Source organism: Doryrhamphus excisus, linkage group LG12 (assembly GCF_037039965.1).
Source record: "Doryrhamphus excisus strain RoL-2023G ecotype Guam linkage group LG12, RoL_Dexc_Guam_v1.1, whole genome shotgun sequence".
Taxonomy (NCBI): domain Eukaryota; kingdom Metazoa; phylum Chordata; class Actinopteri; order Syngnathiformes; family Syngnathidae; genus Doryrhamphus; species Doryrhamphus excisus.
The window spans coordinates 21,050,321-21,280,828 of NC_136368.1; the positions used below are offsets into that span (position 1 = coordinate 21,050,321).

The 230,508-nt window shown below is 43.1% G+C and overlaps 17 protein-coding genes and 2 long non-coding RNA genes across 40 annotated transcripts; 11 read left to right on the forward strand and 8 right to left on the reverse strand.

Annotated features, from left to right (window-relative positions):
• The first annotated feature begins 3,579 nt into the window (after positions 1-3,579).
• On the forward strand, positions 3,580-12,329 carry LOC144901567 (uncharacterized). Of its 2 annotated transcripts, XR_013629620.1 has the most exons (4): positions 3,580-3,649; positions 3,790-3,835; positions 5,322-5,412; positions 12,220-12,329. It is a non-coding gene; the product is annotated as an uncharacterized LOC144901567 (long non-coding RNA). The 2 variants fall into 2 exon arrangements; XR_013629619.1 differs by lacking the exon at positions 12,220-12,329 and having other exon boundaries at positions 5,322-5,516.
• An 843-nt stretch (positions 12,330-13,172) lies between these two features.
• bcl9 (BCL9 transcription coactivator) lies at positions 13,173-46,710 on the forward strand. Of its 5 annotated transcripts, none has more exons than XM_058082625.2 (10): positions 13,173-13,743; positions 20,917-21,129; positions 35,333-35,800; positions 38,762-39,075; positions 40,784-40,891; positions 40,986-41,172; positions 41,315-41,411; positions 41,486-43,661; positions 44,030-44,302; positions 44,492-46,710. In XM_058082625.2, the coding sequence occupies exons 3-10, from the start codon at positions 35,520-35,522 to the stop codon at positions 45,529-45,531; spliced, it is 4,476 nt and encodes a 1,491-aa protein (XP_057938608.2). In that variant the 5' UTR covers positions 13,173-13,743; positions 20,917-21,129; positions 35,333-35,519; the 3' UTR covers positions 45,532-46,710. The 5 variants fall into 5 exon arrangements, with proteins under 5 accessions (XP_057938608.2, XP_057938609.2, XP_057938612.2 ...); XM_058082626.2 differs by having other exon boundaries at positions 13,173-13,739; XM_078795105.1 differs by having other exon boundaries at positions 13,188-13,326.
• A 1,088-nt stretch (positions 46,711-47,798) lies between these two features.
• acp6 (acid phosphatase 6, lysophosphatidic) lies at positions 47,799-53,853 on the reverse strand. Its single transcript, XM_078795439.1, has 11 exons — positions 53,664-53,853; positions 51,240-51,420; positions 50,662-50,790; positions 50,329-50,459; positions 50,185-50,264; positions 50,041-50,128; positions 49,833-49,965; positions 48,720-48,820; positions 48,542-48,631; positions 48,189-48,354; positions 47,799-48,117 (listed from the first exon to the last, which is right to left on the reverse strand). Exons 2-11 carry the CDS (start codon positions 51,411-51,413, stop codon positions 48,001-48,003), a joined length of 1,209 nt encoding a protein of 402 aa, XP_078651565.1. The 5' UTR covers positions 51,414-51,420; positions 53,664-53,853; the 3' UTR covers positions 47,799-48,000.
• On the forward strand, positions 50,336-84,009 carry LOC131136108 (C-signal-like). Of its 4 annotated transcripts, none has more exons than XM_078795436.1 (9): positions 50,336-50,480; positions 54,244-54,357; positions 54,488-54,578; positions 72,265-72,342; positions 81,235-81,286; positions 82,365-82,552; positions 82,636-82,806; positions 83,545-83,655; positions 83,771-84,009. In XM_078795436.1, the coding sequence occupies exons 2-9, from the start codon at positions 54,314-54,316 to the stop codon at positions 83,882-83,884; spliced, it is 849 nt and encodes a 282-aa protein (XP_078651562.1). In that variant the 5' UTR covers positions 50,336-50,480; positions 54,244-54,313; the 3' UTR covers positions 83,885-84,009. The 4 variants fall into 4 exon arrangements, with proteins under 4 accessions (XP_078651562.1, XP_078651564.1, XP_078651561.1 ...); XM_078795435.1 differs by lacking the exon at positions 50,336-50,480 and adding an exon at positions 52,753-54,183; XM_078795438.1 differs by lacking the exons at positions 54,244-54,357; positions 54,488-54,578.
• gja5a (gap junction protein, alpha 5a) lies at positions 54,652-59,097 on the reverse strand. Its single transcript, XM_058082634.2, has 2 exons — positions 58,937-59,097; positions 54,652-57,260 (listed from the first exon to the last, which is right to left on the reverse strand). Exon 2 carries the CDS (start codon positions 57,198-57,200, stop codon positions 56,067-56,069), a length of 1,134 nt encoding a protein of 377 aa, XP_057938617.2. The 5' UTR covers positions 57,201-57,260; positions 58,937-59,097; the 3' UTR covers positions 54,652-56,066.
• LOC131136112 (uncharacterized) lies at positions 66,385-85,779 on the reverse strand. 6 transcript variants are annotated; one of them, XR_013629622.1, is made up of 6 exons: positions 85,293-85,779; positions 82,888-83,002; positions 68,740-68,861; positions 68,481-68,541; positions 67,618-67,723; positions 66,385-66,755 (listed from the first exon to the last, which is right to left on the reverse strand). It is a non-coding gene; the product is annotated as an uncharacterized LOC131136112 (long non-coding RNA). The 6 variants fall into 6 exon arrangements; XR_013629624.1 differs by lacking the exon at positions 66,385-66,755 and having other exon boundaries at positions 67,285-67,723; positions 68,740-68,840; XR_009131692.2 differs by lacking the exon at positions 66,385-66,755 and having other exon boundaries at positions 67,285-67,723.
• gja8a (gap junction protein alpha 8 paralog a) lies at positions 74,800-78,392 on the forward strand. Its single transcript, XM_078795117.1, has 2 exons — positions 74,800-74,935; positions 75,471-78,392. Exon 2 carries the CDS (start codon positions 75,486-75,488, stop codon positions 76,716-76,718), a length of 1,233 nt encoding a protein of 410 aa, XP_078651243.1. The 5' UTR covers positions 74,800-74,935; positions 75,471-75,485; the 3' UTR covers positions 76,719-78,392.
• Positions 85,142-105,411, forward strand: fstl1b (follistatin-like 1b). The gene is made up of 11 exons (XM_058082635.2): positions 85,142-85,507; positions 85,636-85,689; positions 100,248-100,349; positions 100,469-100,598; positions 101,291-101,323; positions 101,412-101,542; positions 101,997-102,118; positions 102,361-102,473; positions 103,068-103,178; positions 103,267-103,361; positions 104,306-105,411. Exons 2-11 carry the CDS (start codon positions 85,636-85,638, stop codon positions 104,348-104,350), a joined length of 936 nt encoding a protein of 311 aa, XP_057938618.2. The 5' UTR covers positions 85,142-85,507; the 3' UTR covers positions 104,351-105,411.
• Positions 105,412-106,458: 1,047 nt separating this feature from the next.
• Positions 106,459-113,984, forward strand: lrrc58b (leucine rich repeat containing 58b). Its single transcript, XM_058082760.2, has 4 exons — positions 106,459-107,141; positions 110,374-110,502; positions 110,587-110,864; positions 112,855-113,984. Exons 1-4 carry the CDS (start codon positions 106,702-106,704, stop codon positions 113,049-113,051), a joined length of 1,044 nt encoding a protein of 347 aa, XP_057938743.2. The 5' UTR covers positions 106,459-106,701; the 3' UTR covers positions 113,052-113,984.
• A 5,346-nt stretch (positions 113,985-119,330) lies between these two features.
• gpr156 (G protein-coupled receptor 156) lies at positions 119,331-131,945 on the forward strand. Its single transcript, XM_058082848.2, has 10 exons — positions 119,331-119,965; positions 124,980-125,134; positions 125,211-125,338; positions 125,406-125,541; positions 125,619-125,729; positions 126,578-126,703; positions 126,790-126,885; positions 127,099-127,335; positions 128,398-128,556; positions 129,248-131,945. Exons 2-10 carry the CDS (start codon positions 125,015-125,017, stop codon positions 130,454-130,456), a joined length of 2,322 nt encoding a protein of 773 aa, XP_057938831.2. The 5' UTR covers positions 119,331-119,965; positions 124,980-125,014; the 3' UTR covers positions 130,457-131,945.
• Positions 131,946-132,986: 1,041 nt separating this feature from the next.
• On the forward strand, positions 132,987-154,362 carry gsk3ba (glycogen synthase kinase 3 beta, genome duplicate a). Of its 2 annotated transcripts, none has more exons than XM_058081789.2 (11): positions 132,987-133,750; positions 140,276-140,469; positions 144,344-144,427; positions 148,698-148,808; positions 148,962-149,092; positions 149,195-149,301; positions 149,385-149,482; positions 149,575-149,682; positions 150,831-151,017; positions 151,248-151,346; positions 151,658-154,362. In XM_058081789.2, exons 1-11 carry the CDS (start codon positions 133,663-133,665, stop codon positions 151,726-151,728), a joined length of 1,278 nt encoding a protein of 425 aa, XP_057937772.2. In that variant the 5' UTR covers positions 132,987-133,662; the 3' UTR covers positions 151,729-154,362. The 2 variants fall into 2 exon arrangements, with proteins under 2 accessions (XP_057937772.2, XP_057937773.2); XM_058081790.2 differs by having other exon boundaries at positions 132,988-133,750; positions 149,575-149,670.
• A 476-nt stretch (positions 154,363-154,838) lies between these two features.
• cfap91 (cilia and flagella associated protein 91) lies at positions 154,839-160,636 on the reverse strand. Its single transcript, XM_058081788.2, has 17 exons — positions 160,015-160,636; positions 159,679-159,749; positions 159,361-159,509; positions 159,206-159,286; positions 159,090-159,137; positions 158,829-159,007; positions 158,571-158,748; positions 157,984-158,141; positions 157,078-157,248; positions 156,671-156,801; positions 156,511-156,600; positions 156,374-156,445; positions 156,153-156,299; positions 155,791-156,012; positions 155,578-155,726; positions 155,405-155,496; positions 154,839-155,044 (listed from the first exon to the last, which is right to left on the reverse strand). Exons 1-17 carry the CDS (start codon positions 160,097-160,099, stop codon positions 154,863-154,865), a joined length of 2,205 nt encoding a protein of 734 aa, XP_057937771.2. The 5' UTR covers positions 160,100-160,636; the 3' UTR covers positions 154,839-154,862.
• A 436-nt stretch (positions 160,637-161,072) lies between these two features.
• LOC131136012 (cell surface glycoprotein CD200 receptor 1-A) lies at positions 161,073-166,232 on the forward strand. Of its 3 annotated transcripts, none has more exons than XM_058082468.2 (6): positions 161,073-161,450; positions 163,169-163,471; positions 163,874-164,149; positions 164,336-164,516; positions 165,142-165,181; positions 165,290-166,232. In XM_058082468.2, exons 2-6 carry the CDS (start codon positions 163,339-163,341, stop codon positions 165,374-165,376), a joined length of 717 nt encoding a protein of 238 aa, XP_057938451.2. In that variant the 5' UTR covers positions 161,073-161,450; positions 163,169-163,338; the 3' UTR covers positions 165,377-166,232. The 3 variants fall into 3 exon arrangements, with proteins under 3 accessions (XP_057938451.2, XP_057938448.2, XP_057938450.2); XM_058082465.2 differs by lacking the exon at positions 161,073-161,450 and adding an exon at positions 162,318-162,514; XM_058082467.2 differs by lacking the exon at positions 161,073-161,450 and adding an exon at positions 162,322-162,514 and having other exon boundaries at positions 164,417-164,516.
• A 904-nt stretch (positions 166,233-167,136) lies between these two features.
• On the reverse strand, positions 167,137-176,284 carry LOC131136011 (OX-2 membrane glycoprotein). Of its 2 annotated transcripts, XM_058082461.2 has the most exons (7): positions 176,138-176,284; positions 175,470-175,559; positions 175,066-175,386; positions 171,851-172,183; positions 169,234-169,518; positions 168,959-169,060; positions 167,137-168,305 (listed from the first exon to the last, which is right to left on the reverse strand). In XM_058082461.2, exons 2-7 carry the CDS (start codon positions 175,540-175,542, stop codon positions 168,298-168,300), a joined length of 1,122 nt encoding a protein of 373 aa, XP_057938444.1. In that variant the 5' UTR covers positions 175,543-175,559; positions 176,138-176,284; the 3' UTR covers positions 167,137-168,297. The 2 variants fall into 2 exon arrangements, with proteins under 2 accessions (XP_057938444.1, XP_057938443.2); XM_058082460.2 differs by lacking the exon at positions 167,137-168,305 and having other exon boundaries at positions 168,945-169,060.
• A 933-nt stretch (positions 176,285-177,217) lies between these two features.
• LOC131136010 (dynein regulatory complex subunit 2-like) lies at positions 177,218-178,704 on the reverse strand. Its single transcript, XM_058082459.2, has one exon. It carries the CDS (start codon positions 178,641-178,643, stop codon positions 177,300-177,302), a length of 1,344 nt encoding a protein of 447 aa, XP_057938442.1. The 5' UTR covers positions 178,644-178,704; the 3' UTR covers positions 177,218-177,299.
• Positions 178,705-179,372: 668 nt separating this feature from the next.
• Positions 179,373-184,538, forward strand: LOC131136008 (Golgi pH regulator). Its single transcript, XM_058082458.2, has 14 exons — positions 179,373-179,623; positions 179,790-179,849; positions 179,949-180,052; positions 180,117-180,223; positions 180,291-180,392; positions 180,476-180,596; positions 181,039-181,119; positions 182,645-182,754; positions 182,832-182,920; positions 182,980-183,072; positions 183,136-183,231; positions 183,902-183,991; positions 184,055-184,120; positions 184,199-184,538. Exons 1-14 carry the CDS (start codon positions 179,582-179,584, stop codon positions 184,403-184,405), a joined length of 1,368 nt encoding a protein of 455 aa, XP_057938441.1. The 5' UTR covers positions 179,373-179,581; the 3' UTR covers positions 184,406-184,538.
• Positions 184,539-185,416: 878 nt separating this feature from the next.
• On the reverse strand, positions 185,417-191,148 carry pdzk1 (PDZ domain containing 1). Of its 4 annotated transcripts, XM_078795280.1 has the most exons (9): positions 190,804-191,148; positions 189,788-190,451; positions 189,498-189,707; positions 189,214-189,427; positions 186,920-187,252; positions 186,660-186,856; positions 186,295-186,540; positions 185,729-186,010; positions 185,417-185,562 (listed from the first exon to the last, which is right to left on the reverse strand). In XM_078795280.1, the coding sequence occupies exons 2-9, from the start codon at positions 189,812-189,814 to the stop codon at positions 185,509-185,511; spliced, it is 1,563 nt and encodes a 520-aa protein (XP_078651406.1). In that variant the 5' UTR covers positions 189,815-190,451; positions 190,804-191,148; the 3' UTR covers positions 185,417-185,508. The 4 variants fall into 4 exon arrangements, with proteins under 4 accessions (XP_078651406.1, XP_078651407.1, XP_078651405.1 ...); XM_078795281.1 differs by lacking the exon at positions 185,417-185,562 and having other exon boundaries at positions 185,575-186,010; positions 190,324-190,451; XM_078795279.1 differs by lacking the exon at positions 185,417-185,562 and having other exon boundaries at positions 185,575-186,010.
• A 10-nt stretch (positions 191,149-191,158) lies between these two features.
• Positions 191,159-194,384, reverse strand: rsph1 (radial spoke head component 1). Of its 2 annotated transcripts, none has more exons than XM_078795282.1 (7): positions 194,209-194,384; positions 193,979-194,092; positions 193,801-193,906; positions 193,629-193,719; positions 192,828-192,963; positions 191,961-192,032; positions 191,159-191,433 (listed from the first exon to the last, which is right to left on the reverse strand). In XM_078795282.1, exons 1-7 carry the CDS (start codon positions 194,257-194,259, stop codon positions 191,341-191,343), a joined length of 663 nt encoding a protein of 220 aa, XP_078651408.1. In that variant the 5' UTR covers positions 194,260-194,384; the 3' UTR covers positions 191,159-191,340. The 2 variants fall into 2 exon arrangements, with proteins under 2 accessions (XP_078651408.1, XP_057938453.2); XM_058082470.2 differs by having other exon boundaries at positions 191,159-191,520.
• A 3,416-nt stretch (positions 194,385-197,800) lies between these two features.
• cckbrb (cholecystokinin B receptor b) lies at positions 197,801-216,552 on the forward strand. The gene is made up of 5 exons (XM_058082571.2): positions 197,801-198,154; positions 209,743-209,994; positions 210,381-210,642; positions 212,116-212,243; positions 215,144-216,552. The coding sequence occupies exons 1-5, from the start codon at positions 198,010-198,012 to the stop codon at positions 215,686-215,688; spliced, it is 1,332 nt and encodes a 443-aa protein (XP_057938554.2). The 5' UTR covers positions 197,801-198,009; the 3' UTR covers positions 215,689-216,552.
• The last annotated feature ends 13,956 nt before the right edge of the window (positions 216,553-230,508 follow it).

Consider the following 230,508-nt stretch of genomic DNA (forward strand, 5'->3'; position numbering starts at 1 on the left):
CGTGAAGTGGTCCTGCAGTGTGAATTGTTTGCGTGCATCTGGATTGTGTGTGCGTGTTAGCGTGTGTGTGTGTGTGTGTGTTCCTTTGGCAATATGTGCTGCTTGTGTATCTTTCTCCCCCCTAGCATGGATTGTTATTGTTTTAATAATGTGTGTATTTTTTGGAGGAGGTGAGGTGGGGGTGTAACATCCAGTAGCCTGTTGCTTACGCACACACACACACACACACACACACACTCACACACACGTCGTCAGCATCAGGAGGAATGCAGCTTGACATGGACACACAAGCATAAAATGTCCTATGCTACCTTAGAACTTAAACGCACCACTCTGGTTAGCAGTTTGTTCTGTGGCCCACCTCACAAGGAACAATGGAAAAATAGAATTTGGTCTGTTCCGGTGTCAAACTGTCACCATTATAAGCTTCTGTGTATATTACAAACGGAAAATCATGGCGTATTGCGTTAAGTGTCGTATCAGCAGCCGGGGCCGACACATTTTATGCTTTTACAATTTTGTTGTGGCTTTGTAAAAAGCCAAAGAAAAAGCATTCACTAGCTACGTACTTGTCTCATTACAGCAAAAGCCGGTATTATTTTCCCGAGTACACATAGTACTACTTGTTTTCTTCCGATGTTGTTTATTATGTCATGTGCATAAATCCCGACTTATGGCAGTGGACGGATTCCTGACGTTGGGTTGCATTGCGCTCCTCAGTCTCCACTTTGCTGTAGCAGCCCGTTTTCCCCGCTGCCCTCAAACGTGTACTGCAAATACAGTCGATACACGGGACTCCCTCATTTATTCGCGTTGACGATGGCGCTTGACCTGATGGCGATATTCCGGAACAATATTCCAGAACACTTTGATTTCCAAATGACGTCCAAAAAGCTGAAGGGGACGAGGAGAAACAGAAGCCGTTTGAAACGAATCAGGCCGTGAATAATTCCTTGCATGTCACAATGTATTGGAGTGAGGGCGTTTACGCAAGCGGAGTACTTTAGGAGAGGAAACGCTTTACTATGAGGGGCTGGAATGTGCACGTCACATGACCATCGGACACGCACACACACACACACACACACGCACGCACGGACCCTCTCCGTTTGTGCACCTGAGCGAAGGAGGTGAATGGAGCAAAAACGGATGACGTATAGGACAAGAGAGGAGGTAGAAGATCTGGGCGGGCGTTCGGGGGCGGAGAAGAAGATGGGGTGTAAAAGGCGAGCACCAACGAGAGAGAGGGGAAAGTTAAAGGGGAAGGAGGAGGAGGAGGAGGAGGCGGCGACAGATGAAGGCACCGGCGAGAGGATGGATGGAGGGAGTGAGGCGTGCGGAGGAGGTGGTGGGGGGTTGATCTCTGGGGTTTGAAGCACATTAGTATTCATGGGGAAGAGGAGGCCACAGACAGCAGAAACACGGGGACCAGACAGGGAGCAAAATACCACACACACACACACACACACACACACACACACACACCTTCACCGGGATATTGATGCTACCAACACACACGCAGTCTAAAAGGCTGATAATATGGCCGCCCTTTTTTCCTAAAAAGGTGACCTTAGCTTGTGTGTATACCTGCTCATGTAAGGAGGACCAATGTTTGGAGAGCAGGTGACTCATTTGGCCGTGGGAGAAGAAGGGATGGGCTCCGGGGGAGGAAGAAAGAGGGACAGAAAAGATTCCTGTCGTGTTGGAGGCCACTTGCAAAACAACGCTGACGCTGGCACAGCCCACAGAGGCGAGAAGAGGAGGGGAAAAAATGGCAACACTCTGGCTGTTCTATTCATAGCCATGGCGCTCTTCAGACTTTCTATGTGCATATATATATATATATATATATATATATATATATATGTGTGTGGGTAGGTGAGGGGGCGCATGCGGAGACGGGGGGGGGTTAGGTGGTGTACAGCTGACAGTTGATTTGCTGTGACACCAGACACACTGGCTGCTGCCTGGGACTCCTGAGGCCGAGATCTCCTGGAAGCATGGACTTCGCACACTCGCACGCACTAACACACACATTACCATGGACCCCCTGCAGCTCAGTACAGCGACAAAAGTGGAGGATGTAGCTTAAAAATCCTCTTTCAATTGGACTCGCATCCCTTAAAACGTCACATGGGGTACTCACTCAGACTACGGTCTCTCCATTTATCTAAGTCTGGTTTCGATTGGGGGTGGTTAGCGCGCAGACCTCACAGCTAGGAGACCGGGGCTCAATACCACCCTCGGCCATCTCTGTTTTCTCCGGGTACTCCGGTTTCCTCCCACATTCCAAAAACATGCTAGGTTAATTGGCCACTCCAAATTGTCCATAGGTATGAATGTGAGTGTGAATGGTTGTTTGTCTATATGTGCCCTGGGATTGGCTGGCCACCAGTCTTCTCGCCTGAAGACAGCTGGGATAGGCTCCAGCACCAACCCCCACGACCCTCGTGAGGAAAAAGCAGTAGAAAATGAAGGAATGATTTCGATTGGACTGAGGTGTTCTTATGGAACTCCTGTTTCAGTCGGACAAAGGTAAACATTACTAGAGCCATCTAGACATGAAATAACACCCCTATAGTAACGTTTACATTTGTATTACCCAATATAGTCAGCATAAAAAACTAAAAAAAAAAACCTTCAACTATATTAGGAAAGCAGGAAGTGAACAAATGTAACAGTTACTGATTGTAAAAGTACCAGATGGAGGGGTAGGATTTAATAAGCTTTGCTTCTTCCGACTCATTTTCGACATGTGGAACTGGAAACTGATTATGGGATGCACTCAATTGTAATCTGATGCATGTTCAAATGAAATAAAACCATTACCATAACAGAAACCAATCATAAATAATAATACTCACACTTGTGTATGTTGCTGTAGATATGTTCCAATCAGGGGTTCAAAGTTGAGTTTTAGCTCGCCGTGGGTTCGGGCCACGACAGTAGCCATGAGAGCCGGCTTGTGAGTCTCACTGAGCGTTACGGTAACATTACCGACACCTAGTGACCAGTTTAGAATACTACATACCATCTTTGAATTTCCATGAAGTAGGATTCAAAAAGAACGGAATATTGTCTGATGTCTCCATGCAGTGTGAAAGTTAATTGATTGTTAGTTATTGATGCCTAGCGACCACAATACTACATACTTTTTCAATATTTACGTCTTTCAATATTTTTGTGTTAATAATAGCCCATAGTCAACAATGAAACTGCAAACAATATATTGCAATATTGAAGTGCAATATCTTAAATGTTTTATTTTTAGTCAGTACGTTTACATGCACTAAAACAGCCTGAATCATAAAATAGTTTCTCCCTTTGTTTCATCTGTCAAGTCCCGCGTCTCCAATCTAACGGTGGGACAACTGCAGTGTGCCTCCAATACGCTAGGGGGCGATGTCAGTCATTGCAGCTCATTTGTAGAGGAAGCGAATGCTACGTGCTAAAAACTCTCCATCTGTTTTATCCAACGACAGACATACGATTTTCAGTCTGTCTTAATTCAAATATAAATGCAAAAATAATGTTGTTTACTGTTAAAGTACGGCCGTTTGATAAGTTTCTACCCACCAGGATGTGCTCAGGCTTAATTGTAGGCATTAAAACGGGCTTCTTCTGGAATGTTCTACAACTTTTAAAACAGGTACGTTTTTAATGTATCCATATACTATATAAATATTGACTTATTTCATATTCCGTGTCTTGAATTTGCCTCCTTGTTGGTGCAAACTCTCCTTTTTGATGTTTTCCCTGCCTCTTGGTTCAATGCTGGCGCATGCGCAGAAGCCTCGCTGTCCAGATGTGACGTGGTGAAATATATGATGTACAGGTATGACGGATCTGCTTTCCAATCGCATAATCTATGTATTTTAATCCGATTTTGTTGACATGTGGATTGTTTTCGTGCATGTAAACATAGTAAAAGTCTGTTTTCAAACGGACAAGTGCATTTTAAATGGTTGGTTTTAATCAGACTGAGGGCACCATCGTACCCTGGTTGTCTTTATAAATATCCACTTATTCAATTCCACACCCAAAAATAATATCATTGATAATTGTTTTAAATTCTTATTGTTTTACATGCAGAAGATAATAAGTTATGATATAATAATGATCAGGTAAGCAGGTGTCATCCAGGATCAGTAAACAGCTCTAAACCGCAGATGCCCAAAAAACGTGAGACGGGAGTAACGAAAGAGAGGGAACTGAAAAAAAAGGACAGAAAGTGTGAGGATGAGAGAGAGATGCCATCATGCAGTCTGGAGCGCTGCATAGAGATGCAGGAGGCTGTTGCCATGGCGGCAGAGGCTGCATCCTTTTGTTAAAGATGTCACTCAGGGGGAATCAGGGCTAATGAGGGAGGACTTGGCGCCCGTTTCTGTTGCCGCTGCCTCTTCTGCCGCTGCTCTTCTATTGCAACTTTTTCTAGATATCATGGCGTCTCCTCTGGGAGGCTAAATACAGGAGTGAGTGAGGAGGAAATGAAAAATGGAGGAGATGTGAAGTCAAGCGGAGGTCACACAGGTCCATGTAGGCAGATGTCAATGTCATGGACTGGGAGGCAGTCAACTATGGATGATTGTGAGTCGGCGTGTGTCGCTGTACGCTCCAGTGAGACTTTAACGTGTGTGTGTGTGTGTGTGTGTGTGTGTGCGTTCTTTAGCTGCGTAGGTGGTTCCTTCTCTCTGCTCTTCATCTCCTCGCAAATTAGCCAGGAATCAAAGGAAAGCAGATTTCACTTAATCCGCTCTCTCCCCACAACCACCTTGTCCTCGGCAAGGAGCCTTGACGACTCTCTAACATCTGCCTGTGCTTCCTTACCTGCCTCCTTCTTTCCCAGGATGGGAATCCTGGGAATTCCATCAGCATGGACAGTTAGCGGAAAAAAGGGTCTACATGCCAATTTAGAATAGAATAGAATAGTCATTATTGTCATTGTAACAAGTACGACCAAATTGAAAAAGTGCCCAACAGTCAATGCATCATTCATATGTCAACTACATTAAAAATAAATAAGATTAAAAAATAAAAGAAATAAATTCAATCCAATTTTCTTGACGTAGTATCCTAACCCATTCATTCATTTTCTAATATGAAAAATACATATAGCATATAGCATAACTAAGAAAGACTAATGGAAACTGTTGCGTTGATTTTTTTGTGGAGGCTAAATATGTATTTTTTGAGATGTTACAGCATGATTGCAGAGTGGCATCACGGCCTCGTATGAATACGTTGTCGGGGATTCTAAAAACGTCTTTAGTATTGCAAGAGTTAAGTAAGAAGACGGTGCACGTGTTATCTCTCTGTTGCAGATAAGGCCTACTCGCAGCTCTACTCCTACAACAGAGTGGACAGGTTTCCCATGTCTAACAGGACATCCGCATCATCCAGCCTCTACACACGGTATGCTATACCTCCAAGGTGGAAAACAAACGGCCAGTTCCATTTCGTTCCCCGTGACAGAAAAAAGGCGTCTTTTTAAAACGGTGTAAAAGGTGGCTTGGCGTGTCGCTGTGTGAAAGCGCACAGTTCCGGAGTCCTGTGTGAAAGGTACACATGCCTCCCTGTTTGCGTTCCATCTCTCGGATCCTACATTTCCGGGCCGTTTTGTCGACGACAACGAGGATGAACAGTTGGATCGCGGGCGCGGTTTGACATTCCGCCACTCGGAGGAAAAAGAAGAAGTTAATCTTTTATTATCTGCCGTCTCATTCTTCCTCCGCCGCCTTATCTTCCCTCCCTCGCCCTCTCTTCCCCTGTCAGCAGTCTGTCCTTGCCGTATTCTAATGATTCATATTTCACACGCCTTTTTCATTTAGGCCGCCAAACAGAACAGGACTTGGGGGACAGGCTTTAATCGACCGAGGTGCAAACAAACAAACAAACAGGTAGAGAGCGCGCGCTGATTAAAAACATCAATGCGGCTTTTGTAATGAATCCCCCTCTCAGGTCAAGACAATGACGTGGGAGAGCGGAAGCAGGAATGATGAGGTCTCACTCTCCACTTTTTTTACCCACCCCCCACCCATCCTTCTCTCTCTCTCTCTCTCTCTCTCTCTCCGTGTGTCTGTCTGTCTGTCTGTGCTCGGCTTTGATCTCAGCCTCTGTCCCCTCTGCACGCTGCATATTAAGATGCCCCAACCCTGTTTGGTATGCCGAGGCGGGCACCGGGATGCCAGTCTCCATATCCTCTGAAAGAGAGCGAGGGAAAAAAAAAACTGTCTGTCTCAAGATGCTTATCCCGCTAAATGGGTCTGAAATAGCTGGAGAACAGGAGGACGGAGAGGGCGGTAGAGACGGGGAGGGGGGAGTGTTCCATCCACGCAGCATAGCTAGCGCTGTAATTAAACTCTATTATCACATTGGAGGGATGCTGCAAACAGGAATGAGAGAGTGCAATGTTTGGGATTAGCCTCTTTCTTTCCCTTCCTTTCCTCTATCTTTTCTCCTTATAAGCCCTGGGGAAGGCGCAGCTTTAGTTAAACTGCTCTATTAAACGACGCCTGCTGAGAAAATCAAATTATAACTTGCTTTAATCAGTGTGTATCAGTGGCCCACACAGGAGCAGCCAGCTCTGACAGCATGAGAAAGGGAAAAAAAAAAAAAAAAAAAAGAGAGCGCGTGTGTGACTGGAGACCTGAGGGATATAGACCTGCTCCGTCTGCTTTGGTTCCCATGGCAACAAGAGGAGAATATGGGCTGAGGAATATGTGCATGTATTGTTTCCTGTCTGCTATCGTCCGTACACAAAAACAGCACACGGATGGAAAACATGGAATAACATCGGAATCATTACTCGTTTTTTGGCCTTACGCTAATCTTTCCGTACAAATAAACAAAAGTGTGTGAAAAATAATATGAAATTATGCTTTAGTGCAAAAAAAAAACATTAAATGTGAATCAACTTAGTTGTGTATTGTTGGTTGAACAAACACAATTTGATTAAAAAAAAAAAAAATTACAATTGGAACATTTTTATATTTTGCGCAATTTTGTATGGTTAAAAATTTGGGGCAGCACGGCGGACGAGTGGTTAGCGCACAGACCTCACAGCTAGGAGACCCGATTTCAATCTCCCCGTGCATGCGTGGGTTTTCTCCGGGTACTCCGGTTTCCTCCCAGGACCCGGTTGCCCAGTCTGGCGGTCATGCCTCCGTTGAGCCGGGTGGTGCGATGATCCTCGATGATCTTGAGGGGTTTTGTCGGTAATCCAAAGTGCTTCCGGTGTGGCCCGTGGTCTGTGGTTGCCGCCATGGTTGACTTCTTAAAGGGTTGTCACAAAAGTGCCTTACGGGGTTCACGATGGAGCAAGTGAATGCAGCACGGAAGGTGGGGTCTTTAGGCAGAGCGGGTTCATGCGTGGTTGATACCTGCTGGCCGACTAAGCCTTCACACGCTGGCAGTCGGTCATGCTGGAGCACCGATGGCTGTCGGCGGGAAGAAGAGGAACCATGTGACCAAGCCATCAGCGGTTGCTGAGACACACAGAAGCGGTAAGATTCTTCCTACTCCTTTTCGGAAGTGTAGTATAAACATGCGGCGCTCCTCCACGGAACTTTAAGCACGTCTGAAAGAAACCCATTATCATTAAATCCCTCCTCTCATTAGGCCATCGGTCTTAATTGCCCAAGCCTCACGATTAGTCTCAAACAGTCCAATAGGGAGACACAGGTGGGTGGGCTCACATCCCTCGGGGGGATAATGACCCGTTAAATGTTGTTTTTAGTCCTCAGCCGTGCCTAACAATCAGCAGCATATGTGCCACACTGGCACGCCATCAGCACACACCACAATAAACAACGCAGGAGTGATAAGGCATGCAGAGCCGCACTGGAGGGAATCACACACGGAGGATAATTTGGAGGTTGGGGAAATGGGACAAGGTTACAGTCAACAAAAACTACCTCACTCTTAAGGATTATTCATTACTCAGAATAATACTCGTTCATTCATTTTCTACCGCTTATCCTCACCACGGTCGCTGAGGGTGCTGGAGCCTATCCCAGCCGGTGTCCCGCCAATCCCAGGGCACATATAGACAAACAACCATTCACACTCACATTCATACCTATGGACAATTTGGAGTGGCTAATTAACCTAGCATGTTTTTGGAATGTGGGAGGAAACCGGAGTACCCGGAGAAAACCCACGCATGCAAACTCCACACAGAGATGGCCGAGGGTGGAATTGAACCCTTGTCTCCTAGCTGTGAAGCCTGCGCGCTAACCACTGTACCGCCATGCAGCCCAGAATGATAATGATACTGATATTTTACAGTACTCTGTGCACTGATTTCACTAAAACATACATAAAAAGAAGGTAATATTGCTTCAACCAAGTTTTATTGTATAAATACACAAATTTATAAATGTACTGCAAAAAAGGCCAGTAAGGATAATTCATAATGCCGCCTTCAGAGAACATACTAACTCCTTATTTCTAAAATCACAAATACTTCAACTTGCTGATATATATACTTCAAACAAAGTTGATGTTTGCTAAATACAAGGATGAAGAGTCTTGAACCAGTCATGATGTGCTATATATATCACTATATTGACACGCTCTATGGTACCCATTATGGCATTGGATGCTCATATCACCCAGTACTTTGGTACGGGACAAAAAAATAAAAAATTGTACAAAATTCTAAAATATTTCAAAAAAAATCCCCAAAAAATAAATAAAATAAAACTTTAACTATATTAGGAAAGCAGGAAGTGAACAAATGTAACAGTTACTGGTTGTAAAAGTACCAGATGGAGGGGTAGGATTTATTAAGCATTGTTCATTAATGCATTTATTAATGCATGTTCAAATGAAATGAAACCATTACCATTACTATTACCATTACCAAATAAAATGTGAATGAAGTAAATAGGTTGAATAAACAAACACTGTGAAATCAATGTTGTTAGTTGAACAGTAAAACTAAGTCAGTGGTATATGATCTTCATGAAAGGAATACAACATACAATATCATGCTTTGCCACACAATATATTTTTTGTTAATTACATTTTAAATTTGGGTTCTGCTGCACTTCATTCCACTGTCCTGTAAAGGTGAATTTTATACAATCAAATAGAATAAAAAGCCGGCACGTATTTATTTCAGCTTCTCCCCCCTGCAAGTTCTCCCGGGCAAAAACAGCCTGCATCCTAATGCATAAGGCATCATTAAGAATATGTGCGGCAGTACTTGAGCCTTGTTACTCATGGCAACCGCTGAAGATAATATACGGAATGATGATTGGTCAGGCTGCCACACTGCTAACTGACCTCACTGCTGTATTCAACACGTTTAATAAAGCCCGTAAACACCAAATACTGTCCAAGTCCCGCTTGGCCCATGGTCATCGGGGCCTGTTGAGTTTTGAAACTATTAATACTCCACATTTACCGTCTTGATCGGCGACGCGTGTGCGACGCGTATGCACGTGCCACCAGCAAAAGACTGACTGTTTATGGAAGCGTTAAATAATGCAGATGGTAATATGATAAGCGAGCAGTCGATGTTGGCGTCTTGCTCGAAGACGCGGTGAGGGAGCAGATGGACGAAGTGAAGCCGCGCGCTCGCACACAAATCCATTGCAGTGCAATAAATGTGATTGTGATCATGTGACGCGCTGCAGGATCTGGACTGGAGCTAAGACTGTAAAGTTGCACGCTTGCAAGGCAGCTCCTGCTAGTGTTGCATGTCTAATGCCGCTCGGTCTGGGAAGGGTGCCAGTCTACTGTTACACCAAGAGTGGCCTTCATCATGAATGTCAAGGTGTGTGTGTGTGTGTGTGTGTGTGTGTGTCGCTGATCGTTACTCGCGTGCGCAAACATGTCCAACGTAGCCGTGGCTTGCTTGTCCTCGGTCACAAATATGCAACAAAAGTCCCAAGATGTTTTTTTGTCCTTTGTGTCATCCTAAAATGATGCTGTTTGTTATGACCTGCTACAAAAACACCAGTGAAAGATCATCTACGCGACAAGAGTGCTCTGCTGTTGCTCTTTTTAAGGACCTCCTGCAAAAATGCAGGTTAAGCTTTTTTATATGACAGGATAGCTCTGCTGTTTTTAAGTATATGCCGCAAAAACACTTGTCGTAACTCATCTATATGGCAGATGTGCTCTGCTGTTTTTAAGGATCTACAGCTAAAATGCTACTCAAAGATTGTCAATATGACAAGCATGCTCTGCTGTTTTTAAGACTATGCTGCAAAAATGCTACTCAAAGATCATCTATATGACAAGCACACGCTGCTGTTTTTAAGGATCTACTGCAAAAATGCTACTCAAAGATCATCTGTATGACAAGCATGCGCTGCTGTTTTTATGACTATGCTGCAAAAATGCTACTCAAAGATCATCTATATGACAAGCATGCTCTGCTGTTTTTAAGAATATGCTGCAAAAATGCTACTCAAAGATTATCTATGTAACAAGCACACACTGCTGTTTTTAAGGATCTACTGCAAAAATACTACTCAAAGATCATCTATATAACAAGCATGCGCTGCTGTTTTTATGAATATGCTGCAAAAATGCTACTCAAAGATCATCTATATAACAAGCACGCTCTGCTGTTTTTAAGGATCTACAGCAAAAATGCTACTCAAAGATCATCTATATGACAAGCCTGCTCTGCTGTTTTTAAGAATAAGCTGCTAAAACACAAGTCATAGCTCCTCTGTATGACGGGAGCGCCCTGCTGTTTTTAGGAATTTAACTAGTCAAAGCTCTTCTACTGTGTATGACAGGAACGCTGTGCTGTTTTTAAGAACTGACTGCTAAAATTCTGATAAAAGATCCGTATGACAAATGTTTGTCAAAGATCCCCAATATAACAGCTGTGATCTGCTCCTTTTAAATACATACTACAAAAGCTTTATGTTGCATAAATGTTAGTTGCGCCAAAGCTTGTATTGTTCTCATGTGACTTTGGGATGTTCCAATGTTAAAACGTTGCCTGTGCAGTTCATGAAGGTTTCATTCCGGTGACAGTTGGACCCTGGAACTGACTAATTCTATTTCCATTATTTCCTGTGGAGGAAAAACACGTTTCATTCACAATTTTGCGTCTTAAGAAGCGAAATGGCGTGCTTCAAACAGCCTCTTCAACAAGAATGCGCTGCCGTTTGTGAAAACATCTTCACTTTGAACGTAATACAAGACTTGGGAGTACACACACACTCCCGCGCACACACACACACACACACACACACACACACATATACATACATTCAGGGCAGCTTAATATTGTGTACACTTAAATACCAATTAATTCAATCCCCAGTCGCCCTGATTATACATTTGGGTTACATTTGAAATGTATCTTGATGAATAATTGAGGAGGACCACTCTCACATTGCACGTCTTTAATGTTTCACTCTTCCTCTGAGGCTTGTGAGAGTCGCTTTCTCATACTTTTGTATTTGTGTGTGTGTGTGTTCACGCTGTGCGCCAGAAATGATTTGATTCGTCAAGTGGCTGCCGTCTATTTTTAAATGTCATTAGTTACTTTGCTCATTAAAGTGGATATCAGTAAATGACTCCCAGCTTTTTATCATTAAATGGAATGATGCACAGTGTCAACATGAACTTATTACAAAAATATCAGCTTTTCCCTCCCTCTCATTTTCTAATATTGCCACCGCTGCACCCTATTGATTTTAATTAGATGGACTTATGATGACAACTTCGGAGTATTATTATTATTATTATTATTATTATTATTATTCACTGGTGGCCAGCCAATCCCAGGGCACATATAGACAAACAACCATTCACACTCACATTCATACCTATGGACAATTTGGAGTGGCTAATTAACCTAGCATGTTTTTGGAATGTGGGAGGCAACCGGAGTACCTGGAGAAAACCCACGCATGCACGGGGAGAACATGCAAACTCCACACAGAGATGGCCGAGGGTGGAATTGAACCCTGGTCTCCGAGCTGTGAGGTCTGCGCACTAACCACTTTTCCTGCCATGCAGCCCATTATTATTATTATTATTATTATTATGGAACCAGTCAATAACAATTGCAAATAATAATAATCATCATCATCATGATTATTATTATTATTATTATTATTATTATTATTATTATTATTATTATTATTATTATTATTATTATTATTATTATTATTATTATTATTATTATTATTATTGAACCAGTTGATAACTCACACTCTGTAGATAACATCTGCTGTTTTTCAGGACCTCCTGCTCAAATGCTCTTCAAAGATCTCTTCTAAATGGCCAGGAGCGCTATACAGTTTTTTTAGTACCTCCTGCACACTACTGAGTCAAAGATTCTTTAAATGACAAGAGCGCTCTGCTGTTTTTAGGGACCTGCTGCAGAAACGCTATTCACAGATTCTGGAAATAACAACAATGCTTGGCTGTTTTTAAGGCTGTTTTTTGGGGAAAAAAATCTGGTCAAAGATCCTCTATATAACAAGAACACTGCTGTTTTTAAGCACCCACTGCCAAAAAAATTCTAGTCAAAGATCCTCTAAATGGACAGGAACATTCGATTGTTCATCATGACCACTCTGCTGGTTTTAAAGACCTACGACAAAAGCACCAGTCAGCTCTACTGCACAAATGTAAGTCAAAGTACCTACTGGAAACATTCTAGTCAAAGATCCTTTATGTAACAGGAGCACTCTGCTGCCAAAATGCTGGGCAAAGAGCTTAGATGTGGCAGAAACACCCTGCTGTTTTTGAAGACCTACATTCAAAAACTAGTCAAAGCTCCTCCGTTCGACAGGAGAACTCGTCCGGTTTTAGGACATGGTGCAAAAATAACAGTCAAAGATCCTATAATTAGTCAGGAGTGCTCTGCTGTGTGGTTAGTTTTGAACTGAAGTTGTCAGGTGGGATGCATTGTTTAAAACGTCGGTTCACTTCTTTTTACACTTATATAACAGTTAATGTTAGCATGTTAAAACATTTGAATTGCGATGTTTGTCTCACGTATTCTCCAAAAACGGAGCGAAGAAGACAAAACAAGTACAAGTGTTGTTTTTGTGGAGGTGGACAGCAGCGTGCGTCTTCCGTGGGACAGCAGCCTCACTGGCACACAGACCTGACCTAGAATTGCTACTTAGAATTCGGACTAAACCATTTCAGCTCAACGGAGGGGGGTGCGCCGCCAGACCGACCGACGACAGGAAACGTTTGACTGGGATGCAATGGAGTAGGACGACTGGAAAACTCGGGTGAAAGGGGGGGGAGACCTTTTCTTTTTGGGGGGATTTTTGCAACGGTGCCGTGAAAATGTGATTTCGGCGTGGCGTATATCGGAATTAAAAGTCCCAGGTGAGTCTTTTTTTGGCCTAGACGAATCCACGTCGTAGGGGGTGGAAAGAAAAAGAACCAGCACCACAACCAGCAGCAACACAGCCACATCTCGCCTCCTGGCAACGGGCACACGCGGGGTCCTCCTCCCGGGGACATCACACTCCGGTATCCGTCCCCCCTCCCTCCCCACCCGAAGAAGGCTGGCTGGCCCCGCGCTACGTCCAGCCTGGTGCTCCGTTTCCACGTTAGAAGCCCGGTTTTTCTTCGTCTTCCCCCCCGGCGGCAGAGCGACAAAAGCGGATTATTATTCACGATGGTCTCGGCATGGCGCACGAGCCGCGGAGAATTGCTGTTTTTGTAGCCACCGATACCGGAGGACCGCCCGTGCTTGAAAATGGAGAAACGGGGAGATACAATGGAGCTCCGTGGACGTGGGTATTGTATTATTTTGTCCATTTTCTTCATTTTGTGGTGCTTTCTACACTGCGCGGTGAGATTATAGGCCTTGTGTTGGGCCAAGCGAGCGATTTAATTGTTACATTGTTAACGGAGCTAGCTAACTTGAACAGCCGAACAAGAGGGCCCGGAGTGGGGCTTTTCTCTTTTCAATCCACCGCCGGTGGGCTTGCTTCGTGGTGCGTTTACGGGCCCGAGACGTCGTTGTTCTCCCCTGTCCAGTGCCTCCCTCTTCGGGGAAGACTTTGTTTGCGCTGGCCGAGGCTCCATGAATGCTCAAGTCCTCCCTTCCCCCCCCATCACCACGCACACACACACGTTCGCCACAGCAGCGGCAGCTCTGTGGCGAAACAGGAACAACTTCTTTTAGGGGGGAAAAGGGAGAAAAAAAGTTCCAGGAGTTTTTCAAGCGCCATTGGATTGACTTTTGTGTCCGCCATGAGTTGTGCAAGTGGGGCGCTGAGATTCAATGGAGGGAGGTGGTGGCGGTGGGGGTGGAAGTCTGGATCCGAGCTGATCATGAAGTTTATTTTTAGTTTGAGGGGTTTGTGCGTGTATTTTAGGACGACTTCTTCCTGGAGGAACTTTAAAAACATGCTTCAATGGGAGAATATCCACAGGTAGCAGGCTTTTTAAGGGTGTCTTCCCAACGAAGCATGCCGAGCTGCGGCGGTTAGAAGTTAGAAAGATGATCTTTTAAAGGTTATTTTGTGTTTTGTCACGGTTTTACGTGTCGTGATTCTACAGCAGCAGTGTCAACCACAGCGAAACATGCTAATGCTAACTTTCACTGGGATTCACACATCTTCTGTACTTGTTGGAGAACTTTTTATTTCTGTGACATATTGTTCTCCTTTGTTGCCTTCCAAAGCACACAAATGTGATGGAATTAAAACTATTAAATGATAGTATGAAGTTAAACATGCTAAGGCTAGCTTTCACTTAATAAGAATAATATGCACAGTATCCTGCTAACACACTTTTTTTGGTGAGCTATTGTTCACTAAGTGTCAACCACAGCTAAGTATGCTAAAGCTAACTTTCACTTAAACATAACATACACAACTATTTGACAAGCACTCTCTGCTGTTTTTAAGAATATGCTGCAAAAACGCTACTCAAAGATCATCTATATGACAAGCACACTCCGCTGTTTTTAAGAATATGCTGCAAAAATGCTACTCAAAGATCATCTATATGACAAGCATGCTCCGCTGTTTTTAAGAATATGCTGCAAAAATGCTACTCAAAGATCATCTATATGACAAGCATGCTCTGCTGTTTTTAAGAATAAGCTGCAATAAGTGTCAACCTCAGCAAAACATGCTAATGCTAACTTTCACCAGGATACACACATCCTCTGCACTTGTTGGAAAACTTTTTATTTCTGTAACAAATTGTTCTCCTTTGTTGCCTCCCAAAGCACACAAACGTGATGGAAGTAAAACTATTAAATGATATTTTTTCTTGTTGAAAGCAAGTGTGAAGTCAAACATGCTAAGGCTAGCTTTCACTTAATAAGAATAATATACACAGTATCCTGCTAACACACTTTTAGTTCTATAATAAACTATCCCACCATGTTTTTTTTGGTGAGCTACTGTTCACTAAGAAGTGTCAACCACAGCTAAGTATGCTAAAGCTAACTTTCGCTTAAAAACAACACACAACTTCTCTTCACGCACGCTTATTTTGTAACAAATTGGTAATTTTTTTTGTCCTACAAAGCACACATCTTTTGTTGAAAGCAAGTATGGGGATGTTGCCAGACCCACAGCTAAATACGCTAGTGCTAATTTTCGCATAATTATCCAGTTTTCGATATGAAAGGTTCCCATTGGGCCAGTTGGCGTTCTGTCAAACCTCAGTATTTGCTTTATAATTGACTTTGTATTCAAAGACGATATGTAGTATTCCACACTGGGTGTCAGTAATGTTATTGTAATGTTCGGTCAATCACAAAGGCACCAGACTCGATCCCCGGAACAACAGGGTTTTATTGCAGTTGTTTGAATTGTCTCACAAAAGTCACACTAATCCAGAATAAAAAATCCTGAATAAAAAAAATGGGTTACGGTAATGATGGCAATCCACGGCCGGATGAAACTCAACTCTGTCACTTCCTGTCGGCCTTTCACACAGCTCCCTTAAGGAACACATAACGCACTCAACTACACAAGTTTTATTTACCCGCATCATGTCTACTAAATTGGGTAATGTGAGTGTCGAGGTGACTATAGGGTTGTTGTTTCATGTCAAGAGGGCTCTACTAATGTTAAACTGTACAAAAGCATTGTGTTTCTGGATCCAATTAACCGCTCATAACAAGAAATTACTGTGCTGACTCACCATCGGTGCAAAAATAGCATGATTTGATGTCTGCGGGTGTATTTTTACCGGATCGGACGGGACTGGGTTGCAGCCTGAAGGTTGGGGACCCTAATCTATTGTGTTGGCACACCTTTCAAGGTGTGGATGTGTTTTTTTGATGCTGCTATTTGTTATTCTGAACATCTGTTGTTGTTGAAAGCAAGTATGGAGCCTAGTGACACCCAGAGCTAAGCATGCTAAAGTTAACAGTTTATTTGTATAACAAACAGTTAGCCTCATCATTTGATTACCTTACAAAGTACACAAAAGCAATCCATGGCCTTATGAAATAATGCCGCCCTTTTGCCGATATTTGAGGCTGCCGTTTTGACGTGTAGTTCAGGAGAGACCGGGTTAGTGGTTGTGGTGATATTCCTCCATGATTGAGCGGTCCGCCAGGGAAATACTTCCCCACACGTAGGTTTCTTCTCCTCGCGATGACATAATTTCATTGCCATATGGTGGTTTAACCGCCACCAGAGGTTAAGTCGCCATCAAGCGGTCACCTAAAAATATGGCAGTGCAGAGTACTACATTCCAAAAACATGCTAGGTTAATTGGCCACTCCAAATTGTCCATAGGTATGAATGTGAGTGTGAATGGTTGTTTGTCTATATGTGCCCTGTGATTGGCTGGCCACCAGTCCAGGGTGTACCCCTCCTCTCGCCCCAAGACAGCTGGGATAGGCTCCAGCATCTCCTGCGACCCTCGTGAGGATAAGCGGTAGAAAATGAATGAATGAATGAATGAATGAAAATCTCCACAGTGTTGGAATTCTTTTCAGCTACAGCTAAGCATGCTAATGCTAGCTTTCAGATCATAATATACATGGTTTCCCTTTGCTATTAGCGAGTATAAACAATGGAGTATATGGCAAGCTACAAACGTAGCAAGATGAACATCCATAGCTGCACACCTGCTTAAAGGGTGGGTATGGCACCAAAAACAATAAAGTAATAAATGAAACACTTAAAAGACATCAGAAGATACAAAGCTACCGTAACTAGCTTGCACTCGGGCGGCGCCATCTTGAAACATGTAACCTTGGCATCAAATCCATGTAGATTTGAACGATATGCTTGCTTTGAAATCGTGTCTAAAAGAATATCGATATATTGCCCAGCCCTACTGTTAGCAAACATTTTTTGAGAAATTGTTGCTGTTGTCATTTTGCTGCATTCAAAAGCAGACAAAATGAAAAGTAGTTTATTTCACACATATTTTGTTGTAGAAAGCAAGTATACATTCTGGTATCAACCCACAGTTAACATGCTAATGCTAAAATTAACATATCGTAACATATACAGGTTTTCATCGTGTTAGCACACAATTATTTGTACAAATTATTCCTCTGGTTTCATTGCCTTACAAAGCAAACAAAGGTCAAGGAATTCACATTTTCAAGGTGTGGATGTGACCTTTCCAGTTATTATTATTGTTGTTGTTAAGAACATTTTTTGGTGGTAGAAGGCACATATGGACTCTTGTCAGCCACAGCTAAACATGCAAATGCTAACTTTAACTTCATAATAATAAACACAGTGTCTCATAACATCGGCATGGTTTTTAAGGTGCAGAAGTGACCTTTTGAGCTATTGTTTCTAAGAAGAATATCTTTATTATTTAAGGAAAGCATGCACCCTTCTGTCACCCATCCAGCTGAACATGCTAATGCTAATGGTAATGGTTTAATTTCATTTGAACATGCATCAGATTCCAATTGAGTGCATCCCATAATCAGTTCCCAGTTCCACATGTCCAAAAGGAGTAGGAAGAAGCAAAGCTTATTAAATCCTACCCCTCCATCTGGTACTTTTACAATCATTAACTGTTACATTTGTTCACTTCCTGCTTTCCTAATATAGTTAAAGTTTGTTTTTTGTTTTTTTGATTTTTTTTTTTAATTAATTTGTATATACGTATATATATTTTTGTCATGTACCAAAGTACTGGGTGATATGAGCATCCAATGCCATAATGGGTACCATAGTGCGTGTCAATATAGTGATATATATAGCACATCATGACTGGTTCAAGACTCTTCATCCTTGTATTTAGCAAACATCAACTGCTTGTATTGTTTCTTGAATTGGCTCATCGTTGTGCATTGTTTGATTTCCTTACTCAATCCATTCCATAGTTTGATTCCACATACTGAAATGCTATGGCTAGCATAACGTAGTCCTAGCATAGAAGTGTTTCAAATGTAGTGTTTCGACATGCTAATCATTCATTCATAATTAGAACAACGTACACAGTTTCTTATTTGTGTTACAAACTGTTCTCCTTTTCATTTCGTGGCCTTACAAAGCACACAAAGGTAATGGGATTTCAATTTCCAAGGTGTGGACGTGACCTTTTGATTTATTAAGAAGTATGGACCTTTAAAAAGCAACACTGTAATGCTAACTTTCACATAATGATATACGCCCCCTCGGGAAGTTTAAGCAAAAAAAATCACTTCTAAACCAAAATGCACTTCTAAAGCTAAACCTGCTAATGCTAACTTTTGCTGTTTGTCATAATGTTTCTCGCTTTTATCCCTACAACAAATGCTTTCTCTTGTTATTTTGCTGCCTTATAAAGCACACACATTGCAAAATGCACATTTGCAGGTTGCGGATGTGACCTTTTGAAGCTGTTATTATTGTTGCTAAGAACACTTTTTGTTGTGGAAAACTAGCTCGAGCTAAACATTATTATTATTATTACAACAATAGTGGTAGTAATAATAACAATAATAATGTACAAACGCACAAATGACTCTCTACTGTCATGTTGTTGCTGCTTATAAGGCCTGCTGCGGTAGTGGAATTACATTTAAAAAAAATACAAAACAAAGAAAACAAAAAGCGTCAATCTCATTATCTGAAACTTTGGCATTGGGTGTCATTTCTGACATTGGGATTTCATTATCTGAAATCGTTTACCGTGAGATAACAACATTCTAACAACATTTGTAGGTCAGAAAGTGGTAAAAGCATAATAGGCGTCCTGTAAAACCCTTTTTTTTTTTTTTTTTTTTGGAATACCGAAAAAAAAAGCTTCAAAAAGCCAGAGAGAAAGGAAAACCCGCTCAGATTAAATGCTTTTACACTCTCTGAACTCCATCCCAGCGAGGTCTTGTGTGATATATCTTACATAATAACAGTTTTGACAGTTGTTTGATTTTTAAAGCCAATTTTCCTCCTCAAATTCAGTCAGATATTACGAACTTTGTGGGGTTCAATCATCGATTTACCACAGGATGGACGGTATGCCACCCACAGTTTGGTTTCCCTCAGGTCATTTCCACTCGTTAGCACGTTTTTATTACATTTCAAAGCATGAACATGGAAGTAATTGCAATTAAATGACCTGAAATGCGTCCTAATCAGGCAAACACGGACTCCGCAGTGTGACGTCCAGGATCGGTTTCCAGGCATACTAGGCACAATTTCTTATTTTTAGGACTAAGGGGGGCCCCTCAATTGCTAAGCAACACCGCTGACTGCTTGCATCATTGATGTGATGCACACAGGTTCTGCCGTCTATGCTTCATTATGTCAGAGTATTTTGGTTACATACTGGATACTAGGGGTGTGTATTGGGAAGAATCTGGCGATACGATGCGTATCATGATACTAGGCTCACGATACGATATATCACAATACTGTTAATAAGGCAATATTTTTTTGTTTTTCTTGTAGTTAAAGATTATTTCCTGGAAAAAGTGAATGACAGCAGCAATATGAACTTACTAAACACATTTTTATTCCATTAGAACAGTATGTTATGCTGTATCACTAACTTTCCTCCTTAAAAACTTCAAGTGTAGCATTTGGATAAATAAACATCCAGCTTTAAATTTACAAAAAATACCCATAAAAAAACAAATAAATGAAATGATATCTCAAGATCCTGCTCAAATGTTCCCATTCTATTAGCTGTGAAAAAATGCAGAGTATCCAGTCCCTGACTTATCCACCATCACAAGAGTATTTTTGTGGAACAAAGTAACTAACATCAGTAAAAAGTCCTTTTAGGATGCTTGAAATAAATAAATAAGCATTATTGAACTAAATAGTCATATCAATTAGAAAAAGAAAACAGCTGCAATATCCCAGTAGTACCTTTGTAGTATACAAAAGTACCTTGGCATCGCTTGCTAGCGGCAGGTCCTCATGGTGTCTCGCTAAGTGGACTGGCAGATTTGGGACACATTTTCCAAACGGCATGGCTTTTGTCAATTTGTGCACACCCTACTTTGTGTAGAAATCCAAAATGTGTCCACACTTCAGCCTCGTACGCCGCAGGGGCCGCTGTTACGTGCTGGCATTCCGCCATGTTGAACTGGACCTTTCACTCGTCCATCTCCTTCAACGTCCTTGCCTGATTGACTACGGAAGTGCTGCCACCTAACCATCCCAGGTTTACGTTCAAATCACAAAGCAACCTTTGCCGTGTCTGCACTTCAACAAATACCATATACGGTCTAGGAGAAATGCATCAAAATATCCATATTGATGCAATATCGTGGAAGAAAGTATCGCGAAATATCGCCGAAACGATATTTTCTTACACCCCTACTGGATACATAGTGGATGCAACCCTTATGTGCGCATCCCCGAGAAGATGAGTTGGCCTTCCAAAAGGAGCAGTGACCTCAACTTTGCTCTGCTTGTATGTTGGCTCCGTGTCGCCATGTCAACATGACCGACTGAGTGCTTTTCCTTGCCGTTTTGTGCTTGTTTGCTTGTCACCCCGTGAGCAAAGTTCTCTCTCTCCCTGTGTGTGTTGCAGGTGTGAATGACTTGTGGCTGTAGGGTGTCGTGAGCGGGCCAGCTTCCTGCACACTCACACACACACACACACACACACACGCACGCCCCCCGAGGAGGAGGGGGACAACTGCAAGGGCTCCGGTGGAGAGCACACATCAGTGCCCAGGGGACCCGAGGGAGGCCTGGTCCCTCCATATGAGGCCCTGCTCAAAGGGCAGGGGGGGCTTCTGAGGTAAGGTAGCTTTGTCTTTTTTTTTATTTGCTTTCAGCTGCACCGATTGTCAAAGTTTGAAGAAAATTAGGGCCAGGATATATTTCCTTATATATATATATATATATATATATATATATATATATATATATATATACCACATTGGAAATAGTGGAAATACAAAATAGTCTGTTCCACAGTCAAACTGGAGCCACCATGAGACCATGATGAGAGTCATGTGCTACGTATATATATCACTATATTGACACTTACTATGGTACCCATTATGGCATTGGATGCTCATATCACCGAGTACTTCGCTACGTGACAATAAAAAATACAAATAAAAAAATTCAAAAATATTTCAAACAAATAAAAAAAAAAATCAAAAATAAATATAAAAAAAATATAACTATATTAGGAAAGCAGGAAGTGAACAAATGTAACAGTTACTGATTGTAAAAGTGGGTAGGATTTAATAAGCTTTGCTTCTTCCTACTCCTTTTGGACATGTGGAACTGGGAACTGATTATGGGATGCACTCAATTGGAATCTGATGCATGTTCAAATGAAATTAAACCATTACCATTACCATTTTTAACAAACGCACTGGTTTAAAAGTGCAAAAAAAGTCACCATTAAGGGATACAACTCAATGAAAACCACAGTGTACAGAAATGGGGATTTGGGCTGTGTTAAACCATTATTTCTGTAATCGATTAATCTAGAAAATAGTTTTTCCATGCATCGATTAATCCCTGAAAGTCCCTGCTTAGTCCCTGAAAACATAAACCACAAACACGTGCACAGATGAATAAAAATCTATATTTCTAAATGATATGCCCAAACTAACTATAACTAACTATGCTAACTATGCTAGCGAGCGCCGCTTCCTTACGGCAAATAACCAGATGTTAGCATACGCATCTCCATATCGGGCCAGACACCTCTTTGACATTTATCAGTGAAGACGCTCGCATCCGTAGCTTTGTAGCGATGAGTGGGAGCCCTTCAGTGGCGTCGTGTTTTAATCATTCCTCCAGAGGAAAAGCAGCACTCTGATCCATCTATCTCGTTGTAGGGTCTTTTTCTCAAAGATTTGGGCACACGCGGCGGGACCAAACATCACGCTGCTCGTCCTGAAAACCTTGCAGTTTATTTATCTGCTATCTAATCCCATGCTAACTGAAAACCGCAGGGAGGTGAAGGACCAAAAAAAAAGGATATTGAGGCAAGGCAGCGAGAGGATTTATTTTCTCCTGCGTGTATTTGGTCCTCTCATGTTTCCTTTGCATTTGTTTGTGTGTGTTTGTGGGTTTTCTAATTAAAATGCCACAAAGATTTGTGTTGCGTGAGAGAGAGGCGATGTGCACACTTCCCAGTGGAGTGCGTTGCAGGGTGGGCTCCCATCTCATTCACACCCGTAAGTGTACAAGGGTCCGTTTGGCCATGCTGTTCAGTTCTGCTCGCAGGACTGTAATCTATGTGTGGTGGCGGGTTGCAGGGAATGGGGGTGGGCGTGCTAGATCGCATTATTATTATCATTAATAACTGGCAGGAGCTTGAGCAAGTGCACCCTGGGCTTTGACTATGTGGAGCGCTTCCACGGTATTTCCATTATGCAACGTGAGCAACTGATAACTGGCAGGAGGAAGTTATTAATGCCCATGCTTGAGCTAGCGTACTTTGTGCTTTGACTTAATCTAAGCGTTTTCCACCGCGAAAAATGAAATGTTTCAAGTAGGGATCGATCGATATGTTTTTTTTTTCTGGCCGATGCCGATTTTTTTCCATCACCCTTAGCTGATGGCCGATTTTACTTGGGCCGATATTTGTGGCCGATACTGCTTTTCCTCCCTCAATTCATATGAAAAAATGACAATGATAACAAATATTATAGTCTCAAGTTTAAAGAAATATTTATTGAAATGTAAACATTGAACACAGGAGGATTCAGCTTTCTTAAACACATTTTTATTTTTATTTTATTTGGTCAAATATATGAAACATTACTGTGCATTTCTTACATCAATCAAAATATAACTTTCCATTATTTACATTTATATTCAACTATCTGATCACAAGCCCAAAAGATTTTGCAAGATATAATCATGTTCATGCCACAGTCTTGTTTTCCCCTCTTATTATTATCATTGTAATATTATTATTGTTATTATCTTTATCATTATTACCATTATTATTGTTATAATTATTACCATTATTAAAATCATCATTAATATAACCATATTTCAGGGAAAAAAAAGCATCTGATCCCGGTTATCCAGTGGCCTTTCTGACAAACTGAAGCTAAAATGTGCAGCGATTGGATGTGCACTGAAAACCCGACAGGACATTTCTTTTTAATGTTTTAGTCGGTGGTATTTTTAGCATGCGAGCCTACACACACACACAAAAATGGCCACCTATTCTGTCACATTAAGACATGTTTGGCAACCACGTGCTTGTGCCTATATTGTTGGCCCTTGTGGGCGCCTTGCTTGCTGTGTGAAAGGCACCTATCCGAGACCAGCCATTCATAAAGAACTGCAATTGATCGACTTTGTTGCTGACCATGACGGAAATATCTCCAGTTTACAGGAAACGCAGCATATAATTATCATATTCGGAGAAAGTAGCCAAAAGAGGCTTTGGGGATGTCACTCCAAGCAACTTTTAGGTTCTCCATGGACCCCTGTTGACTTTTTTAGAGCCCAGCGTGCTATTATATATCCCATGAGTAGTACAGTTTTTCACTTTTATGTGCCAGGTTTTCTTGGCGTTTCCGTTGTCATCTACTAGGAGTTGGGTTTTGTAAAATACTCCAAATGCTCCAATTCTACTCAGGGCAGTTTTTTACCTAAACTGCAACCAATTGGAAATTGGAAAATTAATTGGGAAAACAGGCGTCAGGAGAAAGGGAGAGGCTGTCGTTTTCAAAGGCCATTGTATTGTATTGAATACTTAAATAATGATTTGGAGTGCATGAGAAAGTTGAAAGGCAAAGGTCATTTATCAGCAAGCAACGCCGTCAGGAGCACCGATGAGTTCAACAGTACACCAAAGTGCACGTAGAGGTAGATAAAGCTGCTGGATGCCGACCAGCCGTGATACTTGACACGCAGGTCCTGCCATCTTGTGGAGTTAATAAAACTAAAACAGGCAGCCGCCTACAGCCACAGCTCTTAACGCCAACGTGGCGCTAATTATAGACGCCGGCCGACACTAGCTTTTGTAGTTTTGTAGACCGTGAACCCGGCGACTACAGGAGAATTGGTAGTTAATTGAATAGCGGTGTTAATTGTAGTATTTATTGTAAACAAATATCATCTTAAGCGGCAGTGAACTGTACTGCTAGGTGGAAAGAAGTATTCCCATGAGTGTGTGTGTGTGGGTTGGCGGGAGGGAGGTCTCGGGATCCGTGTCTGGACCAGATGGAACACACACCCAACAATCTGTATTGATGTTTCTACACTGTGATTGACAGCTATGCGACAGGCGGACTTGTCCACATTCCCAGGCGGTGGGGGGAGGGGGGGGGTCTTCTCAAGCTAAGCTGATGTCACACGGAAGGCTTCAATGGCTCCTGTGATCTTTGAGCATTTGGAGTTTATTTGGGTTTCTGTTGTTCAGTTCACCCGGTAGCGCTAACCCTGATTCCCCGCCCCCTTCTGCCGCTCAAAATGTACATAACGACGTGATGTGGACTGGGAGCTATGACAGGATTGACCATCAATACAGGCACAACCTTGTGCAGACGGACCCTGGTTTTTCATATTATTTCTGGTTTTTGATACTCGTCACTGCAGAGTTCATCAGACGACCTTCTGACATAATCATATTGATCCCTAAGTGGCGCTGTGACGTGGAATGGGATTTCTTGGCTACTGCATCTGTTTTTAAAGCGACATATTTCATTGCAATGCATTCTGGGTTCCTCCTGATACGGCACATGTAGAACTGAAAGAGAGGGCCGGGACCGGGAAGTTCGAACCAAGAAGTGGCAACGGTAAATGTAGAATATAATGGTGACAAATTACGTACTTTAACATCACTTTTACCTTAATTAAGACTTTGAATTATACTGGAGCCTATCCCAGCTGACTTCAGGCAAGAATTAAATGAACCGGTGTTCAGTCAATATATTTTCAGACATGCGTGCCATCTCTTAACTTGATTTAAATTTTCAGTTAATTTATCACTGTTAATACATAAAAATATACACAATCCTGCCCTATTATTGATCTTTTTTCCCAATGAAAATAGTTAAAAATGGGCATATTTCACTTTCATGGTGATTCATCATGATTAATTCATTTGAAAGTTGTGATTATATCTGATTAAAATTAGTAATCATTTGGCAGCCCTAGTTGGTATTTACTGAATTCTATTCATCAGAGCGTTGGCACTGGCAACTTCCTGCCGCGCCGTTGTGGGTTATTCTGCAATCGTGATCAATAAGAAACGCAGGTGACAGACGGCCATTGGAGCCGGGTGACAATGACTTTGGGTTTCGGTTTCCATGCTAATGGCAAGCTGCTTGCAGGGAAGTTTTGTGCAAAAAAAAAATACACAATACACTACCAACGTATAATGCAGAATATGAAGCAACAGCTATATAAGCTATAACAAACTGTTTTTTTTTTTTTAAACAAAAACTGTACAGCAAAGCACTCTGGGAATCAGGAAGTCCTCCTGGCGATGCTACATTATAAAGATCGTCTCTGCTAAAAAAAAGGCTTCAATAATAGGCTGTGCAGCACATTCACACTAGAACTGTGGCATTGGACTTACAAACTATTGCCACTGCCTTCATTCATATTCGTGTCTGCCTGCTCACCGCGAGCACTCGTGTAGCCCTGCTAACGGGCACAAAGAGGCTTAATAGCCGAGAAGACGCTCCATCTGTTCCGTGTTCATTTCATATAGAGCCAATGCGCACAGAGTGAACCCTCTTGTCATCCAGCCCTTGATATACGTATCCGTTATCGCGACGGGCCGAGCTTCAAATGTTGTTTCATTCTGTTGCTTCTAAACTACGACGACCAAAAAGGCAGCGCACCTTGAAGTCTAAAACTAGCATGTTTGATTTTTTATTCACGGTGTTAATTGGTCCGTAGAGTTCTGTGATTCATTGTTTTTGGCTGTATTGTGCACAAAAGTACACATTTAAAATAAGTAAAGCTAACTTTACTGCAAGCCACTGCAAGTAACACAATAAAGTAGTTTTATCTTTTTAATCATCACCTGGTATGATTGCACAAACACTTATTTTTTATAGGGAGAAGTTAAGTGTAGTTAATGGTACATGTCCAACCTGTCTAATTGACATTTTTATGTTGATTGGCAGATGCCGTGTCGGCAGCCTTTGTCTGCCTGTCTGCATTTGAAGCCATCCAAACATGTCTACTCTCTGCTCTAACAGTGCGCTACTTTGTGTCCTACCACATTTAACATGTGGCTAATGGCAGAGCAGAGATGCCGTGAAGTAGAGAGAGGTCCCACTCGGGAGGGAAAAGAGCACAAGTCCACAAACTTCTGTTGCGACTGTAAAGCAGCGGAGCAGTTTTCAGTGCCGCTCAGGCGTTATTGGGACAAATAAGTACTGACTCGCGGGTACTGTGGTATGGGCAGTTGTGTGTGTGTGTGTGTGTGTGCGTGCACGCATATATTCATCCGTGCTTGTATATTTGATTGGGCAGGTCTTAGGCAGTGTGTTTAAAATTCCTCGGGAATGACACACTCGTGCAAACTGGGGTAATTCCGGGACACAGTCTGGCTCAGATTCCCTCAAGAGTGTTGCATTTGGGGTTTTTTTATGGGAGAGGGGGTTGCACATGTGCTGCATTACGGAGTTGGGTTCGCGATTCTTGTGGCAGTTGCTTGGCAAACACCCCGCAACAGAGGACACATTGTGGGTGACGGGCAGGAAGCCTTCTTGTGCCGCTTACATGTTGGACAGCATCAGACTGTTAAATATGCCCTATTCTGCAAAAATGTCTTTTGAAATGTTATAACAGTAATACACGTGTGAGGAAAAATCTATAATCAAACACTCACTTGTTTGCTCCACTTTTGAGAGAAGACATGTTGCTGGCTTTATGACGTCATAAACAAAAACCTTTTTTATGGAAATGAATACCACATCCGACCCACTCCGAGCTAGGTGAGCCAGATGAGTCGGACAGCTTTGTTTTAAAAAAGAAAAAAAAAATCAGGTTTCGCTACAAATCTTAAAAAAATGTGCGTGATAAGTGTGTTTTGAACTTTAACCGAAAATATACATACTCCATACATAGCATGTTAGCACATGCTGTTATTGTGATGAATGGAATGGCCTTTATTGTCATTATATAAGATGTACAATGAGATTGGAGAGCTTCTCCTTGTAGTGCAATAGTCAAGTTAAAAAAGTATACAAAAGTAGAGTAAAAAAAGACAGTTTAACAAGATATATAATAATAATACATTTTATTTTCAAAATACTCAGACACTTTACAGAAGAATGGAGTTGAATAAAAGCAAGTAAACGGAGTAGAAGACACCAAAATACAACATTGATTCATTAATACACAGTTAAAATATGATAAAAAGCGGGGCGGGGCACAGCAGTCAGATATAAAAAGTTAGACATTAAAAACAGATACAAGATATATACAAGATATGCATATGCATAGAACTTGAAGGCCCAATTTTCCGTTAACTTCCACAAAGCATCGTCTCCGCATCGATGTCTTCCACGACTTTGTCCAGAAGATGCTGCATTGCGCCGCGGAGAGAACAGTTGGCAAGTCAACTGTTTGCATTGCATTTTAATGTACATAAATAAGCAACGATACAAGGGACCGCCGCCTCAAACGCTAATATTTGAGGTCTCATTGTGGTTTGATACATGGCGCAGAGTCAAAACGTTAGGGTCTCGTTTCATGAATTCGCGGTGGCAAGAGGGTAGAACGTTGCTGCACCGCTCAAGAGGTCCGCAGGGGGCTGGCTGTTGGGATTTCCCACAATGCTTAGCCACCGGGAGACACCCTTCCAGCATGAGTGAGGGAGGAATGTGGCCGGAGTGTGGGAGCAACTGTGGAGGGTGGGAGTAAGGGGGGGGGGGGCCTTCTCCTTACAAAATGGAGTAAGCGCTTGCCTTTTGATGAAGCGATGGTGCACACTCACGTGAACAGAGATAGCTATAAAATAACAAAGTGCTGAAAGGGGATGCGGCTTTGAACGGTACCTCAATCTGTGCGTTTGTTTATTAACGGCTACCTCCATCACGCCGTGTGGAAGGAGTGGAATTAGCTTCACTTGCTTCCACTCGGATTGGAGAGAAGTTTTGCTAGTATCAAATAGGTTTCTGTGGTTGTTCCAAGTGTGGAAGTGCTTCTTTGTCGGGTGTGAAGTAGTGGAATTACATCCAAGGAGAAGCCAGCCAGGGATGCGGAGACGGGAGTGCGCTGGGGCAGATGGGCTTAGATGCGCAGGGTGAAACGTGCGCGAGATGCATATCAGAGGCAACCAGAGCGCCCGATGCCGGCGTGGCCGCTGGAACGCTCCGACTGCTGTACTTGGGCTTTCGCCAGCAGATGCGTCGCTCGTGAGTCAGCTGTGCTTGTATCACTCACGTCTCAGACACAGACGCCCACCTGGGCACCGAGCGAAGAGAGCAATTGAGTAATAAACCCTCTGTGCTCCTACGGGGACGTCTGTGTCACACCCCCCGCTTGCCGGCCCCTCGTTTTTTTTATCACCACTTCCATTGTGGTGATGGACGCAGAGCAGCTTCTGTCACCATGATATGACAAAATGTGACATTACACACATGTCACCTCCGCAGGGATGGAGTGGCTTTGAGAGCCGACTTGTTAGGCATGACCATAGGGTGGAGTGGTGGGGGGGCAACATTTGAGAAGAAATGGTAGTGGTAATGATTTTTTTCTTTTTTTACTGTCTCACATGCAGCAAAACGACAAATGGTCACATTGACCAAAAAAAACGTAATAAAAAGACATCATTTGCATGCAAGACCAGCAGTTACCGATCTGAAGGAACTGGTCCAAACTATCTTTTTAATTCCTCGATTGGCATTAGAGACGTCCAGATTCCGATCTTGAAGATCTGCTTCGGATATCGGCTTCAAGACGATCCGATTCACGTTGGTAACAAAGGGCCACACACCAACGTGCTACGTGCGGAAATGCGCCTCAAAGCCGAGTTGCCACTATTGCCATTATATATATATATATATATATATATATATATATATATATATGAATTCATTCGCCAATTAACAGATGGTTAATTTTCCCCGTCTTTGATTCGAGGAAATCTAATAGGAAATCTAATCAAAGCCCCATCAAATAAAAGGAAATGAAAGATCCTACACAAACTCAGAAAATGACAGCCTTATCTCATATGATTTGACTGAGATATGTTAAATATGATTTATTTTTTTCAATGGTATATTTATATTATTTGACATCCACAGATCTTGGACGGGATCTTGTTGATGTGACATTACGGCATCTAACCTTGCATATGTCGGATAAGATTTGAAATCATATGAAAAATGTTATGGTAAAGTTCTTGGAAGAACACCAAGCTAAAGAAATTGAATATGTCAAACACTGAAGCACTGCAATGTTTTCATCCTGCATCCTCAAACGTAGCTTTGAGTTTTAGACCATGCACACAAAGTTTCTTTTGTGCATTTTCACGGAAGCGAGCACTTCCTCCTACTCCTGTCAGCATGTGTGATCTCCCGTAGATGTATGTCAAATGTTACGCCGCCGCCATCCCGGCTCTATCTTTAGCAACGCGGCATTCCTGACATTCTGCGTGTGCCACGTTTGAGTCATGATGGCCTTGTGCAGGGTGTGGCGTGCTGGGATGATGATGATGATGATGATGATGATGACGACGACGCTCTTCACCCAGTCACCTCAACGGATGAGCTCATAGATGCTGGGATGTTTTTGTTTCCTCAATCACAGATGAAAAAGGAGCGGTTCGATTGTTTGCCACAGAGCTAGTGTGGAAATTTCAAGAGGTTCAATTCCAAGTGCATTCTAAAGGATTGGAAATATGATCTATTTCTTTGAAGATTTATTGGTATTTATTCTATTGTAACGCTGATTTATCTTGCGTGAAGTCAACTAGTTTGGTCTTGCATTTTCCGATAGAAAATATGTTCTATTTTATGACACAGGCGAATGAAAAAGTCCTCTTCAAAGCTGTGCAGCGTGACCACCTCGACCACGCTTGCAGAGGGAAAATTTAGCTTGACTGCATTAGCTTGAGAACATACTAACCATTTGAGCGGCGTCAACAGCAGAGAGGAAGAAGTCGCAGGAATTTGATGATTTTCAAAATAAAACACAACGTGGCGGCACTGTAACCATGGTCCTTAGGGGACCTGAGTGGTGGGCAGACAGGAAATGCGTTCAGTTGAGTTGAGTTTTAGCTTGTTATGGATCAGTTCTGAACAGTATGAACAGAAACCCCTATTATTATTGTTATGACGGATCATTTAAACCTGCAATAAATACCTGTTCTGACGATCATGTCGAGTGGCTCAGTGAACGATTACTGACCCCTAGTGGCCGATGTCAAAATACTACATTCACAATTACAATGCTTCCTCTGCCTTGTATTTGATTTGTATTTTCGTTAATTAGTTAGTGAATTGAGACATTTTTATGCTTGAAAATGCTTAATTTAGGCCAATAATAAGTACAATTTGCTTAAATATGCTAAATTCAAGCACAAAATAATCATTTATTAATTTTTGAAAAACCACGATAAAGTGAAGGCACGATGTTTGAACCGCGAGGGACGATTGTACATACATTTTGGCAAATATTTTTCCAATAAAAATGCGATCTGTTTTGCAAATGAGAGTTTGTCTTATATTCAGGGTTGTCTTATATTGGCATCAATAAGGTAATTAATGCTGCTGTTATCCAGAAGTGCGTACTTGATGATCCCTTTTCATTTCCATATATTCCTGCAGAGGAGAATGTGTATGATACCGCCCTAAACAAATAAAGCTTGAAGGGGAAATCTTGAGACGGAGGCAGAACAGACGGAGAATAGGGGGCAGGGGCGGGTGGGTGGGTGGGTGCTAGAGAGCGTGGAAGGGAGCAATACTTCTTTGTGACTGAATTGCAAAGCCGGATTTGCATAAATAAGGCTGAAACCATCGACAGGCCGAGCCGGCGGCACGGCTGGAAATGAGGCGAGCCAGTTTGTTTTTGGATATTCGCTCCCACTTTTCTTGCCTCTCCTTTAAGACGTGTCAGAAAAATTCCAGCCAGCGTGATGAATTAAAAGCCAGTGGACCCGCTTTAATGCAAGGCCGAGGCCCCTCTTGATCCCACACCATTAACCCAAACCTCAGGTATAAATTGTATCATCTCCTCCTCCAAAGGGAGTTTGGTGACGTAGCAAAAGACGGGCGGATGCCTGCTTCCTGAGATTGCCGTGACATAAGCGTGTAATGAAATGTTCCCGTTTAGTCCCACTTGTATTGGAAAACCCTCGTTGATTGGAGGGCAGAAGCAGAAAAATCAACCTTCTGTTTCCCCATTAAAGGTCATGCATGAATCCTCAGGTGATCATTTTCAGTTTTTTTTAATACGGCGTGTCTGATCACCTCGATGCTGCTTCTGTACATGCTTGCTAGATCTAGATCTTTTTTATTGCAATCTACCAGTTGGTAGTTCACATGATGGTCTTTAAGTTTGGGTCTTATATATAATTTTGAATAAATAATAATAAGAATTTAGAGGCAGCACGGCGGTCGAGTCCACCAGTCCAGGGTGTACCCCGCCTCTCGCCCCAAGACAGTTGGGATAGGCTCCAGCCCCCCCCACCCGGGACCCTCGTGAGGAAAAGCGGTAGAAAATGAGTTTTTAGACATTGTTCCAACCATAACAACACTAACAATGCTATTTTGCTATTATTGCTATCTTAACCTTACATTTTGGGCCGCACGGCGGACTGAGTGGTTAGCGCACATGCCTCACAGCTAGGAGACCAGGGTTCGATTCCACCCTCGGCCATCTCTGTGTGGAGTTTGCATGTTCTCCCCGTGCATGCGTGGCTTTTCTCCGGGTACTCCGGTTTCCTCCCACATTCCAAAAACATGCTAGGTTAATTAGCCACTCCAAATTGTCCATAGGTATGAATGTGAGTGTGCATGGTTGTTTGTCTATATGTGGGATTGGCTGGCCACCAGCTCCGGGTGCAATATGGCGCCCTAAGACAGCTGGGATAGGCTCCAGCACCCCTGACCCTTGTGAGGATAAGCGGTAGAAAATGAATGAATAATGTCGAGTTTTGCTTGTGGGCAGGTAGAGGGGCTTATTTGGCATTGAGCAGTCTGATGGCCAGGGGGAAGTCGCTGTCCCTAAACCTGGTTGTTCTACAGCAGATGCTGCAGAGCCTTCTCCCCGACGCCAGGCGAGAGTCCATGCTGGGGGGTGTGGGGTCAGAGTAGATCCGATGTGCTCTTGATACTAGGTACTAGTTTGCTGTAGGATTCCTAATGCAATGTAAACGGTTAGAGGAAGCAACATTTTTGCTGTAAATGGAGAAAAAAAAGTTTGTTGTAAAATTTGTCAATGGAGTGATGCTCCCGGGCTGCCAAAGTTAGAGCATCAACGTGTCTTCATCCTCTCCACTGTACTGTCAGTAGTGACGTTTTCCTTCATTGGACTTGTCACTCGGTTGCTTTCACATGTCGACATGCACGTATTTCCTAACAAGAATCAGTAGACTTGAGTTACCGTTTGATTCTGTTAGAGTTGGCTTAGTGTATTAGAATGTTTGGCTCAGAGCCTCACAGTTGTCTTTCTGCTCCACTTTTTTCATTCTTAAGCGTTCAAATAATTATTGAAATGGAATTGTTAGTGTTTTACATCATGTAAAGTTAGCATTAAAAACAATCTGCAGCCAGTGTTCACAAAATGTTATTTTGTAATGTTGATATCTGACATCTGTAATGGCGACATGTTTCTCCAAACAAGGTCACTGATGTTAGAACCAGTCGTGAGAGTATGGATCCATCACAAGTGACTGTTTCTCATTCAGTTATTTGTCAGAGGAATCCAATCTGCTTCATTACCCCTTCCTCCGTTTAAATATTTTAATTACTAGACACCATAGAGGGTGAAATATTGAAATTGCATTCAGTTTTTCTTTGAAGAAAAAGATGAACCGCTCTGCTATTTAATTACTGCCTCATTAAAAGCCCCTAAATTGCATCTTCCCACATTCTGTTCTGGACCGGAATCAATGCACATTGATAATGGAACGGGGTTGAGGAAGTTAAAGTCATTTTTTTTTTACACATGGCATCAAAACTACTAAATTACACCAAAAACTAAATGAGTCCAAACCACTAAATCTATAGAGCAAAAAAAGATTAGTACATACGAATGTAGGCTACACCAGTCTATTAGCGATGTGTGTTCACATAACATGAGTTATTTAGCAAACAGAAACATGTTTTTTGGAGTGGCCAATTAACCGAGGTTGTAGTAAAATAAATTAAATCGCACGGCAGTTGAGTGGTTAGCACGCAGACCTCACAGCTAGGAGACCAGGGTTCAATTCCACCAATTGCATGTTCTCCCCGTGCATGCGTGGCTTTTCTCCGGGTACTCCGGTTTCCTCCCACATTCCAAAAACATGCTAGGTTAATTGGCCACTCCAAATTGTCCATAGGTATGAACGTGAGTGTGAATGGTTGTTTGTCTATATGTGCCCTGGGATTGGCTGGCCACCAGTCCACGGTGTACCCCACCTCTCGGCCCAAGACAGCTGGGATAGGCTCCAGCACCCCGTGACCTCTCGTGAGGATAAGCGGTAGAGTGTCAGAATTAAACCTCATAATTTCTTCGTCACACACTTTGTCAGCCTCTCTCTTTGGCCGTCACTTTCTTCTCAAGGCTCCTTAGCTTGAGCTGTGGTCTTCATCATGCAGTAGTCGTAGACTTTGGAAACCAGGTTTGAGATAGTAGATGGTAGTTACGTATTTCACTCGGAAGGCAAGGCGTTCCCAAACGATGATTGGCTTTCGAGGCCTAGCTTCTCCTTGCTGCCGTTGCGAGCCAAAGGCTGGGCTGCGCTCCATTCATTTACGGCGTAGACGCTATCGCCGGGCCCTTGGACTTGTCCTTGGCTTAACACGTACGGCGTGGGAAAGCCCACGTACTGTTCCACCCCTCGTTGTACCACACTGTGCAATGTGTATTGAGCACAAAGAGGAACGTTTAGTCACTCCAGCAGTCCCCTCCCTTCCTTATTGCAAGGTTTGTCCAAACTGTGTAAATGAGACACATAAGGCTCCTCTGTTCTTGCACTCAAGAAGCCTCCTTATGCTCACGTGCCTTTGCGATATGTTCAGCATAAAGTAAATCACTTTTCCTTTAGACTGTTGAGAGATTAGTGTTGCCCCCCCCCCCCATCCCTCATTCCCGGTGACAACCCTCATACTACCCACCCCCCTAGCCAAAACTCTCCCGAACACTCTCCAACACAGTCCACCTCCTTCCTCCCCAGGAGGACTTTGGAGCCAGTTCCAAAGTTACAATGTGGCGTGTTTGGAAGAGCTCCTAAATATTTTTGGGATGACAAAGCAATTTCACCGACTGGGTCGCTTTCTCATGCAATCCTCCCGCTCACTCACCAGCACAAAATGGTCTGCTCGTGCACCTCACGGTCTCGGCTCAAAGGCACTAAAGCACCCGTCCACACGGGAACGCTGTTGCTGAGTGGACGGGAGGCTGAAACCATAAAATACTTTTGTCATACTGAGTCATGTTACAGTTGAAAGGTCAAATGGATTTGAGGGGTGATGCGTTGTCTATTAGGGCGTCCTCACACCCAAAAAAAATACAAAAAAACTTAAACTATATTAGGAAAGCAGGAAGTGAACAAATGTAACCGTTAGTGATTGTAAAAGTACCAGATGGAGGGGTAGGATTTAATAAGCTTTGCTTCTTCCTACTCCTTTTGGACATGTGGAACTGGGAACTGATTATGGGATGCACTCAATTGGAATCTGATGCATGTTCAAATGAAATAAAACCATTACCATAATGTTGGTGGAATTCTGAATTGTGCAACTTTAGGGGTCTTCAGATGCTTCCTGTATATGTTTAGTTTTGCTGTAGACTGCCTTTCCATTTTTGTTAATGGTCTCCTTTTCTCTCTCTCTCTCTCACAGTGTGCCCAAGGGCCATTGAAAGCCCCCTTGAGGAGTTTCATAAATACACAGTGAACGAGAAAAGACTCCTGGACTATTGTTATTGTTTTTACACATTTTCTCCCACACACATATACACACACACACACACAAACACACACACAGGGGCGCGCAGACACACTCCACACAGACAAGGACTTAAGAGAGAATGTTGGAGGTCCAAGAGGAGAGGCCAGCGGCGGCAGGTACAGCAGCGACACATTTCAGCAAGAAGGAGCGCGGCAAGAAAGAGCGAGAGGACGCCAAGGACGGACGGGGAAACCTCACTAACCTCGGGAATCCCGGCTCCAGGAACGTGCGTGCCAAGGCGCCGCTGACACACGCAGGCAGTCCTCATCAGCTCATCACTTCGCCTTGTTCTGTCGTACTGGTAACCCCATCAATGCACTCCAATAGGCTAAAGAACTCCCCATCCACCAACACACAAAGGTGAGTGCAGCATGGCGGCCGTTCCAAAATCACGTCTAGCAGAGCGTGTATTTAACCGTTAAGCAAAGCCAGCACGGCAAAGTCGTACTCTTGTCATGGATGGGGTACATACGTATGTTTTTCCATTTTGCATTGCTTGTCATGCCGCATTAGAAAAGGGCCTTCCCCGCACTGTTGCCCAAAAATTGTCCACGTCATGGCGGGTTGCCTCATGAACAAAGTACAGTTCAAGGCCACATTCTACAACATTCATTCAATTATATTTTTTGCTGATAACCATGTAACTGATGAGGGGGGCGTGTCTCCATGCGGCTCTGAGCGGGACACAGTAGCATGGTCGGAGATTAGGCATGTTGACCAAGATGAGAAGAATCCAGTTACTATGTACTCAACTTGATATTTATGGTATACAATATTTTTTTAAAAGAAACCACTCGACTGCTCGTTTTTAGGATTTTTGGCTTTTGATGTCGTAGTTTCATTTTGTCTGCGTATGATATGACATAATCTTGCATTGACGATTTTTCTACGCAAAATTAGCGTGCGGTCCCGGCTTGCTTTTTCACACTTGATTCCAGACTTGACCGTAATAAATAAATATGTTTTTTAACATTTATTAGAGCCCTCTGGACATGAAATGACACCCCTATGAGTCACCTTTATATTTGTATTAGTCAATATAGTAGATATAATCAGAGAAAATAGTAATGGTAATGGTTTAATTTCATTTGAACATGCATCAGATTCCAATTGAATGCATCCCATAATCAGTTCCCAGTTCCACATGTCCAAAAGGAGTAGGAAGAAGCAAAGCTTATTAAATCCTACCCCTCCATCTTGTACTTTTACAACCACTAACTGTTACATTTGTTCACTTCCTGCTTTCCTAATATAGTTTTTTTCTTTTTTTTTATGTTTTTGATTTTTTTTAATTTGTGTTTTTTTTTTGTCACGTACCAAAGTACTCGGTGATATGAGCATCCAATGCCATAATGGGTACCATAGTAAGTGTCAATATAGTGATATATGTAGCACATCATGACTGGTTCAAGGTCCTTACTCAATCCATTCCATAGTTTGATTCCACATACTGGAATCCAGTATGATTCCAGACTGCATACCGTAATAAATAAACATGGTTTTTAACATTTATTAGAGCCCTCTGGACATGAAATAACATCCCTATAGTCACCTTTACATTTGTATTAGCCAATATAGTAGATACAATCAGAGAAAATAAGACACGTTAGCTATCAGGCAACCTAAAAAAAAAAAGCATGTTTTGAGGTCAGTTGTGAGATGTACGTTTGTCACCGAGACTTCAGGTGGCCGTGATATTTTCCTCAGCATATGGGTGTACCTGAGACTGTGTGAAAATGGTAATGGAATGGAGTTCCTGTCCGTGCAGCCTCAACCAAAGGGCCTCCTTGTGTGATCCGGAGATGTCCTGAGTTCAGAGAGTGCATTGTCTTTGGAGCGTTTCCCTGCTAACTCATGCTTCAGTCACTGGAAACAGCTGGATGGACTGCCAGAAAACTCTCCCTGGCCTTCCCTTCCCTGCCTTTCCCTTCCCTCCTTCTTCTACTAGCAAGCCCAATGTGTTTGTACGTATCGTGAGCTGGGCTGCGGTTGTGCTTTTTGGACTTGTTGGCATTCGCTCCACGCTGCTTGTACAAGTGTGTACGAGGGCGAGTGGGAGGGAGGGATTAGGGTGTGGAAAGAAAGTTCCCTGAAAGTTGGATTCATCTGCTCAACGAGACTGAGCTGCTTTCATAGCACTCTAGTAAACGGCAGCAGTCATGTCTATATACTGTAAGTCATGTTTGGAATATTTGGAAGTTGAAACGTGTGTGTATTATTCACGCTGTAAATGATGCTGTCTTGTTGACTCGCATCCGTTCATCCTTTAACCTTGTGTTGGCTTCCACGGATAAGGTAGAACATTAGGCTTTCTTGTGGGTGGTAGGGTTCAGTTCCAGTGTCAAACTACCTCCTCAAACATCTTGCTATTTAACAAAGCTGACCTCTGTTCATAGTAAAAAAACAAAACTGTGTTGGTTGAATTTTGAATTGTATGCCTGGGTTCCCAAAGTTGGCTACACATGGGGGGGTACGCAAATTATGCAGTGCGCTTGAACGTGTCATATGACGGCGCCTGCACAACGCAGTGCAGAAGAAGATGGAGGATGAAGTTGTTCATTGTTCTGTGTGTAATTAAACTTATTAAAGACTTTATTAAACCACAAGGGAAATTGCTTGGTTACAGTAGCTCAATTGCAGAAGAAATAAATAAATTAAGTCATTAATTAACCCTTAGATGCACGAGTGACCGGACCCTACACTCTTCCATAAGTGGGTCAAAAAATGACCCATACTAGAATCAATGCCTTTTTATGCCAATTTTGGCATTTTGGTTAGGAATAATCACTTGTATGATATTTAGTATTATATTTAGGTTCATTTATTCCTGACAGCCAAAGGTGATAAGAATCAAAGGTTCCTGTTGGATTCCATACAAAATGCATGCGGGTCATTTTTGACCCACTTATGGAAGGTTGGGGTAGTAACACAAAAACAAAAATTTCTTAAAATGTATAAAAGGTACATTAAAAATGTGAATGGCATGATACCCAAAACATTTTTTTGAGGAATACCTGGAATATGAAATGCTAAAAAAATTTCATTACAAAGATATTTCAAGAAAACAACCTGACCGGGTCATTTTGTGACCGTGTTGGTGTCAATTTCGCCATCAAACATGGCGCGTTCCATCTCAACGTTGTCGGAGTATGTCGTTGTTAGGTAGTCGGTTGTTTGCTGTAATTACTGGGTCTGGATCCAATTAACCATGATTATTGTACATATAAAATAAGAATGATAGTGTGGGTTGAATTCTCACTACGTATAACTTCAAGTATAAAAAAATGCTAACTGTCCTTCCCCTCCCTTTTGTTTTTTCAGCCCTAAACCTAAGACGGAGGTCATGGTACGCTCACCTCCTGTCATGTCCCCCTCCACCGCCTCCCAGATGGACTCTAAAATGCCCAATCAGGGCAAGCCGGGGAGCGCCGGCAGCCAATCGCAGCCCTCGCCATGCGATGCCAAGACCCTGGGTGCCAAAGGAGCACAGAGCGTGTCAGGGGGCATCGGGCTGAAGAACGGCCAGAGCATGACCTCCGGCCCCAGCTCCAAAGTCAAAGTGAAAAGGGAAAGAAGCACATCCGTGGAGTCGTTCGAGCAGGCCGAGAGCGGGACGCCCACCAGCGAGGAAAAAGGTAGAGTACGATTCAGCGGCGTGATTCATGTGCAGCAGGTTTCAGGGGCCGGTGCTACTCCAAGACCTTGTAAAGATTTGCTGTCACAAGCTATGATTTTATAGGTAAATGACGCCGTTTGTCTTTGTAATGAAGGCTTTAACTGCTCCCTGCTGAAGGAACTGAACAAAATGCTTGGATGCTATTTTGCCTGCGGTTTATGTTAGTCTTCAGTTCCTATAGATGCTCTTTCTTTTTCAGGATGGGAGAATAATTACATTTTGTCAACCGTTGGGATTGATTGTTAAACAATCTTGATGCAACTGAGGCGACATGTTGATGTCGTCGCAACTAGTTTGTTGTCTAAAGAAGTAGAACATGAGGTCAGGTGTGGTTGTGGGCAGGTCGGGTTTTTGTGTGTCCATAGAACATGGATCTCAAGCCACGTATACATGGACCCAAATATTCCGATTCCATTCAGGTTATTTGCTCAAACGGAAACAATGGAACCTTTGTATACACCTCATTCCCAAAGAAAAGTGCCAATCCCAATGAACATATAATGGGATTCCCAGGGGTGGAATATTCCTTTCCCCAATCCGATTGAGGTATCTTGTACCCGCTCAAACGGAAAGTTGTCAGACTGCGTTCTTCTTCTTCTTCTGTTGTTTATTGGCGGTTGGCAAGCAGCTTTGGTGTGCATTAGCGCCATCTGTGGAACAGAATCTAAACCCTTCTATACGCCATTCACAAGTCCACTTTTATTCCAAAAGAAAATACATATCTATATAAAACATGTGCCCAGCTTCATTATCAAATATTAGCAAGATTGAACTTTATCTTTTCCTGTTCCCGGGTGCGTTCTTTCAGCCAATGCTGAGATATGACGTAACACGCAGCTCCAGACGTTCTTCACTTTTAAAAATGGAGGCCAGCAATCGGCACTGGACTGCTAAGCAAACTTTGTTTTGGATCCAAACTAATTCCAAGACTGGACGAAGGAAAAACCGGCAAAATGGAGTTATTCCAACAAGTGGAAGAAAAACTCCAGGAAGTCGGTATCACGTGATGTGGGTGTTTACGCTTTACTGGGCATGCCCCATTGACTATTCTGGTTGATTATAGCGATTGGAATATTCCTTTCCAAGGATACCATTGCTTTTGGAAAGGAAACAGAAAAAATCCTCATGTAAACGTGGCTACAGTTTCATATTTTTCACAACAAAAATTTGGCCATATATGTTCCATTGTAAGATAAATATAAAAATAATAAATAATAATAAATAAATAATACTAAATAAAAATATTTAAAAAAATTAAATTAATAATAATAATACATTTTATTTGAATAGCGCTTTTCAAAGCAAAATATAAAAATATAAAAAATAATAAAAAGTAAAATATACGTTAAAGTACAAAAATTCATTGGTTAATACACAGTTAAAACATGAGTAAAAGCAGGGCGGGGCACAGCAGTCAGGTATATAAAGTTAGACATTAAAAACAGATTTAAACAGGTGGCTTTTTAGTTGTTTTTTGAAACTGGGAAGGTCAAATTTAAAAAAAATATAATAATAATCACAAAAATAAATGTCATTTTGTTTTGTGTTACCAATTCTAAAATGTCGTGGATGACACACAATTAAACATGTCATTCATAAGTGTCTGCTTCACAGTCATGTCCGTGTCTTTGCCCAGTGTAAGACCACTATTGGTTTTGTTGACGCAGACAGCAGCAGGGTCAAGAGGATGTGCGTGGCGGAGAGGAGGCAGCCTTACAGCGGAGCAGACTGGTGCTCCGGGGGAGAAAGTGACGAAGACGACAAAGGATTCTTCAGTAAGAGTCTTTTTTTTTTTTTTAAATACACGCTAATGACACGCCACCCAAACTCCACGTCCTAAATCCCACACGCCCGTCCTCTTCCCCGCAGACTGCAACTCCAGTGACGTGAAGCCCCCGGACTCTGTCAGCCATTCTACCTCCAACGCCGGGCTCAGCCGCTCCTCCACGCCCTCCCACAATTTACTGGGAGGCCAGGGCTCCGCGGCAGAACCTGCTAGCGGGCAGAAACCTGGCTCAAAAGTCGTCTACGTCTTCACCACGGAAATGGCTAACAAGTAAGGACGCACATCAAGGATGTACATCTGCTCTTAGCGTTGGCAGCTAAGAACGTACCGATGACTGAAAACAAGGAAGTGATAAACGTACGCGTGTCAAGTTTGCTGATTTCTGCTCGTCTTCCTGTCTTCCTGTCTTCAGGGCAGCCGATGCCGTTCTCACAGGCCATACGGAAAACATCATTGCCTTCCACATGAAAAACATCTCCAACAGCAAAGATAAAGCTCACCTCCTTTTGGTAAGAAACTCATCCGTGTTTCAAACCTTGGTCTTTCTTGTTTTGTTCTAACCGTGTTTGTGTTTGATTTCAAGAACAACGCAGCAAACGCCCTTCGAAATGACTCAAAGTCTTCCCAGCAACAGCCGTCCCACGGCCAAGATCCGAGCCACCAGCCCGGATCCAAGCCGTCCTTAGCGGGCATGGCGGACCCGGCCCCACCCCAGTCTGCCAACCAGGGAAGCCAACCTGGTGTTCTGTCCCAGGATGGGTCGTCCGCTGCGGGCATTGAATCCAAAAATCTTCCCGGGAGTAGCCCCAGCAGCAACACGGCCCCGATGGACCAGACGCCCATCAACCAAGCCGAGGCAGGCCTCAACGCTCCCACTTCGGGGGAAGGAGTGCAGGGCGGGGGCCCTCCTGGGCCCGGTCTAACGCCGCAGCAGCAGCAGCAACAGTTGGCCCAGGAACTCTTGAACATGGAGGCCAACACAGAAGGTCTTTCCCAGGAACAGTTGGAGCACCGCCAGCGCTCGCTACAGACGTTACGGGATATCCAGCGCATGCTTTTCCCAGATGACCGCGACGCCCCGCCCCCTGGGCCTGCACAGCCCCATGGGGGGCCCCACGATGGAGGCCCTGATGGTGCACCCCGGAGATCCGAGCCAGGCCCTTTACAGGCCATGATGGCGCAGTCTCAAAGCCTTGGACCACCAGGGGGGCCGGGGGGACCTCGCCCACAAGGTCCACCCTTTGGTCCACCGCATGGACCCAGAGACATGCCCCCGTTTCCACAAGATGAAATGGGCCCCCATATGGGGGGCCCGGGAGGCTGTGGAGATGGCGATCAAATGACCCCGGAACAGGTGGCCTGGTTGAAGCTCCAGCAGGAGTTTTATGAGGAGAAAAGGAAGAAACAGGAAATGCAGCACCGGCCACTTCCTCCAGACATGATGATGCACCCCCACGGCCCACGCGGCATGATGAGAGGGCCCCCGCCGCCCTATCAGATGGGCCCAGGAGAAATGTGGGGCGGACCAAGCGGGCCGCAAGATCCTTACCCGGAACGCATGGGCATGGGTCCCGGCCCCGGCCCGAGAGGCATGCCCCCACACATGCAGAGGATGCCTGGTTTCTCGGGTATGATTAATCCCGAGATGGAGGGACCTCCACGGCCTGGGATGGGATGGCCTGACGACATGCCGCCTCGCATGGGAGATGCACGAGGATTTCCCGGAGGTCCCGGGGCCATGTTTTCTGGTCCAGGCGGTCGAGGCGAGCGCTTCCCAAATCCTCAGTCGGTCCAAGAAGCAATGTTCCACCAAGGCATGGGAGGGGACAAGGGGCTGCCCCCCGGCATGATGATGGACATGCAAAGAATGATGAGCCACCAAAGAGGTGGCATGGAACCCGGCAATGGCATGGGAATGTTTCCCAGAATGCCCGGCGACGGTCCCATGAGCCCGTCGTCAAGGCTCCAGGGAATGGGGGCTCGAGAAATGGGTCCCGAGTTTGGCATGGGACCGGGTCCCGGGCCGGGCCCTCACATGCATCCTTCCAAACTACGAGAGCCGCCGATGAACATGAGTCCAGACGAGATGATGAGGATGAGAGGAGGACCCCCGATGGAAAACATGGCTGCACAAGGAAGGTCGATGCAAGGCCCACCCTTCCCCGAGCAGCCGCAGCCTGGAGACTTTCCTCTTGGACCTGGCCGGCCTTTCCCAGGGGGTCCTGGAGGAATGAGGGGCCCACATGGAGAACCACCATTTGGCCCAGAACACAGATCCACGCCAACGGGAGGCAATGGTCGTATGAACCACCTGCCCCCTAATGCCGGGCCTCCGCAGGGCCAAAGAGGGCGGAAGCCAGCTGATCTGAATGTCCAGGCGGGAGGGGGAAACTCCCCCAGCGTCAACCCACTCAAGTCCCCCCCGCTGAGGCAGGTGCAGTCCCCCATGATGGGCTCGCCGTCCGGAAACCTCAAATCACCTCAAACGCCGTCCCAGCTGGCCGGAATGCTCACGGGCCCCACGGGCCCCGCCGCTCCTCCGGCGCCTCCGTCGTCGGCACCGATGAAGTCGCCGCACTCCATGATGGGATCGGCCGGCGCCTCTCCTGTTCACATGAGGTCTCCTTCTCTTCCCAACCCCTCACCGGGGTGGGCGTCCTCCCCCAAGCCGCCCATGCAGAGTCCAGGCGTGCCGCCGCAAGGCGGCAAACCACCGCTCAGTATCACCTCGCCGAACATGATGGGGAACATGGAGCAAGGTACAGCACACGCCGTTTGGTCGATAATTCCTGGTTGTATTCCGCTGTGGGGAATCTGCTTTGATTCAAGACAGCTGGGATAGGCTCCAGCACCCCCCACGACCCTCGTGAGGATAAGCGGTAGAAAATGAATGAATGAATGCATGAACACGGTATGCATAGATAGTATGCAAGATGATCTATTTCCATGTATATTTAAGACACCATGGCCTGTAGTCCGTTGTCTCCACCTTGTGGTCATACAGAGTACTCCACCTCACATTGACATCATTGGCAGCATCATAGCAGTGCTCTTGCCAATTGTTAAAACCATAAAGTATTGGGACGTGTAAACATTGAAGTCATTGTACATTACTTCCTTCCTCCAGGTGGTAATGGCCCCGCCTCAGCCCCCCCTTCCTCGGGCGCCGCCTCGGGCTCCATGTCCCTGCCGGGCAACGTGCCATCGGGCAGCCCTTACACCATCCCCCCTGAGCCGACGCTGTCCCAGAACCCGCTGTCCATCATGATGTCTCGCATGTCCAAGTTCGCCATGCCCAGCTCCACGCCGCTTTACCACGACGCCATCAAGACCGTCGCCAGCTCCGACGACGATTCGCCCCCGGCTCGCTCCCCGAATCTGCCGTCGGTCAACAACAACGGTAACGTTGTTTGTCTTTGGAAGACATGCTAGCATACGTGTGCTACAGATATTCTCGATGCGCTCGTCCGTAGCGTAAAGGCGTGTACCAAATCTAGGGTTGCAGTGGGTGTACAGCAGCTAGCCATGAAGAGTTAGCAAAGCTAACGCTACAAATTTGCACAGCTAATTGTTTTCTTTTGTCCACAAGGTATGCCAATGAACCACCAAGGAAACCCACGCATGATGGGACCCGGCAACGCTGGACCCATGCCGGCCCTCAGCCCTCTTGGTATGAACCCGATGGGGTCCCAGCCTCTATCGCACGGCATGCCCCCACAAATGCCTTCCCCTAACGCACCCAACATGGGCCCCGGTATGATGCCGCACGGCATGATGATCCCGCCAAACCCGCAAGACCCCGGCATGGCAAACCCTCAAATGATGCCACAGGGACGTCTCGGGTATCCCCACCGGAACCAAGGCTACCCGCTCACCCAGTCCCCGTCCCAGCAGGGCCCCTTCTCTCCGCACAACGGCCCCGGTCCGCAAGGTTTTCCTGGCCACCCCATGGGTTTCCAGGGAGAAGGAGGCCCCATGGGAGGGAGGATGGGCGCTATGCCCCACGGAGGAGGGGCGGACGGGGGCATGTGTAAGCCGAACACCCCCGGAGGACCAGAGTTCAACAACATGCAAGGTGGATTCAGCGAGGCGGATCTTCACGAGGTGATGCGGCCAGGAGCGTCCGGCATTCCCGAGTTCGACCTGTCCAGGATTATCCCGTCAGAAAAACCCAGCCAGACTCTGTCCTACTTCCCTCGCGGCGGCGGAGACAATCCCGCAGGCAAAGCGCCGCACCCGTCTGGCTTCCCCATGCAGGCCATGATGGGCGACGGTCCGCCGAGAATGGGAATGCCCATGCAGGGCATGGGGGGAATGCCCGGGGGACCCGGTGGGGGAATGGGGCCCCAAGACATGCCGATTGGCAACCCCGGCCACAACTCCATGCGCCCGCCCGGATTCATGGGCCAAGGCATGATGGGCCACCAACCCCGAATGATGTCCCCCGGGGGCCCGGGTGGGATGATGCAGGGGAGACAAATGGCCCACCCTGGACCCGGGGGCTCCCCTAACATGATGATGTCACTGCAGGGCATGGGCGGCCCCCCGCAGCAGACAATGATGATGGGGGGTCAGATGAGGCCACGTGACATGGACATGGGCTTCAGTCCGGGTCCTGGAATGTTCTAACGCGGGGAACGTTGTACGGTGAATGTTCTCCGGCCGTGCGTCCGTGGACCCAAAGGAAGGAAGTATTATCCACAAAAATGGACAGAGTGGACATTTTTTGCCACATTTGGACTCCTGAACTTCAGAATGTATGGAATTGTCGTGCAAAAAAAAAACTGTTCTCGTGGGCTTTTTTCTTGTTGTTTTGGACTCTAAAGAGGACAACCAAGAGTGGAGCTCAGCGTGGAGTACTACAGTATACTTTTCCCAAAATACCATCACGGTATGGAACAGGATGGAGACCAACGATGGCTTTGCGACACAACTCCATCCATTGTTTTTTTTGACTGTTTCTGTACAGTATATACGTGTGTGTGTGTGTGTGTGTGTGTGTGTGAGAGAGAGAGAGAGTGTGTGTGCGTTTCTGTATGTATAGGCATTCTATCAGTGACCTCTCGACCTCCTCCTTACCCGACTTTATTTGGGGCGGGGGGAGGAAGCGCCCCCCCTTAAAAAAAAATACTGTACTGTTTTCCATTGGTGGGCTATTGGAATATTAGTCTATTTTAATTTCCTTTGTAACTCCAGTGTATAACAAACCAAACTATGACCTCATTAAGATAATAGTATTATTAAAGAAAGGAAAAAAAAAAGCACAAACACGGACTGTCTGCTGAAAGCGTCTTCTTTCTCTATTTTTCCCACATGAAGTGTGTGTGACGGGAGGGGGGATTCTGAGGGCCTTTGCAGCGTAGTACTCCAAAACCATCCAGGACTTCTTTAGCCAGCGTGAATACTATTGCTAATACCCAGATGTGCTATATGTGTCTTCTTGTATCTGTTTTTTTTTTTTCTCTTGTTGACTCTGGGTGAATCATTCCCACAGCAATAACCCCCCCTCTCCAAAAAAGGTCATCAGAATGGAGCGGCTTAACGCCGCAGCAAGTATGCCATAGAACTAGTGAGCTATATAGTTAAACTAGTTAGCTATATAGTTAAACTAGTTAGCTATATAGTTAAAGGTGGCCAGAGTGAGACACCAATGTAAACACGCACTGCTTTTACCATCCAGTTGACTTCCTCTTCTCTTTTTCTCTGTTGTATAAGCTTGTCATTGTGTTTCTCCGTTGGCTTTGGTGCAAATAGTCTACCAGGGCTGTGGTGATGGACTACAAATAAAAGATATTGTTTTGGTATATACATGTCGTCCGTGCTGTGTGTTCATGTACAGTATGTGTGACTGTATGTGTACGTGTTGTCATTTTTCGCAGTTTTCAAAAATCAACCACAAATTAAGGATTTCCATACGCCGAAATAGCTAACAATGGCTAATCACCTAGCCGATCACTCGCCACTAGCAAGTATTGCTGCGGCAGAGTAGTGTCTTGACCTATTTAACATCTTTGGCAGCGTCCGTCATAAACAATCATGGCCGCCACGTGGAAGCTAACCGCTAACACATGCCACGAAAAATACCTGGCGTGGGTAGCGCATTCAAAGCATTTGAAGAACATTAGTGTGGTGTGGGTTTTAGTGGCTAACGGCAGCGAACACGGCTATGTGGCTAACACCCCCTTCTTATGTGTGTGACAGTCAAACGGCTAAGCTAATAACCCGAAAATAATGGAGTAGTAGTAGTAGACACCAGCTTCTCCAAACTCTCCTTCAAGAAGGATCTCATCCCTTTCAGAGTGATATGTGCTGTCTTCATAAAAGGTACAGTAAGTCAAATGTTTTTAAAAAATACAATTATTTTGTTCGTTTAATTTAAAACTTGTTTAAATTAATGGAGTAATTAATAATGGAGTAGCTGAAACACAAAGATAACAGGTCTGCTCTCATGGATGACTAAGGAAATATAAATATATACATTTGAGAGGCTGAGATCAGGATATTTTCAATTTTAATCAAGTCAGAAAATGACTACCAAAATATTTGCAGATTAATTGGATAATCGATTAACCACCAATCAGTCATTGTTGCAGAGCTATACCTAAGGGTAATTTAGAGTCTCCATTGACCTAACACATTACCAAAATAGTTGTCGATTAATTGGATACTCGATTAACCATCAATTAATCGAGTCATTGTTGCAGTTCTATATCTATGGGTAATTTTGAGTCTCCATTAACCTAACATTCATTCATTCATTTTCTACCGCTTTTCCTCACAAGGGTCCCGGGGGTGCTGGAGCCTATCCCAGCTGTCTGATTACCAAAATAGTTGATCAATTGGGAGTGATGAAATACTACAAGTACTAGTCAAACAAAAAGCAGTAGTTGACTTGGTGTTTTATGAAAATGAACTTTATTTTGCACGTCCTTGCTGGGCGTATAAAATATGAATATGAAACGTTGCCCTGAAGAGCAAGGTGTCATTTTAGTTTGGCCAAGAGAAGCAAATGAATAATAAATAGTGTTGATGTGATGTTCAACCACTAAAGATGTACATCATCTTCACAAAAGAACCATAAGACACGATGAAGCCCACTTAAGTGTTGTTGCAAAGCGACTGGTAGAGTTCGGAGTTGAGCGAATGTGCCGCCAGCACCTGTTTGAATTCCTGCAGGGGGCAGTAGAGTCCACTGCATCCTGGTACCAGTTGATCCTGCACAAAGACCACAAGTGGAAAAGGTTTTGTTTGGTCTCGTACTTGGTCACATCTCAGGCCGGTCCTACCTGGCCTTTGTAGGACACTTTGACAAACGCCTCCTTGGTGTGTTGATGCTGATGAAGCTCCAGCGTGAGGTCGGCGGCGTACGGCGGCCATTGCATGTCGAAAATGCCCAGAGCCATCAGGCACGGGATCAGAGTGGTGTCGTGGGCGGAGTACAAGAACAACTTCCTGGTTGACACATTTGGGGAAAATTTTACATAGTAATAGTGCAATGATTAATTATGATTAATACAGCTAAATCAAATTAAAGATGATTTAGTCAATACGTGCTTTTCAGTGGACGGTGATGTTAAATTCCCATTTAATGTGGACACTTATTGACAGTAATCCTGTTTGAAGTCCCGGTCTAACGAACCTATTCTCCGACGATGCACCTTGTAGCTTCTCTTCCATGTTGACCAAAAAGGTGTGCAACAGCGGTCCCACACACAGCTGCAAGTTCTCCCTGACAAAGAAATGCTGTTTGTCCTCCATTTTCAATCTATGCTGACGCTGATAAGAGGTGGCCATTGTTGAAAAGGTGTGCTGCTGACCTCTTGCTGGGTTCGTAGACGTGACACATCATGTCTACGGCTCTCTGCTCCACTGTGCTTCTCCACGAGGTCAACGCGGGGGGGCAGGGAAGACCGTGTGCCTAACAATGTGAACATAGGGACTGTTAGGGACTTTCACCAGAAAGGACAACATTTTGCAAAATAGCCTCTCAGTGGATGGAAGGTAACATGGCGCAACTTTTTCTTTTCTACCTATTCAAACCCACACAGCGGTATTTGGGTCGCCATGGAAACACATCAACATGTTTTCCAACTTCATTTATCCCCTTTTCTTCATATGACTTAACTTTTATTAAAGGGGCAAAGGCAAATTCCAGACTCTAAAGCTATGTTTACACACTTTATATTTCATTCATTCATTTCCTACTGCTTTTTCCTCACGAGGGTCGCGGGGGTGCTGGAGCCTATCCCAGCTGTCTTGGGGTGAGTGCCCCTGTGCCCTGTGATTGGCTGGCCACCGGTCCGGGGTGTACCCCGCCTCTTACTGGGATAGGCTCCAGCATAACCATGACCATGATGAAAGCGGTATAGAACGGATGGATTTTTGGAGACCATGTTTTCATTATTGTCATGAGAAGTGTAATTCACATTAGAACCACTAGATCAGGGGTCAGCAACCCACGGCTCCAGAGCCGCATGTGGCTCTTTAACCTCTTTGTTGTGGCTCCCTTCACAATGCTGAAGTATTTTTTTTAACACCCAAATGGGGAAAATACGCATCTTTGAAAAAAATCTGACCAAAATTCCCTCCAAATCTGGCAGTTAATTTAAATTTTGGGAGACTCGCAATTTGCTCTGAATGTGAGCACGTCACTGCTTTTTTTAAATTATGTTTTGTGGCTCCAGTCTATTTTTCTTTAGTGAGCCAGGGGATAAAATGGCTCTTTTGATAGTAAAGGTTGCCGACCCCTGCACTAGATGGTACTCAAGTCTAATGTACCTTGCGAGCCACATTAGCTTGACACAGAAGTTGCCATACGAGTCTAGTCATACGAGTGGTTGCATTTCTTTTACAATGGGAAACACTGATGTAAATCAAAACGGTCCCATTAATGAAGAAGCATAACATGAATGCTAATAATTAGCCGTCACCTCTCTGGCGACCATGTCGTCCCTGAGGAGGATGAAGTCCACATCAGTGTGGGCGTCGATGCCCAGCTCGCTCTGGATGCTCTTGAGATCTGCTGCGATGTCTGGAAGGTTGGACGACTCTGCCCATCGGCGGCTGCCACGCAAATAAAAGAGGATCGTTAAAAGTGGTGGGGGGAGGTGGTGGGTTCCTAAGGTTGGTTGTACAAACCTGCCAATCATCCTGAGCAGCTTGCAGGAGTGGTAGTTGGGGTAGAGGATTTCCGATTCAGCCGGCGTTGTCAATATGGGAACTACGCCTTCACAGGAGACAACGTGTGGGATCTCCGACAGAACGAGCGGAATCAAACCCTACCTTTTTGCTTTTGCTGGAAGAGGCCTGCCACCAGGCACTTGGCAGATTCAATAGTCCTGATAATGTTGGTGGAACGCACGCTGAAAAGAGCAAATAGTTGCTTAAAATCCTTTTTTTTTCTTTCTTCTTTCATCATCCACTTACTAGACCTCAGTTGGGGTGAAGGCGGTGCTGAGGAAGGGACTCTCCTCCATGTATCTCCTCCTCAGCCTCTTGCCCAGCTCGTACAGCTGCTGCATACCCAAAGTGGTCAGCTGGCCCGGGAACACACCGCCCTAATGTGGATGACAGGCAAGGTGAGTGACTTTATTCCTGTAATAATTTGACTTTATTGTCATATCACAAGTTTTACCCCAACCTAATTGTCCCAAAATTGCAACCTCATCTTAGTTTTGTTCCTAATATTGCGATAATTAATGTCCAAAACCGCTGCAGGATGGCAGTGCCAACTAGGAAAAACACCTCAAACCGACTCACGCTCAGCGTCTTTTTCCTGTAGCTGTCCTCCAACATTGCCGGGGGTCTGGGCCCCCCGTGAAGATCCGTCACCACGTAGTCGATGTGTGTGTAGGCGGGAGGCTCCAACAAAGCGGGCATCCATTGCGCCTTTGGGAAATAAAACATATGTTCTATCATAAAAGGTGTAAAGGAGACTATAGGGGTGTTATATCATGTCTAGAGGGTTTCTATGTCACCACAAAAACATTTCCATTCACAAAGAAGGAATCCTACTAATTCATGTACCACTGTCGGGTTTGGAACCACTTAAATGCCATAAATGAGGGATTATTGGACAATTACTTTTTTCTTTTGAGGTACCACTGCATGGCAAAAACCGCAATGCTGACGAAAATGTGCCGAGTCTTCAAGAGATACAAGAAGCCGAAAAGACATAGCAAAAAAATTAATTGTCATATATTTCCCAAAACAGAGCTTGAAAAAAAGCATGGTGGTCTTGTATTCAGTGTCGTCTTATACCATATTTGGAGTTATTAATCGAGCCATTCTATTGACACCCAACAAAAACCCTTGGATCATCTCTACACCTAAAATACCTCCATCACATCCGGTATGGATTTAAGCGGTGTTCGGGCGCCGTGACGAAACAGGACTTGAACCAGCTTCAGCTCGTACGCAGACGTTTGGCTCTTCTGCTTCAGCCACACCAGGGAACCGAAGACGATGGACACGGAGCCAACTATCCCCACTCTGGTCCAAAATTTCCTCATGGCTGCACTGGGAAGAGAACAAAATAAATGAAGTACTTAATAGTTGTATTAAGTAGTAATAACAGTAGTATTCAAGGGCTGTACGGTGGCCTCGGGATAACATGTTCTTCCCATGCGTGGCTTCATGTTACATTCACGTTAGGTAGAAGATTCAAATTCATCCATTGGTCATCCAAGTCAACTGGGATCGGCTCCATCTCACCCGTGGCCATAATGAGGATAAGCAGAGTAGAAAATAGATAACACTGTTCTAATTAGTACTCAATTTACTCAACAACACAGTGGAGGAAAGAAATGCAATGTAAATGGACTTTATGTAGGCAGTAAAAACCATTATAGTTTATTGATTCATTCATTATTCATTATTAGTTTGTAAAGAACCTGGCTCAACTTAACATCCGGGTAATCCTCCACGGGGAAGGCAAAGAATGACACAGTGTGGGTCGGTGCAGAAACTAGATGATCAGCACAAAATACTGAAAGAATGGAGAGCTTGTGCTAAGTGCCTGTCTAAAAAAAGAAGGGTGATATCCAGGACTGTACCAACTCCAGGGAATACAGCCGATGTCCCATACCCTGGGAAGAGCTGGGAAGGCAGAATGGATGGAAAGAATTGAAGAAAAAGAATAGATAGGAACTACAGACAACAGATGCAGTGGCAGCCCTCAGAACAGGGGTGTCCAAAGTGCGGCACAAGGGGCCAGTTGTGGCCAGTGAGTGTTTTTTAATTTGTTTTTTTTTGTAGTTGGCTAGCAGCACATTCTGAAAATTGAAAATATTAACAAGAAAATTGCCCCAAAAAATCCACAATAATTTTAAAAGACTAAAGTCAAAATAATCTTACAAGAAAAAAAATCAGAATTTTAAGAGAATAAATTTTGGAGCACAAAGTTGAAATACTAAAGATGTTTTGTCAGAATACAAAACAGTGAATGAAGTTATAATTTTGGGAAATTTTGGTTGCGGAAAAAGTCATGTTACGAGAATAAAGTCAAAATATTATGTGAATAAAGTCATATTTATGAGAACAAAATTTAAAGGGAAAAAGTAGAAATTATTGGGAACAACCCCAACAGAAATGGGGAAAAGAAGAGCTGTAATTTTACAAACATAAAGCGAAAATATTAACAGAAAAAATTGTATTTAACAAGACAAAAAGTCAAAATTTTTCCAAGAACGAATAATATGAGGAAAAACATGTTAATTGTCCAAATTTGTAATATTACGAGAAAAACTAAACTAAAACAACACGCTGGAAAACCGGTGTGATATTATGCATATTATTTGTAGACCTAGAGGAGGCGTATGATGGCGTGCCACGTCAAGAGGTCTGGAGACGTACGCTAGAGAAGGGATCAAGGACACAGATCAGACGTAGTATGGAGTTAACTGGATGGATACCAGTTGGGAGTTGGCTTACATCAGGGATCTCCCTTAAGCCCATAACGTTTTGATCTGATTGATGATGAATGTGATGGCGTATGCGGCCTGCTGATGACCTCGTGCAGCAGAGCGGTTGAGGAGGTTTACGATCAGCAGAAAGAAGACGGAATACCCGAGGTTCAACAAAGATCAAGACTGAGATTAGTCTGCAAGGGACACAGTTGCACAGACTGGATAAGTTGAAATACCTGGGATCGACGGGGCTTGAGGATGGGGAATTTGGAATGCGGAGATTGCAAGTAGAGTGCAGTCAGGATGGAATAACTGGAGGAAGATGTGTGGGGTTCTATGTGAAGACTATATAGTAAGTAGTAGGAAGAGCAGCAGTGAGAAGCTGCGTGTGACAGAGAGGAGAATACTTAGATGGATGTTGGACTAACCAAAATGGCTAAGATCAGAAATGATGGAGTGAGAGGAACAGATAAAATGAAGGGGAATGCAGTGATGACAAGAGGAGGATGGATTTGGAAGCTACATGGAAGAATGGACTACGTTAGGTGGCATTTGAGCGCAAAACAGCCGGTCGATGTGTCGCAAGGACGACTGTCAGAACATCGACCCCACACAGGAAGTTAGCTTATCTGCTATAGCAGCTCTTATGACACGATTCGGTTGAACAACATTTGATACACTTGAAAACAGAAGGCTTAGATTATTACCCAAACGGCGCCTTGCTAGCTTGAAGTTCGCCGATAATTACACACAAACGACGCTACTAGCTTAAACTCGCCAACGACAGCATGGCGTCTAAAAGTCAAACTAGCAAAGAAGCAGAATACTTTTAAGACGTTTTAAACCGCTACTTACCTCAGAACTAATGACGACTTTCACGGGTGGTGTCTGTCTTGTAACAGCATTCACTTTGCCAATACGTCACCTGGCCAACAACTTCAGATAAAAACCTCTCACCAGTGGACATGCTGGGAAATGTAGGGCACAGAGTGCCAGTCTGAGGTGCTGGACTGGCAATTATGGGTATAAAACTACATTTCCCAGCATTCGTTTGCTGTTTCCGGTTTTGTGTGTGTCAAGCGCGTGTGTTGCACCGCCTAAAATACAGCGTACTCGACATTTGAAGTAATAATAATACATTTTATTTGTGTAGCGCTTTTCGGAGTACTCAAAGACGCTTTACGGTAGAGAAAAGGAAATAAAAATAGTAAAAGATGCATTAAAATACAATATCCCAACATTAATTCAGAGCTAAAACGAGGCTAAAAGCGGGGCGAGGCGTACGTGTTTTACCGGAAGCATAATCATATGGACATAATGGCTTCGAGGCACGAACTTCGTTTTTTTCTGTGACAGGGCGTCAACTCATTGCCTGGTAAGTTGTATAATATTCACACAATTTATTAAAAAATAACTCAAAACTGCAATCCACCAGAAAATACAGTCCTACATTCAAAATAAAATGGACTTGAAAGCGCCGGCCTTCCTTCTTCTTTGCTGAAATAATGGCCGGCAGGGGATACTTTCTAGCGTTTGCTGTCCTCTACCGGTAAGTGAAGATATTTAACTAGTTATTTGACTCTACTCACTTGTACTTAAAAAACACCCAACCTCTGTCTTTAAAAACACAAATGGATAAATGTGATGACTCTTACTCTTACGCTTGTGGTCTGTGGCAGCCATTTTGGGGACGTAGACCTTCTAATTTCATGGACAAAGCCCAGCAGACGACATTTCCCTGAAATACCCAAGATGTCCTCCACAGCACAGGTATTTATTCCCGTAGAGTGTTTTACATTTGAAATAAGACCATTGTCCCTGGAATACATAACTGGATCTCAGGAGAATATGAACATGGGAACAAGTTTAAAACATTCAATTTGCACAAAACATACAAAACTTATAGAGAATGTAGAATCAACCGTTTATTGTCTTGCGGTGGATTAGAAAGGACAACTGCTGTGTTGAAATGTGAAACCGAAAGTGTGTTAAACTAAATATAGACGGTATAAACTGAATGGATTGATTTCTATGGCACACTGTTTCCTGCAACAACAACAACAAAAAACTATGGCTAAATAACCAGTCCAAGCATATTGCATATCTAGTATGAAGACAGCACATGAAGTAAAATACATTTTTGAAATCAAAACAATCGTTTTTTACTCTCAAGACAAAAGTATCGCTGGAAAAACTTTAACAATAAGTGCAATGTCGCCACCTGGTGGCCAAATACCCTTACATCAAGCATTCTTTGAATCTACACCATAGTCTCAAACTGTGGTCGGAGTGCCCCTGTTGGTAGTTGTCAGGTACAAAATAAATGTACGTTAGATACATTTGCATGATTGGACAAATAGAAATGGATGAACCAAATATTTGCAGAAGTATTATCATATTTAACTCTGCTCATATGCCACAAGCCACTGGTGCTACTTTGAGATCCATTGCCTTCCAGCTGGGATGTCCAAACTTTCTCCACTGAGGACCAATGCATATTTAGTAAAAAAAAAAAAAAAACAACACATCGATATGCTATATCATCTTTGTGATATGGGTGAAAAAGCCAATTATTTGTATGAACTTTGGTCTTGGCTCCTTTTCCCCCCATTTTAGCTCTTCTTCCGAATATTTCAACTTTCAATGTTCTTTTTGTAATATGATTACTTTATTCCCACAATATTTTTTTACTTTAATTCTGTAATATTATATCCCATAACATTACGACTTTTAAACACTACAACATTTTTATTTAATATTTGGACTCCATGCAACACATTTCTTTTTCAATTTTCTTGTAAAATGATATTTCTAGAAGGTGTAGCAAACAGGCCACAGTTTGGACACACCTGACCTACAGCAACTTGGTCCCGCCCACAATGAGTTTGAAAAACAAAAGCCTTCTTTGTAAAGTCCTCATAAAGGCTGGTGATGCATTTACACATTTACGTAAATCGAATGGCTTTTTTGTAAGAGGCATTTAATCATATGACTCTCATTAAGGCACTAAAGATCCACAGTGATCCACAGTGATCCACTTCACAGCACAGAAATACATAATGGAAGTCCAATCATGTCCACATTTTTAGGAAATTCTCACCGTGTCACACTTTTTATTTGGCATTTCATGTTTGAAAATGTGCAATAGTTACCCTGTTGTGTCTAGTTTGTCACGTCCGGGGGCAGACTGGCCCCCAAAGCCCCCCAAAGAGTTCACATCCCAGGGATGGTCCATCTCTTCCGTCCGCCGCTGTCATTTTAAACGGCGAGGTCGTCTTGCCGAGCTCGACTGCTGCTTCCGCTTGTCTTGCTCAGGCGTCGTTTGTCCCTGGTGTACCCCGAATGCATCACTTGCAACGGGTGGCAGCTGTTGTTGGGCGCCTCCTTGGGGGCCCGCTGGTACCTGACCAAGAAGTCCCGCTCCTCCTCCAGGTTGTCTCGGCTGTGGTGGCGCTCGGTGGCCAGGTTGGCCGAGTTCTGCTGCAGCGCCATCCTGTCGCTGAAGGGGTGCGAGGCCATGGAGGTCATGGACGGCATGGGCGTCATGGAGGAGGTGATGGCGCACCGAATAAAGTCAGGGGGCGGAGGGGTGGAGGAGGCCGAGGGCGGAGGCGGGCTGTTTGGCTCCAAGGTGACGTTGCGTTGCGACGCCTTCCTGCGGATGCACGCCCTGGCGCTCTTCCAGCCCAGGTAGTAGAGCTCCAGAACGGACAGCACCAAGGACACGGCGGCGACCACCAGCATGAAGACGATGAAGATGTTCTTCTCCGTGGGGCGGGACATGTAGCAGTTGACCGGGTTGGGGCACGGCCACGACGTGCACAGGTAGAGCGCCTTGAGGAAGACGCCGTAAATCAAGTACTGCACCACGATGAAGATGACCTCCATGGCGGTGCGGATCAGGATGCTGAGGACGTACGTCTGCAGCAGAGGTCCTTTAAGGCGGACGCGGCTCCGCCCCTCCGACTTCACCTCCTCGCCGCTTTCCTTCTGCTGCAGGTACTCCTTCTCCCCCTCCAGGTCTGGCCCGCCGCCCTCCACGCGGGCCTCCCTCTCCTCCTGCTCCCTCCGCCGCCGCTTCTCCTCGCTGCGCACCGTGTGCATGGCGTGGCCCATGTAGATAAGCGACGGCGTGGACACGAAAACGATCTGCAGCACCCAGTAGCGGATGTGGGCGATGGGGAAGGCGCTGTCGTAGCACACGTTGGTGCAGCCGGGCTGCTGCGTGTCGCAAAGGAAGTCGCTCTGCTCATCCCCCCACGACGACTCCGCCGCCGTGCCCAGCACCAGGATGCGAAAGATGAAGAGCACGGTGAGCCACACCTTCCCCACGGAGGTGGAATGCTCCTGGACCTCCTCCAGGACGTTCCCCAAGAGACTCCAGTCGCCCATTACGGCTTACGGAGGGGGGGGCCAACACGCCTGAGAAACGGCTGCGGCGAGGGAAGGCCGCTGAGACAAGACAAGGAGGAAGTGGGGGAAGACCAAAGTACAGAGAGGTTACTTTGGTGGCTTTTCAAAATGGCTGCCTCATTAAGAGGCAGTCAACCTGCCAGTTGTCTTGGACAGGAATTCAAACGAATTAAAATGAAAAAACAAAATATATATTTTTTTTAAAGCACTAAAAATAACAATGTAAAAAAACTAAATAAAATAAAAATAATACAGAAAACAATTAAATCCAATCAAATGTAAAACTACAAATGCAAAAAAAATGCCTTCACTCTTCCATTTTTCTAGTAATTTATCTCTTTAAAAAAATTTAAAGAAAATTGAAATTGGAATGAAAAAATATATACTCATTTGAAACATAATGAGAAATAAAATACATGAAAATACATTATATAGAAATATAAGAATAAAGTAGTCCGGTAATGTCGTGATCTGATACATGTGTGTGTGTTCATCTACATAAAAATAGCCAAAGAAAAAATATTGCAATATTACATGAGAAAAGTGACTTATGAGGAAAATGTATACATTTTTTCATAAATTCAGAATATTGTAATATAAAGAGTGATACTACGAGGATAAAGTTTAAATATTTAAAAAAGTAATAACAAATAATTACAAAATAATTGTGATAAATAAATAATATTGCAAGGATATATTTCTATTTATGAATAATAATAATTTTCAGAGAATAAATTGGTAATATGAGATAGAAAGCAATGATATTGGAAGGGAAAGTTGTAATATTGATCAATGACAAAATAAAAGTTTGAATTTTACGAGAAAAATATATAATTGTGCAAGAATGTTGCACAGAATTGTTGCAAAAAGTAATTAGTAATTCATAATACATTAATAATTGAATATTACAAGGAATTTCAGAGAATAATGCTGCAATACTACGAGACAAACATTTACTACATTTTCTGAGGGGAAAAAAATAGAAAAAGCAGCTGTCATTTTATGAGATTTTATGAGAATAAGTCATAATACTACAACAATAAACCTTTATATAGAAATATAAGGGTAAAGTAGTCCGGTAATGTCGTGATCTGATACATGTGTGTGTTCATCTACATAAAAATAGCATGACTTGAAGACAAAACGAAAACCAAAGCATGTTCCCAGTGAGAGAGGAAGTTGTCGAATGCAACATGCTTGTTTTACGACATTACGATGTGTTTAATGTCCGCTATGTTTACATTAGCGCTCCATCTAATTCCAGCACACGCATGACTGACAGACACGAGCGGGTGAAAGGCCGCCAGCGGCCAAGTCAGATCTAGGAGAGAGCGTCCTTCCTGTGTGACAAGTTGGTGTGCACGTAGCCTGCAGCGCACCTCCCTCACATCCGCACAGAAACTCCTCGTCCTCCTCCATCCTAAAACCTCCTCGGAGCCCCCTCCAAGTGTTCTTTCCATCCTCTGAGCATTAGTGAATTTGGCCCAGACCCAAACAAGCAGGCGATGACCCTATAAGGCGGCTTCGTGAATGAGGACATCGCGAAGAAGTGAGCGGAGCCTGTCGAGGATTGACCTCTGACCTTTACTTCCAGAGACATTGGAGAGCGTTGGACAAATGAACCTCACTGCCTTACTTGGCCAAGTCCCACAAACGATCGATTGGATTACAAGTGAAACATTGAATGAATGGAAGGCGGCTGGAAGGCGGCTTACCATTCCTCCTCTTTTTCATCCACGAGCGACTCTTCCCGTGTCCGCCACTCCTCTGTACGTTCCACCCGGGAAGACTTTGATTTAGCCAGTGGACGCTGACACTGCTTATATTGGATGTGAGAGAGAGAAGGTCTAAATGACCATGACCAAGTGTACGCCACTCATTCCCAACCCTCACTCCCTCACTCCCTTTGTCTCTCCGTCATCAGGTTTATATATGGGAATAACTTGGGAGGACACGCACAATAGTCCGCTATTGGGGCCACAGTTGGAGCGTAGTATGGGAAAAAAGCAGTCATATTATGGGAATAATTCAATCGTGTTAGCAGAAAAAAGTTGAGCGAGAAAGAGCCGTAATGTCAAAAGAAAGAAGTCGTATTACGACAAAAAGGTCACACTATTAGTGATGATATGAAAATATCACTGCTTGGTGGGGGAATAAAAATATTAAGAGAAAAACATCTTAAATGTAAGTAAAAAAAATAGTAAATAAAATAATACTAGTATTTCTTAATAAAAGAAATACGAGTATGTTAATATTAGCATGTAAGAATGTTAGCAATTTGAACATGTGAATCATAAAAAAATATTAGAAACTAAAGTAACATTTTTATGAGGAAAAACCAAGTTACAAGTTAAAAGACAAAAATTGTAAAAAAGATTTTATGAGAGTAAAGTAATTTGTGAGAATAAAAATCACACATGAGAGTATATTATGTTATGAGAAAAAATAATTTATGAGAAATGAAAGTAATCCCGTGACATAAAATAAATCACACACGAGAATAAAGTTGTAATATTATGAGAAAAAAGTCATACAGTAGGTTATTCATGTTATGAGAAAATGTATATTGTTATGAGAAAAAAAAGTAATATTACGATAAAATTGATGAAAAAGTCATAGTTTAAGGAAATTATCATTATGATAAAAAATAAAATATAAAAAATCGGGGAAATATATGAGTAAAAAATGTCTAATGATGAGAACAAAGTTTGAATGTGATGAGAAAGTCCCAATGTTCCAAGACTAAAGAATGCTAAAAAGTCCCCATGCCATGAGAAAATAAATTCAAAAAATAAAACAAAATAATAATAAAATCAATCATGTTACAAGGGAAAAAAAGTGCAATAAAAATGTCAAAATGTCATAGTTGCTAAAAAGTGAGAATAAATGAGTAACATTGTGAGACCAAAGTCATCAGTTGAGGAAATAATTACCCAAACATTAGTACTAATTAATATTGACTATTAATGTCATGACAAAATCCAAACGTTCCCCCCTAAATAATGCTAAAAAAAACGGAAGCGGTACTGGAAGTGAATCACAAAGAGGTCGGCCGTCAGAGGAAGGGAGTGAGAGTCCAGTGGGGACAATAGCAGGAGGTGGCACCATGAGGAAAGCGCCATGTTCTTATCGACCGACGCTTTTTCTACCTGCATGCGCGCAACGCTAACACTTTGTACCTGGGTGCTATGGCAACGCTCCCATGCAGTATTCCGTGTCTGACGTCACGTTGTTCTTCTCTCAGATGGCAAACGGGGTGACCCTGAACTAAGAGCGCCTCTGCTGGTTACGTGTCAGGGACTATCAACACTGTGGTGGCGTGCCTGGGCAATGTCTGTTTATCATGTGCGATGGCGGGCTAATGGAGGGCTAATGGACGAGCGACTGCGACTCTTAAACTTCACGTTGAAGTCGGACGCACCTGCACTGACGACTCGCTTTGCAGGAAGCTCTCCAAAGACTATATTTCCACTTTGCCGTCACTCCACCGTCACCCTCTTCGCTGCCTTACAGGGAAGTGACCCAGTTGGCCGCCATGTTGGCACCACAGGCGAACACCGCAAATATTATACGGCGCTGTCAAAACATGTTTTGATCGCTTACACAATAAATGCGCCTTTAGATGGGAGACAATGGAAATGTTAATGTTATTAACTCTAAACCAAACCTTTTTTCCAAAGCCAACCCTCTCGGCACTGACTCACTTTAGACCAATTTAAATGGCGTTCCATCTTCTATGGATATATAAACACGCAAAGTTTGTTTCTACCTTTTTCCGTTCCGTAGTAATCAGTAGAACATAGTCGGTTTCAGAGAAGAAAAGCTAAGTGAAAACATAAAACATTTCAGGCATAACTTTAATAATAATAATTATACCACAACATAAACAATACAAAAAAACATGTTATTTACAAATATAAACTATTTATAATTTTCACACGTGGAACTAACCAGTGTGCATGTGTTAAAATCTCACTCAGAAGATGCATTCAAAGACGTGATGGTCACTAGGCGCCAGTAATGGTGATCACCAGAACAACAGGCTTTTATTGCAGGTTTGAATTGTTCATTCTTTCATTCATTCATTCATTCGCGGGGTGTGCTGGAGCCTATCCCAGCTGTCTTTGGGGCGAGAGGCGGGGTACACCCTGGACTGGTGGCCAGCCAATCACAGGACACATATAGACAAACAACCATTCACACTCACATTCATACCTATGGACAATTTGGAGTGGCTAATTAACCTAGCATGTTTTTTGGAAGGTTTGAATTGTCTCACAACAAAATAAAAATAACTATCCCTAATAAAAAAAAAACACCTGCGACTGTTGCGGCTTTAACTCTCACCGAGCTGCAACTCGACTCTAAATCCCTGATGTCACTTCCTGTCCGTCCCTCACTCACTTTTACAGCAACAGACACAAGCATACAAGCATTATTTATGTATTAAATTACTTTACTCTTCATTTACTCTTCTATAGGAGTGTAACGGTGACAATAGGGGTGTTAGTTCATGTCTAGAGGTGCTCTAAGAAGATGCTCTATGAAAATGTAATGTCCGGCTTCATGAAAAGCTCACGGCAGGCCGCACGTGGTCCACGAGTCGCAGGTTGCCCACCTCTGATTTAAGCAAAACGTACTCTAGTCAAAGTCCAGCGACATAAACAGCAAGAGTGATGACGCAACCTTCCTCTACGACATGTTTAAAGTAACATTAGTGAAGCGTGTTATGACTTGACGTGCGGGGCAGAGATAGCATCTAGAAGCATATTACAACACGCGCCGCCATGACAAAACACTCATTCATTTTCAGCATTATTTGACATTGTGTAGTGGGCACGGTACGAGTGGGAGACGGCCGTACAAAGTCACCACCTTAGATGGAAAAGTCGCATATATACACACCGTATTTTATTTTCATCTAAATTGTCAGGGCCAGCTCAGCACCACAGTCATACTTTAAAACGGCTACAAGTCATCTTTAAAGGTCGTTACCGTGTGGTGCAACCGTTTAGCTCCACTTAGCGCTTTAAGACAGCAGACGTCACACTACAACCACAACGGAAGGGAGTGTGGACAAATATAACAACCGTATTATCATTCATTCCTAAACACTTTTGGCTCGGCTCCCTCATAAGAGCAGACTCGCATTTTGTATTTTAAATAATATCAAATGTCACATGGCTTTATGAATATGCTCAACGTGCAACAAATTGTGAGAGAAAATTGTGGGTTATGCTGGAGCCTACTCCAGCTGACTGATTTTCATTGAATAAAGATGTAAATATTCCGAGAGAAAATGCTAATATTGTTGTTTTCAAGAATAAGGTCATTATTTTGAATGAAGAATGAAGTGGTAATATCACAAAGAAAAAAGTTTAGAAATAAAAAAATAATAGTACTAATATAAGAACATAACTATAACAATATTCATGATTGCAATATTACACGACAAAGTGACTTATGAGGAAAATGTAAATTTTTTAATAAATTCTGAATATTACATATTAATAAAAAGTGATACTACGAGGAATTATTAAAAAAATAATTAAAAATAATTGTAATAAAGTCATTATATTGCAAGCATATATTTCTATTTATGAATAATAAATAATAATTTTCAGAGAATAAAGTGGTAATATGATAGAAAGCAATGATATTGGAAGGGACAGTTGTAATATTAACAAAATTACATTTTGAATTTTACCAGAAAAATATATAATTGTGCAAGAATGTTGCACAGAATTGTTGCAAAAAGTAATTAGTAATTCATAATACATTAATAATTTTACAGTGCAAGGAATTTCAGAGAATAATGCTGCAATAGTACGAGACAAACATTTACTACATTTTCTGAGGGGAAACATTTGTTTTTTTTTGAGATTTTACGAGAATAAGTCATAATACTACAACAATAAAGTTGCGATTTTGTAATTCATTTTCCAATTAAAAAAATGTTGTGAAGTTAGAATAACAGTAAGACACGAGCATGAACCCGAATATATCCCGTCATTGGCCAACACTTTGTTGCTAGGTAGAATAAATGGAACTCCATCATAAATGTCCCGTAGGCCAATGAAAAGCTTGGCATATGACAGTCCCGTCCAATCGGGTGTTGGAATGACATTGAGCTCCTACTCTGTATTATATACAATGTGGCATGCCTCCGCTGAGAGGGAATCTGGCCAGCAGCGCGGCCGCAGGGGTGGCGTGCGTATTTCAGCGCTCCAGTGCCAGGATGACGATCCAGGATGAGTGTGTTTAACTTTAGATGCTCGGTGGCGGCGTCACTTAGTCGTGGTGTGAGCTCCGCAGGGTGGGTCGGGGACAAGGGGGAGACCAACATTCCCCCCTGCAGTCAATCACCTGTTGGCATCCCGCGCAGGCCGCGTCCATATATCAGTCATACTAGCGGGGGCCCGCTTCCTTACATGGCCGTCTGGCTCCTCTGTACTTTACATCAACAGCCCCCTGATGAGCTATTGTTTTTTTTATTTTTAGCTATTGTTTATCATAATTTACAAGTAAATGAAAAGGACTCCACAAGGCTCACAAGGCAATCGGTGAAGAAAAAGAATTGCAATAATGGATGCATTATAATAATTATTATTGCTTATTATTATTATTATTATTATTATTATCGCGGTTCATTGGTTCCAAAGTGAATTTCCACAAGTAGAATCCCGTCATTTATCAATATTTTACATGATATATATTTTTATATTATATTACATTTTATTTTATTGTATATTTTATATTGTAGTATTTATTAATATTACTGTCAATATTGGAATATTGTTAAATAGCACATACAACTTTCTAAAAACAGGTTTTAACATCACTAGAGCTCCTTGACATGAAGTAACACCCCTATAGTCAACTTTACGCTCGTATTACCTCATAATAGACATCAAAGACAGAAAATAACAACCAACAAGATATAATATATACTCTATGAATATATAAGCTATCATTGGGAGTGACATCATCGCCTCGGTCTCATCGATGTAGCGTGATATGAAGGCAGGGACACGTTTTGATTGGTTAGTGCATTTGAACGCTACTCTGGGACAAATTGGCCGTTGTTTTGGCTCAAATGTACTGGGAAGTTGTAGTGGGAATCTGTTGACTCGGTGTCATGGTAACATCTGGACGTATGGAATATTATTTCCAGTAGTTAGTCTACATGGGCAGTACCAGTTTGGATACACTTTGTCATTGACCAGTATAAGAAAGTGTGTCCAAATCCTGGAGTGCGAGCACACAAGGAAGCGTCTATGAGACATTAGACATGACAATGAATCACGTTCCTTCGGTTGGATCCTTCAACTTGTTCTGTCTTACCTTCTCTTCCTGTGGAATCTTGGTCTCCTTAAGTCCACTAGAAGTTGACCACGGTGTTTGCACCTTCCCTCTTCTTCCTCTTCAGCTTTTGTGTCGTCTCAGTACCAAATGCTTCCTCAGTGTGGGGGGGGCATGAGAAGAAAAGCTGGGGGGCATCATGAGTGACGCCACCCACTAACAAGGCCGGCCCTCTCTCCTCCTCTTCCTTGAACCTGCCCCCCCCACCCCCTCGTCCACCTTGACACCCTTTCTTCTTCTGTCCCTGGTGCTTTATTTTCTGCTGGGAATATGACAGGAAGTGGAATTGTTTTCTAGGATGGATGGCAATTCCGGCAGGAGTAAACCCCCCACATTGTGTTTTGAGACGTTTACGCAACAATCTGCTTTAGTTTTTTTTCTATACATGTACATAGTGTATGTTAGCGCAGTAGAAATGGAGTAAATGTACACATATGTACACTACCTTTTCATGTCAGTAATAAGACTCCTGGGAAGATTCCTGGGAATCATCTCCCATGTTGGTCGGGTGTGGCCGCGTCTGACAGTAGCCTGTTTTGTTTCCGTTCTTACAATCTACCAAGTTGACGCTGCAATCCCGTCTTTGTGACAGCTGCCACGGTCATGTTGTTCTCCGGCGAGTCTCTCGTTTACGACCCAAATGAAGTTTGTATTTAATACACGGGAGCGTGTACATACGTACGTACGTCACCACGAAATCGAGGACCACCTGTACCCACCTGTGTTGTTGGTCTCCTGCCCTTGGAGGCATGCCTTACTTATGATCGTCCCTACGATGGCGGTGGCAGCAATGGGATCATTTCCAAGTGAAAGTCTTGTATTGTATGACAGTTTATTTCCTGTGTAACCAACATGGGACAAAGATCATATGACAACCTCTGGTCAGGAGCTGTGACACTGCAGTACTATTTGATTTTTGTCTGCTTGAAAAGGTCTTTCTTGGCCTCAATTGGTATTATTCCTCTTATGAAAGGTCTTTTTGAGACAGTGCGGTATTGGTAAATGTCCCAAGATGATAGAAAATGTGCTATTTCTGTACTATTACACACTGTAGCTTTCATAAAGGCCGCTCAGCATGAAGTCATTTGGAATAAGCAAGCGATGTTCTCCAACTTCTGTCAAGTTTTTCTTCACAGCCGCTTCAATGTGTTTGATGGAAAAAGCCTCCGCTGCCAGGATGCATTAGTGTAACCCTCTTCACTCGCCCACCAGCCTGACCCTGGCTTGGTGTTCCGCTGACCCGCATCCGGGGACACGTGTTCTTTAACATGCAGCCCAACACGGACCCTAAAAAAAGTTTGCAAATCCAAGGTTGTTTCTTTGCTGGAGAGACTCAAACGTCCGACTATACGCCACTGACCTCGCATGTAAAACACTTGGCATAGCAGATGAGCTGTCAGTTTAAAATGCTAAAATGAGTTGAGTTAATCATTGTTAATCTCTGTTGCCTTGATAGGAAATCTGTATTCACGTGTCGGACTTGTTGGTCAGTCACACCCTGAAGTGGGCATTGATTAGCTGTCATTGTGTTTGGGCTCCCATTGTCGTCGGGAGGGCAAAGGTGAGGATCACAGGGGGTTATGCTGGAGCCTACCCCAGCTGACTGATTTTCATTGAATAAAGATGTAAATATTCTGAGAGAAAACGCTAATGTTGTAGTTTTCAAGAATAAGGTCATTATTTTGAATGAAGAATGAAGTGGTAATATCACAAAGAAAAAAGTTTAGAAATTAAAAAATATTATTATTAATACAACGACATAACAATAACAATATTCATTATTGCAATATTACATGGTGGTGGATGAATCCATGTGTGCTAAGCAGCATTGTTCCCATAGACGTGTTCCTCACCAACAGCTGAGTTCTTATTACGTGTTTGCTGACAGGCGGAGGAATGGAGGAATGGAGGAATGGAGGAATGGAGGTGGTCACTGTAACAGTAAATGACCAGTGGAGCTCTTTGCTGGTTATAGAATCCCGCAGCTTTATGGGAACAGGTGAAGGATTGTCCGAGGATGGTATTGTGGTCGGTGGATGGATGTGTATTTTGGACTCCTGACGCTCGGGAATCCATCTGTTGTTTTAAACACTCTTTGTGGATGGATGCTATTCTTACCGGCTGACCTTTGACCCCACGGGCTGAGTGACATGGTTGGCCCAGGCGGGAGAACTGGAAAGGGGGTGGAGATGCATGAATGGTGCATAAGTCAGCACACGCTATCTTCTCAAGGGACAATACTATATTATACTAATACTATACTAATACTATAGAAACTCGGATATTCGGCATTGGGGGTTGCAGAAAGTGTGTCTTAAGATTACTGAACATTAGTGCTGGGCTCATGTGACCAAATTGGTATTGAGATGCGGACTCCTGTAGAGCAGCTGCACGCAATAAGCCGCACAGAAAGCTCTTATAGATCTTCCAGAATCTACACCTTTTCCACTTGTAGTTCCAAAACGGTTTGTTTTAATTTATTCCACCCGAGTCCCACCTCTGGGTACACCCACTGCGCTGTGATTGGTCCACTCATGCCCACATAAGGAAGTCGTTTCAGGGCTCACTTCCAAATGTGCAAAGCTCATTATGTGGAACTTTGGCTTGGTTTAACAGGAGACTAGAGCATTCTCGCTACATTTGGAGGTCAGAAAAGTGGAAAAAGCATAGTAGGTCCCCTGCTGGCTCTGACCGTGTTGGCTTTAAAGACAATGTTATCAGTGGCTAGAGTGATCACTTCATACTTGGAGCAAAGGTGTTAGATTAATGAGCATCGTGAACAATGGCCCTGGACAACCAGGAAGTCATAAAACACTCCAAAATCGAGATTAATGGTTTTTTTTCTGTGGCGGCATTAGAAATGTCGACTTGTCATATGTTGCCCGCTAGCTGCCATTTGAGTCAGGAACAATGTCCACCTTTCATTCCTTGTTTGTTTCTAGCCACGTATGACCAGCACATGAAAACACGTCCTCTTACACACACACACACACACACACACACACAACACGTACACAAGAATGAAAGAACACACCAAATCCCCATCTTTCTTCATGTAGCTTCTGGTAGATATCCTTCTTCCTGCATTTGTTCAGTCGTTCTTTCTCCATGGCTGCTCACAAGGATGCTGGACGTCCATACTGGTGACATGACAAGGGGGGGGGGGATTAGTGGAAGTGGCATTAAGAGAGCATACTTCCTCCCCCACATCTTGATAAGCTCGTTCCTTGTAATGGTGGAAGAGGACAATTGGCCGACTTTTGTTTGCTTTCATTTTGTTAAGCTGTTAAAAGCAAAAGCGAGCACATTTTTGGAATGAAAACAGCGGCAAAAGATTTCAATTAAAAGCATTGCTGATGCTGGAGATTTGGGGAGCCATTTTTTCTCAACGCCGTCCAGACTGTTAGCGTTTGACCGTAGAAGGAGAAACAAGTTGGGGCGGCCGCGCAATCAGCAGGGAAGGCTGGAATGACGGCTTGATGAAAGTGTCGACTTACGGATAAGCGTTGACCTTTAGGAGCAAAATTTGCGTAACACAATGAAATTTCCCGTGTCGGATCACAGAACCAGTTCTATGGATCTCCGCAGGGCGGGAACGCACGCAGCAATTGTGGTCAAGCCAACTACTAGAATATATTTCTTGTTTTTTCCTCATTCCTAGCCATTTTGAAACGTCACAATGCTTCATTTTGGCATATTTGACCAATAATAGACCGTATCCAACCACAAAACGGCACGACTTAGTCATTAATATATGTCCATAAAACTGTAAGAGCGAAGCCACGATGTGGCGAGGAACGATACGCATGTGTCGTATAACGTGACATAATGAATGTGATTCCTCCACAAACTGGTTATTATGACATAAATGTGTTATGATGAGCCGTGTGACGGCACCTTCAGTGCAGCGTCCATCCCGCCATGGGCTTCCAGGGACACTGCTGCTATCTGGTGGTGCCTGGAAAGAAGTCCCGATTCAAGGCTTAGTTTGAACAGCAACTGTGATAGAAAAGCAGGTAACTCCATCAACAGCCAATGTGAACTCCACAACCCCCCGAAACACCCGGGTGACTTCAATCCAATCATCCGCCTCTGGTTGACCTCCACCCAGCCCCTCCACACCATTGTGCCTCTCTCCAACGTCCCATTGACTCACTCAGAGAGGAAGTTGTCCTTCCACTTCCTTCGTCTTTGGGGAGAACAATTCAAGCTTCGTCTCTCAAGCTCTTTCTCCTCCGGCCTCGTTATGCTGCTTTCCTGGGAAAGGGGTGGAAAATTCTGATCCTTGAAATGATGGGTGACCAGACATAAAATTCTGCTAGTACTAAAATTTCCGATGTATAAGCTGCACAGTTTCAGCGGATGAACTGGATTTGTACGTATATACTGCAGCGGCGTGTAAGCTGCCAATCATGAGCTATGGAAAAAACTCCAGACGAGCTTGGAAATTAGAAGACGTCATTAGAGTCAGACAACATTAAACTACATAAACATAACAACATTAAACTCATCACACAGTGACTTCACACACACTGTTTTCAGAAATATACAAACACGTACCAATATGAGTTTAAAAAAAATGCATTTTGTTTAAACAAACCATTTCATTGGAGGGCAAGCGACATAGAAAATCATGTATGCTGTTGCAATTCCGCCTCTGTCTACCAGAGGGAGCCAGATGATCCAGTGCAATTAGCCTCAAATTTTCCGCTCCGCTGTGTACTTTGCAGGGGTCAAAGTTTAAGACAAGAGTAGCCTCTTATACACAATTTACAGAAATACAAATCAGCGTTAGACCAAATGTGACAATTTAGTAATGCCTCATGGGGTATCATTTAATTGGGGAATTCACGATGTCTGGCGTTTGCGCGTCTTCATTCATGGTTGAGTTGCTCTCTTAGCAACAGTTAGTGATGGACAGCAACATCAGGTTGAGGGACAGCGTCTTCATATTGGCTTCATGAACTGTGTGTCTGTCCAACACTGTGGACTTCTTTAGCAACTATATGAAACAGCAGATTCTTCAAATGGCTTTTACTGCCATATTCTCAAATGTATCAAAAATAGAATCCTTCTGCTTTCTACTATTTAACAATGAAACCAAAAACTCCAGCAGGAGACAATGGTGTAAGAACCAAGCGCCCCTCTGGTGCAGTAACAGGACATGGAAGGGGAAACTTTAGGAAGAAATGCAGGTAATGGTTCCAAACAGTCCAAATCTTCTCAGCATTTAAACACACTGCAGACTTTGGTAATCTTAACCAACAATCCATCTTTATTTACACCTCCCAGCACAATCGCCGGCGACAAATGTTTACTTTGTACCCGTTCCTGTCATGAAATGTGTTGAACTGGCTTGGATGGTTCCATTGTAAAGGTAGTCAATACTTAAAGCAACGTTATGTAAGAATTGAAGTCAAATTAATAATTTCAAAATCATGTTCATGGCACGCTGACTTGTAATAAACAGATCAGGACTGCTTTTGTTGCCATAAATAATACACTTTAAGTAGTCTATAATATTGGTGGACCAGCCAGGACACCCCTTCTGTTGTATTAGGCTACAGATTTTTAGCACGCAGGCCTGAGTTCAATTCCACCCTCGAGCATCTCTGTGTGGAGTTTGCGTGTTCTCCCCGTGCATGCGTGGGTTTTCTCCGGGTACTCCGGTTTCCTCCCACATTCCAAAAACATGCTAGGTTAATTAGCCACTCCAAATTGTCCGTAGGTATGAATGTGAGTGTGAATGGTTGTTTGTCTATATGTGCCCTGGGATTGGCTGGCCACCAGTCATCTCGCCCGAAGACAGCTGGGATAGGCTCCAGCACCCCTGCGACCCTCATGACAACAATTTATCTTAATTAAGGTACTAAATCTGAGCCCTACTTTTTTTATTTCACTTGTGTCAAGTCTTTTGGCAAGTCAAGTTAATTACACATCACAACTGTAGCGGGAAGCAGAGTTGCCCTTAGTCCTCCATCCATCCATCCATCCATCCATCCATCCATCCATTTTCCATAGTGCTCATGCTTTGCAGGACTGCCGAGAAATAATGACCAAATCATGTTAGCGTTGAGGGTTCCACGCTATGACAGGAAAGAACAGGCTTACGCTGACAAAGGAACCAACAGGTCAGCACAGAGGAATGTTCTGCCTGCAAAAGGCAGGTGAGAACTTTTCTGCTATGGTGATCCCATGCCTCTATCTTGACATCTCCCCCAAAACAACAAAACAAGTGCTTCCAAACTCATGAGTTGTGCAAAAAAACAAACAAAAAGAAAGAAAGAGGACGGCGTACAAAGAGATAGACGGCTTTGTCTGAAAGACCACAATGATGAACGGGACTTATGTTTTCATGCTAAGCAAACAAGCGTATTTTTTGTCTTAGCATTGAGGTCTTAGTGTTGCGTCTGTGTCACAGGGCTCAGCGCTGCCCCCCAGGGTCACGCTTGATAGCATCTCCTAAATCTCACAGTGAATACCTCCTTTCTGTGCTGCGTGCCACGCGGACACTGGATGTCACGTCCTCGTCGAGGTGAAATGCACAAAAGGATGATCTTTGTACTCTTAATTCACCGCGCTAGCTAGCGCTGGCCAAAGGGCTGCATGGGCGTTGCGCTGTCGTGGTATAAAATCGTGGTATAAAATACGGAAACGGGAAAAGAAGCAATTTTAGGGAGCTCTTTTAAGGCTCTTATTGTATTGAATTATTAGTCTCGTGTCTTATTTGAACTTGTTTATTTACATGAATCATGAATGTTATATCGAATAAAATGATGTCTTCTATATAGTAGCAGCATGAAAAATGCATGTTCATTTTAATATACGAGGATAGGGATGTCCACTGTCCAAAAATCTATAACCAGATATTGTCCAACTCCCAATTTCCCACACTGATATCAGCCAGTATCATCCCTAGATATGATATTGTAATGATATTGTAGTATAATTACTGCTATAATGGCTGAAAAATGTGATTACAATAATTACAATATCAGGCATAAGATAAATTTTATTTTGTATTTATTATTATTATTTCATTTATTTATTTTTTTTTTTTTTATTTATCTTAATATTACACAAATATTAAGATAAATAAATATTAGGTGTATTCATGTATTCAAAACATATTTATTTTATATTTTTTATTTTTATGTAATACAGAGCAATTTCATTTTTTCCATGTATAGCAATAACTTTGTGCTTTGGATTTCACAGCTCAATGACTGTTTTTCAAATAAATCCTTATTATTCATGGTTGAATAAGGCCTGTTTTGTTATGCCTAGTTAAGCATATTCATGCATAAAAGTACAAACGGAATATGCGTTTAGGATGATATGTAGTATTCCACATTGGTCACTAGGTGTCAGTAATGTCACGTGAATGAGACAATAGCCACTGCAGGAAGTATGCTGTCCAGGAAAGGAAGCTAAGCAAGAAGGTTATTGTGTTGAATATGTCGGATGATATGCGTGTAAAGCTAACTATGCGGCGTGTGTAAAATGGATTTATGTATTTCTTTATTTATAAAATGTATTTAGAAGGTCATAAACACGTCCTCTTTGCTCTAAATACGGAAATATTTTGTTTGTAAATAAGGAATCCTCAGGTCTGGAAGTAGTTAACCGCAATAAACAAGGCTTAGGGTTACTAAATCCATCCATCTTTCTCTTATCCCAGGTCAGCTTGCAGGTCCAACATGTCCCGAATTCCCCTGAATCCTCCTACCGGTCGGACGTACCCCGAACACCTCCCCAGGTAGGCGCCCGGGAAGCATCCTGACCAGATGCTCGAGCTTCTCAATGCGGAGGAGCGGCGCCTCCACACCAATTTCTCACCCCGTACAGTATTAGTGTAGTAGCCTCCTGTAATCTATCAAAACCACGTGACGTCTTATGACCTCAATAAATCCGTCCCACAAGTAAGATCCCAGTCACTTCCTGTCTTACAAAGGCTACTGCCAGCAGGAAGCTCGCGGCCACTGCGGATCCGCAGGCAGATTGCCCTACGATATGTTTGTTAGCGTGTTAGCATTCTGGTCAGCGGCCAGTAAGTGCCCTGCCTCTGAGGTCTAATCTGGCCTCGCGCCTCACTGCACGCGCTCAATAGGGTCCGCGCCCTGCATCATGACATCATGTCTTTGTGTAAAATCCTAGTTCCATTCACGCGCCGCACTGTAGGGCTTAGCATCCAAACGTCCTCTATACCAACACGCAGCTCTTTAAAGGGAGTCCCGGTGGGTACAAGCCGAGGTCCAAACATGGCCGCTGCGCTTGCACACAACAACGCATGGGCTCGCCCGTGCTCTAGAAGACAGGGAGGGATTTGGGCTCTTTTTTTTAACTGTTATCACGGCTTTATGAAGACATGCTAACATGTGCTTTGGCTGGAGTCTGTCATGTGATCCGCATGTTGGCTGGCTACTTCCTGGTAATCACAAACTCCTTTGTGATTCTGGGAATATACTCACATACTCGTAACTTTTTTATGTCAAATGTTTGTGATTATTTACATTAAAATGAAATGTCTGTTTGAATGTATTTAGGAATATGCAGCAATGGGATCATACTTGGGTCAGGCACACCAATGATGTCACACTGAGATGTCAATTCTATTGGTGGAGAGTCAATATGGGCGGGGCTTAAGATGGGCAGAGTGCTGAAACCGTGAGGAGGATTCATCAACAGCCGATAGAATAATACATGAATCAATTAAGGACGGTTAAGTTTCATTGATTGATTGCTTTGCAATATACTCAATATATAATTGACAGTGAAAGGTGAAAACGTTAGGGTGCATCAAAAAACACAATTATTGAATTTTGATATGGCTGGGTACTAAAAGTGTTCCAATATATGTAGAAACAACACATACAAAATATTTTTCCGATACACGATTATTTAGGGCTGTTTTAGTGGAATAAAGTGGTGAACAGTTGAATGGTCGCCATGAATTGTTATTTAAATGTGTTACTATTGCCCCTTGTGTTTACAATCAAATACAAATAAAATTAAAAAAAACAAAGTTGTACTCAACATTTCCAGGTCAACTTTTTGGCAATTAGACTAGAAATTTTACAAACGTTTATGTGTGAGGTGGCACCCCTAAATCTCAACGGATTTCCTCAAAACTTTGCAGAAGACATTTTTATGTTCATTAGACAAAAATGAAATGCCAGCCAAATTTATATTATGAAATTAAAATTTCCCATTCAGATTTGATGCACCCTAGTGAACGGGTACATGGCGAATGCATTCGGCCATCATTTTTTTCCATCCATCACATTTCCTCCCGGTGAGATCCAAATATCTGACCAAGCGGCGAAGCAGGAGCGCTAGCAACGATGAACATTCCTCATATTCCAGCTAATATGATGGCGCACACGCAGATTCCACGGTGTGAAAAGTCACGCAGGTGATCAATACTGTTTAGAAAACATTATTCTATTCTTCGGTCAGGCTTTGCTGTTTAGTTTCCTTTCTCGGTTGACACTCGCGTCTCCTGTCGTGTTGTGCTGAAGGCCATTTTCCGCCTTTATAGGTTGTAACAGAGGCGGGACACTTCCTGCGTGCAAGGGTGTCCTGCAAAGCTGACAATGAAGTACGCAAGAATACAGTAGTTACTGAGGAACTCATGAGTAGTGGTTAGGGTTAGATTCCTCATCAACTACTGCCATTTTGTGTACCTTATTGTAAAGTGTTACCGCCACACATGCGGGCATTATCTCGCTTCACTGGGTTCTGTATAACAGGCACCATAGAAAAAAATGGAGGGAGCTTCCTTATTACAATAAATTCATGATTGCCATGTATTCCAATACTTGTATTCAAATGAATACAGGTGTATAATATCAGGTGACACGATTCATATCTATTTGCCCCTGGCTAGCAGCTCGTCTGTGAGGAACATCAACTCTCTTCTAACATTTGGCACGGCGGCACAGCCGGAGGCTCGGCAGCTCCGTCCAGCATGTTCCAACCGACACGTTAGACGTGAGAGGAAGTCGGTCGGGACCGCGGTGGACCCGGTGGCCCGGCGTTCCTGCGTCCATGCTGCTATGGGAGCCTGAGGCCTGCTCCCCATACGTCCCCGCTCGGGCTCTGTTGTTGATCCTATTGTCTTCTCTGCGTCACCACACGTCGCCCCGGCAAATAAAGGCCGTCTGGCTCCAAGCTTAAACATTGCAGCAAACTCAAAACCAACCATCAGAGCCGATTCATTCACATCTGCTCAGTGGGGCGACAAGGACAGGGCTTTAGGTGGGAAAGAGGGCAGGAAAATAGTTCACTTTTCCCCCGCCGGGTGCCAAGAGAACGGGACAGGACTCAACTTCGAGGGAGCCGCAGCTGTGGCAAGTTGCCCATTTTGTTACATTTAAGTTAGCATATGGAAGATGGGGCTGCTTTTTGGTTTGAGCTCCTGTTGTTGTTGTCGTTTGTTTTTCTTCACGGCCGAGCCCGTAGATGGAACAGTTTGCTGGTCTTGTTTTGTGCCGTTAACGCTGTTTCACGAGAACGCTGCGATTGATACGCGCTAATTTCTACCGTACATTTTGTAAAGAACTCGATTAGAACCTTGAAAGCTAAGCTCGGTATCGTCTAGTATAGTACTATAGTAGTATAGTCGTTGGGTAGATTCCCAAAAGAACAGCGTGTGATGGATTTGTAGGAAATCAGCAGCGCTATCATCGGATGCTACATTTTTTTTTCAATTTCAAGTTTTCTCTTGTCCATTTTTCCACGTTTTCTTACATTTAACACTCCATGTGTCGCCCCCCTACCCCCCACCCCCCACCCCTCTCCTCCCCTCGGCCGGCCGGCCCACCCCACCCTCCCTGGCCTTCTGCACCCTCCGCATCACTCCCTACCCCACCCTTCATTCTGCAGCGCTACGGACCGATCATGGGTGACTGGAGCTTTCTGGGAAACATTTTAGAGGAAGTCAACGAGCACTCCACGGTGATCGGCAGGGTGTGGCTCACGGTGCTTTTCATCTTCCGCATCCTCATCCTGGGCACGGCGGCGGAGTTTGTGTGGGGCGACGAGCAATCCGACTATGTGTGCAACACCCAGCAGCCCGGCTGCGAGAACGTGTGCTACGACGAGGCCTTCCCCATTTCCCACATCCGGCTGTGGGTGCTGCAGATCATCTTCGTGTCCACGCCGTCTCTGGTGTACGTGGGCCACGCCGTGCACCACGTGCACATGGAGGAGAAGCGGAAGGAGCGCGAGGAGGCCGAACTTAGCCGGCAGCAGGAGCTGAGCGAGGAGAGGCTGCCGCTGGCCCCCGATCAGGGAAGTGTCCGCACCACCAAGGAGACCAGCACCAAAGGAAGCAAGAAGTTCCGACTGGAGGGCACCTTGCTGAGGACCTACATCTGTCATATCATTTTCAAGACGCTCTTTGAGGTGGGCTTCGTGGTGGGCCAGTACTTCCTGTACGGCTTCCGCATCCTGCCGCTGTACAAATGCAGCCGCTGGCCCTGCCCTAACACGGTGGACTGCTTTGTGTCTCGTCCTACAGAGAAAACTGTCTTCATCATCTTCATGTTGGCCGTCGCTTGCGTCTCGCTCTTCCTCAACTTTGTGGAGATCAGCCACCTGGGCCTCAAGAAGATACGCTTTGTTTTCCGCAAGCCGGCCCCCGCCCCGGCGCAGGGTGAGGGCTCTGCCCCCCTGCCCCCGGGGAAGAGCCTCCCCCCCTTGGCCGTGTCGTCTCTGCAGCGGGCCAAAGGTTACAGGCGATTGGACGAGGAGAAGGTTCCTCCCATAACGCACCTCTACCGGCTGGCCGAGGTGGGCATGGAGGCCGGAAGGGGGGCGCCGCCCTTCCACGGGCTGGAGGAGAAGGCGGGGGAGGAGCTGCCCATGGGGGAGATCCCCAAAGCCTACGACGAGAGCCTGCCCTCTTACGCCCAGACCACCGAGGCCGCGGGGGTGACATTACAGCGGGCGGACGGGGCGGGGGAGGGTGGCGAGTGGCAGGGTGCCGACGCGGAGGTCGAGGGGGCGGTCACCGCCGAGGGGGAGAGCGCGGCCCCGGCGGGCAGGAAGGCGTCAATAGAGGACAGCAGACCTCTGAGCCGGCTGAGCCAAGCCAGCAGTAAGGCCAGGTCGGACGACCTCACCGTATGAACCTGTGAGGGCGACCCCACGCATGTGCCGCCGCACCACGCCAACGCGCCGACGGAGAGCACGTACGCCTACGCACGCTCCAGAAAACCTATAGCACGCAGACCCCCCCCCCCCCCCCCACGCCGAGGCCTTACATTGGACTTAAATGTAGTTTACTCTCACCTCAATTGAGGAAAAATGCCTAATATGGGCAACGGAATACGTAACACATTAGAACGCTCAGACTTCCTCCTTGGCGCATGCCCCATCCTTTAGGTCGTCTTTGCTTCATTTTGTAAAAAATCTATACAATAATAATGAACCAAATAATCATAGGAAATATTACTAATTCAATAAACAAATCTTCTTGGTGGGGGTGGAAAAAAAAACACCAATTATAATGAAATAGTCTATCGAATATGTAAAAAAAAAAAGTGTGTTCTTGGTATTCAAATGCAGGGTGGACATGTTTTTACTTGATATAAAAAAAAACAAACCTATGTTCCATTTTTAAGTAACATCTTTTTTATCGAAAGGTTTTAATCACATTTGATGGAGGGTTAGACATTTTTACACCGAGACCTCTAGTCTAGTATACTTGTGTGTCTTGGCTGTACTTCATTTCCATTTCATTCAAACAGAGCCTCTGTTCACGCCGCGCAAACAAACCAGTGCCTACTCTATCCATTTTTATACGCAGCTCAAAAAAAGGTCACATTTTCGGGGATTTTTTTGTTGCAAGTGTGCACTGTAACACGGCTTTTTACACCTCAACTGTGCATCTATCAAGTGACGTGCAACCATCTCATGTTTATATATATGAAGTCACGAGGAAAACACCGCACGTCTGAATGTCCTTTTCAATGTCTCTGTGTGTCATGTAGACCGCCGTGCCATTTGGAAGCGTTTTGCCCTATTAGAGAATGAACTATAGAGCCACCTCAGGCCAAATCCGCTCTCTTTTTGCGCTGTACAAACAGGCGTCCGGGTGATAAAGATCTTGCCCCGTCAGCACAAAGTATTGTTGGGAGGCGGGACAATAAAAGAAAACGGTGGCCATGACTGAAAACAAGCATCCTTAACCTGGCTTGTGGGGAGAAGAGAAATACTTGATTTAGTTGAAGAGGCAAATACTAAACCACAGTCTGAGCAAGTGTACATAGCACCGATGTCATTGTGTCATAATGTACATAATGTGTTGTTTTAGGTACTTGGCTGATATATTTCATGTCACCATGTCAGAAACGGTGCCACATTATTCACCGGCAAGTGTTACAATTCATTGAAAGCATATTGTTGTGCCTTTTATGGAAATCTCTAGCTTGAAATATATGTAGATATATATTTAAACATATACATGATTGACCTCTGTGAATCTTGGAATTCAAACAAGCAGGATCAAACACACGTACTATGCACATGCAGGGCAGCTTTGACCCTTTTCTGACCCTTAATCCTACTTTAACATCCTATAAAAATGCAAAGAGCAAAACCATACTTGTTTACACATATTAAAGTGACATATGACTGGTAAGGTATATGATGACTGTTGCATTGCTTGTTATGTTTGTAAGAAGGAATGATTAATCTTTGGAGGAGAAAGACAAATATCATTTTTACTAACTTGTAGTCTTCTGATGATAATTGTGTAGTGGCAGTATCTTCTTTTTAAATGCAGTCAAAAAAAATAATAAAACAATCACACGTGGTCGTTTTGTGTTGCCTTTCTCCGCATACACAAACACTACACGCCGCACCTCCAATAGTCGTAGTACTTGAATGTGTATTTCTCATACTGACATAGACACAACGCGGGTTCATCTCTATTTTCTATGCCGGTTGTCCTTAGGAGGCAGGGTGCACCCTGGACTGCTCGTTAATAATCCCTGCTGAGAAAATGGAATATTTGATGTGAAATGTGAGGCACGCGCCAGCAGAGGCCGCTGTGATGCAATTCCCTTTTCTACTTTCCAGCAAGCCAACTTTTCCAGAGGTCCATCGAGTCCATGGAGAACATGTGGATCCTCTTTTTGCTCTTTGTCGTTGATGACATTTTGTTCGGATTTGATCTGCCATCCATCCCTCTATTCTATTTTTCCATCTTAACCCAACCGTTGAGACAGATGACCGCCCCAGTACCCGGAGAAAACCCACGCATGCAAACTCCACACAGAGATGGCCGAGGGTGGAATTGAACCCTGGTCTTCTAGCTGTGAGGTCTGCGCACTAACCACTCGACCACTGTGCCGCCCTGATTATGATTCATGGTTAACTTTTTTTCTGATGACAGATGAGGCTCTAATCTTTCTTTTTGCAAATGCCATGTGCATGTAGCCCAAAAACACATAATGATCTGTGTGCCTTGAAAAATCTGTCAAAATCATCAAAAATGTAGGATAGGATGACTAATAATAATGAACTGGTTGCTCTTGGCACGTAGTTGGGTGCCTCGAGCTGGGTGAGGGTGCTTGGATGCGGGGTTTTTATTCTGTGTAGACAAGGAATAATATATGTTTTGTTGGGATGAGGTTGGAATCTGGGCGGTTAGGGGGGCGGGACTAGATAAGTCTTGACTTCTTCCCACTCCCTTTCGAACATGTGTATGTTTATATATACATAGGTATTTTTATTTGTATTTTTATTTGTGTTGGTTTTGGTTGGTTTGTTGTGCTTTGGATGTTTTTCATGTTTGAAAATGGCCGATACTGAGAAAAATGTCTGGGCTTGAATGAGTTAAGGAAGTCAAGAGATAAAATATGCGGCCGACGAAAAGTGAAATTTGTTGTGACGTAGGCTACTTTGACCCTTTCAATGGTTTTGTGAATATCCCAGAAACCTCTAACAAAGGGAAATAAAGGCGGGAAAGGCCCTGAAGGCAAAGCGATGGCGCAGATAAGAGCTTGTGTTGGCTCTTCTCGTTGCCGCGTGAATCCCTCGCACATAAAAGCACAAAAGCACAGGCGTGAATATAAATCAGTGGCGGCACAACACACGCCTCCGAGCACGACACCGATTGCCTGGAGGAGAGACACATTGTTTGTTGAACATGGCAGCACAGAGAGAACTAATTATCAAACTGTCGGATTTGGTACTCATCTTCTACCCGGCAGCTTGCATCAACAGTAAAGCCCTTACAGGTGACAAAAACACTTCATGGTTCAAGTTCATGGCTTATCACAGCTAGAAATGATCAATAATGATATCATCAAAAAATCGGATTACATTGAACTCATGTAAAATCTATCTGACACGATGTGGCACTCCGATACAAGCAATCATTTCCTTCCAGACTCGGTCATCTGGATAGAACATGATCGTAACATGTGCTAACGTGTTATATATAACATGGGGTAGGAGTGATGTCAGCCGTTGTTCTCCGAAACAGATGTTACAGCTGAGGGCAAAACTTGTTATGCACAAGTTTCCCGTGGTGGCACAGAACCGGGGAAGTTTAATACGACAAAACTAGTCATGCTTTTTCACAGCTTTTACACAGGAATCTCACACTTGACGGACAAAAAATAATCCGCTGTAATTAGGAAAGATGACCAGCCCCTATTTGTTGGGTTTAAACGCTTAATTCAAAACTGCAAACCTGGCGATAGTATGTATGCCTAGCCTGTACCACGCTTCAATGTTACGTTGTTTTATCCGTCTATTATGTCGGACAAATGCAAAGTTACAGTGTACAGTCCCTCGTTTGTTCGGATCCTAGACTAGAAACGAGTCACATTCTACTATTTGAGTTTACTATTTTCAGTTTAAGTGCTCTCACAACTTCACCGTTAAATTACCATGTTCTTGGTTCTTGTTCTGCTGGTTGTTAAAATTAAAATAATGATCCGCTCTTCCGTGCCCCGGGGTTGGGGCTGTGGCCACTCACGTTGCGGTATAAAAAGGATGGATTAAAATGCGTAAGAGACGTGTATATTTGGAATGTCGTCATTTCTGTAACGTTATGCTTTAAAATGTCAGCAGATTTGTTTTATCGTGTTAAGAAATGTGTGAGATGCAGATGCGGCCATCAGTCCCATGTGGCTCCCACGCCATAGGTTCCCTACTCTTGAATAGCCACAACTGCTACACACGTGCTCGGAGGGCTCGACAGCTATGCAAATAGGCGACTTGTGGGCGGATCCGGCATGGATCTTGAGGGCGCATGTGGAGCAACAGGACAAGATTGACACAACCTGACATGATGAGTGCGCAAGCAAGTTTCCAAAAGTGTGGCTCGGTGCTGGTGACGGGAGCTAACCGTGGTCTGGGACTGCAGTTGGTCAAAAGTCTGGCCGCCGGAGGATTTTCACCCGGGAAGATCATAGCCACGACCAGAGACCCCTCCAGCGCGCTGGTAGCTCTTAAAATATCACTTCCAGTGTGGTGACTCGTTTACCTGTGGAAAGCAAATGTCGTATCCGATAGCTGCGCTGTCACGTTCAAAGCTTACGATGTTACGATGTTACCAGCCATCCGATTACGTACTTCTACGTTCTGAGTGTAAAATGCGATAAATTGTATTGTTTGTTTTTTGTGATAGAAACTTAAGGAACTGGCAGAAAAGCATTCAAACATTTACATCGTCGTCCTGGGTAAGTTAAGATCTGTTTTGTGGGTTTTTGTGTATGTTTGATTGTATTTTAAAGTAGAGGCCTATATATTTTACTTTAGTTTGATTCATTCCTTCATTCATTTTCTACCGCTTGGAGCCTATCCCAGCTGTCTTGGGGCGAGAGGCGGGGTCAACCCTGGACTGGTGGCCAGCCAATCCCAGGGCACATATAGACAAACAACCATTCACACTCACATTCATACCTATGGACAATTTGGAGTGGATAATTAACCTAGCATGTTTTTGGAATGTGGGAGGAAACCGGAGTACCAAGCAAGGTACTGGCTGAGGGTGGAATTGAACTCAGGTCTCCTGGCTATGAGGTCTGCGCGCTAACCACTCGACCGCCGTGCAGCCCCCTTATCAGATTTTGTTTGTATTTGCATTAGTTTTCGCATATTTGTTTATGTTCTTTGCCTGAAGAGCTGCACACAAAAGGGTGAGAACTTGTCAACACTTCACGCCTGGTGGTGCCTGTGCTACTATTTTTCTGACACAGCTCAACGTACTGTACACAACACTTTTTGTCACTTTACGGTGTTTAGCCAAATTATTGATCCACACATTTAGGGCGCTGACAAGCACACGTGTGTAAGATTTGACAAGGACTGGTTGAAAAACATGGCCTCCATCCAACAAAACCAGCAGGACTTGGCAACTGCTGACCATAAGTCATTGCCGCTTTGTGTAGCGATTATTAATCTTTGATGCCACAAATTGTCATTAACACAAACACAAGCTTCTGCATCTGGATTTCTTCCACATCGTTCCCATCTGGGAGGCGGCACAGATGTATCAGGGCACGGACAAACAGACTAAAAAACTGTTTCTTTCCTCGAGCCATCATCTCCCCCAACAAGACCATGTAACCAAGGCAACCAATCGTCCTCTACAATGTAGACCCTTCGTTATTTATGATTATTTATTCTTCTAATTTCTATATTTTGTACTGTCATACTGTCTTGCACTGAAAATGGAGCTGCTGCAATTTCATTCTACTATATGTAAAATGACAATAAAGGCCATTCTGATCTGATTCTGATGTGCTCCTCTACCAGACGTAGTGAATCAGGAGAGCATCCAGAAGTGTGTGGAGGAGGTCCATGAGCTGGTGCAAGAGGAAGGCCTAAACTGCCTCATAAACAATGCAGCAATCAACCTGGTGGCCGACTTCCACACTGTAACTGCTGAGAAGATGATTGAGAACTTCCGCACCAATGCTGTGGCGCCTCTGATGATCACTAAGGTAATGATTATCTGCCTGTAGTGGAGTCGGGGTCTGGTAGATGTTTCCTAGAGACAAGACACTCATCTCTATGCTCATGGCAGGCCTTCCTTCCTCTGCTGAAGCAAGCTGCATCCAGAGGAGCGTGTGGTGCGGAGAGCATGGGCATCCAAAGAGCAGCTGTCATTAACATGTCTTCTCTGGTGGGCTCTGTGCAGCTCACATGGGGGGAGAGAGCCCACTACTTTAAATGGTACCCCCACAGAGCGTCTAAGGTTTGTTGGCATGGCTGTAAATGACATTTGTGGTGCCCCCTATAGGTTGTGTTGAAAATGCTTTGAAAGACGTGAGCGTACCTGGAATACAGTCATTCATTTTGTACCGCTTATCCTCACGAGGGTCGAGGGAGGGTGCTGGAGCTTATCCCTGCTGTCTTCGTGCGAGAGGCGGGGTACACCCTGGACTGGTCACCTGTAATACAAATATCCTCAAATGTTTTATAAGCATTAGACAAACGGTCATTGACTTACGGACAATTAGATGCTAAGTCTTGCTAATGCCCCATGCTAAAAAGTTCTGCTTAATGGCGGCTATGTTTTTCCACCAAATTAGCTTTGTAGTGTGTATTAAGCTGTGTGAGACATTTCAAGCCATTCCGACTTATATGAGCTTAAAACAGCACCACGATGTAGTGTATTTGTCAGAAAAATAGTAGCACCGGTAACGTAGTAGGAGTGCATATTGTGACATATCGTTGCCATTTTGTGTGCGGCAGCTTAGTAGTAGAAAAACGTTTTTTGCAGGGTGGGCAGAGGCGGGACTTGGCAGCTAGTCTAATGATAAGAAAACCCTGAGGATATCAGCATGTCATATGTGCTAACATTCAAATGTAAGTTACATGAATTATGTATTGTGACATGATCAAAGAACCATCAGCTGTTTTTCTTACAAATAAATAATCGAAACAAAATTGTGATATTCAACACCGACCAATGGTTTCTTCCACATTCAAGAGTGCCCTAAACATGGTGAGCCGCTGCATGGCAGTAGATCTGGAGTCTGACGGCATTCTGTGTATGGCTATACACCCAGGCTGGGTCCGCACCGACATGGGAGGTCCTCAGGTACAGACCAGATGAGGAACTCAAACCCCTGAGCAGCTGGTGGCAATAGACAGCCTCAATAATTATCTATGAAGTCAATGTGAGCTAAACACTAATCCGTTGTTTTGTTTTCCAGGCTCCACTGAGTCCTGAGGAGAGTATTTCTTCTCTCTTGTCTGTTATTGGTGGACTGAGCGAGAAGGATCATGGGTCCTTTCAGAACTACAAAGGAGAAACATTGCCTTGGTGATCCTGGCTATCTGATTCCAGATCTGTATCACTATATACTTTGTTAATCTCATCTCTATTGAGTCATTCTTAGTGCATAGTAAATAAAAGCTGGACACTGACTACTCTATCCAAGTTTAGGATCTTTAGAATGTACAGTCCACTGTAATAAAAATTCCTGCTAACGTGAGGAGTGTACTTATTTTGTGCGATAGTCTACTGTAAACAAAGATGTCATGTTTGTGTATAATGTACAGCTGCACTGCTTTACAAATGTGTGGTAGGACAACTGTGTTCTCAATGTATTTACATCAAAAAACGTCCTAGTTAGCATTCTTAGCTAGCTAACAAAATGGCACCGGCACCCATTCATAATGTATTAAATAAAAAAACGTCCTAGTTAGCATTCTTAGCTAGCTAACAAAATGGCACCGGCACCCATTCATAATGTATTAAATAAAAAAACGTCCTAGTTAGCATTCTTAGCTAGCTAACGAAATGGCACCGGCACCCATTCATAATGTATCAAATAAAAAAACATCCTAGTTAGCATTCTTAGCTAGCTAACAAAATGGCACCCGCACCCATTCATAATGTATTAAATAAAAAAACGTCCTAGTTAGCATTCTTAGCTAGCTAACAAAATGGCACCGGCACCCATTCATAATGTATCAAATAAAAAAACGTCCTAGTTAGCATTCTTAGCTAGCTAACAAAATGGCACCCGCACCCATTCATAATGTATCAAATAAAAAAACGTCCTAGTTAGCATTCTTAGCTAGCTAACAAAATGGCACCGGCACCCATTCATAATGTATTACATAAAAAAACGTCCTAGTTAGCATTCTTAGCTAGCTAACAAAATGGCACCCGCACCCATTCATAATGTATTAAATAAAAAAACGTCCTAGATAGCATTCTTAGCTAACAAAATGGTACCGGCACCCATTCATAACGTATATTTATTTAAATAAAAAAAAACGTCCTTGTTAGCATCATTAGCTAGCTAACAAAATGGCACCCGGAAACAAACGTCATGTATATCGTATGTCTATGTTGTCATTAGCGGCGGGCTGTCAAAAATCTTAACCCAAAACACATTTTTATAGTTTTACAATTCTTTTGTTTAGTTGTTTCATGGTACGTACCAGTTTCTGTGTGTCAGCATGTCGCTAAATATATAGTTTTGCAGAAACATTTAACCGTAACCGTCACGGGTATGTTATATTTCGTGCTCACCACTAGGGGAGCTCCAGAGTTGTACTGAACATTTTGTTTCACTTTTAAACATGTAACGTCATGCGAACATAGTGTGGCATAACAAATGTCGTGTCATGGTGATGTTTATATGTAAATATTTGTATGAATGTTAAAATACATCATTTACTGTACGCCCATTTAATTGTCATGTAGTGTATATGCGCGCTTACATCCACACATCCCTTCTCTGCTTGCTTCTCTGTGAGTGTCCCCAGAAGGGGAAAAGAGACATTTCCATTGGTCCTTTCAGGGGGAGAGGAGGAGAAAACGCCGAAGACCAACTCGAATTCCTCAAACCTCCTCAAATTTCCTCCAAGCCGTCGTCGAAACCTCCTCTCTGGTCCACTTCTCTTCCTCACCCATCCGAGCCGCTCTCGACTTAACGGTAAAGTAACAGCGACGACGACTCAACTCGTCTGATTTTTACACCACTTTTAAGCGATTTTGAATACGTAAAAACGCTTAAATGTTATTTCTTGCTGCTTAAATCTGCCCCCCCCCTCCGACCACCAGATGTTGCGGGGTGTCGCCGTGCTCCTGCTAGCCCTGGCTCTCTCTCACGCAGAGGTAAGTTTAAACTTCGATTTAAAAATGTGATCGCATGTCATAAAAACACACGCCGAATGATTTATAACAACACAAAAACATAGAACTAGTAGGTCGTGTTATCAGAGTAGTGCATTCATGCAGGTTTGCTGTAAATGTCACTAAATGCGTATGGAATGTGGCATTAATCACTGTTGCTAGTTACTAGTAATTGGTTCACTACCACCAGTCCTCATAGTTTACAAACCAAAACACATTCCGAATGATTAAGACAAAGGAAAAACATGCAACTGGTAGTTAAACATCATGTTAGTGTCTGGTTTTCCATTGTTATCTGCAGGTTTGCTGTAAATGTCACTAAATGCGTATGGAATGTGGCATTAATCACTGTGGCTTGTTACTAGTAATTTGTTCATTATTATCAGTCCCCATAGTTTAAAAACCAAAACATATTCCGAATGATTAAGACAAAGGAAAAACATGCAACTGGTAGTTAAACATCATGTTATTGTCTGTTTTTCCATTGTTATCCGCAGGTTTGCTGTAAATGTCACTAAATGTTTAAGGAGTGTGGCAGCAATCACTGTAATCCATGCACTACTATTCAGTCCTTTTACAAAATAGAAACACATTCCGAGGTTAACACCGTGTTATAAGGCATTTAGCCCTTTTTCCCCTCCAGGGTCACCCAAAATGTCACTAAATGTTACAGAGTGTGGCACCAATCACCACTGTTAGTTGCAGTATGCATTATTATGCCGAACAAGGGAAGTTTGTAGGTAAAATGGCCGTGCTGTGTATAAAACAGTGACACATGAATAGCGGGCAGCTGTGAAAAGAAAAGAAGGAAGGGCTGAGCTTGTGTACATTTCATCAGCGCTGCTCCACCTCCACTTTACGCTTACTGTTTGGGGATGCTTGGGTGCTGCTCTAATGGTGTCCAAACAGAGCGTTTGGGTGGTCAGTCACCCAGCGTGTGTGTGTGTGTGTGTGTTCCAATAATGCTCACCTTATGTGTGTCAGACTGTGGAGAGAAGTAGTCAATTACAATAGACTGTGGTGTTTTGTTTTGTTTTGTTTTGATCGCTGGAAAATGGTGAGCTACGAGGTGTTTTCCGATTAGTTTGTCGACATTGGGAATAGGAGAGCATGCACACACAAGTGTTTGATGACCTCACAGCTGTTGAACACCTGGCTTTTTGTTGTTTGCTCCCCTGTTGACCTTGAGTCACAGTCAGAGGAAGTAAACCACATTTCTTTTGCCTTCATACTGACTGTCTGTCGTCTAATTACAGAGGAGATATAAAACATTGGCATTGTGCTATATTGAGCATAATAATGTAAGCTAGTGATACTATCTGGAGAAAACATATTCATTAAAAAAGGGGTTGATAAAAACAAAACATATACCTTGCTAGGTTGCACTGTTCCACTCTAGTCCTGTAGGTGGCATGTTACACACTAGCCACGTTTACATGAGGAGTTTTTCTCTTTCCGAATGGAATCTTTCCGAATGACCTTTCTGAAAGCAATGGTATCCATGGAAAGGAATATTCCAATCGCGTGTCTCCATGCGCCGCTATAATCAACCAGAATAGTCAATGGGGCATGCCCAGTAAAACGTAAACACCAACATCACGTGATACCGACTTCCTGGAGTTTTTCTTCCACTTGTTGGAATAACTCCGTATTGCCAGTTTTTCCTTCGTCCAGTCTTGGAATTTAGTTTGAATCAAAAACAAACTTTCCTTAGCAGTCCAGTGCCGATTGCCGGCCTCCATTTTTAAAAGTGAAGAACGTCTGGAGCTGCGTGTTACGTCATATCTCAGCATTGGCTGAAAGAACGCACCCGGGAACAGGAAAAGATAAAGTTCAATCTTGCTAATATTTGATCATGAAGCTGGGCACATGTTTTATATAGATATGTATTTTCTTTTGGAATAAAAGTGGACTTGTGAATGGCGTATAGAAGGGTTTAGATTCTGTTCCACAGATGGCGCTAATGCACACCAAAGCTGCTTGCCAACCGCCAATAAACAACAGAAGAAGAAGAAGAACGCAGTCTGACAACTTTCCGTTTGAGCGGGTACAAGATACCTCAATCGGATTGGGGAAAGGAATATTCCACCCCTGGGAATCCCATTATATGTTCATTGGGATTGGCACTTTTCTTTGGGAATGAGGTGTATACAAAGGTTACATTCTATTCATTTGAGCAAATAACCTGAATGGAATATGAATATTTAGGTCCATGTATACGTGGCTATTGTTTCCTAGCTTCCCAGGGAACTAAGGAGAAGACATCTAATCAAACATGAATGGGAAATAGTGGAAAAAACACATTAAACCCATGTACATACTGTTGCACCCCAGTCATACATATACTAGGTACCACATTAGGTAAGAAATGATGGAGCAGGTGTTTCCACCATGATAATCAAGACCCCTGGAAAGGCTATCAAACAATACCACATAGTCAAATAGAGCCACATCCTCCCAGGTGAACTGGACAATAGCGAAGGTTCTAGCTGTTTGCACATTAATTACAGACGCTAACCCGTTTCCAATGTCATGTGCAGCTGTTGCTAAGGGATGTTGAATACGTTAGCCGCAACATAACGTGATGCCAGGAGAGCTGCTCTATTTGTCCAACAGATATAACGCCGTCTTCTTCCTGAGCTTAGCAAGGCGTAGCAGCAAGCGCTTATGTAGCATGCGCTATCATGAATAACGAATCTTAATTACAGTGACATCAAAGTACGGCTATCCATATGCTCGGCATAGGAAGACTTCTATTTATGTCATCCACGCCTTCCATCGTCTGATCACGTGGCAAGCCGATGTTTGGTACAAAAGTGGTACTGATGTTTTGACTCAAGCTAGGCTCAAGAACAACAAATATGAGTAATTGTTATATGATTAATACAGTTTCACGAACTGCACTTAAAGGAAGTAGACATGTTTTGGGTCAAATTTCCACTCCAAACCAAAGTTTAATGGCTCCCGTAATGGCTCCCATAATGGCTCCCATGCCCCATCACGTTCCAATGTACTTTTGGCATAATCCTGCTAACACACAAGCAAACAAACAAAGACAGTAAAAACATTGCCTCCTTGGCGGAGGTAATAAAGCAAAGACAAACACATAGTGCAGCTCTTGGATGGCAGCCACGAATGACTCAACTTCACCCCCCCCCCCTCTCTCGCTCTCTCTGACCCTCCATTGCGTCCTCCCACCTTTGACTGTCTGCCTGCCCTCCGCGGAGAATGCACCATTGTATGCAAGCCCGATTCCTTATTCCTGCTCCTGATTTGCCAGGAATGGCTGGCTTCTGCCGGGGTTTGTCCACTGAAAAGCCACAATGTTAATGAGGCAGCATCTGTTCTCCCCAGCTAATTACCCTGATAATATATGGCCTGTTGTCTGGCCGTGGGAAGGGCCTGAACTGGCATACCAGTGAGCTGTCTTAAGGAGGTTAACAAGTCGCGGCAGAAGCCTCGCTAATGTGTGCTGGAGCTGGTGAATGTTGGTTGTCATTGGAGATATTTGGGCTGTGTAGATGATAAGCAAAATGGAGGATTTTTTTCCGAGATAATTCATTTTCAGTGCGTGCTGTAAAAAAAAAAAAAAAGTCCACAAATGATGAGAAAGTTGTACCTTTTGTTTTTTTGGTCCTTAGTTCGTGATGGGTTCACTCCATTGTGGTTTTTCAAACATATTCACCAATAAATCATGCTGTTTCGTGGTTGAATATGGCCTATTATTACTCCAAAAATATGCTTATGTAAGCAAATTGTACTTTTGTATGCCTAAATTAAGCATTTTCAAGCATACAATCATACCAGTGTTACCCGTCAGATTGTGAATGTAGTATCATAATGAGCGCTCTAAATGTGGGCGGGGCCCCCAGCAGAAGTTGCTGCTGGTTCGTTATTTAGAGCGTAATGTAGTGCTAAAACTATTTATGGTGGCCCGCTGCAAATAAACGAACGTATAGGAAACACTGATGTTTTAGACTTGGGGTGTACTAACACTAGGCCCATTGTAACATGCCGGGGCCCACCTAGCACCGAAAGCACAGTACCTTTGGCTCGTATGAGGGTATTCAGTTGCGGCAAGGTGCCGTGTGATTGCCCTGTTGTGGAAGAAGTGGTCACGATTCCATGCACAGGTATTGGAGTCATAACAACGACATACGTGTACGTAATAAAGACGTGTCATTTAATAGAGAAATTGCAGTAAAACATAGAGTAGAAGTAAGTGGGCCATGGCACAAACGCACAGTGTGAGCACAGGCCACCGGGGACGGTAGAGGAAGGCGGAACCGGCAAGACCGGCGCCGTATGAATGGCTCCCTTGGCCTAAACAGAGGATGGAGGACCGAGGAGATTCCAATTAAGGAAACCGATTGGACTTAGATTTCCGCAGAAGTCTGCAGTTGTCGTTTTGGTTATCATACCCACTACACTAAACAAAAGTGCACGCAAACATTTTGTGTTGTCAAGCTTGAAAACACTGAAACACACGACCTAAACATGGGGTCGCCAACCTTTAGCATCAAAAGCGCCATTTTGCCTCCTCTTCCAGCGAAGACAAATGGTCTGGAGCTGCTCCTGTATTTGTGTAAAGTTAATTAATTATTCATTATTCATGGTGATGGATGGCTTACTGCGGGGGGATGATGTCATTTTCGTGTCTCACTGAACAGATTGGCTCCTGCAATCAAAGTCAGAACGCGGTGTAGATGCATTCACGGACTTGCGACATGTATCGACATGGATATTTTAAACTCTTTCTGAAAATGCACATATTTTCCACTTTGGTGCGAAAAGAAAATCACAGCTCGGCGTGGGAGCCGCACCAAGGAGGCCTAAGAGCCCCACGTGGCTCCAGAGCCGCCGGTTGCCAACCCCTGGCCTAGACACTATTTATTTCCAATTCCAATGGAAAATGGCGTCGTGTGCACGGCTCGCATGAAGTGTGTCTGTGTGCCGCTCAAGATGAAAAGCAGCATCACCTTTGACAAGAGGCTTAGATAAAACCGGAGTGTGTGCCGTGTGAAATGACAACCAGCATGCCGGCGTGGTAAAGGTCCGCGCACCTACACATTCCCATCTGTTATCCCGCATCATTTGCAGTGACAAGAGTGGAGTGGTTAATTTACCTAGAAATACCAGCAATGGATCATGGGAATTGCAGTTGTCAAAGTCAAAGCGCACACGGCCGAGCGTTCCTCTTAAGGAGCTTCAGCAGGCGGGAGAACAAAGAGGACACTGCTGAAGTAGACGTTAATTCCAAAGGCTGTTCTCTCATCCAAGGTGGGCTAAAAATATCTGCCCAGGTGGAGGAAACATGGGGGGACGATGTGTCCTCTGTCTTTATCAACTCACTCTAATTACCGCAGCTCCGCATGCAGTCATGGAGCTCGGGCAGAGAGGAGGATGAGACAGATAGAGTGATGTTAAGCAGAACGTAGCCCTGCTCATGCAATTACAGCAGGGGAAGATGGGGGTGAGGTAAGACTTGGCTCGGCGTGGAGGGAGGTTTAGGTTTTCACATTCCCGTGGCATGCTCTCTTCACTCTTGGATTTGCTTAAAAGCAGTCTCCATTTAGCGAAGGATCCGGACAGGTTGGCAGGACTCTTATCATGTGCTGGAAGGCACAAACATTCACACAAAAAAAGAACGGCACTAAAGTCGAACCGCATCGGTGGTGATTCGATGTAAAATTTAAGGACTGTAAGCATGCTGGGAAGATTTTTTTTTCTTCTTGATTTCAAATATCATCCAAAGTACAACAAACCAAACATAAATCAACACAATAAAAATACCTACGTATGCACATATAAACATACACATGTTCGAAACGGAATGGGAAGAAGTCTTATCTAGTCCCACCCCCCCAAACCACCCAGATTCCAACCTCATGCCAACAAAACATTTATTATTTCTTGTCTACCAGAATGAAAAAGCGTTCTGTAATCCATGTTAAGTTGAAAACCAATCATCATCTCTATTCTTGGAGCATGAGATCGATCACTGGTCTGGACTGTTCCGTCCTCTTGTCTTCTAAGACAACCTTTTGGGATCGATGAAATGCCCAGAGAATACAATGACCTTGGTGAATAAGAATGTTCTTTTATTGTTGCGTGTACAGTATCTGTACTGTAATTCCTCGTTTATTTTGCTAATAATTGGTTCCAAACGCCTTCTGAAACCCAGCGTTTTTAGCCACCCCAAACTTCTTTCAGGGCTCACTTCCAAATGTGCAAACCTCATTATCTGAAACTTTGGCATGGTTTAAATCGACAACACAGCATTTATTTAACGACATCTATAGGTTTGTAGATTTGTGCTGCCTGGGCATTCAAGATGTAAAATTCCATTCTGTAGTTGACTTGTGAAGACATTTTAAAAACATCGTTCCCCCTTCAACCACAGCACTGAAGCAACCTTGTGAAGCTTCTCGTTTGAATCATCAAGTTAAAGAAGTCATTAACTTGTGTAATTAACCTTGCCAGGCAGCTGGATTCAATCTGCCACGTTTACTTCAAAAGATGCCTGCGTCAGATTTGAGGGATTTTGTTGAAAGTACGTTCTGATTCATGTGAAAGGAGCACTCTCCTCCCTCTCGTCTGGACAACAATGAAATGTTTTCAATTGTTCCAGGCATTTAGTGTGCTGTGATAATAGAAAACACGTGAAGAGCAACATCCCGCCCGCGTGAGTCAGTCCTCCGCATCCCAGATTCCACACAGACCACAGACGGCACTGGCGATGTGACGGAATGATCAACTGTGACATTGAACGTTCCCGGTTAGGACGTGTCCCCTTCAAGCTTGGACCACAAAGGCATACGGTCGTGTGAGCGTTGACTGTTTGAAAGTATGTGGATTAAGTGGATCGCTAGGTCGTTCCAACCCCAGTCGTGGCCTCATTATGGAGTGCAGTCATCGCTCTGGGTTCAGCCGAAGCGCCGACCCTCCCTCCTTCCCTGATGGCGGAAGATTGCAGGAACAAAAGAAGAGGGTGCTGGCGTGACTAAGGAGAGGAACAGTTTGGTAATGGAGGCCGATGGACCTGAGGACCAGGGTACACCCTTGTCCCCGCGGTTTTGATGACAAGGAAAACAAGTGGGCGGGGGGAGGTGGGGGGGGCAGTTATTGCAGTTTTGTTCCCCTTGGTGTCGACGTAACTGCTAACAGATGTGGTCCAGCCCAGTCTGTGACGTCCTCCAAGCTTTTTCTTTAGCCCGTTCCACTTTCTTCCCCTTCTTCGCCTTTACCTGACATGGGATGGAGGTCTTGGCCGAGGAGGTCTGGTCTGGTGGGTGGAGACCAAGAGGCTGCAGACGAGAGTGACATCATCCTATTTGTGGATGCATTCCTTTCACGCTGCATAATAAGAAGCAGGGTGAAGACGAAACAGGCAGATGGGTACTAACTGCTCGTTACCCCAGATGCCATTTGTTTCAGCGGGGTTAATCTGGGCCCCTGCCCACCCCCCAGCAAATGTGCAAGACCACCCGTAGAGCTCCCTCGTCTTTGCCTAAAGCCCCCATTTTGCAGAATGTACTTTTTGATGATGCTGTAACAGTATTATGTGTCCCCAGGACCCGTTTATAAGGACCAAGTACTTTAGAAGTGTCTCTGCAATGCTGTACAGTGGATGAGTGGTTAGCATGTAAGCCCCACAGTCAAGAGATTGGGAAGACCTGGGTTTGAATTGCCGTTTGGGCACCTTTGTGTGTGTGTGTGTGTGTGTGTGTGTCCCATTCCAAAAACATGCTAGGTTAATTAGCCACTCCAAATTGTCCATAGGTATGAATGTGAGTGTGAATGGTTGTTTGTCTATATGTGCTCTGGGATTGGCTGGCCACCAGTCCAGGGTGGACTCCGCCTCTCGCCCCAAGACAGCTGGGATAGGCTCCAGGATTCCTGCGATCCCAGTGAGCATAAGCGGCATAGAAAATGGATGAAGTGTGCAGTTTTTTTTTTACATGAAATAAAACTAATTAATTAATTAAATACAAACTCTGTATAATTATTTCTTATTATTCAACACCATGTCAGCCTCTGCACACACAAACTCCTCAACAAACTGTACCGCCCCTGCTTGTGGTTAAGGGAGACGTTGTCACCAGGGCAATTCCCATTGCATTATTAATGTGAGATACTTTTTATGACCCCCTTGTTGTTTACACAATTAGACATAATGTCTGTTTACGGTTCAAACAAGCCTGAAGCAAGAAGAAACGTGCTTCTCGTTCTTAATTGCATGACGTCTTTAATTGCACCATATCAGAGGGCCTCGTAAAACGCTCCCTTGCATTAACAAGCGGTAAAACACAACGCAGTGTAAACACAGCCCGAGTCGTGCACACCTATAATCCCCTTTACTTTGGTTTCACCCAATATTGTAGACGTAATAACAGAAAATAAGACATATTAGGCATAGTAAACGTGTTTATAATCTTATAAATACAGTTTTTAACATTATTAGAGCCCTCCAGACATAAAATAACAGCCCTATAATCCCCTTTACTTTGGTTTTACCCAATATTGTAGCTGTAATAACCGAAAATAAGACATATTAGGGATAGTAAACCTGTTTATAATCTTCTAAATACAGTTTTTAACATCATTAGAGCCCTCCAGACATGAAATAACAGCCCTATAGTCCCCTTTACTTTGGTTTCACCCAATATTGTAGATGTAATGACAGAAAATAAGAGAAATTAGGCAATGTAAACCTGTTTGTAATCTTCTAAATACAGTTTTTAATACTATGAGAGCCCTCTAGACATGAAATAACAGTGCTACATAGGCGCACTAGCATGCTTTGCTAAACCAAGCTAACCCCGCTAGCTTCCATTCACGCTCCATAAGAGAGGAATTTTCACTGTGTTCCAGTTCACAATTTTGACACATTATTCCAGGAGGCGTTGGGCTAGTGTTTCGGATGAGATTCCGCCACGATTGAGCCCATACAAACGTTCCTTCCCCTCACGACAAAGATTCTGTTTTATTGGCCGATTCCGCGATTCCGCGATTATCACAGAAATCATGGGGCCCTAGGTTGACTAAAAACGCTTTCAAACTGTCTAAATTCCAGCATCAAAGCAACACACACTTCCAAAAGGCTATTGCGACATCTCATAGACGTACCATACCATAATAAGGATGCTTTTGGTGTCATTATGTCCCGGACATACCCCACCAATTCCGGTCTTGGTCTTAGCAACAGCCTCATCCTCTGCTCACCTACACGAGAAATGAGCTGGGATTTGAGATGTACTGTATGGAAATGTAAAGTTAATTAGACGGAGAAGGGAGCCAACATCTAGTGGGGCTTTAATTATTGAGGGCAAATCCTACAGCTTTAACGATGCTGTGTGTAACAGATGAAAAGTCGCGTGCTTGTGATGCATTGGGATTTAGGCACAAGCTCGCATATATTTTACAGCGGGGAACTGCTTCATTTTTCTTGGGGGCTCTTGACTAAAGCCTTTCTTACTGATCCAAGTAAAGTGGCGAGGCAACGGGAAAAGGGAAAGGCAGGAATTGCCGGAGAGTGGGATACGAGCACTCTGACCTACATACTGAAGAGATTTTGGCTCAAGACGAACCCGGTCAGACCCCTACTGAGACAACAGGCCAGGAATGTAGTCCCCTTCCCTTCCAATCAACTCTTCTCTTTCTTTATTGCTGATCTTATTTTGTCCTACTGTGTCCTCTTAAAGCATTGGACACATTTTGACGTTGTTGTTGTGCATCTGTCAGTCTGAGGTGTTTCCTTTTTGGCTACTGGAGCAGCACCAGTCCATTTTTTAGCTTTTGACCCGGTTTTGAAGTTTGGAAATCAGACAGAGCTGAGTCATCGGTGATGTTGGTATTATGAGACTTTTGTGTACTGCACAACAAAACTCCTGTGCCGGTCAGCTTCTGATTTTGGAACCATTTTCCTTCTAGGAAATCGTTTTGTCACTGTACAAAAAATTGTTTAAGTAGCTTTGTAACATTCTTGGCTTTCATAGAACTATGAAGTAAGTAGCACCGTTAATATTAGTGATGGGAATTTTGGCTTTAAAGGAGCCAGTTCTTTTGACTCGACTTTGTTGACCAACAACTAGCACCAGTTAAAGAAGACCTATGTATTATGCTCATTTTTGGCCCTTTGTATTGAGTTGTGGACTCCTACAGAGCAGCTACACACAATAACCCACACAGAAAGCTTTCGACATCTTCCAGAATCTGCACCTATTCCAGCTGTATCTCCTTAGGATATCTGTTTTAATTTATTCCACCCATGGCCTGCCTTCGGGCACCCTCATTCCGCTGTGAGCTCTGCAGTCTCTATTTCCTGATCGGATTCGGAACTCAGCACATATGGCTGGATGTTAAAAGCAGCCATTTTTAAATGCTGTTTATTATCAACTATACCCTTCGCAGCTAGTTGCACAAACCGGACGTCCTGGAGGCGGGAATACATTAAAACAGACCGTACTCACGGAAACCTCAAAATCCAAAGAAATACAGCTGAATAGGTGCAGATTCTGGAAGAACTAGAAAGCTTCATGTGCCGGTTATTGTGTGAAGCTGCTCTATGGGAGTCCACAACTCAATACAAAGGGGGGGGGGGGGGGTGAGCATCATAGGTAATAATACGTGTGCTCAAATCTGAGATATGATTTCCAACAAGAAAATGTGACTTTCCAAACTGCTTGCATAGCGCAAATAGCATTTGGCAACTGAAACTGTTTTGTTTTGTTTTCACTTTAAAACATAACTGAAACATAACATTTAATAAAAAACGTACTGTTTTCAATGTGACTCCACAGTTTTGTGCACCTCTGTCCTTCTTCCATTGGATAGTTTGAGTGCACAGCTGCATTTGTACGTCATCAGTCAAAGCAGCACAATGATGGAGCTTCTGTACAAAAGGCAAAAAAGCCCCCCCCCTTTCTTTTTTTTTTTCTTCTTCATCCAATCCCATTCAGTTGCATTCAGTTGACACTCGCACCTCCAAGCTGAGCTCAGTGGTGAATCACAAGCTCTTGAGCAGAAAAATGGACGGCCTCGGGTAACGGATTGCAGACTGAAACCATGAAAGCGATTCTTTTATTGGGGGCTTCCGTTTGGCATTGGCCTGCCATCCATATATAGATCTATTTCCTCCATGCTAATGAGGCACAGGATGCTCACAGGAATTGATCCCAGTGGGCTGTGGAGTGACATCCAGGGTAAAGAGTCATTGATTGACCTTCTAACTCACCGGGGCATCACCGGGATAAACACACCTATGCACATACACATACACTATGCACAACACATCACCTCCATCTTGTCCTTAGTTAGTGCTTCTACGCTCATGATTGCCTCCTTATCATCTTAGAGGAGATTCCATGTCAATCTCAGCCGACGAACATGCGGCAGAATGACAATTCTATCAGCTTCATCTCTCCCATCTCATCTCTTCTCTTCCTCCGTTCCATCCTGTTTTATTTTGCTTTCATTAAAGCTGGTCTCGCCACGGTGCCTCTCACGGCCCTAAAAGGACAAGACGCTCGCAATAAAAAGGAAGGAAGGCAGGAAGACATATCCGACCTGAAGTACACCACGTTTGAGTGCAGACGGCAGAGACGGAGCACTGAGGCTTTTTAGAAAAATCATTCCAATCGACCAATCGTCTCAGAAGCGTTTTTATTGCCTTAGACTTCTGGCACAGGACGCAAAGGGAGAAATTGAATATCTGTATACATTAGTAATGTGCAGGGTGGGCCGTAGTGGGCCGGGGTGGGCGTGGATTCATCTTTTCGGATTTAGTGTGATTTGTTTTTAATTGGAGAGAAAAGGAATCAGCTTAACATGCAATGATCGGCGACAACTCGGCAGGGAAGGGTGGCTTGATTTTTATTTGGGAACATTCTGAAAGCGTATGCACACACTATCACTAACAACATGCTGAAGTCTACTGCTTTTGGGGCTTTTTTAGGAGTCTGTTTTCCACCATAAAAATTCACTCTTGAGCTGAAACGCCATTATGTGTTGTCATTTGGAACAAAATGTGGAAAACATTATCACTGAAAATGTATTTATTTTGTATTTTTATTTTATTTATGTACCTTTTTGGTGCGTTAGTCTTGGTCCCGTGTAGATTTTGCCCACGGCAGCAGGTAGACAAAACACGGGGAGCACAGGGCGAACACGCTAACTCCATACAGAGATGCCCCAAGTGGAGAATCGAACCTAGGTCTGCATATGTGAAAATTGTAAATAGTTCATGTTTCAGGGTGTTATATTTGTAAATACTTTTTTTATTATGTAAAACAAGCATCTTTTTGTGTTGTTTATTTTGGGGCATTTCTTAACGCGCCGTTCTTTGCAAATGACGGACGTTTTGTCGAGCTTTCCGCTGTTCTTTGAGAATCCGTAGTGTTTCCAAACATACCATTTAAACGTTAAATACAGAAACCTCCTCGCTGCTGCTGGCGTGCGAACGTCCATGTTGTTTTACTAGTAGTTGTATGTGCCTCACTGGTTCCGTCCGTATTCAATACAAAACGCCAAATAACGATGGTGCATTCATGGCGCCTGGGGAACAGCATATGGGGTGAAGTTGAACATAAATAAAACGACCCACAAACACATCGCGATGAATCTCAATTTCACCCTCAATCTCAATTTCATGCGCATCGATGTATCGATTAATATCGATTAATTTGCACAACCTCAGTTCCTACTGCTGAGTACTAAAGAACAGAAAAAGGTAGAAAGATGCCCAAAGATGAGAATCTAATCTTTCTTTTGGTAGACACTATGTCTATATAGTCCAAGAGCCCAATATTCTTTATGCCTTGAAAATCACTCAAAATCATCCAAAATGGCCGCCACCGAGAGGAACGGCTTTTGAAAAATGTTTGGGATTGAATGAGTTAATCAAGATCAACCAATGATTGTCTTAATATAGCTTTTGGTATATATGTTAGCCAGCTGTTGGTGTTTTTTTTTACTGTAACATGAAGCAAGCACATAAACGACTGAGCATTATACTGCATAATGAGCGGCAGTATGGCTGACATCAGCATCAGGGTCAATGATAATATCAGAACAAACACGGCGCTCTGCTCTCATCTCATTATGAGACTGGGCCCGGTACTCCTCGTCAATTGCCACTCGTGATCGTGCTTGTACTCGCCCTCACCATGGCAACAACCCATTGGAATTGAGCGTTCATGATGTAAATGTCAGCTTGTCTGCCGGTTGACATGGTGAGACACGGACGAACAAAAACGCCGGTGCCGTCGTCCGTGGAGCTCATGCAGAATTCATGTTGCTCTTTGGAGGATTCTCCGGTGCTTCTAAGTGTGGTGCCACAGGGGTCGCTTTGAAGATTTCGCCTAACCCAACTTTGGATTCCGGTCCGCACGACTTTTAATCAGGCGTAGGATTGAACCGCTCGCCACCACATTCTCCCAGAAGCTCCGCTTTGAGGTCACGTTTGTGTCACCATGTGACTCTCATCACTTTTATCCACCTTGTTACGTCCGGTTGTTTGTGAGCGTACCAAAGTCTCCCAAGAACCCAGACCACATACCAGACCCTGGATGTGGACCCAGCTCTCGTGCGCTCACGCACAGGACTGGCTAACTTTTTCTGCTCTCATTACATTACAGGAAACGGCGACTTTAGAGAGGGGGGGTTGGGTGGCGGAGCAAAGATTTTGCTTAGCATGGGAACAGACCCAAAGAAAAACACAAAAGCCAGATGTGGAAACACCCGTTACACTCAAATATACGCTGCGGTACACTGACGCATAAACATGGAGATAGAAGGTAATGAGGGTCATAAAGCAGGTCTGTGGATGTTTGCTGGGCTTTTGGCTGCCGGGAACAAAAGGCTGGGAGAAAGAACAAGCTCACGGTCTCTTGAACTGACAAGACTGAATCAAAATAGGATTTGGTTTGCTCATTCTGTCACGTTTACACCTCAATGTGCAGATATAATCCTGGTTCTGGCCCATCTGAGTCTACGCTTGAGCGTCTGATTCCATGTCATGTCATGTATTGCCACCTAGAGGAGGAAGGTCCAAATAACTGCATGGCTGCAACAGTATTTTTGTTTACTGCACAGATACACGACAGGTGATTTTCTTTCAGACGGCGAGTCAAGTGACATTTAAGGACATTTAAGAATCATCGGTTTTCTGTCAAATTGCAATAGTAAGGCTCTAAATGCAATATATTAAGTTCTATGTGAAGTATTTCTATAATGCCTCATATGAACTCACTAGCAAGATCTCAGTGTGCAGACCGGTCATATATCTCATCTCATATTATCTGCATACTGTATTTGTATATAAAACTGTTGATTTTGTTAATATTGTTTATATTGTTTATTTTTCTATATTGGGACAAATAAAGGCATATCTTATCTTATCTTATCTTGGTGTGATTAGAGCTGCAACAATGAATCAATGACTCAATGATGAATAAACATGTCCAAAGTGTCTGGCCAATTAGCAATGATGGGATGGATGGCTCCATCGCTGGTGAAAATACAACCTCGTTGTCTTTCAGGAGCTGCAGAGCAAGAGCAAAGTGTGCGCCAACGTTTTCTGCGGCGCCGGCCGAGAGTGCGCCGTCACCGAGAAGGGGGAGCCCAGCTGTCTGTGCATAGAGGTGAGTGAGTGAGTGAGCGAGCGAGCGGGTGAGGGACGGGCGAGCGGTCCCGCCAGCTCCAACACCAGGAAGTCATGGTTTCCACTCCCACCCACCCGCTTCCTGTGTCCCCGACATAGAGCTGTAAGCCCCACAAGAGGTCGGTGTGTGGCAGCAACGGCAAGACCTACAGGAACCACTGCGAGCTGCACCGAGACGCCTGTCTGAGCGGACTGAAGATCCAAGTGGCCCATGATGGACACTGCCAGGGTATGCATGGCTTCAAGCATCTTCTGTATTACTGTATAGTTATCATCATGTTTATATCAGAATGTTTTTCTATCTTTATGTAAACAGTAACAGTACAGTATTTTTACACAGTTGTGTTAAAGCGTGGCTTAAGTTAAGCCCGGTGGTTAGCGAGCAGACCCGGGTTCAATTCCACCCTTGGCCATCTCTCCCCCTCATTCCAAAAACATGCTAGGTTAATTAGCGACTCCAAATTGTCCATAGGTATGAATGTGAGTGTGAATGGTTGTTTGTCTATATGTGCCCTGGGATTGGCTGGCCACCCCGCCTCTCGCCCCAACACAGCTGGGATAGGCTCCAGCACCCCTGCGACCCTCGTGAGGATAAGCGGTAGAAAATGAATGAATGTTTATAGTAAGAATGTAACAAATAATTCAAGAACTTAAACGTGCCAGCAGAGGGCGCTGGTCATTGCGGTACCTTCCCATTTATTAACAGACTTTGATATTAGCATCCTATCTCACTCTTTCTAATGTCAGCGTAATGTCAGTCCTGTTGGCTTGAACGTTGATCTGGACGGGTCATGGATGCCAGTTATGTCACGCCGCCCTCTCTGCAGACCTTTAGCACATATCAGTACATCAATGCAACGCAATCAATGATCGGCATTTTTAATCTGTTAACATAAGCTTTGACTCTCTTTTCACCGGCAGAGAAGAAGAACGAGCAGGCGGCTGCCAGCCCAGGTGAGATTTGTTTTTACAACAATACAGACGGTATGAACTCCTTCAATTATTCATGTCGACCTATGGAACATCTTTTCCTCTGCCGCAGTGGTGTGCTACGCTGCAGACCGCAACGAGCTCAGGGGCCGTGTCATCCAGTGGCTGCAGACGGAGGTCATCCCGGACGGCTGGTTCACCAAGGGCTCCAACTTCTCCGACATCCTGCTCAAGTACTTTAAGGTAGGGCACCTCACACCCGGGGTGGCCTTGGGCATTGTTAGCATTTTAGCAGCCCTTCTTCTACTAAGAACAGGGCACATATAGACAAACAACCATTCACACTCACATTCATACCTATGGACAATTTGGAGTGGCTAATTAACCTAGCATGTTTTTGGCATGTGGGAGGAAACCGGAGTACCCGGAGAAAACCCACGCATGCACGGGGAGAACATGCAAACTCCACACAGAGATGGCCGAGGGTGGAATCGAACTCGGGTCTCCTAGCTGTGTGGCCTGTGTGCCTTCTTGTTAAATGATATATAATAATGATATAGAATGTGCCACAGACTAATACAACAACACTTTGGACGCCCCTGCTTCTCTCTACTCCAATATGTCTTTACAATATCCAACTTTATCAAGTGTACATATTCATCCTTAATATACCACTTTTGTGTCTTTTTTTCATCAGTCCTACGACAACGGCGATTCCACGCTGGACTCCTCTGAGCTGCTCAAGTTCATCCAACACAACGAGTCGGTGGCGACTGAGATGCAGTCCTACGCCGACCAAGAGAGCAATAAGTTGCTCAGGTTAGCGTGTTAGCGTGTTAGCGTGTTAGCGTGTGCACTCTTAGCAATTTCTTCTGTGGCAATGCTTGTGTTTACTTGTGCTCTGGTGCTATTTTAAGGAGGGTCGGTGAACCTGAGTTGCACAAGTGTAAACTATACTGGGGGGGGGGGCAGGGTCTTCCAATAGTTCCAGTTCCAGTTGTCATTGTTATGCAACGTTGTGCTGCGATTGACTGGAGTGTGTTTGCGTGTGCGCCATCCAGGAGCCTGTGTGTCGACGCCCTCATCGAGCTGTCTGACGAGAACGCAGACTGGAAGCTGAGCTTCAATGAATTCCTCAACTGCCTGAAGCCGGGATTCAACCCGCCGGAGAAGAGTGAGCCCTTAAGAAACACTTGAAGTAGTAATAAATTGTATTTCCTCAAGTACAGTTGTCCCTCGCTACATAGGGGTCATATGCTCAGAGCCAAAATATGTAGGCTAAAGGTGAACAGTCAGAATGGAGCAATGGACCGTGGGACTTCACCCCACTCAGTAAACAGCGAACACATAACCGTGTTTGTTTAGGAAACAACCAGACGCCAACAGGAAGACAGTTTGTTGCTGAAACAGTTCCTTTTCAATTCAAAAAAATTACAAATAAATAAAAAAAAAAATGACAAAATAAAAAAAACCAAACCTATATTAGGAAAGCAGGAAGTGAACAAATGTAACAGTTAGTGATTGTAAAAGTACCAGATGGAGGAGTAGGATTTAATAAGCTTTGCTTCTTCCTACTCCTTTTGGACATGTGGAACTGGGAACTGATTATGGGATGCACTCAATTGGAATCTGATGCATGTTCAAATGAAATAAAACCATTACCATTACCATTAGCATTAGCATTACCATTACCATTACCATTAGCATTGTTTGGGTAAGGCACTAGGAACTAATGTTTATCATCCACCTGTGTTTTTGTTTCATCCAGAGTGTGCCTTGGAGGATGAGACCTATGAGGACGGAGCAGAGACCCAGGTGGAGTGCAACCGCTGTGTTTGTGCATGCGGCAACTGGGTGTGCACTGCTATGACTTGCACAGGTCAGCCCCATGATAGTCTTTTTGGTATTCCCTATATACGTACGTGTGTGTGTACGTGTGTGTACGTTTCCAATGATTGTGTGTGCAGACAAGACAGCTGCTGTGGATGAGTCAACCGACGGCGGTGCGGAGATGACCGAGGAGGAGTGGAACGTCCGTGTGGCCGAGCTGAACAAACACCAGGTCAGCTTTAATCTTAAACCAACAAAGCACCCTATCCCACTTGAGGGTTCCTCACGGGAGGAACTAGAATGCCAAGGAATGTGTTTTTTCTTGTGCTCGGTCAGCAAAATGACATCTTGTGTTCGGATTTGATGGCATCAGCTTTCATGGGACACAAACATCAGTGAAATGTGATGTCAGCATATTTTGAACAGGAAAATGGTGGCGAAACACTGCATGCGTCGTCGTTATGAATCACTGTTAACTCATTCAATCCCAGACATTTCTGATGGTTTGGACCCATTTCCCAAGGCACATAAAATATTGTGTTTTTGAGCTGTGTAGACATGGTAAGATAAGATAAGATATGATATGCCTTTATTCATCCCTCAGCGGGGAAATTTGCATTACACAGTAGCAAGAGAACACACTCAGTTAAGCAGTGCAAAATACACAATATAAAACTAAACAATATAAACAACCCAAGTATTACCAAAATCAACAGTTTTACCCAGAGTTCTATACAAATACAGTATGCAGATAATATGAAATAAGATGAAATATATGACCAGTCTATACACTATGAGATCTTGCTAGTGAGTTAATATGAGGCATTATAGAAATACTTCACATAGAACTTGCACCATATACCAAAAGAATCATAAGACTCTCATCTTTCATCAGAAAAAAAGGTTTGTTTCTGCAGGAGAACATAGGTCATTTTAAGCAAAATATCAAGTCCTCAACAAAAAAAAGGCATTTTTGTGAAAAGATGATAATATATAATAAAATTCCTAATTTATTCCTAGAATATTGCAACATCATTTTGTGGAACATTCATTCATTTTCTACCGCTTATCCTCACCAGGGTCGCGGGAGGTGCTTTTTATTTGCTTTCATACAACTCCACTATTTATTTGTCTCATTTGCGCATGTGTGTGTCTTTTGTGTGCGGTCCCACACAGGAAACGGTGGAGAAAATGAAGTCCAGCAGCGCAAAGGAGGCTTAAACGACGATGCAATCACAAAGCCAGGATGCACACGACGGCCACCCTTTTCCTCCATACTTGACGTACCTTTGCAGCCTGCGTGTTGTCAATGTCGGTATCTCCAAACTGACTTTTACATCTTTCACAACTATTTCAATTATTCTTATGACACATTTTGTTGCAGTCTTAAAGTGTTTTTATGTTTGTTAGTTTCGAGGGGGCTATTACCGCAGAACCCCCTCCTCTCAGTACTGTCATATTTGATTGTATTAACTACTCCTGTACACGTCTTTACTACTTATTGTTTGCAGTTGTTTTGGCGACGGAGGCAAGGTGGACCAGCGATTCATTTTGTTGGCGCGTATGTAGGCTCATACTTGACCAATGCACTTGTTTTGTTTTTTTTGTTTTTGTTTTTGTTGTTGTTGTTCTCCCTCGTAGTCCACCCCAAAGCAACCAACGTGAGGTAACTTACTAGACATTGAGCAGCAAAAACATGTGGTCGTATGTGCACTTTGTTTTTGCCATTTTTCCTCCTTAGGGGGCTCAGATTTACCACATGGGCAAAAGTATCGCTACACCTGTCTTAATACCTTTGTCCGTACGTCTCTTCGGGGGCCGTGTCTTACTTATGTAAGACTGTGTACCCTGGAGACATCTGAACACAGAGTGGGGGAATCTAAAACCAAAGATCTCATGAAAATGTTTGACTCTTGTACGCAAATCTCCAGGTAAGGCAGTATTATTACTCTGGACCCAGCAACAACACAATACCTTAACTCTTTACAAAAAAGATGCGTTCAATGTTTATGTTTGTGTGACAGAGTGATGGTGTGTGTTTGTTTTTTTTTTTCATAGTTCAGTGTTCATTGACAATAAAAAAAAAGCAGTGCCTTAGACTTGCAAAATTCCCTGCACATTTTACCACATGACTTAGCGGGGGGAAATGAGTGTTTTGCTGACGTTAGCTAGTTGCTAAGTGGTTCATGACTCTTCCTGATAAATATGCCTTGTGGACTTCTTTACGGGCCACTACATAAAGTAAGGAATCTGTATGTAAGCCAATAAATCTTTGTACACCATCAACTGTCAATTTCAATGTGTTAGGTACCATTGTTTGCTTTAAAATGGCATTTCTGTGTAGTCAATCTGAAATGTAATACAAACATTTGAAAAAGTGGGATCCAGTTTGTGCGGTATTCCTCATGCAATGCATGGGAAGCCTTGCATACAGTCATGTAACCAAAGAGAACTGTTGCATAATGTCACCGGCACTGGGAACCTTTGGCAGGCACCTTGTGGTAATGTCTCCCAAAAATCAGGATCAGACTCAAATTTTGAATGTATTATCAGAGCCGGCTGTGTTTTTCTGTACAAGCTTGGTACAAATTGGGCACATTTCAATTACACTCAACAAGGATATAAATATGACAAAATAACACGGCCTAAGACTAGTCAAAAATATTCAAATGCTATCTTTTTTATGACGCATTTTCAGCATAAAATGGCTAAATGAATTAAAATGTTGTATTCTACACTGGCCACTAGGTGTCAGTAATGTTACTGTAATGTTCAGTGAGGTACTCGGGGTCTGGACTTGACCCCCGGAACAACAGGCTTTTGAATGATCTCACAACAGGCACAATAACCCCTCTTAAAACACGGGCTACTGTTGTACCCAGTTGACGCCACTTCCTGTCGGTCCCTCACTCGGGTCGCCGAGGGGAACAAAATTGGGTAATAGGAGTGTAAAGGTGATTATAGGGGTGTTATTTCATGCCGAGAGGACTCTAATAATGCAAATATATATATTTAGAAGTTTTCTATGATCTAACTATGAAAATATTGAATTTTAATATGGAATCACGTGTCATACCACACACATGTTTGTACATGTTTTGTACATCATGAATTCATTCTACACATAATTTTACAATTCCTTAATACAATTCAAGTAACCAAAAAAATCGGGGAGCCGAAAGAGCTCTTTTTGAGTGATCCGAGAGTCATAAAACGGCTCTCCGAAAGAGCCGGAAATCCCATCACTATTCTAAACGATCGACTGTCACTTGACAGACGGAGAAACCAATAGCGAGCGAGTAGGGCGGGTCTAGTGTAAATAATAATCCAATCACGGATTGCTCGCGCTGCATTGAAGGAGCTGTATAAAATGGGGTACGTCGCACGCGTGAAGCCTTGTAGCTGACGTATTATGGCATAAAATGGGTGGATTTTAAGAGCGGAATGCGGTTAAATGTCGTCAGAAGGAGCGAGGAGTCGTGTGTAGCGTGAAAGCCTAACGGGCGAGTCCTGAAGCGAGGTTGACTTTGTCGAAAACTTCCACGCGGACTTGACTCAGTCACTCCCCCAAAATGGAGATAGCCAGCGACTGTGTGCTCGACTACTCCCGCTTGAGCCTGAGCACTTTCACCGTGGACGGCGTCAGCGACGAGAAGAGGAGGAACACCACGCAGCTTTATCTCAACAACAACCGGCTGTGCTCGCTCCCCTCCTCGGTTACCTTTTTCTACAACCTCGAGTTGCTGGACATCAGCAACAATGGACTGTCGACACTGAGCCAGGATATCACACGCCTGGCCAAGCTGAGGACCCTCATAGCCAAGAACAACTACCTGGACGAGGTCTCTCTCCCCAAAGGCTTCGGCTCCATGCAGCTGGAGGTGGTGAATTTCAGCGGGAATCGCTTCGAAGAGATCCCGCTGCAGTGCACTAAACTACGGCGGCTGCAGTCGCTGTCACTCGGTGGGAACAGACTGAAAAGTATCCCCGCTGAGATCGAAAATCTTGTCAGGTGGGTCCCTAAACCTTATGTAACATTATATAGCTTGTGGAGCATTACATAACGTCATTATTTCCACTAATTTTATCGATATTGACTCAATGTAAACGCTTTGGTTGAGGCCTGGGCGAGAAATGTTGCGTTTATGGGTCAGCGAGGTGACTTCAATTACAGCTCGGGATTTTTCAATGTCAATGTTCACTTCTCCCGACCAACAAAAGCGGGACACATCACCATGGCAACGCGGGTCGTCGAGTTTACCCGAGAAGAGGGTCATACTTGTTAAAAGCCAATTTGTCCACGAACACTCATGGAATGATCAGCTACGTATTGGCCTGCAATAAACGAGTGATGTGTTCAGGTGCTTGGTCGTCATAAAATATTTATTAACTGTACCGCTGCTGTTTTAGGTTACATTAAAACATTCTTAACTGCCATACAGGGGTATAAAGTAAGATAACTATGAAATGCATCCCTGATCAAAATTGTATGACCAGTTGGAAAATGGCACCTTTGGATCTTAAGGTGTTTCTCAGTAGAGCTTAAAAATACAAAAAGAAGACATGAGTGAAAAACTGTAGAAGAAGCGATTTATTGTAAACAAGCATTCAGGTGGAATGGGCCCTTCATCACATGATCAAACTTTTAAAACCATAACTCAAAAAAACACAGATCCCCTAAAATAAAATAAAACGTTCAAAGGAATGAGTAGCTGCGCCATTTTTGTTAATCACCTCAAAATTTGGGTGTTTCCAGGATGCTAATGGGAATGTTGCTCCAGGTGGTGCAGATGGCTTCATAGAGGGCATCCACCGTCTGGAACCCATGTCCACTTTTGTAACCTTGTTCCAATGTTCTCACTTGGATTTAGATGAGGGGAACACGCAGGGTGGTCCAAAAGAGTGACGTTCTTCCTCTGGAAGAAGTCCTTTGTCAGGCGGGCATTGTTAACTGCAGCGTTGTACTGTTGAAAAAGCCAGTCATTACCACACAGGTGAGGGCCTTCGGTTCCCCCTGTAACATTGCCACATAGCCGGCTGCCGTTTGACACCCCTGCACATCCGGAATCTCCATCGTTGCATTGAAGGACAAAGCACCTCAGATCATGATGGATGTTGGAAGGTCCTTTTTTTTCCTCATCAAAGAACAGAACTTTCTTCCACCATTCACTGTCCCATGTTTGGTGCTCTTATGCAAATGTAAGTGATATTACTATAACAATATCAATATCAATTGTCCGGGTACTCCGGTTTCCTCCCACATTCCAAAAACATGCTAGGTTAATTGGCCACTCCAAATTGTCCATAGGTATGAGTGTGAATGGTTGTTTGTCTATATGTGCCCTGTGATTGGCTGGCCACCAGTCCAGGGTGGACCCCGCCTCTCGCCCCAAGACAGCTGGGATAGGCTCCAGCACCCCATGTGACCCTCGTGAGGACAAGCGATAGAAAATGAATGAATATTGTATTGAGATAGCCCTGGTAATTTGAACAGAAATGTAAAGACACACATGACTGCATTGTTGATGCGTGATATAGAATAGACCAACAGCAGTGTCTTAACATCACATGTCAATATTTAGCCCAAAACAGAAGTGAGCTTGTGTGTATTTTGGAGGATCACGTCTGGAAAGCAGCAGCGGTTAACAATTATTTTTTGTGGAAAGTTCAGACTGAAAAAGAAACACATAAATAGTCATGAGAGGAAGCAGACAATAACAGGATAGAAGACTGACCTGATTATGACATGTAATAAACATAATCAGATCAACCATCTTGACCTGAATATAAAACCTATTTTCCAGTTCAAGCATGCGTCGAAAGTATTACCATAAATCCTGTCGTTAACGTTGATGAAATAAAATTTCTGTTGTGGCCGCCGGAAGCATTCTGTAAGATTGAAATTCATATTATTCAAATTAATACAAAGATTATATTCCAACGCTGCATAAACAATGTCCTATCTAGTTTAACAGTAGCATGTGTCAGTGACCCAGTGTAGGGTGAATGCTCAAACCTCCACGTCTTATCAAGTTTTACTGGCGACTGCAGGAGTAAAAAGGGGGCGTCAACCAGGCCGCTCCACTTGGAATCAAGCCACTGTTGCATCAGGTCAACTCAACTTGACACAATAAAAAAAAAATATGTGAAAATGGTACGTTAGCATCCACGGCCACAGTTGCCATCCTGTAGTTTAGGACAGCATGACATTTTGTGTCAAAGTTGCCTCGTCATCAATTCCTGCAGGCGGAGAGCCTGACTGCTGACTTTCACTGACTACCTGCCCGCTGAGCCATCTCCATCTGCTGAGTGTGCAACCTTGTTATCTTGTTATCTTACACATGCAGAGATGAAGCTGTCTGTTCATTTGCCTTGAAGACTCTAGAAATACCCGCCATCGAACAGTTGGCCCTTTGACTCAAGTGTACACCCTAACGTTCTTACTATTTGGGGTTAACATGCTGGGTCAGGCAGTGGACTTCTGCTTTGATTTATCAGTGATTGTAAACAAATGTAATATCATTATAGAAATTCCACACAAGCTAGTTGCAATGCCATTGTGACGTCACACTGCCATCTAGTGGGGAAACTATTGCAGTGCATACACCCAGGCAATATGCTTAATTAATATGCTATATGTTGGATGCAAAGGAAAAATAAAACCACCCTGAAGCTAAAGTAAAAAAAAAAACTTAAAACTTAAATAACAAACAAACACATAAAAATCAAAAAAATAAATACACATATTGGGCTAATTTGTATTGTTTTTCCAGAAAAAAACAACATTTATTCATTCATTTTCTACCGCTTATCCTCACAAGGGAGTGCTGGAGCCTATCCCAGCTGTCTTGGGGCGAGAGGCGGGGTACACCCTGGACTGGTGGCCAGCCAATCACAGGGCACATATAGACAAACAACCATTCACACTCACATTCATACCTATGGACAATTTGGAGTGGCTAATTAACCTAGCATGTTTTTGGAATGTGGGAGGAAACCGGAGTACCCGGAGAAACAATGATGCCCGGAGGTGGAATCGAACTCGGGTCTCCTAGCTGTGTGGCCTGCGCGCTAACCACTCGTGCATCCCAAAAGTCATATTTTTCAAGTTAAATTATTGATAATGTGGTGGTTGAATTTTGTTCGAGAGACGCTTTAAAATGTTAATATTGAATAATTTTTTTCAAGAATATATACATATTTATGGTCAAATGATTCAGAAAGGATTCTCCTGCCTCTTCCAGCCTGGAGCTTCTGTATCTGGGTGGAAACTTCATCACGGCCATTCCTCCAGAAGTTGCCAACCTGCCTTACCTGAGCTACTTGGTGTTGTGTGACAACCGCATCCAAAGCGTACCACCACAGCTCACCAGGTAGTAAGGAATCTAACCCCCCATCAGCCAGCCAAGTCGCTGTCATCTTACACGGACTCCGTTTTTTGCCTTTGTCTTCCTCAGGCTCCACTCGCTGCGCTCCCTCAGCCTCCACAACAACCTGCTGACCTACCTGCCCAGGGAGATCCTCAGCCTGGTGCACCTGCAAGAGCTCAGCCTCCGCGGCAACCCGCTGGTGGTGCGGTTTGTCAAAGAGATGACCTACGACCCCCCCTCGCTGCTGGAGCTGGCGGGGCGCACCATTAAAAGCAGGAACATGTCCTACTCGCCACGTGACCTGCCCTCCAACCTGCTCAACTACTTGGAACTGGCCAGCAAGTGTCCCAACCCCAAATGTGCTGGTAACCACACAATCCGTTTCCTCTTCGTAGAGCCATTATTCGTCCGTTACAGCATCAAAACCTGACAAACGTACAGGCAATGTGATAAGTAACGTTTTAGCACTGTTCATTGTCATCCAAGTGTGGGAAGAATATATATTTATATTTAGATATTTATATTTAGATAATATATTTATTAGTCAAACCGCTTTAGTTGGTTTTACTGCAACACACTCCTCACATATTTTCTATATGACAAGAGTGAGCTGCAGTCTTTAAGTAATACTGCAAAGATCCTCTATGGGACAGGAGCGCATACTGCAAAAACAAACAAACAACTATCAAAGATCCTCTATGGGACAGGAGCGCATACTGCAAAAACAAACAAACAAACAACTATCAAAGATCCTCTATGGGACAGGAGCGCATACTGCAAAAACAAACAAACAACTATCAAAGATCCTCTATGGGACAGGAGCGCATACTGCAAAAACAAACAAACAACTATCAAAGATCCTCTATGAGACAGGAGCGCATACTGCAAAAACAAACAAACAACTATCAAAGATCCTCTATGGGACAGGAGCGCATACTGCAAAAACAAACAAACAACTATCAAAGATCCTCTATGGGACAGGAGCGCATACTGCAAAAACAAACAACTATCAAAGATCCTCTATGAGACAGGAGCGCATACTGCAAAAACAAACAAACAACTATCAAAGATCCTCTATGGGACAGGAGCGCATACTGCAAAAACAAACAAACAAACAACTATCAAAGATCCTCTATGGGACAGGAGCGCATACTGCAAAAACAAACAAACAACAATCAAAGATCCTCTATGGGAGGAGCGCTCAGCTGTTATGAAGCATCTGCTGCAAAAGACAACAAAAACACTAGTAAAAGATTGTCTATATGACAGGAGTGCTTTGCTGTTGTAATGCGCCGCCTGCCAAAATGCAAGTCAAAGATCTTCTATATGACAAGTGCTCTGCTGTTTGTAGGAATCCAAAATGAAAAAAAATGTTAGTCGCTTGCAAATGTTGAAGTGAACATGCCAGCGGTTGAATTAGGCCAAAGTAGAGGCTTATTTTAATAACAACGAAACAGGAAGTGGATCTTACGGCCATGTAGGAAAGTGGAACCCGCGTGAGTACTGAGCCATCGGTACCTTTATCGGCAACCATCGAGAACAATAAAAAGAGAAACCTCACGTACTGCTGATTTTAGTCGTCATGGAAACGCCACTCGCCTCCCAAGTCCTTGCTGTCTTTGTCAAAGCATTTATGACTTGACATTGAAAGGTAAGTTTTAACTTCTTTTTACACTTGTATGACATGTAGTAATGTTAAAAAGTACTTAAAACATTGCTTGCACAGTTAAGTGTTGGATACATTTATGAGAAAAAGTTGTACATTTATGAGAAAAAAGTCATATATTTACGAGAACAAATTCATAAATTTACGAGAAAACAATTTGACACATTTTTTTCTTGTAAATTTACAAGAAAAAAGTCATAAATATATGGAGAAAAGTACAAGAAAAAAGTTTACAACAAGAAAAAAGTCATAAATTTATAAGAAAGAAGTCATAAAATTATGAGAAACAAGTCATAAATTTAGGAGGAAAAAAGTAATAAATGTACACCTTTTTTCTTAGGGACCAAAGTATAAGAAAAAATTCAAATTTACAAGAAAGAAGTTGTAAAATTCTGAGAAAAAAATCATAAATTTAGGAGGGAAAAAAGTCGTAAATGTACAACTTTTTTTTTTCTTGTAAATGTACAAGAAAAAAAATAAAAAATGCAGGGAGGAAAAGTACAAGAAAAAAAGTCCTAAATGTACAAGAAAAAAGTCATACATTTAGGAGGAAAAAAGTCATTAATGTACACCTTTTTTCTTGTAAATTTAGAAAAAAAGTCATAAATGTAGGGAGGGAAAAGTAGAATAAAAAAGTTGACAACCTTCACAACAAGAAAAAATATTTGTGATCTGATGTTTCCCCGCAGGCGTGTACTTCGACTCGTGCGTACGCCAGATAAAATTTGTGGACTTCTGCGGCAAGTACCGGCTGCCCCTCATGCACTACCTTTGCTCCCCGGAGTGCACGACGTCGCCGTGCAGCTCCAACCCTCAAAGCGACGCCGAGTCGGAGGACGAGAACAGCGTGCCCGCCGACCGCCTGCAGAGGGTGCTGCTTGGCTAGAAGCGCCTGAACTCTTTAGTAATCGTGCATCTACACACACACACGCAGTATACACAGTATACACAGTATATACAGTATACAGGGAAATACTCTTTATTAGTGGCCTTCAATACTGGATGCAACCTGCAGGAAGTGGAAAGTGTTTCTCTTCAGGGATACGCTGTATGGTGCTTACACACTCGTGCAATGCGAGTACTTTACAAATCACAATGTGCAGCGGTATGAAAGCGTTTGGGCACCCCTGATCATTTTCAACATTTTCCTTTTCTAAATCCCTACTTGTTGGGATCGGCCATTTTACTTTAATATATCATTTAGCAGACCGATACAGCCATCGATGTCGACTTTGATAGGATTTACGGAAAGTGCAAAAAAGGTGCCTAAATTTGGGCACCCCAACAAAAAATGGGTGTGTTTGTCTGCTATATGACATATTTAACTGCAATTGCTGATCCAAACAAGCAGCCATTTATAATATAAAATATATTTATAAGGAGCATCTTGAGAACGACCAGGGGTGCCCAAACCTTTTCCTACCACTGCATCCTTTTAGGGATGAGTCCTGACTTAGACGTGTTAGACGTGTTAGATGTGTTAGACGTGAGAATGTTAAATGTTACAGTGGCACCCGAAGGCTGGAATAGGTTCTTACTAATGTCTTTCAAAGCACCCTAAAATGTGACAAAGATTACCAGGATTTTTTCATCATATGTGATTAAGTGCTTTTCTTTATTTTTTTTAAATCATACAAAAAGTATATCATGTTTATGTCAACTTTTTAGTAAGTGCTTTGATACAAATGATTAAAAGTGACTACATATTTAAGTAGCTTGCACTTAATACGGAAAATGTATGACTTTAATTTGTATATGATCACGATAATAATTAAAAGACTGATCTATGTAGAATCATTTGTCAATTGTTGATTCATATTCTATACAGTGAAGAAAATAAGTATTTGAACACCCTGCTATTTTGCTATTTCTCCCACTTAGAAATCATGGAGGGGTCTGAAATTTTCATCGTAGGTGCATGTCCACTGTGAGAGAGATAAACTAAAAAGAAAAATCCAGAAATCACAATGCATGATTTTTTAACAATTTATTTGTGTGATACAGCTGCAAATAAGTATTTGAACACCTGTGTATCATCTAGAATTCTGACCCTGAAAGACCTGTTAGTCTGCCCATTAGAAGTCCACCTGCACTCCATGTATCATCCTGAATCAGATGCACCTGTTTGAGGTCGTTAGCTGCATAAAGACACCTGTCCACCCCATACAATCAGTAAGACTTTAACTTGTAACATGGCGAAGACCAAAGAGCTGTCCAAAGACACCAGAGACAAAATTGTACACCTCCACAAGGCTGGAAAGGGCTACGGAGCAATTACCAAGCAGCTTGGTGAAAAAAGGTCCACTGTTGGAGCTATCATTAGAAAATGGAAGAAGCTAAACATGACGGTCAATCTCAATCGGAGTGGAGCCCCATGCAAGATATCACCTCGTGGGGTCTCAATGATTCTAAGAAAGGTGAGGAATCAGCCCAGAACTACACGACAGGACTTGGTCAATGACCTGAAAAGAGCTGGGACCACCGTTTCCAAGGTTACTGTAGGTAATACACTAAGACGTCATGATGTGAAATCATGCATGGCACGAAAGGTTCCCCTGCTTAAACCAGCACATGTCAAGGCCCGTCTTAAGTTTGCATATGACCATTTGGATGATACAGAGGAGTCATGGGAGAAAGTTTTATGGTCAGATGAGACCAAAATAGAACTTTTTGGTCATAATTCCAATAAGCGTGTTTGGAGGAAGAAGAATGAAGAGTACAATCCGAAGAACACCATCCCTACTGTGAAGCATGGGGGTGGTAGCATCATGCTTTGGGGGTGTTTTTCTGCACATGGGACAGGACGAGTGCACTGCATTAAAGAGAGGATGACTGGGGCCGTGTATTGTGAGATTTTGGGGAACAACCTCCTTCCCTCTGTCAGAGCATTGAAGATGGGTCGTGGCTGGGTCTTCCAACACGACAACGACCCGAAGCACACAGCCAGGAAAACCAAGGAGTGGCTCCGTAAGAAGCATATCAAGGTTCTAGCATGGCCCAGCCAGTCTCCAGACCTGAACCCAATCGAAAATCTTTGGAGGGAGCTCAAACTCCGTGTTTCTCAGCGACAGCCCAGAAACCTGACTGATCTAGAGAAGATCTGTGTGGAGGAGTGGGCCAAGATCCCTCCTGCAGTGTGTGCAAACCTGGTGAAAAACTACAGGAAACGTTTGACCTCTGTAATAGCAAACAAAGGCTACTGTACCAAATATTAACATTCATTTTCTCAGGTGTTCAAATACTTATTTGCAGCTGTATCACACAAATAAATTGTTAAAAAATCATGCATTGTGATTTCTGGATTTTTCTTTTTAGTTTATCTCTCTCACAGTGGACATGCACCTACGATGAAAATTTCAGACCCCTCCATGATTTCTAAGTGGGAGAAATAGCAAAATAGCAGGGTGTTCAAATACTTATTTTCTTCACTGTATATGCCTCTGGGATTGGTTGGTGGTCACAGTTTTGGAACATTTTGTGTGTAGTTCTGTGTGTGTGTTTGAGATCAAAACCAGGCCAAATCTCTTCTAATTGAAATCAAAAGGTTCATTTGAGTTGACCTTACTGTAAATTCTTTTGTTGAACCACTTTTATGCTACATACCCTAAATCGTCCAATCAACAAATCCGATTAAGTGGCTGGCAAGTGACCGCTCACAAAGACAGCCGGTCCTTGTTAAATGTTTCAAATCATAAAATGACATTTTAATTTTCATTAAAATTAATTATAAAAAAATAATTCAATAAAAATAATTTTAATTTATTATCAATGACAACACAACTGAACAAATAATTCAGTTTATAAATGAATCATTTTTACATTATTAAACAAACCTACATGGCCTTGGGACTCCAGCAAACCACAATGAGAGCCATTATCCACAAATGCCGAAAACATGGAACAGTGGTGAACCTTCCCAACCAAAATGACCGCCAAGAGCGTAGCGAGAACTCATTCTAGAGGTCACAAAAGGCCCCGCAACAACATCCAAACAACTGCAGGCCTGACTTGCCAAAGTTAAGGTCTTGAGGTCCAAGACCAAAACCAAACAAAAAGAACATTCTCGCTTTTGCCAGAAAATATCTTGATGATACCCAAGATCTTTGGGGAAATACTCTGTGGTCTGAAAAGAGTTGAACTAAAATATGGTGGTGGTAGTGTGACGGACTGTGGCTGTTTTGCTGCTTCTGGACCTGGAAGACTTCACAAAGGGCCGTGTCGGTTTTGGTTGATTGATTTTGTGTTCAGTTATGTTGTCCTTGGCTAATATTTAAATGTGTTTGATGATCTGAAACGTTTACGTGTGACAGACATGCCAAAATAATCATTAATAAATCAACTTATTCAATCCAATGAGTGTAAAAAAGGCCTGCAGGCATTCACGTTATGCGGTATCATCACCAGTTGGAGGCTAGCCAGCAGGATACGTGTACTGTATAACCCCGCAATGCCATGCATTTTAAATGGATTGTTTTTGTGTGTTGAACCAACGCAACCTTTTGTTGAAGGAGTAAATTTGCATATGAAGTATGCTCACTCGCCAAAACACTTTCCCCGCTCCGAGGAGTCTTGGTCTCTTTTCACTGTTGTACACTTTCCTGAGTCTTTGCTGGAGGTTGTTTCTTTTTGTCCCTGTATAGTTGACCCGCCATCGAACCCGCACACCAGCAAACCTACATGTACCGAGTATTTCAACATGAAACAACGTTTGCAAAAGTGTTTTTGCTACATCGTTTCCCTGTTTCTTGCCAATGCGCTTTTTTTCTACCGTATTCCAAAAGTATTATGGAATTGAGCCTCTTGCGGTCAGGCTTCAGAGTACATGAATGAGCATCCATGCAAAAGCCTCCCACGTGACACCAGTGAATTTACACTACACGCTCGGCTGAGCCTTTACACATGACAGCCAGCACGGCCCAGACAATGAACACTTTGGAGGCTGCAGAGTTACTGTGCTAATCCTCCAAATCTGGGCAGCAGGAGGGAACAACGCACTCCAGTGAATACCATGATTCAATTTATTGGGGAATACAGTAACGGTAATACTGCAGACTTTACCAAAATAAACTCATATTGAAGGATTGAAGATTGTTTTTTTATGGACAAAAAGTCAATCCAAAAAATTCCAACTCTTATTGGAAAAAAAATGTTCCATTACAAAGTCATACTTTTCAGACATTTTATTAAAAAATAAAATGACAATATTGCAAAGAAAAAGTGTCTTTGGCAGTCAGAATATATTTTTTTAAATAAGAAAAACATCACAAACATTCAAGAAAACTGTGGTAAATTTAGGAGAAAAAATGTTACAACTTTTTTTCTTATAAGTTTACAAGAAAAAAAGTCATAAATGTACAAGAAAGAAGTCGTAAATTATGAGAAAAAAGGACGAAAAAAGTTGTAAATTTACAAGAAAAAAATTTCCAACTTTTTTGTCCCGTAAATTTCTGAGAAAAAACTAAGATATTTACGAGGACAAAGTCGGAAATTTACAAGAAAAAAAATTACTTTTTAAACTTTTTTTTCTTGTAACTTTACAGGAAAAAAGTCATAAATGGAGGGAGGAAGAGTACAAGAAAAGAGTTTATAACAAGAAAAAAGTTGTAAAATTATGAGAAAAAAGTCATAAATTTCCTAGAAAGAAGTTTTTAGTTATTTTTTTTCTCCGAAATTTACAACTTTTTCTTGTAAAAAAAAAAAACAATATATTTACGAGAACAAACAAAAAAATTACAACTTTTTTTTCTTGTAAATTTACAAGAAAAAAAGTCATAAATGTAGGGAGGAAAATTACAAGAAAAAAATCATAAATTTACAAGAAAGAAATCGTAAAATTATGTGAAAAAAGTCATAAATTTAAGAGGAAAAAATTCAAGAATTTACAACTTTATAATTACAACTTTTTTTCTTGTAAATTTACAAGAAAAAAAAGTTTACATTGTTTTGTCGTAAATTCATGAGAAAAAAGTTGCTAATTTACAAGCAAACCTTTTGTATTATTAATGTTTATATATGAATTATTAATATTACCTTTGCCCAAGGCCAGAGGACACATAGGCCCCCCCTTTTCATAGCTGTCTCAGGCAATGCCGGTTGTGACTGTGCCTGTTTGTTATCGTAAATTCACGGCTTCATTCTTTCTTTTTCTAATACGTGAACCCCGCCCCATCCAATCCAAAAGCATTTAGTTTTAAAGTAAGGTGACAGAGGGACTTGAACCCTTTCCCTGATCCCAGCGTGTGCTTCATGCTGCTAATCCAAGTCCATAGCAACCTGACAGGCGCGCCCAAACTAGGATTTGCCACATGGAAGTATGTTGGAAAGAAAGCCTTTTGGGGCTGAATTGAAGTCAATCGTGTGCCCACATGTTGACGCACGGCTGGCAGGCTGGCAGGAAGCAGCGGAGGTGCCGCCTGCCAGGAATAATACAGCTGTCCGTTTTATTGTCAAGGTTTTTACCTGGTTAGAAAGCTACAGCATCGGAACATGTCCTCCTCTTTGAATCAAATATTCAAACCCTTGGTAACGTGAGCGTGGTAATTGGACGAGCGGCGACAGCAGGGCCCCTGCCGGGGCTTCTTGAACCTGATCCTGAAGGCAACGTGATAGCTGCTGCCACACGCGCTCAGTGGAACGTTACAAGACGCTCCTTTTGTTCCTCCGTGGGGCACCAACGTCCTGTCATCAGATCCCATGGAGCTCCTCAAACCTTGGTCTCCTCTTGTAGTTTTGGTAATGGTAATGCTAATGCTAATGGTAATGGTTTAATTTCATTTGAACATGCATCAGATTCCAATTGAGTGCATCCCATAATCAGTTCCCAGTTCCACATGTCCAAAAGGAGTAGGAAGAAGCAAAGCTTATTAAATCCTACCCCTCCATCTGGTACTTTTACAATCACTAACTGTTACATTTGTTCACTTCCTGCTTTCATAATATAGTTTAAGGTTGTTTTTTTTTTTTAATTTTGAATCAGAAAGGGGGCAAACCTTTTTTCACCCCCCCCCCCCCCCCCCCGTACAGCTACAGTATATGATCAAACCTACATATATGACATAATAGTAAAAATGACAATAAAAATACTACAAATCACACAAGAATAACATGAGAATTTTTCCATAAAATGTTGGGAGTGTGTGTAGTAGTAGTAGTAGTAGTAGTAGTATTCTTTTCAGCTCCAAAATGGAGTAAGAATTGAAAAGTGTATTCCAAGTGTAGTGTATGTTTTCCGGCCAGGAGACACGGTGGGTGTCGCACCCTCATCAGGAATGATGTGTGTGTGTGTGTGTGTGTGTGTGTGTGCGTGCACGTCGGCTTGTATTGTAAATCTCAGTGGCATCTTAATAACACCTTGATACCTCTCAAACAAGTTTTCAAATATGTCTGTGTGTGTGTGTGTGTGTGTGTGTGTGTGTGTGTGTGTGTACCTTTCCATTGAAACAACTTTATTTATTTTCACTGTCCACTTCCAAATGTGGCACCCCGTCCCTTGAGGACCCTGTCACCACTCTCATGTAGCATATGGGACATCACTCTCTCCACCCTGTTGGCTGGGAATGTGTGTGTGTGTGTGTGTGTGTGTGTGAGCGTCACACACCCTTCCTGTGACACACACACACACACACACACACACCTCCCTGCTCACTAATGAAAAGTGTTTCTGTGGTGAGCTTCTCCTGATAGGAGCCGGCGTGTGGTTCTTCTTATGGAAAAGTGTGAGGAGCCGACGTTGGAGCTGACGTTCCAGATGACAAGTCCTCATCTGCTCAAGATGGAAGCAGACGTGGGGATCATCCTGAGGTATTTATTCCTATACTCCCACTTCCTGGTTGTAGTCGCTCTTCACCCGCTCTTGGATGGCTCGATAGAAGAAGACGCTAACCAAACTACACCAGAATAGGACAGCCAAGGTCCTTTAGATGTCTTCTCCATGAAATGTAGGAATTCATTCCTTCCACGGTCGTCGTCAGGACTTTATTATTAACCATAGAGCCCATATTTCACATTTTAATCATCCAAATTGTGTGGACGCAAACGCAAACTTTCATATAAAGCAACTCGTAGATATGCTAGGAAGTTAGTATATATTTACGTATAAGTAAGTACGTATATTTCCAGGATTTTAGGTGTGAACTTTGTTCTTGTTTACTGTTTTTTGTTAGGATTTGAAAAATTTGTTTTTTTTAATATTTCAACTTTCTTCTTAAATAATAATAATAATATAATAAAGCAACACGTAGATATGCTAAGAAGTTATACATATATATATATATTTCCAGGATTTTAGGTATGAACTTCCGTCTTTGTTCTTGTTTATTGTTTTTTGCTAGAATTTGAATTTTTTTTCTTTTTAATATTTCAACTTTCTTCTTAAATAATAATAATAAAATAAAGCAACACATAGATATGCTAGGAAGTTATAGTTATAGTTTTAGGTATGAACTTCCATCTTTGTTCTTGTTTACTGTTTTTTGCTAGGATTTGATTTTTTTTATATATTTCAACTTTCTTCTTAAATAATAATATAATAAATAATAATAATAAAAATTATAATTTTCTTCTCAGGCCTTATTCCCATAATAATAATAAATAAATATCATTTTATGCACGTTTTGACGAATAAATAAATAACCCCAAAATCATGAACACATTTAAAAAAAAACGCTGAAAGAAACGACTACTGCTACGTTGGAAGCTGAGGCGTAGCAAAGCGCAAGTTAGCATGTGTGATGATATTGTATTTGTGACGTTTATCCAAAAGGAGACTGAGGGCAGTGATAGAAAAGTCAAGTGGAGACTGATTAACGCTAATGTTAGCGTGTGTTCAATAATAATAATAATAATACATTTTATTTGTATATTTCCGAGTACTCAAAGACGTTTTACAGTAGAGAAAAAGAAATAAAAACAGAGTAAAAGATGCATTCAAGTACAACATCCATACATTCATTCAGAGCTAAAACAATGCTAAAAGTGGGGAGGGGCGGGGCGCGGCAGTCAGGTATAAAAAGTTAAACATTAAAAAGGGATTATTGTTGTCACTTTTCCGAAATGGTCCCCCGGCTATCCCCAACGGAGACGAGTCAAAAGCAGGAAAAAAGAGGCGCATGTGGCGGCTAACGTGCTACACTGCAGCGCCTTCATCACATTAAAGTGCCCCCCCCCCCCCCCCCAATTCAGGCTACTGCTGCAAAATGCCCCATGCGCCTTGAGATTACGGCCAGTAATTGCATTCTAACTCGGCTTAAAGTATAAACTCATAGCGGGGCCGCCGGCCGACGAGGAATGCGTCATTTATTGGCCTCTGAAACCGGATTTACACCAGGCCGGGAGCCACGGTTAATCTTCATCCCAAAAGTGGGACAATTCCAATACGGGAGTATTCTTGGGATGGAAAAGTTATTGAGTTCTTTATTCCCAGCTAAGAGTCCTAACATGCCCGTAAACCCCAACATTGTTCTCGCCCACCTTCCCTGACCTCTACGGGGGGGGGGGGTGAGTCTTTTTTGTTGTTCTTTTTACTCCGCAGCCAGAAGACTTTTTTTTAAAACGAGAGGAAATGCCTCCTTCTAGCGGGGTTTCCTGCAGGAAGCTTGCAGAAGTCCCATCTACACTGGGAAAAGTGACGAAAAGGACATGAACAGGAACCCCAGACGTTTCCATGATGGCTTCATTGTTCTTTCCACACCGTAAATATTTTAGAAGTAGGTCACGCTTGCCTTCATTTTGTAACGGAGATGCAAAACAATCAATATTTCTCATATAAATAAGAGTCCTCCCATCCACCTTAACACTAATACATTCATTCATTCATTCATTCATTCATTCATTCATTTTCTACCGCTTATCCTCACCAGGGTCGCGGGGGTGCTGGAGCCTATCCCAGCTGTCTTGGGGCGAGAGGCGGGGTCCACCCTGGACTCTGATACTCATACCCTATTTTTGTAGTTACAACCTAAATTAAGTTGTTTTACCTTTATTAGAGCTCTCTAGATAAGAAATAACACCCCTATATTCAACTTTACACTTGTGTCATCCAATATAGTAGATGAACGGAGAATAAAGAAGTCATTTAAGACATTCATTCATTCATTCATTCATTCATTCATTTTCTATCAGTCTGGAAAAGCTTTGGGACTCTAGCAAACCACAGTGGGAGTCATAATCCAAAATGATAAAAACATGGAACAGTCCCAGGAGTGGCCGGCCAACCAAAAGGACCCCAAAAGGTCACAAAAGACCCCACAACAACATCCAATAGCCTCAGTTAAGGTCAGGGTTCAGGGTTCAAAAACGGCCTGCATGGCAGAGTTCCAAGACCAAAACCACTACCGCACAAAAAGAACATTAAGGCCCGTCTTCTATGGAACGCTACTTTGTGGGTAATACGAGTGTAAAGGTGACTGTAGGGGTGTTATGTCAAGTCTACGGGGCTCTAATAATGCTAAACAACGTATTTAGCAGGTTGTAAAGAGTTCTTTTTTATACAAATATTCAATTTATAAGTGAGGAATGCTACTTTGTGGGTAATACGAGTGTAAAGGTGACTGTAGGGGTGTTATGTCAAGTCTACGGGGCTCTAATAATGCTAAACAACGTATTTAGCAGGTTGTAAAGAGTTATTTTTTATACAAATATTCAATTTATAAGTGAGGAATGCTACTTTGTGGGTAATACGAGTGTAAAGGTGACTGTAGGGGTGTTATGTCAAGTCTACGGGGCTCTAATAATGCTAAACAACGTATTTAGCAGGTTGTAAAGAGTTATTTTTTATACAAATATTCAATTTATAAGTGAGGAATGCTACTTTGTGGGTAATACGAGTGTAAAGGTGACTGTAGGGGTGTTATGTCAAGTCTACGGGGCTCTAATAATGCTAAACAACGTATTTAGCAGGTTGTAAAGAGTTATTTTTTATACAAATATTCAATTTATAAGTGAGGAATGCTACTTTGTGGGTAATACGAGTGTAAAGGTGACTGTAGGGGTGTTATGTCAAGTCTACGGGGCTCTAATAATGCTAAACAACGTATTTAGCAGGTTGTAAAGAGTTATTTTTTATACAAATATTCAATTTATAAGTGAGGAATGCTACTTTGTGGGTAATACGAGTGTAAAGGTGACTGTAGGGGTGTTATGTCAAGTCTACGGGGCTCTAATAATGCTAAACAACGTATTTAGCAGGTTGTAAAGAGTTTTTTAAATGCAAATATTCAATTTATTTAAGCAGCCATTACGAGGTTGGCTGCAAAAAAGCGCTGCAAAAAGATGAAATGCAATAAGAAGCATAGATGGAATAAACGGCGTTCCCTCGTCATTTCCACAGCGTCCAGACATCGGATGCCTCACATGGCGTTGCTCATGCCGAAGTTGGATTCAACCTGATGTAGCTGAGTCATTGTCTGCATTGTAGCAGTCACAGCTCATCTTCCTTCCAAGCACATGAACGCATCATGGACATGTCGCTGCAGAGTCGGGCAAGACTCCTGCAAACGCCTGCGGCCACAGGTGCCACCCGGCGTAGCTTTCCCTCGTTTGCGGCCTTCGTTTCAATATTATTACTGCTTGGAGTTGCGGTTGATACACCAGGGGTGCACAAAGCTTTTCCAGCCTGGGGCTACGTTAAAAAAAAGGACTTTTATATTTTTCATTCATTTCATTTAGTTTCTTTTTGCTTTGGTTTAAATATTACTCGTAAACTTTCAATAATTATTATTTATTCTAAATGATTTGGCCAAATTACTGTTTACACTGTACATTCTATCTATCTATCTATCTATCTATCTATCTATCTATCTATCTATCTATCTATCTATCTATCTATCTATCTATCTATCTATCTATCTATCTATCTATCTATCTATCTATCTATCTATCTATCTATCTATCTATCTATCTATCTATCTATCTATCTATCTGTAAGGCTAAAAATAAGCAATTAGCTAAAAATGTTTATTAAACATTATTTAAAAAAAACAAAATAAACCTTAAACTATATTATGAAAGCAGGAAGTGAACAAATGTAACAGTTAGTGATTGTAAAAGTACCAGATGGAGGGGTAGGATTTAATAAGCTTTGCTTCTTCCTACTCCTTTTGGACATGTGGAACTGGGAACTGATTTGTGTTCTTCTATTTCTACATGATGCCGCGGGCCAATAATAAACGCCAAATGTCTCTTAGGCCGCATGTTGAACACCCCTTTATGTGAGTGACCCTGCTCTGGATAATCCATTTTATCGGCCAATATCGATACCGTACTTTTTCACTGATATTTATAGGTTATCACATGGTTTGTCTGGTATCAGACCTTCGGTCTCGGGCTGATACTGGCACGCGGGGTCACGATACCGGGCCTGATACCAGACAAACCATGTGATGATATTATTATCACATACTATTTATCAACAGTCTTATCTTATCAATATGTCTTACAGTTAAAGTTCTATTAATCACGTTTTGTTGTGGGCTGCACGGTGGTCGAGTGGTTAGCGCGACAAATATCAGGCATTCAGAATATACACTTAAAGACGTTACAATGAGATGTATACACTGGCCACTAGATGCCAGTAATGCTACTGTATTGTCCGCTGGGATACACAAGCACCAGACTTGATCTTCAGTTGTAGCCCAAGCCAAGCTAAAACTCAACTCTGAAGCCCTTACATCACTTCCTGTCCATATAGGGGTTGACTATAGGGGTGTTATTCCATGCTTATAGGGCTCTAATCATGAAAAAACGTATTTAAAAGGTCATAAATGTTTTTTTAATATTCCGCTCTGCTTTCCATCCCGATCCCGTCCATCTGAACTAGGGTGTGTGCCTGAAAGTGGACTGACCAGGCCAACCATGATGGAGCCTGAGTGGAACTGCAGCTTCCACTGTGAGTCGGCGCACTGCCTCATCCACTCGGGCCTCAGCAGGCAGGAGAGCGTGGACGTGATGGACAGACTGTGCGTTCTCAGTCAGGTAATCCCGCCCACTTACGTACTCACGATGCGGCACTTGGACGTGTTTGCCATATTTGCGTCACCCATCTTCTCAGATGACCGTGGATCCGCCGAGGCGATCCCTCTCGCCCGTGCTGAGCGCCGTGGTGTGGACGCTGCTCTCCTGCGGCATCCTGCTGGCGTTCTGCTTCCTGCTCTTCACCCTGCGCTTCAAGAACAACAGGTATCTTGCACAGGGCGGCTCCGTGGGTAGCAACATGCGGCACATGTGCTGATTTGTCCGCCTTTAGGATCGTGAAGATGTCCAGCCCCAACCTCAACGTCCTGAGTCTGTTCGGAAGCGTCCTGACCTACAGCAGCGGTTTCCTGTTCGCCGTGGACGGGCGACCTCACCCGCAGATGGAAGCGTCAACAGCGGTCCTACACGTACCATCTGCCTGCGTCTGCATTTTATGGGTGGATTTACCGTTGTTTGATTGGCATGTGACTTTCTATTCCCGCAGGCTCGGGTTTGGACCCTGTGTCTCGGCAGCACCATGGTCTTTGGGCCTATTTTGGGGAAGACCTGGAGGCTCTACAGGGTGTTCACCCAGAGGGTTCCTGACAAGAGAGTGGTAGGCACAATTGGACTTTTATTTGGATCACATGCACCTAAATTGATATTTCTTTTTTTTTTTAAATGTCCATGAAGTTATGACTTTTTTGGTTTGAAACAGAAAAAGTTTTGTTGAGCAACCTTTATTGGGCGTATACATTCTTCATCCACGTCATTTTAAGCCACTTGTTGCTAGGCAGACTTTATAGTGTCTCCATTGTAACGTGGTACAAGGACAGGGAGATCTGTCATGTTTTCTAAAAACTATTTCATTTGAACATGCATCAGATTCCAATTGAGTGCATCCCATAATCAGTTCCCAGTTCCACATGTCCAAAAGGAGTAGGAAGAAGCAAAGCTTATTAAATCCTACCCCTCCATCTGGTACTTTTACAATCACTAACTCTTACATTTGTTCACTTCCTGCTTTCCTAATATAGTTATACATTTTTTTATTTTAATTTTTTTTATAATTTTTTAAAATATTTTTAAATTTTGTTTTATTTTTTGAAATATTTTGTAATTTTTTTGGAATATTTTTTATTTGTATTTTTTATTATTTTTTGTCACGTACTGAAGTACAAGGTTCCAGAGCATGAAGGCAGCGATGGAGGTCTCATCCAGGTTTTGATGTCAGTTAAGCAGTTGGTGAGGGCGGAGTAGATGTTGGAGTTGATGGAGGTGGTGGAGATGTAAAGCTGAACATCATCGGCGTAGCTGTGGAAATTGAGGCCATGAGGACGGATGATATTCCCAAGTGGGAGGATGTCGAGGATGTTAAATGTGTTAAATGGACAAAAACACCCAGGAATATTTCTTCTCCTGTAACCGGTGCCGTATTTTCCCCTGATGGTCTTCCTGTGGTAGATCATCCGTGACATTCAGCTGATGGCCATGGTTGCCCTTCTGATCCTGGTGGACCTGCTGGTTCTTACTGCCTGGAACCTCACTGATCCCATCCTCTGCTCTCGATCACTGGGCGCCGTGGTTAAGGTACGTCTAAGAACAGCAAAAGTTCCACTTCCTGATTTTATTCATAGGATTAGGAGTGGAATACCTGGTTGTTTTTCCTGTTGTAGATGGTGGAGAAAGACATCTTCTACTCTTTGTCTCAGCTTGAGTCCTGTTCGTCTGCGTACTCGCATCTGTGGGTTACCATCATAGCTGTTAAAAAGGTACGTCGTCTCCTCGAGTGACACCAGCTATTGCGACACAAGATCGACCGTGACCTTGTGACCTTCTGATGTACTCAAAAGAGTATAGAATATAAATCTACAAGAGTACAAGTACAAAGCAGCGTTTGAAGACACGGCAAAGCCCCAAAACCAAAATGTCACATGACCAACCACATGCTCCATCACCTCCTCTTGGCCCCCCTATCTCCTCAGGGTTGTCTCCTTCTCTACGGGACATATCTAGCCGGCCTGACCAGCAACGTCAGCCACCCGCCAGTCAACCAGTCTCCCACCATCCTGACGGCCGTGACTTTGGTGACGCTATGTTCCACCGTGGTGGTCCCCGTGTCCATCTTCATGCAGGCTTGGCCCAACTTGGTCTACAGCACCGTGGCTGGAGCCATCTTCATCTGCACGCTGGCGACTAACTGCATGCTGTTTGTACCTCAGGTAGGAAAAGTACTTTATTAGGCAGCCATTGAAGTACCATGCATGAAAGTATTCATTCAAAAAGGAAAATGTGAAATATTACTGATTACTTCTTGTTTGAAGCCTACCTAGTACTGGTACTGTAGCCTACTACTGAAGGGGAGGTGCAATACCGACACCTACTGGTCTGGAGTGGAACATCATTCACCACAACTTCATTCATTCATTCATTTTCTACCGCTTATCCTCACGAAGGGTCACAGGGGGTGCTGGAGCCTATCCCAGCTGTCTCTGGGGCGAGAGGCGGGGTACACCCTGGACTGGTGGCCAGCCAATCACAGGGCACATATAGACAAACAACCATTCACACTCACATTCATACCTATGAATACCTATGAATGGTAATGGTAATGGTAATTTTTTTTATTTTAATATTTTATTTTATTTTTCATTTTTTATTTTTTATTTTTTATTTTTTATTTTTTATTTTTTGCATTGTACAATATTTAGAATAAATGTTTAGAATAAATGAATAAAATAAATGTATGTAGCTGCAACGATATGAGGAAAGAATCTCCAAAGTATCTCTGAAGGCTTTCTTAGTCAGTAAACATACGGTTGGGTGGAATTTCCTGCTGGGCATTTCTGGCCGTCACCCCTCCTCCGGGACCCACGGGTCAACTGCAGGGTGATCAGCCAGGAACCAACATTCCTCAACTTAGTCCTGGAACGTCTCCTGGTGGCCATCTTGATCTTAGAGCAGTCTTCCTCCATCCTCGCCACCTCCAGCACAGGTTAGGAGACGCTGGCACATGCAGACATGTCAGTTGGTCACATGACTTCCACCTGACATGGCGTGGAGGCTGACTCACGCTGCAAAGGTTTATGAGTCAAAAGTATGCGGGTTCTTGCTAACAGGTTTACAAGCCACTTAGTGTCTCCTGGTGGGTTTATGCTAGGATGAAGGAATGCAATACTTCCTTCATGAGATGATCCACTCGGAACACGCCTGGTCACACAGATCCCACACGAGTAAACATGTTGTATTCCTACGTGTACTACATGTTTCATTTGTACTCGCAGCTGACCGAGTGGCGAAACTTTGAAGAGGACCACAGCAACCCGGGTCAGATGGCCAAGTACTTCAGCAGTCCCAGTAAGAGCCAGGCGTCGGTCTACAGCCAGGACCACATCTACTTCCTGTTGGGGGAGAACAACTCCATGAAAAAACTGCTCAACGAGGTACCCTAATAACCACATGAGTTGTGTTCCATGTCGGCCCAATAAGGGCGGCTTCCTTTTCTCCGGGTACTCCGCTTTCCTCCCCCATTCCAAAAACATGCTAGGTTAATTAGCCACTCCAAATTGTCCATAGGTATGAATGTGAGTGTGAATGGTTGTTTGTCTATATGTGCCCTGGGATTGGCTGGCCACCAGTCCAGGGTGGGCCCCGCCTCTCGCCCCAAGACAGCTGGGATAGGCTCCAGCACCCCCGCGACCCTCGTGAGGAAAAGCGGTAGAAAACGAATGAATGAATGAATGAATGAAAACGATTTCAGGTTAGAATGATCTCACAAACGGGCGCAATGACCCCGAATAAAAACACGGGCTACTGTTGCGGCCGTAACCCAGGTCAAGCTGAAACTCAACTCTGAACCTCCGACATCACTCCCTGTCCCTCCTTCACTCACTATATTGGGTGATAGGAGTGTAAAGGTGACTATAGGGGTGTTATTTTATGTTAAGAGGGCTCTAATAATGATTGTCCATAGGTATGAATGTGAGTGTGAATGGTTGTTTGTCTATATGTGCCCTGGGATCGGCTCTCGCCTTTCGCCCCAAGACAGCTGGGATAGGCTCCAGCACCCTGGTGACCCTGGTGAGGGTAAGCGGTAGAAAATGAATGAATGAAATTTGTGTTTCCATTTTGCAGAAGAATGCAGTGATTGACAGCTTGCAGGAGCAGGTAACCAACGCCAAAGATAAGCTTCTACATCTGGTGTCAGCCAGCCAGCTGTCGGAGAAGCAGGAGGACGTGGACTCCGCCAACCTCCACTCCTCCTCCACTCAGACTACGGAACCTCAGTCCCGTAACTTTGCGACTTCTCTACCTCCGAGAGATCTCAATTCCAGACTCTCGCCGCCGCCGCCGCCGCCGCCGCCGCCGCCGCCGCCGCCTGTTTTACCTCGTTTCATGGCTGCTGATGGTCCAGGCTCTTCTGAGATTGCACCTTCACCAGACTCCATGACTCCCAGTGCCGCCGTCTCAACTCCCCCAGATGCGTCGGATCCAGATCCATGTAAGACCGCTGCAGAAGATGCAGTTCTCCGGTCGCCAGGCTTACTCAGGACAGCAGAGGAGACGGCTCACTTTGTCACTTCTGTTCAATCCCGTGGACTGTTGAACCCTTCTGAGTTTGAAACCTTCAGCAACTGTCCAAGCTCCCCCTCGGGACCAAACGCCAGACCTAATGGTTTTGTTAGTAGCGAGAAGTTGCAAGAGATCCTCCAAGAACTGAGTGTGGACACGGTCTTGGCCAGGAGGCCTTCTCATGTTAAATTCACAGAGGACTCCTCGCTCTCCCCCATCTCCCTACGGACACCCCGCTCCCCGAACCCTCCTTTGGTCTTCCGCTACCCCAGCATCTCCCCCTACGCCATGAGGAAACGCAGACCACCCTTCCATTCTCACAGACCAGGTGTGGCTCCACCTTGTTTCTACAGCGACGCTGCCGACTGCAGGCGGGTGAAGGACAGCTGCGGGGTCCGGAAGCAGACCAAGCGCCCTGAAGGGGTCCCGCTAAATGGGGGCGTCACAACGGACGGTACGCTCCTCCAGGTTCCCCCCCAGATGCAGGAGCAGGGTGAAGAAGGCGTGGCTTCAGAACATGCCTGTGGTGTGGACGTGGGCGGCGACGGACACGAGGCGGACCCTTGCCGGTACTGGGAGTCGGACTCCAGCAGCTCGACGGACTACGGTTTCTACCATCGACCCTACTGCGACTCCTGCTTGCAGCGGGGCTCGCTCCTGACCTCGGACTCGTCCTCGGACTCTTCGGACAGCGAGTATGAAGGCTACGGACTTTATCGTTCGCCACATCCTGTCGTGTTCAAGGAAGACCTCAAACCAACGCTTGTCTAAATACAAACTAAAAAACTGAAAATACAAACTATTGCGAGATAGCGTACATACACGTATATATGGAAATCTGTGTTTATTTTACACATTAAACTTAACCGCTGCGGACCTCCACGTCATGAGACACTTTATTAGGTACACTTGTGTCATCGAGTGATGAGCTGTAGCCATAAACAGAGATAATAATGCATTATTATTACCATACAGCTCTTATGTCGTACTTTATATTCATGATATGGCAGGTGGGTGTATTTTGCACATTTACATCATGGTTTTTTTTTATTGACCGATTTTATTGACCAGTTACACCATATACACCAGTTAGCGTGGACGACCGAGCATCCAGCATCGTCTGACTGGATGATGAAAACTTTGATATTTATTATGTTATTTATTTGGCCGTGTTTTACTTTTTACATGTTGCTGTGCTTCAGTGAAAATGTTGTTTTAATAACGAGAGTGTTTCTATGTGTCAGTGCTTCAAGCCCATAATGTCAAATTGTTTTGTCCTTCCTGCATGTTGGCCCCCGCTGGCCCTCAAACCCTCGTCTCTTCTTACGTAACGTTGATTTTTTTTTCTAACTGATTGCATGAAGAAGTAAACACAAAGTACAGACGCTTAATTCACGCCACTGACTGACTGGAGGGCAGAAACCAGACAGAATTTTGATGAATTTTAATTTCTTTTTGATTAGAACTTAATCAGACACTAATTGCTCTGACAGTGAGGGCTCTTAAGAAATACAATACGGAACACAGACATCATTTCCACACTAATTTCCCTTTTCAACACAGCACTTTCAGCTTATTTTGTTATCTTTTCCTTGTATTATTTTTGCTCTGCTGCCTTATTTCTGGGACACTCTTCATTCAGCATATTGAAGCACTGAAGGGCAGACTGGGAGGAGGAATTCTCTTTGTAGAGTACAACACAAGGCCATACAAACCACACAAAGACTCTGCCAGCTTTAGTGTGTTTGTGTGTGTGTGTGTGTGTGTGTGTGGGAGGGAACGTCTTCCCGACGAACTAAGATTAGGCTGTTACACTCCGATATGACCGACACCGGGGCGCTTATTGAGAAAGAATCACCAAATAGAAACACATTTGCAGCTCTTATTAACACACCCCAGTCACAAATGACCTTTTAAAAACTTTTTTTTTACATTAATAGAGCCCTCTAGACATGGAATAACATCCCTATAATCAATTTCACTCATATAACCCAAAATAGTAGACATCATAGGATTAAATAAGCCATTGAAGACATAAATAAGACTCATGCAGACTCGGTGTGTGTTGCTGTAAATGTGTTCCCCGGGGAAGTAGCGTGAGTGGACAGGAAGTGACATTGAGTGTTCAGAGTTGAGTTTCAGGGTTATATTTCATCTTGCTGTGGATTGCTGCTGCAACAGCAACTCACATTTATTTTTTTAGGGATTATTGTGACTGTTGTGAGGTCATTCAAACCTGCAATAAAAGCCTGTTGTTTCTGCGGTCAAATGTCTGATGCCTGCACGCCTGACCCAACATTACAGTATTGATATTTCAAGAAAAATAGATGCATATCAGCTCTATAGTGTAGTTTAGAAACTGATGAAATCATCACATTTATTCACATAATATTCTGACTATATTCTCATAATATTATAACTTTTTTCCCTTATCTAATTTTCCAAAAATTGCAACTTTATTGTTTTTGTTTACATTTTTTTTCTTTCCTAGTTCAATTTTTTGCTACTAAAATTATTTGACCTTGTTACAAACAAATGACATTCTCGTACAATTCAAATTCTCATAAAATTGCGCCTTTTTCCTTCTTTCTCTTAATATTTTGACTTCTGACTTTCTGCTGTTTCTTATTTGAATTTTTCAACAGTTTCAATTTTTCAAAGTTTCTTCTTGTGATCATGACTTTATTCATATATTTTTTTTACTTTAATCTTGCCAGAAACTTTTTCCACAACAAATGGCCCCCCTGCCACATTTTGGACACCCCTGAATTAAATACACATACATGTGCTATATGCCATTGTAATGCAGACGTACCAATTCCTCATCGACCAAGTTTTAAATACATTTATATTTTAATATTTCAATAGAGACACAGACAACAGCTTGCACTTACAGACAAAATATTGCAAACGAGTCAAAAAGCTCTAACCATGCATACACACGTGGAACACTTTTGAAAATAAGAATTATGACACAAAAAAAACATATTTCCAATGGTAATATATATTTTGAACTTACACCGCGACAGCTGGTGACTATTGGAAATGACAGTCAAACCTCGGAACGCCATTGGCCGATTACGCCATCTATCCTGCCAGCGACCCGCCCTTTTATTCCCGTCGAAAATCCTTTGAAGTCATGTTGGGTTGTGCCAAGAATGCCATGTGGTGTTCCGGAGCGACGCTCTGATTGGGCTAAAGGACGCACAGTTAACGCCCACTCCGGGAGCCGTCGCCGTCTCCGATTGGTCAAATCGGGCCGCCCCAGATTCGTCATTGCTAGTTCACGGCCTTCCCGTATTCTCCATTCGGGGTTAAGTTGTTGGCGTGGAAGTCTCACTGCTTTGGACGCATGTACGCAAACGGCGTAGTGACAAAGACGGCAAGACCTATGGGGAAGGAATAAAAAAAGAAATCCAGTATCGCCTCTCTCCATAGTATAACGCTGTTTCACTTGGACGTTGTAGTTGGAATCTAACGCCGGCTTGGGCGAGGATTCGGTCCGAGACGGTGGATCGTCTGAGCGCAGAAGACAACCTCGGAAAGTGGACGTTTTTTTTCTGCTCCGCTACGGCGAGGGAGCCGCCATGGCAGTCGGATCATTGAGGCTCCACATCGGGATATGAAGAGCGACTGGATGGGCCACAAAACGCCGCATTTAGCCTACATGCTAACGTTAGCATCTTTGTGACGGCGTTCCGAGTCAAATTCTGTTTTTAAAACGTCCACACACAAGAAGGAGGCCCGATTCATGACTATTTTAATAGGTGTCTTAAAGGACCCCTTGAGAGAGGATTACACAAGGGGGGAGAATGCAGTGATTTGGACATCGGAAAGGGTCGTTGATTAGGCGTCAAGAGGAACAGTGGGATCTCCCTGTGCAACACATTTGCTGTCACCCTCCTATTTTTGAATGAAAACCTTCAGAGAATCGACCAGCGTGTAACAAGACTCGAGAACCAGAAGCGCTTTGGATCATGTCGGGTCGGCCCAGGACCACATCCTTCGCGGAGAGCTGCAAGCCGGTGCCGCAGCCGTCAGCGTTCGGCAGCATGAAAGTCAGCAGTAAGTAGCAGTTGTAGTCCGCACACTTCCTTGCCACACACTGCAATCCGGTAGGTGGGGTGGGGGGGGGGGGGGGGGTAGCTAGCTAGCTGGGTGGGTGCCGTCCAACCGACACCCCGACCAATCGGGACTGTTAGCCAGCCGCCGATTAGCTTAGCACGGCGCGCGGAGGGCGCTCACTCGTGGCCCGGCCCGGGCAGGGTTAGCAAGAGACCAGGTCCGGGGGTAGCGGAGAGGGACAGGCCGGAGTCCTAGATGGAAGTCCGGTTCCGGTAGTTCTTATTGAGCGTTTACAAGATGAGTCATGGCGGTGTTGCTACATTGCTATGCGCATGTTAACGCGGCAGGGCCAGGCAGGCTATTACGCAACTGTCAAAACGGAAGGTGCGCCCGTTCCTGACCGGAGAGGCTGATGTGGTCCCACAAAGGGCAGGATTTCTGATCTATATGTATTTTTTTAGTTGACAAATATAGTGTCATGCAGTCACTGTGGCGTCCACGCTAGTTATGGACCCACCAGGCCTCGACTTCCATTCTCATTTTCTAGCACAACCTCGCAAATAATACATTTATTACATTTTAATAAAGAACATGCACTCACACTCCCGATGCTTATCGATATTTATGTCGCATGTGTGTTTTTAAACATGAATTACAATGTGATGATGCAGTATACGGTGTGTACTGTACATACAGTATTTGTATAAACATATGATATAGGTGAATTATGGATTTTGCAGAGTTGCACGTGCAGAGATGTTTTCCAAAAGGCTGTTGAAGAATGTTGATTGAGCTTCAGGGCCTACTGGGATGATGATTGTGGGGCGAGGCCAGGGGCTGGGTCTCCATACACGTTCACAAGCACACAGCACATCCACATCCACATCCACATCCACATCCACATCCACGCTGCAAGATGCCCTGGCGTTTTCAACTAGCAGTGTGGGCTTTGTACAGTACACATCTGGTGCTGTCAACAGGGGGACTCCATATTCGGAAAGTACTGCACACTGTCTTCTGTTTTAAAGCAGATGCATTAAGAAAAATAGCCTTTATTAAACCATAAATCAAACACAGGGTGATTGTGACACTGAACAAAATAAGTGATACCGATGAATGGGCGGATGGTATTGCTACTGAATATGTTATAGAGCAATACTTCTAAATACATCAATGCCAATAATTGATAATTATCCAAAAGCATACACCAGTCAATAGCCACGTTTACATGAGGACTTTTTCTCTTTCCGAATGACCTTTCCAAAAGCAATGGTATCCATGGAAAGGAATATTCCAATCTCTTGTCTCCATGCGCCGCTATAATCAACCAGAATAGTCAATGGGGCATGCCCAGTAAAACGTAAACACCAACATCACGTGATACCGACTTCCTGGAGTTTTTCTTCCACTTGTTGGAATAACTCCGTATTGCCAGTTTTTCCTTCGTCCAGTCTTGGAATTTAGTTTGGATCAAAAACCAACTTTCCTTAGCAGTCCAGTGCCGATTGCTGGCCTCCATTTTTAAAAGTGAAGAACGTCTGGAGCTGCGTGTTACGTCATATCTCAGCATTGGCTGAAAGAACGCACCCGGGAACAGGAAAAGATAAAGTTCAATCTTGCTAATATTTGATCATGAAGCTGGGCACATGTTTTATATAGATATGTATTTTCTTTTGGAATAAAAGTGGACTTGTGAATGGCGTATAGAAGGGTTTAGATTCTGTGCCACAGATGGCGCTAATGCACACCAAAGCTGCTTGCCAAGCGCCAATAAACAACAGAAGAAATATGTGTTCATGTTTCACATCAGGATTGTGAATGAAAATAAGTGCAGTTCCCCTTTAAGTGCTACTAGTGGTCTTACCTTTAATGATGAACAAAGGAAGTTTTAATAAAATTCTGAGATGCTCCTCATGCATCAAATTTGGTATCATGTTATCCATATATGACATTATTTTAGTAATTGAGTGTTCTACTGAAAACTTCAATTAATCAGACATAAGATATTTTTGCTTGTTTTAAAGAGCAGTTATAAATTCACAAGAGAAAATAAGGCGTTTCAGTTTTTTCGATAAGTTTGATTTCTTCAATTCACACGTTGACATAAGAACAAACTGCTCTAATCCGACATGCTCATGCTATCATGTTTACAATGGCGTTTGTTAGCTCAGCTGCTCGCTTGGGGCTACATAGTATGGGTGCTTTGTAGATAATACATGTATCCATCCCACACTGTAATCATTTACTAGAAAAGGAGAGAAATAGAAATGACTTTAGTTAATTTGACATTACTAAGACTAAATTACATATGATATTATGTTGATGGCTGTACATTTATACCCTAAACTTAAGACCCGCTGACTAGAAATAAGACAGAGTTTGAGTTTTTGCAGTGTTCAAACTAAAATGACGACACATTGGGATATTTTATACATCAACCAAGAGAGTGACACACTCACTTCCTTATTCCACGACGCAATATTGTCTGCTAGAAATGACCATCCACTAATTAGCCAGCTAAAAGCTTTTTGTTATTTCCCATCTTCTTAACTTGGCTGCACGGTGAACAAGTGGTTAGCATGTGTCAACACAAATCATCCCATCAATTTTCTATGCCGCTTATCATCACTAAGATTACGGGGGTATGCTGGAGCCTATCCCACCATGTTTTTGGAGATTCGGAGATTTGAGATGCAATGGTGTGTAGAAGCCAATATTGTTTTTTTAGTGATATCCTATCAATATTAATATTGGAGTGAGGCATATTTTGAATTGATAATAGTGTAATGTTAGAACTTTGTACTACCAGATAACTTTACTAATAGCTGTCCAGATAGATGCCTGATGACAAGTGGCGTCACGAGACAATACGCGTTTATGAGGCGAGATTAGATTTCAACTTTACTTTTAAGAACAGTACAATGAAAAAAAATCTGACACTTTATTGCAATCTACTTATATCATTTCTACTTTGGTACACTCTTCTGCACTCTGTGTGTATGCTGACGGCCCCGCCTCTCCCCACCGAGACAAAGAGGCTCACTCTTTGTTCTATGAATCAAACCAAGGTGCTAAAAGCAATGCAGATAGTGAAGTCGCTTCCTGCCTGAAAGCAGACGTTGTGCATACTGTGTGCTGTACATGGCACTGTATTCAAGCTGGCAAAATGATTCTTCATTTTCATTTATTTTATGATTTTTATGAATGAATTTATTATCATCCCAGCCCCAGTGTTGTCTGATTAGTATTGCTAAAGCTACACGAAATGTACACATGATTTTTGTTTTTCATCCCTGATTGTAAATAAAGGAAATCGAAGTGATCATTTCCAGATTCAAACAGTTTCTTAACATTTTAGCACAGTTCTATAGATCTACAAGATTCAATCATTTAAATTGATTAGAAAAAGCTTTGATTTCTATTTTGATTGGTTTTATGGGTGCAACTAAGAATGCGCGGAACTTGAAATCCACGGAAATTGTTTCCATACATGTGCTGCAGCAGCGCGCACGTGACCGTGGTGGAGTGGTGCTGTGGTTTGCGTGGCGAGGGAACGGCGGAGAGAGAGAGATGGCTCAAAGGATATCACTGACAGAAGCTGCCAAAAGTTTGGGATCATCTCAAACTCAAAAAGAGCGACAATGTGGTGCAAAGTCTGCTTGTCAAGCCGAGCTGGCATTCCACAACGGTACTTCATGGACGGTGCAGCACATTTCCAGAAAGCACCCCCCCCCCCCCCATATTTACAAAGCAAATAACGCCAAACAAGGTAAAAGTCTATTTATTTGCTTGACTGGCGTAACCAAAGAGCTATTTAAACTCCAGGGGCCATTTGACAACATTTAGGTGTACAAATGGTTGCAACTAAGGATTATTTTCTTAGTCGATGAATTTCACGCTTGTTGTTTCGATTAATTGGTCAGGCCCAAATTAGACGGACGAAATTGATATGAGCTAAAAATAGATGGCATGTCAGAAAATTGGTACTAAAATAATGGCTAGGCCAGTGATTCCCAAAGTGTGGGTCGTGGCCCCCTGGTGGGCCGTGGTGGTACTACAGGTGGGCCAAGAGAGGTCATTAAAAATATGATTCATTCATTCATTTTCTACCGCATAACCTCACTGCTGGAGCCTATCCCAGCTGTCTTTGGGCGAGAGGCGAGGTACACCCTGGACTGGTGGCCAGCCAATCCCAATTTCAACTCACAAGTCATACCTGAATATTCGTCACATAAGTGTATAAAGAAGTGAACCACTATGAAATGTGTTGTCTTGTGCTATAGTTGTATCAGCACGTCACCTCCCAAGCGCTTGTTTCCCCTTCCTCTGTGCCTCCTGCCGTTTATCCCTCATCACCCTTTTCCTGGTACACATGCTAGCAAAAACTGGGCTGAAGATCCCTGACAGCTGTCCCCCCCCCCCCCAGCTAAACGTGCACACACGCAGAATACGTCGACACACCCACATGAGGCGTTCTTAAGGGGTTTTTTTTTGGGGGGGGGGTACTGAGGCAGCTGGCCAAGGACAATGGCCGGCTTGTGTAGCATCTCAAAGCTACAGCGTTAGCGATAACAACGCCCCCCCCCAAACTCTCACCTGGTTAGCTAGTGATGGGAACAAAACAAGCCACTTATCCTCTTTGATTCATAACCAAACAGAAGAGATCCCACACAAGACGGCAACGCTTTACAGAACTTTGCATGGCAGCCAAGAATAAGGCAACCATCACAGTCTTTCCAAGGATGGTGGAGTAGAATAGTCCTTTTTTTTGGTCTGTTCTGCTGCCTTGATGTTTCAGCCAAGAGGAGAGAATGGATGTGGAATTCTGGTTTATTGGATTTCCGGGAGCCTTCACTGAGATATGTTTCTCAAAATCACTCCAACTTTTCACGTGTTTTTGTTTTCTTTTGTTTCTGTTGTGTATAAATGCACAAGGCTGACACATTTGACCATCTTCAGAGGTAGTTTCAGAGCCAAAAACAGAGGAGGGACAATAGCCACGTTTACATGAGAAGTTTTTCTCCATAAACACAAGAATTAGTGTGTGTGCCCGAAGCCCGTGGCAGAAGAATACAGTGTACAGTACCTGTATAATACAGGTACTGTACACTGTATAATACAGTACCTGCGCAGCTACACTGAGTATGAATAATATCGGTTACTAGTTAACTTTTTGCACTGAAGTGGCAGTGCGCCAAAGAAAAGGAAAGCTATCACTGTGGAAATGAAATTGAACATAATTTAAAAAAAAATGTATATAGAGGAGAAATCTGATTCCCAACCCAAAAGAAATGCCTTGCTTTTTTGATGACTTGACTGTTATTGGTTGGTGAGAATTCCCAGTGTGCATGCCAACAGACTTTTCTCACGGGTTGAGGAAGTGCAGAGGCGTCTGGAAAGGCCCCGCTGAGTTATGTTGGCTGAGTTGTAGTGATCTCCCGGGTCACTGCTACTACAAAGACCAGTTTAGATATAGCTCTGTGCTGAGAGATCCCAAACCTGCTCCCCGTCTTCCTCAATCATCATCATTTGGGTCATGTAGCTTGGCGGTCAGCGTGAACAGCGGCTTTCTAGTAGGCAGAATCCAGCTCAGCTTTTATGCATTCACTGATTTTTTTGGGGGGGGCATTAAGAGGTTTTCTATGGTAATGGTTTTATTTCATTTGTACATGCATCAGATTCCAATTGAGTGCATCCCATAATCAGTTCCCAGTTCCACATGTCCAAAAGGAGTAGGAAGAAGCACAGCTTATTAAATCCTACCCCTCCATCTGGTACTTTTACAATCACTAACTGTTGCATTTGTTCACTTCCTGCTTTCCGCATATAGTTTAAGTTTTTATTTTTTATTTTTAAAATTTGTAAAAAAAAAATCTTTTTTAATTTTTATTTTTTTTTTTTTTTGTCCCGTACAGAAGTAGGAGGTGATATGAGTATCCAATGCCATAATGGGGACCATAGTGCGTGTCAATATAGTGATATATATAGCACATCATGACTGGTTCAAGACTCTTCATCCTTGTATTCTATAGAATCATATAGAATCAATTCTTTGGCATATACATTGTAATAGACCTAGTAAACAAATGATACAACACTGTGTGGATGTTGTAGAAAAATGATTAGTTGCACAGATTTCAGAGAAAAAGCATCTTTAAAAATAACAAGTATTTGCTAAATACAGTAACCCATCGTTTATTGCAGTTTCAGACCTTTTGTAAGTTGCTCTAATATGTACCGGTACTGGGGGAGCTGAGTGGGTGGGCGAGCAGGAAGTGGCGTCGTGTTGCCATTTTTATGCTTGAAGAAGCTTGATTTAGGTGTAAAATATGTATATAACACTGCAGTACTCCTATTCAAAGCACAAGGGAGGGATTACTGAATTAGGCATGGCTACTTATAAATACAGACCAATCCTCAATGCACAAAAGGGCCTGCAACATTTGGTACTGTACACACGCTTGACTTACGAAGGTGTTACTCGAGTGCTTTGTTGTGACTCTGTGGCTTCTCATTCTCTCACAGGGGACAAAGATGGCAGCAAGGTAACGACAGTCGTGGCCACACCAGGCCAGGGCCCGGACCGGCCACAGGAGGTGAGCTACACGGACACAAAAGTCATCGGCAACGGCTCGTTTGGCGTCGTCTACCAAGCCAAGCTGTGTGACTCCGGGGAGCTGGTGGCCATCAAGAAGGTGTTGCAGGACAAGAGGTTTAAGGTATGCTTTAAGGTTGCTCAGTTTGCAGAAATTCAGTGAGTCAGTGAGTCCCTCGGTGGCGTGGCGGTCAAAAAAAAAAGTCATTTGCTGCCGTGATTATGAAAGTTCTTTCACAAAAACAGTACGACAGAAGTTCATTCATTCATTCATTTTCTTACCCTCACGAGGGTCGCGGGGGGTGCTGGAGCCTATCCCAGCTGTCTTGGGGCGAGAGGCGGGGTACACCCTGGACTGGTGGCCAGCCAATCCCAGGGCACATATAGACAAACAACCATTCACACTCACATTCATACCTATGGACAATTTGGAGTGGCTAATTAACCTAGCATGTTTTTGGAATGTGGGAGGAAACCACATACGCAGAGAAAACATGCAAACTCCACATAGAGATTGCCGAGGGTGGAATTGAACCCTGGTCTCCTTGGTGTGAGGCCTGTGCGATAACCACTCGCCCACCGTGCAGCCCCACTTTTTGTTATGGCCACCTATAGTGCGTACCTGCTTTAGCGTGCAAAGTGTGTGTCTTCCAACCTGAAAACACGAGAAGCGCGTGGTCTGTCACGTTTAATTTTGGTGCCCCCCCCCCCCCCCCCAACAAAGCTGTGCACGCATCCTCTTTACCTGACTTTGACTCCATTTGACGGATTGGGTTGTTTTCCCTCCGTGAGAGCCATACAGTGTTTCTTCAAAGACTACGTTGTCGACTGTGAAGTGGGTTTCAGTTTTAAATTTCTATCACCAATCCACTGCAGTCCTGTTATGTTTACAATAGGGATATTGGTTTTTTGTGGTCTATCGTGGTGACAAAGCTGCGGCCCGAGTTGCTGTTTTTTATATCAGGAATTCTACCTTATCATTGTCATTGTGTACTTTCCCATTGAGGTGGTTTAAGAAGCGTCCACGTCCCAGTGCCCTTACAGCGGCCTACATCTCAAGTCAGAAAAAGCAGTCCGTGCCAGACTCAGCCCACATGATCACAACAATGGCGTGTTCTTAAATGTTCAAGTAGGAAGGAGTGGGTGTGATGTCAGTGGTGCGGCATGATTTAGCATTAAAAGGACGACAAAGACGTTGCAGCGGAGTGCAAATTTTCCGTGGAAGTTCAACACAACCCACCTCATCACACATTTGAAGCGGCGTCACATGGGGTAAACTCCCGCGAGATGGCAAAAAGTTATTAGCTGGAATAGAAACGAGCCAGCGCCTGTCGGTGGTGAGTAATGTCTGGTCGAAACACTTATCAGAGCACCTCAAACCTCGCTATACGTCTAGCTGCCAGTACATTGTGGCTAAAACTATACCCCACATCCATAAAGAGGAGAAATGGATCAGTTTTTCCTCAGATCTACTATTGCTGCCTGTTGTGCTCTGTTGGAGTCATATCACACTTGACCAAGTAACAGTTACAGTTGAAGTTACAGTGGGCCCAAAACATGACTTTAAAGACATTAAAGCTACGGCATCACTGCAGGAACAGAAGACACTTCCACCGCTTTGAGCGTAGCATGGTACCGAGCTAACTATTTGGCCTCCAATTAATTTAGTCTAAACTTAGAAGGGTTTCAAATGGAGTGGGGAAAAATACCACTTCCACACATGCAGTGAGAAGGTAACAATAAGGCAATGTAACATTACTGACACATAGTGATAAGAATTCTACATTTTTTAACAATAGGCTCTAGTCACCTAGGAAACGGCGATCATTCATTCATTCATTGCTTATCCTCACGAGGGTCGCGGGGATGCTGGAGCCTATCCTTTGAATTACAAAGGAGAGGGATGACTGTATTTTAGCGATCTGCTGTATTTTGAAGAACAGATCGGCTTCCATCGCCGTATCTTCTGAGCAGGAAGAAGAAAACGCAACACCACACTGCACACATGTTTGCGGCGTACCGTGGTGAAGTTAGTTTCACTTTTGACGCTAGATATTCGGCTCCATGGCTGCCCTGTTATGGAGCGTTAATGGCAAGCGACTCAGGCTAGATCGTCTGGGGATGGGGTCCCACGCCACTATTTGACAAGCACTATTTGATACAGATAAGTCAATAAATACTACAGATTCTCAACAGTACTTCAGGTCAGGAGGAGAGTGTCCTACCGGGATGACATGACCGAAAACAATTCAGAACCATTATCATAGCTGCACAAAATAAACGCCCAGTGCATAAACTAGCTTTCGTGCAGACATACTACTGCTACTACAACTTGACTGTAAGCCCTAATTAGTATGTACTGCATGCATCCGGTTATCTACTGCAACATACTTCTCTTTATGGATTCTCTTTGGCCAGAAATATTCTTTTGCATCCACTTTCTCTTGTTTGTTTTAACTTTTCTTTAAGCCCAAAGCCTGTTATTTAAGTTAAAGCTTTTTTTTTCTTTTTCTGTCGTACAAACCGGTCCAACTAAATACTTGAGCAGCTCGTTGGTTTAAACTTTCCGACACAACAGGTGCCAGTCGCTCCTGCTCAATAAATATGATGTCACTTTATGGCGTGGCATGTTTTTGTTTTTTTGTGTGGTATTTTTAGCCCCCCCCGCATTGCATCGTCATGAATTGCAAAATGTTTGTGTGCTGCCCTGCTCGTGATGCTGTCATGCGGCGAGCTTGTGGTTTGTTTGACGCGCTAGTTGGTTGCAACTTTACCCAGTGGTTAGCAAGCACATTCTTTTTTGGTGTCCCTTTTATGTTTTAGGCCTCGCTGGCTTATCGCTTCCTCGTACAAATGAGACGAATGAGCCTAAGTCTCCTCACATGATGCCCTGCAAGCAAAGCGCTGTTGACTGTTTTTCCCACCTGCACAAAAACCCTCCTATATTATATATTCTATTCTTCCTGCTTCCCGGGTATGATGGACACTTATTTTGTTCTTTGAATCAGCGCTTGATACGCAACATCCAGAATCATGTGAGCTGATTCTGTAGAAGACGGTAAAGTGCAAGACGGGCTTGACGGGCTTTTAGGCTGCTACTGATGCATTATGGGAAATACCCTCCTCCACACCCATATGAGGGATCACATATCAAGCTACTGGAAAATGGATGCCTGCACTGGAACCAACGCTCACTCTGCAGCACACATTGCAAACGGCAGGTTTCTAGTATCACAGATCCATACGCATGGCCGGTCCACAAACTGCAGCTCTAATCCAAAAGCCTGCTTAGCTTATTCCAATTGCATCAAAGACGTCCATTGTTCTTTTATTGAGGCTGCTAATTTACATTTGAAAAGCCGGGCTCTTTTATTTTTGCCTTTTGTAAAGATGAAATAGTGACTATGTACCTGAATATAAGCCACACCCACCAAATCTAAAGAGAAAAAAAATGTGTACATGATATGACATATGTCTTTAAGCCGCAGGTGCTCATGTTCTAACGTGATAATTACACAGAAAAACACATAAACCTTGCAATCCTACCTACAATCTGTGGAGATGCGTTTTTTCCATCCGAGTTAAACAACTTTATTAATTCTACACTTGATCAAATGTACTTAAGATTTGTCTGAAAGCTTGGTTTATGCTTGACACGTTTGCACGGCTCCGTGTGGCCAACCTGTCATGTTGGCAACCGCGCCCCCTGCGTGCGAACTTTTAGAGGGCAAACCAGTTGAAATGGAAGCCAAGTAGCACACTCTCACACTTTGCTTCAGTTCCTTCACTGCATGATTAATCGACAGTCAATTCCACACCGCTATTAGCGGATTATGCTGATGTTTTATACCGGTGTAATATTCAGGAATATCAGCCTTGACAGTGACTATCTGTCTTTCGGACGTTCTGCTAGAAGCAAACGTTGTGACCGTATTGCCGAGTGTTCTCCTTGTCTTTGAAACTAACTGTGTTTTTATTTTCCTGCATATTTTTCCCAGAACCGTGAGCTGCAGATCATGAGGAAGTTGGACCACTGCAACATAGTCCGCCTCCGCTACTTCTTCTATTCCAGTGGAGACAAGGTGAGTTGATGTGCCCTTTATATGTTTTAGGAACAACTGTATCTGTCTTTTATACAATAGCTACATCAGAAATGTCTTTGTACACATACTCGCACTACGTTTGGATATCAGAGTGTATACATATACAGTCAGGCCTGTCACCGTAAAAACTATTTTGATATATTGACTATATTATGGTAATGGTAATAGGGTTGGACCCACTATCATTTCAACACGTATGCAATGTAAGGCACTAGGCGTTGATTCTATATTCTGTCTGCTGACGTCCCAGCAGGGGTTTGAACCCAGCTGTTACCCCTGTGTAGCCTTACACCCTTGGCACTTGGCGGACAGGGAAGTCCCTGTCTGTTTCCCGACTTGTCGAGCGTCGGTGGTCCCCTGGAGACGGCGAGGCGGGCCGGCGTCACTGGGCGAGCTGGCAAACAGTCGCCGAGTCAAATATAGACACGCGCACGCACATGCATGGAAGTTTAACCATGACGCTGCACTTTGGAATGCTTCCCCGCTGCACACCTACCCGAGCCAGAAGATGGCTGCTGGGGATTTCAATAAGGTGCGTTGGGGACCTCTATTAATTATAGACCCCCCCCCCAATGCTCTAAGCTCCACTCCTCTCCTAACCCCACACATAGATTGACCTCTTGGAATTACAGTTAACTTTTGTATCGTGGTACAAAGATTTTTAGCCGCCAATTTCCGACGGCGGCCAGTTTAATCAGTCATAAGCCAATTGGGGTGTAAGTCCATGTGACGCTTAGACCTGCTAGCCACCGTCTCTTGGCGGCTTAGAGGCGCTTGGATAACCCAGGCCTTCGTCCTCCCTCCTTCATGGAGCTTGATTGGTCTTAAAACCCACCACCTTTGTCACCTTTTTGCCAGACTCGGCGTACGGCAAACCAGAGCCACAGTGATGGAAAACGACTACTTTGGAAGACATGCTAGCATAGCCCCATCAGACGTTGGGCACGTTTTTCAACAGGTCTTGCTCAAATTTGGCAGACATGTCCTTGTCGGTCACCTCGTATTGTGTGCCAAATTGAACGTTGTACCGGGTGCCTCTTGTACCGCGCAGGGAGCAAATGTGAAAAATGTGAAGTCAATCCGAAGTATTTTTTCCTACAGTGTGCCACGGGGCCAGTTACTTAATGGGTCGCGTTTCGCAAATGGCCCCCAGGTCTACTTTCATGGATGAATTAGAAAAATAAAAAATCTTCACATTTGAGCGGCTGAAATCAGAAGCTATTTAAACCAAAGTAGTTGTAAATGATCGTTCTAGTTACTAGTTACTAGTTACTAGTTAACACTACTAGTAGTTGTCACTGCAGGGTATAGAAAAAGATGAGTTTTTCTATTCGTCAACATACTGTATTGTAAGCTTTGTAAAATACAGTAGAGGCCTGAACAGACGGGGGATAGGCAATCATGCGGAAGACGTCGTTAAGTCAGTGTTATGTTGCACGGGTGGTAAATTGATGATTGCCTGGTCTAATTATGGAGACGGGTGCCGCACTGCTAATATGAGGCTTCGTGCTTGATACTTTTGAAGGCGGTCTGAACACAATGGGTGACGGACCAGGGACAGATGTACCCACGAGAAGCTGAGAGGTGGAGGGAGCGCGTTGAGATAAGATAGGTCAGGTCGGGTTTGGATAAGAGTTGACGCCGGGTGCAGCCGTGTGGCTACTATCACTAGCACTTAAACGCGGGTGCTTGAAATTCTACCCCTTTGTTTTTCTCGCAACCTATCTCGGTGAGCAGTTTTTACCGAGACACCAATTGGGTATCTGATTCCTAATAACTGCCCCGTCTATTTTCCTGGAAAGTGTGTATAAACCCTGTCTGCACGTGTTTAGGTGGTCTTATGTAACCCACGCCACGCGACCTGCTTGACCCATGCCACTTGGACCCCCTCGCCATTTGTGTAATAGTGTTCAAACACAAGGCGACACAAGGTCGAAAGCAGCTGAGACTGAGGCTCTGACTGCTTTAAAGAGCGACGCATGGAAGGTAAAACTGAATGGATAGGTCAGCATGGATGCTGTTTTGGAAATTCATACAAACAATATTGTTTTGGCGTCTGTAACGTAAACACAGGACATGTTTTTGACACTTTTATTGGTAAAAACATCTGTTCCAATGGAGGCTATGCTCCTTAATGGTTCCTTACCACACCACGTTACTAACAGTACGTCTGCTATCAAAGGATAATCAAAAGATGGTTTCCGATAAGACGTCAGATGACATCATTTACTGACCTGGCATGCATGTTTCATAGTTTTCATTTCTGCAGCCTGTTTGTCAAGTAAAATGTTGCAGTGTAATCGGATGTAATACGCTGACAAAAAACTGCTTAAACCACGGTGTCCAAAGTGCGGCCCGGGGGCCTTTTCTATTTTAGCCTGCAGCTGTTTATTTATTGATCCGCAGCACATTTTAAAAATAGAACAAAAAAAATCATCTGTAATTTTACCAGAATAAAGTCCAAATATTAGCTGGACTAGCCGACAAACTTGACAATGCTAAAGCTACTTAACACTGGGAGTCGTCTTGAAGTAACCACTTTTCTTGAGAAACTTGGGACCGTCCAGTCTGTACTTCCTGTCTGGTTTTCGGGATCCAACCCATACGGTTGTATGTTAAAAGCAGACATTTTAAAAAGGTAAATCGACGCTTCTCAAGTTCAATATTGTCCTTCTACGCACTCGGGAGTGTGACCAACCACAGCGGTGTGGGCGTGCCAGGAGGCGGGCCGTGGGTGGAATACATTAAAACTGACCGTTTTTACGGGAAGTAGCACGAAATCCAAAGAGATAGAGCTGAATAGGTGCAGATTGTGGAAGAACTAGAAAGCTTGCTGTGCTGGTTATTGTGTGCAGCTGCTCTACAGGAGTCCACAAAAGGGACACAAAATGAGCATAGTAGGTCCCCTTTACCAGAAAAACGTCATCTAATGATGGAGTCAGAATTTTATGAGAATATCATTTTAGCAGCCTGCATATTACATTGTGTGTGTCATTTCTTATGAATGGTGGCATTAAAATGAGAGATGAGCAAAGCCGTGTTTGGGATTCTGGCTTCATGCACATTTCAGTCACCATCACATGGCGCCTCTTGGCGATCCACAGCTGAGGCCATTGTTCAGGTGGGAGCGTTTTTGTTTTTTTTTAAACCAGCAAATTAATTGTTGAATTATTTAGTCGAGGAGAGCCAATCAGATGGCTGCCTGGCTAACCTATTGGGAAGGAGCCAAGGAAGTGACTTTGTAGCCAGGCAGGAAGTGAGTCATCACTGTTACTAGGCTAAATATAGCTTGTGTGTTACTAGCAGGAGGCAGCTCTCTAGTAGTTACAAATGTTATCAATGGGTGTCTACAACACACACACACACCCACAATGCAATGGGGTGACTCCGGTGGAAGAAAAGTGTTCCGCTGAAGCCACTGGAGGCAAAAAGCTGTTTGGGAAATGGTGCTCATCATGACTGTCATCATCATCATCATCATCATTTGTGCCCTGTTGGAGAATCCCAGCCTTGCGTGTTGCAAGTTAGCATCTTCCTGCTAAAAAGGACGCATGTTTTCCAGCTGAGCATTTGCAGTCTTGGCTCACGGAATCAAACCTGCCTCGATGCAGGCCAAACTCCGTTCAGGACCAAAGGGAAAAGGAAGTCTCAGAATAACACAGCAGCGCCAGCGTCCCTTCAGGGTCGGCATGCTCAGGAATAGAACACGCACAACCCCGCCCTCCGTCACTGGCCTCCTCCTCCTCCTCCTCCTCCTCCTCCTCCTCCAACCTCGGAAGGAGGAAATGATATCATTGTCTGCAGCCTTTTGTTGTAGTCCAGGACGTTATGACGCATGCATGTGCGTTTCCTGCCTTCGAGGGAGGTGAAGACTACACAATGGACCCCCAGTTGGATTTTGGGGCGGAAAAATGTATTTTACATCAGCGCCGAAGCTGTGTCATTCATCGGGACACGACCGCTTGGGTTCCAGAGAGGGGAAGGAAACGGGGGAACATTGAATAGCATGTTGCTCGTCACCGAGATGACGCAAATAGGCTTCATTCTTACGTGTGATTTTATTTGTGTGCATGTAAAAGTACAATTTATGTGCATCGTGTGTCAGGGGGGGGGTGCGGCCTGCATCATTTTTTTTTTTTTTTGGATTGCCCAAAAAATATAATTTAATTTAAACTATAAAAAAAATCAACAGTAAATTTCCAAGAATAAAAGTTGACAAGCTGACACCCCCCCCCCTCTGTCTTCACAGAAAGATGAAGTGTACCTGAATCTGGTTCTGGACTACGTCCCTGAGACGGTCTACAGAGTGGCCAGACACTACAGCCGAGCCAAGCAGACCCTGCCTATGGTTTATGTCAAGGTACTTGGTCTGTGCTAGGAATAAGAGGATCTGTCCAGTGCTCCCATTACCATAGTCGTGGTTTAACTGAATAACGTGTGTGTGTGTGTGTGTGTGTGTGTGTGTGTGTGTGTGTGTGTGTGTGTGTGTGTGTGTGTGTGTGTGTGTGTGTAGTTGTACATGTACCAGCTCTTCAGAAGTCTGGCCTACATTCATTCGTTTGGGATCTGCCATCGGGACATCAAGCCTCAGAATTTGCTGCTGGACCCGGAAACGGCTGTTCTCAAATTATGCGACTTTGGCAGGTGGGAGTGGCTCCCTCGTACACAGGACACCGATGGTCCTGATTCGGACCCCCACACTGGCCGGAACAACATTGACACTTTTTATTTGTATTTTTTGTGCAGTGCTAAGCAGCTCGTCCGCGGAGAGCCAAACGTGTCCTACATCTGCTCTCGCTACTATCGGGCCCCTGAGCTCATCTTTGGGGCCACTGACTACACCTCCAGCATAGGTGAGCACCTATAACCCCCCCCCCCCCATTAAAGATGAGCATTATTGTACCCAACTCAAACCTGTGACCTACCTTCCCCGCAGATGTGTGGTCAGCCGGCTGCGTGCTAGCAGAGCTGTTGCTAGGACAACCAATCTTCCCCGGCGACAGTGGAGTGGATCAGTTGGTGGAAATTATCAAGGTAATCAACTCCTGGCGTATTTCACAGAGGAAGCCACCGGGATTTGCTTTGTTCCTCCCCGCTCACATTAGTGCTTCACCCCTGCTTTCCAGGTTCTGGGCACCCCGACCCGGGAGCAGATTCGTGAGATGAACCCCAACTACACCGAGTTCAAGTTCCCCCAGATTAAGGCGCACCCATGGACTAAGGTGAGTCAACAGGTACAGGAGCCCTTTTACTTCTCTTACGTGTCACGTCATGCATGTGTTTATGTGTCATTATGCTTCCATGATGCGTTTCCTTTGTATTTCCATAGCCCGCACCTTTAAAAAAAAATGGATTTTCCTAAAAAATAAGTAGTAATAAGTAGTTTATTGCGTACAAACCAATAGACTGCTGCCACACCATTCTAAATCGGTACTTGGTATTCTTTTAGCTAGGGAGGTTCCCATCAGGGTTTCATGCTGCGATACCGATCCGATATCCCGTTAGTGAAATCGGCCGATACCCATACCAATACCGAGTACTAAATACAGAAGTGTTCATGTTTAAATGTACTACTGGCGATATTGGAGTACATTACAAGGTTTTTTCTTTTACTAAATGAAGATGGCTACTCTTGTAAAATGTCTTCTCTCAATTATGACTTAAGTAAAATTATATATTTCCAGTTTCCCCTTTTTTATATTTCACCTTTTCTTCTATAAAATTAATAAAGATATTCTCATACTTTTTGACTTTATTCCCATAATATTTTCAATTCTATCTTCATAAAACTTAAAAAATATTTAAACTTTTGATTTGCAAGCAAGTCACATGATTCGACAAATGTTTGGGTACATTTTTACTTTTGTTTTTTTATTTTTATTCAGACAACCTTCTTTAAAGGCACCTTCTATGCTCATTTTCGCTCGTTTGTATTGAGGTGTGGACTCCTATAGAGCAGCCGCACACAATAACCCGCACACATACACAGAAAGCTTTCTAGATCTTCCAGAATCTGCACCTATTCCTGCATTATTTCCTTGGATTTCCAAAACGGTCTGCAATTGGCCACCTTAAATGATTGGCTTGACTCGTGTATGCAGGTCAAGGGTCAATGAGCTTACCAAACATATTTTGTGTTCCAATAATTAGCGTTAAAGGTATTCAAATCAATAAAACAACAAGGGTGCCCAAATGTCTGCTGCTTGCGACTGTTGTTGAAATAGTTATTATAAAGGAATTATTATAAATGAAGCACCGAATATGCTGTCAGATGTGGTCCCGCCTCCTTGTGCTGTCACGCCACGCAGCGTTTGTCTCCACAAGGCCGTCTTGCCGCTGTGTGATCAGTGCATAGACGTCTGTGTGTCCGGTGGGTGTGCAGGTGTTCCGGCCGCGAACGCCCCCCGAGGCCATCGCCCTGTGCTCTCGCCTGCTGGAGTACACGCCCACCGCGCGCCTCACACCCCTCGAAGCCTGTGCGCACTCCTTCTTTGACGAGCTGCGTGACCCCAACGTCAAATTACCCAACGGGCGGGAGAAGCCTTCCCTTTTCAATTTCACCACCCAAGGTAGGAACGCCGCCTTTCTTCTGCCGTTCAACAGTATTACAGTATTTAACTAGTATTACATCATCTATGTGCATATTTAAAATAAGTTCATGGACATTTGGTGGCAACTTCCAGTGTTGGACTTCACCACATTGAGTGACTGTAGGATGTTCTACGTGATTCACACATCAGCCGTGATTAGGGCTGGAAGAAAATGTCGTGTAAAGCAGCAACTATGCATGTCCCCTCAGAGCTGTCCAGTAATCCGTCTTTGGCCTCCATACTCATCCCCGCCCACGCCCGCAGTCAGGCCGCCGCCTCCACCCCCACCAACGCCTCTGCCACCACAGGTATGAGCCCGAGGACCCCTTTTCTATTCTCACGTACTTACTTACTAACTTGGGAATTATTAACGTCTTGGACCCAAACACATGACCAACTTCACACTTACTTACTTACTAACTTGGGAATTATTAACGTCTTGGACCAAAACACATGACCAACTTCACACTGTTAAGAGGTCAGTCGTTGGGGATAGAAAAAGTAATGCTTGGGCTTATGGTATGGGCAGTTATGTATCTTCTAGAGCAGTACATTATATTGATTATGGCCATAGTGTCATTTAGTGCTACCCCCCCCCCCCCCCCTCTTCTGTCCACAGACGGTAGCAGCACAGAGCGAGTCCCCAGCACCACCACAGCCTCGGCTTCTGCCTCCAACTCCACTTCCTGAGCGCCACAGACCGCCGCCGACCCCCCTCTCCCGCCCCACACAGCCCATGCCCCCCCACCCCCACCCCATTGTTGTCCCAGCCAGTGTGGGGTAAGGTGAGGTGAGGCGAGCTCAGACCTGACCCGATCCTCCTCCCTGGCAGAAGGCCACAAAGCCCCAAACCACCACCACCACACCCCCTCCAACCAGCGCGTCATCCAGCTGTCTTGAGTCGTCTCTCCGGGCGGGGGCCGTTTCAAAGTGCGGGGGCGGGGGCGGGGCGCAGGGGAACCGGAGGTGCGTGAAAATCCAAACACACTGCAGGCACAACGCCGGTCTGCTAACGTTGTCAAGGTTGACTTTATTAAACACACAAAAAAAGTCCAACCCGAGCCCACCCCTCTTGGGCGCCCGAGCCCACCCCTCTTGGGCACCCGACCCCGCCCACCTCTCATTTTTACAGCATCCTAACCACCCTAATTATTATTATTATTAGTTTCCTCCTATATAGTGCATGACCTGAGAATGGTTAGAATCCACGAGAGTGGGGGGCGTGGAAGTGGGGGGGCCGCTCTCTCACCTTTGACCTCAAGGCATGAGGATCGTGTACACACACACACACACACACACACACACACACACTGATGCATGATGTATGTGCAAAAGAAGCCAGATGGGTTTATTTGAGTTGTTTTTAAAACGCATCGCAAGCCATTTTACTCGACTTTTTTTTGTTGTGTTTTTTTAAAACTTGTGCTCCCCCCCGGGCATTTTTTTTGTTGTTTATCTGTGTGCTTGTATAATATATACATACCGCATTACACCCACAGTTTATATATGACTTTTCCTTCTGTATAAAAGGTATATATAGATATATGTATATTAACTACCACCGTTCACAAGTCATTTATCGGTGCGTTCATATCCGTCAAGCGCCGCAGCAATATTTGCTGCTGCCTTTTAAAAGACAATAGAATTAGATAACGTGTCTTTTTTTTTTTTTTTTAGCTGGAATGTGCCGAGATTCCAGCGCTCCTTTGTCGTCTTTATCGTGTTGGATGGGGGCGCTCTCTCCATCGAGTTCTTCTTAACACTTTTAACCACTAAGTTGTTACCCTGGTGACCTTCCGCACACACGTTTGGTACAGTCCGTCAAAAGCGTCTTATCAACAGATGGCGCTCACCACCACAACAAGTAAAAAAAAACAAAAAAAAGAGGAAAAAAGAAGCTGAATTTGTATATACAGTATAAATGCTCCTCACCAAAATGAGTTTGTTTTTTATGTTGTGTTGAATATGATGTACATATGCAGACCCATGTACTGTTTATGAGCAAAAGTGGAAAGAAGAAGAAGAAAAAAAAAGAAAGCGAATCAGGTGGTTGATGGATATTGTAGATGCCGAGGAGCTTTATCCAGCCATATGTTCAATCTTACCTGTACAGTACAGTAGTGGACAGCTGTATTATTATTGTAAGCAGAACTAGTCATGTATAGTGTAACTATAGTTTGGAGTGCCTTTGCTTTCATACACCTTCGCCTTGTTTCCACATCACCCGCCCCCTCTTCAAAGCCTGAGTTGCCCTTTTGGTGCTGTTGAATGCCCCCCCCTCCCCCCACCCCCACGTCATTGCACAATTAATTGTAATATACATAACATAGTTCACTGACTGTTAATTGCAAGGTTTATTTTAGCAGATCGTCTGTGATCTAATTAGGACTGGTGCTGCAGTCCTCGCCTGGACCTCAAGGGGGGGCAAAGTGTACATGATATGAAATGCAGTATGCGGTATTACCAAGGAGTGTCACGGTCAATAATATTGCGAGAATTTGGGGGGGTGGGGGTTACATTATGAAGAAATGGGGCGACAACCGATATTGGGTTTTTATGCTGATATCAGGATGATAATTATTGGTACCGATAACAATCGGACATCCCTAATCATAACATAATTCTTCAACATTTATTCTATGATTTTTGCTCTATTTGGCTTCCAAATTGGATAATTTATTCTCATTAGATTACATTATAATTGTTTTTTTCCCTGGTAATGCTATATAGTGTCCCTAATACTCCTTGGTAGAGTAAGTGTTGGTTCTTTAAGGTAATGATGTATTCTGCCATCTGTGGATACACTATGTTTTACTTGATACGGGAGTGGGGTGGAGTGGGGTGGGGTGGGGTGGGGGTGTTTTTGTTAAGGATTCAGTAGCACCTAAAGGGGTACAGTCATGTCACCTCTCTCCTGCTTGCTGTAATTTTGCATCCATGAACATGTTGCAACCCACCTTATCTTATTACCTTACCTTATTACCTTACCTACCACCCCCACTTCAATAAAAACACCAAAAAGGTTGCCAAAAAAAGAAAAAAAAAGACAAGCAAGTGGAGATGCTAGTGTTTTATGTTAGCATAGCACAATGTGCTAACCGGGGTTAAAGAAAAATCTTTGGAAAAAAACAAACATCCCGTATAACAGTACTACTACTTGAATGACTCTGTTTGTGACTGAAATTTTTATTTTGTTTTTTTCTTTTGTTCTGTGAAGGTATGCTAAATGTGCGCCTCTGTAAATATTCCCTCTGCGTGCTCTGAGGAATAGTTCCCTGGTACTGTAATTTGCATTAAATAAAGAGTAGGATAGCCTGGAAATGATCACCTTTGTTGCTTCTGTCTTTTTTTTTATAACAAATGAGTATTCCTTAAATATCTGAATATGAAATTAATTCATTTAATTAGCTGGTATTTGTTGAAATTTTGTAAAAAAAAAAAAATAGTTTAATCCGATTTTCCGAAAGAAACATAAAAAACCGATTGATTAAATCAATAGTGAAAATATTGTATGCTGTTATACGTAACCCCTGACACCCCTGACTTCCTGCGACTTTCAGAAGTGGGCGGAATTTGTGGAAAAAGTGACGTATCTCCGGAAGCGGAAGTCAAAGTCAACGACTTGAAGGCTTCCTTCCTTCCTTCCTTCCTTCCTTCCTTCAACAATGGCGCTGCCAAATGAACATTCTTGTCATTTCACAACTGGTCTTAAAATGGAGATCAGGACTGCGTATCAGTCCAATCTCAGCGAGGGACGACCAACAGCCCCCCCGCCATAGAGAGGGATTCGGGGGGGGGGGGGGGGGGGGGGGGGGGGTGGTACGCTATTTGGCCGCATCCTCGCTGTCATCCGGGTTGAGAATCTGGTCCAGGGCTTTCAGGGCTGCCACATCAGAGGGGCGGGTCACCTGCGGTGTGCCCATAGTGCTCGACTGGATCTGCGGCTCCGGCACCCCCTCCACGATGCTGCGGACCGCCAGCAGGTGTCGCCGCTGCCTCTCGTGCACTGGGAACGGGAATGACAAGGTTGGGTGTGTGTGTGTGTGTGTGTGTGTGTGTGTATGTACACATACATAGTTGCGGTTGGTGATTAATTAGTTCAAGATCAACTTTAGTTACATCTGTCTGTCTACTTTGAAATCTAGTCTCCACTTGTTTGACTGACTGTATGCAAAAAAATATATATATGCAAAAAATATATATATAAATATGTATTTTTTTTCCATACAGTCAGTCAAACAAGTGGAAACTAGATTTCGAAACTAGATTAATGAACCATGATTAATCACCAAGCGCAACTATGTCTGCAATATTTTGTGTATTTAATGAATAGAAATATAAATATGGGAATAAGCAACTTGCTAACCTCTCTGCCTGACATTGATCTTCTCCACCTCAGGGATCAGGAAGTTGTACACCAATTCCGACACGATCTCCTCCGACTGAAGGTTGTTGCGGCTGCTTGCACAAATGGAAAGAAAAAGGATGAGCATGGTGTCCTCAGACGTCCTGAAAAGATCCATAGGCGGGATTCCTAACCTCTCCTCGATGGCGTAGGCGATATCGTTGACCTCCTTGGCCACCCTGCGGATCTCCTCCCTCGCCTGATCGTCTGCTGTTATCTCCATGGTTTCCAAGATGATGTCCTCAAAGTACAAGTCCACCGTCTCCTGGTGGACTTTCACCACCTGACACGGACACAAGGCTCGCTTTTGATAAGCCGACCTTCCGCAGACCACTTCCACCAAGTACCTGCTTGAAGATCTCATCGTCCTCCCTGCGTTGGCGCTCCTCCACCTGCCTCTTCCCGCTCTCCTCCGCCTCCCTGCGCAGACGCTCCCTCTCGGCCAGCAGGGTGAAGGCGTGGATGCGGCGCTCCTCCTGGAGACGGATCAGCTCCTTGGACAAGGTGTCGAAGACGTACTCCAGCTCGGCGCCCACGGCCGCCGCGTGAATGGCTTCCTCACGCGACCTCTGCCGGGAACGGGAGTTTATTATTAGAGTACTCTCGACATGGAATAACACCCCTATACCTTTACACTGGTATGACCCAAAATGGCGGTAGTAAATAAATAAGCCAGCTATCTCGCCCACACATGGAAATGTCCTTTCACCTCCAGCTGCAGTGTGTCCCTCTCCGATTTGATGGCCATGACGTGTTCCTTGTCGGCCTTCTGCAGCGCCTGCTCCTTTGCCCTCAGGGCGTGGGCGGTCCGCAGCTCCTTGATGAGATCCAGTTGGTTCTCTTTGCTGTTAAATATCTGCACACGCACGCACCCGTTAAAAAACCAACGCCACATTCATACGTACGGAACTCTACGAGAGACGTTCAGACCTCCATTTGGATGCTTCTTCCTCTCAGTAGTTTCTGCAGATGGATGACCGCCAGCTCCTTCTCCTCCTCGCCCTGCGGGGAGCAACACGGCAATGAACGATGGATGTCGGCGAGGTGTGTCGTATCGGTTAACCGACCTCTGGGGGCTCCTCCACAGTGGGAGTGACGGGACGAGGGGCGGGTTTCTCCTTCTTGACCAGGAATTTCGCCAGCTCATCCTTCAGGTCCTACAGAACCACAAACGGTCTTCTGTGAGCAGACGGAGGTTTTCACCCGACTGGTGCGTCTCGCTGATACCTTGTACTTATGCAACAGGGCGCTTCTTCTGCTCTCGGGAGGCTTGATTATAACCTTGGCTTTGGTTTTAGCGTCGGGTTTTTGCTGCTTGATGGGCAGGTTACGAGGTCTGTGGACTTGATTTAACAGACCTGAAAAAACAAAAACAGTTGGATCATAACAAAGCTTAGACCCAACGTTCCGCCCTTGCCTTTGGTCATGGGGTAATGCTAGTTACCAATGCTAGTTACCAATGCTAGTTACCAATGCTAGTTACCAATGCCAGTTACCAATGCTAGTTACCAATGCTAGTTACCAATGCTAGTTACCAATGCTAGTTACCAATGCTAGTTACCAATGCTAGTTACCAATGCTAGTTACCAATGCTAGATACCAATGCTAGATGCTAGCTAACGAAGCGGTCTCACCATCGTAAGTCTCCAGCGGCGTGAAGTCATAATTGAGGCTTTTCTTGACGCTGTCCCCGCAGGCTCGCGATGCGCTGGTCAAGGAGGTGTAGACGTTGTAGTCTTTACAAGAGCCAAGCTCCTTGATGACCTCCTCCGTGTTCCTCCTCTTGGCCTCCAGCTTCCGCATCGCTGCCCACATGACAGTAGGAGTCGCTTTTAGCGGGAATTAACTGTGCCAAGCGGAGCCGCATCTTCACTCATTCATTCATTGCTGGAGGGGTGCTGGAGCCTATCCCAGCTGTCTTGGGGCGAGAGGCGGGGTCCACCCTGGACTGGTGGCCAGCCAATCACAGGGCACATATAGACAAACAACCATTCACACTCACATTCATACCTATGGACAGTTTGGAGTCGCTAATTAAGCTAGCATGTTTTTGGAATGTGGGAGGAACCGAACATAAACATTCCAAAAATGTAAATATTATTTATGTCTTAATTGTTTATGCCTTATATGTATTATTTTCTGTTATGTTTACTATAAATGTGTGTAAAAGTGACTATAGGGGTGTTATTTCATGTGGAAAGGTCTCTAATAATGTTCATTCAATCATTTTCTACCTCTTCTCCTCACAAGGAGGGTTGTGGAGGTGCTGGAGCCTATCCCAGTCTTGGGGCGAGAGGCGGGGTACACCCTGGACTGGTGGCCAGCCAATCACAGGGCACATATAGACAAACAACCATTCACACTCACATTCATACCTATGGACAATTTGGAGTGGCCAATTAACTCCAATTAAACTCCACACAGAGGTGCCCGAGAGTGGAATTGAACCCGGGTCTCCGAGCTGTGAGGTCTGCGCGCCAACCACACCACCGCCGTGCAGCCCGGAGCGGCATCTTGTAAAAGTAAACGTCTAGTCTTACATCTCATGTGGGCCTTGTCCACCTTGTCAAGCTTGGTCTCCTTCTCTCTCAGGAGTTTAGAGTAGATGTTGTTGAGTCTCTCCGTGCTGAAGGTCACCTGGGCGTCGTCCCTCTGCTGCAAAATCTCCCCCAGGACAACCAGACGAGCGTCCTGCAGCCTGGAGACAAAAAGGCCATTTTTTTTATATACAAGTGCAATCTGGGCTGCATGGTAGTCGAGTGGTTAGCAAGCAGGCCTCACAGCTAGGAGACCTGAGTTCGAATCCACCCTCGGCCATCTCTGTGTGGAGTTTGCATGCGTGGGTTTTCTCCGGGTACTCCGGTTTCCTCCCACATTCCAAAAACATGCTAGGTTAATTAGCCACTCCAAATTGTCCATAGGTATGAATGTGAGTGTGAATGGTTGTTTGTCTATATGTGCCCTGTGATTGGCTGGCCACCAGTCCAGGGTGTACCCCGCCTCTCACCCCAAGACAGCTGGGATAGGCTCCAGCCCCCCCCCCTTTGCGACCCTCGTGAGAATAAGCAGTAGCAAATGAATGAATAAGTCCAATCCATAAACAGATAAAGGTAAATAAATAATTTACTTCTGTATTTTTCCTTCTCTAAAAGCCCATTCTCTGGCCTCCATTTCCTCCATCATACGCCTCCTTTTGTGCAGCTGATTGAAGTCGTTAAGCGCAGGAAAAGTCGCCTCATAGACCCGCCTGGCACGGGCTCGCTCGATCATTTCCACTTCTTCTATACTCGCCGGCAGACCCCGCTCTGATGGAAAACAGGAAGTGACTACTGCACGACAGAACGCGGTCGGACATGTGATGGTGCGGCGCCGCACCCCGACATACCCCAGGTGAAGGACGCCAACGTCAGCAGCTCTGAAGGGGTGGTGCCGGACCGTATCACATAATCGGGGGTGTAGGGGTCCGTCTGGGCTTCGTTCTCCCGGTAGTCTGTCTGGACGGCCACCGTGAAGTGGGTGGGGAGGTCCTCGGAGTTGAATCTACCTCGAGCGTCAAACTCTTCTCTGAGGGCGTGAACACAAAAACAGGGTGACGCCTGGGAGGAAAGAGGGATGCTAAAAAGCAGCACAGGCCAGTTGGACTCACTGATCACGATTCATATGCAAGGGAATCTGTTGTACATACGGAAGAGGCCTAAAGGAAGCACAGATATGAATTATTATGCATATGTTGGATGCCCTAATGATATGGGTGAGGCAAACCTTTTGAAATATTTCCAGCGATCAGCTCCAGTCAACTGGCACCCATCCTTTTGCATTAGGGGCCGAACGCTTGGGACCACCCTGTCGTAGAAGATAATCATGACAAGCAACACCGTTTAACAGCAACCAGCGTACGAGGGGAGCGTGTTCGATACCCCGCCAGTTGCTGGAGGGCCTGCTGCCGCTGTTCTGTGTGGCCCCGCCAGCGACGGTCGACGGTTGGCGGTACCGGGTCACCGGTCGGTTCCAGCCGGAAAGTGACCGTGTCGTTGCTGAACATGGTCTCAAACTCTGGTAATTTTCTCTGGAGATATCATGTGATTATTTTGTTTAATAGTGTAGTTTGCATATTAGGGTGTAATATTTAACCTGTGTCATAGCAGTATGCTTTTCCACCACTGCACTCTATAATAAACCACCACAACAATACACAATACTGAAGGGGGTACCTAATGATGTGAAAAAATACTTACAACTTGTTGCTTAAAACTCTTAAAACTGGATCTGGCATGGTCGACCTCTGATGACACAATGTAAACTGGTTCTGTGCGGCACAACAGTGACATTAATCAACAAACTTTGCTTCAATATGTTAGCTAGGCACAACAGTGACATTAATCAACAAACTTTGCTTCAATATGTTAGCGAGGCACAACAGTGACATTCATCAACAAACTTTGCTTCAATATGTTAGCTAGGCACAACAGTGACATTCATCAACAAGTTTGTTTCAATATGTTAGCTAGGCACAACAGTGACATTAATCAAAAAGTTTGCTTCAATATGTTAGCTAGGCAAACATGGCTTACCATACAAGTAGTCATAGTCTCGCTCCCGTTTGATGAGTTTAGTCTGCTTCTCCTTAGGGATGGTGCGAGTGACGGAAGTTGTCATTTTAAGGCCATCAAATCAGGCACAAAAAAAGAAGAAGTCTTGCTCCCAAACCGTGATGGCAGTAACTCATGTGCTAGTTACACTTGATATCTGGGCTAACTCTATGACGTCACCAGGTCGTCACACGGCCCGGCGAAATGTCGTCTATTTGGCCGACTTTCTTTCATATAATTCAAGAAATACATTCTCGGTATGTGCTACAATGTTAATATTTTGATAGACGCTACTTTATTACATCAACAGTAATCTGTCGCGATGTCAAATTGAACCTATGAGATGACGCAATGCATTCTGGGATACCTAGCAACAGAAAACGTATCCTAGACAGTACAGCTTAACAGTGTGTAACCATGGAGACCGTAAACAAAAGACATTGATGGGATTAACCTTACATTTTTCCTCCAGTCAGCTGCAGTTTGAGCATTTTACTCTTAAAGTGGCGTGAAACGTATATAATAGCAGTTGTAAATGCGCGTTGTAAAAGTCCCTTTCATTGTGGGGAACGTCAAAACTGAACGTCAACTACAACTCCCAAAGTACCTTTCGGTAAAAGTCAACCAATCACGCTGAAGCCGGAAATTTCTTGCATATGATTCAAGAAATACATTCTCGGTATGTGCTACAATGTTAATATTTGGATAGACGCTACTTTATTACATCGACAGTAATTTGTGGCGATGTCAACTTGAACCCATGAGATGACACAATGCATTCTGGGATAGCTAGCAACAGAAAAGGCATCCTAGACAAGCACAGCTTAACAGTGTGTAACCATGGAGACCGTAAACAAAAGATATTGATGGGATTAATTTAAAATTTTTCCTCCAGTCAACTGCAATTTCAGCATTTTACCCTTAAAGTGGCGTGAAACGTATATAATCGCAGTTGCAAATGCGCGTTGTAAAGTCACTTTCATTGTGGGGAAACGTAAAAACTGAATGTCAACTACAACTCCCAAAGTACCTTTCGGTAAAAGTCAACCAATCACGCTGAAGCCGAAAATTTGGCGCTTCAGACAAGTGAGTTAATGTGGTAAAAAAAATGTGTTTCTTGTTTCTTTGGTCAGCTTCTTGTTGATTTTGACACCAATGTCTGAAGTGTTAGGGATGGCGTATAACCACGGTGACCAGCAAAGGTTGAAGACACCTGTACTGTAATCCTAAAGTTTTGTAAAAGTAGCTTTTAGAAGAAAAAGGTTTGGTAACACGACGCTGTAAACAAAAAGCACACGGCGTACATTCGGCTGTTATCATTATAGAAACGTCCAAGATGGCGGTCAACTACAAGTCCCAGGCTGTCTTTCGGTAAACACCAACTAATCACACCGAAGCAGGTACCAGGGGTCTGCAAAGTAAGTCAATAGGTTTTGTTTCTTGCTAAATAGTTTAACTTTTGTCCCTCTGGTGATTTAATTCTTAACCTTGTTTCACGTTGACTTTCGTTGTTATTTTCGTAATAATTTCCATAGTTAAGATGAAATACAAACACAAGAGCCCATCCAGCAGCATGATTGGAAAATAAATAACATAAGAAATAACAAAAGAATACAGAAGTGTAATCGTTAGAGTGTTATCTCGCAAAACATACTGCTGTTACCCTGTTGACGTTGACATCAAGCGGATGTCAGTGTTATCCAATTGCAACACAAGTGCACACTTCATTCATAAAAGGTCATTGTTGGATGGTGATTATGCACCCCCCCCCTTCATCTGAAGTCTAAACTTAACCACCCTATTTGGACAGGAGGAACTAAGCTGACCTAAGCGACATTTGTTGACCAAAAAGCTGCGAGGTTTTGCAACAGGGGTTTGCTGGCTCATAGTCAGCTGAAGCTCTGCTGCCTTTATGGACTAATATTAGACCTCATGACAACATACTCAGACAAATACTGTACATTCATTTGGTTGACAGCAACATTCCTTTGCGCTGCTTCTTTCTGTCATTGTGTGGCCTACTAGCGCCTACACGTGTCTAACACATGTCTGATTTTTCCCCCGTGGCGGTGATGACTAAGTGTGTAACTAGCACAACCAACTGGTGTTGGTGTTGGTGTATCTAAATGCATATTTCTCTTTCATATAGCAAGATGGCTTCAATTCTTGCATTTATGACACATTCTACTTTCCGGGTGATGATATGCCACTTCCTATGGTTGTCACATGTCTTCATGTTTACATGCTTTGTGGAGGAAGGGGAAGGTGGCAGAAGGGAGGGATTAGTTGGCCGCAGCCTGCTTCAGCACTTAAATGTGCTCATTTTTGAAGAGTGGCGGACCGCTCCTATAACAGGAGCCTGGTAAATATACCGAAAACTAGCATGGTTAGAAGTGGCGTGGATAACTGAAGATGAAGGAGCCGCTTTGGGTTTTTGCTGTGATTTTCTTCTTGGTGTGCCAAACGTGGACGTGGAGCGCAGGTTTGAATCATTATGTTTTCCCTTGTGGAGAATAATGGACTTTTTTAGGGACGTTTTAAGATTATAATATACACCCCGTGGCAACTTAATTAAGTACTAAGGCTATCCAATCCGGGAAGAACATTTTGGTTGTACTGTAGTTCCTTAAATTGTGCCGGTATATGTAATCAGGTGGTCTATGTGTGTAAGAATGCTTAGATACAAAACATCCGCAAACGTAAGGCCAACAAAGCTCGGGTACACATCGAAGGCGTTTAGTTTTCTTTACTGAATTTAATTAACTTCTATAATATCGCTGTATATCTGAAAGTAGTCGGTAAATAACTAAATTAAAGTAGCAAAGGTCACATAGTATAGTTATAAGGACCAGACCATCATACTACCACCACCATATTTTACTGTTGGTATGATGTTCTGTGGTGGTGATGTTCTGTGGGCTGCACGGCGGTCGAGTGGTTAGCACACAGGTATGCTTGGATTTTTTTTTCTCCCTTAAAAACTTTCATTTTAAAAACTGCATTCGGTTGTGTTGCCAGTGATGACTATTCATATTTGGTTGATCATTTGAAACATTTAAGTGTACACTCAAGCATTAGGATTATTACGATATAAGCAGTAGTACTTATTCCAATCATTTTCTTGTATTTTTTATAGTCAACTACACATCTTTCAATGTGGGGAGTGACGTCAAGCTGAACTGCAGTAACAAGTCATGGCAGGAGCTGATCTACGTCATCTGGACCGTGGACCTGATACACAAACAGTGCCGGATCGCCAACAGCATCGATGGGGGACCCGAAAACAACTGCAGCGATGGCAAGACCATGCGGAACACATCCATGTTCCAGTCGTACCTGCACATCCCAGACTTCTCCAGTCGTGACGTGGGATTGTATAAGTGTGAGCTGGTTTATAGAGGAGGGTCCGCAATCTGTAGCATCAGCTTGTCAATCACAGGTGGGATGTTTTTACTTTGTCCATGTATTCTACTATGCTAATGTGAATTTTTTTTTAATTCATTCGCTTTTGTCAACCAACATTCCAACTTTATTCTTCGAGCATTCACCATTTTTTATATGACTTTATTTTTGCGAAAATTCTCATTTTTTTCAATTTTATTCTCCTGACAACTTTTTATTTTCACTGAAACTCCAACCTTTTTAAAAAAAAAATAATATGGTCACATTTATTTGTAACATGAGTTTTTTTCTAGTACCATTACAGGTTTTGGATTAGCAATATTCTAACTCACTTTGCTCATATCATTGAAAATGTTATTTTTTTCTGGTATATTCTGATTCTGCTTTCCTGAACTCTTCCATATGTGTCATTTCTTCTGTTGCGTGTTCACTGCCGTAGTTCCTCCCAGAATCTCCTCATGGCTGGAGTGGAGGGACGACAACAGCATGGTGGCCGTGTGCAAAGCCGAGGAAGGAAAGCCGGCTGCCACCATCACATGGAGCCACATGGGGAACTTCTCATCGGTGGAGAAGCAGCAGAGCTCCAATGGCTTCTTCTCAGTGGAAAGTCGCCTGGGGCTCCCCGAGGGCACCGGGAACGTGGAGAATGTAACCTGCATCATCAGGCACCTGTACTGGCAATCTGAGAAAACGTTGCGACCAAAGCGCCTAAAAGGTGAGCATGATGGACAACTTCCTTACACTTTCCTCCAAGCACATTTTCCTCAAATTGCATTTCATTTACGGCAATGTTAATGGTATAATATACTATATTTGTCAAAATCTAAGCAAAAATAATTCCTCCTCTGTACATCTTGTTAAATTATACATGCCTTCTTTCTCTTTCGGCCTTTCCCTTCAGGGGTCGCCACAGCAAATCAATGGCTTCCATCCAACCCTGTCTTCTGCATCTGTTATATGATCCATTTCAATATTCCTCCAGGTCTTCCTTATAATGTGATGTGCGTCCTTGTTGTCGTGGCCATCTTAATGGTTCTGGCCGGATTCTTAGTCTTTGCACACAAGAAAAAAATCATGCCGAGGTGAGAGTTTGTCTCTCTTTCTCTCTCTCTCTCTCTCTCTCTCTCTCTCTCTCGCTCTCTCTCTTCATTACTTTTTTATTTTATTTTAAAAAGTATTTTTTTAAATAAATACTGTAAATTGTTTTTTTAATGTTTTGAAATTTGCTGTTCCTTATTAATTTATTAAATTATTTTTTATTTTTCCTTTGATTTCTTTAGTGTATATTATTGTTTATGTACATTAATTTAATTACATTTTACATTAATAGTTGGTGAGAACTATGTAGGTGAGAATTTTTCTCTATCCATATATATTTTTATTGTTTTTTTGTAATTATTAGATTTTACTTCATGTTTTTATTGGGCTTTGTGTTATTTTATATTATTTGATGAGTTAAACATGATTTTATTTAATTACTTTTTTATTTTATTTAAAAAAGTATTTTTTTTATAAATACTGTAAGTTGTATTTTTTTCATTCACTTCACTTCATTCAATTTTTTTGTTCTATGATTTTATCTAAATTGCGTACATTGACTTTCTGTATTGAATTTCATTTCATTCCTTTATTTCACAGAACTTTATCTTACGTTTATTTGAGTTGATGCCATTTTTCCTGAAACTGATTGTTTTCTTTTCCGAGAAGGTGTCTGTCTGGCGGCCGCTCGACTCTTAAACCTCAGCCGGTATGTGGTTTGTTCTTGTTTTCCTATCTTTGAGGTGATCAGAAGTTTCTTTTCCTTTTTCAATGCTCACTCTTCGGTTTTCTTCATGACACCTCTTTTTTTTTTCAGATGGAGGACATAGAGGAAGTCGAACCTTATGCCAGCTATGTTCAACGTGTCAACTCAATCTATAACTCAAACCCTTGCGTCCCTTGATGGCCTGTTATACTACGTGAACTACTACGTATACATGCAATGTACTGCACAAAGGAAGATGTACCGTGTCTGTACTAGGTAGGTCATATCAGGTAGGTTGAGAACACTAAAACATGGAAAGTTTTAAGATACACGATACTACTTGGAAATGACAGCAACTTTCCACAGTAGAAATGTGCTTGTCACCACTGTGCCTTCCTAACAAATTCACTTAGCTGATTTAATAAGTACAAATGTGATGATGAAGTGTCACCATCATTCAGGTCATGCTCTAATACCACATGTACTTCCTGTTTTGGAAGTGTCAAGTGTCTTTGCATAGAAATATTGTCAGTTTCCACTGACTCAACAATTGGTTTTGTTTTTTAACACCAAAAAACATGATACACATTTGATTTCTGAGTAGTGTAAGGAGACAAGTTTTTTTATTTGTGTGAAATTATTTTTTTGATCAAATTAGATGCATGCTGAGGAGTCATTGGAATACATACAGCTGTTCATTCATTTATTTTATAAGTGCAAAATAAGCAATTAAAATAAAGGACTGTCTGTGAGCTTTTGCATGATGATTTAGCTCATTGGCCATCGACCTTTTTGAGCCCAAGATCTCTGGTCCTGGTCTACCCCCCCCACTGCGCTATTGTTGTTATGTGGTGTGAAAAAGTGCTTGGTCCCTTCCTGATTTATTTTTTTGTCACACAAAAATGTGTTGTGTTGTTAAAAAATGTTTAACAAACGTAAATAAAGTGCATCTTACAGTGCGGAAAATACATACATACGTACATTTATTGTATAGTTTTGGGACTCCAGCTAACCACAGTGAGAGCCATTATCCACAAATGGCGTAAACTGTTTGAAGATGAACTATATCAGCAAGTTGAAGTATTTGTGATTTTAGAAATAAGGAGTTAGTATGTTCTCTGTAGGCGGCATTATGAATTATCCTTAACACCCTTTTTGCAGTACTTTTTTTGCAGTAGTATTTAGCGAGTGAAGATTGCTTTTATAGTTATTAGCCCATATTTCCACACAATAAGTAAGATATGGTAGAACCAGAGAGAAATAAAGAGTGTGGAGTGATTTCTGATTGAGAACAAATTTTGCTTTGTTCAATATTGAAATATTTCTGGCCACCTTATGTTGTATATTTGTAATATCAAATCATATGATCATCACAATAGATGAAAATATCAGCTGGAAGCCTCATATTTTCATCTATTGTGATGAAATTGTGATGAAATCTATCTTATCTTGTGACGTATCTATCTTATACCATAAAGTAACACCAGAAGGCGCTATTGTTAAAAAATGTGTTTGTGGACAGAAAAAAAGAAATATGCAACATGAACCAATTATCAGTTGTTTCTATCTTTTTTTTCTGCAGAACAAAAGATTAGATTAGATTAGATCAAGACAAAGCAAACAAATGGACACATCAGGATCACATTGACATCACAAAGGCGTACATAATGCGTTCCATCCGTGCCCTCAGTGTCCCAGCGAATGGACCGGGCCAGCAACTGCATAGAGAAGTGTTGGATGAATACTGAATATGTCAGATCTCATGTACGAGGTGTTAAATATGTTGTTGCTATTTATGTGTGGAAGGGCAGGAAATGGTCTCACCGAGGGAGGAGTCATCATACCTGACAACGGACAGCTAAAGCTAGCCTGAAGCCTAACCCCAACTTTCATTTTAACCACTCTGACCCTAATGTTCTCAACACCACTGACAAGTCATACGGTTTATTAGAAAGTACTTTTTATTTGTAATATAAATCACCGTAACTTCACCGTCTGACAAAAAAGCAGAATAAATATTAGCTTGTCACAGCATTGAATACGGAAAAAGGTGGGAAAAATGTAAAATATGTGAGGAAAAAAAATTAGCGTACAGCATCAGTCATCATGCTGGCTCAGGATGAAAGAATGCAACCATCTGGCTACAGCTATTTGCTTTTTATAATTCAATACAACTCACTTTACTTGGCACAAACAACACTGGACATTTATAAAATATGTATTTGTTTTGAAAAATACTTCATTATTCTAGTTATTGCGTTTCTTACAACTGCAGTCACAATGTACTTTGTCATATATTTCTCCTTGTTTGGATGGGTTACCTAAAATGTGGCTCTGTCCAACTTTAATAGTGACTATGAGGCAGCGCATACTATTAATATCACTATACATTTTTGTTTATCTTCTTTAAAAACAGCCGAGTGCTCCTGTCATACAGAGGATCTTTGACTAGCGTGTTTGCAGTAGTTTAGGTGACTGATCTGTGCTATGTGATCGGGCCTCTCGTGTATAGTAAATAGAAATCGCACACAAGGTAGTTGTGGACTTCTTTTAGAGCAGCTACACACAATAACATGCACAGAAAGCTTTCTAGATCTTCCAGAATCTGCACCTATTCCAGCTGTATTTCCTTGGATTTTTAAAACGGTCTGTTTTGGAAATCTCCAGTCACACCCACGCCGTTGTGATTGGTCATACTGCTAACAGCTTGTACCCGAGCACGCCCATATAAGGAAGAGCTGGTGTTAACTTCATTGCATTTTGTTAAAAGGACTTAATACCTTTCAAAATCAAATAAGAAAAAGATTAGTAATAAGCTTCCGGAAAAGCTGTCTGCATTCTGTAAATACACAGAAGATAATATAGGATAGTAAAACCAGAACATTTATTTTGTCTTTCACTTTCACTTTGAGTGGTTAAACATGAGTCGGACACACACGCCAAGATGAATGTCACAAAGTTGTTGATCTTATTCAGGATCGTGATTGACATCCACTGGAGGCGTTTTCCCTCAATGCTGCGGTGTTGTTGATCTTATTTAGCATCGTGATTGACATCCACTGGAGGCGTTTTCCCTCAATGCTGCGGTGATGGAGATGCTTTGGTCCAAAGCGGAATGATCAGTCAGCTGCAGCAACACAAGCAAGCGAGAGAATCAAACCATCTTGATTAAAATGAACTTGTAATTCGTTCCAATAGATTATCACATCATTCGCCACACGACAGACCCTGATGAGGACGCTAAAGATTATTACTGCTACTGGAGATGTAAAGCATGAAGAACCTCAAGTTAATTGCAGCAAAATATTCATTCAGAAGATGCATTCAAAGACATTGTGAGGCTATGTAATAATCATTTGGAAGGTCGTAAACCGGTTTTCTATGCTCTAAGAAAATATTCCATAAATAAGGAGAAATCCTACTTCACTGGAATCCACTTATGTCGGGTCTGTAACCAATTAACCGTGATAGACGAGGGATCACATTATTATTATAAGGAAAACATCCCTAGCAAGGTTGAGATTCACCGGGTGAGAGACCAAAGGGGCCTCTAATTTGTGCCAGGTTCCAATATATACATAATTAATAGCCGTGGCTGTAGGCAACATCTTGATGTAGTTTTTATTCACACACAAGGTAGCAGGAGCTGCATTTGATGTATGGTGAGTGGTCAGCATCCGGCAGCTTTCCCTACCTATGCATGGGTGAGTCTGCATCACAGCCTTGACGGTAAGTACACGTAGTACACTAAATATCTTTAGAACATTTACACACGCTCACCGTCTTTACGCAGGAAACACTTCCAGAGGCAGAAGCAGAGGGCCAGGACCAACAGGGCTGCTACTGTGGTGACTGAGATGAGGATGGCCAGGGCCGTACCAACTACGACGGAGACAACATGGACGTTAGCCGTAAACCACAAAATAACCAAGTGTGAAAATGCTGAACATTTGCTGTTCGACTCCATCCTGGCAACATATGTTGTTGGGTGAGAGATAGCTACTAATAGCATGTACAACCACAGCCAGAATCCCGTCTCAAGTGCTCCGACTGACTTTTGGTGTTCATGGAGACAGCGATGGGGGCCTCCAGGCCTCGGTGGTGCACCAGACATTTGACAGACACGTCCTTCAGCAGGCCCGACTGCAGGCTGAGCGTGCTGACCACCAGCGTGGTGCCGTCGTCCTGAGGGAGCAGCGTGGTGACGGGCGGGCCCATGGTGCGGTTGTCTTGCTCCACATTCCACACGATCTCCACGGGGGGGCGCGACACGGCGCTGCAGTTGGCCTCGATGAGCCCCGAGGACGTGCTCTTGTAGATCACCTGAGGTTTGGGCAGCGCTGGAAGGAGGAATATTATTGGAGGTATGTTATCATACAAAGCCCTTTAGAAAATGGTGTGTTTGTGTAAACCAGGGGTGTCCAAAGTGCAGCCTGGGGTGCATTTTTGACCTTTTTGCTCCTTTATTATTGGCCCTCTGCAAGTTCTGCAAATACTATTATATAAAGTATATATTAGGTATAGTATAGGTATAGTTTGATTCCACATACTGAAATGCTATGGCTTTTTAACATAGTGCTAGCATAGAAGTGTTTCAAATGTACTTCCTCCCTGAGATCATATCATATGAGAAGTGAAATTAAGTTTTTAGGATTTACAGAACGTGTGCAATAATTGTTTAAACGAAAGGTGCCTCAATTTGGGTACCCCAACAGAAAAATGACATCAATATTTAGTAGGTCATCCTTTTGTAGAAATAAATGATTCCAATGAGGGTCTGGATTCTGGTTGAAGGTCTTATTGACCATTCCTCTTTCCAAAACATCTCCAGTTGAGTCAGGTTTGATGGTTTCCAAGCATGGACAGGCCGCTTTAAATCACACCACAGATTTTCACACTTTGGACACCCCTGCTCTAAGATTAACCTGCTTTAAAAAAACAAACCTCCAAAGCCTGAGCCCACTTTTAGGTATGTGAATTCCAGAAGATCCATAAGACAACCTCGGTCTGTTTTCAATTTTCTGTTCCCGCAGTCCAACAAGAAGGGATGGTTTTTGTTGGCTGCAGCGCCTCTGTTTTTTTGGCTATTGTACTTTCAGACCTGGAGTACTTCACCCCAGCCTTTATTTGATTTGAGGACAGGAGAACGCTCGTCACAAACCCAAGCTTAAAGCTGCCTTGAGGTTGGAAGGAATTCTACATTCTAATTGGCTAACGTTGTGTTGACAGCAGCAATAGCCTGATTTATGTATAATATATATGTACTACACTTAGTATCACCTTTACTTACAATACCATTAAGTCAATAACGTTATGCTTTTATTCTGCTTTTGCCTTAAGTGAATACCCCGCCTCTTGCCCAAAGTCAGCTGGGATAGGCTCCAACATACCCCCGCGACCCTAGTGAGGATGGCAAGATGAATTGGTCTCTATATTATAAGACCTATAAATTATTTAGCACAGTTGCATACTAATTGCAGTGTAAAACCTAATCGAGTGAAATTCATTCATTTTCTACTGCTTATCCTCACGAGGGTTGCAGGGGGTGCTGGAGCCTATCCCATCTGTCTTGGGGCGAGAGGCGGGGTCCACCCTGGACTGGTGGCCAGCCAATCACAGGGCACATATAGACAAACAACCATTCACACTCACATTCATACCTATGGACAATTTGGAGTGGCTAATTAACCTAGCATGTTTTTGGAATGTGGGAGGAAACCGGAGTACCCGGAGAAAAGCCACGCATGCACGGGGAGAACATGCAAACTCCACACAGAGATGGTCGAGGGTGGAATTGAACTCTGGTCTCCTAACCGTGTAGCCCAATAAAGTTTTAGTTTCATTAGTTGTTTTATTGTGTGCTAGGTGGCGTTGTGTCGTGTACGAGGCGTGACATCCGCTATATCAGCACTTGAGCGTATGATAGAATAGGCGGCCGTAGAAGACTACAGTCCAAATGCTAATGGTGCTGCGCCAATAGAAGCACCTACTGTACTGTGCGCTTTCAAACAAAAGCACAAGTGTTTATTGAACTGATGCGAGGAGGAGTGAGAAGCAAACGCGTAGACAAAGCACACAGGCAGCCACTGTGTGCCGCAAACACTGACCACAGTCATGCACCAGGACCTCATCGCAGGCCTTTTCCTCGGGAACACTTTACGTGGACGCCGGGACAGCAACACGAGTTGCTGGACTTGGGAATAGTAACATCTTAAGTCGCACATATTCCGGGCTTCCCTACAAAAACCCAGTGGAGTCGGTAGAAAGGGGATTAACACACGCACAAAGACAGCTGGGATAGGCTCCAGCATACCCGTGATCCCAGTGAGGACAAGCGGTATAGACGATGGATGGATAATTAATTAACTCTTTAGACATCTCATAATGATTTATGTCTAAATATTAACATTGGTTATCACTTGAATGACAATATCTACAAGCCTTAAAAAAAAGCCCATTATGGGTTTTTTTGTGTTATTTACATTTCTATGACATTATGATGGTGTTTTTGTGATTAACTTTCACGCTCGTATGGTTCATAGTGGTTAACTTCTTTTTACACTTGGCTGACAATATCTATATGAAGTATTGTGGGGTCTATGAGTTTGAATGTATTGCTTTTGACAGCAGTCACTGTCTTTTTACACACGCGTGTGTCAAAACGATGCTTACCGAATGTGGAGAGGCACACGGTGGAGCTTTTTGGCCCGTCGTCATACGTGCCGTACAGGCAAGTGTAGCAGCCCTCGTCCTGGATGGCCACGGGCTGGATGGTGAGCGTGCTGTCCGACAGCGAGGCACTGAGCCACGCCCTCCCCTGGTAAGGAGGCTCTATCATGGGGTCGCTCCTCTTGGCGAAGGAGGCCACGTCTGAGGAGCGGCCTCCTTGCGCCGAGTTGTACCTCCAGGTAACCTGCTGCACCTTCTCGGGCAAACCGTAGGAGCACGAGAGGGACACCTTCTTGCCGCTGATGGCCGTCTTGTTGCCGTGTACGGTCACTGATGCTAGAAGAGGGACAAATGACCTGTTTTTGTTATTTGGTAATGGTAATGGTAATGGTAATGGTAATGGTAATGGTTTAATTTCATTTGAACATGCATCAGATTCCAATTGAGTGCATCCCATTATCAGCTCCCAGTTCCACATGTCCAAAAGGAGTAGGAAGAAGCAAAGCTTATTAAATCCTACCCCTCCATCTGGTACTTTTACAATCACTAACTGGTTCACTTCCTGCTTGCCTAATTTTGTTGTTGTCCCGTAGCGAAGTACTGGGTGATATGAGCATCCAATGCCATAATGGGTACCATAGTGCGTGTCAATATAGTGATATATATAGCACATCATGACTGGTTCAAGACTCTTCATCCTTGGATTTAGCAAACATCAACTGCTTGTATTGTTTCTTGAATTGGCTCATCGTTGTGCATTGTTTGATTTCCTTACTCAATCCATTCCATAGTTTGATTCCACATACTGAAATGCTATGGCTAGCATAACGTAGTCCTAGCATAGAAGTGTTTCAAATGTACTTCTTCCCTGAGATCATATTTCTCCTCTCTTGTAGAGAAGTATTGGATGACATTTTTAGCTCATTGCTTATTTTTAGCCTTATGCATTATTTTAGCTATTTGAAGATGAACTATATCAGCAAGTTGAAGTATTTGTGATTTTCTCCCTTTCACCTGAATGTGTATTTTTCCTCCCTCCTTTAATTATTGTGATGCTTCAAACACGAGGGGCCCGTTTTTGGGAGTCAAATATTTCACAATAGGACTGCCAGAACAGAAAGCGGTTGCAAATCTGTACCAGCTGTTCCTGCTTAGTGGAAAGAGTCCTGTTCTTCCCGTCTGTGTGGGTAAGAAAACGTTGTATTAACAAGCCGGCCTGAGCCTCGACCTCCTTGTCAGGTGGACCAGGTTAAGGACAGGTTTGACATGCATGTGGCATGATGCTGTGTCTTCACTGTTGGTGTGTTCAAAGGCAACTAAAGCAGAAAAAAATCTCAACTCCATTTAATCATGAAAAGTCAACACTGGTCATGTTTGGCCTTTTGTGGCCTGTTTGCCACCAATTGGACAAAGAGGAGCAGTACACACAGGAAGTCAAATGATGCTCTTGTTACGTTGTTATATCATGCCTTGAAAACATTGTTTAACTTCAACACTGAAATGTTTGAGACACACCTGCAAAGCCACTCCCACTTGCTGTTTTATTGTATCCGTGGTTTACTTTTCTCTACCACTTGTCCTTACCAGGGCCGCTGGAGAGCTGGAGCCTATCCCAGCTGTCTTTGGAGGAGAGGCGGCGTACACCTTGGACTGAATTGCCCAATAAATAGTGGTAAATATGCTTTTTTTGTACAAGCACTGCATACAACTTATACCGGTATTGCTAGCATTGATAACATGAGGCGGGTGTCCTGGCTGGTCAGCCGCTAAAGTAGGCAGTGGTGGTCAGGAGGGCAATCGCAGGGATGCTATTCTTTTCTAAAAGCTAAAGCTGTTGTTTCAAGGTCAGATTTCTCCCGTATTGTTGCTTTAAATCCACTAGCCACAAAGTCAAGTGCCGTAGCGGTATTTTCCCAGGCCATGCTAAGCTAAAAAGAATGTGCAATCACTTCCCAGGAGGCCTGGCTGAGGATATTCTATGAGAGGCATGGAGCGGGACCACTTTGAGGATATGAACTCGTTCTTCCTGTCAGTAGAGTTATAAATCATGCAGATCTCAAAGGGAGCCTTCCTCCATGTGTTCATGGCTTACATTAGATTCCTGGACTTCATCAGCGCTCATTGATTGTCTTCGGTCATATTTTGCTTTAAACATGTAAAACATGTTTAAAAAAAAGACTGAAATGGACTTTTATTTGGCTTTAATTAGCCATAAGATACGCATATGGTGCTATAAACGTTTGCAGACACGGGTCCTGATTGGTGAAATGCATACCGTGGAAACTCAATTATGCAGCAAAGAACTACAGAGCCAACATGATAGACTGGCGATGAAGCTGACTTCCGCTTCCTGCTTCCACGTATTAGCAAGCAAATGGGGTGCTAAACACGCCGTTTAGTGATAAAAATACATAAAGAACACTTGTATGTATACATGTATTGTATAAAGAGGACCAATTATGCTCGTTTTCTGCCCTTAGCATTGAGTTGTGAACTCCTATAGAGCAGCTACACACAATAACCCGCACAGAGAGCTTTCCAGATCTTCCAGAATCTGTCATCTATAGCCCAATAGTTAATACCCATTTGTAAACTTTGCATAACGCGTATTACAATTTTAATTTTTACAAGAATAAAATCAAAAAATGGGCAAAACTGGGATTAGCTTTCCCCTTTGACCACACACTTGACATCAGGTAAATTCATAATATGAATATTCTAATGATTTGGGACATGAATTGTGGTGAAATGATGCATAAATCCTTAAAATGTATTCCATTGCAACTTCTGTACAAGTAAATCTTCAACATAGTGACACAAAACTGAAACAGAACCACAGCATTTAGTCCCTAGAACAGGTTTTGATGCAGTAAATAGTCCTAAAATCCTGTTTTCTGCCCTTTGTATTGAGTTGTGGACTCCTATAGAGCAGCTACACACACTAACGTGCACAGAGAGCTTTCTAGATCTTCCAGAATCTGCACCAATTTATGCAGACCCGTAGGGTCTGTTTAATTTAGTCCACAGTCACACTCATAAATGCTCCAGATACGGAGGTCCACGTTTACGTGAAGGAAGTCCAGAGTGCATTGATGTCAGGAGTCAAACGTCATTATCTGACGCTTTGGCATCGTTTAACATGAGAATACAACAAGAATGTTACTTGCAAACATTCATTTGTTATGTTTTTGTGAACAACGATGCGATGGAGGTCTTACCGGTGACAATCAGGCAGGTGCGTCCTTGCTTCGGACCCGAATGGACCATGTCAAAGATGCAAGTGTAGCAACCTTCGTCCCTGAAGCCCACCCTCTGGATGGTGACGGCCGAGGTGTCCTTGGAAGACGGGGTGAGCTCCACGTGCTGCTGGCCGCTCACACTGTCCCTGTTGCCCGGCTGGTAGCTCAGCAGCGTCTGGTTCTGGACATCCAGCCAGCGCACTTGTCTCACAGATTCGCCTCTGTCCCTCGAAAGGGCGCAGGTTAACGTGAACGGCTTCCCCACGGTGGCTTGGGTACGCTCCGGTGCCGATACCTTACCTTGGGCGCAAGCACACTAAGAATCACTAATTGTATTCACCAGGGGCACATGCATGGTCCTCAGTGGAATAGCAAGGATTTACCCTGGAGCTTCCCCACCATCAGCAGGAGGAAACACACATGCAGACCAGTTCTACAGGAGACCCGCGTCATCATCACCTCGGTCCTTGCTCCTGGAACGAAAGCAGGATGTGGTGAGTAGAAACACGGCATCAACTTTCTTTAGAATTATCGCTTTCACCCCAATAGAAGGTGGTATTAGTCGTAGCTTTTCTTCCTGTCACTCACACCACTCACACCAGTGACCAGCTGAAAAAGTCATTGGGAAAAAAATGCACTTTAAAAAAATTGTGCCTAAAAATTAATTTTTCACAGTCTAAGTGTCGTCTTATATTCGGGTCAATAACAATATCACAACTATACCTAAAGATCCCAATAGAGGGTGGTATTAGTCGTATTAGCCCCCATAAGTCCCCCATAAGTCCCAAACTTGACATCAGGTAAATTCACAATATGAATATTCTAATGATTTGGGACATGAATTGTGGTAAAAGGTGCAATGATTCCGGTCACATGATGCAGAAGTCCTTAAAATGTATTCCATTGCAACTTCTGTACAAGTAAATCTTCAACATAGTGACACAAAACTGAAACAGAACCACAGCATTTAGTCCCTGGAACAGGTTTTGATGCAGTAAATAGTCCTAAAATCCTGTTTTCTAGTCCTAAAATCCTCCAAACATGCACTTACCTCTTGTTGGTCCTAATGTTGTACCTCAGCACCATGTACACACGAAACTGTCATTTCCTAACATCCTTTTTAAAGCACACAAAGGCTTTCCCCTTCCTCCTGACTGTTTCCAATTGTGTGCACAAATGTGCACCAGCAGGGTGAAGCTCCAGATTGCAATGATGAAGCCCACAGACAAGAAGGGAGATACGGGAGAGGAGAGGGGACGACTGGAAAGCATCGTGTTGGTCTCACGGCGCCCTCTCCTGTGCAGCTTTTCACAGTAGCAGAGAAGGAAAATCAAGCCGTTTAAAATGGTTTTCTACAGTGCACAGGAAAGGGAAGTACAGTTATTTCCTTCATTACGGTTATTCAATTCCAATATTTTTGTGGTTAGGGCATAGAAAACCTATTTAAGATTTTCTAAATTTAAAGCGCTATATAAGACATAACACCCCTATAGTCACCCTTACACCCCTATTAACCAATATGGTTGCCATAATGACAGAAAGGAAGACGTATTAGAAATAAGTAAGGCTGTAAGGGTGCCACACAGCAGAGGTGACATCGCCTCGACTCCATTTTAAAGGGAACCTGCAGGATAGCGTTCATCGCGTGTCACCGTCCAGCCAAGCCACACGCAAACTTTGTGCGCGTGAAGGTTTGCGCATCCACACACGCATCCCACAAAGCTGAAAAATTATCACATTTTAATCATTGCCGCCCAGACGAGGACCAATCAGCAGGAGTTTTATTGATCGGCCAATGAGTGGACAGGATGCTAATCAGTACGTTATACTTGCCGTGTTATATTTCCTGGAGCTATATGGCATTGTAAAAAAAATATTAATCATTAATAATTAAAATAATAATTATTGGTAATAATTATTAATAATATATTCAATAATTAAGCAGCGGCTTGGGAACTCGTTGCCGCCAGACTGCTGTATCGATGAATCCAGCAGAGGGCGCTGTCTCGCAACTTCACAGATTTTAAGATGTGTTTAGTAACTATGGTGCTTTTTCACCATTGGATACCATTGAATGTACTGTTATATATAATGAGTTTCGGAAACAACAGCCTTACTTCAAACAAGTCAATAAGTCGCAAAGCCGAGATGTACTTTAAATCAAATATTTTCAGCATATCATGTTAAATATGAAAGCGGTCCTTGTATGTTCTTCATTCTTTCCCAGAGAGCGTCCTGACGACATCTACCCCCTCAACAACACACTGCCTGGTCTTACTGTCACCGTTCTTCATAACGGGGGCCACTTTCATCAGCAGGGGGTTGTAAGGTCCGTTGTGGGTGTCGGGGTTTATGGTCTTAGCGTCCGTGCGTTGGAATTTGAGGAGCTGCAGCTGCTGGTTCTCCAGCCTGAGCTTCCTGTTGCGCTCGGTCAAAGCCTCGTGCTCGAGTTGTGCGGTGTTGAAGCGCTTCTTCAGCTCGGGGAACTCCAGCACGTGCGATGGCTCCACCGTCTGTGTCCTGGACTCTTGGGCTAGTTCTTTAGAAGCCACCAGGTCCTTTTGCTGGCTCTCCAGATGGCGACACATCTCGGCCAACTTCAGGACCCTGGTGCCCTTGGTGATGATGGTCCTCAGGCTCTTGGCGACATTGTTGCTGCGAAGGCTGATCTCGTTGATCATCATCTGGACCGGCACTCGATCCTGAGCCATCTGGCTCAGGAGCATGTGGATCTTGGCTTTGGCGTTGTTCCTGGCGGCCGTCAGCTTAGCCGTCATGGCCGAGTTGTTCTTCTCGGTGGTTTCTAGCCGGGACTGCGTCTCGATGATGGTGTTGTACAGCGCCACGCCCTTCTTGGACGTGGTGACCGAGATTTGTTTTTTCATCTCCATGAGCTCCACGTTCTCCTTCTCGATGACGTAGCGCTTCTCCGCCTTTTGGTTCTTCAGGACCTTCACATTCTGATCCAAGAAAGACTCCTCCACCTCGAAGGCCTTATTCTTCTCATACGCCGAGTGGGCCTCCATGGTCTCGCTGTACAGCCTGTGGATGGTCGCCAAGTCCCGCTGATGGTGTCGCTCCAGGTGGATCAATGTATCCTCAAAACCCACTCGAGACTGCAGGAAGTAGGCGGCCATAGTTTTGCTGAGGAACTCCAGCTTCCGGCCTATGACCTCTTGGCCAATGTCCCACTGTTCCTGCAGGAACTTGACCCTCTTCTCCTGCAAGGTGCACAGACGCTCCACATTCTCCTGGTGGACGCGCCACACCTGGGTGGAGAGACGCTCGGACTCCTGCACACCGCATGCAAACCTGTCCACGGCACGGTTCAGGTCCTGATCTCGCCGCTCGAACGTCCGGCGAAGAGCCGCTATGTCCTCCTTGAGCTGGACGCATCTGTCGCTGCGGAGACCGAGGCGATAGGTGTCCTTCAGCTTCACCGCGTTCGCTGCCGTGTAGGCTTTCTCCTTCTTCAGCTTGTCCCGCAGGATCTGGGGGCGGAGACTGGGGTCGTCTCCTGTACCTTTGCCCTTCTTTCCTTTTCCTTTTCTCGGCATCTTGGCTTGGTGAGCTTGCGCGGGATAATTTCAAAATTGCAGGACAAATGTGCTGGTACAAATATTTTGTTTCCACTGGGAGTAGGACAAAGATGACATCACTGACTGTCACTTAGTGTGATGCATTAGAGAGAATGATGCAACACTGTCATGATGACATTATGTATATTTCCCCTTTGTCGACGTGACTAAGGCATATTTCTTATGACATTTTATGTACAGTAGTACATTTGTGTGTCATCAAAGTGAAATTCAATATGAAAGAACATTTGATGGATTTTTTTATTTGTTCAATTTCTTTAAATCACTCCATAACTACACATTTGGATCAAGTGTTTTTCTTGTGTGATCACATATAATTGTCTATGCCAACTGACAATTTCATTACTAAACCTTGAGATCATTGACTTTAAAACACTTAATTTATAACCGGGGAAAAGCACCATATTTCGCTAGATTGCATATACCGAACCGTTGTCTCATTATGTGACTTCAACAAAGCGCATTACCGCTCCAATATGGCTGCCACGCACACGCATCGAAAGCTAATGCCAGTGCATAAGGCTGCTAGGTAATATTTAAATTTTTTTAATGATTGAACAATTGTACTTAAGCAATGTATGTGTTATATACACACACATACACATAATCATTGACATGGCAATCAATATAGTACAAATTAATAAAAACATTACCCATAGAAGGTGGGTTCACTAAAATGTTACGTCATCAATTTGCGACGGAAGTCCAACGAAGTTCTTGCAATGACGTATATTTTAGCCGACCATTGCAACTTGACACATGAATTACAATCAAAGCAAACATTGCGTTTATAATTACTATTGTAATGACTAAAATACGATTTTGTGCCAGTATGCTCTAAAATCCTCCATTACCGTACATTGGTTATTTGGTGGCTGTTGAATAGACACAGCGTCATGTCGTTTCTGGTGGATTCTGTCATCATGTTCACCTCTCAGGTAGCGTAAATAGCTAAATAGTATTTTTTTTACCTCTGAATTTAAATCTTTATTAGGTGTGCTTCAGTTCAACCTTGTTCGTAACAAGTTACAATTAAAAGTAAAAGAACAAGCTGAATATAAATATATCTGTGTAAGCGTTAATTGTATTTTTGTCCATTTGCAGGTGCTATTCTTTGGTTTTGGATGGTTGTTCTTTATGCGTCAGCTTTTCAAAGACTATGAGGTACATATTATTTCTGACTAGTCTTTTCTTATCGTTATTAAAGTGTCGGCCTGCGTGTTTGCATATGTTTGTATATGATATGTTTGTATATGTTCCCAGGTGCGTCAGTACGTGGTACAGGTGGTATTCTCCATCACCTTTGCCTTTTCGTGTACCATGTTTGAGCTCATCATCTTTGAGATATTGGGCGCCTTGAGTAGCAGGTAAGGAAGGACATGACGGGGACCTCTTGTTATGCGATGCATTCAAATTCATGTCTGCTTCAAGTTCCAGGTATTTTCACTGGAAGCTGAACCTCTATGTGATTCTACTGGTTCTCATCTTTGTGGTGCCCTTTTACATCGGGTATTTTGTGGTTAGCAACATACGCCTGTGTAAGTAACGACATGTATCTACGTATATATCTCACCTATCTAACAAAGGCCTGTTTGCTTTGTGTAGTGCACAGACAGAGGCTGCTTTTTGCATGCATGGTGTGGTTTACCTTCATGTATTTCTTCTGGAAATTGGGCGATCCATTCCCCATACTGAGTCCAAAACATGGTGAGTCGGCGTCCTCGCTCCTTCCTGCTTGTAAACAGTATAAGCACAGTACATGCTTACATTGGTTACAATATTTCCTTCAGGCATTCTGTCCATCGAGCAGCTGATCAGTCGTGTGGGTGTGATTGGCGTCACGCTGATGGCTCTCTTGTCGGGCTTTGGTGCCGTCAACTGTCCCTACACGTACATGTCATACTTCCTCAGGTAGGCTCAGCTTTCAGTTTAGGCTACGTTCCTCGGGATATCATAAGTCTCAATAGGTCGTCATAACAACAACAACTGAAGGGATGGTCATTATTTGCTTTTACTGTTTTAGTCCTGGGCAAAGTGGATTGATCCGCTAGTGGAATTTCTTGGTTGCAGTCGGTTATTTCAGGGCTGTATGTGTTTGTTTACATGTCAATCATGAATTAATGCATGTTTACATTTTTATTATTACAGTTACTAGTTCCAAAACCTGCATGTTAGGTTAACTATATGTGCTATATGTATTAGATTTGTCTATATGTGCCCTGTGATTGGCTGACCACCAGCCTCTCGCCCCAAGTCAGCTGGGATAGGCTCCAGCAGCCCCGCGACCCTCGTGAGGATAAGCGGTAGAAAATGAATGAATGTATTATTTAGCAATTTTTTTTACTTTTGACAGGAACGTAACAGACAGCGACATCCTGGCTTTGGAGAGGCGGTTGCTCCAAACAATGGACATGATTGTTAGCAAGAAAAAACGGTAGGTTAAAAATACATGCATACTGTAAGTACAGTAGAGTGCAAAACTATTTTCCTCCTTCCCTTTTTTTGTATGTTTACATGTTTCAGGTGATCAAACAGTTAAAATATTAGTCAATGACAACAAAAACATAACTTTAACTTTAACATCAATTGAGCTCTACCAGTCTGGAAAAGGTTATGAAGCCATTTTCTAAGCTTTGGGACTCCAGCAAACCACAGTGAGAGCCATTATCCACAAATGGCGAAAACATGGAAGAGTGGTGAAACTCCCCAGGAGTGGCCGGCCAACCAAAAAGACCCCAAGAGCACAGCGACGACTCATCCAAGGGGTCACAAAAGACCCCACAACAACATCCAAAGAACTGCAGGGCTCAGTTAAGGTCAGTCGGTGTTCATGACTCCACCGTAAGAAAGACACTGGGCAGAAATGGAAGCCATGGCGGAGTTCCAAGACCCAAACCGCTGCTGAACAAACAATTTTGCCAGAAAAACATCTTGATGATCCTTCAGACTTTTGGGGAAATACTCTGTGGTCTGACGAGACAAGTTGTGTGTCCTAGTACATCTGGCGTAAAAGTTTCAGAAGGAGTACATCATGCCAACAGTAAAATATGGTGGTGGTAGTGTGATGGTTTTGCTGCTTCAGGACCTGGAAGACTTCCTGTGATAAATGGAATCATGAATACTGCTTTGGGGCTGCATGGCGGTCAAGTGGTTAGCGCGCAGACCTCACAGCTCGTAGACTCGAATCCCACCCTCGGCCATCTCTGTGTGGAGTTAGCATGTTCTCCCGCATGCTAGGTTAATTGGCCACTCCAAATTGTCCATAGGTATGAATGTGAGTGTGAATGGTTGTTTGTCTATATGTGCCCTGTGATTGGCTGGCCACCAGTGCAGGGTGGACCCCGCCTCTCGCCCCAAGACAGCTGGGATAGGCTCCAGCATGTCCGCGACCCTCGTGAGCGGTAGAAAATGAATGAATGAATGTGTACTATATTGTGTAATATGAGCGTAAATGTAACTATAGGGGTGTTATTTCATGCCCAGAGGGCTCTAATAGTGTTTATAAAACGCATTTGGAAGGTCGTGAACAGGTTTTCTATGCTCTAAGAAAATATTCCATTAATAAGGAGAAATCCTACTTCACCGGAATAAGCGTTAGAAAATGAATGAATGAATTCTGCTGTTAACCAAAAAAAAAAAAGAACCGTGAAGCTGAAACCAACTTGGTTCTGCAAGCAGGACAATGAACCAAAACAAACCAGCAAGTCCACCTCTGATTGGCTGAAGAAGTCCTGAGTCCTGACCTCAAGTTAAAAAGACACTTCAGTGTGGCTGAATGACAATCGGCCACAATCCCTCGGCGGCGCTGAAAGAGACTCATTGCAAGTTATCCCAAACTCTTGATTGCAGTTGTTGCTGCTCGGGGCGGCGTTGTCATCGACTAATATTTAATCGGTTTGCTGATCTGAAACATGAAAGTTTGCCAAACTGTTTAGTGAAAGACGTTTGTCCTGGTGCAGCATCGCCATGACGCGGAGGCAGATGTACCAACGTGGCGAGGACCACAACAAACAGACGGGACTGTGGGGCATGATCAAGAGTGTCACGTCGCCGCCGACGGGAAGCGAAAGTATCCTTCCTTTTAACACCCACCTGATTAAAATGGCCTCTTCCCTTCCTGACCGCCGTTTGTCTGCTTCCATGCAGACCTGTCACTCATCCAGCAGGAGGTGAACGCCCTGGAGGAGCTCAGCAGACAGCTCTTTCTGGAGACCGTAGACCTGCAAGCCACCAAGGTAAGGTCATCGTTAACAAGTAGAAATGTTGTGGTGATACTGACTCCATTTGTCTTTAGGAGCGCATCGAGTACTCCAAGACGTTCCAGGGAAAGTACTTCAACTTCCTCGGCTACTTCTTCTCCATCTACTGCGTGTGGAAGATTTTTATGGTGAGGCCACAAACGCAGACCCGCTGAATTATTCTCAATAATATTTCTACCTGTCCGTCACAGGCCACCATAAACATCGTGTTCGATCGCGTGGGGAAGACGGATCCTGTGACCAGAGGCATTGAAATAACGGTCAACTACTTGGGCATCCAGTTTGATGTAAGACCTCGTTCAGTGCACCCGAATACACACCCAGAATGGGGAAGACAACGTATGGACAAATGTATAAGCTAGGGGTGTCCAAAGTGTGGTCTAGGGGCCGCTACTCATGAGTTCCTCCCTGGAAGAGACACCTCAGCCACCTTTCCATTGTGACTACAGACGTAGTTTACCACCACCAAAATGTAATCCCGTGTTATTCTCTTTCTTCATAATATCTCCAAGAAAAAATTGTGACTTTCCTTTTAAAATATATAATTTTGCCTAAATATTTTGACTTTATTACCAAAAAATTATAGCTGTTTTTCAAATTTCTGCATTTTTTAATTTTCCAAATATTTCTTTTTATGGATGTAAAATTATGACATTATTCTTGTAACTCATAATATTATTTATATTCCATATATATTTAGATTATACATATTTATATTATATATTTCTAATATATTATTATTTCATATTATTGTTTTATCATTTAATATTGTCATCTTATTCTTCTCAGTTTTGCTTATTTATTATTTTTTTCATAATGTGGCACAGGTCACAAAAAAACTGCAAATGCTGCACTTTGGACACCCCCCACTTAGGGTGAATAAGATTTACCTTAAAAACGGTAACATTTTATTTGACTTTTCTTGTATTTATTTATTTTTTTATTGTCTTTTTTCAGGTGAAGTTTTGGTCTCAGCACATCTCCTTCATCCTGGTGGGCATCATCATCGTGACATCCATACGAGGCCTACTCATCACCCTGACGAAGGTACAAAGATGACGCCATGGCGACGCCTCTGCGTCAGTCTGAATGAGTCTTCTCCCTTTGTAGTTCTTCTACGCCATATCCAGCAGCAAGTCCTCCAACGTCATCGTGCTGGTACTGGCTCAGATCATGGTGAGAACCCTCGCTCTTCATCTCACCTCATCATCGTTAAGCCAGCGCCGTTACATTTGCGTCTTGTGACGTCATCAGGGCATGTACTTTGTGTCGTCGGTGCTGCTGATGCGCATGAGCATGCCGCTGGAGTACCGCTCCATCGTCACGGAGGTGCTGGGGGAGCTGCAGTTCAACTTCTACCACCGCTGGTTTGACGTCATCTTCCTCGTCAGCGCCCTGTCCAGCATCCTCTTCCTCTACCTGGCCCACAAGCAGGCACCAGAGAAACACATGGCGCTCTGACAACGCCGTGTACTACGTCAATCTTTTTTTTTTTTTTTTTAACTTTAATGGTAGTGGAATTGATCCTGTGCAGTGTTCCTGAATCAGGAGCGAATGCTATGGGAAACATTAGGAATAAAAGTTGGGATTTGTACTTTAGATTTTTCATTTCGGCTGAACAGACTTGAGCAAAGCCATTATTATTTCATTTCGTATCGCTTGACTAAACCATTCATTTTCCATTGAGGGCAAAATAATCCTTCTGGCTCACTTTCTGGATTGATTCTTTTAAAATATGTCCTTTTTTTAATGAAGGGAATGAATCATCATAAGTCTTTTTAAGCACTAAAAAGAATATACCATTTGGTCAAAAATTCAGACGAGCTTTTCACACTACCACCACCACATTTTACAGCTGATATGATCTGATATGATCTTTTTCTGGAACGTAGCATTAGTTTTACACCAGATGTAATAAGACACACGTCTTCCAAAAAGTTCCAACATTTGTCTCCTTCGAGTATTTTGCCAGTGTTTTCCAACAAAATTCAGACGAGCTTTGATGTTCTGGTGGCTTTCATCTTGGAACTCTGACACCCGTGCAGCCCCAGCCCACGACGCTACCACCATCATTCTTGACTTTAGCAAAGACAAAATGATCTTAGAGCCCCCAAGGGGACATGGAAATAAAAATGGATGGTCAAAGTCAACCACATTTACAAGTTACCACACAAAACTATGTGAGGTAGCAGCAGGACACGCTTCCCAGGACACGCTTCCCAGGACACGCTTCCCAGGACACGCTTCCAGTCATAGCTTGTTTCTGCATAGTTTAAAAATGGGGTGCAGATGCATCATTTCATTTCCATCTTCCATCTAAAGTGAAAGTAAAGGAAGAAGAACGGCTATAAAGACGAATGGGCTGCTCTTTATTTGGAGTTTCAAAGCAAACATCCACCCTGAACACGGAAGAGCTCACAAACGGGTTTTTTCTCCATTATTTCTTATTATTGTTATATATATATATATATATATATATATATACATATATATATTAAAAATAGCGGGTGAGATAGAGAAAGTTATGTTGCTAGCAAGGAGGCTAACTGGTGTGTCGTCCCCTCTTAAAGTCTGTCATCCAGACTTTCACAAGAAGAAGAAGAAGACACGGATGGCGTCTGCAAAGAGACAAACACGTCATTGAGTTGGAGACGGAATTGAAAAGAAACTTTAAAAAGTGACCTTTTTCATCGGAATGATTGATTTTATGGTGATCGTTTATAGATGTGGTTGCCGTGGATACAAGAGTGTACATTCCTTCATAGAATACGTAAAGCTGCTCACTCTCTCTCTAGCCGGAGTTTGCCGTTCCTCCTCTCCGTTGTGGACTTGGTTCTCGGCTCGTGGCGTCCACTGCAGCAGCTCCCGTGTGATGGCCACGCCTTTGGCCTTCAGCTGCTCGTAGACGCTCTTGGTGGCCACCAGCAGCTCCAGAGAACTTCCGCTGCCGTGGATCAGGTCCACCACCTCGTTGTGGGTGCTCATCTCCACGTTCTTCCCGTTGACCTCCACCACCAAGTCGTCGTCCTCCAGACCGGCCCGGTCGGCGACTCCGCCCTTCACCACCTGAGATGAACGTTGCCCTCCCACGTCACACGGCTTTTCATCTTGCGTGCGTCAGCGTGAACGCATCACTCCCATTCTCAAAACGCTCCACTGGATTCCCATCCTTTCCCGGACCGGGTACAAGATTTCCCTTTGACCCATCAGTGTATCCATGGCAACGCGCCCCGCTACCTCAAGGAACTAGTTTCCCTTCAACTGTTATTTTTTTTATTTATTATTTTTATTTATTTATTATTATTCTTTATTTATGATCATTTTTTATTTATTGAGACATGGCTGCTTACCTCTTTAATGTACTGGCCACACACCCCCGAGATGCCGTTTAAGTGGAAGCCAAATCCAGCCGCTCCCTTCTCCATCTTACACAGTTTAGGCTTGAGTTCCTCCTCCTCCTCCTCCTCCTCCTCCTTCTCCTCCTCCACAACAGGTGTGGATGGCGTCCCCATGGGGAAGGTGGTGGCCTCGGAGTAACTGGGTGGGGAAAGAGAGTCCTTCTTCTCCTCCCAGAAGAGCATGGGTGACACCTGAGCCTGCGTGGGCCCCAACATGTCGGACACTTTGTTCATTCATATTCCACATCACGTTTCAAATATGAATTTATGTATTCAAATACGATATTTTGAACGACCTTGTGACCTGGCGGTCTTACCTGAGCGTACATGAGGTCGGCGTCCTTGTCCACCACTAGGAGGCAGCACTTGGCGCCACTCCGCCTGATGGCGTCCACCACCTGCTCATGAGTCCGGCCGTTTACCTCCAGGCCGTCCACAGCCACCAGCCTGTCCGAGTCCCTGAGACCCCCCGTCTCTGCCGGACTCCCCCTGTCTATGTCCCTGATCACGTGCCCTGTAGGAATGGACGCTGTGAGCGCGCTCATCTCCATGGTTACAATAGTTGCCAAAGACCTGCCTCCGGTGCCGGGCTCCTCCTTGAGCAGGAAGCCGTACCCGCCGGGCCCTTTGGTCAAGTGGACGATGCGTGGCCGGTGAGGGAGGCACTTGGTCGTGGCGAAGCGTGTGGTGATCTTGAGGGACAGGCTTTGGTAGTGGCGGTCCACCTCGTCGTCCACCAGGAGGAACACCAGGCTGCTGCCCGCCATCTTGATCTTGTCCACCACTTGTTCGTACACGCAGCTCTCGATGTTCTCCCCGTTGACTTCCAGAAGACGGTCGTTCAGTTGGACCCCGGCCTGGTCTGCAGCACCGCCCGGAACCACCTCCGTTATGAAGACGCCCTGCTCACCTGGGGAAGGATTTACACCAAATGGCTTTTTATGGCTTTTCTCAATGAATACGGCTCACATTTGCCAGAGGATAGTCAATAAAAACATTCACAATCGTCATGTCTGGTTCTTTAATGAGCCTAAATTGACAAAGCTACACAAAAGGTGATGCATTTCACCAAATGACCCTTTGAAATCCACCGGAAAGGACATTTTTATCCTCCTACTGTATATGCCTTTTGTTCACGTTCAACTACTGGCCTACTGGCTTGCAGTTTAGCATTTGGCCACCAGGTGGTGCTGCTTTCCCCACCATTTCAAGCATGCAGAAACACTCACATTGGAAATAAATCCACAATAAAGTTCTGCTAAATTTAGACATATTGAGAGCAGAGACTTAAAACTTTATTCTTAAATAAATTCATAACTTTATTCGTAAATGTTAAACTTTTCCTCTCGTAAATTCACTACTTACAAATTTCCCCACTGAGGGACGAATAAAGGCATATCTTATTCTCATCAATGGACAACTTTATTCTTGTAATATTATGACTTCTTTCTCGGAAATTTACAGGCTTTTTCTCATAAATGCACAACTTTATTCTGGTAATAATATGACTGCTTTTCTCATAAATGTACAACTTTTTTCACGTAATCATGAAACTTTTTTCTTGAAAATGTATTTCTTTTAATACATGTACATTTTTCCATAAATGTACATTTCTTTCATAAATTCACAACTTTATTCTCTTAAATTTGTGACTTCATTCTTGTAATTGTATGCCTTTTTATTGTAAATTAATAAATGGACAACTTTTTTTCTTGTAAATTTACAACTTTATTCTTGTAATAGTATGACTTTTTTTCTCGTAAATTCACAACTTTATTCTTGTAATATTACTACTGTTTTTCTCATAAATGTACAACTTTTTGGGGTAATAATCAAACTTTTTCTTGTAAATGTCTGATGTTAGTAGTAGTAGTAGTAGTAGTAGTAGTAGTAGTAAAGCCCTTTATTCTTGTCACTTATACAGGAGTACAAGCGAAACTGTGCAATCATCGGTCCATACATATACAACATACTATGCAGTGAGACAAGGGGTGACAGGACGGAATGATTAGTACATTTATGACTTTATTTTTGTAATATGATGGTTTTTTTCCCGTAAATTTATTGGTTTTAATACATTTACATTTTGTAATATTTTGTAATAATTGTGAGTTGTAATTAACATTTTTTGTTATAACTTTACAACTTTATTCTTGTAAATGTCTGACTTTATTCTAGTACATTTATGACTTCATTCTTGTAATATTATGATTTTATTCTAATAAATTTATTTTTAAAATGTCCTAAATTAACTTTTTTTCATAAAATTACATCTTTTTTACTTTTATTTTACTTTATTCTTGTAACATGACGTCTTTTTTCTCATAAATTCACAACTTTATTCTCATAAATGGACAACATTATTGTCATAATATTATGACTATATGACAATATTATATATTATATTAATATTATATATTAATATTATGATAATATAGTCATATTATGACTTTATTTAATTAATTTATTTAATACATTTACATTTTTCATAAATTTACATTTTTTTCAACTTTTTACAACTTTATTCTCCTAATGTTATGAATGTTTTTCTCCTCAACTGACAACTTATTTGATTAATTTATGATGTTTTCCTCATTAATTTCCAACTTCATTCTTGTAATATTATGACTTTTGTCTTGTGAGTTTACAACTTTTTCTTGTAAATCTATGACTTTATTCTTGTAATATTACAACTTTTTTTCTTGTACATTTACTGCCTTATTTCTTGTAATAACAGACCTTTTTCTCATAAATGTCATACCCATTGACGGTATAAAACTATAGAAATTAAACTTGAGTAGCCAGTGAAATGTATTTTCTAGAAATTCTTCCTTTTGGGTGTTTTATGATGCCGTCACTAAAAAGTCTCACCTTTAACCGAGCGAAGAGAGAAGCCATATCCAGAGCCGGACTTGACCAGGTAGCAGAGTCGAGCTTTTAGGTCCCGCCGGTCCCCGCCGTTGACCGCTGGTGTATGTTGAGTCTCACCCGGGTTGGCTCCTTGGGTCTTGGCCTGCTTGTAGGAAGCTTCATCAAGAATGTGGAAGGTGACCGTGGCCCCGCTGCTTCTCACCAGCTCCACCACCTAAAAGGCCAAGACTCAAAGTAGTACAGGACTGCGTAGCACAGTACAGGTCCAGCCACCACATACACACCTCAGAATGGGAAAGCCCATCCACAAATTTTCCATTGACTCGAAGGATGCGGTCTCCATCTTTCATGCCGGATAGTTCAGCAGGACTTCCCGTATCCAAGCAGCGGATCAGGTGGCCTTCCTCGCCCTGCTCCGCCCTCAAGTAGAAGCCCAAAGTCTGACCCGGCAGCTTGGTTAGAGAAATCACCTTTGGCTTGTAGGCGGCCATGTTCTACCAGAGACAATCAGGACTTATTGTGATGTAATGGCATCCCTTCCTATTCAAATGATGATAAAATGAGGATAAAATGCCTTTGAAATGTCCCCCGATGACATCATCTTGCATGCACGTGTCACACGTAGTTAATGGTTAATCACTCAAGTTGGTGATGACTCCGACTGCAAAGACCAGCTGAACTTTGAACCCACATTATTACCCTTGTTATCCAATGTTATTATTGTTAAATGATAGTGACCAGCACAGGCACGTGCAAATCAACATCATTTTTAACAACGCTAAATTGTCCATAAAAAAATAACAAATTCTTTTAAATTTCAAATGTATTGTCTTATAATTCCAAAACATGTTATAATTTTGTTTAGATTTTAAAAAATCTAATAAAAGAAAATATATACTTGTATGTATGACAATGACAGCAGAATATAACGGAGTACTATTTGAATAAGTATAATAATGTTTAATTTTTTGAAATAGCAGGAATAATCTGAAGTTTGTCTAAACGTAGACATCAGCATGAGCAAATCAACGTGTATTGCTCGTCTGTTTAAGCTCAGCCCAGTGACGCCAATGTCATCAATCACAAGCGGTCAAGTGCGGGGTCGCTCACCGTCAGCTCCAGTCTTGACTCGGTCGCCGTCCCAAAGCCAGAGAGCGTACCTGTGGCTGCTCCAGGTGCGTCCGGAGTCTTCTAATGCCCACGTCCTCAGAGAGGACTTTGATGGGCCAAAGGTGAGCCTAAAGGTTGAGTTATTTAACAGGAGTTAAATCTCCAAGGAGTGCCTCCCAAGGCTGGGAAGCGTTATGTCATCGCTTCTTGGAAAGATGTTGGGGAGGCGCCTTATTACGACTTTATTCTCGTGATATTACCACTTTCTTTCTCAAATGTACTACTTTACTCATAATATTATGACTTTTCTTGTCAATGTACAACTTTGTTCACAAAAATCTCAGTTTGAATGCGGCCCTGATACTTTGTCATACAAAGTGCTCCTGTTTATGAATGAAAGTGACATCAAGATATGATCAACATATGAGTGGTTGAGTGTGCTTTCCCAGGTGGGAGGGTGCTTAAGCTATAAAAACTTACAGTATGATTCCTCAGCTGTTTGGGATGGGACAAAGGTGAGACCCTCTCAACTCAGTCCTGAAAACAAATGCACTGAAATTACTAACAAATAATGCATTCATGTGTTTATTCACAGTCATTTTGATATTCTTTAGATGGCAACATCCAACATTAAAACATTATAATGTAACATTATAATGTAACATTATAGGTACAAGTTATCCAAAACTATAAGGGGCCTGTTTCTTCTCTTGACCTTGTGGTGTTTCAATGTTTGGTCATGAGCGTTTGTCCATCCATCCATCCATCCATCCATCCATTTTCTATGTTGCCTATCCTTACGAGGGGTGCGGGAATGGTGGAGCCTATTCATACAACCATTCCCACTCACATTCATACCTATGGACAATTTGGAGTGGCCAATTAATCTTAAGAATTCCCAACATCAAAGATATGGTAAGGTTGTTCTGAGGCTGGCAGCTAAGCCTAAGGTGGAGCCTAAGGTGGAGACACGGGTGGAGCCACGGGTGGAGCCTAAGGTGGAGCCTAAGGTGGAGCCTAAGGTGGAGCCACGGGGGGAGCCTCAGGTGGAGCCTCGGGTGGAGCCTCAGGTGGCGCCTCGGACTGATCCTCAGGTGAAGCCTCCGTCTCCTGTGGAGTAAGGCCTGTGATACATTTAGGGAACCATTTGAGAACAGTAGTGGTGCCTTGCTCATTCCAGTCGCCTTCAGCCCTGTCCTGCAATCATGTGGAATACAAGAAGAATACATGATAAAACATTTACAATTTGTACTGCTAGTAAGACAGCGGCAACAGCGGCACGCAGGAGAGAATGTTCAGTCAGACGGTATTGTTTTCATGCCATTGGTTAGGTTCTTATTTTTAGAATATAATTTCATCTACATTGTTTAGCTGCCATAATGATTTGCAGCAAGACACCCCGAGTTATCTAATCATAGTTCAACAGTTACAGGCAGTGTGGTGCAGCTTTCTGGTTTGAACATGTACTAAGAATCAGCAGATGCTCATGAAAAAGAACAACATAAAGGAAGAGGCTTTTTTTTAGGCGTCTGCGTTGTTAGTTGAAAGAGAATTTACATCAGCCGGGATGTAGTTTTATGACTGCCTTTCAGCCAAGGCTGCAGCAGTAATGAGTAGATGTGCTGTTTGCTGATTACCTGTTCTATCTGGTGATATTCACCGTGTTGCTCACAGCCGATGTCGAACACGTACTTCCCTGGGCCAAACGGCTGCCAAATAAACAACAAGACCTTGATTATTATCGACAATGAGAATTATTAATAATATATGAGCACTAATCAAACCCGAACATGTCAGCCTAATTAATGATTCATTCTTTTTATTTGCGAGCGAGTGTGTGGTCAAGCTAGTTGCTAGCGGGCTAGTAGCTAGCAGGAGTGGTGGGGTGTCACTACGCCTATAACATAGTTCTTTGGCGTAACAATGTTAATGACAATAAAAACAACAATGTCCCCGTAGCTTTGTTAATTAATCTACAGGTCATATTATGAAAATGGAGCGTTGTTGTTGTGGTTTTTTTTCAAGACGGCTTCACAGGCAGAATAGTTGCATCCCTTTATGTGAATTCTTTGCTGCCTGTTTTTATACCTTTACAAGGCATAGAGAAGAAGAAGATGTGTGTTCCTTCATGTCTCGCATAAGGATTGTGGAGGATGTGCAACATTTTTTAAAAAGTGCAGTTTAAGCTCGTGTGTATTGAATAAATGTGTTACAAACTTTGGATTTTAATTTTCAACAGTAGCTTGTGTGATTATTTTTATAATTACTATTATGATGTTATTATTGTGCTTGTTGTGAGATAATTCAAGTGTGCGATACAAACCTGTTCCCACCATCAAACCTGGCACAATAACATTACTAGTGACACCTAGTTCATCAATGCATCTTTTGAATGCTTTATATTTTTGTTTAAGTTAATTTAGCCATTGTTATGCTTTAAAATTCATGGAAAAAATACATAAAATTTAAATATGATTTCTCCCTAAATACAAAAAACAACTTACAATATTGTCGACAAAGTTGCTTTTGTATCTGTGGTTGGCATGGATGAACTCTCCAAGGGACTGAATCTTCCCATTCTCCCATTTTCCAGTGTACACGGAGCCAGTGTCATGGTAATGGTAAGTGCCCTGACCGTGCCTATCAAAAAAAAAAAAAAAAACAACAGAAAAAAAACAAGCAAAGCCATCAGTTTTTTCTTGTAACAGAAAATGTCACTAAATAAGAACTCTGATAATTCTTAAATGTCATTTACTAAATACTATCCTCACTGAAAACAAACACAAATATAATTGACAGGCCTGAAAGCAAAGGAAAATATGACTCATCAGACACACAGGATTAACTGAATTAACTCTTCTACATTAGCAAGCAAGCAAAAGATTTAACAATCTTTTGCTTGAGGTTGTTGATGTCCCATATTTTTGTTCAATACATGCAATCTTTAATAGAATCCCATGTAAATGTATTTTTGGTGCTTAGTGGACATCTTGTATACATGATGACAAAACTAGAAAAGGAAATTATTGAGGTATCGTGGTACAGAAATAGGGAAAGTAGTGTGCATGTCTCTGTCCCGGCTACTCAGTGCAAGAGTATTGTGCTATTGTTGCTATCGCTATTGTACTATTAGGGTTAGCTTCTTTTAACACTTGTAAGATGTGACAGTATTCTTAAAACACCACCTGCATGATAAATAAAGGTTTTCTGATGGGGACAGTTGACTTTGGAAGAAATTAAAGTTTAGAAATATTACCAAAATGCAGTTAGAAGTGATATGTGATATGATGAAAGTGCAGAAATACCTCATGTGGTTCAGCCACTGTCCCTCATACGTGTCCCCGTTGGAATAACTGTAAACACCATGGCCCTTTCTCAGGTCTTCGGACCAAGAACCTGGGAGACAAGCCCAATTTGTCTTCAATTCCAAACCTCCAACCACTCGTCATAACATGAGAGACGACTATTGGCACACACCTTCATATTTGGATCCATCTGGGTAGTAGAAGATACCCTGCCCATGTTTCATGTTTTGATGATAGTCTCCTACATATCTCGCCCCATTGACAAAGCGATATGTTCCCTATTGACAGGACGCATGCGCCGCATGTATTTATCATTGACAACAGTAACGCTCAGTAACAATCAATCATACCTTGCCGTGTCGTTTGCCATGTTCATATCGTCCTTGATAAACGTCTCCTTTTGGCAGGATAGCCTTTCCAGTTCCATGTCTTTCTCCTGCTTCGTTTCGGTCGCCTTCATATTCCTGCACCGATGAAAAAAACAACAAATAAAAGGCAAAAAAGAGCTCGTTAGCATGATAACCGACAATTAAGCTAGCGTTACCATACAATAGCAAGGTAAAATATGTTTTAAACTCACCCCGAGTTTATTGCGCTCCTCGTCAAACTCGTCAGAATCTAAATCAGACATTATAAATTTGTTGAAAAGTGGTAGTAATTGTCAAAGTTTTGTTAGAGAAGAAGTTGTGACAAGTTGGGATCTGGAGGCGTTGAAACGCCACCAAGCTTAAAAACCGGAAGTCTACATCAGCTCGTGTCCTGGCAACAAATAAGTATTCAAACATATACAGTCATCCCCCCACCCACATATACCCCATACTCGTCAACATCCAAACATTGCATGACGTGAAGAATACATTTTTAAACGCTTTGATATTGTATGGAAGATGTTTGGCCACCCATTCATCCATTTGTTTTCTATATAGTTTATGCTCACGAGGTTCGCGGGGCTGGACGGTTTGGGCATATTCAATTTATTTCTCTCGGTTGTACTTTCGTTTCGATTATAAAACAACGCAATCGTTTAAAAATAGCTATATTGTTAAGCATTCCAGTCAGTGAACAATCTTTTCCCTCAAATCACTGTAAAATAGTTGTAGTAAAACCTGCTCGCTTGTTTGCAGTTGCTATGACAACGACAGTTCACGTGACAAACGCAGCCATTCCTTTTCATGTCCAAATGTCAATAATTTATGCAATTTATCTACACGTTTATATTATTTAATAGTTAAACGTTTATTGTGAATCTGTATCTTTAAATAAAAGATCTAGAATACGTTTATTTTTAAATGTATAGTATTTTAAACCGATAAGCGAAATCTACAGTTAAAACTGGAATTCCTTTTACATATAAAACGGTGGATCACAGCACCCTCTAGTGTCACTTAGGAGACCTGCATGTGCCACAAACTATAAGTAAGAACAAAGTAAAAAATAAAAAAATATACAGTATATACAGAATATTGCATTATAGTGTTGAAAAAAGCAGAAATTTCTGAATAAATGCCAGGTACAAATATTTTTTTAATTGACAGATTTAAAATAAAGAAAATAAAATAAAGCCAACCTATACCATACAGTCAATTCAAATAACAATAGCATTAAAATGTGAAATTATATAAAATATATTGGAAATATAGACAATGTGTAAAATAACTAAATCCAAAACTAAAACCTATTACCTTTACCAATAATTTATATATGTTTTGCACTGACCTTTTCGACTGCCTTTTAGTTCCAGGCCACATCAGCAAAAGATGGAAAGATCAACACATTAGCCTCCTTGCCGCTGCTGAGTCTATCACGGCATGTTCACGCTCTTCTAGTACATTATACTGGATGGATAATATCGACAACACTTAAGTCTCCACCGCTCTGAGAGTAAATTGACTAAAATCTATTAGTCCCCACCTCACACTGCACTGTTAATAAGCAGGCTCAAACAAGCGCATAAAAGACCTCCAGGAGCCAAAGCTGATTAGTGATGTAAAAGTGGAAGGAGACTAAAAAAATACCCTTGAGCTCTGCCTAGCACCGATGTGTGCGTCTTACATGAGCCTTCATCTTGTCTTGGTGTTTATCAACTAGGAGATGGATGTATTTCCATGACGTTGCAGGTCTCCAAACACAAATAGGTGACGAGACCAGCAGCAGACGATGCAAACATGCAGCTGCAATACGCCACATCACAAGTGCTGTCTTCATCAGCGGGTAATCAACGTGTCTGGTGATTACCAAGCCCTCCACACGGCACCATGGTCTAGCTCCTCAGTCCTCATCCAGATTGGCATCCTCCATGTTTATCTGGGCTAAGTGGCTCGGCACATGACCCGACCTTTGTGTTGTGAAGCCATGCAGATGGCTCTTCCTGACAGATAACAGCAGAACATATTGACCTTTTGACCTCTTAGGTGGAAGTACACCACAAAGGAGACAGTTTACTTTAAAGAAATACATAACCCACCAACTACTTTGTGAGCTAAAAGTATTGAGGTACACCTTCTGAGTATGGAAGCTACCAAAACTGGTAGTAACCAGATCAGTAACAATATTGTTTTTTGTTCCAAAACCAGTGAACTCACCAGTTCCAAAGTCATAGAGCAACCATAGCATCCCTTTGAAATCATTTACAATTCCATACATGCTATGGTCTCTCCTAACTTTGGACTGTAGTATGCTAGCCAGCAGTGCTCTGACTATATTTTTGTAAACATTTTGAGCCCGTTGCAAAAAGTCCCTTTAAAAATCACACATTATACTCGTGCTCAGTGAAAAAGACTGCATGCATGTTTCCACAAAGCAGGAAGCCCGGTGACGTTAATGCTGTTATATCATAACGAACAGCACAGTACCTCAGCGGGGTCAGGGCCAGAATGTGCATTTGTTCATATCCCGAGGATGGAACAGGCCAGAGTGAAGCACGGTAAGTGGACAAGTAATTACCGACCCCAAATGACATGTGTGCTTGTTATATAAACTGAGAATGACAAACGTCTTTATCTCGTGTTTCTTCTTGGACCTTCGGGGAGGTCATACGATCCGCATAAAGGTAACTAGGTCAGTCAAAAATGTGTGTGTGTGAGACACTAGCACAGCTACACAGTTCCCGACTTGGCGACTCCAGAATCAGAATCACCTTTATTGTCTTTGTATTGCATACAGCGGAATTTGAGTGCAACTCCATGGTGCATTTTGTAGAAAGTAAAAATAAGAATAAGGAAAAAGATACAAATAAAACAAGGAATAACAATATAAATATGAAACATAATATATAATCAATTATATATGTAATATATAATGATAATATATTTATATATTATATTTATATAATTATAATATATAATATATATATAATAATTTATATCTATAAAAGTTGCAGGTGCTGTTCAAAATAAGTGTAAATATATGTACATCAAAAACAATAACCTATGCAGTAACAAAATGTAGAATTGCAGTCAAAACCCCACTTGCTGACATATTTTCTCAAAAGCGACTTTTCTGCCGTCGTTGGGGAATTTTCTGGTATCTGGAGACTCAAAAAAAAAAATCAATAAAAAATATCAAATTATTTAGGGGGCTTAAGAACATTTTAGAAAAAATAAAATAGGCCTATTAATATTACTATCAACATTATTCTTCTTCTGATTATTACTACTACGAATAGGATAGTATTAGTCTGCTTTTGCCCTATTATGTGAAATTTGTCAGAGATTTTTTTTGTAAAAAAAAAATAAAAAATATCAAATTATTTAGGGGGCTTAAGAACATTTCATAAAAAATAAAATAGGCCTAATGATGCCACTGACTGTCTATTTGATTGAATGTTGAATTACGTGTAGCAAACGAAGTGGCACCTCCACGTGGCAAAAGAAGACGCAGTTACGGACCGCGGCCACACGGGGGTGCTCAAGTGCACGTCATACTGACACAATGGTGCTTCTGACCAAGGTTGGACTTTATCGTAAAAAAAACACACATCTGGAGCGTGTTAACGTCAGCTATAGTGGAAATACCATTGTGTTTTTTTTCAAGTGCCACTGGAGCTTGGGAAAATATATAGATCTCATGCCATAAGGTCACAGTGGAATTGAAGTGAAGGGAATGACGCTCTCCTGCTCTCTCTCCTCCCCTCGTCTGCGGCTATAAGTATCCTACCGCTGCGAGATTCGCTTAGTAAAAACGCAGCAGCTTTTGCGGCTTTCGGCTCTTGCTCTCATTTTAACGCACAAAAGAAGTCGTCTCGTTGAAGAAGTTGGGCTGATTGAAGCCCATGGACGCCAACGTGCATACGGCCACGCTGGAGGCTGCGAGGATGTTTCATGAATAAGACGCCAGCTTAACTTTCAGCAAGACCGGGGCCAAGTTCGGGGGGGGAGCAGTTATGGATTTGATCGGGGCAAACGAGACGTCCTCCGAGTGTGCAGGAGCGCGCATGTTCGCCGCACAGGACGGCAGCTTGGAGACCTCCAACCTGAGCTGCAGCGACACCTCCACGCCGTTCACACCCCGCAGTGTGCGGCCAGGGGGTAAGACCTCATCCACGGTTAAGTTGAATTGGAAACTAAGTACTTTGGCCTTTTTTGGGCTTGCTTTTTACTGATGACTTGCTGCTGACTCTACTAAGAAATACCAGTACATACAAATCATGTATTCACTTTGACGTATTTAACAATATTTTGGTGTTCATATGTTAGATAATCACATATATATTATATATTGTACAATTGTTAAATTTGTCATAATATTCTGATTTATTTTTTATTTATTTTTGGTATGAAAATCATGTATAACATAATATATAATTTTATTATCTTATTATTATTATATAATATTTATGCATAAATGTAATAATATAATAATTTTTCCATTAATTTATATATGTAATTTTACAATTTCACATGATTTATTTTTCATTGCTAATTATTTTTAGCATTAGCATACTGGATAACCATAAGTATACATTATTATAAAAACTATTGTATATATATATTTATAATATAATTATATAATATATTATAATATATATACATATATATTTGTATTATTAAATGTTAAAAACATTTAATTAGTAATTATTCATTTATAAAACCTGTTTAAAAACAGTATGATTATTATCTATTTTGTATTATTTTTGGTATTGATGAAATCGATATCTACAGAATTATTTATATAATCAGTATTTTAAATTTGTATATTTTTAAGTATTTCTATTAATGTATGTATATAATTTTAAAAATATTTTTTGCCTCATTTTGAGGGCTTTTATTATGCCGTTTTCACTCAAAATTTGAGCTCCAAATTTAGCTAAGAAAATGAAGTGGACAGCACACACAGTGGTGTGTTTTCCATGAGCCAAATACTTTAATGGAATGTAATTAAAATGGATCCAATATTGCAGCCTGTATTGGGTTTGAAATAACCCTGAACAGAAGTGGTGAAAATGAATGAATGGATGAATGGATGAATGTGACATGCCTTGTGTGCAAATGAGAACCGTGCAGGCTGCAGGAGGGATTTACATCACATCTGGACCGTGACGTGGTCATGCTGATGCTTTATATCCATAACCCATCCATAACCATCCATAACCATCCATAACCATCCATAACCATCCATAACCATCCATAACCATCCATAACCATCCATAACCATCCATATCCAACCATTGTGCAAGATAAACAAAGTGGAGCATCTTCATCAGTCAAAGCCTTTTAGCCACTTGTCTTCCAACCAGTCCTCCTTAATTATTTCTTGATGAAGTGTGTGTGTGTGTGTGTGTGATTGTGTGAGCGAGTGTACTGCATTGCCCTGCAGACGGCAAGTACCGTCATCAGGAGTGTCGACAAAAACTGTACATTCTCAGCAGCTTATGCATTGTCAGTTTGAGACGCCATTACCAAACCTGTTGCACTTGTTCTTTCCATCCTCCTCGACGCCTCAGGATGTCTCAGCCCGCTGGGTTTGACGGTGGACGAACGGCGGGCCGCCTGTCAATCTCCGCACTCCAACCATTTCCGCCTACGAGCAATGTCGGTTTGCCCGCTGTTGCCATACAAAGCACCTTGAATGCATGCGTCATGTGAGGAAAAATGGATGGAACCGTGGGGTAACACCCCCCAATGCTAAAACATGCGCCAAATGCAAACCGGTTGTTTATAATATTCAACTTTTTCAAGTTTTTCCAATGTTATGGGCTACTGAGTTTGGTGTTTTGCTTCATCTTCAAACCAGGACACTCCCAATGTGATACTCAAGTGATACTGGTTTACTCCACGATGCCTTTCAGTCCATTTAAAGGATAATCCCGCAAAAAAAAAAGATTCCAAAAACAGAACAACGTGAGAAAATTTTTCGGGAATTTGAACCGCCGTTTCGGCATGCACCTCCCTTTTTTTTTGTCTCTTTGGCGAGGTTATGTCACATAGCCCAATGGAACGAAATTCATTCATTCATTCATTTTCTACCGCTTATCCTCACGAGGGTCGCGGGGGTGCTGGAGCCTATCCCAGCTGTCTTGGGCCGAGAGGCGGGGTCCACCCTGGACTGGTGGCCAGCCAATCCCAGGGCACATATAGACAAACAACCATTCACACTCACATTCATACCTATGGACAGTTTGGAGTGGCTAATTAACCTAGCATGTTTTTGGAACTTATATGCTAGGACTACGTTAAAATTATGTCATATGACAATAATAAAACATTTTTTTATTATATTAGGAAAGCAGGAAGTGAACAAATGTAACAGTTACTGGTTGTAAAAGTACCAATCAAAATTAAAATTAAAAAATTAAAAATAATACAAAAATATAATAAAAATATAAGAATTTAATAAAAATATAATAAAAAAAATCAAAAAAATATTAGAAAGGAAGGAAGTGAACAAATGTAACAGTTAGTGATTGTAAAAGTACCAGATGGAGGGGTAGGATTTAATAAGCTTTGCTTCTTCCTACTCCTTTTGGACATGTGGAACTGGGAACTGATTATGGGATGCACTCAATTGGAATCTGATGCATGTTCAAATGAAATTAAACCATTACCATTACCATTACCATTACCATTACCATTACCATTACCATTACCATTACAATTACCATTACCATTACCATTACATTACCATTACCATTACCATTACCATTACCAAACAGCTCTCTCTAATAAGGAGGCCTTGATGAATTGTTAAACTTTTACCTCTAAAAATAATAGAGAACTTCTACGTGTAGCCAAGGTTTTGGCTGCTGGATGTCTCATACGACTGAAATATTGCTGGTGGAGATGACACAATTTTTCCAATTGTGGTCTTCAAAGTCAGCAGCGTAGAAAGTGCCCCCCCCCTTTTGTTTCCTCCCTTCTTATCAGCCAAAGTAATGCCCTCCTGTTGATGCACGGTGAATTGTAATCAAGCGTGCATCGCCAGGGTAGCTCATCAACATTTTCATTGACTGGATAAAGACCTTCTCACTCATCCGCACTCAACAAGACAGGGATCCAGCCGAGCCACTTGAACGACGCAGCAGCCGGGGTGTGAAATGGTGTTCATTGCAGCAGTTGACTGCGTGGCTTCCAACACCTGCGCTGACGCTTTTGTTTGAAAGCAATCCTGGAATAGTTGGTCATGTGACGTCACACTCCAGCCTCCTGAGAGGTGTTTGGAATATTTAGTCCGTGTAGCTTAGAAACAACTCTTCGTGGAGTTGGACACCACCGCAAACCACGATAATAAACCCGCATGAAACCCAGCAAAGGCAGATCTCATTAGATTTGAGTATCAGCAGCCTGCATGTGTTTTTGCACATCAGAACAGCAGCCATTATTCACCGATAAGAAACACAAGACATATATTTAATAAGCTCAGTGGCAAACTGTGGAAGATGGGCCTGGAGATAAATGTACAGTATATACGTCACAATGGTAATCATGACAGAAAGACACCATCATAAACACGCACCATGTGTGTGTAATGGACCGTGCGAGATAGTGTGGTGGTAATGAGGGCGTCGTTTCATGGTTGGGTGCAGTTATGCAGACAGCAGCGATGTATGGCCGCGTATGATATCCTCTTTACTTCTGGGGCGCCGACCCAGTATGGTGCAAGGGAGATAATTGGGACTTTATTTGTTGTTTTACACTGGAGACGTTCCAGCAGCAACACCACAACTAGCAATAGGGATGAAATGAAATGAAATGAAATACCTGTGTAGGCCTGGGTACAGTCTATTTCCTGGTTTGCATGCTATGCATTTCCCAGTTCACGGTCATTTATTGAAATCAGGCTGATGATGTGTTGACAGTGTTATATTTTGTCTGGTTTTCTACTTTTGCGCCATTTTCCAACTGATCAAAGTTCGTTCACTCGTTCATTTTCTACCGCTTATCCTCACGAGGGTCGAGGGGGGTTGTTAGAGCGTAGAAAACTTGTTTATGACCTTCTAAAATGGTTTTAAACATTATTAGAGCCCTCTAGACATTAAATAACATCCCTATAATCACCGTTACATATAAGACAAAAAAGTAATAATGATTTAACAGTGATCACTTTGGTTCAATACTTTTAACAGAGAAACATTTGACTCAACACACTTAATGATTTTTTATTTTGAAGTCATCAGACTTAACAGGGGATTACTTTATCACAGTTAATTGCTTCCAGACTTGAGCGTGAATTTCCTCAAAGTAGGATTCCTTATTTAGAAATGGAATATTACAGAAATAAAAAAAGAAAAAAAAATCCAAAAAGTCCCAAGAAAGGAAGTAATGCAACGTATGTTATGTAATGAAGTGATGACATGACTGCAGCCCGGTCCACCTCGTTGCTAAACAATTAGACAGACTGAATACAAAGGCCTGAGCTCTCCGTCTACAACTGCCATCGATACAATGAAAACAAATCTTTTGGTCTCCGAGACGGCTCAGTGGACACGGAGTCCCTTCTTTGACTTCCGTCACGCCTCCTTCCTCGCCAACAGAACTTGGCTGCTAAAAGTCAACAAAACTCATCCTCTATGAAAACCAACGTGGGAGCGTCCCACATATTAACAAGCATGTTCATTTAGTAAGTGAGCATAGTTTATTTTGATAAAACTGTACCAAATACCAGTTTTTGTATTAGAAACACTGCAAGGAGGGGCTTTGTTTAAAGGGGACCTGTTGTGTTTTTTCCACTTTTCTGCCCTAAACTTCATTAGAATGTAGTATTCCCGTGTTAAATGATGCCAAAGTTTCAGATCATGAGGTTTGTGTATTTAGAAGTGAGCCCTGAAAGAAATTTTCGATGACTCAAAATGCTCGGTTTCAAAAGGCGTGGTAAAACTGCCCCTTTGTGATGTCACAGAGTCCTTATACGAAGTAACCTTCCGACTGTCCAGTCTCTACTTCTGGATCGGATTCTGGATGCAACACATATGGTTGTATGTTAAAAGCCAACATTTCTAAAAGATAAATCGCCGTTTACTATCAATTCCTATACTGTTTATAAAGTTAGCGGCACAAACAGGAAGTGTTTTTATACACGCCAGAGTGTGAGCAACCATAGCGGAGGGTCTTTTTCACGGGATTCAAACAATCCAAAGAAATAAAGCTGAATACGTAGGTGCAGATTCTGGAAGAACTGTAAAGCTTTGTTTGCTGGTCATTGCGTGTAGCTGCTCTACAGGAGTCCACAACCGAATACAAAGGGCGGAAAAATGAGTTTAATAGGTCCCCTTTAAGAGCGTGTCCCCTGGAAGAGATTTCTAGCACCCTCTATGAACTATTGTGGGGTGCAGTTGCGCTCATGGCTGAGATGACATTTATCATGGCGGATGGATAAGACAGCCGTGCTGACATTTACAAATACGTCGACTTACGGGAGCCGAGGTGGATATTTTTTATATATATAGCTGTGTGGCGGTATAGCGGTATAGTGTGGTGCTGCATACAGATCACACAGGCGAGGAAGAGAATAATTCATAGTCCATAAAATGTCAGATTTGTTGAATGAGAAAAGCTGATTAAATGTTAAATATTCATGACTGGACTATGAACCCTATTGTTATTAACTCAGCCGCCAGTTAACTGCATGTCTAATAAAAGCCTGTGCCTCCATGACTTCATATTGGCCTGGATAATACATCAAATTGGGATGGAGGAAGAAGTAATGGACACATTTAAGGTCCCATAAAAAATATATATGTATCAACAATTTTAATTAGTCTCAGGGGGCAGGGTTGCCGCTAGAAATTTTTCAGGAAAGCTACTTTGATGCTATTTGGCTACAACCTGAATTTAGTTTAGTTTAGTTTCAGTGCAGCCGTCCCTCGTTTATTGTGGTTCATTTCTGCCAAGTCGTTTTTAATGTTAATAAATGGAATATTTTAGTACTTATAGAATAGAAAACCTGTTTATGACCTTCTAAATACTGTATTTTCCGGACTATAAGTCGTACTTTTTTTCATAGGTTGGCTGGTCCTGCCACTTATACTCCAGAGCAACTTGCCTTCCAAGAGGACCTAATGTCTCTTTTGGTCATAAAATAAATTACATTTTTGGCCTTGTGTGACTTATACTCCGGAGCGACTTATAGTCCAGAAAATACGGTAATTGGGCAAAATATGTATGTATAATATGTATAATGTATAACATGTATGTTATATATATATATATATATATGTGTGCGTGTATATATATATATTAGATATAGTACATGACACTGATGCAGGCGGATCACAAGCACGATGCCTGGATTAACCTGCTGCTGTGTTTAATGAAACAGATATGTGTCCCATGAGGTGGCGTATGTATGCGTGGCCAACATGCTAGCCACTCGACCGCCGTGCGGCATCTCGTAGACCCAATCTAGTGTATCATGTCGTCTTATCTCATCACCACCTCATCTGGTGAAGCGAGTGTCATGTGACTCTGCTCAATACCTTTAGCGTTGGGATGACGGACAAGGTGCCTAGCGGGTCAGATATTATACCCAAATCCGTGGGAGTCACCCACACTGTACACTGATCACCAGAGAAAAAGCTACGGAAAACGGTTGTTGTCCCGTTATCCCTGTGGCTTATTAGCAGGAAGACGTAAACGAGGGAGGAGAACAAATAAAAGTATCGATCTAGCAGCCCAAAGCGCTTGCAGCCTTTCCATCGCAATAACAAGACGACCGTGTTGCATCGTTTCATTGGAGCCGATCCTTTAACATGCTAAAGGATCCCGTCTTTAGCCGTAACCATGGCGACAGGCCAACAACCAATACTACGGAGGTTTTCTCCTCTCTTGGGAGCTTTTTATCATTTTCTTTAAATGATTTTTTTTTTCAATTTCCATTCAACTTAACTTTCCTTGGAGCAATTCAACCAGAAGAGCCTGTCTCACGCTTGGGAGACATAACGAAGTCCAAAAAGAAGAATAATTGATGGAGCTGCAGATGAGCCCACAAGACAAGGCCTACACTACCTTCTGCTTCTCCAGCAAGTCCAGCGTTTACCGGTCAAAATGACCTTTTTTAATTTTTTAATAAAACAACATAATACAGAACAACGCCACCCGAGGACCACCTGTCAAATAGGAGTTCAGAACATTCAGAGAGAAAGATTCTCCCATTCCCTAATAGTAATCACTTGCTGTCTCAAGAAGAACATGTCAACACAAAAACAATTCTCACGAGGGTCACGGGGGTGCTGGAGCCTATCCCAGCTTTTGGGGTACACCCTGGACTGGTGGCCAGCCAATCCCAGGGCACATATAGACAAACAACCATTCACACTCACATTCATATTGGATTCAATTCAGAGTTTTTGGAATGTGGGAGGAAACCGGAGTACCCGGAGAAAAGCCACGCATGCACGGGGAGAACATGCAAACTCCACACAGAGATTCCGAGGGTGGAATTGAACTCGGGTCTCCCAGCTGTGAGGCCTGCGTGCTAACCACTCGGCCGCCAACATTTGTGGAAAGCCGCACAATGGCTTCTACTACTTCCTGCGATCTAAAACTGGTTGGGGGAAAAACTAAAACTGAGTAATTTTCCCCATTGTCAAAAAAGTCATGTGGTCTTGGATTGGACCAAAATCTAGACGAAGAAAACTTGACAGGGCTGCCGTCACGGATGAAGCCCAGAGGATTAACTCCAAACCGCTGATGACAAAGAGGAGAAAGTCTGACGATGACCATGGGACCCAAACTGTTGTTAGCTGATGTTACCGATGTTGGCAAGGTCGTTTGGGAAGGATAGCGACACATGCTAATATCTCAAAGACCAGATTTCAGGATGGTGACAGTTTTACCTTGAAACGGATTATTTGTATCATTATTTCCTGCAGGGACGACTCCTTTGGCAAGCAAACAACTTGGAGGTTGTTGAGTCTCAGCGGTACCAACTATAACGTTAATGAGTTATGAATTATGAATTATCATCGTTATGACGGCAGCTCCTGTTTGGGATCTGAGTGGATTGTGCCTGGAATATTTTGGGTTCCGGTGTGCTGAAAGAACATGAGGATTCTGTTGTGTTATGAAAACTGAAACATTCAGATGTTGTTATTTTTTCCCCCCACCGGCATGAGCAGTATGAAAATATGCAGGCAGGTGATTGGATAGCGGAGATGTTCCTTCATTAGGCGCCGGCGCTCTCCGTCATGCTGAACAGAATACGCTGCCCGGGCCTCGGCCTAATCGAAGCCAATTAGCTCCTCCGTGGGCCGCCTGGCTGTGAGGGAAACACCCATAACTCTCTCAGCACATTTACATTAAGATTGGCTCGGGAAAAAATATTTCAATGCTCTGCTCCTTTTCATACTGTATATGTTTGTAACAATGATACAATCATTACGTTGCTTTTCATCAGTGCACACGCTGCGTTTACTGGCACACGTGCTGTTTTTATTCTTGATATTAGACATAACTGATGACCCCAAAGACTGCGTGTTGCTGGCGTGTGGCCCGGGTAGATTTGCCAAATGAACAAACTGTTAGCTCCAAATATAATACGCAAGTATTTATTTTCACTTATTTTGGGACACCTGCATGATCACATAAGAAGAAATTAGCATTTATAAAGATAATAATGCCATTCCGTTACATTTTCTTGCACTTATCCGGGTTCTCAGTAGCGAAGACCAGACTTTTTAGGGACCGGGACCGGGACCCTGAGGCATTCCCAGGCCAGCTGGCTCCACCCTGAGCCCCTCCCGGATGAGCGAATTCATCACGCTATCTCTTAGGGTGAATCCAGCTACGCTATGGAGGAAGCTCTTTTAAGACGCTTGTGTCCGCAATATCGGTCTTTTGGTCACGGCCCAAAGCTCGTGACCGTAGGTGAGGGTGGGAACGTAGATCGACCTTCCGGCTCAGCTCCCTTTTCACCAGAGCGGTCCGGTACAGCGACCGCATTACTCGACGTAGCAGGGGTGTTATTTCATGTCTACAGTGCTAACGGTATTTAAAAAAAGTATTTTCTGGACTATAAGTCGCTCCGGAGACCGGGACCAGTGTACCCCGCCTCTCGGCCGCAGACAGCTGGGATAGGCTCCAGCACCCCCGTGACCCTCGTGAGGATAAGCGGTAGAAAATCAATGAATGAAAAGTCGCTCTGGAGTATAAGTCACAAAAGGCCAAAAATGCATCATTAGGTAGAAAAAAAACATACATAAGTCACACTGGAGTAAAGTGGCATTTTTTGCGGTCTTTTAACTTCTTGACCAAATTGATAATTAGGTAGAAAAAAACATACATAAGTCGCTCCAGAGTATAAGTCGCACAAGGCCAAAAATGCATAATTAGGAAGAAAAAAACATACATAAGTTGTACTGGAGTATAAGTCAAAGGCCAAAAATGCATAATTAGGTAGAAGAAAACATCCATAAGTCGCACTGGAGTATAAGTGGCATTTTTTTCGGGTAATTTATTTTATGACCCAAACAGACATTACTCCATCTTGGAAGGCAAGTTGTAAGAATAAAAGAAGATAATAAGATATGCTAACAATGCTTATTCAGATACACTAAAAATAAACATGAACACAAAAGGTGTCCAGTGTTTATGGAACATAAACTATTTTTTCATGTATAAGTCGCTCTGGAGTATAAGTGGCAGGAACAGCCAACCTATGAAAAAAAGTGCCACTTATAGTCCGGAAAACAAACAATCCGTTTGAATTTTTAATGCTGAATTTATGAATTTTAATCGTTCCACTTGTGTATCTATCTTGTGTATCTGGGATGGAAAAAGAGGAGATTCCGGACGCCGCAGTGGAAGGCGGCGTCGGAGAGACCGATGGACTCAATCCATCACTAAGCCTGCAAGTGATATAACAACATTTCATGGCGGTTGTAGGCCAGCGGATTAAAGTCTGCGTGGTGACGCATCATCATTCAAGTTGTATTTCCAAAGCAGATACAGTCGGCGCTCCTGTGAATTCCGTCATCCTGGAGCAGGAGTACGTGTTCTTCCAGCTTGACCTCCACCTGGATGCTTTTTGATAAGCAAGCCGTACAGCTCAGATTATGAGCCGCGGCCATCTGTGCCTTTCACATATTTACATCCCACGTGGCCAAGGGAAGAAATGGGCTTCCTGTCGAGTGCTTGTGTGGTTCTTACGCCCTTAAGGAAGAATTTGGGGAGGGCAAATCATCTTCGGAGCAGCAATCAATCAATGAAGCGTAATTACCTTTCAGTCTTAACAAATATGACATTCTTGTAGAATGGATAGAACTTTGTGCAAAGTTCTTTGACTTTCTTTTAATGAATGGCGGACAAGAGAGGCGAGGAATCGACCGAGAAATAAAGCCTCGAGTACAAATCCATAAAAGTCTCCAGAGACGAAGGGGCGGGAAAAAAAAGAGTGGTAAACTTGAAAGCGGGAAAAGAATCAAATGATTTTTTTGTGTATTCAGGCTTGAGTAGGTTCGGTTGCACACACCGCTTTGAATTTTGGGCTGATGTCCGCCCCGTCCTCCTTAGAGCGGGCGGGTGCACATGGGTGCTTTTAATCCCCACAATGCAGCAGCGCTTGGAAACCTGCTGGAAAAACAAGTCTTGTATGCAAGCAGGGGCTGAAGTGAAGATAACGCTGGGGCAGATAGCGTGGACTTTCCTGGCTATGATCCAGTGAAGCTTCTGAAAACCTACTTTACCTCCACAAAGTCCATTTCAATTGCCCCTGACTGTAAATGATACAGTATAAATATCCTAATTAATTAGGATCATTTCCAGGCTACAGTCACTACAGTACGGTGTCTTAGTGGGAAGCAGGTAAAAAAACACAAAATGAGATGATTGGCGACTGCAGCGTATGAGAAAGTGGAAAGGAAATTGTATCTATCTGTGACCGCGTGGTCAATTATTATTCATTTATTAACGAGCAGCAACTAAACGAATCTTATTATAGCGGTGAGGAGAAAAATGCTCATTTGCACTTTCATATTAACATCTCAGTAGCACAGTTTAGGCTGCACGGTGGTTGAGTGGTTAGCCACCCGAGTTCGATTCCACCATGCTAGGTTAATTGGCCACTCCAAATTGTCCATAGGTATGAATGTGAGTGTGAATGGTTGTTTGTCTATATGTGCCCTGGGATTGGCTGGCCACCAGTCCAGGGTGGCCTTTTGCCCAAAGAAGACAGCTGGGATAGGCTCCAGCACCCCCGCGACCCTCGTGAGGATAAGCAGTAGAAAATGAACGAATGAATGAAAAATTAGAATGAATACTAACATATCTCTAAAAAATGTTAATTATTTTTTACAAAATACTTTAGCAATTTTTTTAGTACTTTTTTTTGCTTAATATTAAGACTTTATTGTTGTAAAAAAAAAAAAGTTTCTCACATTACTTTTTCTCCGGGTACTCCGGTTTACTCCATAGGTATGAATGTGAGTGTGAATGGTTGTTTGTCTATATGTGCCCTGTGATTGGCTGGCCACCAGTCCAGGGTGGACCCCGCCTCTTGCCCCAAGACAGCTGGGATAGGCTCCAGCATGCCCTTGCGATTGAACCCTCGTGCTAACCACTTCACCGCCGTGCAGCCCTCTATAAAGAGTTGATACGACAAATATTAATATTCAGTGCGTTGTTATTGTTTTATTGTGTTATTGTTTTAACAACATCATACCTCGTGCGTTTTGTCTCCCGACCAGACGATGACCACACGCTGAGGATCCTTCTGTACGCGCTCATCTTCGTCCTGAGCGTGTTCGGGAACCTGCTGATCATCCTGGTGCTGACGGCCAACAAGCGCATGCGGACCGTCACCAACACCTTCCTGCTGTCGCTGGCCGTCAGCGACCTGATGATGGCCGTCTTCTGCATGCCCTTCACTCTCATCCCCAGCATCCTCAAGGATTTCATCTTCGGTGCCATCATGTGCAAGACGGTGTCCTACCTGATGGGTGAGACAAAGAACATGGTTGTAATTGAACCGTGTACTCACGGCACAAAAAGTTCCTCCTTGGCCATTACCTGAGGAAATACGGGGTCGAACATCCCACTTCACCTCACACACCCCAACACACAATCCCAGTTTGCATTTGGCCGTTGGTGTGTAAGAGAGGTGAAGAGTAATTTCCCGCCTGGCCTTGTCAGGAGGGAAATGGCAGATGGGATCAGCGGTGCAGGCCGAGATGATTTCCTCTCCCATAGATAAATATTCCCACGCCTCCATCTTGCATATGTTCTTTCCAAACACACCACAGCTTTTGTTCTTGTCGGGCTTGCAGATATGAGCCCAAAGTCCCAAGTGATAAGGGACCCGTTGGTGTTCTTCACGTTGCCACAGGTATATCGGTCAGCATCTCCACATTCAGCCTGGTCGCCATAGCGATTGAGCGCTACAGCGCCATCTGTAACCCGCTCAAGTCCAGGGTGTGGCAGACGCGCTCCCATGCTTACCGGGTGATCGCGGCAACATGGCTGCTGGCCCTGATCATCATGATTCCGTATCCGGTGGTCAGTCACCTGGACTCCTTTCAGCGCCCCGACAACACCACCGCCCACCAGTGCCGCCGCAAGTGGCCCGTCGCCATGGCCGAGCAGACCTGGTGAGTGGAAGGCGCTTTTCATTCTTCTTATTTCTTGGACGGGCAAACGTCCCGTAGCAAGCGTGGAAAATGGACTTGAGAATGGAAGCACAATCAGAAGTGATCAATAAATATGCCAGAGTTTTCCAATAAGAAATCATGGAAATCTCCAAAGCTCCCAAAAAATTAGCTTTTTCCTATTTCCTGACTTCTTCCTAGAATTCCCTAGTTTTTCTATCCTCAAATCTCTGCTTTTCTTTTTGATCATGACTACAAAATAACCCAAAACGGAGCCAAAGAAAGTTGCAGGCGCAAACACGTGACGCATCAAAGGAGAAATAACTCAGCTAAGTTGGTGTCTGTGTTGATCTTACTGCCCCATCGTGTCTTTGGCAACAGTCACGTCTTCAAGGAAGGTACGGTTTGCATTTAGAATCGTTTTTTGACATGTAAAACTGTAATTAAAACTACAAAAATGTGGTTTTGTGTTAACATTTTTTAGACTGGTGGGGTTCCTATTTCGACGTAATAGCAAGCTAATGCTATTAGTTGCTAACAAGGACGTTTTATGCTAAAAATGCATGAAGAACACATTCATCGCATGCAAGGGATGACGGCACATTCTATTTGATTGTATTTCTACTGTTAACCCAAATACCCTATTTTCTGGACTATAAATCGCTCCGGAGTATAAGTCGCACAAAGCCAAAAATGCATCATTAGGTAGAAAAAAACATACATAAGTCGCACTGGAGTATAAGTCAAAGGCCAAAAATGCATCATTAGGTAGAAAAAAACCATCCATAAGTCACACTGGAGTATAAGTGGCATTTTTTGCAGGTAATTTATTTTATGACCCAAACAGACATTACGCCATCTTGGAAGGCAAGTTGTAAGAATAAAAGAATAGAGAACAGGCTGAATAGGTGGAAGATATGCTAACACAATGCTTATTCAGATACACTAAAAATAAACATGAACACAAAAGGTGTCCGTAGTTAGTTCTTAGCAAGCCGGTTGGTATCATGTTTAATCTGAAGGGCCAAGCAGGAGAAACGGAAATATTTGCTTTAATATTGCAAAGGTGATAAGAGAAAAATAAGCCAGCCAGGCACACAAATGCAATATTGTCATTTATGCTGTTGACTTACTTTCATTTTTCCATCTTTGTTTGGATTTGAAATGAATTTTTATCACTTTGGGGACGTGGGTATATATTGTTTTTTTCATTTTGAAGCAGATAAGAATTTTTTGTATTGGGTTTTGAGGAGTCATCGGGGGTGTTTTCACAACACACGGAAACATTCCACGTGCACGGATCAGTCAACTTCCGCCTCCAGTCCAATCGGCGCCTTGATTACTTGAGCGCCACGACTTAGCTCCACTAAGGCTCTGGAGGGAACCTGCGTGTAAAGGCGTCATCCTCCTGGCGCGGCTGTGAGCTCTCTGGTGTACGTGTGAAAATTGCATGGATCCCCTTGTTGTGTCTTGAAGGTACGTTCTGCTGCTGCTTGTGCTGTTTGCCATTCCGGGGGTGGTGATGAGTGTGGCCTACGGACTCATCTCCAGGGAACTTTACCGAGGTATCCAGTTTGAGATGGGACACAAGAAAGACTCCACAGGTGAGGGCTTGTGCGTCACATGTGGAATATTGAGGCAAAAAAAAAAAGGACATCCCTGGTATATGCAATAAAAAAAAATAATTAAAATTAAAATTAAAATTAAAATTAAAATTAAAATTAAAATTAAAATTAAAATTAAAATTAAAATTAAAATTAAAATTAAAATTAAAATTAAAATTAAAATTAAAATTAAAATTAAAATTAAAATTAAAATTAAAATTAAAATTAAAATTGTGCATCGCCACACATGATTCTGGATGAATGGTCTCATTAGCAAAACGCCACTTGTTATGCGTTTCAGATGATGACATTCTATATGCAACTGTCAGTGTTCTTACGAGGGGGTGGGGGGGTTCTGGGATGAGAGTAGACTGGAGGAGGATGGAATTGGCTGGCAGCTGCAGGCATGGGCGCCGCCATCTGCTTGGCCTCGCATGGAAAGAGGTTGTCTGAAGCAGACAAAAAGCATCGGCTAAAAAGTCCAACAGGAAATCCCATAAAAGGGATAAAAGTCATCCAGGGAGATTTCAAAGTATGTTCATGGAAAATGAGGCAAATTTAATAACCCATTACTAGATTCCGTGTACTTTTGGTGAAGTAGGAGATTCAAGTGGATGAAAAATTTGGAATTTCTCTGATGACTCTTCCGTGGAGTCATTCCCATTCCCATTAAAGGCACACAGCTGATTTTATATCTTAAAAAAAACATTCATTCATTTTCGCTTATCCTCACGTGGTGCTGGAGCCTATCCCAGCTGTCTTGGGGCGAGAGGCGGGGTCCACCCTGGACTGGTGGCCAGCAAATCCCAGGGCACATTTAGACAAACAACCATTCACACTCACATTCATACCTATGGACAATTTGGAGTCACCAATTAACCTAGCATGTTTTTGGAATGTGGGAGGAAACCGGAGTACCCGGAGAAAAGCCACGCATGCACGGGGAGAACATGCAAACTCCACACAGAGATGCCTGAGGGTGGAATTGAACTAGGGTCTCCTAGCTGTGAGGCCTGCGTCACAATAGATTCCACTTATTTGATGCAGTTAAAAGTATTTTGGTTTCCCATTCATCCATTTCTTTGCTGCTTATCCTCATTTAGGTTGCGGGGGTATGCTGGAGCCTATCCCAGCTGACTGTTGGCCGACTTTTTTTGTCTCAGCTCGAGACGTGATGTGACTCGAGGGAGAACATGCAAACTCCACACATGATGAGATGGCTGAGGGTGGAATTGAACTCGGGTGTCCTAGCTGTGAGGCCTGTGCGCTAACCACTCATCCACTGTGCAAAAATATGACATAGTGGTATAAGATAAAAATATTGGCCATGCCGCCGGGCTGGCCCCAGTTCAGTCCAGTTGTCTACGTCACTGGCGAATTGATTGAACTACATCAACGCCTTCCCTGTGTGGAGCCTGGTGGTAACCACGGCAACTGCAGGCAGGCAGAGGTTTTATCATGAAAGAAGCAGAAACTTTAAAAATATTGACATGAAATAACTGTCGGCTTCACGTGAGCACGGACTGGATATGGATGGCGTAGCGTAAGGAAATATGACACTTCCTCATTAGTGGAGCCATTGTTTCCCAATACTTTCATTATTTTCACTTTTGGTTATGAATTATATTTCCCTTGTTTGTCTCCATCACCGGACTTTCATCTGATTATTGGTTCTGCCTGCGTCTCGTCAGCCTTGCCCTCTTAGCGCTGCTGCCTTCCATCTAATCCTTAGTCCAGAACGCATGTTTGATTGCCTAAACTAATTCTTCTCCGCCTGAACGCTGACACACAAAATTGGAGCAAACATTCCCCCCTACAGTGTTGCCTTTGGGGGCATTTTTATGACTAAATCACCACATGGTGGCGCTCTTACTAAACCTCAAAGTTGGATGCGCTCCACTAAAGAGTGGAAACACTAACTTTAGGTTGTTGAGTCAGATGGCCATCAAATTTGGGACGGACCTTTAGAAAGCTGTAAAAAAACATGTATGTAAAATATGAACAAGATTGGTTGGAAAATACATGGACAGTATTTATCCCATTTATCTTTCTTCACTTTCACAGTTGATGTTTGCTAAATACAAGGATGAAGAGTCTTGAACCAGTCATGAATTAATGAAATTAATATTAGAAAGGCAGGAAGTGAACAAATGTAACAGTTACTATTGTACCCATTATGTCATTATATGGTCATATCACCTCGTACTTTGGTATGTGACTAAAAATAAAAATAAAAATAAAAATAAAAATAAAAATAAAAATAAAAATAAAAATAAAAATAAAAATAAAAATAAAAATAAAAATAAAAATAAAAATAAAAATAAAAATAAAAATAAAAATAAAAATAAAAATAAAAATAAAAATAAACTATATTAGGAAAGCAGGAAGTGAACAAATGTAACAGTTAGTGATTGTAAAAGTACCAGATGGAGGGGTAGGATTTAATAAGCTTTGCTTCTTCCTACTCCTTTTGGACATGTGGAACTGGGAACTGATTATGGGATGCACTCAATTGGAATCTGATGCATGTTCAAATGAAATTAAACCATTACCATTACCATTACCATTACCATTACCATTACCATCACCATCACCATCACCATCACCATCACCATCACCATCACCATCACCATCACCATCACCATCACCATCACCATCACCATCACCATCACCATCACCATCACCATCACCATCACCATCACCATCACCATTACCATTACCATTACCATTACCATTACCATTACCATCACCATCACCATTACCATTACCATTACCATTACCATTACCATCACCATCACCATTACCATTACCATTACCATTACCATTACCATCACCATCACCATTACCATTACCATTACCATCACCATCACCATTACCATTACCGTCACTTTCCCGTACAGACGTGAAGAACGGCCTGACTTCAGCGGCGTCCAATGGCAGCGACGATGGTGATGGCTGCTATGTCAACGTCCAGCGTCCCTACGCGTTGGAAATGTCGGCCATGTCTACCTCCGTCAAGACTCCCAAGGCGGATCGACCACGCAGGAACACGTCGGAGGCAAAGCTGGAGGCCAAAAAGCGAGTGATCCGCATGCTGGTGGTCATCGTGGTCCTGTTCTTCCTGTGCTGGATGCCGCTGTACTGTGCCAACACGTGGCGGGCTTTCGATGACAGATCGGCCAAAAAAGCCCTCTCAGGAACGCCCATTGCTTTCATCCACTTGCTGAGCTACACCTCCGCCTGCGTCAACCCCATCATCTACTGTTTCATGAACACACGATTCCGCAAGGCCCTGTTGGCCACCTTTTCCTGCTGCTTCGCTCCTTGCCGTCGCCACCGCCGCCGCCGCCGAGGGATGCGGGACAACGAGGATGATGTCATGGCCATGGGACCGTCCATGTCCAAGTTCAGCTACACCACAGTCAGCACCATGGGAACCTGCTGAGGAGGTCCCACGTTTGGCAAGCACAGAACACGGGATGAAATTGTAGCACAGCATCGGAGCTTAACTAAACACGCCATCGTGACCAAACATTGCTGGTCTTATGACGTAATTACCTCCATTGCCATACCAAAACACGGCGTAGGTATGAAGATGATCCGCTCTTGCCAACCTGGTAGTCATTCAATGAAGTCTTATTGGCTTTTGGGTTATTTGATTTGTTTCACTCGCTTCTTTCTGGATACGATTGTCACTGATGTTCTTTCAGCTGCCTTCTGTGTTCCGTATAAGTGCCTGCTTCTCGTGTCACGTTCATGTTCACATTCTTACCTATGGACAATCTGGAGTGGCCAATTAACCAATTAACCTAGCAGGAAACCGGAGTACCCGGACAAAACCCACGCATCCACACAGAGACGGCCTAGGGTGGGATTGAACTCTGTTCTCCTAGCTGTGAGCTGAGCTGAGGTCTGTGCGCTAACCACTCGTCCACCGTGCAGCCGTATAATTTGTTATGAGTTATACATATATTATTTATATATATATATTTATATATTATATCATATACATTTCAGCTCCTTTAAGTGACATTTTTTTTTACTCGATTTGCTCGATGTTTCCCATTTTTGCTGGGTTTCGTTTTTTTCGACAAATTTGTCACAGGTCAATAAAAAACAATCTGTGGGCCACAAACGGCCCCCGGGCCACACTTTGGACACCCCTGCTCTAGAATCAACAGTATCACTCCTGGTTGCAACTAGTCGACTCCATTTTGCCGTGATCAGCGATCAATTGATCAATAGTCAATCAGTCCCACTTGTACGTAACGGAGATATGATGATGATGATGATGATGATGATGATGTTCATATCGGATTAGGAATGTAGCCTTCGGAACGGCACATCAGGAACATCTAATGAGTTTCTCTTCTTTTTTTGGAAGAGCCAGTCGGCAGCAGCCTCCAATATTTACCAGCGGTAACGAGGGGATCGTGTAATTAGTTGCAAATAAGTTGGGGGCGTTTTTAGACACTTGGTGTCCCTGCAGACCTAACATGCAAGCTTCGTCATTACAGCCGAGCTGCTGGCTCGTAGGGTCTACGAGTACTATGTCTAATTAGCAAAGCTGCTCGATGCTACTTGCTGTCAGCATCTAAATCCATTCTTTCACACGGGACACCACGAGTCACGCTTTATTAAGGTCAGGCTGATCCTACGTCGTGTTGCATGTACGCATGGGATGAATATGGCAGCATGCAAATGCAGTATTGATTGGTTTATGAGCAACACGGTTTTTTTTCTCCCACAGAGCGTTTGGGAGAATAATTTCCCTGCGGTGTCACAAAAGGTTGTGTGGCGCCAACACCCACCCGGACTCGTCCCCTTGCCACTCACACCGACGTCAGATTATCGCATTTGTTCAATAGTTGCCACTCATTGGCTCTTTTCCTTCCTCGGTAATTCATATGAGCTTGGATGTCGTGTGATGTGGGGTACCCCATTGCAGCGGCGTCATTAGGCCTGTTTTAGGGGGGCTTCAGACACCCTAAAATGTTCTAAATCATTACATTTTTAATTTTTAATTTTTAATTTTTAATTTTTAATTTTTAATTTTTAATTTTTAATTTTTAATTTTTAATTTTTAATTTTTAATTTTTAATTTTTAATTTTTAATTTTTTTTAGTTAGTATTGTTGATCTAAATGCCCTTACATGCTAAACAGATTTGGAAAGGTGTTAGCTACAACTTCCCAGTACTATGACATTTTATTTGCTGTTATTTGATGTTTTTTGTTGTGCGCATTTGGAGCGACCTAATTTTTTAATTTTTGATTTTCTTTTTTTTTTTTTTACAAAAAAACATCTCTCGCAAATTTTATAAAATAGGGCAAAACAGGCTAATAAGCAAGCCAATAAGCAGGCTAATACTAGCCTACTACGTAGTAGTAATAATCAAAAGAAGAATGATGATGATAGTAATAATAATAGCCTAATTAATAATCTAATAATGATTATTACATCATTGGTCACTGTCCATTTACTTGTGTAAATGTAATGGTGGCCTAAAACAATTTGTTTTTTGGGATTTTTTTAAAATGTCTACTACATTCATTCATATCCTGTGCATCTCCAGGGGGCTGAGCCCCCCCCCCGTCCTCAGAACCTAGTGACGCCCCTGCCCAATTGTTGATTTGAGTCCAAACCGACTTTGGTGGAAGCTTTTTTCATTTCTCAAACGTCTTGAAAAAGCAATGAAGTGACTCTCCGTATATCTTTCTACACATTTCATTTTTAAATAATTTCCAAGCCGTATTATTTTAAATGGAGAAAATCCACTGGGAATAATAAATCAGAGCTGGAAAAGCATCTTGGAATTTGTCAACAGTAACATTGTCTGTGGCAGCGCCTCCTCCAATGATACTTGACTGTCACCAGGAAGGGATCCGGTAGCAGGAGGCGTCAGCACGCTCCTCACGCGCCAATCAGTCACGCCCGGCTGGACTGAGACTTGGCCTTTTCAGGGTCCTCCCTCAGTCCTGTCATTACTGTGCTGCTGGTTTAACCCTTTTGTCCTCAAGTCATTGATTTCTCACTCCAACGCCGGAGCTCCCGATCGCCATGCTTGATCAGGGCATTTTTTTCCTTTTAGCGTTGCTTGTGCCCATTTCTTGGCCATATTGGAAAGTGGCGCTGACACATAGACAAATGGGGCAGGTACGCTTTGGGGAAATGTAGCCACTGAATGATGAAGGTTCTGTCTGCAGGACGTACACTGGAAGGGGGGGGGGGGGGGGGGGGGTTGGAAGTACGAGGAGGACTGCAGTATGGATGAAGTTTTTGGAGCAGAAAGCCTAAATTATTATCCCCTTTAATTTTATGCTTTGGGGTTCTCCGTGGAGCAAATTACGTTCTGTCTGAATCGCCAAATTTGAGACAGAATCAAGTTCTTTTTTGTCTTACTCTTAAAGAGCAACCGCAAGACGCGTTCAACTGAATAAAATAGTGCTAAGACAAGAACCCAACCCCCCAGAATTCGGTCAAGCTTCCACCAGAGATGGTGCTCCTACTTCTTATGGTAACGGGAACAAGAGAATGGTAGTGAAAACAAGCCGGGTGTTTTGGTTCTTCACAGAGAATTAAAACAGCAACAAGATGATGTATGGCAGCGTCCCAACTACAAATTCATTTCTAGGCTTGCAGTTCAAAAATATTCATTCATTCATTTTCTACCGCTTATTCATAAAATACCGTCAAAATGTGCATGTTTTGCACATACTTGCAAATGGTAAATAATCCTGATTCATTCATGTGAAAACTCATTAATCAGATTCAACATTTACTCATTTCAAATGTGAGACAAATGTGGGAAATTAATGATGAATTAATCAGAGAATTAATCAAACAATACAGGGGGCAACAGTGATATTTTTATGTATTTTTAATGTCGTAAAAATTATTATTTTGTATCATTTATTATTCATTCATTTTCTACCGCTTATCCTCACCAGGGTGCTGGAGCCTATCCCAGCTGTCTTGGGGCGGGAGGCGGGGTCCACCCTGGACTGGTGGCCAGCCAATCCCAGGGCACATATAAACAAACAACCATTCACACTCACATTCATACCTATGGACAATTTGGAGTGGCTAATTAACCTAGCATGTTTTTGGAATGTGGGAGGAAACCGGAGTACCCGGAGAAAAGCCACGCATGCACGGGGAGAACATGCAAACTCCACACAGAGATGGCCGAGGGTGGGATTGAACTCACGTCTCGTAGCTGTGAGGTCTGCGCCCTAATCACTCCATCACCGTGCAGCTGCATAAATATTCATATTAATATGATATATTCTCAATCACTTGCAGCTCCTTTTAAGTAATAATAATAGTAATAATAATACATTTTATTCGTATAGCGCTTTTAGAGTACTCAAAGACGCTTTACAGTAGAGAAGAAGAAATATTAATACATTCATTGAGAGCTAAAAACAAGGCTAAAAGCAAGCTTAAAAGTAAAGATGATGTACTTTTTCATGCTTCGTGAGAGACAAAATGTACTGTTCTCTTTATGAATATAATCACGTAAAGAAACAATTGACTTTCTTTTTAGTATGATGACCAACGTAGTAGTTATGCACCAGAAATTGTAAAATCATTTTAAAAATTTTGTTCTTAAAAGGAATAATACAACTCCCATTTTAATAGGCATAAAAATATTGTAATATTTTGTAATATTGTCATTTGTAATACACGCACGCAAGATGTTCTGGGCTCCTGTTTCAAATGTATTTAACAAATGTATTGATCAGCTTCTTTACAAGGACAATTAATCGGAAGCGAATCAACAGCACCCCTGCTGGTTGCAGCCAAGTACTGCACCCCCATCTTCATACATGTAAAATCAGAAGAAATGTAAATATTACATGAAACATATGACATGTATGTAGCGTGTGGTAATGCTTTGGTGGACTGTGAGGATTACCGGCTATGTCTTGTGAGAGTTGAGCATCCGGCCATTGTTTAAATAGGACTCATGTACGCCGTCTCCCGGGCGGATTAGCGTAGCGAGCTTGCGGCGAATGTCAACATCAAAATAACGCTGACAGAAGATCTCGTGGCTGACGCACAAACAACGTGCGATTCCAGCTCATGTGTGTTTTTGTACATAAATATGGCGCTGCTTAGCGGACACGTCAAGTGGCGTAACTCCTGTTTGTCTGTGAAGGAAGGCTTCCATTATGGTCCTCCTAGTTTGCCATGTTTCCGAGCAGCTTGTGGCCGCCGAAGGCCACATGAAGAAAAGGACGGAGGAGTTAGGGAAGCATCCAAGGACACTATTAGTGCCACATGAGCTGCTCATTTGCCAGGCCGCCCTTGCATTAAATGTGCTTTGATTGTACGCTAGTTGTATTTTGGACGCGAGCGTGCGTCCCTGATGTATTGATATGGGTCAGTGTTGTCCGGCAAAGCGGCTTCGGGCTTCCGCTGATCCTGTCGCATCGTGACAACACAGCGGTGAGTCATGTGACTGTAGTGCTGCGGCGTGCTGTCCTCCGATGCTCAAACCGTCCCGTGCAACTGTAAGGCCTTATGTGTTCTTATGTGCTTTGATGATTCACGTGACGTTATCTGACCAGACGTCCGGGAGGTTCAACATGTCTACCTCCAATGTCAGGAGTGCGGAAAGGAAAATATTTGGCGTATTCAGAGTCAGGCGAAATCACCTGACACGTTTGTAGCTTAAATAAAAAGTAAAGAAACTAAATTCCAAAAGTACATATCATGCCATTCCGTTTCATTATGTTTTAAACATGAAATTTGCAAGTTGGGAACCATAACAAGATGGCGTTTCCAGCTGCGACCAAGATTGAAGTGCAAACGGAACATCAGTTGTGTTGCGGTTCAGATTGGTTTGTTTTGATAAACGTTTCCACAATGAAAGCGCCATGCTCACCAGTCCAATTCATGGCAGCAACTGAAAACGAAACCAAAAACAATGACATGATAAAGAAAGTAAGCAAAATGCCATTATATGTACTTTTCCAATTTTGTTTCTTTACTTTATTTGGCTTTTATTGAACCTACAAATATGTCAGACATTTGCCTGACCCTGTAGAAAGTCTGTGTACTCAAGTTTAAAGACGTAGTAAAGAATATGAGATTAGTCTACTTACAAAATGAGAATATGATTGTACAATTGGTTGCTTTCTGGCTTCTGCTTGTTTGTTTGTGAAAATAAAGTTTTATCAAAACGTCACCAGCCTCTTTTTTATCCATATTTTGATGATTGGGAAAGTCAAAGTGGAGGTTTTTAAGCTTATTCTTGACACAAAGAGCTAAAAAAAAAAAAAAGCAAGAGTGGCCACAGTAAGAATTAGAGAAGCACCCAGAGTGCCCCCCCCCCCCCCCCCCCATATAGTTTATGGTGAGTCACACCAAAATAATTTTTTTCCTGTATTTTTTCCCAAGTACTCTGACCATTTCTGTACCAAATGGTCATATCTCGCAAAAAATAAAAAATAAAACCTGGATCCAGACGGCGATCCGGATGATCCCCCCAAATCCAAATCCATTCCACACCTTTCAAGCGATTTTGAACACAAACAGACAACCTTTGGCATGCCAATATTTCCCCCCATGACTGTAAACTTGCTTGCAATGAGTCCTTTAGTATTTGCCTCCTAAGACTCTAAATGTGATCTTCCTCAATGTAACTTGTTTAGCATGTCTGAAACCAGCAACCTGTAAGCGGAACATTTGCCGGCACTTCCGAATAGATAAGACAAGACAAGTTGTGAGAGACTAATGAGAGGTACCATGGAATCAAACCTAAATACAAGCAGACAAATCAATACAACCTGAATGTCTAACCTCTCCAGAGAGTGATGTTGCAATACAGGATGTGCATACGGAGGACAGGAAGGGCTAATCTAAAGTCTGTCAAATTTGAGCGAGATTGGTTGAAAAAAAAATGTCCACCATCAAGAGAAACGTCACAGGTAGGACAAAAACGTAAATGGCTTTTTTTTCTTCTTTATTTCAAACATCATCCAAAGCACAACAAACCAAACGTAAATCAGCACAAATAAAAATACCTATGTACATAATAACATCATTAATAACTATAAAAGCAATCTTCACTGGCTAAATGTACTGCAAAAAAGGTCAGTAAGGATAATTCATAATGCCGCCTACAGAGAACATACTAACTCCTTATTTGTAAAATCACAGCTAAAATAATGCATAAGGCTCAAAATAAGCAATTAGCTAAAAATGTCATCCAATACTTCTCTACAAGAGAGGAGAAATATGATCTCAGGGAAGAAGTACATTTACTATGGTTACTATGGTACCCATTATATACCCATTATCATAATAAATATATCATAATAAAAATAAAACCTTAAACTATATTAGGAAAGCAGGAAGTGAACAAATGTAACAGTTAGTGATTGTAAAAGTACCAGATGGAGGGGTAGGATTTAATAAGCTTTGCTTCTTCCTACTCCTTTTGGACATGTGGAACTGGGAACTGATTATGGGATGCACTCAATTGGAATCTGATGCACGTTCAAATGAAATGAAACCATTACCATTACCATTACCATTACCATTACCATTACCATTACCATTACCATTACCATTACTTTGCGGACATCCACTTATCAAGGTCACATCTGGAACCAATGAACCGCCATCAACAAGGAATTACTGCGAGCACGTCCTCCTTTTGAGAACAATCAAGCATCAAAATTCAGACGATGGTTTTATTTGGGTGTTCTTTCGATGATGGCCCCAGAACAGGAAACGGACAAAAGGACTGGCAAATGGAGGGTCTGGTAAACAGGCCGCTGGAATAATTAGCATGACCTTCCACTGACAAGCTGACATGTGCTGACATTCTAATCATGACAGATAACAGCCAGCATGAAGAGGTAATCATCTCCAAGTGCTGCATATGGTTTCCATGCTAAGGCTCGGGTGTAATGGATGGCCATTGATTAAGGTTGTAGTCGTTATCAATACGGTGGCTCTGATGGGGATTAGAGCTGCGTTCTCTGCACTTTTCAGCCCCCAGTAAATCGATGTGGGATTTCATGGTTCTTACAGCGGAATAATGGCCAACAAACGCTTTTAGTAGCAGTAAATGAAGCAATTGTTTTCAAATGTGTTGCTGTCACTGACTTTATTGAATGATAAAAAAGCCGTCATTCAAAAGGTGGACCCTCGTTGCTGGAAGGTTTTAATGGCCAGGAACTGCATTCATGAAGCGTGTTTCTGCTGTTGCCATCATTCACCGTGACTGACAACATCGGCAAGACCGCATTGAAAGGCAGACAATGCATGTCACATTTTGGAGACGCATGATGTTCCACTTGTCCTCGCTTATGCTGGTTAGTTCATCAAGACGTACTCCGCTATGAACTCATCTAAAACTACGACAACTACATGGTTTTTGTAGTGGGGAGACTCGTCAAAGTTCGTCAACGACAACACCAAAAGGGAATAAAAACGCCAGTTAGGGGCCGATCGTCAAACATTGACTGAATGGAAGCATTCTTTCATTTAGTCGATTGGAGTAACATGGCAACTGTTGTGTCAATGTGAAGATTCAAGCCTAGTAACGATAATGGGGGGGGGGGAATTAATTGGAAGCTTGGTCCAGACCAAAGCGTTACGCCACAGCAGGAACTGCACAAGGAAAGTCATTCTCACTACTGTCCTTTGTAAAATGTTTGCTAAATCCAAGGATGAAGAGTCTTGAACCAGTCATGATGTGCTATATATATCACTATATTGACACGCTCTATGGTACCCATTATGGCATTGGATGCTCATATCACCCAGTACTTCGCTACGGGACAACAAAATAATAATAAAAAAAGAAAAATAAAATAAAATAAAATAAAACCCTTATATTAGATAATTATATTACAAAGGCAGGAAGTGAACAAATGTAGTGCAACAAAGTAGAACAAATGACACTTACTATGGTACCCATTATGTCATTATATGGTCATATCACCTCACAAAAAATACAAATAACTTCAATTATATTAGGAAAGCAGGAAGTGAACAAATGCAACAGTTACTGATTGTTAAAGTACCAGATGGAGGGGTAGGATTTAATAAGCTTTGCTTCTTCCTACTACTATGTGGAACTGGGAACTGATTATGGGATGCACTCAATTGTAATCTGATGCATGTTCAAATGAAATTAAACCATTACCATTACCATTACCATTACCATTACCATTACCATTACCATTACCATTACCATAAAATTGATGCCAGGAGCCTTATCCAAGCCAGAGGACTAGTAACATTTTATTCTCCAACACATGAGGGTGAAAAGACGTGATTGAAAAGGGTTCTTATTGCAAAAGGCATCCGAGATCAATAGGGCAGAGGATGCATGCGATCATTAACGAGCATCAAAAATGGATGCATTACGAACATACAAAGAAAGTAATTATTTTTTTCATGTAGTCTCGGTTTCACAAAATGTCAGATTTGACTGCTTGTGCTGTGTTTAATGCCAGGTATAAATAGAAGAAGTCATGGCCGGGCGTCCCATCGTGTACGACACGCTCACACCGCCTCACATATCAATTGTCGTTTAAAGGAAGTCATTTCATGAAGGAACCCGGCGGGTAATTAGCTATCTTACCTGGACGCGGTCCGTAATGAAGACTGATGCGGGGCGGACAGGAGAGGCCGAATGTGGCGCATTCGCGGCGACTGAGCGGCGCTGAATCCTAACTTGGTCATTAAGCTACGAACCTTTTTCCAGCGATGGGAAATCAGCAGCTAATTTCAAACTAAGCAAAACATGCACACAGCTTCAAACGGAGGGAAGAGAGAAAATCCTAGAGGAAAGGTTACGTGGATTTCTTAGAACATAGTCAAATGTTTGTGCGTGTTTTCAAGCGATTGTCTAAACAAACGCTGTTCACACACACGAGTGAATATCGGCTAAAAACACTGTAATGTGTTTTTGGCGTAGCACTGTCGTCAATTTTCCTGGGAAGCATTCGAAGCAGAAGCCATACCACGGTGCTGCGTGACAACGATAACGCTCATGCATGCCCACATCAAACACTTTAAAAGGTGTTCTGTACTCTTTTCGGAATTTTCAAAATTTCAATCTTTATTTGAAACATGAACACATATTTATTTCCCTTTTCTGTGCATTCTAACACAAGAAAAGAAATTAATATAAGCTTGCTAACAATTGCCGTCATGGGAAATACCTAATTTGACGCTAAAGCCCTCGCAAAAATAATAAAAAAATGCCATTCCTATTTACATAAACTTTTATATTAACAATAAACAAGCAGCTAACATGAAAAACATTTTTTATCGGGAAGAATAAAATGACGCGTTGCCAATCGCTAGTCTCGGCGTCATTCACAGACGGAAGAGTAGATACTTAGCTCTCAATTTTGCTACAAAGACTCAAGATGATGCTCGCTTGCCGTCAGCATTTTTTGTGCTGGAAGACACGGCCATCCCAAGGAGAGCGGACATCGAAAGTGTTGTCGTCGTATCTATGCTGCTGTTGCTGATGGAACTAGCACACGTCATTAATTACGTAAATGACGTTCATTGTGCTCAAAATGCTTTGGAAGACATACTAGAATATTATTTATATTATATATATAAGTATTTCAATGACATGAAATCTAACTTCCAAACACACAAAATTGATATGACAGAATATGACAGCGGCGAGTTCGAAGTCAACTGAAAGTCATCTGTGACCCATGATGGTGTAAAAGGAGATCATCCTGTGGGATGGATCATCAGCATCCATTGTCAACTCAACTGGCTTGATGGCCTCAAAGTGGAGCGACAGCAAGGAGCGCTAGATGATCCATAAGGACCTGACGTAGTCGCTTCGGGTACGGCTCTCCGCCTCGGGCACAGAACACCCCTCATCGACCTGCCGTTAACCCCTTTGGTCTTTATTTGGGATGCTGTCTCCTCAGAGGTGCTCGGAGGCGCCGATGACCCCGGGCTGTTTTTCCACACTTTTGGATCTAATCAATCAGCGCTAATTGCCGGCTTTCCCTCAACACCGCTCACTCCAAATAGAATCAGCCGTGTCGTAAAACGGGGCACTTATATGAAAGCGGTTAAGTTCTTTGTCTTTGGAGCCAACATTTTTCCAATTTCGACCTGCTCGTTTGATTTCATGTCCCATTTGCAACGTTTGCCTTCAGTCTCTTTGCATTATTGATAAAGGTAAAGTTTGACAGCCGCGCCAGAGCCGCCAACAATGGCGTCATTCATTTGGTTTTTGTCGTCATACTCACTTCATTTCTTCAATTCATTACTATCCCGGTCTGAAGACTGGTGGAGAAATCAGAAATAATGAACACCAAGATGACAGGAAACACAAGAAATGCATCATTAAAACGTGGCTACGCAACTCTTAGTTATTAGTTTGGTTTTTACTCATGTTTTGGATCGCGTTTCATGTCAACAGTTTGACTTGAGCTTCCTGTTCATTTCATTTGAATTCATTCATTTTCTACCGCTTATCCTCACCAGGGTCGGGGGTGCTGGAGCCTATCCCAGCTGTCTTGGGGCGAGAGGCGGGGTCCACCCTTAACTGGTGGAGCTTCCTGTTGATTTGAATTTATTCATTCATTCATTTTCTACCGCTTATCCTCACAAGGGTCGCGGCGGTGCTGGAGCCTATCCCAGCTGTCTCTGGGCGAGAGGCGGGGTACACCCTGGACTGGTGAAGCTTCCTGTTGATTTGATTTGAATTCATTCATTTTCTACCGCTTATCCTCACAAGGGTCGGGGGTGCTGGAGCCTATCCCAGCTGTCTCTGGGCGAGAGGCGGGGTACACCCTGGACTGGTGAAGCTTCCTGTTGATTTGATTTGAATTCATTCATTTTCTACCGCTTATCCTCACAAGGGTCGGGGGTGCTGGAGCCTATCCCAGCTGTCTTGGGGCGAGAGGCGGCTTACACCCTGGACTGGTGGAGCTTCCTGTTGATTTGATTTGAATTCATTCATTTTCTACCGCTTATCCTCATGAGGGTTGAAGGGGTGCGGGAGCCTATCCCAGCTGTCTCTGGGCGAGAGGTGGGGTACACCCTGGACTGGTGGAGCGTCCTGTTGATTTGATTTGAATTCATTCATTTTCTACCGCTTATCCTCACGAGGGTCGGGGGTGCTGGAGCCTATCCCAGCTGTCTTGGGGCGAGAGGCGGGGTACACCCTTAACTGGTGGAGCTTCCTGTTGATTTGAATTTATTCATTCATTCATTTTCTACCGCTTATCCTCACAAGGGTCGCGGCGGTGCTGGAGCCTATCCCAGCTGTCTTGGGGCGAGAGGCGGGGTACACCCTGGACTGGTGGAGCGTCCTGTTGATTTGAATTCATTCATTCATTTTCTACCGCTTAACCTCATGAGGGTTGAAGGGGTGCTGGAGCCTATCCCAGCTGTCTTGGGGCGAGAGGCGGGGTACAACCTGGACTGGTGGAGCTTCCTGTTGATTTGATTTGAATTCATTCATTTTCTACCGCTTATCATCATGAGGGTCAGGGGTGCTGGAGCCTATCCCAGCTGTCTTGGGGCGAGAGGCGGGGTACACCCTGGACTGGTGGAGCTTCCTGTTGATTTGAATTCATTCATTCATTTTCTACCGCTTATCATCATGAGGGTTGAAGGGGTGCTGGAGCCTATTCCAGTTGTCTCTGGGCGAGAGGCGGGGTACACCCTGGACTGGTGGAGCTTCCTGTTGATTTGATTTGAATTCATTCATTATCTACCGCTTATCCTCACAAGGGTCGGGGGTGCTGGAGCCTATCCCAGTTATCTCTGGGCGAGAGGCGGGGTACACCCTGGACTGGTGGAGCTTCCTGTTGATTTGATTTGAATTCATTCATTTTCTATCGCTTATCCTCATGAGGGTCAGGGGTGCTGGAGCCTATCCCAGCTGTCTTGGGGCGAGAGGCGGTGTCAACCCTGGACTGGTGGCCAGCCAATCACAGGGCATGTGCAAACTCCACACAGAGATGGCTGAGGGTGGAATTGAACTAGGGTCTCATAGCTGTGAGGCCTGTGTGCTAACCACTCCTCCACTGTGCAGTCAGTTTTCACAATAAATTCCAGAATGGTGACAGTTAAAAGTATTTAGGTTTCCCATTCATCCATTTTCTTTGCTGCTTATCGTCACTAGGGTATGCTGGAGCCTATCCCAGCTGACTTCGGCCGACTGGTTGCCGACGTTTTTTTTGTCTCACCTTGAGACGTGACTCAATACTTTTTTTCCAGAATTTTGTTTCCAACAAGAGTCCCCTATAAATAACCGACGGGAGCTGAATGTGGATATGGGGGAACCAAATCCTGCGCTTGTTCCACCAAGGTGGATAAAAACGGTCCTTGACTTTTTAGTGTAATCTTGTTGGCCACCACTCACCAGCACACGGACATCGCAGGTGTTCCAGGTGATAGATACGCCCGCAGGAGTCAGGGAGGTTTATTGTAACACAATCTCTGCTTTTCCTCCCAACAACAGCCAGCATTGAGACTTCTCTAAAACAGCTTCCCCGCTTGTGGGAAGGAAAATCTGTGGCGTGGCCTCAGCGAGTGGGCTCACTCGTCCCGGCTTAACCGGCCGGAATCCCCTGTTGATGCTCGGATCAAGATGAGCTTAAGTGGCGCCGCCGTCCCGCGAGGAGAAGCCATGGAAGCTTGTTGAGCAGGCTTTATGGATTGTAGCCTTTCCAATACACTAGCATGCACTTCCATTCCGTACTTGGGAGGAAACAAGGATACATGCAACACAGGACCTTCGGAATGGGAGACCAGTCAACCCGGCGCGGCTCTTAAGACCTAGTCAGATTTGACCAAAGTAAACTAAATAAAATTGGACCGTTTTGGCAGGAAGCACCAATGAAAGGACAGCTGATGGGTGCTGATTCAGCAAAATGGACGTATATCATTTAACAGATGTCATTTTAACAGTACACTTTTTTTAAAAATTGTCTTATTTTAGCTGTAAAAGCATGAAATGTACATGAATATAAAATGTGGGATTGACACTATGAAGTAGAAACGATACTACTCTGAATATCAACAGTATGTGAGGTCCTCATTTCCTTATTGACGTGTTTTGCCATCAAGCAAAAACAAGGCAACAAAGAAACAACGTGAAACATAAAAGATCAAATATTACTTCTCTGCTTGCTTCTCTCTCCTTTTCCATCAAACAGGCTCAAGCTGCTCTGTACACAAAGTACACCACTCTCCAAGCCTTGACTTCTATCCCTAGTCCCTATGATTACCGTAATAACCCGGATATCATGAGAAAGCTACGAGTCTCTGGCTTCATCCATCCATCCTTTTTCTCTGCTTATCCTCACCAGGATGCTGGAGGCTATCCCGGCTGTCTTTGAGCGAGAGGTGCGGTAAACCCTGGACCGAGGTTTCAGAAATCATTGGAATCATTTAGATAGTTAAAGACTTACGCTAATTCTCGGAAATAGCTTTGCAAATTAACATGTTTTCCGGACTATAAGTCGCAAAAGGCCAAAAATGCATCATTAGCCAGAAAAAAAACATACATAAGTCGCACTGGAGTATAAGTCGCATTTGACCAAAACAGATATATGCGGCAAGGGATGACTGCACATTCTATTTGATTGTATTTACAGCGTTAACTCAAATACTGTATTTTTATTGACTTATTGTAAGTCGCTCCAGAGTATAAGTCGCACAAGGCCAAAAATGCATAATTAGGTAGGAAAAAACATACATAAGTCGCTCCGGAGTATAAGTCACACAGAGCCAAAAATGCATAATTAGGTAGAAAAAAACATCCATAAGTCGCACTGGAGTATAAGTGGCATTTATTTTATGACCCAAACAGACATTACGCCATCTTGGAAGGCAAGTTGTAAGAATAAAAGAATAGAGAACAGGCTGAATAGGTGGAAGATATGCTAACACAATGCTTATTCAGATACACTAAAAATAAACATGAACACAAAAGGTGTCCAGTGTTTATGGAACATACACACTTTTTTCATGTATAAGTCGCTCTGGAGTATAAGTGGCAGGAACAGCCAACCTATGAAAAAAAGGGCCACAATTGGTTGACTACTGAAAATGAGTGGAAATAGTCGGCTTACACTGTCGTGTGTAATGAGTATCAGTCAACTAATCGACAAAATAATCTGTATTTTGTGGATTCCGGGCCCGTAGGCTGTAGTTTGTGTGTGTTTGCCCTACGTGACTGTGACATATGACTGGTAGAACATCATTACAGAGCACAGTTGCATAAAAGGGAAACAATAGGC

Bases quoted from the DNA above. Each gene is read 5' to 3' on its own strand.
- gsk3ba (XM_058081789.2), top strand. From the start codon at position 133,663: ATGTCGGGTCGGCCCAGGACCACATCCTTCGCGGAGAGCTGCAAGCCG. The intron at 149,302-149,384 runs GTGAGCACCTAT...CCTTCCCCGCAG, and splicing joins TGACTACACCTCCAGCATAG to ATGTGTGGTCAGCCGGCTGC. The intron at 151,347-151,657 runs GTATGAGCCCGA...TTCTGTCCACAG, and splicing joins CAACGCCTCTGCCACCACAG to ACGGTAGCAGCACAGAGCGA.
- LOC131136012 (XM_058082465.2), top strand. From the start codon at position 162,445: ATGAAGGAGCCGCTTTGGGTTTTTGCTGTGATTTTCTTCTTGGTGTGC. The intron at 162,515-163,168 runs GTTTGAATCATT...TATTTTTTATAG, and splicing joins AACGTGGACGTGGAGCGCAG to TCAACTACACATCTTTCAAT. The intron at 164,517-165,141 runs GTGAGAGTTTGT...TTTTCCGAGAAG, and splicing joins AAGAAAAAAATCATGCCGAG to GTGTCTGTCTGGCGGCCGCT.
- gja8a (XM_078795117.1), top strand. From the start codon at position 75,486: ATGGGTGACTGGAGCTTTCTGGGAAACATTTTAGAGGAAGTCAACGAG.
- LOC131136010 (XM_058082459.2), bottom strand. From the start codon at position 178,643: ATGCCGAGAAAAGGAAAAGGAAAGAAGGGCAAAGGTACAGGAGACGAC.
- cfap91 (XM_058081788.2), bottom strand. From the start codon at position 160,099: ATGACAACTTCCGTCACTCGCACCATCCCTAAGGAGAAGCAGACTAAA. The intron at 159,510-159,678 runs GTAAGTATTTTT...TGATATCTCCAG, and splicing joins AGAGTTTTAAGCAACAAGTT to AGAAAATTACCAGAGTTTGA. The intron at 159,008-159,089 runs GTGAGTCCAACT...TCACGCCCTCAG, and splicing joins TTGCATATGAATCGTGATCA to AGAAGAGTTTGACGCTCGAG.
- bcl9 (XM_058082625.2), top strand. From the start codon at position 35,520: ATGTTGGAGGTCCAAGAGGAGAGGCCAGCGGCGGCAGGTACAGCAGCG. The intron at 40,892-40,985 runs GTAAGAGTCTTT...TCTTCCCCGCAG, and splicing joins AGACGACAAAGGATTCTTCA to ACTGCAACTCCAGTGACGTG. The intron at 43,662-44,029 runs GTACAGCACACG...TCCTTCCTCCAG, and splicing joins GATGGGGAACATGGAGCAAG to GTGGTAATGGCCCCGCCTCA.
- fstl1b (XM_058082635.2), top strand. From the start codon at position 85,636: ATGTTGCGGGGTGTCGCCGTGCTCCTGCTAGCCCTGGCTCTCTCTCAC. The intron at 101,543-101,996 runs GTAGGGCACCTC...TTTTTTCATCAG, and splicing joins TCCTGCTCAAGTACTTTAAG to TCCTACGACAACGGCGATTC. The intron at 102,474-103,067 runs GTGAGCCCTTAA...TGTTTCATCCAG, and splicing joins ATTCAACCCGCCGGAGAAGA to AGTGTGCCTTGGAGGATGAG.
- LOC131136108 (XM_078795436.1), top strand. From the start codon at position 54,314: ATGGCCGGCAGGGGATACTTTCTAGCGTTTGCTGTCCTCTACCG. The intron at 54,358-54,487 runs GTAAGTGAAGAT...GGTCTGTGGCAG, and splicing joins GCGTTTGCTGTCCTCTACCG to CCATTTTGGGGACGTAGACC. The intron at 83,656-83,770 runs GTACAGACCAGA...TTTGTTTTCCAG, and splicing joins CCGACATGGGAGGTCCTCAG to GCTCCACTGAGTCCTGAGGA.
- pdzk1 (XM_078795279.1), bottom strand. From the start codon at position 189,814: ATGATGTCATCGGGGGACATTTCAAAG. The intron at 189,708-189,787 runs GCATTTTATCCT...TGTCTCTGGTAG, and splicing joins CATCGGGGGACATTTCAAAG to AACATGGCCGCCTACAAGCC. The intron at 186,011-186,294 runs GTAAGCAGCCAT...CGTTCATCTCAG, and splicing joins GTGGCCAGTACATTAAAGAG to GTGGTGAAGGGCGGAGTCGC.
- rsph1 (XM_058082470.2), bottom strand. From the start codon at position 194,259: ATGTCTGATTTAGATTCTGACGAGTTTGACGAGGAGCGCAATAAACTC. The intron at 192,964-193,628 runs GTATTTCTGCAC...TTTTTTTGATAG, and splicing joins CAGTGGCTGAACCACATGAG to GCACGGTCAGGGCACTTACC. The intron at 192,033-192,827 runs GTAAGTTGTTTT...TTTATTTGGCAG, and splicing joins GCAACTTTGTCGACAATATT to CCGTTTGGCCCAGGGAAGTA.
- gpr156 (XM_058082848.2), top strand. From the start codon at position 125,015: ATGATGGAGCCTGAGTGGAACTGCAGCTTCCACTGTGAGTCGGCGCAC. The intron at 125,730-126,577 runs GTAGGCACAATT...TTCCTGTGGTAG, and splicing joins GGGTTCCTGACAAGAGAGTG to ATCATCCGTGACATTCAGCT. The intron at 128,557-129,247 runs GTACCCTAATAA...TCCATTTTGCAG, and splicing joins TGAAAAAACTGCTCAACGAG to AAGAATGCAGTGATTGACAG.
- LOC131136011 (XM_058082460.2), bottom strand. From the start codon at position 175,542: ATGATGACGCGGGTCTCCTGTAGAACTGGTCTGCATGTGTGTTTCCTC. The intron at 172,184-175,065 runs GTAAGACCTCCA...TCCCTCTTCTAG, and splicing joins CACCTGCCTGATTGTCACCG to CATCAGTGACCGTACACGGC. The intron at 169,061-169,233 runs GTCAGTCGGAGC...TCTCCGTCGTAG, and splicing joins TGTCTCCATGAACACCAAAA to TTGGTACGGCCCTGGCCATC.
- gja5a (XM_058082634.2), bottom strand. From the start codon at position 57,200: ATGGGCGACTGGAGTCTCTTGGGGAACGTCCTGGAGGAGGTCCAGGAG.
- LOC131136008 (XM_058082458.2), top strand. From the start codon at position 179,582: ATGTCGTTTCTGGTGGATTCTGTCATCATGTTCACCTCTCAG. The intron at 179,624-179,789 runs GTAGCGTAAATA...GTCCATTTGCAG, and splicing joins TCATCATGTTCACCTCTCAG to GTGCTATTCTTTGGTTTTGG. The intron at 183,232-183,901 runs GTAAGACCTCGT...GTCTTTTTTCAG, and splicing joins ACTTGGGCATCCAGTTTGAT to GTGAAGTTTTGGTCTCAGCA.
- cckbrb (XM_058082571.2), top strand. From the start codon at position 198,010: ATGGATTTGATCGGGGCAAACGAGACGTCCTCCGAGTGTGCAGGAGCG. The intron at 210,643-212,115 runs GTGAGTGGAAGG...TGTGTCTTGAAG, and splicing joins GCCATGGCCGAGCAGACCTG to GTACGTTCTGCTGCTGCTTG. The intron at 212,244-215,143 runs GTGAGGGCTTGT...TTTCCCGTACAG, and splicing joins ACACAAGAAAGACTCCACAG to ACGTGAAGAACGGCCTGACT.
- lrrc58b (XM_058082760.2), top strand. From the start codon at position 106,702: ATGGAGATAGCCAGCGACTGTGTGCTCGACTACTCCCGCTTGAGCCTG. The intron at 110,503-110,586 runs GTAGTAAGGAAT...TGTCTTCCTCAG, and splicing joins GTACCACCACAGCTCACCAG to GCTCCACTCGCTGCGCTCCC. The intron at 110,865-112,854 runs GTAACCACACAA...GTTTCCCCGCAG, and splicing joins TCCCAACCCCAAATGTGCTG to GCGTGTACTTCGACTCGTGC.
- acp6 (XM_078795439.1), bottom strand. From the start codon at position 51,413: ATGAGGAAATTTTGGACCAGAGTGGGGATAGTTGGCTCCGTGTCCATC. The intron at 48,632-48,719 runs GTCAGCAGCACA...TTTCTTTGTCAG, and splicing joins GTCTACGAACCCAGCAAGAG to GGAGAACTTGCAGCTGTGTG. The intron at 48,118-48,188 runs GTAGGACCGGCC...GTCTTTGTGCAG, and splicing joins AAGTGTCCTACAAAGGCCAG to GATCAACTGGTACCAGGATG.